The 288,358-nt window shown below is 42.6% G+C and overlaps 7 protein-coding genes and 1 long non-coding RNA gene across 31 annotated transcripts; 5 read left to right on the top strand and 3 right to left on the bottom strand.

The window, feature by feature from the left end:
• The first annotated feature begins 3,190 nt into the window (after positions 1–3,190).
• On the top strand, positions 3,191–57,957 carry DEF6 (DEF6 guanine nucleotide exchange factor). Its single transcript, XM_063141541.1, has 11 exons — positions 3,191–3,312; positions 28,642–28,782; positions 34,530–34,715; positions 39,217–39,444; positions 41,104–41,250; positions 42,887–42,995; positions 44,547–44,845; positions 48,577–48,743; positions 53,067–53,265; positions 55,685–55,775; positions 57,048–57,957. Exons 1-11 carry the CDS (start codon positions 3,217–3,219, stop codon positions 57,251–57,253), a joined length of 1,869 nt encoding a protein of 622 aa, XP_062997611.1. The 5' UTR covers positions 3,191–3,216; the 3' UTR covers positions 57,254–57,957.
• A 9,780-nt stretch (positions 57,958–67,737) lies between these two features.
• Positions 67,738–128,406, top strand: PPARD (peroxisome proliferator activated receptor delta). 13 transcript variants are annotated; one of them, XM_063141593.1, is made up of 10 exons: positions 67,738–67,826; positions 72,346–72,425; positions 79,228–79,318; positions 85,143–85,176; positions 109,812–110,051; positions 114,419–114,570; positions 116,052–116,190; positions 117,946–118,148; positions 119,449–119,899; positions 123,607–128,406. In XM_063141593.1, the coding sequence occupies exons 5-10, from the start codon at positions 109,916–109,918 to the stop codon at positions 123,852–123,854; spliced, it is 1,329 nt and encodes a 442-aa protein (XP_062997663.1). In that variant the 5' UTR covers positions 67,738–67,826; positions 72,346–72,425; positions 79,228–79,318; positions 85,143–85,176; positions 109,812–109,915; the 3' UTR covers positions 123,855–128,406. The 13 variants fall into 13 exon arrangements, with proteins under 13 accessions (XP_062997663.1, XP_062997647.1, XP_062997671.1 ...); XM_063141577.1 differs by lacking the exon at positions 85,143–85,176; XM_063141601.1 differs by lacking the exons at positions 79,228–79,318; positions 85,143–85,176.
• LOC134409082 (uncharacterized) lies at positions 101,840–129,085 on the bottom strand. Its single transcript, XR_010026156.1, has 3 exons — positions 128,948–129,085; positions 115,861–116,081; positions 101,840–102,053 (listed from the first exon to the last, which is right to left on the bottom strand). It is a non-coding gene; the product is annotated as an uncharacterized LOC134409082 (long non-coding RNA).
• Positions 129,086–136,057: 6,972 nt separating this feature from the next.
• On the top strand, positions 136,058–154,990 carry LOC134409089 (probable E3 ubiquitin-protein ligase makorin-1). Its single transcript, XM_063141664.1, has 8 exons — positions 136,058–136,213; positions 142,148–142,267; positions 143,559–143,878; positions 145,752–145,855; positions 147,169–147,386; positions 151,926–152,036; positions 153,344–153,488; positions 154,087–154,990. Exons 1-8 carry the CDS (start codon positions 136,137–136,139, stop codon positions 154,231–154,233), a joined length of 1,242 nt encoding a protein of 413 aa, XP_062997734.1. The 5' UTR covers positions 136,058–136,136; the 3' UTR covers positions 154,234–154,990.
• A 5,279-nt stretch (positions 154,991–160,269) lies between these two features.
• FANCE (FA complementation group E) lies at positions 160,270–171,608 on the top strand. Its single transcript, XM_063118953.1, has 10 exons — positions 160,270–160,514; positions 161,712–162,381; positions 163,289–163,333; positions 163,616–163,675; positions 163,907–164,050; positions 165,978–166,101; positions 167,282–167,357; positions 169,681–169,747; positions 170,564–170,689; positions 171,347–171,608. The coding sequence occupies exons 1-10, from the start codon at positions 160,291–160,293 to the stop codon at positions 171,449–171,451; spliced, it is 1,641 nt and encodes a 546-aa protein (XP_062975023.1). The 5' UTR covers positions 160,270–160,290; the 3' UTR covers positions 171,452–171,608.
• A 3,770-nt stretch (positions 171,609–175,378) lies between these two features.
• LOC134393932 (large ribosomal subunit protein uL1) lies at positions 175,379–180,002 on the top strand. Its single transcript, XM_063118962.1, has 6 exons — positions 175,379–175,420; positions 177,257–177,331; positions 177,513–177,593; positions 177,942–178,090; positions 179,353–179,525; positions 179,801–180,002. Exons 1-6 carry the CDS (start codon positions 175,416–175,418, stop codon positions 179,969–179,971), a joined length of 654 nt encoding a protein of 217 aa, XP_062975032.1. The 5' UTR covers positions 175,379–175,415; the 3' UTR covers positions 179,972–180,002.
• Positions 180,003–182,247: 2,245 nt separating this feature from the next.
• LOC134393943 (uncharacterized) lies at positions 182,248–195,063 on the bottom strand. 10 transcript variants are annotated; one of them, XM_063119012.1, is made up of 8 exons: positions 195,014–195,063; positions 192,152–192,562; positions 191,277–191,384; positions 190,974–191,069; positions 190,324–190,372; positions 189,800–189,903; positions 184,598–184,650; positions 182,248–182,984 (listed from the first exon to the last, which is right to left on the bottom strand). In XM_063119012.1, exons 1-8 carry the CDS (start codon positions 195,054–195,056, stop codon positions 182,751–182,753), a joined length of 1,098 nt encoding a protein of 365 aa, XP_062975082.1. In that variant the 5' UTR covers positions 195,057–195,063; the 3' UTR covers positions 182,248–182,750. The 10 variants fall into 10 exon arrangements, with proteins under 10 accessions (XP_062975082.1, XP_062975109.1, XP_062975048.1 ...); XM_063119039.1 differs by lacking the exon at positions 190,974–191,069; XM_063118978.1 differs by having other exon boundaries at positions 184,598–184,647; positions 190,974–191,384.
• Positions 195,064–199,246: 4,183 nt separating this feature from the next.
• On the bottom strand, positions 199,247–210,574 carry LOC134393986 (triggering receptor expressed on myeloid cells 2-like). 3 transcript variants are annotated; one of them, XM_063119081.1, is made up of 6 exons: positions 210,549–210,574; positions 208,427–208,475; positions 206,447–206,791; positions 205,929–205,983; positions 201,227–201,393; positions 199,247–199,557 (listed from the first exon to the last, which is right to left on the bottom strand). In XM_063119081.1, the coding sequence occupies exons 2-6, from the start codon at positions 208,467–208,469 to the stop codon at positions 199,553–199,555; spliced, it is 615 nt and encodes a 204-aa protein (XP_062975151.1). In that variant the 5' UTR covers positions 208,470–208,475; positions 210,549–210,574; the 3' UTR covers positions 199,247–199,552. The 3 variants fall into 3 exon arrangements, with proteins under 3 accessions (XP_062975151.1, XP_062975143.1, XP_062975134.1); XM_063119073.1 differs by lacking the exon at positions 210,549–210,574 and having other exon boundaries at positions 206,447–206,788; positions 208,427–208,628; XM_063119064.1 differs by lacking the exon at positions 210,549–210,574 and having other exon boundaries at positions 208,427–208,628.
• Between the last annotated feature and the right edge of the window lie 77,784 nt (positions 210,575–288,358).

Genomic DNA, 288,358 nt, shown 5'->3' on the forward strand with positions numbered 1-288,358 from the left:
TCCTGAGTCTGTAAAAGACAGCATGACTTGCCAATGCCCGTCATGTTCATCTAGAAAAACCGCCATGAGTGAGAAAGAGATCATCATCACTTGGCCACTCGTTCTCACTGGCAGGAGGGGGGACTCAAGGCCTTATCAGTGACAGGGGTGCAAGACAGCAACTGAGGCATGGAACAGCTCTGTCAGGGCTGTGCAGTGCTGCAGCTCGTGAGTGGCTAGGAGGAGCCTGGTGGCATGAAGCTAATCAGTTTAAACGTTTTCTGGTTTGAAGATAAAACTGATGGAGAAAACTTCATATGCTTAATTTCTGTGTGTCACGACTTCTGTTAAAAGTGCAAGAGCCAAGCTAGTAAAAAAAAGAAGGTAGTGGTAACCTAGACTGGATTATTTCATGAGAAATTAATGTTTTAGGGGAAATAACATGGTTATGCAATGTAATATTTTAATTTCAAAAAGAATGAACTTTCTAAACAAGGATAGTCAGGGAACTTAAGAAGATTTCTTTTACACCGAGTTAGATTCTCAATTCTGGAACATTTTTCAAACTTCTTAACTTTCTCAAAGATGCCAGAGAGAGAAAGCACTTCTCTGTAATATTTTCAGCCCATGCACAAATCACCATTGACAGCATTTCCTGAGCTGCTGCCCTAATGTATACAAAATTTCATGAGATATGAGATTTTGTGAGATTTCTTGAGGTTGATCGTATGTAGGGCACAAAGTTTTAATTGAGGCAAATAATTGACTACGGTTGTGATTCTGTGCAGAACTAAATGGTGGAGTGGGCCTTAAATCCATTGATTGTAACCCTGCTACGATTGGGCTGTAGGACTGCAATCCTCTGAATGCTTCAACTGCAGAATAAAATTTGCACACACCATTACTGGAGAGGAAAATTTTATTGGGATTCTAGAAAGGCCTGCAGATTGCATAGATGAGCTGGTTCCTTCCCTGCTCTACATTTGTGAAACTGAAACTTTAAAATTACTTTTGCATCCAGTTTGTTTCTAAAAAGGTAGACATTTCAAGCTGAAAGACAAACGGGATGTTGTATTTTATCTTTTAGGAAAAAGAACCAACCACATGCAATTGAAATTGACATAGCTCAGTGGAAATCAGTGGGTGGTGTTACATACTAGCATCATTCAGAATACTGAGGATCCTTAAACATGTTTTTTTTTAAAGCCATTCTGGATTCAATATAATTAAAATGTTAAAGGTTTCTTTTTTCTCTTAACAATTTATGAAAGTGTATTAAATATTGAAATATTTATAAGATCATAATTGTTTAATATACTTAGTAAAACATCAATCAATAGATGGGAAAATAGTCTCACACAGTCTTATTGTTACGTAAACTAAAAATTCCGCAGATTTTAAAAAGGTATTTGCTATTTTAACTTGTTACGATTCAGCACCACCGGCTCAAAAGCTTTCTCTCCCACCCACCCCATACACAATTAGCATTTGGCCATAGCTAGACCTAAGGTTTATCCCTGGATCGTCCAGGGGTCAAACCTGTTCATCTAGGTGACACACAGGGGATCCAGTGCTCAGGCAGGGGCGAACCCTGGATGATCCCAGGATAAACCTTAGGTCTAGCTGTGGCCTTTATTTTGCTTCAATGCTTTTAGATTTCAGACTTTCTGTATGGGTGACTATTCAGATAGAAGTGATGATCTTTAAAGCATATGGATGTTTACTCTGTAGTATGTTTAGCAGGACCTACTCCAAATAATTAAGGGCTCAATCTTGTGCATGTTAGACAGAAAATTTCCAGCATGCCCCAAACAGCCATGATACTTACTTGGACCACTGAACTCAATGAGCCTTTAGAGTAATCATATATAGCCATCCACTTGTAGGCCAAAACATTTGGAGGGCCACAAATTCCATCAGCCCTAGCCATTCCATGATGCCTGTGGAGATCTCCCAGTGTCCATGAAGCTTTCTATTCCCTTCCTCCTTAAAAAAATAATTAAATTATTGTTTTTAAAATGTTAGGACATCAGGTTCTCCTTCCTCTTCTCAAACTTGCCACTGATCAGCCATTCAGCAAGCAGGAAGATAAAGAAAGAGTTGCTTCCTAGCCCTACCCAATTTTCTTCCAACCACACAGACCTTTCCCCTTTGCTCGCTCTCTCTCTCTCTCCTTTCCACTCCCAGCCTTGTTTGCTATTTCTCTCCACCCAACCCCTTCCTCTCCCCTCCCAGCCCCTAGCCTTCTGGGCCTTGCTCTTTCTCTCCCACTCACCCCTTTATTTTCTCTCCACTCACAACCTCTAACCTAGCCTTTTCCCTCCTCACCAGCTCTTTACCTGTTTCTGACGCTCCCTTAGGCCAGATCTACACAAAACAGGTTATAACATTTTGAAAACGGTAGTCTCTAGTCTCCCCCTTTCCCTTGCTATTCCCCCCTCCCTGCTTCATTACTTCTCTCCCCATTTTCACTAGCCAAGCCACTAGCCACATCCTCCATGGGAGCCATTTTGTGGTGATACAACAGTTTTTCAAATGCCCGAATGTGGCCGTGGTTCCAAAAATGTTGGGGACTCCCTCCCCTATATAGCCAATAGCTGTCAGGGTACTATACAACAACAACAAATTAAAAATTCCAAAACTCACATAAAAAAGAGCATAATAAAACAGTTAAAAGCAGCAGAGTCTAAAACAGGCATCACAGGGGGAACTAAAAATATCAAAGATTTAAAAACATAGCAAGAGGAATTAAAAGGCCTGGGATTTTTGTTTAAAAATAAAAGGTGTTTTCCTGATGCAGAAGTTAAAGGAAGCGCCCGGCGGACTTCCCTAGTGTATTCCTTCACGTCTACGTGTGTGTGTGGGGCGGGGTGGGAAATCTACCACTGAAAAGCTCTGCTCCCGAGTAGCCACGCCGCGTGCATCAGCATGCAAAAGCGCTCCAAGCAAGGCCTCTGATGACAATCGCGTAGTCTCTTTGACTTGCCTGAATCAGCCCTCGCTTATACCGAACACCTCAGAAAAAAGGGGGAGGGGAGGGGAGGGAAAAAAAAAAAAGAATCCCGAAGCGGCGGCGGCGGCGCCTGAGCGTGGGACCGACAGGAGGCGCTGCGGCTCCAGGGCTCCCTCTGCCGGCTGCCGCGAACGGCTGGAGCAAAAGCGCGGCGCGTTTCCTGCGCGAGGGAGGATCCTCCCGGCGGGGCGAACAAACTCTGTCATCGGCGCTGTTCTCAGATCATGGAGCTGAGAGCCGAGCTTTTAAAGTCCATCTGGTACGCCTTCACGGCCTTGGACGCGGAGAAAAGCGGCAAAGTGTCCAAGTCTCAGCTGAAAGTAAGTAAAAAGAAAAAAAAAGGGGGGAAAGGTCGGCCGGCCAAAGAGGGGGCAGACGGGCAGGCAGGCAGGCAGGCAGGCAGGCAGACGGCGTGTCTCGCCAAGGAGCCCCGGGCGAGTTTGGCTTGCTCTCCGTTTGCCTCCAGGAGAGCTAGTTGCAGGGCTGCGCACAGTTCGGGGCTCGGATGGGAACTTTGGCAACAAAGTAGATCTCGCATCAGCACCTTGAATAGCTGCGGGGAAGATTTACTGCTTTCCTTCCTTGCAAAGACGGGAAATGGCTTAGAGTTAGATTTTTTAAAAGTACAAACTTTATGCAATTAAATCTTGTGACGTTCCCAATCTCTATATTGAGGTTTAAGCAAGGGGTAGGGATCAGAGGGGGGAATCAGATGGGGGGAAGGAGTAGATATTTGCCTCCTTCCTGTGGTGTTTCCCCCACTGCTCCTTCCAAAAAGACAACATTTTAAAATAAACCAACGGCTTGCTTATATTGTAGCCTTTTCGCCCTACCGATGGTATAGCTCCTTCGCGCACCTTACAAAAGTGAGCCAATCTTGTGCAAAACGTTGGTCGTTCTGCTCCTTGCAAACGCCTCCTTTTCCGCCGCCCCCCCCTCCTCCTCGTTCTTCTCCTGCGGTGATCTGTCGGGTGGGGAGCGTCAAAGGTCCTACGTTGAGTTAACAAGACCTGCTTTCTTGAGCGAGAGAAACAAAAAGAACCCTCTGTCGCATTCTTAATTTTAAATGGTAATAAAGGCGGTGCTTTGAATTAGAACTGAGATGCTGGGACTTGTTTAATCACACTTTGTGTGTAGGGGGGAGGAAGACGAGATGCCAATGCATGCAAGAAAAGTAGGGCAGAGAAGAAGATCTGGTTAATCTTTGATGCAAAGGGTGGTGATAACTGGGGAAACCATCAGCATAAAAAGCAGATGCAGGTTGAGGTTTTCTGCTACTCTTGTAGAAGGTAGTGGCTGGACCAATGAAAAATGGGTTTGGCCCTTCTGGACCACCATCCACAGCATTAGAACAGAACCAAATGAATGGCAAGAGTTGGGCAGCGGCTTGATTTCCCCAACAGTTCAGAGAACTTTCGAAGAGCTGCTGTTCTTGGTTTTTGTAAGATGTTCTTGGTAAACCTTTACACCCTTTTGACATGGTGTGTGAAAGGTGTGTTTCCTCATGCAAATATGCTATTTTTGAACTTCCATAGAACGTTCACAACAGGGCCAATGGCCAAGCTGTCTGAGGACTGTGGGAGTTGTAGTCCCACTCATCTGGAGGGCGCTGGGTTGGGGAAGGCGCATCGAAGGTCTGCATTTGGGATGGAATTGCACTTGAGTCCCAAAGTGGTGATGGCATCTTTCTCCAAAAGAGAATTATAATTATCCAGGGTTATCAGGACGTGATGCTAGAGTGAATCCAAGAACAGGGTTTTTTCAACATGTTTCTGGCAGTCCCAGGCTGCACATGGTGGTGGTGGTATTTGCTCATTTGGCTTTTGAGAAATGTAGTTTTAAACGGCTAGTATGAAAAAGAGTCCAGATGAGGGCCGAACTGTGTTTATTTGTGCACGCTAGCCTTGCCGAGACATGGCAGTGCGTGCGTGAAGGGTGACAAGCAAAACAAACAGCATTGAGCCATCACAGCAATTACATCATTGTTTCTTCATGGAATTTTGCTGACAGCAAAGGCAGAGTTTATATGCTTATGTTAGCAACTTCCACTCCTTGGCCTCTAATACAGTAAAACAGGAACACCATTTTGGATGTCAGTAGGGGTGGGCAAGGTGTTCACCAGGATTGAAGCCCTATTTGTGGATATATTTGAATCTGTATTGCAAAGGCAACTCCCTCTCCCCCAAAGACAATATCTTCAATTTGTTTGTCTTAGCCCATATATGTACTGGCTTCGTACCATCATGGAACTCACGGGGGCATACAGGGAAATTCCCAAGTGGTATTCTCCCATCCAGACCTAAATTTGAATGGTTTTAGCAAGGTGACTGTATTATGTAGGAGGGCTTTCTCCGCTGTGGCACCTCGGCTGTGGAATGAGCTCCCCAGAGAGGTCCATCTGGCGCCTACACTGTGCTCTTTTCGTCGCCAGCTACCTTTTTATTCTCTCAGTATTTTAACACTTAATTTTAACTTAAATTTAAATTTTATTGTTCTAACTTTGTATTTTAATCTTAGATCGATTTTGTTGCGTGGTTTTATCCTGGTTGTGCTTTTTATACTGTATTTTGTATTTGTGTTTTTAACTTGTTGGGTCATAGAATCATAGAATAGCAGAGTTGGAAGGGGCCTACAAGGCCATCGAGTCCAACCCCCTGCTCAATGCAGGAATCCACCCTAAAGCATCCCTGACAGATGGTTGTCCAGCTGCCTCTTGAAGGCCTCTAGTGTGGGAGAGCCCACAACCTCACCAGGCAACTGATTCCATTGTCGTACTGCTCTAACAGTCAGGAAGTTTTTCCTGATGTCCAGCTGGAATCTGGCTTCCTTTAACTTGAGCCCATTATTCCATGTCCTGCACTCTGGGAGGATCGAGAAGAGATCCTGGCCCTTCTCTGTGTGACAACCTTTGAAGTATTTGAAGAGTGCTATCATGTCTCCCCTCAATCTTCTCTTCTCCAGGCTAAACATGCCCAGTTCTCTCAGTCTCTCTTCATAGGGCTTTGTTTCCAGACCCCTGATCATCCTGGTTGCCCTCCTCTGAACACGCTCCAGCTTGTCTGTGTCCTTCTTGAATTGTGGTTGTTTTATTATGGTTTTAATTTTTGTGAACCACCCAGAGAGCTTCAGCTATTGGGCGGTATAAAAATATAATAAATAAATAAATAAAATTATTCTGTGGCACTCAGAAATTTTGGACTACAACTCCCATCATCTGATCATTGATCATGCTGACTAGGACTTATGGGAGTTGTAGTCCAACACCTCTAGAGAGAACCAAGTTGGAAAAGGCTGCCCTAGGCCTTCCTTGTGGCTTCTTTTTTACACATCATAATAATGTTAGTTTAATATTTATTTGTTACATTTACATCCTGCCTTTCCTCTAAGGGGCCCAGGGTGGTGTACATGATCTTCCTCCTCTCCCTTTTATCTTCAAACAACTTTGTGAGATAGGTTAGGTTGAGAGTCAGTAACTGGTCCAAAGTCACCGAGTGAGCTTCATGGCAGGGTGGGGACTAGTTCCTAGGTCTTTCGAGTCCTAGTTCAACACTATAGCTACTACACCACACTAGCTCTCCACTGATAAATGTTGCTGCTAGAGATGTAAAATTTCCAGAAATTTTGAAGCCATGGGGAAATTTTTTTCTTGGTTTTTTTTTTGGAAAAGAATGGAAATTTTCGTAAAATTGAAAAAAAATGCAGCATTAGCACTTTTTACAGATTGAAAGTCACTTTGTTATTTTAGGAACATAAAATGTAATTATGTACAAGTTGGTTTGGCATAAAATTATCACATTTGGTGTATAAAAAGTACAGAGTATTTGAACAATTATTACAAATTGAATTTACTTTTTTAATTTTTTTGTTAACAAATGGAGCTACAAGCACCTGAACACCCAATCTGTAAGGAACCTCTTTGGTTTTGCCAGTTCATGAGGAGCAGGCAAAAAAACAATTAAAAAAACCCCAGAAGGAAACCATCAACATTAGTAACAAAGAAAATTATTTATGTCTCTGCTAGTCCTCCACAGTGTCAAGTAGACATAAAGCACCCATTCCCATAAAAAGAACTGAGAAAAGGTGTGTGGGGGGGACCAAGATTCAATGAATATGCATGAAAATTAATTAGACTCATTTTCTGAGCTATAGCTATCACTATCAGTTTCAGTCTCTGCTTCAATGGCAGTGCCCCCTAGAGGCAGAAATGCATCTTGCTCTTGCATTTGAGAGCAGTAGTCTCAGTTTGTAACCGAGGAGTTGCTTGTCCTCGGTGCACAGAAATTGTAATAATCTGATACTTTGCATAGTTTTTAGAAATCATTTGGAGAAGTAAATATATGAACACCTTGTCTTAAACATTTTATTCATCATGCTAAAATAAAGCATTCCATAATCTATTTTTTCTTCATCCCCCCCAGGCCTTCACATCTCTAGTTGCTGCCATTATAAACACAAGGCAAATATTCCCTTTGTGTTTGTTTTTTAGCAATGAGATTTCTACCTTTTGCTTGCATGCCTAGTATGTATGACCATTTAATTCAGTAGATCTTTTGCCCCTAGTAAGTGTATTTAAGTGCAGCCTAAGTGCATTTTATTGATTGATTGATTGATTGATTTTTGCCTAATACAATATTTCAGGTTTTTCTTTTGACTATTGGAAATAAGTTTGAGATATTTATACAGCACATAAAATTAACATAGCATTCACACACACTGCACTTTTGCCTAGTAAATATAAGTTAAACATGCTAAGTCAGATCTTAGGGCAGCAGAAAGGTTTCCAGAAAGGTTTCTGACTTCAAAATTTTCCAGAAAATACACAATGTGTAACAAAAGCCACTCAGTTTGTAGAAGCAATTTTCTAACCAGAGATACAGGTGCTTTTGAAGAATGTGGTCTGAAAAACTTAGTTCCCTCCTTAAATGGTGCTCCTGTTTGAATGATGTTATGTTGTACATATACCACTGTTGTTAACTGTCAAGCTGTGGTGGTGACCACTAACTTAGATGACTTTAAAAGAGGATAAACAAGTTCATGGAGAATACTGCTATCAATGTCTACTAGTCATAATGGTTAGCTACTATCTTCTGGATCAGAGGCAACATGTTGGCGTCAAGGGTAGGCATGTTTGGACGCATGCCGAGGGATCACAGCCCAGCAGGGTGCCACTGACAAGAGCCTGCTGGAGTTGCTCCTCCTCTTCATCACTGCATCCTGCTGGTTCACTTATTATATATATATATATATATATATATATATATTTAAAATATTTGTATCCCGCCCTATATCATTAAGATCTCAGGGCAGCATACAGATAAAAACATATAGTATAAAACAATAAATATACACAGCTAAAAACAAATTAAACCATGAACCAAGTTAAAACAATATATAATTTAAAAGCAGTAAAAACAGTTAAAACAATGTGCCATCTTAGTAGTTGTTGTTATTATTATTATTATTATTATTTATTAAATTTATATACCGCCCCACAGACGAAGTTCTCGGGCGTTTTACAAAAGTTAAAAACAGTTAAAACCATTAAAGGCTTTGTTAAAAAGACATGTTTTCACTTGGCGCCAGAATAAAATCAGCATTGGCACCAGTCAGGCCTCCAAGGGGAGGGCATTCCACAGTTGGGGTACCACAACAGAGAAAGCCCTCTCCCTTGCCCCATCATAGCGTACGTGTTGTGCTGGTGGGATGCGGAGAAGGGCTCCTCCAACAGATCTCAGGTGTCCGGATCTATTCTCTAACTCTGGCCCAAACACAGGTGGCGGTGAGAAGGAGGAGCAGTAGATGCTGCTGTCTCCTTACTCATTGCCACTCTGCCTGTCAAGCATGCAAGGGTAGCAACGATCATGAGATGAGTAACTGCTTCTCACTCCATCCAACTAGCTTGTTTCCCAAACTTGAACAGGTGTATCTGAGATTCACCAGATCAAGAGAGAATACAATGGCTATGAAGGACAGAACCCACTCAGTGACAGATTTGCAAAACTTTACCAAGTGTTTTGGGCTTTAAGAATTAAAGTATATGGGTAGTGGTCCCTGAAACTTCTCTCAAGCCAGACCACACAAACATGGTATCAAAGGATACATTTTTATTGCTCGAGCAGTCTAAGAGAATAACAAGCCTTAGCGAAAATCCACACAAGTTATAATCATTAAAAGTACAATGCAGATAATAGCAAGCATATTGGAAACATAGTAAAATTTAGATTCCTAACATAGGAATACCTAGATTCTTTTCTATCTAACAGTCAGTATCAAAGGTCCTTATTAACCTAAATGGAGGAGATGGTGGGCGAAGCCAGCCTAAGCACATATGGCAGATTTCTCATTCTCCCAGGATCTCTCTCCCAAACTAATCAAACCCAGGCCTTTTATAACCCTCAGGATGCCAAGGACCTCATCCTCAGTTTTGGACCTGGTCATACCAGCTTTCCCATTTTTCTCAATGTAGCTTGATCTGCCACTGATAACATTAACACCCAGATGGTGGTATCCCTGCTAAGTTAAGCTACATGCTGCTTCCAGCATTTGACCAATGCATTTACGGCTGCCTCCCTCCATTGCCAAGAATATATTGCATTATTCATAGTTATCTTACAACGCATACCAAACGAGTCGCACCTACAAGATACAATACATTCTTATCAATTCTACCCACTATGACGCAAATTCTGCTATGTTCAGAAAGAGGATAAGGAGCATTAATAGCTGGTGATATTGTAGACTCACTGAAGGTAGGGGCCCATTGACAGTGTCTTGCCCAAGGGCCATCAAAAACGTGGAGGGGCAGTTCTTATGTCCTGCTGGCCTTCCCATAGCCATTTGCTTGCCCACTGGGAAATAGGATGCTGAACTATTTCCCAGGTCTTCAGTCTGATTCAGCACAGCTTTTTTTAATGTTCTGAATTACTACGAATGTGCACCACATTTTTTTATTAGCAGCTTGTGCTTTAACTACTTTGTATGTGAGTATTTCCATGGGCAAACTTGCTCATGTTCTACAAGCAGAATCATAAAAATAATGACTCCTTTGAAGCCATGGTATTCAAAACAAGGGATATGTAGTGACCTGGTTTGCGCGTAACAAGAAGCCACCATGGGTGAATTTCCTTCTGGGCCTTTTTGTTGCAGCGATGGCTGCCATTTTGAATATTTGGGCCATGGCACAGGTGTTCCTTCTTGTTATGTGTGTACCCAGTGAGTGTGGGTTGTTGGGGTGGTTGACAAGCAGGCATCTTGGTTGAGTAATAATTTCAGCCTCTTTAAAGACTTTACATCAGAACTGGTTGACCAGGGGTCAAAGCCACCACATATCAAAGTAGGTGCCAGTTCCATCACATCTTCTCCGATATTTAGGAGATTTTGAACTTCTGATATGACTTAATTTCACTTGGGTGAGGTACCACCATTGCAGTAATTTAATATTTTATTTTGGCAGAAATGGGATGTTAGTCCAAATACGGTTCCAGCTAGATTTTTCAATAGGTTTGCCCAAAACTTTTCCCCAAGTTAATCTGATAGTTTCCAAGGATCAATATTTAATATCAATTGTTGTTGTTGTTTATTCGTCCAGTCGCTTCCGACTCTTCGTGACTTCATGGACCAGCCCACGCCAGAGCTTTCTGTCGGCCGTTGCCACCCCTAGCTCCCCCAAGGTCAAGTCTGTCACCTCCAGAATATCATCCATCAGCGTATTATAATGTTTTGAAACCAGTATTTTAGCATCTAATTTTGTTTGTGTATTGATAGATTCGAAGTTTGTTGGTGGAGAAACTGCTTCTGCTTTCATTCAAAACTTTGTTATAAAGGAGGAAATATGATAAATTTGTTACCAATTTATAATGCTGTCCTGGAGCATATCTCTAAGTTATTGACCAGATTGAGGGCAAAGGTCCACAAATAGCTATTTTAATCTATATAGCGCGGCCTGTTCCATGCCCTGAAACCTTTCCAATTTATCATAAAACACAGGGTGATGGAATCATCAGGGAAGGTTCAGGGACAAGGAACTTGTGCCGTCTTTTCCAAGTTTCCATAGCTGCCTGCAAAAATGGGTTGTCTATTACCTGTCTGTCCAGTCTGAATGGTAACCCTCTTAGTTCTCTTAAGGTGCAATCCTATGAAGATAGTCAGCAGCCTCCAAACTGCCAAGTATCCAATGCAGGGCAGCTAGAGCATAGAAACAATCTTCGTGGTCGCTCTCTAGCTGCCCTGCATTTCTGCTAGACAGGCGATTTTGCCTGTCTAGCAGCGGCGTTTTGGAGGGGGAGAGAAGGAGGCAGGGGTATAGGAAATGTTGTATGGCCGATGCCCCAGTTTCCTTCCCTCCCTGCCCCCGGGAACGCCCCCTTTTCCCTTACCCTTGCTCCGTTTCTAATTGTGGAGATGTAGCCAGAACTGTGCTGGCTATGACGGGGAGGGGGAGGGGAGCACAGTTTCTGTTTTCAACTCAGAGTCCAAAAACTGAACAATCCTACGTCCCCTCAGATGCTGTCTGGGAGACATAGGATTGCTCCCTTAATTTGTTATTGCTAGCCCCTGACACACGTTTCAGTGTGTTTAGCCAATGAGTGAAGTAATAGGTAATGATCGACAAACTTTTTGACTCAGCAAGGCCCTTCCTGGTTTATTCTTACATTTTTGCAGGGTTCAGTGAGGGGTGTCATGTTCCTATTGGAATCCTGCTGCACCACAACAGGGGCCTGAGTCCGTGGAGGAGCCTGCTGAGGTCCCAGCAGAGGAAGACCTTGAGCACCCCCCCAAGTCCTAGAGAGCAATGGCACCAGAGGCAGGCCCAACTGGGGGAAAATCCACGAGGTGGCAGGCTGTAGCAGAGGTCTACTTGGGAGGAAATGGGCTCCTCATAAGTAGGGCTCTGAGCCCTGAGTGGGGCGGTGTCTGCCTAGCTAGTGTTGGAAAGAACACTGTCCCAGCAGCTCCGGTGCCTTGTCCCTTGCCTCCCAGATCTTGTGACTGATGCTTTATGATGCTGATCCTTGGACTCCTTCTTGACTCTGCTTCTGGACTCTGGGATGCATCTGACTGCTTCTCTGTGTTTTCACCTCTGCCTGCTTTTTTGACAACTGTTGCCTTTGCCTGACCCCACCGGTCTGACTGAGATCCTGTGCTTGAGCACTTGCCTGCTTCATTGACCACTCCATTATTTACGTCCCTGTATTGGCTAGCAAAGAGCTGGGACTCAATTTAGAGCTGGACAAGGGAATGTCTTCCTCTGTGGAGAAGTCATTGCTGCCCCATAGAAACCAATTCAGAAATTCGGGATTTTCGTGTGCATCTGTGATTGGCAATAGTGTGTCTGCCCCAAAACAAAAAGTGGCACAGGAATTAATCACCTTTCTAACTCAGGTGTCATTTCATAATTCCTTCACCCGAAACAGATTGTTTTGTAACCCTGCCAATGCAGTTAAAACCCATCATCATTATTCTTACCATATTGCAGGGGTTGGGTCTGTAGATGGGAAAGCATGGGTTATGCCACCCTGGTCAAGTAGTCCAGTGCTGGTTAGACCCATTTTGTTGCTGGAAAGGGGAAGTTAGAGCAGTGTATGACAACTGTGCAGTGTATCCAGCATTGTTATCCAATCTGGCATTTTTTTTTTAAGGTAAATGCAGGGAGGACTGTGAAATAGATTGTAATTAATTAATTAAAGACAGGTGGAGGTGGCTCTGATGGAGCCAGAGAAAGAATTGAAGGTTTCAACTATGGACGGAAAAATATTATCCAGACACCAGGTCTACCAATTGATGGACTGTAGGTCTTCCTATTAAAACAGAGGGGTAGACCTGCTTTACAATTTTTCATAGGCCTAGACTTTGCCACCAGTCAGATCACCAGATCTACCAGAAATGATAAACCCATTCTCTGGCACTAGTTATGCATGTGAATACTTTACTGCTGCCATCCGCTGCCATCCCCCCATCCTGGCCAGGGAAAATCACTGTGAACGGCCTTATACACAACCAGTAGGGCTTAATCTCCACTAGTCATATTAATTCCTTTACCGATAGAATAGTCATTCCAACAGTGGAAGGACAAAATGATTATAGTCAGCCAGAAAAAAATCTTACCAGCAGTAGCATTTGGAATGTTCCTGAGAATTCTCATGCTTTTTCTGCATGGCAGGTAGAGTAATTCAGTAGGTGATAGTTCCCCCAGCACTGACACCTGTTCACCTGCTGTTAAGACCCCAGGAGTCCTGCTAGGAAGAGAGAAGCTTTAATTCAAAGATTTTGATCACATATGTGGGGCCGTTGTGAAGCATTTGTTCTGATCTCTGTTAGTAAAACTGTGCTGTGTGCCTCACAGATATGCTTCCTGTGGGTACGCAGAAATTGGTGGGTCTAGTGTCAGCAATGAGATTTTTCTTCCTCTTTAGCTGTACACGACTCTTGCTACTTTGAAAAATGTATGCTGTTAGCGATATACATCTGCAGACGCTCATGGTTTAAAGACAGTGCCCAGGGGGGACATGTTTTGCAACTTGACCAAAGAACTTTGAAAGCAAGGGATGGAAACATCTTATCCACCACCCAGAGTACACTTGGGCTTGGCAGCCATAATGGGACCACATATTTCCCCTTGGTCTTGTAGGAACCATTAGCTGCAACACTGCAAAAGGGTGGATTGTACTACTGTCACAGTTAAAAACAGTGCTCAGGACTTGATCAGTGTCGCTGAGCTATTGGTATATATGGCACTCATTGCCACAAGCCAGGACTATGGCTACTAATTTATGACTACAATCCTATGCACATTTACTAGAAAGAAAGTCCAATTAGACTTGTTAGAACTTACTTTGGGGTAAACATGCTTTTAGGAATGTGATTTTTTTTTTTTTTTTGAAAAAAGGATTCTTTTTCATAGAATCATAGAATATTAGAGTTGGAAGGGGCCTATAAGGCCATTGAGTCCAACCCCCTGCTCAGTGCAGGAATCCACCTTAAAGCATACCTGACAGGTGGTTGTCCAGCTGCCTCTTGAAGGCCTCTAACATGGGAGAGCCCATGACCTCCCTAGGCAACTGGTTCCATTGTCGTACTGCTTTATTTTATTGCCAAGCCAGGTCTTCAAACTGGCTTACAATCAACAACTCTGTGGTCTATAACTTTGTGGCCTTAGTAGCAGGGTTGTAGGCTCTGTGTTCAGTCGTGGATCTCTGAGGACTAATGAGAACAGCCTTCCCCAACTGGGTACCCTCAGATGTGGTGGAGTACAACTCCCAACACCCCCAACCAGTAGCCCCACATAACTCCCTGGTTGGAGGGTTTCTGGTTGGGCAAGGCTAGGCTAGATACTGGGAGCATACAGGAGACAGCGTCTTCCATCATGTTCTGATTGATGGAATAATTATACAAAGACAGAATTATTTTCTCATCCAGTCCAGGATAGTCCGCTGGGACTGGCAGCAGCTTTTCTCAACATCTGTGTCATGGTTCTTTTTTAACTGAGGTTGTGAGGGATTGAACCCGGGGTGTTCTTTATGCTAGCAGTGTGCTGTAGCAGTGAGCTATGGTCCCTTCCCAATAAAAAGTGAGTGGGACATTGCCTTTCAAGCATGTCTAAGCATATCTCCTGACTTGTCAGCCGATTTAAAAAGTGAAACCCTCTTTTTTTTATAGCAGATAACAGCCTGTTCACAATGTAAGCACAAGTATGAGTGTGTGTGTGCCCGCCCCCGCGCGTGCAAACAGAATGCCTTTTTAAATAAATAAATAAATAAATCTGGCAATAGTGGGCAAGGCTTCAAGGGTGGTGCTTGGTTTCTAGGCAGGTTTGAGCTCCATTTTTGCTTTTACAAATTTTCTCTTGTTTGAAGTTGTACCTCTCCCATTCTGCTTATCTTTATTCCTCATGGCAGGTTTACGAAGAATTTCAAAGCCTTTAAAGGCAACGATATAGTAAAATATACACTAAACCAGCGGGTGAAACTACAGTTGTGGCTTCCTGTACTGTTTAGTAACGGGGATTTTTGCAGGTGTGGAAGAGTGTTGCTGCTGCTTGTTCTACTTAAGGTTTGCATGTTGCGACAAGGCAATTCTCACCTGATTGTGCTTTCTCTGCTTTTGAAATCTCTCCATATATTTTTTTAACACTTGTGAATTCAACTTCTCTGATCTAACCCATCGGTGAAGATTAAAACATTTTTACCTTACAAGAAACTTATGGTGATATGTAGGGTTTCAGACTATCTTGGGGCCTGTTTACACATGCTTTAATGTTAACTAGTGCTAACACCTGATTTAAAGAAATCTTAGTTACCTGCACAAGTTGTAGCTGTATTCATTTTAATTTTGCGTAGGAGAACGTAGTGGCTCTAAAGTGGGGAAAAGGCATTCCTTGTCTATAGGCAGTGTGCATATGCATTTCAGGAGTTTCATTTTAGAAGACACATTCCCCCTATTCTTACAGGAGGGAATGACACTTTAAAGACAATGCTTGCTGTCCACAGTTTTTGTAAGTACTTGAGCTGAAAATAATTTGGGTTCCCTGATTAATCTAGTTGGTTGATAAACTAGACATTGCAGCCCTTCTGTTAGCACAAGTTTGTGCTTAACTCTTTTAGGGCACTCTCTCTCTTGAAGTTTCTTGGCATTATGACAACCTGGTGCTGGACAGCAAAGGATGTGAGAAACTCTTTAATCTAGGAGTGTGGCAGCACAGTGGAGGTTGCAGTATTAGTAATACTGTTTCCATGCTGCATTACAATGGGTCACTAGACAATATACTCTATTAACCACTTCCGGGCCAGTCCTTTGAAGGCAAGAGAGACAGTGAGAAAAACCCACAATGCATGTGGGAAAATCAATACACCTATACCATGTTTCCTCCATAAATTCCCTCAAACCCACTTACTATTTAAAGAAGATGTGCACAACTGGATGTGTCACTCTGATCATCCTTGAGATGTGGCATAAGCCAGAGTACAACCCAGTGTGGTGTAGTGGTTAGAGCAGCCTTCCCCAACCTAGTGCCCACTGGCCATGCTAGCTGCAAATGATGGGAGTTCCAATCCAACATGTCTAGAGGGCACCAAGTTAGGGAAAGCTGGGTCAGTGTATCAAAGTAGAACCAGGGAGAGTTGGGTTCTAATCCTCACTGAGAGATGAAGCTCACTAAGAAACCTAACAGCATTTTCTGATGATGTAACCTACCTCACAGGATCGTTGTGAGGATAAAATGGGAGGGGAGAACTATGGATGCCATCCTGAGCTCCTTGGCAGAAGGATGGGGGGAAATGATATGTGGCAAATGAGAGCTTGACCCATTCACCCTGCATTCCCAAATGTGTCCTCCAGATGTGTTGGGCTGGGTGCCAACACAGCAGCAGTATGCTTTCCACAGCTGTGGCACTCTGGTGGGGATTGACAGTCCTGGCATCTTCCAGGTGTGTTGCACTACAATTCTCATAATCTCCAGATGTGTCAGGGTGCTGGTGAAATGGGGATTTGGGGAGAAGGGAGAGAGGCTGAGTCCCTACTTCCTGACTGTTAGAGCAGTACAACAATGGAACCAGTTACCTAGGCAGGTTGTGGTCTCTCCCACACTGGAGGCATTCAAGAGGCAGCTGGACAACCATCTGTCAGGTATGCTTTAGGGTGGATTCCTGCATTGAGCAGGGGGTTGGACTCGATGGCCTTATAGGCTCCTTCCAACTCTACTATTCTATGATTCTATGATTCCTGAGCCACCATCCCCCGTGCATCTTGTTACAGGATCGGGCCACAAAATTACGGACTTGAATGTAGAGAATCTAACTAAGCTGGTGGAGAAGGTTGCTCAACAGAAGTTACCCAATACCACAATTTTCACCCGTGTAATTAAATCTGAAATGTGTTGTGAATTAACTGGTACAGCTTCTGAGCAGAGAGAGGAGTCAAACGACCTGTTCAGAGCACCAGGGTGAGTGGCAAAAGAAGGAAAGCAGCTTTGTGTAACCTTTTGAATTTTATTCTTTAACCCCAGGCGATGCTGCTTCTTGCTGTTGATCACAAGCTGTTATGCTTTGTGTGCGTGCGCGTGTGTATGTGTATGTGCAATTACTAATTACAAAGAAGGGAGGGGAGAGTAGAGAGATAGAAGCAGCATTGTTCTGGATGGGCCCTTCATAATTCTTTGAAAGTCTTGTTAATAGTATCCTTTGTTAGGAGAAGGGGTCCACGGATTTTGACTTGGCTCTGTAGCCGGTCATTATTTGTGCTTGCCACTACTCCTTCCCACCCATAAATCCTCCCTGTGCCCCTCAGAACTTAGAGGACAAGAGAATCCTTCCAATTGTGATGGCTTAGGAGCGCTGCCTGTCCCAAAGATTAGCATGCTGTGAGAACCGCTTCACCCCTCCTCAGCAGGAAGAGGTATTGGAACAGGTCTCATGACAGGCTGGACTCGGGAGCAGGTGCTTCTGCCTCAGGGGTTGGGAACCTCAGGCCCAGCGGCCAAAATAGGCCTTATTGGGGTCCCAGTTCACCCTTATGGGGTTCCCCATAGGGCCACAACATTTCCTCCCAAATTGTTTTGTGGTATCTCGGCTTTTGTGCAGTTCCCCCCCTCCCCTCTTCTAACATGATGAAATGCCTCTCCTAAGGCTTATGAGCTGTAACCTATAATGTATTTGGAATTTTTCTTCTGTATTTTTGGCCCCACCCCCTTTTGCCTTTGGCCTTGCCCCCCCCCTGGAATTTTATTTATTTATTTATTTATTGCATTTTTAGCCTGCCTTTTCTCCTCCAAGGAACCCAAGGCAGTGTACATAATCCTCCTTCTCTCCATTTTACCCTCACAACAACAACCCTGTGAGATGGGTTGGGCTGAGAGTCTGTGCCTGGCCCAAAGTCACCCAGTGGGTTTCCATGGCCGAGTGGGGACTAGAACCCAGATCTCCCAACTCCCAGTCCAACACTTTAGCCACTACGCCACACTGGCTGCATTCCACCCACCACTGGAATGCAGGCTTTAAGAATGTCTCCAAAATCTAATTCACTGAAAGAGGTTCCCCACCCTCCCTGTTCTGCCTGCTCCAAAGCTGAGCATAAAAGACTCCCCCCTCCCTACATTTTCTGCAGTTTTGCAGAGAACTGGCCTTGGCAAGTTGGGAAATAGATTTGTTGTGTCTAGATCAGGAGTAAGATAAGCTTTAGCACTGGGGTGGGGAACCTTATTTCACGTGATATGGCACAGAGTGAGAAGCAGAGAGAGATGGACCCTGCCAGTCCTCCCCACCTTTCGCATTGGCTCTACCAGCCATTGGCTGCTGCCTCCAATTGATTGTTCCCGTGGGTGAACAGCCCTTCAGAGAAAAAAGATTCCCCACCTGCTTTTAGTAGATAAAGACGGAGGTACTGTTTGCGGGTGGTTCGGCTAGGTGATGTTCACCCTGTTCTGGACGGGGTTGCACTCCCCCTAAAGGATTGGGTTTGTACTTTGTGGGTGCTCCTGCATCCAGAACTGTCACTTGAGGCGCAGGTGGACTCAATGGCAAGGAGAACCTTTTATCGACTAAGGCTTATACCAACTGTGCCTAGACAGAGATAGCCTAGCTACTGTTTCCCATGCTCTGATAACCTCTCGTCTGGATTACTGCAATGTCTTATACGTAGGTTTGCCTTAGAAAATGGTCCAGAAACTTCAGCTGGTACAAAACAGGGCAGCCAGACTGTTAACAGGGACTGGACAATGAGACCACATTATGCCAGTCCTTTCCCAGCTTTACTGGCTGCCAGTCCAGGTCTGATCCCGATTCAAAGTGCTGGTATTAACATTCAAAGCCCTAAACGGCTTGGGGCCAGGTTATCTGAAGGAACGCCTCCTCCCATATGTACCTGCCCAGATCCTAATGTCATCCTCAGGGGTCCTTTTCCGTGAGCCCCTGCCAAAGGAAATGAGTGAGGTGGCTACTAGGAGGAGGGCTTTCTCTGCTGTGGCACCCCGGCTGTGGAATGAGCTTCCTAGAGAGGTTTGCCTGGCCACCTGCATTATATTCTTTTCGACGCCAGGTGAAGACTTTCTTATTCTCCCAGTATTTTATCAGTTGATCATCTTAGTCTTTTAACATTGCTGTTTAAAAATTGTATTTTAAATTGGTATTTTAAATCTGTATAAATCTCTCTCTTGCTGCTCGGTTTCCACCCTGGTTGTGCTTTTATATAGTATTTTTTATTGTGCTTTTATACTGCTGCTTGTTTTATACTTTGATTGGGCAGCGTAGAAATGCAATAAATAAAATAATAAATAAATAATAGAAGAGGCACAATGAAAAACCCACCAGCTCCACATTCTAGTAATATAGGAGTGGGCAACTTGTGATGCTCCAGATGTTTTGCTTATAATTCCCATTAAGAACATAAGAAGAGCCATGCTGGATCAGACCAAGGGTCCATCTAGTCCAGCACTCTGTTCACACAGTGGCCAACCAGCTGTCGACCGGGGATGAACGAGCAGGACGTGGTGCAACAGCACATTGGCTGTGCTGGCTAATGAAAGTTGTAGGCTCAAAACATCTGGAGGGCCACAAATTGCCAACTCCTATAGTAATTGACGTGTGATTGGCAAGAGCTGTTAGGGAAAAATTAGGCAGGAGTGATGGGCAGAACAGTTTCTTCAGCAATTGGAACCCAGCACATTTCTTAGGTAAAGTGCCATGAGTGCCTTCATGACTGGAAATGGGGATTGCAATATCTCAAAAACATGAAGGGTACTGAAGCAAGGTGCCCTTGAAACTACAAAAATAAAAATCAAGAATAGAGGTGAAAATATAAATATAAATGGAATCTAGCAAGGCATAAAGAGAAGGGAGGAGAGAATCGTTTACAAAGATAGAGGGAGAAGAATTATTATAACCCCATTTTTTTCACCCTGAAAGATAGGAAGTCTTATTATAAGCCATCAAATGTAACAGGCAGTGCTATCTTATGCATTTCTGCTCAGATATGTAAATCCCATTGTGTTTGATTGCACTTACTCCCAAGTAACCCAGCATAGCACTGCTGCTTGAGAGGTTTTTTGTCATTTTGTAAATGGCCTGGAATGATCTCTCTGTGCATCTTGAGACACAGTCATCCAGCTAGCCATTGGGAGAAGAGATATGACCTTGCAGCCCTTTAGTAATCCCAGGGCACTTGGTGGAGAAGCCAGCTGTGTTGGCTTCTCCTGCATCGAGACCATCATACCAGTTTCGTTTTCAAGCAAACTCTGTTTTCTGCCTCTGACCCATTGTGTTTGCTGGAAGTGGGGTGAGTTGTGACAGACGAAGCCACTGCAGGCTCAAGCTGTGAGTCAGTCTTGAAAGTTGCCAGATAACTGCTCTTCAGGTGAAAGCACAGAGTGGTATGCGATTGCTAGAAGCATGACTCAAAGAAATCTAGTAGAAAAGTTGTTAACTTTGTGGATTCTTCTTCAGTTGTGTTGCAATAGGTGGAAAATGTCAGTGTGAGAAGTAACAAGTAGTCAGACTTCATCTGAAGTACTGTGTCCAGTTCTGGGTACCACATTTTAAGAAGGATGGAGACAACTGTTTAGAAAACAAGTCCTGTGAGGCGTTGTTGAAGAAACTGGGCATGTTTGGCCTGGAGGAGAGAAAACTGATAGCACTCTTCAGATACCTGAAGGGCAGTCACACTGAAGAGGACAAAACCTTTTTCTCCCCTGCAGCAGAAGTCAGGACTAGATGCAGTGGGTTTAAGTTACAGGAGGGTAGATTGCTGTTGAGAAGTAGGAAAAACCTCTTAATGGTCAGAGCATTTTGACATTAAAACCACAGACTAAAGGGTCGGCTGGTTCTCCCTCACTGGAGATCATTTTGGCATTGTCCAGCTCTGGATTTCCTGCTTTGAGCAGGGGGTTGGACTCTGTGATTCATTATGGTGTTCTTAGTGGCAGCTGGTGGCTCCAGTGTCAGTTGGGGAGTGAATCTGCTCTGGGTTTCAGTCAGAACTCTGAAGGAGCTATCCAAGGTGTGGAAGCAACTTCTGACTGAAACCTGGAGTGGATTCACCACCTCACTGACATCGGAGCCACCAGACTCCAATGGCTGTACTGTACTTCTTACTGACTTCATGCCTAACTGATGTGTTGCTGAAAGAATCCAAAGGGAAGATAACTGGTATCTTTTGCGAAGACCCAGTTTATTATGGAAGTAGGAAGCTGCCTTATACCAGGCCAGACTACATATCCATCTTGGCCATAATTGTCCACTTTGATTAGCAACGGTTCTCCAGGGTTTCAGACAGAGATGCTAGCAAATCCTTTCAATTAGGGATACCAGGATTGTACCTGGGGCCTTCTGCACACAAAGCATGTGCTCTTCCACTGGGTTTCACAGTTATTCTGGCTTTCAATGACGTTTATTCGGCTGTTCTTCTGTCCAAAAGATTTTTGCCATGCACATGGGGCATTCCTATTTTATCCTCACGACAACCGTGCAGGGCAAGTTCTTCACAGATTTCCCCTCTTTTCATCTTTACAATAAACCTGTAACGGTGGTTAGTGTTGTTTCCGTTTTATAGATGCAGAATTGAAAATGAGAGAGGGTGAATTGTACAAGACCACCCAAGGAATCCTTGGCAGAGACGGCATGGGTCCAATTGTGCTATGTCCAAAAAAGAGGCAGATAGGTATTCCTTAATTTGACATGGCAGAGATGTGACATCTTAACTACAGACTGGTAACTGATCCATCTCTCTGTTTCCCACACAGGATCCAGGGTTCTGAGTCTGTCCTTCATCCTGTCCCCTGTGATGCTGACATCCTTTTTGAAATGAAGTAACTTGGCCCGGGCACACAGCATAGAAGGAAAAGAGCTTTGAGGCCTGGGCTTCCTCTGACCATTAAGCAGTGCTTCCTCCCTCGGGTTATAGCACTTCGGCTGCCCATCTCTGGTTCTACCCTATAAGCAGCATCATGTCACCTTTTAGCATTCAAGGCAAGCTCCTGATTTGAAACCAGAAGGACCATTCCAGTCCCCAGCAATTGTCTCAAAGCATCCCCAACCAGTGAGAAGAAAAGGAGCTGTCATTCTCCTCTTGCATTAAACATTCCACCCCTGACTCATGCTGGCGCCTGTTGCAGAGCACGATTCTGTGCTGCACAAAAGCTGATTATAATTCCACATTCAGCTTAGAGAAACAAGCCCAGTGTGTTGAAGATAAGGGAAATGGCACCAGACAGAATGTGTATCTACCACCTGCCTGAATCAGTGAAAGTCACTTTTTCAGGGCCAGATTAAAGGAGATGGGAGCCCACAACCAAATATTCTTGGTGTGTGTGCGTGTGAGAGAGAGAGAGGGAGACCGAGACCCATCCTTGGCACTTTTTCAACTGCCACCATTCACATAAAATGGTGGATACAAGTAATTAGTCGTCCAGACTTGCAAACTCCATCACTGGGTTTGTATAAAGATTCTGGTTTCAGTCTTAGGTATCTCCACCTTGAAGGGTCAACTACATATAACGTTATTTATGTGTCAGCTGCAGAGGATCGTACTGTTGGGTGTTTGCCAAGGCTCCAGGACCAGCAATGGATCCCCTGCCCTAACAGTGCTACCATTTCAGCTTTGCGCAGTGTGTCTAAGATCCAATGCAGTTTAAGGGAATTTCAGCATGTTCCACCTCTTTCAGATTATGGGTGTACAGCTGAGGGTATCTTGCACAAACCCCACAAATCCTGGAGGCAGCACTGCCCAGGATGAGTATAGGATTCTTCTATCACAACAGCCAGCGTAGGCAGGTGGAGTCTATCTGGATAGGAACCTTAATGTATATGGAGGTGGTGGGTGGGTTGGGAGTTTTAACCCTTTGTCCCATCCTGTCCCCCTTCTGTGGTTGCAAACTGGATTGGGGGCTTGAGCTTGCTATTTGCATGGAGGGAAAGCTTCATTGAAGCTAATGGAAACTCCCCCCCCCACGCAAATAGCAGGCATGCCCCTCCCCATGGCCATGCTGGGTGGGAATGATAGAGGTTGGAGTCCAATTCATCTGGAAAGCGCAAGGTTGGGGAAGGCTTGTGTAGAACATTCTATATAGCTGTTTGCCTGTCTTTGTTTTCTTTTCAGCTATATTTGCCCAGGGCATTCATTCTTTCCTTGTATCTCTTGCATCTTTGGCCTGCATGAAACGGGGAAGGCTTTTCAAAGAGCATTTTGGTGAAGTATCTGAAGCAGCAATGACTAATGTTAGATCCTGCTACAGAGACGTCTGCACCCGAAGTCTTTGGGACATGCTGGTTCGCATGACATGACAACCCATTGGAGGTAAATTTGCCTTCGAGGAGCTGTGGTGCATATCAGCCAACATTATGAATATGCAACTTCCCACCAGCGGTTGTTGTGGCTTGTGAACCCAGCTGGCAGGGTTTATTTTAGGGATAGACAACCCTTGCATAACCTACAACAGACGGTGGAATATGCGAGGGTTGTTTAGCCCTTAAAAAAACCCACCATCTGGGTTCACATGACACAACAACCACTGGTAGGACTTGCATATTCATAATGGTGGCCAGCACACGTTGTATCTCCTTGAAGGTAAGTTAACCTAACTAGGTCATTGCCAGGCTGCACCAGTCTCTCAAGCTCTCCTTTTGGTCTGGGGCATGAAGCACAGCCCTGTCTATGCCAAAAGCAATGTTAGTGTGAGAGAGATGGGTGTTCCTTTCCGCTCCCTGGCTGGAATGAGATTACTTACTTGATCCACTCCGAGATTGTGATGGCACAGACCTCTGGGACATGCACTTGGTTTATGGGCACTGCTGTTTGCTGTGAATTGTCTCTCAAGCTCTTAGAATCTTAAGTTTAACTCAGGTTGGGCAACTTGTAGCTCTCCAAATGTTGTTGGACTGCAACTTCCATCAGTTCTAGCCAGTGGTAAGGAATAATGGGAATTGCAATCCAACAACATCAGGATGGCCATGAATTGCTCACACCAGGGCTCAGATTCTAAGATGGTTAGGTCCCCTAGACCCCTCCATATGTTTTAGATTACAACTTCTATAATTCCTGACCACTGGCCATGGTGGCTGGGGTTGATGGGAGTTGTAATCCAAAACATCAGGATGATACCAGATTTCTTACCCCTCCTAAAATATACTGGATTGAGGGTGAGGATTTATGCCAGGTAGTTTTTGGTTGAACAAAATGGCTAACAATATGGATCAGGGAGAGGGCACATTAAGATCAGGAATTGTCGTTTATGATGTGCTTCGAGTTGCAGCAGAGCTTTTGAGTGAGCGTTAAATTATTGTAAATCAGCAAGTGCCTGAAGCGTTAAGCTGGCTACCTGCCTAGGCTAACATGCACATAAGTGTGTGACCATCACTGAGTTCAGCCACAACCTGCAGCAGACACAGGAAATGATTGGATTGTATGTCACTTATCCAGTCCCTGTACCCACTTGTAATGAACAGGAATCTCAGGGGCCCATTCAAGAATTTGAAGGGGATCTTCATGTTCTTAGGGTCAGGCCAGGCATGTGACTGGAAAAACAGTGAGAGAGGAATGAACATTTGGATGTGTCTAATTGCTAAGCTGGGCCAGTAATCATCAAGTCTCCTACCCAGGAGGCACTGGACTAGTACAGCTGCTGCTATGAATTAGAGCAAAGAACACTGTTCATTCCAACCCATCAAGTGATCTCATACAGAGGAGACGTTGTCACAGCCCAGATTACAACTCCCTCTCTGAGACTGGGAATGCCAGAAGAGGCAGGAGGAAGTGTTTGTGTGTTTTGCAGCAAACGTATAACTCAGCCTTGGAATCATCCCATAAAAGTGAACTAAAAAAAGTGAAATAAAAGTGGAAACTCATCTGAACTGTCTAGAATACTGTGCTCTTCGAAGCCTTCCACTCGTTCTCGTGATCCGATTCCTTCTCGGGTCTTTATTAATCTTATCCCTGCTATCCTCCCTTCCTTGCTTCATATTATTAATTTTTCTTTGTCCTCTGGTTCATTTCCTTCTGCTTTTAAACATGCTACAGTCTCTCCTATTCTCAAGAAACCTACTCTTGATGTGCTTTCTCTGTCTAACTACCGACCTGTCTCTTTGTTGCCTTTTGTTTCAAAGATCCTGGAGCGTGTGGTCTACTCTTGTTGTCTTGATTTTCTTTCTAGTAACTCTGCTCTGGATCCTTTTCAATCTGGATTCCATTCTTTGCATTCCACTGAAACAGCCCTTACTGAGATTACCAATGATCTTCTTATTGCCAAGTCTAAAGGCCTTTATTCCATTCTTATTCTCCTGGATCTTACTGCAGCCTTTGACACGGTTGATCACGATCTTCTTTTGGATTCCCTTCATGACCTCGGATTTTGTGGCTCCGTCTATAACTGGTTTGCCTCCTATCTAGTGGGTCGCTCTTTCAACGTGTTGGTTAATGGCAGCTCGTCTTCTTCTTTTCCCCTTTCAGTAGGGGTTCCGCAAGACTCGGTGCTTGGCCCATTGTTGTTTTCTTTATACATGTTGCCCTTGGGTAATCTTATTCAATCTCATGGCCTCCAATATCATCTGTATGCTGATGATACACAATTATATCTCTCATCTCCGGATCTTTCTCCTGATGTTCACGATCGTATCTCGGTATGTCTTTCAGATATCTCAGCTTGGTTGCTTCATCGTCGTTTGAAACTTAATATGGCAAAGACTGAATTGCTTGTTTTTCCTCCTAAACCTTCTCCTCATCTCTCATTCTCTCTTACTGTCAATGATGTTACACTTACTCCAGTCAAGGAAGCTCGTAGTCTTGGCTTTATATTTGATTCCTCGCTCTCCTTTATTCCTCATATTGAGGAAGTAGCTAAATCCTGTCAATTTTTCCTGTATAATATTGCCAGGATTCGATCATTTTTGTCTGTCTCTTCTGCCAAGACTCTTGTTCATGCATTGGTTATTTCTCGGTTGGACTACTGCAACCTTCTTCTCACTGGCCTTCCTTCTTCTCACATCAGTCCGTTGGTTTCTGTTCACCACTCTGCTGCTAAGATCATCTTCTTGGCTCGCCGCTCTGACCATGTTACTCCACTTCTGAAATCTCTTCATTGGCTTCCAATTCACCTCAGAATCCAATATAAACGTCTCCTGTTGACCTACAAAGCTTTTCAGTCTAGCTCCTTCCTATCTTTCCTCTCTCATCACACACTATTGCCCCGCTCGTGCTCTTCGCTCCTTTGATGCCATGTTTCTTACCCGCCCAAGGGTCTCTACTTCCCTTGCTCAGCTTCATCCATTTTCTTCTGCTGCCCCTTACGCCTGGAACGCTCTTCCAGAACATTTTGCAAACTACAAGTTCAATCGCAGTTTTTAAAGCTCAGCTAAAAACTTTTCTTTTTTCTAAAGCTTTTAAAACTTGATTTTGATCTGACTTTTATTCTGTTAGTTTTACTCTACCCTGTGCCTGTTTGGTGCATTCTCTTCCCCTTCTTATTGTTTTATTATTTATTTATTTATTTATTTATTTATTACATTTTTATACCGCCCAATAGCCGAAGCTCTCTGATTATGATTTTATTAGAATGTAAGCCTATGCGGCAGGGTTTTGCTAGTTTATTGTTTTACTCTGTACAGCACCATGTACACTGATGGTGCTATATAATTAATAATAATAATAATAATAATAATAATAATAATAATGAGTTATTCAATACTGAACGAAAGGGGCAATGTGCCAGATACTGATCCCAAGCTGATCCCAGCCCCATCGAGCCCAGTATTGTTGACACTGATTGGCAGTGGTTCTTCAGGGTTTCAATTTTCCTCCCACCACCTGGATTGAACCTGGGATCTTCTCCGTGTAAACCATGTGCTCTATACCTCTGAGCCACAGATTCTCTCTACACATTTTCAGTAACTAGGTTGTACTTCACTGACAGTATACTTTTATCCATCTGAGCTGGAAAGGAATCTCAGGTCTCATGACTACTCAGAGGAGTCCTACATGCACACACTGTCCTGTCCGGACCATGCGTAGGAGTCTATAGGAGCATGACCAACACCTGAGGCTGCAGGGCACTGGATAACTCCAGGCAGTGAACTTGCTAGAATAAGTCTGGAATGCAACCGAGGCCTTTGACCCTTTTTACCCCACCCCCTCTCCTCCCATCACTGCTGCCTCCCAGAAAGGGTATTTATTTATTTATTGCATTTTTATACCACCCAATAACTAAAGCTCTCTGGGCGGTTTACAAAAATTAAAACCATAGAAACCATTTAAAATACAAAACAAACAGTATAAAAGCATAATGTAAAATACAATATAAAAACACAGCCAGATTAGAGCTTTAAAGGGGTGGTTCTCCTCTTGCCTGGAGCCTAGCACTCTCTTGCCTCTCAGTTGGTCAGCTAGCTCCCACCTTGTGTCTTGCCTGCACTCTCATAATACTAGAACCCAGTGGGGTCATCCCATGAAGCTGATTGGTGGGAGATTCAGGAAGGAAGTATTTCTTCGCACAGCGCCTAGTTAAACTATGGAATTCGCTACCACAAGACGTAGTGATGGGCACCAATTGGGATGGCTTTAAAAAGGGATTGGACAAATTCCTGGAGTAGAAGGCTATCAGTGGCTACTAGTCCTGTACACCAGTTGCTGGGGAACATGGGTAGGAGGGTACTGTTGCAATCGTGTCCTGTTTGTGGGTTCCCATTTGACAGCTGGTCAGCCACTGTGTGAACAGAATGCTAGATTAGATGGACCCTTGGTCTGATCCAGCATGGCTCTTCTTATATTATGTTCTTTCTCCTGCATAGTGCTAGTTGACGTTACAAGCGTCAATTATTGAATCTCTGCCTGTCACATAGCTGTGAAAGGCACAAGAGCCTTGCCCCCCCCCCAAAAAAGTTGGCAATCCAGTGCTGCAGCACTAGCAGAAGCTGCACCTGGTAGTATTCTCTTTTTTCTGAAAATTAAAAGGCACATGGCCATATTGCATCCTTCTCCAGCCTGGTGCCCTCCACAACCAACAAGAGCATTGCCATGTTGGCTTGGGTGATGGGAGCTGTAGTCCAACACTCATCAAGGGCACCAGATTGGGAAAGGCTGCCCTATTGAATCTAGCAGTCCACTCCTAACAGGTTACAATGCTAAGTAGGGAACAGTAAGTTCACTTGAAACTAGCAGGACTTGCTTGAACTTTCAAGTAAATGTTTTTATGAGTTGGGTGTAAGTCTGAACCTTGGTCTATAATTTCCTTGCTGAAGAGTTTCCTGCTTTCTCTTTAGGTGTTTCAGGGTAATTACATTGTGTGAATTATGAGTGCATTCTGGGAAGCCTTTCAGATATATTGGTTATTCCCTCTTTGCTGAGATGTTGAATAATGAAAGCATTCAAATGCCAGAGATCAAGCAGGAAGGCACTGCAGGGTTTTTAAACTTTGTTTTTTTGTTTTTTTATTTTTTTAAAAAAGTTTTGCAGGGCTATTGTGTTGGCAGCCACTCTTACTATTCACATGCCACGAATAAAACCAAGGTGGAATGAAGAAAATAATTTTAGCGTTGTTAGGAATGTGATGGTGGGGGCGACCCCTGTCCCACCCTGATTCCTGCTTGATATGCAAATGGGGCAAATAAGTAAAAAAATACACACACACACACACACCAGATTGTCTTGTCTTGAATGCCTGTTTTCTTCTACTTTCCTAGGTGCTTTCTCACAATCTCTACACTGTGCTCTGTATCCCCCATGATCCCGTGGCGTTGGAGGAACATTTCAAAGATGATGATGATGGGCCGGTTTCAAGTCAGGGGTATATGCCATATATCAACAAGTACATCCTGGACAAGGTAAACTCCTTTACTCGTTCCTCCTTGAGTGGGGGACTAGTTGCCCTCTAAACATAGTTTAGATTGCAACCTTATCATCCCTGACCATTGGTAATGCTGCTTTGGGATGATGGGAATTGGAGTCCCAAACCCCTGTTAGGGTCACAGGTTTCAAATCAAGACTGGGCAACTTGTGGCCCTCCAGATGCTTTGGTTTACAACTTCTATCAGCCAATGGTGAGGGATGATGGGAACTGTAGGCCAAAACATCTGGAAGGCCACAAGGTGCTGACCCCGGCTTTAGATACACAGACAGTTCCAGTCCCTAGTCAGACATAAAATGCTAGACATGCATGGCTTTTCATGAGGACATTTTGGCTGTGCCCTTATTATCCCCCTGGCCAATGTAGTTGTAATGCCCTAGTTCAGTGGTTCTCAACCTTCCTAATGCCACGACCCTTTAATACAGTTCCTCATGTTGTGGTGACCCCCAACCATAAAATTATTTTTGTTGCTACTTCATAACTGTAATTTTGCTACTCTTATGAATCGTAATGTAAATATCTGATATGCAGGATGTATTTTCATTGTTACAAATTGAACATAATTAAAGCATAGTGATCACAAAAACAATATGTAATTATATATTGTGAAATATTTATTACTAATTACAAATAAATGAAATGTCTCGGTTCCTAAGACCATCGGAAATATGTGTTTTCCGATGGTCTTAGGTAACCCCTGTGAAAGGGTCGTTTGACCCCCAAAGGGGTCCCGACCCACAGGTTGAGAACCACTGCCCTAGTTGGTTGTTCCTACAAATACCTTACCTGCATTTAGGATAGAGATACTAAAGAAAACAGCAACCCTGAGCTTTCTGTTTAAAGACATCAGTGTTGTGCAATCTTACATGTGCTTACCTGAAAAGTCTCATTTAATTCTGTGGGACTCCTTCCCAAGTAAATGTGGTTAGGATATTTGTCTAGCTTTCAGAAATTTTGCTCTCATCCAGATACAAAGAACAAGTGGGTAAGATACCGAAACTTATGTTCTGTTCTGATATAGCTGCTGACAGCTCAGAAACATCAATCAAAATGGATGACATAGAGAGAGTACACAGAAGGCTAGGATGCAAACCAATAGAAGGTGGCTATCCTTGAGACATAATAATCAGGTTTTTGAAAAGTACTGTCTGAAAGAAAAAGTCTTCCAAGAGCTACGAAACATCTGTAATCTTTAATATTGAAGGCAGAAACCTACAAGTCCTTCAAGGTATTAGTGCAGGCACCCTGTAGCGAAGACAGCGGTTTAAACCTTATACTGAGACATTGAGGGAGGAGAGAATCGCATATGCTAACAATAAAACACAAAGGCAGATTCCTTGTGGCCTCTACACATGAACAAGCAAACAAAACATTAGCACACTTCTTGGCTTGGATGCTCTTTCACCTGTATCCTAGGAATACAGTTAATAAAGATCTTATCTTAAACCATATTCGACACAAGAAGCAAAATGGGTTTAAGAGAACATACAGAAAATGTAAAGTAAGGATGGAGCTACCATAAAAGAAACTTCAATAAAATTTAATAAAACAGCTAATCTATACTAAGAATAAAAGATAATTATAAAGTATTTAATTATATATTAGAGGTATGATTCCAAAACCAAAACGTAACAGTGTTATACCAAAACAAAAGTGTAACAGTCCACAAACATGGTGACATTGCTGGTTTCTAATAATAATAATAATAATAATAATAATAATAATAATAATAGGCTATACTAGTACATGTAAACCTGTCCCAGACACATTTCAACCACTAGGATCTTCAAATAAGAATGGGAACAGTTTCTTAAAATAATAATAATAAATAAATAGTTGACCATGATTGTATTTGTTGACCATAAGCTCATTGTACTATGCACAATAATTGAATAAATGAAGTTTAAAAAAGAAAACAAAAACGAATGAGTGGAAGTGCAAAAAGGAAGAGGCAATTAGCATTTGGTTCAGAAGCTGTATGTGTGTCATATAGTGAGTGAAGGTGGGGGAAGCAGAATTACGAGAGGAACACTCTCCCTTCCTGCTGACAGATGTGTGAACGTAGCCACACGTTAAAATTAGACGGGATGTAACTACTTTCTCCTCCTGCTGCAGTCCTGATCACTCTCAACCCCACCCTCCAGTGGATACTATTAGCATTTTATTTAAAAACAAAACAAAAACATGATTGTTAAATGTAAAGATGCACTGAATGCCACATCTAGCTTGGCTTTCCAGATAGGTTGAGTATTAGATGTGAACCTTTCCTAGTGTGGTCAGAGCTGTGTTAGCCCAAGGATTTTATAAGGGTGCAATCCTATAACTCCCAGCATTCTCCAGCCAGCCATGCTGAATAAGCACATGCAGATAAAGTGTTGTTTTAAAATAAATTATTATGCGGAATATCTCTAAATCTGATTAAGTGGCTTACATTGGATTCTTTGGTGCAGAAGGTCATAGCTATGTGTATTCTGTATGTTCCTTTGCACACCATGAATGTCCAATACTGAAACACAATCAGCTTTTGTTTCAAAATGAACAAGTTTCTAGTTCTCAGTTTTGAAGAAAGCAGTAGGAAATGTCTGTAAATCAGTGACAGAGCATCCAGTTTTCATGCAAACATTCCGTATTTCAATTCCCATGTCTCCCAAATAGAGCTGGGAAAGACTCCTGTCTGAAACCCTGGTGAGCTGCTTTCATTTGCATTCGTTTTTAAGTGGTGGTTGGGACACACTACTGGGGTGCAGCCTCACCTTCAGTGGTTTGCAATAGCAGTACTAGTGCCATAGAGATGTTTGCTCTGAATTGCATGGTTTGGATAATGGTGGATCCCAGTTCTGAAAGGTTGAAGATTCCTGGATACCGAGAGATGTTCCGATGAACTGCCTTGGGATATGATAAGTCAGCTTTCTGTGTTCCCATGTCCATCACTCACTCCAGCTTCTGCCAATACATCCAAATATTCTATGAAATTAAAATTCCAGGTCTTATAATCAGATTAAGGTATATGAATTTACTAAAAATGGGCAAATTATCAATATGGAATTTGGATTGATATTTTATTTTTATTTTCTAGCACGTCGAGTTGTTCCCGATATGGGCCAGCTTGTATGTTGCATTCCGAGTTAGAGTTGGATTCTTTTCTCTGGATCTGCTTGACTTTAGGGCACATCAACAGAGTGCTAATTTTAAGAATCAGATGCGTTTATGCAGTACAATCTTCTGTAATCAACATGCTCTGGAGATATCAGTCCTCATTGGTCTCCACCTGTCCACACAGCTAACAGGGTCCACTACAGATCCAACACAGGTGTTTCCATCTACATAGTTAGACTTCTAGGTAGGGGCATATTTCTATCCTGAAGATACATTCCAGGCAGCATTTGTATAGATGTAGCCTAAGGATCCTTCCACATAAAAGACAAACACTTTATATGACTGTGAGATGTGGTCTAATTATGCAATGCTAGGTTTCATTATTCACATTAAACTTTAGGCTTTAGGGGAAACTTACAGGGTTTTATACTTACATGGTATAAATCCCAGCTATGCTTTATGCAGGGAGCTTTAGACTCTTCCATGCCTTGGATAAACCCTGAATCACGGGACATGGGCTGAATTGCCGGCTAGTTGCCAGTCACCACCCACTCCAAACAATCTGAATGCCAACTATATGCAGACAGCTTTATAAGCGGCACCCAGCTACAAATCACAAGGATGGTGGCCATTTTACAATGCTTATTATCCCCACCAGCCAGTTGCAGTACTGGCACATCTGTCTAGTGAGATGGTGGAATGATTATCTTTTGCTGAATGAAATCATGCAATAGTAGCTAGAGACTAGCCATGCAAGAAGCTCCCAAAACAAGCCGGTAAGCAAGCAAACAATATCCTATCCCTGTTTAAAGAGCCAGGCAACGATTCTGTACTACTTTCTTTGCTGCAAAGTACTTTTCACTTTTGATGCTGTTGCACAGAATGAACAAATAAATAGAGAGCTGGTGTAGCATACTGGCTAAGAAACTGAGCTATGAATCAGAAAGTCCCCGGTTTAAATGTTGCTTCTGTCACAAACTCAGTAGGTGGCCTTAGGCAAGCTGTCTTCTCTCAGCCCCAAGCCCTGCAGTATGGAGAATATTAATACTAGCTTAGTTTACGGGATTGGACAACAACTAGATAATGCATGTGAAGCATTTTGAGAGCCAGTGTGGTGTAGTAGCTAGAGTGTTGGACTGGGGGTCAGGAGATCTGGGCTCTAGTCCCCACTTGGCCATGGAAGCTCACTGGGTGACTTTGGGCCAGTCACAGACTCTCAGCCCTGCCTACCTCACAGGGTTGTTGTTGTGAGGATAAAATGGAGAGGAGGAAGATTATGTATGCCACCTTGGGTTTCTTAACAAGGAAAAAAGGTGGGGTATAAATATAATAAATAAATCTGAAAAACAGTATATAAATATTAATAATTGCTCATGTGGCTTACCATGCTTACATGCATCCACATAAAGAGCATTCTCCAGGTTCAAATTAGAAAAGTGTATTTTATTGCTTAGATTGGGAAATTAGTAATCAGAATTGTTGGGGAGGTTTCCCCAAAATTTGGAGGTAACTGGTGGGTAATCTAGCATTGGTCCCTGCTAGTGAAGTCCCTAAAGATTATAATTACTTGGTTTGGAATACAAATCTGTTCTGCTCACAGCAGCTATCCACAACCTGGTGCCCTGCAGATGTGTTGGACTGTAGCTTGGAGAACATCTGGAGAACACCAGGTTCGGAAAGGCTGCTCTGATATACCGTATTTCTTTGATTGTAAGATGCCATCGATTGTAAGATGCACACTAATTTCAGTACCACCAACAGGAAAAAAAAACCTAAGACACACCCGCGATTCTAAGATGCACCCCATTTTTAGAGATCTTTATATGGGGGAAAAAGTGTGTCTTAGAATCGAAGAAATAGGGTATTATGTATTGGGCATCATTTCCCAGTAAAATTCTTCTTTAAAATGTGATTCTGCACATGAACAGTTAGTGCTCAGGCTGACTAGTCTGATTTGTAGGCACATATTCTGAAGTTCTTAACATTAACCTTTTACTCTTGATTAAACTGATTGCTGTGAAGATCACAAGATCACCCAGCTCTTCTGTTTCTCAGAGCTGAACTGAATGTTTATGAGTTTCACTTTTTGTGTCAACATTTGCATTTTCAAGAACCATTTGATAAATAGCTGGACAAATTATAATGAATTGAAAGTGTTGCTTGCTGAAACAAGGATGCTGTGAGATTTAAAAAAAACCTGACGATCATCATAAATATAAATATCTTTTCAGCTGCTAAAGATTGAACCATTATGATGGCCAATTTCAAAGGGAGTTCTCCAATGTCTGATTCAATGTGGCCCAGATACCACTTTGTGATTAAATCATACCCCATCTGACAACTTGTACTTGTTGAAATGTCCTCTCCAATGTTTAAAGGACAAAAACCTTGTCCTCTGTCGCATCTGGTCACTAATTTCCCTTTTCTTTTTTCTTTTCTTTTTTTGCTTTTCATCTATTAAATGAGAATAGATATGATTATTTGTCTCACATGAGGTATTCATAGTGGGTTGTGGTTCTCTGATCAGGATGCTAGATCAAGCTGTTTTTGCAGTGCCACACGTGTAACAATCCCAATATTAAAGCAGGAGAAAAAAATGGAAAGTGATCACTGCTGTTTTGTTTGCAGGTAGAAGAAGGTACTTTCGTCAAGGAGAGGTTTGATGAGCTGTGCTGGACATTGACAGCAAAGAAGAATTACAAGCAAGACCGGAATGGAAACAGTGTTGTATCCCACGAAGATGCTTTCAGGCTCTGGTGTCTCTTTAATTTCCTGTCTGAAGACAAGTACCCTCTTGTTATGGTTCCTGATGAGGTATGATCGCTTCTAAGTAATTTTCTTTCCTCGTAGTGTTGCACTTGCAATAAGAGATGAGTCACACTGGGCATGTTTTGTATTGTTACTCGTTTTGCCATGTGACTGTAATAATCGTGTGAAGCCCAATTTTGTGAACATGAAGTCATGCAGCGAGCTATCCTAGATTTCTTTACATAGATTTGCAGATCCATATGATGCAGCCTCTCACATAACCTGATGACACTGCTTGAGATTGCATCATGTATAGCAAGAGATTCTCTTTTCAACATTCCCCACACACTGCACATTGCCATGCAAGCACTCATAAGAATTCCTTTACAGCCAAGGGACAAACGCAGTCTCAGGATCAAGGCAAAGCTGAGAGTCAGAAACATGGGAATTTCAGCTAGAGTATACAGAGCCTAGGACTTGTGAGTAGACCAGACCCGATTGCCTTGATCCATTCAAGATCTAGCCTTCTTGGCCACAACCTTAGCAACCAGCAGCTATGGCATGGTCCATGAGAAACTGGCTATTGGTCCACTTGCAGCAGGATAAACCCTTTTCCTGGCTGCTACACTGCTGAATTTCATCAACAAACCGTGCTTTTGGCTTTTAAAAGTAGGCTATTTTTCCTTGCTGCTACCGCTGCACTGCAAAATTTCACTGATGTGGCTGTGGAAGCAGGGGTGTGCCCCCGGTAGGGTTCATGGGGCAATGTAGGCTCCCAACCTCTGGAAGTAGCTGATCCCTGGTCTACATCAATGAATGCACAAGTACAGTGTCACCACTACAAAAGTAAAGAAGCTAGCCTGGAGGAAGCGTGGAACCATGGCCAGGAAATGGGACAGCATGAGACTTCTGTGTAGGTTAGTCATGCAAAAACATGCGTTCCTGATTAATGCAGTGCATGCTTTAGTGTGCATGGTGTGAGGCGGGGGGAGGAGAAGGAGACCCAGTCAGTGAGTACAAGGACAGGAAGTGGTATGCTCCTGGTGTAATTTTTCTGTTGTAGACTGAAAAACTGCTGGTATAGACACACCCATTCTGAACACGTTGATGTATGAATCTGAAACCTGCTGACTTGACTCAAGGGGTTAATTACCATTGAGAAATGCTGCCCAGTCAAGTAAAGCCACTAATAACAGTAATAATCTCTAAATTCCACAAGGCATGTTTAAAGGAGGGAGGTATCTTTTATTAGTTCAGAGGCAAAATCTCAATCAGGTGGTTGTAAATCTAAATACCGGAGACTCACATTGGCCCCAAAGCCGAGGAAGTTCTAGCCAGAAAGAAGTGCGTATCACATCACAGTTGCTACTGCATCCTTCAGATTGGCTGATGTCTGGATGCATCAAACATTCTATCTCTTGTACCTTGCTGACTGCTGGCCTTGCGTCATCCCCCCCACCCCCCGCCACCTGCAGTTCAGCAGAAAGTGGCGCTTGCGTGCACATATAGTCATCAGCTATGCTTCCTGTTTCCCACCAAGGCATTTCCTGTTCTTCAGATCTTGAAAAAAAAATGAGCTGTCTAACTAAGCCACTGCTGTTAGGAGTTAAGCATCAACTAACATTTTATATTCACTAGTAGGGCCGGCCGCAGGTTTGAGGGTGCTCTGGGCCACTCCCTCTGCTGCCGCCCTTCCCTATTGCTTGTCTCTCCTTTCTTCCCTCCCTTTCTCTCAACTATTACTGGTGACACATTTGATCTCTGCTCCCTGTCACTGGGCTGGGCTGTGGTAGGCTTACCAGGCAACCTAGCAATCAGCAGAAATGGCACCAGGTACAAAGTGAGGGGTAGGGTGTGATGGGGCACCCAGCAGCAAATGTATTCCTAAAGCTATGGGCTTTTCTACACAAGGCATTTATGGAGCACGTGTCGTTCCCTACTCACAATTGTTTACAGGTCCTTTAGACAATGTTGTGATCTTCCAGCTTCGCTTCTGTGTCTAACCAGTACTTTCAGCTAGGTTTTTAGAGCAGAGGAAATGCAGCATTTAATTGTTTAAGTGAAAGAAAGTGTGATTTCCTCTCATGTATTTGCTCTATTCCACTATATCACAGTGCCACCTAGAGGTTTTGTAGTGGAAAAGCAGGAACGGAAACGCTCCTTGTGTAGTGCTCAGATCTCAATTTTGGATGAAAGCAAAAGTAGAAACAGTGGATTAACAGCCTCATATAGAAGAGCTCATGGAGAAGAGCCCCAGGCTACTGCTGCATACAGCCTCATAATTGGCTTTGGTATGCCATCGCTGAGGAGCAACAATACTATAGCAGGGCGAGGTCGTTGGGTATTGTGGGGGAATTCAAACGTCAGCTCTGCAAGCAACAGCAGCTGCCTGGCACTCCTTTCAGCACTGGGAAAGTTGTAAAGGGCCCCACCCAGCCTAGTGGGGGAAGGCATCTGCCATGGTGGGCCCTTCTGCTTGACTGTTCCATGTGCTGATGCCAGGCCTATTACTATAATGAATGCCTAAGGTATAGTATACAGTAGCCCTATATTGTAGTAATATTCCACAATGGAGGATTATGAAGTAATGGTATTGTTTATAATCTATTGTTGGCAGCTGCCTTCTGAACACTGAGCACAGAACGGCAAGGTATACATATTTAGGATAGAGAAGTAATAAACTTTCAGAGATGAACAGAGCAATCCTATACATGTCTACTCACCTGTATGTGCTGTTGAGTTCAATGAGGCTTACCCTCAGATAAATGGGAATAAGATTGCAGGTTTGAAGTGTCTCTAGAGAGCTTTGCCTATCACAGATGGTGGGGCAGCAGTGTCCTGGAGAAAGGCAGGTACCACCCCACATTCATACTCCCTGCATTTAGAGCCAGCCGTGTGAGCTGTGCAGCCGGTGTTTGAGGCCTGCTAGCTCTTGTCAGCTGTGCAGAGACTAGCCTAGCAGGTCTGGATTGCGGGGACCAGAAACACTGAAAAAGTATTTCCAATCCATTTACTTAGAGCTGTCTTGGTGTTACTGCACAGGCACTCAGCTTACCTTACAAAGAAATATGGAGAACTGGTCTAGCTTGCCAGGTAAGAAGAGACTGCGAGTCCAGGTTGCATTAGGAAGAGGCAGGTTGGCAAGAAGGTAGATCGATACAAGACTGCACTGGTGGGTGGGAGCATTCTCACCACCACAACCCAATCTGGAAGAAAAATTAAAGGAACCGACATGCAACTGCATTTTGTCAGATGCAGTAGCTTGCAACTGCCAGTAGAAAGGGGCCGAAGCGATCGTTACATGGCTTCATTATTGTACGCATGTGTTCTGTGGCCCACAACAGCAGGAACTGGATTTTTCTACTTTTTCATCCACCATATCTGGCTTCTAGCCCATATGGGACATTCTAGGCCAGTTGGCAGGTTTCTTACCAGGTGGCAATTCAAACTTAATTCTTGATTGGAAACATAACATCTGAAAGGGAGGCTCTTTCAAAAATTAGTGGGTTTTTTTTAACCCCAACCGAAATAAATAATTATATCTGAAAAATAACTGATTTTAATTTTTAGAAAAATGGGCAAGTTTTTCTCCCCAAAATTGTGCTCATCACTTTTGTCCCTTTCCCCTTCAGAACTTGAATCAACTTGGCCATATTCACCTCAGCACAACTTGCAAGAGGTGCCTCCTTCAATGGCAGTCTAAAAGCATTAATATCAGTTCATGTTAGGACAGATTTTAGTCATTGGAGTCTTTATCTGACACCTCCAACAGATCCTGACTCTTCAGGACTCTTCATTTCTGTTGATAGTTAAAGTAATTTTTTGTAAATTAAAGTAATTATTCCTATAAATTATAATTATATTATTTATAATTATTGTGAAAAAAGCCATTCAGATATGAAATTAACAAGGTAGATTGTCTCTCCATGGTTGCCCCCGCTCTAGACATTTTCTCTGGAATTAACATCATTTGTTCAATCAGTTATTACAGAGAATCCAGACAGTACTGTCCCAAAGTTGCATTATGGTATTTTTCATGTTGTTCTTCTGGTTTGGAAATGCTGTGGGTGGCTGACAGGATCACTCCTAAGCACCTTCTCCCACAGTGCGAGCCTTCTGGTTTACAAGGTTGCTGGGAGGGTTGAAGCTAGTGAGGAAATGGCTAGAACACAAGTGATGTAAAACTCAGTGTCAATAAATCAAACACAGGTACGAGCACATTATTGTCCCTACTCTGTGGTGGCAAAGAAGCAATACATCTTTTTAACGTGTGTCCTAAAACTTCCTGGAGAACTTCTCAAGCTGGGTGTGGAACTGAAAGCTTCAGGTGGAAGTGTAAGGCCAAAGGAAAGTGTGAGTGCAGGAATACAGTTTTCCCTTGAAATAAGATTCTGTTCTAGAAATAAGGATGTTGAATCAGGAAGGCCCTTCTTTGAAGTGTAATGCCCCATGACCTCTTGAGTAAAAAGGAAATGTCTGTGACCCCAAGAGAACTAAAATTGATTCCTAGAGGTGGGAAGTATGCCTGGTCCCTTCCTTGCTGATGCCCCATCACCACTTGTTTCAGGTGGAATATCTCCTGAAGAAGATCTGCACAGCCATGAGCATTGAGCTCAACAGCGGGGAGCTGGATGACTATCTTTCCCAAGAAACCCAGCAGCAGAGTGGCTTGATAGTTTGGCAGTTCCTAGACTTGGTAAATTCAGGTCGGTTCCTGCGGGGGATTGAGCGTGAGGCCATCAGTATGGCAATTGAGGAGGTCTACCAGGAGATCATCGGGGATGTGCTCAAACAGGTAAAGAGCTGATGCTTGGTTAGGAATAGGGAGAAATACTTTGCTTGGGCTTGGGGAACTACATAAATAATAATCTATGCTGCTGTAGCAATCAGAAACAAAGATGTCCAGCAGTGGCCTACCTGGAAAAGTCATCATTAGTTTGATGAGGACAATGCTCACTAGCTACCCTTTGGACGACAATAACAAGTGTATTTAATGTTTAGAAGCACGATGTAGTTTGTGAAACTGTACATAAGATAGGAGCTGTACAAGAAGCGGGGGGCAGCCAGCTGGCGGGAGACCAGAGAGCCTGTACTGATGTCTGTCTGTTTTTTCCCTTGCAGTGGTAGTTGCATATGCAAAAAAGTTTGCGGTAGCCTTCCCAAGGCTTGCATTCATGTTGCATTTCCTTCTGGGTTCTGCATATGAAGAGGTAGTTGCTGTATTTACCAACTAGCGTGGGGTGTTGCATGCTGATCCTGGTTTTGAAATCTCCCACACTTGCCCTGCTCAATCCTGATCTGCCATTTGAATTATCAGGAATTGCAAGAACCTTGTGGCTTATTAGATATCAAGCGTGCCAATTCAGCATGACTGATAGCTAGAAATTACCGCCCACCCCCTCCATTTCTGGAAGCACTTCGAGCATTATGGAGGAAATGCCAATGAAGAAGTAGGTTCCTCTGCTAAGTGCACTGCACAAAGAGGAAGGAAAACAAGTCAGCATTCTTGATACCCACAAGCCACATGAATATGAGTTGGCCGATTCATACTAGTCCAGTTGGAAGAACAGGGTGCAGCAGAATCAATATGTAGCACATTCCAAAGCAAAGACTGGAGCACAAAACCCCATGCTAGTTGGTGGTATTTTTTCTTCACGTTTTGGTTTAGCGCTTCAGAACTAAATTGGCCATTTGGGAAGATGCCACCTGGATGCCACCTTATATGATGCAGTGATCTAGGTTATCTGTTACAGCAGCATAGGTAGAATATGCACGTATAAAATATGCATGTGTATGCTTAGATTTTTTTTGATAACTATACCTGTGTGAGATGAACTGGAGACTTGTTGACACAACTGTATTTACAGTATGTTGACAATGTTGGTTGTTTGGTTTAGCTTCATGTAGACTTCAGCACCATGTGACAAAGGCTGCACAATAAGGTGGTAGAATGGACTGTTCCACTTTGTTCTACAGGTGAGGGATATCACATCTGAATGGTCCCCCATGTAAAAACAAAACAGAAAGCTAGTATTTCAGGAGGAAATGTTCTAGCCCCACTGCAGCTGTGCTAATTTTTGTTGGTGTAGAAGTTTTAATATAAAGAGTATTCCAAAATAGGATCTTGCACCAGCAGTCCAAAGCAATGCTGGCCATTTTACCACCAAATCATGCTCCTGCCTCATTCTGCTGTGTATGTAAAGCAGGCTGTAGTAAACATGGCCACTTGTTTACACCAACTTGCATAGCCACTTGGTGTTCGCACAACTGCTTTTCAGTGTGCCAAAGTGTGCATTGGTCCAGTCCACCCCATACTCTCCTAATTTAATAATGGGATTTGGCCCTTTTGTGACACAAATCTTTGATGAGTGGAGACTAGCAAAGATCTTTGGTACAGTTCTTTGTTTACAATGTGTCTTCCTCTCTCTCCCATTCCCACCCTGGCTGGGAGCAGGGCTATCTGTGGAAGAAAGGTCATCTGAGGAGGAACTGGTCCGAGCGATGGTTCACCCTAAAGCCCAGTGATCTCTCTTACTATGTGAGTGAGGAACGTAAGGAGAAAAAGGGGAGCATTTCTTTGGACAGAAATGCATGCGTGGAGGTAAGTGGATTAAAAATAGTGCTCGACAATAAAATAAAAAGTTGTAATTAATACATTAAAAACTCATCAAATCAAATCAAAAAGATGTAGTGATGGCCACCAATTTGGCTGGCTTTAAAAGGGGGTTGGATATGTTCCTGGAGGCAAAGGTTATCAATGGCTACTAGCTCTGATGGTTGTGTGCTATCTCCAGTATTCAAGGCAGTAAGTGTACTCACATGGGTGGGAGGGTGCGGTTGCACCATGTCCTGCTTGTTCATCCCTGGCAAATGGCTGGTTGGCCACTGTGTGAACAGTGTGCTGGACTAGATGGACCCTTGGTCTGATCCAGCATGGCACTTCCTATGTTCTTAAGAAATAACTGCACCCAGCTGTGTCCCAAGCTGCAAAGAACTTTGTAGGTTATTCTTATTCCCATAAGGAGGCCAGGCTAGCTTCATCTCTGTTCATGTGTTGGGTGTTTCACTGTGTTAGGTTGCCTCATTTATTGTCTATATACAATAAGAAGCCCCTGCCCATGATAGCCCTTTCCCACGACTTTGTGAGCTTGTAATCATTTCAGTCATCCAGTGATAAATGCAGGGCATGGCTAGACGAGGGTGGAGGGCGACGATCTTGTGAATTTATGATCGTGAGATCGTTGTCCTTGTCTATACACGGCGCGCAACATTGCGGCCACCATTTTGGATTTTTTTTAAAAGGAAAAGGAGCGCACGAGTGCTTCAACGCCTGGTAAGTTGTTTTTTAAAAAAAAACAAAAAACAAAACCGCACCCTCCCCCCACCCCCGATGGGCACAGAGCTCCTGAGGAGCTCCGTGCCTGGTTCCCGGCTCCTCGCGAGGAGCCGGGACATACCAGCAACGGCGGGCCACACGTTCCTCAATCTTCCCTCCCTGCTTCCGGGATGCCTTGTGCGACATGTGGATGCACAGGGATGATTCCGGGGCGATCACCAGGATATCACCCTGTCTAGCCATGTTCGCAGTTATGTGAACAAGCCCTTAGTGGTCCCGCTATACTAAAACAGCAAGAGGTGCGGAGGCCTCCTCTAAGGCTAGTTTGCAGAGTCCTGATAGGAGTGTTGTTAGTTCGGTTCAGTTCAATATTGTTGTTTATAACCTTGGGTCATCACATTTATAACACAGTTTAACTGAAAGAAAATATCCAGAATATTATATATGTAAAAATGGACAAATGGAACATAGGTCAAAGAAAATGATTAATAATTTGGAACTAATAAATTAACATTAATGATAAAAAAAAATCCCTAACACTAATTTCCAATTTTTATAAAAGTGCTCATTAATCAAATCAAAAATAAAATACACAAAACTATAATTAAAATGTTTGAACAATCAGTTTTTTTCCAATAAAACCTATTTCGTCCTCCTTATTAAATCTGGTGCAGACTTTAGCTAATGCCATTAGGAAAGTGCCGAATCTTCTCAAGATCTTTATGTCCTTATTATAAAGCAAGAAGTCCATCCTTTGGCAAACTGACCAGTTTGTTGTTATTTCAAGCTTGGGAGGTGCTGTTGGGAAGGGGATCATTGTCGCTCTAGGCTGGAGGCCTAGTAGCTTTGTGCCTTGTAGCTGAGAGAAAGATTTCAATTTTTCTTCCTTACTAACTCTAAGATCTTGCCTGACAAAGATGGGAAACGGTGTATGTTCTGCGTGAAAACTGCTTCACGGACGTACGAAATGAGCGCCTCAGACACCAGGCAAAGGCAGGAGTGGACTCTTGGTGAGTACTGCTGCTGTGCAGCTGCTTTCTGACAGGCAAGATTCGCACCTGCTGCGTTGGGAGATTTCCTGAAACTGGGAGTTTTAAGAGTGCAATCCTATGTATGTACAGACAGAAAAAGTCCTACAACTCCCAGTATTGACCTGTGTAAATGTGCATAGGATTGCACCCTAAACTGTAAGTCGCAAGAGCGGCAGCAGAAACCTCTCCCACTTTAATCTCTGGACAACCTTCACTCATCAGTTGACCATCTCCCTGTGTGCCTTGAGTGGCCTAACAAGCAACTTCAGTTGCCAACTTTTTAATAAAAAGATAAAAGCATCTGGATTTAATGACAATCTTGTAACTATTTGGAATTTGGATGATATTACTTGGATCTTCTACTAGGGGCTAGATGGTGGCAAATATCAGAAGCAGGAGAATGAATAAGACGAAACCACTCTGACCCTTCCTCTGTGTGTGTGTGTGTGTGTGTGTGTGTGTGTGTGTGTGTCATTCTCTGTTTCCACACTACGAAGGTATAATAATAATAATAATAAAAATAATTATTTCTTACCCGCTTCTCCATTTTGATCAAGGCGGGAAATAGCAGTAAGTATAATTCTTGCAGTCCAGTTAGGAAGCCTGCTATGTACCTAAGTATTCATTTATTCACATTTCCATACTACTTCATGGCCGAATCTCTCTCTCTCTCTCTCCCTCCCTCCCTCCCTCTCTCTGAGGAAGCTTTGGTTTACTTCTCAGTAGTGTCAGCTAAGAAAGCAACAATATGAAATTTCTGGGCAACATGGGTGCTGAAATGCTACAAATCTTAACTGTTTAGTTTTTCTATGTAAAGCATTTTTATGCCATCCTTCATAAAAATCAGTTTCAGGGATTTTTTTCAAAAGTTTTAACAATAACAGTGGAAAAAACATCACTAATTCAATATAGTGAAAGATAAATGAATAATTCTGCTAATGAAAAAGCCTGGGTTTGTGCTTGGCCTCTAAAAGGAAACAGCGTTGATGCCAGGGGAGCCTTCTTGGAGAGGCTGTTCCATAGTCGGGCCTCCACAGCTCCCTTGTTGCCATTCACCTCACTTCTGCAAGGAGTGGTACTTGGGAAATGAAGGTGGGAGATGTCCTAAGGCAGGGGCACAGAACTTCAGGTTTGGGAGCCGGGTCCTGCCTGCCTGGGGTCCAGATCTAGCTCCCCATGGCCCTACTCCTCTCCCCCCAACCATCAATCATTTGGGGGCTTCCCAGTGCCTGTGCAGTTTTTCTCTCCCATTCCAAAAGGTTGAAAAGCCTTTCCTCAGGCTCAGTTACGGGCAGGAAGAGCTGTAACATGTTTGTATTTTTGCCCCGCCCACCATTGGAACGTGGGCCCCTGAGAGCTTCTCCAAAATGGAATTCGGCCCTCAGGCTCAACAGCCCTGACCTAAGGGGAGATGGGCAAGTTGATCTAGGAAAAGGTGCTCCAACTCAAGCAGGAAAATGTGTGGTCCCTACTGATGCCTGTGCCCCTCCCTCCCTCCCTCCCTCCCTCCCTCCCTCTCTCCCGCTGCAGCTATCCAGATGGCCATCCGCCTGCAGGCAGAGGGCAAGAAGTCCCTGCACAAGGATTTGAAGCAGAAGAGGCGGGACCAACGAGAGCAGCGGGAGCTCAAGAAGGCTGCCAAAGAGGAGGAGATGCAGCGCCTGAAGCAGCTGCAGGAAGAGAAGGAGCGCAAGCTGCAGGAGCTGGAGCTGCTGAAGGAGGCTCAGCGGCAGGCCGAGTTTCTGCTGCAGGAAGAAGAGCAGCGGCGCCAGCAGCAGCATGAGGAAATGCAGAGGACGCTGGAGGTACAACTGCGTGAAGCCGAACAGGTGCGTGCCAGGGAAGGAAATGCCGAGAGGGCTTCCAGGTCCATCGCTTGCCAAAGCTATCACAGCCCTCAATGGAACACACAGATGTAGAGTCTCATGGGTCCATCTGTCCATCCCCCCCCACCCCCCTAGCTTCCTGTCCTAGGCAACAAATTCATCCCAGGCCTCCTGGATGAGCTAAAATGCCTCCTTTTGAAACCCACATAATCATGGAAAGCAACACACTATGGCAAGGAGCAATGCCTGAAGTGCTGTGACTAGGGACAGGAAGGCGCTCTGTTGGTTCAGGCAAGGAAAGAGAGAGAGTGAGGAGCCACACTTGGAGTCTTTGTGAGGCACCAATGGCCCACGAGCCTTTCCGTAAAACCCATCGCACTATTGTTTCATTGATAGGATTCAATTGTGTCAAGGCAAAACAGCAAGAAAGCCTGTGGGGCCTGCAGTGGGTGGGAGGGAAGCTCCTGCCATTCTTGCTATAATTAGCCCTGCTTTTTTCCTCGGAGCCCTAGAGCTTGCCAAATCATCGGTTGGGTGTTTTATTGTGGTTTTAATTTTTGTGAACCGCCCAGAGAGCTTCAGCTATTGGGCGGTATAAAAATGTGATAAATAAATAAATAAATAAAATTTTACCTTCTGGCTATGCCCAGCACTTCTTAGTCTATACTACTGTTCAGAGACTGTTAAACTGTAGGGAAGTGTTTGACAAAGTGGGGTGCATAACCCTATACCAGGATAGGTTTACAGATTGTGGAGCATTGCAGTTACCTGGCTTTCTTTTGGTGTCCCCAAATGGGCTGAAAGCATTCTAGATAGGACAAGTGGGGACAACAGGGAGATGGTTAGTTGTGTGCAAACATGGCTGCATGAGCAGATTCCACTGCAGTAGAGGTTTATTTATTTATTTATTTACTAGCTGTACCCTGCCACGCGTTGCTGTGGCTCAGTCTGGTTAAATTGAAAAGAAAGAAAAGACAAAGCGGATGTTTCTAATACGTTTAATTTCACAATGCTTGTGGATATACAATATTTTTAGATGTTCCATTGTCTGTGTAGATATAGAGATTGTCTGGTTTGCCGTCTCTAGAACACGCAACATATAATTGTCCATGTGAGAAGCAATCTGTGTCTAGATCTAAACCGCACAATTCTAAAGATTGGCCCTGAGCTTTGTTGATGGCGATTGCAAACGCCAATCGAATTGGGAATTGCAATCTCTTAAATTGAAATGGCATATCTGTTGGAATCATAGGAATGCGAGGAATGAGGACATCTTCACCTTTGAAAGGTCCTGTCAAGATTGTTGCTTCTATGACCTATAAGAGCAAATAGGAGAGAACATGCAAATAGGAGAGGAAGCAGAGGCAGTGGATTGGCCTACTGTTTGGTTTTTAAAAAAGGATGTTTTTACGGTGAAGAGGTTAGTGGAAACTCCTGGCAGTTACCTTTCTTCAGAACGTGTAACTGTCACAGGTGTGACATCTATATTCACTCAGCCAATTGTGAGAGAACATGCAAATAGGAGAGGAGGCAGAGGCAGTGGATTGGCCTACTGGTTGGCGATGTCACAATGACCTATAAGAGCAAATAGGAGAGAACATGCAAATAGGAGAGGAGGCAGAGGCAGTGGATTGGCCTACTGGTTGGCGATGTCACAATGATCAGCAGGACTGGTTTTGAGGAGGCCTATTTCTTCGATTTTAAGACAAACTTTTGACCCCATATAGAACATAGTTACATAACAACGCTCGCGTATTCGAATGCAACATTGTGTCAAAATTTCAAAGCAATCGGTGAAGAACTTTTGGAGATATAACGTCTGTTTCGAACGAACATTTACATTTTTATTTATGTAGATTTATTATTACATTTATATACCGCCCCACAGCCAAAGCTCTCTGGGTGGTTCACAAATCTCCAGCCCATGGGTCTAATGTGGCCAGTGGGAGGTCCCTTATTTGGCCAGCCTGCTTCCCTGCTATATTGTCAAGTGCTGAACCTTCTTGGTATGCTTGTAGTTAAACAAAGAAGTTGATCTCCTAGTAAATACGCTTTATTATGCAAATCAATCAGTCCCACAGCAGTTCAGGTTACAGGCTTTGTCATACTACCGCAATGTAACGCTAACATCCCTGAATTAAGCTGGCCTAGTATTAAATAGATTACCTAAATATCTCTTTGAGGGATACACTACTGTTCAGAGAGAAGTTGCTGCAAATCTGGTACCAGTTTGCAGAACAGAACCTGAAACACTTTTCCAATCCTGCCCTCAGGGAGGGTCTTCCCCTGCAGACCTCTTGCGATGAACCAACCTTATAGAATGCCTTACTTCCCAAAGCTGCTCCTCCCTCTTCACCTGACTTGGTCTGATCTTTGCGTCTGTCACACCAACCTCCTTCCCGCTGTGAGTTTCTGTGTTCCCACAGGGGGAGAAGTTAGGGTTGGGGTTTGATCCAACTGATTAGCCAGCACCTGGACAGATTCTTCTCTGTCTCTGACTTCCTAAAGCCCCCACCACTCCGCAGTGTTCTGAATCTGACTCCATTCCCATGGCCTCTAGAGAGGTCTCTGCTGAAATGCGGTGTGCCGAATCCTAACACTTATCTCCAATCAGTGATCTGCTTCCCCACCCACAATGCATTAAGACTTAAAAAATGCCAATGGAGGCTTTTTTCAAGCCTTAATTATCATGCAGTGTGTGTGTGTGTGTGCTGGGGATGGAAGGGCTAAACCTCCCCTCTCCAACACTGCAAACCCACCACAAAAAATTGCCCCTCCTCTGCTGCAATTAGGTTTTTAATTGTGTGTGTGTGTGTGTGTGTGTGTGTGTGTTGGGGTGGGTGGGAAATTGCATTGCTGAGGCCACATGCTAGCAGTGCTTGGCCCTGCCCACTTTGGGATGTGGCCCTCGACATGCTTGCCCAGCACACATTCAGCCCTCTGGCTGAAAAAGGTTCCCCACCTCTGCAGTACAGGATGTGGTGGGGGAGGGGACAATATCCTCAAGCAGAGTTTTTGATGTAGGCCAAGGGATGTTGGGCAACTATTTGAGGCTTGCACTATGCAGCTTCACTGTTGTAATTTTCCTTTATATTGCAGCATCTTGAAATATATTGAAAGATGAAATGGGAAACTGCCTACATTCATGGATAGGACAGATAGACAGACACCTGCCATGACCTGTGTCTTTCCTATTATCTTTGGCATGAGCATTGCATTTTTAAGGCAAAAAAGCTGTGAAAGGAATCTGCATCTATCAAGAATTTTGTCTCCATGCGACAAGGGACAGTTGTGGAAAAAAATATTTTTCTTGTTTTAAGTAGAATTCTGTACGATCACCACCCAGTTCAAAAGTGGCAGCTGTAGTCCAGGACACATGCCAGCATGGTAATGTTCCTAGCAGGGTCATTTGCTAGCCACCAAGGCAAGCATGCAGGAGTCTCATATGGCTGGAGATTGGAGGCCCTTGGCCAGTAACATTCCAATATTTTGTCCCCCAAAATTCCAACTCTGAGGATCATATAGTGTTTGTTTTTATGCATCTTTTCTTTGTAGACATGCTGACCAGTTACTCTATATTAAAAATGGCTCATGCATTTGTTAATGGCCCAGGCAAAAAAAAACCCATGCCATAGTCTGCCAGCTGGCTGCATTTAGACAGCTGACTCTGCCCCCTGCTGTTGGCTGCGGTGTATTCTACATACTAATTGCCTTTGCTTTATACATGCCTGCAGGCCCGTGCTTCCATGCAGGCTGAGATGGTTCTGAAGGAGGCAGAGGCAGAACGTCAGCGCAAGCGCATCACAGAATTGGAGGAGATGCAGCAACGGCTCCAAGACGCATTGCACCAGGAGGTCAAAGCTCGTCAGGACGAAGAGGCTGTGAGATACGCACAGGCCAGGTATGGCTGGCGAATGCCTAGCTGCCTTCTGTTGAGACTCTCTAGAGATGATGCCATATAGCAACTTTTATAGCTGAAAAAAGGCTTAGACTGGGATAATTGTGAGCTCCTTCATGGACATTGGGCTTATACCTTCCCCTGCCATCTACTCTGCTGGAAGACCTATGAGCAATCCCAGGCCCAAAGCTTGTGCGAAGCGCTTTGAAACATCACTGTGCTAATTATGTCGAGTAGCTGTGACTTTCCAGAGCACCATTACATATGCTTTGACTACCATTTATGAGTGAGATTTGTCCAGAAATAGCTGAGCTTTTTCCACTTGTTTTCTTTGAACCTCATATACCTCTTATTGAGAAAACGTGGGATTGAAATGGCTGATCTGTGCCAGAGTCAACCCAAATGACCTTTACTGTATCTCCTACTTGGAGCGCTTACTTCTATTTATGATGATGATGATGATGATGATGATTACTACTACTACTACCACCACCTTCACCATCATAGAATCATAGAATAGCAGAGTTGGAAGGGGCCTACAAGGCCATCGAGTCCAACCCCCTGCTCAATGCAGGAATCCACCCTAAAGCATCCCTGACAGATAGTTGTCCAGCTGCCTCTTGAATGCCTCTAGTGTGGGAGAGCCCACAACCTCCCTAGGTAGCTGATTCCATTGTCGCACTGCTCTAACAGTCAGGAAGTTTTTCCTGATGTCCAGCCGGAATCTGGCTTCCTTTAACTTGAGCCCGTTATTCCGTGTCCTGCACTCTGGGAGGATCGAGAAGAGATCCTGGCCCTCCTCTGTGTGACAACCTTTTAAGTATTTGAAGACTGCTATCATGTCTCCCCTCAATCTTCTCTTCTCCAGGCTAAACATGCCCAGTTCTTTCAGTCTCTCTTCATAGGGCTTTGTTTCTAGACCTCTGATCATCCTGGTTGCCCTCTTCTGAACACGCTCCAGCTTGTCTGCGTCCTTCTTGAATTGTGGAGCCCAGAACTGGACGCTATACTCTAGATGAGGCCTAACCAGGGCCGAATAGAGAGGAACCAGTACCTCACGTGATTTGGAAGCTATACTTCTATTAATGCAGCCCAAAATAGCATTTGCCTTTCTTGCAGCCATATCGCACTGTTGGCTCATATTCAGCTTGTGATCTACAACAATTCCAAGATCTTTCTCGTTTGTAGTATTGCTGAGCCAAGTGTCCCCCATCTTGTAACTGTGCATTTGGTTTCTATTCCCTAAATGTAGAACTTGGCATTTATCCCTATTAAATTTCATTCTGTTGTTTTCAGCCCAGCACTCCAGCCTATCAAGATCACTTTGAAGTTTGTTTCTGTCTAGCTATCCCACCCAATTTTGTGTCATCTGCAAATTTGATCAGCGTTCCCTGCACCTCCTCGTCCAAATCATTAATAAAAATGTTGAAGAGCACTGGGCCCAGGACTGAGCCCTGCGGCACCCCACTCGTTGCCTCTCCCCAGTTTGAGAAGGTTCCATTGATAAGTACTCTTTGAGTCCGATTCTGTAGCCAACTGTGGATCCACCTAATAGTTGTTCCATCTAGCTCACTTTTAGCTAGTTTGTTAATCAGAATGTCATGTGGTACTTTGTCAAAAGCTTTGCTGAAGTCAAGATATATGACGTCCACAGCATTCCCACAGTCCACAAGGGAGGTTATCCTATCAAAAAATGAGATCAAATTAGTCTGACAGGATTTGTTCCTGACAAATCCATGTTGGCTTCTAGTAATCACTGCATTGATTTCAAGGTGTTTACAGATTGACTTCTTTATAATCTGCTCCAGAATTTTCCCAGGGATGGATGTCAGACTGACTGGTCTGTAGTTCCCAGGTTCCTCCTTTTTGCCCTTTTTGAAGATAGGGACAACGTTAGCCCTCCTCCAGTCATCCGGCACCTCACCCGTCTTCCATGATTTTGCAAAGATAATAGACAAAGGTTCTGAGAGTTCTTCCACTAGCTCCTTCATTACTCTTGGATGCAGTTCATCGGGCCCTGGAGATTTGAATTCATTCAAGGAAATTAGGTGTTCTTTGACCATTTGTTTATCAATCTCAAACTGCAATCCTGCCCCCTCAACTTCTGCTTCACTTTTTCCAGGGGGGTCATAGACCCGCTTTTGGGAGAAGACCGAGGCAAAGTAGGAATTGAGCACTTCAGCCTTTTCTTTGTCATCTGTTATCAATTTGCCATCCTCATTAAGCAGTTGAACCACCATTTCTTTCCTCTGTCTTTTACTACTCACGTATCTGAAGAAAGCCTTTTTATTGCTTTTAGCATCCCTCGCTAATCTCAGCTCATTCACAGCTTTAGCCTTCCTGACGCCATTTCGGCACTTCTGCGCCACTTGTCTGTACTCTTCTTTTGTAGCCTGGCCTTCCTTCCACTTCCTATATGTATCCCTTTTTGTTTTCAGTTCATCAATAAGCTTTTTGTGGAGCCACATTGGTTTCCTCTGTTGTCTTCTATCTTTTCTCCTTGTTGGAATTGTTTGTAACTGTGCCTTTAAAATTTCATTTTTTAGATACTCCCACCCATCCTGCACTCCTTTTCTCTTTAGGCTCCCTTGCCACGGGACCTTACTTATTATAGTTCTGAGTTTATTAAAATCAGCTTTCCTAAAATCCAGAGTACGTGTATGGCTACGCTCGACTTTTGTCTCCTTCATAATCAAGAATTCAAGTATGACGTGGTCACTTTCCCCCAGAGTTCCCGTAACTGCCACTTTATCCACTAAGTCATCCCTATTGGTCAATAACAAGTCAAGGATTGCCGATTCTCTAGTTCCTTCCACCACTTTCTGTAGGAGAAAGTTATCACTCATGTTTTTTTTTTAGATGGACATGATGGGCTTTGCCAAGTCATGCTATCTTTTACTGATTCAGGAATTTCCTGACTATTGAACATGTTTTGAGTATGACTGCTTTCTGGATGTTGGTGTGGATGTTTTTTTGGTAGGCCCAGTTTCTGAAGATTTTCTGTAGTTTTTTGATGTGACGCCAGTGACTGATGTGACTAACATTATAATTGTGACCTTTTCCTGTTACCATAGTTCTTTAACTTCGATAGCCAGTGGTGTATTATTATTATTATTATTATTATTATTATTATTATTATTATTATTATTATTATTTGCCATCAATGTGCATGCTCTTTACAAACTACAAGAGGACAGGTTTCTGCCTCATGGAGACTACACTCTACAGAGGAAGGGAAAGGAAATGGAGGCAGAGATAAACAGGGACAAACAGTTTAGCTACAGTGGGGTATGGGGACTTGCAGATTGAGCCAAAGGCTTCACAGAAAAGATGAGTTTTGAAGAGGGATTATTATTATTTATTATTTATTTAGAGTATTTTTATCATGCACCTCAGCCAAAAGGCTCTCGGAGCGGCTTACAATGTATCAATAAAGAAGACAGACACTACCCTCAGGCTTACATTCTAAAAAAGACACGACACACAAGGAAAAGTGGATGGGGAGGGAAGAGAGAGAAAAAGAGGGATTGTAAGAAAGGAAGGAAGTTGGCATTACACAATTGTTTAGGGAGGCACTTCTATGCATAAGGAGAGCAAGGAAATAAGGGTGGAACCATTTGAGGGGGGCACAAAACCTTCAGACAGGTAAGGCTGGTAGAATTGGAGGAGAAAAGGTCATGGATGTGACAGGATACAAGAGCAGAGAGAGAAGGTAGGGGCAAGGCCATGAGAGACTTCAAAAGAAGCAAATAGGAATTTGTGCTGGGTTTGGGAGCCAACAGGAAGACAGTGTAGGAATTTGGGGAAATGTGTTGCATGGTTACAGCAACAAGAGAGGTATGTGATTTTGATGACAAAGTTCCGGATAAAGGTCAGGGTGACCAAGGTGAGACCATGGAAAACCAGAGAGGAGGACATTGCAGTAGTCAAGGCAAGAGATGATCAGGGCATGACACAGAGTGGGGGGATGGCAAGGCCAGGCCATATTTTGCAGTGTTGAAAAGGGACAAGTGACGAAGTCTTGGCAATGGACTCAATATTGGGAGCAAGGGAGAAAGAGGAGCCCATCATAAAGCCAAAGCTTCGCAGAGATGTAAGCTGGGACAAAACATATCCCAGCAAAGTCTTTCTCCATCTCTCCACTGTGCCTTAAGTTAGGATTCTCAAACTGGAGGTGATTATCCACCCTTCTTGCAGATCTTAGCTTATTATTTCTCTTTGCAGTGACATTGACTGCTTGTGTTTACTGGAACTGACTGGGGCCTCAGACAATAAAATAGGTCATAGATGGGCAAAGTGTAATTGACTCTTACTCAATTTACTTAGGCTGCTGTCTGAAGAGGAAGAAAAATTGAAGCAATTGATGAAGATGAAGGAAGAACAAGAGGAGTACATCATCAAGGCCCAGCACGAAAAGCTGGTCCTCAAGCAAGAGATGGAAAATAAGAGCAAGTTTCTGGAAGAGGCCCAACAGCAGCTGGAAGAAGTGAGATTTAACCGAGAGAGGATGGACCAGGATGTCATGGTGAGTGGTGGAAGTGTCTCTGCTTCCCTTCCTCTCTTAGAATGAGTTCCTCATCTCATGGCTCATTTATTTACTTTCTATCCCACCTTCTGATAAACTAATCAAGACGACAAATGATTTAAGGGTCACGCTTAAAGCAGTTAAATATTTATAACATTTGCATGCTGTAAAAATGAAATATGCAATCCAAAAATGCAACTGGCCATACCAGTGAAACACTTATACAGATTAAAACTTTTATTTTTTTTTAATTTTTTAAATACCTTCGGTTACTACAGGGTTTTGCAAACAGAAAATGCTTTGCTTGCTTCATGAATTCCAGCTGATGAGAGTTAAAGTGAGTCTCTGCAGGGAAGGGATTCCATAAGGCACAATGAAGCAGCCTTGAGTCATAACTCAGCTCACTCGATCGCACAGAGTAAGCCTGGAAGCAAAGAGCAATGTAACATTGCTTACTGTTGAAGTCAACATTTCTGTTCTAAAGGCAGGTGCTCTCTTTAAGGTCATGCTTTTGCTTAATATTGAACAAACCAAGATTATCAAAACACCTACTTGTAGATTTACTCTAGCAAGGGTAATGCTAGAAGTAGAATTGTACCCACTGATAACTGATGTAGCAGAGGTGTTTCCTAGGTGGATGACACCCCCTGATTGATCTCTGGAACCTCAGGCAGGGGGGTGAGCCAAGTGGCCGCCCAAAAAACTGCAATGCATCCTCTGTGGAGATTACCCACCGCCACCCAGCAGTAGCAAAAGCGGTGGCAACCCAGCGCCAAAAAGGCAGCCTCCTGGTTGCTTGTGCAGTTAAAAAATCTTGATTGCAGGAAGCGGAAATGCTAAAAGAACATTTCAGTTCTCATAGTTTCAAATAAGAAGCTAATGTTTTCTTTCTTGCTTTTTTTTTCATTCTTAGATTTATTAGTCCCTATAACTAAAAGTTCTCAAGGCAATATACAATAAAAACATAGATAAAATCCAAAATCCACATAAAAACAGAAAACATAATGCAATCAAAAGCAGCAGAGGCTAAAATTGATATTAGAACTAAAAATACCAACAGTAAAGCTACTTATAAACACAGCATAGCAACAGAAATATGGAAGAGCTAAAAGGCCCGAGGAACTCAAAAGGTCTTTGCCTGGTGTGGAAAAAAAATAACAAAGTAGATGCCACACTGACCTCTCTAGGGAGGATATTACTGAAAAGGCCTACTCTGAGTAGCTACCTAGTGTATGTCAGCATGAGAGGGCACTCAGAGCAGGACCTCTGATGATGACCTCAGGGCTCGAACAGAAATGCATGGGAAGCGACACTCCTTCAGATTCTATGGCCCCAGGCTGTGAAGAACTTTCTAGTTTAACACCAGTGCTTTGAATTGGGCCCTGAAACAAACTGGGAGCCAGTGAAGATGATACAATAATGGTGTAATATAATCATGATGCTCAGTGACAATCAGCACAGTAGCCACCATATTTTGTACCAACCAAAGTTTCCAGAACATCTTCAAGGACAGCCTATTTTATAGTTGTAGGGATAAGGTGATCAAATCACTCAGCAACTTCTTTAAAAAAAAAGAGAGAGAGAGAGAGAGAGAGAGAGAGAGAGAGAGAGCAAAGCACCTTATTGAGATTATCTTCCATTCTCAACCTTTTGTTTTTGGAGAAAGATTCTGGAGTGAGTGATTGCTCTGAAGCTTCAAGTGCACTTGGATGCGATTGGATTCCTATAGAGCTGTCAGCGCTACCTAAACAACTAAACCTAAAGATCATTTATTTATTTATTTATTGCATTTTTATACCGCCCAATAGCTGAAGCTCCCTGGGCGGTTCACAAAAATCATTCACTAGGGGAATCTTGCCTCATCAAGTAGCGTTTGATCTGGGCTATGACCTAGTAAAAGAAATCTTAGATGATTAATAGGACTTTGGTCAACTGAATGATTCATGTAATTGATTAAATCTGTATCTTGAGTAAAAACAATGCTTCTGAAGAAATAAGCATTGTTTCTTTGTTTTTAGATGATGCACAAATGTGTCACATGGGGCATCATCTTAGAAGTGGCATTCTCTTCTCTGTATGATGTTTGCCAGCTGCAGCTTTTATCAACACATGTATTACAAATAATTTACAAATTATTAAGCAACTGACTAATTATTGGGGTGCATTTTTAATCAATATTTTTAAACTGCTTAGATTAATTAAGCACCGAAACCCTGCTGTTGATTTATTTTAATTTCAACATGTCTCCCTGCTGATCTCTGTTCAGTAGCCATGATGACAATGCCTTACAATTAGCTCAGGGTTTGGAGTTCACTGTTGCCTGTGTGTACGTAAAGCACTTTGAGCTTGATAATGTGAGACAGGTGTTATATAATATTATTATCCCATTTCATAGTACTGTTTTCCTGTTCTATTGCAGCTGGCCCAGCGGAAGCTCCAACAAGCCAGCACCAATGTAAAGCATTGGAATGTCCAGATGAATCGACTGATGCACCCTATTGCTCCAGGAGGTAAGTGACCGGACCAAGTATTCACATTTGGAATAAAACTGCTACAGTTGTAGCCAGGCCCCCGTCTATACGACAGCAGGATTGCTCCTCATTGAATATAAACCCGTATTTTTGGCAAAGAGCATCACACTGCAGCAGCAACAGCTATTTATCATCTGATTTTTTGGGGGTAGTGCAGTTATTAATGCGCACATGCGCATATACGATGCTACGGAGGAGAGAAGAGGGAAGCTATATATTTTATCTGCGGACCTCTGCAGATTCATATAAGAGAAAACACGAGAGGGGGGGAAAGGAACGAGGCAACAAAGGAAGACGCGAGAGGGGGGAAAGCAGCACATTGCAAAGGACAAAAAGAAAACGGAGGCTTTTCTCCAAGGAGCGAGGGGGGGACTGAACACGTTGTCTCCCTCTGACTGCCTGTTCCATCCTCTTTGTTTTAATATTATAAGCTCTATCTGCGGAGCGCAGCAGAATCATATAATTTAAAATGAAAACGGTGGGAAGGAACGAGGGAGCCAGAGGAGGACACGATAGGTGGGAAGGCGGGAAATTGGCCAATCACTTTGTCCTGCCCTCAAAGCTACGCCCACATGTCAAAATGTGATTTAACTCCCCCAAGGACACATAACTATAATGCGATGCAAACTTGGACATTGATCTAAAAGTCGCGGTAAATCGCAACTACGAATATCCGTATTATCGCATTTAAAACCTGGTGCTATGGCGAATGGGCGGCTGCGTCATGTGTCCTGAAACACAAATCTGCGCATTTAGGTCAAGGTAAAGAAGTCGTATAGACATGCCCCACATGACTTTTGGTTTCAAACTTGCAAGCTAAGCATACAGCTGTATCTGGGAGTTATTTGCCTATTAGGGAATAATCTTGTGTTGTAGAAACTGATAGTGGTGATTCTTTTTGATCTGCCTTCCAAGTGTGCACAGAAGTCTGATCCCTCTAAGGTTTATGAGCACTATTGTTTTAACGTTCCTCTGTCCTCTTATACAAACACAAATGTCCTTGTTGAATTCCAGTAATCTGGAACATTCCAACATGTTTGTTTGTATCCTCTGCTGTTATTTATCATCACTGCTAGGTTCTTCAGAGGAGACTGTGTTTAATTTGTACAACACACACATACACCCACATTAAAATTAGAAGGTGCTTTCTTACAGTGACTGTGATGAGAATTGCTTCTGATTTTCTAGTTTAATTTAAAAAAAGAAAGAAAGAAGCTAAACTACCCTCTGCTTTTATTTACCTGTTTCTAGAGAAGCGTACGGTGGTTTGTGGAGGGTTCCACGGCTTCGATCCGGCACTCCTGTCCAGGAGAGATTCCTCCCTCAAACTGAAGCAGAATCTGGAAAAGAAGAAATCTGATGCTGTGAAAAATGAGTGCAAAGAAAACATAAATGGAGAGACTGAGAAGCAACTGCAGCCGTCTGATAAGGATAATCCCAGCTCAGAAACCCTCTGATTAGCCACAGAAGGGAGGCAAACCCACTTGTTGAAATTTAGGGTCCAGGAAGTAAACACCATGACAGATTAACAATGATAGTGTATATACATGTATGAATACTGGACAGATATAAAGAATTGTATAGGGAAGTATGGTGATGATTCTACCCTGTTAAGCCACAGGCTATGTTGGCAGTTTGCTTAGTGCACTAGAGCTGCACTGATGTATATAATATGGACAAAATGGAAGTTTTCTTATGCCAAGAACAGAAGCATGGTTCTTTGGGATTACAGCTCCCCCGTGATACAACCTATTTGGTCTCAGCAGATGGAGAAATATCTTGGTCACACTGTATCATACTGTGCTATTACGGGCTTGAGGAATTCCTAACAGCTGTTGTTGATGGTAGTAACCTCTGTGGCTATGTGCCAAGAAGTCTGTCATTTTAAAAACTTCTTTTTTAAAATGGGAAAATACACATTTCATGCTATTTTGGTTTGGAACATATTATAAAAAAAGTTGGGTCCTGTTCTTTGGGGGAAATGTTGTTAATGTTCTCTTTGGACCCGTTTTCATTCATCTTTTATTATTTAGCAGGTGACGCCGCGAAACAGATATGACCAGAGTAGGTCTACTGAATTCTGAAAAGGCTGTGTGTTCTGAGCACTTTTGAGTCGAACTAGCAGTCCAAAAGAAGAGATTGCAAAGAGCTAGAAACCTGATGGTTGGCTTCACTAGATTGCTGTGTAGTGCACAATGCGCGTTTTAAGTTGGAGCTCTTTCTTTTTCATTAGAAAACAGTGTGGACTATATACTCTCTTTGTTTACAAAGATGCAATTCTTAAGGAGCCAACTAAGAATTATTTAGCCGGGGTGGTGGTGGTTGGAGGAGACAGTGTAACTTTTCAGGGAAGGTCTGTGAGCACTGTCACTTTGATTGGGTTACAGGAGTACTGATGGTATCCTAAAGAGAGTTTCCTATAAAAGCAGCTGTAAATAGAATCTCCTAATGGTCAGCAGCTGGAGGGAAAGGAAGGCATCAAGGAAGAAAGGGTGAGTGAGTGAAGGAGGGGGGGGGGAAAGATTCCACGTTAAAAGGCAAAGTTCAGGCCTCCATCTTAGTCATTTTTTTTAATTAAATAGCAAAGACTTGGAAATTAAACACACACACACACACACACACACACACACACACACACACACACACAGAGCAACCTAAGGTAGGGGCCATCTCTTTGCACTTTTACATGACTTACAGTGTGAACTTAACTACATTTACTCAGAAATAAGTCCCATTAAATCCATTTGGGGCATACTCCCTACTAAATGTGCTTACAACTGCAGCATACGAGTTCTTGCAGATGAGTTTTTTAAAATTATTATTGTCAATCATCCTGCCTCATTCATGGAACTTTACAGGGGTACAGATGACATCTTCCATTTTTAGCCCTCCTGTATTTTCCCCAATGCCTCTATTTTTATTCTACCAAAAGAAAAAAAATGTTAAGGTGGGTAAGGCAGAAGAGCTCCACAATGCCTTTTGATTGGTAGTGCTCAGAGCTGTCCATGTGGAAGTACCCTTGGTGTCTGGCTTTTAACAATAGTTGTTTTGGAGAGCTGAAGGTGATATGAAGGAGCCATTGTTGCCTTTGGCATGTGCACACATTCCTCTTGTTCCACTATTTATTTTAATTATCAAACAGGTTTTGGAGTGCCGCAAAAAGCCTGCAAAACCTGTTTGACCAGGGATGATAGTGTATGCACATCATGATCAACGACGGTTCCGACATACCACTTTCAATTCTCTAAAAAATGGTTGTCAGTCTCCGACCCCAATAAAACCAATCAAAGCACCCTCTAAAATTAAGAAAGGATAATTGCCCAATAATAACGAGAGATATAGGTTTAGTTTGCACAGATAGTGGACGAGATGGTAAAACTGTTTCTGAACTGTATCATTTCAGATTGCAGGTGAAGGCTTGTGCAGCTGAATGGTCCTTCTTATATCATAGAATAGTAGAGTTGGAAGGGGCCTATAAGGCCATCGAGTCCAACCCCCTGCTCAATGCATATCTCACACAACCCCCACCTTCCATAAGCATAGAAAATTCAGTGTTCAGGGGAAAAGTTTTAGTTTAGTCTTATCTATGACATGCTAGTTTTACGTAATCCCCCTTTAAATCTGTTCATATTGCAGTAGCAAATTCCATAGTTTAACTATATGCCATGTGAAGAAATACTTCCTTTCATTGTCCTGAATTTCCCAATGTTCAGCTTCATGGGATGACCCTGGATTCTAGTATTATATGAGAGGGAGAAAAACATCTCCCTATCTACATTCTCCATACCATGCCTAATTTTGTACACCCTTACCATTTTTGTAAACTAAACAGCCCCAGACATTGTAAACTTTCCTCATAAGGGAGTTACTCCAGTCTCTTAATAATTTTGGTTGTTCATTTCTGCACTTTTTCCAACTCTGCGATATCCTTTTTGAGGTATAGTGGCAGAACTGTACACAGTATTTTAAGTGTGGTCGCATTATAGATGTGTATAAATCTACAACGCAACCACACATTGTAGATCACACAATACCATTTGTATGGTAGTGGCATTTTCCTGTTCAATGCTTTTTGTATTTCTGGACTTACAAACATGACATTTGCCAGGGTGGGTGGGGGTTACAGCAGCCACACACTAAGTTGATATTTTCATTGAGCTCTCCACCACAACCACAAGATCTCTTTCTTGGTCAGTCATTGTTAGCTCAAATCTCATCAGTGTTACCGTATTTCTTTGATTCTAAGATGCCATCGATTGTAAGACGCACACTAATTTCAGTACCACCAACAGAAAAAAAGCTTTGATTCTAAGGAATAATAAATGACCTGTGATTCTAAGACGCACCCCGTTTTTAGAGATGTTTATATGGGGGGGGAAAGTGCGTCTTAGAATCGAAGAAATACAGTATATATATGTAGTTGGGATTTTTTGCCCCAATATGCACCACTTACTTACAATGGAATATGCCATTTTGATGCCGATTCTCCCAGTTTGCAGAGATCTTTTTTTGTTTTAACCACTATAAAATAATTTGGTGTCAAATGCAAACTTGGCCACCTCATTGCTCAACTCCTAATTCCAGATTATCTATGAACAAGTTAAAAAGCAACAATCCAGTACCGATCCCTGTAGGACCCCATTGAATACATCCCTCCATTGTGAGAATATACGATTTATTACTCTCTGCTTTCTGTTCTTTAACCAGTTACCTATCTACAAGGGGACCTCTCCTCTTGTTCCATAACTGCTAAGTTTGCTCAGGAGTCTTTGATGAGAAACTTTGTCAAAAGCCTTTTGGAAGTCCAAGTAAACAATGTCTACCAGATCAACTCCTCTCCAATTGTTTATTGACATTCTCAAAGATTGTAGCCCGATATATACTGGCCTTGATCCACAGTTCCCACATATGGTAGACTGAAGTTGAACTGCTGCTCATGATGTGGTATGTACCTACGCAGGTGGTAGAAGCAATCAGCTTTGATTAATTGATTAATTATCGGGGGTGATGTATGGAAGAGGCAGTGGGGGGCTTAAAGCCTGTCCCCTGGACTGAACAATCTTATGTGGAGGGGGCTTAGATGAGTGTCTGTATTTCGTCAGTTGTGAAGCACACAACTAAAGTTTCCCTTCTCTTCCCCAACCCCAATTCCATGCTTTACAACTGCTTCTACAGTCCTGACATATTAGAAAAAATAAAAGCTAGTTTGCTAACATGGATTAAAAAAAGAGAAAAAAGAAATACTTTGAGCAAGTCCAATTTCACATTTTAAAGTCACTTAGATCATGATTACAAGAATAAAATCACGTTTGCTTCTGCTGTCCTGATGCAGAAGCACCATTGGGAATAAGCACCATTTTCTTGTAGAGAGAGATACTACATATTTGCATTTAAAAATAATAAGACAAACCTGTAACCATGTAAATGCCTGTCTGTCTGCCCCCTGACTTTTAAAGGATTTTGCAGTGACCACCGTTGGCCCCAGCATGTCCATGCAGGCCAGGTGTTGATGTTGGGCCTGTCTGCTGCTGCCCCATCCACCTGGTGCTCTCTGGGTAGTAATGGGGGGAGGGCTGGCTCCTAGGCTGCAGAGCCCTGAGCGTTGGCCTTGAGGTATAGCTCTATCTGCACTGATGGTCCATTTGGCCCAATATTGTCTGTTCTGTCTAACCACTGCTCTCCCAGTCTTAGGCAGAAGTCTTTCCAATCACCTGCTACCTGATACTTTTTACAGGCATTGCCGGAGACTGCACCAGAGACCTTTGTACACATGATGGCCTCTCTCCCTTTTACTGTCTCATCACAGAGCTACTGTATTGGTCAGTAAGGACAAGAATTGCTCCATTTCCCATTTCCTTGCAGGTCTTAGTCTTATTATATAGGACTTATACCTTAATTCAATATTGTATTGGGGTTTTGGGGTGTGTGTGTTGTTTTTTTAAACCATTGAACTATATAGAGCCTTATTCAGCAAAGCCCTGAAAGTCCTTTTGAGAATGGAGTCAGGATAGAGAGCAAAGGTGTTGCACCTGTGTCCTGCTTGTGGGTCCCTGGTTGACTACTGTGCGGACAGACTGCTGGACTAGATGAACCCTTGATCTGATGCAGCATTGCTCTTCTTATGTTTATCTCACAAAGTGGCCTAAGCAGCGTCTATTGCCACATGTGCCATATTCATCCGAACAACATTTCTTATTTTTAGCTGAAGCTACTTCTAGTGAAGCAGTTTCCTTTCTCTTTACTTGTTTTGCTAAGCGAGCATCAGAGAAGAAACTCTTTCCATCAGCAGTAGGCACAGCTTTTTGCTTCCTCTGTTGAAACACCACATAGCTACTTGTTCTAAAGATGCTTATCAAGATCATCAGTAAAAGTGCTTTAACCACATCTACCCTTTGCGCAACAGTCCCCAAAGTTTGATAACCCTTCAGCATGATCTCTAGTTTACACAGAATTGAGCAGGGGGTTAGGGGTAGAGGGAGAATAGCTACATTACTGTGCGCACTGTTTTGTTTTTAAGCTATTCGGGAAGGTGTGTGCTTCAGTATTGGAGATTAGAGCAACATACAGTCCTCCCAATAACATTGTTTAAAGTCATAGGTTCACAAAAATGAAGCAATGCTTTGGCAGAAGGAGGTAGCATGTCACCAAATGGTGCAGACCTGCAAGTGACTACAGGTTGAGGCTGGGCAGTTGAATTGCTAGCTTGAGAAAAGACATTTGGTACTTTTTGGCAACTGATATATTGTTACACGAAATTTTCTGGGCAACAGCTATCCCAAGTTTGCATAAAGTAGGCTGAGAAGCAGGGTTGGCTCAGTTGCATGACAGAACAGGCAACCATCTAAATCAGGAGAATTCAAGGTAAATACAAAAAAGACCGGTGCAGCATAAGCGTTCAGAGACTAGCTCTCCCTTAGTTGGCAGATTACACACACACACACACGTGTCTGTGTGTGCATGTGAGTATACATACTAGCATATGAGTATTAGATATTCTAAACAATAGTTTGAGGGTGTGTGTAGATATGTATCGGCTCACTGGAGATAACTCTGTTTTGGGTTCCAGTCCACAAAAATGTAAGCCACAGTTAATCTGTCAGTCTTGAAGGTGCCATGAGGCTACTTTTTTGTATGTTTGCTATAAATTACCTATCCTTCTGGAACAATTCAAGGTGTGGCTGCTGATTAAACTGTTCTGTCTTGGCTTCCTTCCCTACAGAGAAGGTAGCTGGAAACTATCAAAGCGCAAAAGAGGGAGGAGAAAAATCCTTTCCTCCCACATAATTCCGGTCTCCACATTCCTACAAACTGCAGGAGCTCTAGCTTGTTCTGGTGGCTGCTTGCTAGCTTCTCAGAATGACAGTAGGCAAAGAAAGTAGGGTCAATTGAAGAGTGGCAAGACGACAGGAGATTATTGGGGTAGAGGCCAAATTACAGGAGGCTGCTATGTCAGATCCTAAAAACAATAAGAGCTGGACAGTGGCCAAGTTAACTCCTACAGTCTTCCTGACTCTACTCTCTCTTGCACAGCTCAGTGCCTGGCAAGTCATAAATTGGGGTATTTATTAGTGAAAATAATTATCCTGCTCTACTAGTCCAGTTTCCATGGTGACTAGCAGGTGTTTAAAACAAAATAACACAACAAAAACCAACAAAATGCAGCAGGAGTATTGTTAAATCAGTATTTAAACCTGCAAAGATAAATACAAATATACTAGTATTGGGCACAAAGTGAAATCAAATTTAGCTCACATTTTTAAATGGCTAGGTAAATAAGAAAAGTCTGTACCCAGGGTTAAAAAGAGGTGAGTGGACACCTGGTGAGCCTCCCAAGGGGAGAGCATTTCATAGGTGGGGTGCCACAACCAAAAATGCATGCCCACTATTTGTCACCATCTAACTTCAGAGGATGGGGCACATGGCAAAAGATATTATGCCAGGGAGACTTAACATGGCGCCAGCAGTATTCTGTTAAATGTTCATGCTTTCTAAGGCTGTAAGAAGTCCAAGGGGAGCATTGCAGAACTTTGTTTCTTTTGGATGGGTGCATCAGAGACTTTCGCCATTAAGGGTGCAATGTTATGCATATTTAGGGGGAAATAAGTCTTCCTACCCTCAGCTGGCTGGGGGATGCTGGAAGTTGTAGAACTCATTTCTGGGTAACCATGCATGAGATTGCACCTGAAAAAATATTCAGATATTTTATTAATTCCATGATCACCCATCAAGTGACACTTTAGGCAAAAACATAGGCTTTAATCCAATAGTATCCTTCTGCTTCTGGAGCAGATTTAGGATATTCACTGAGGAGGCTGCAGGGGGGTGAAAAGACAGGGAAGTCCTGTTGTATGATACTGGATTTTGGCCCCAGTGTTAGACCCATTCAGAACAATTGAGAACGCCAGACTCCTAACAATACATATCTGTTTCTCACTTCATTTCTTGAATCTGGTGAAATAATTTCTAAGATGACAGGCACTTTAAATACTTTTAGGAGTGTGTCACTTGGACAACCAAGAACTGGATTTCCTTCTCAAGTGGCCCAGCATCAGCTTCCTCAAATGAAACATACAGCTGATTGGATTACAGCTCATGTGTCCATCCTTTCTTTTGATCAGGAGCTAACAGGTTTGATAGTACTGCATTCAATTTGGCAGGCCCAATGTTTAATCAAAAATTCAAATATAGACCATAGTGAGCAGGTATGCCATTTACGATATTTGTTCAAGAAATTTGGGCTAACCTCTGAAACCAATATTTAAAATGTAAAGTGATGCATGCAAAAATGTGGGCTAACCTCTTACACCATTATTTAACATGTAAAGTGGCACATACAAAAGTATATGATACTTTGCAAAAGAAAATTCCTTTTATTGATATGCAACTGCTGCAGTGCTTCTGCTATTTTACCAAACATTCCCTATTGCTCTTATGTCCAAGATTTTGAATGTGAAATCTAGTTTTGGTGTTTTCCTCATGTTATGTTGTTTTCATTCCCAGTGACTATGCTAAAAAAGCAACAGGTTCAAGCCTAATACACGTTTTATGACTGTGTTGAGAAGTAATCACTACAGGAAACCATCACATTGGCAATTTTTAAATATTTAAACACGTCAGTAAATTTATTCCTATTGCATTCACAAGTGAGCATTGTTCACCCATATCAGTTTGAACTGCAAGGTAACCTAATAACAACTATTTCTAGTCTCATATCAGAAAGTACACGGATTGCAAGAAGTCTAGTAGCTATGCCCTGGTATCCACCGGAGTCCAAAGTGTATACAATTTTTTTTTTACTAATTGGGTATTTATATAAACAGCTGTGCAAATTGCTGGTGTTCGTATACTAATTTTTGTGTGCTTGTGATGAACAAGCTATCCATCCTAATCTAAAACTAAGTTTCTTCCTAGAATATAAAACCAAGAGGCATCATAAATTGGAATGAAGTAGGTTAATACCAACCTATTTTACTCAAATGGGTTCATTTGAGCTATGAAGGGGCCCAACAATCTTCAGCCCTAGAACTCAGCTTCGGAACATATTGTTGTAGCTTTCCTATCAGATTTCTTTCAATAGGGCAATCTGTGTGGGTTACTCTGAGGATGACCTGGGCAGAGCTCTGGGTTTGACAAAAGATTGTTAAAAGTCTCATGTCCCCCATCTTTATGGCGGCGCTTTGGCACTGCGAGGTGCCTTGCGCCCGCACTTGCATTCCTTCCTGACATCTGCACAGGAAGGAACGCAAGTGCGAACTTCCCCAGTTTTTAAAAGTAAAATAAAAATAAAAACAGGAGGGAGGAGAAGAACGGGGCTGTTCCTACTTTTTTATTTTATTATCTGTATCTCTTTACTTTTACAGGCACGGGGCTGCCCATGGCAACCAATCGGGGTGCCATGGGCTCCACTGCCAAAAGTAAGTGCCCGACTTTTGGAGTTTCCAGGGTTTGCCCCCGAATGGCTTTGCAATGGCAGCTGTGTCATGTAGATTACGTGCCGCTACTGCGAAGCCACCCCAGGGCAAACCCTTCGTGAAGACATGCCCTTGAAATTTTCTGAAAGGCTGCTAGGAAATACCTGAAAGACGGTAAAAGCCAGTTCCTCCCCTCCCATGCGCAATTCCCCTCTACCCTCACCTAAGAATGTCCACTCAAGGGCTGCAGCTTGAGTCAGACACAGAGGAAAAGACACAGAATCTGGGATTGAATGATGGGGGTAGTGCACACCCATTGTTTACATAATTACTCATGCTGCAGCATGGGTTGTCTGAACCCAGTGCGTGATGCGGACTTCATACTCACCCTACAACGCATGACTCACAGTACGAGTTGTAGGCTGGGTACAAAGTCATCCATGCTTTTCCACATCTGTATGAAGCTATTGAGAGAAGCGATCTGAGATGTCATCATCAACATTATTATATTTATTTATTTATTTATATCCTGCCTTTTCTCCAGTACTGGGACAATATGCTGAGGAACACACAGCTCTTCCTCTGTTTTCCACCATCTAATCCCTGAAACTCTAGAAAGGGGCCTGGAGACACTATTGGAATGGATGAGGGCTAACAAACAATACCGATAAAATGGAAGTACTGCAAGTCAGGAAACTCACTAATCCAGATGGAGGTTTAGATCTTACTCTGGATGGGATCACACTCCCCCAGAAGGGCTAGGTACGCATTCTGTGAGTGCTCCTGCACTCAGTGCTGTCTACCAGTCATCACATTGATGGTGTCAGCTGTCACGAGTGCTTTTTATCAGATTAGGCTGGTTTGGCAGAAAACTGACGTAGCCACAGTGACATGCCTTGGTTATAGGCTGGCGGGTACCAGGCATATGGCTTTCTCAGTGGTTACCCCATACTTTGGGAGTTCCATTCCCAGGGAATGGGGAATGTAAGGCTGGCTTTAAAAATATATATATCTTGAAGTCACATTTATTATATTATTATTATTATTATTATTATTATTAATAATAATAATAATAATAATAATAATAATAATAATGTGTGTGTGTGTGTGTGTTAAAGCATGTGGCTCCCAGGGAAGCTTAAATCCAGAACCTCCTCTTGTTAGTAATTAGAGTGTATTAGACAATGTCTTCAAGCTGATCAAAAAGACACAAAGGCATCTACAGATGGTTTCCCACCCACATAGATTCTAGTACATCATCTGTCAAACCCTAATGAGGCCTCTCTCTCTATGAAATCCTAGATTGGGGCTTTAAATTACCTCAATCTGTCTTCCCCCAACCGGGTGCCCTCCAGATGTGTTGACCTGCAAATCTCCTCATTCCCAGCCAGCGTGGCCAAGTTGGCTAGGGGTGATTTCAGTGTAGAGGGCTTCTGGGTAGAGCAGGGGTGGGCAACTTGTGGCCCTTCACATGCTTTGGCCAACAACTCCCAACCACCCTATCAAGCGTTACAGTCCAATACATCTGGAAGGCACCAGATTGGGCAAGCCTGGGTCTTTCAAGTGCCACAAGACTCTTTTATTGGCTTTGCTGCGACAGACTCAGAGCTTCTTCTCTGGAAACTCTTTTCATCTGTCACTGTGAGCTGTTTTTGAGACTGATTATACTCTATCAGGCAATGACCCCAGTATCTCTCCCCGCAGCTTGAGCAACCTCTCCGCCCCCAAGACCGCCCTATGACACGCGCGCGCGCACATACCTACCCCCCGCACGCCTCCTGCGGAAGAAGCGCCCTCATCCACTGATCGACCACCAGGGGGGATCACACGGCTGGCGTTGTTTGCGGGCCGATGGAAACCTTCTCCCTTCGGGGGCGGGGACGGGCTTGGGCCGTCGTCGTGGCGATATGCTAATACCACCCCCTCGCCGCCGCCTGGCCAACGGGTTGGAAGTGCGCGGTGGCGTCAGGGTCATCGCGCGTGACGTGAGGGAGGGGAGGGACGGAGGGAGGGAAAGAGCCGTGGCTGCTGTCGCTGCTGCTGTCGGGCCAGTGGGGGTTTTAATGGCAAAAGTTCTGCGCTGAGTGTGGTCGGGGAGCGCGCGCCTCGTCGCCAGCAGGTGAGGTGACAGGGGTGCGCTTGGCGTTGCCAGGGGCGTCTCCGCTTGGGTGGGTGGGGGGCTGTGGCGCGGGGGAGTTCACAAGAGGGAGCGTGCTGGGTTTCCCTATTACCGGAGGGGAGGTGTCGTCGTCCTTACGTGTGGGCATGTTAGGGCAGCTGGCGAGGCCCCAGCGCCTCAGAAGTGCCCACTGGAGTAGGCTGCTGAGGGGCAGGAGCCCCAGGGACGTTTGGGGCTCCGCCGACTGGTTCTGTGTCCTGTACGGCAACCCCAGTGTCCCCTCCCACTCAGCCTCGGGGAGAGGGGCAGCTGATGGTCTCCGGCCCATGGAAGTGGGCAAGCGAGTGGTGGTTGCCACTCCTTCCAAGCGCTAGCCTGCCCTCTCACTTTGGGAGGTGCAGTGGTAAGGACTGGGTACCCCTCATTTCCCCGGCTGAGGGTTTGAGGTGAGCAAGTGAAGGTCCCGGCTCGTCCTGCCCCTCTCTCTGGGCCACCCGCCGGCGGAGAGAAGTAGACCGGGCAAGGCTGTCCTGAGAAAGCGCGTGAAGAACCAGAGGAGGCAGTGGCTGCGCTTTGCAGGCGTAGCTTGCCTCCTCTGGCTTGCTTACTGCTTCTCTGGGCTGGGCTGGGCTGCCTAAGAGAAAGAGCGCTAGCTGGCGCTGCCCATTTGACCTCTCAAGGCAGTGCAGCAGAAGGGATTGGGCCCAGGACTTGCCGCTTTGGTGTCCAAGCGGGAAGAATTGGAGAGGCGTAGCTGCCTCATCCTCTCTCTCGCTCACCTGCAGGGCCAGCCTAAGATGTTTTGCTGCCTGAGCATTAAATGGTGCCTGTCAAGTCAAAGTGCAGAGCACCCAAGGTCAGACAAGATGTTCTGGCACCTGAGGCAGAAAACCCCACAAGTGTGCCTTCCTGTCCCTGAAAATAAGAATACAACAATACTAAACTTAAGTTATTTGCTGTCCTTTTCACTGTACCCTAAATCAGCTTCCTGAGGCAGCTTCTTGGCCCAATCCTCTCAATTGCAGTGCCCAGAGATAGAAGAGGTCAAACAAGCACTGTTGCTCTCCAGGCAGAACCATGGTGCTGCCCAGAGAGAAAGCATGAACAATCTACCACCTCAGCCCACTTGCTTGCCCTTCCCTTTGGCAATGGGATTAATTGGGCTGACAGGTTTGTGGGATTAATTGGGCTGACAGGTTTGTGTGAGGATAGGGAGCAGTGAAGATAAGTAATTGATGGATTCCCCCAAACCTGTAACTGGGAGGTAAAGAGAGGAAAGGTTAATATGTAGCCTTGCCTTTCTCAACCCCCACATCCCTCAGCATAGGAAGGAAAGCCTATTTAATTTTAAAATGTATATGCTGTGTTAAATATAAACTTGGTTATATTTAACCAAGTTTAAATATAACCCAGTTTAAAACATCAAGATTTAAAAACATTTGTCCTGCGTCAGACTTGAGATCACGTAGTGACAAAAAGTCATTTGCCTACCAGCAGTGGAGAAAATGCAAAGCACAGTGGCTGTCATAAAAAATGGTATGAAAAACCATGTGGATGACTGAAATGTTTTACTATTTTTTATTTGTGTGCGTGTAATTCTTATATTATCTTTTCATGCTTAAATAGATACCATTTAATTAAACTTTGGGTCTTTGTTATTATCTACCCCAAGTTCTGAGCACAGAATGGGTTACAAAGACAAATAAAATGCATTTCTGACTATAGGCTCTGGTTCTAAAGAACCTTTTTTCTGTGGTTATACATAATATATTTTAAATAAACATTCCTGTCTATGATTTAATAGTTGGGAATTATGATAAAACAATCTTAGAACATAGAATTAAAATAGGTTGATGAAAAGGCATCTTTGATAGTAGCTGCTTCTTGGAGTGCTTTTTTTTTAGTGTTAAGGAGATTACTTTAGTCATGGCTTGATGTGGGTTGTTTGAGGGAGTTTTATCTTGTTTTGGGTTGGGGTTTGCGTGGTCATAGCTGGGATTGCTCTAGTGATGGAGGTGACTTTTTCAGTCTTGTGAAATACTTCTTGGCATCCCACAGTAATTAGAGAACTTTGAATGGGACACAGATATTGTCTCTGAAATAAGGCACCTTTTGCATTGCTCTGCTTCAGTTTTCCCAGTGTAATGGAGATTTTGTGTTCTTGTCCATGAAGAATCATGACGCTTTTAGAAAAGCCATGGCAGATTCACATGCCACTATATTGGAGGGTTTGTTCAATAGTTGCTGTGCTCCACTAATACCTGATTTATTGTGGTTTATTTACCACTTGCTCTATCTTGTAATGTAGAGAGTATGTTTATAACCATCTTCCTGACATATACTCTTCTGTCCCCCATGGGCTCATGATTTAAATAACTAAGGCTGCAATCCTATGCAAATTTACCTGGCAGTATGTTTCAATTCATTGCTGTAAACAGGGAGGGGCTATAGCCCAGTGGTAAGAGCACCTGCTTTGCATGTTGAAGGTCCCGGGTTCAATCCCTGAAACACTGGTGATCCACTTCCAGTCAGTGCTGACAATACTGGGCTAGATTCAGTATAAGGCAGCTTCCTGTGTTCCTAATGGGGCTTATTTTTGAGTAGACATGTATAGCATTTCATTGCAAATGGTATAGAAATGAGACCAGAGATACTAAAATTTCATTTTTATTGAGGGCAAAAAAATAACTAAAAATATTAATTCTGTCCAGTTTACAAGTGCTGGTTGTCCTAATATTTCTCAGCTTCTCCACCATATAGCTTTCCGTACTATGTCTTGTTGCTTCTGCCCAGATTTCAAAAACCTCACTGCAAATTCTTCAAAATTAAAATTATTGTTTGCAGTTAGATTTTTGCGTGTGGTAAAACACTAGAATGAAAGCTTCAGGAAGACCAACCTGCTTTGCAGAGATGGAGAAATAGCCATGTGAAGGACATCATGTAGAGGGATCATCTTTCCATAATGCAACCATCTCTGATATGGGACATGTTTCCAGCTGATAGTGCTACAGAGCTTTAAAATAGTGATTTCCGAAAGAATTTGAAGCTAGAGCATGAAGATAGTTAATTCCCCCAAGAACAAAAAAGTAGGAAATGGTGTGGGGAATGCACAGAGATCCATGTAAAGGGTGTGGAGTGGGGGTGGGACAGGACTGCACTGGAAGCATGGGAATACTGGATTTGATTGTTTACAGTATCAGATTCCTTGTGAGTACAGAACACTTATGATGTGTTTGTGATACTTCTTTGTTTACATATATACAAAATGAACAGCAGGAGAGGGTATTACTGAAGCAGGCAGATAGGCAATGTGCTAGTCTTAACACAGCTTTACCAACAGTAGACCTCTAACACAGTTTCTTGCCGGTCAGCTGCAACAACTCAATCCCTCCACCCACCCACCCCACTTTTTGCTAGTTATATTTAAACTACATTACTGTTTCCTCCAGATCCCACACAACGTAATAGGGGGTGGCACAAACATTCCAGTGGTTTGCAGTAGCCACCAGCCATCAAATCATCATCATCATCATCATCATCATCATCATCATCTTGCCTTTTCCCCAATACTGGGACTCACTCCCCACCAAGGTCATCAAAGGCCATTAAAGCTACTGCCTTTAGTTACACAAATCTGGAGAAAAGGTCATCTTCTCACTTTGCAGAAAATACCCTAGTCTGTAACTATTTTTTATCAGGAACCAATTGAGCAATGAAAGGCCACATCATTGTCTGTGACTTGGTTCACAGGGGAGTGAGTCAGTGGATAGAGCCAAAGGACTATTTAACATCTTCCTTCCCAACATCAACAGAGGATTTACAGAATTCTTCCTTATTGTGCACCTCAACCCTTCACTTTCTCTATGAGCTTAAACACTGATCAACAGGAATGAGTTGGTGTGTGTGAGTGTGCATACAGTTGGTGTGTGTGAGTGTGCATAAGCCTGTGTTTCTATTTGGTAGGAGAAAGCGGCTGAATTGCATAATGTGGTGGACCCTGGGATTGGGGGCTACTTCTTAAAGTGTGGATCATCTTGAATGCAGGAAATATTTAAATAAAATGCTTTGAATGCAGGATATTAAATATTTAAATAAAATGCTTGGGAAGAACATGGCCTACCAGTTGCTTAGAATAATATCTCCCCATTAACACAGGACAAAACTAGCTTCTTGTGATTTCTGATGCTGAGCCTTAGCATATATTAATTATTATTTTTCCAGTCTAGTAGATGAAAAACATCTGAAGATTAGGGCTTCTCCCTTCCAAGTTTGTCAGAATTTCTAGAGAATTGAGTTCAGAAGAATGGAATTTATGCAAGAATAAAGAGAATTGTGAAATTATAGAATGTAGGAAGTGGCAAGTAGGCCCACTTAGTTATAAATGGAGATGTGAAAGAGGAATCTGGTTTCCAGTATTTTAGTCCTGGTTTCTATAGTAATGGCCAAGTGATTTTTGTTATTTGTCAGCTATTTAAAAGTTGGTCTGAAACTACTCACTGAAACCACCTATTTACCTCAGGGACTATTGTCAAATAATGGACACCTGATGTCTAAACGACTGTCTGTGATAAGGAAGGACCCATGAAGATCTATGTTTAGGTACGTTTTATCCTACTTTTCTTCCAAGGAGTTCAAAGTGCTAATCATGGTACTCCACCCTCCATTTTGTCCTCATAACAACCCTGTAAAGTAGGCTAGGCTGAGAGTTCGTGATTGGCCCAAGGACACCCAGTGAGCTTCATGGCTGAGCAGGGAATTGAGCCCAAGGCTCCCAAGTTCTAGTTTGGTACTCTAACCACTATTACACACTGGTTCTTGTGTAATTTTTCCACTTTGGGCATTATCCAGTGTCCTGGGAAATCTGTATTGATCTTCTTGTGCTAACAAAATTCTTCTCTGTGGTATTACATAAGGTGCTTTGTTATTCATATGCATGTGTGTGCTTTGCAGAGTTCCATAAGAATCAAAAAAAAGTATTTAAGGATAGTACTGTTTCCTCATCTCTTTGGGCTTGTTTTCTTAGGTGTCTCCTCTTCCCGTCAGGACTTTCACAGGATTGTGTAGTTTTCAATTTGGAATTCTCATACTTTTCCATAAGTGTTTATATTTGTTTTTCAGGGGAAAAAAATAGGGGGACCATGGGGAAGTATTCCAAGGTTGACATAGGCTTTACTCCTGTTCTGTCAAGTTGACACAGGCATTGCCTTGCCTTGCAGTGATATGTCCTTATATTTAGCTGAAAGCACAGCATTGTGATTCAGTGACTTAATTGTGCATTTCACCCTAAATCTTTTCTGGTTGGCACACTAAGCTCAGGCTTGTTACAATGCATGAGAAGCCAGGCTGTGACTTACATTCTCACTGACTTTATTAACAATTGCTTTTTTCACATACAACAACTTATATTATTGGGATGATTTCTTATTTGTATGCTATAAATGAGGACAGTGATGTTGGTGCAGCATTTTCAATCATGAAGCCATGGCCTAGAACTGGGGGAATGCTTCATATTTGTATTTATTTATTTATGTATTTATTTTATTAGATTTGTATACCACCCAACTGGCAAATTTATAATCCTAAAACCAAAAACAAGAATATCATCAGTAACAAAATAACAGCAGCAACAACAATCAAAATAATATCAGACAATAAAACATTTAAAATATGTAAAACTTTGAGAGGCTGGGAGTAAAATTAAAGATTAATTACATGCTTAAAGAAGAAGGTCTTAACCTGGTGTCTAAACGTATATAATAAAGACACTAGGTGGACTTCCCTGGGAAAGCCATTCTAGAGATGGGGGGACACTACAGACATTGCTCTTTCTCTGGTAGCCACCCGTCGCACTACTGTGGTTATGGCACTCAGAGAAGAGTCTCCAAAGACTATCTCGGTCATCGGGCAGAAACGTCTGAAAGAAGGGGCTCTTTCAGGTGGTCCTTGAGACAAAGAAAACACAATTTGTATTATTGAATGCTTCAGACTTCGAACAAGTAGTCAGCTAGGCTTCTCTCTTGGTTGTTGTGACCAGTGTAACAAATGAGGTGTTACTTGTGAGTCAAAAGTTGGGCTAATGGGTTGTCAACAAAATTCAGTTGATGGATTCCCTTTAAGAATGTTCAGAAATCACTAACCCACTCTAAGGGCCTTTCCAGAATTTGCTCCAGGAGGATAGTATGCTTCTGCTAGCAATGTACAGTTGCCTAGCCATAGAAGATTATGGTGATAATCTCTCTTTCTGATTTTGTATGATCTTTGCTGGCTTCTGGTGAAATGTAAAATGCTGGTCTTGACCTAGAAAGCTCTAAATGGCCTGGGACTAGAGTGTCTGAAAAACTGTCCCCTCCTGTATAACCATGGAGATAACCTATTGAGCATTGGTCCAGGTGCTCCCAGGTTCAGAGGATGTGTCTGTATGTGTGGCTAACAGATAAAGGCCCTTAACTGTGGAATACCCTCCTCAACAGACATTCACTTGGCACCTAAGCCCTATTCAGGCATTCATTCTCAGGCAATTACTATTGCTTGCGAAACAGAGTGAGTCTGTGCTTGTTGGCCCCGCCCTGCTATGCACACATTGAGTAGGGGAACGGCTGGAGTAGGGAGCCTGCTCTACGTATTATTATTATTACATGTGTAGGCTCCCTGCTTCATTTAAAACCCTGGGCTCGTCTACACGGGCACTTTACCCCGGGGTAGTTTTGGAGTGGCGGCAGGTGATCTACATGACACAGCCACCACTCTGAAGCAATCCAGGCACAAAGCCCCAAAGCTCTGTGCTAAAAAAGTCGGGTACTTACCCTGACTTTTTTTAGCTTGAAGCCAGTCTCAGCGCCTCTGCGGAGCCTTTTTAAGTGTGTGTGGGGGAATTAAAGGGGGTGTTGGAAGGGGACTGACGGAGCTCCAGGCTCCACTCTGCAAATAAATAATTTTGTTTTTAATAAAATGGGGTGGGGGTGGGGGTGGGAGGAGAGGAACAGGGCAGCAGGGAGGCTGCTGCCGCTACCGAGAAAAGCACCAGGGAGTGGGGAGGAGCGGGGCAGCTGGCTCTCCTCCCTCTGAGCTCGCTCTGGCTGCCCCGTTCCTCTCCCCACCCCCATTCTCCTGGCAGATGTTTTTTGTCCATACAAGGTCCAGAGGCTGGGGTGTGTTCCTTAAATTATTGGCAGATTGATATAAAATTGAGCTGGTTTTTCCACTATTTTTCGAATGCCTTTCACCATAGAGATGCCAAGGGACAGAGGATCACCTTTTCGCATCCATAGTAAAACATAGCCAGCAATAGCTTTTAGTTTTGTATCAGAAGTTCAGGCTATGTGTCACTCTCCTCTTTTTTTGACTCTAGGGTGCAAAAACTGGCTAGGTTTGCGTAAATGTTTGGAAAGGTGACTAATGTAGTGTAGTCCTCCTCTTTACTGGGCAGAGGGATGTATGATGCTTTGTTTTGAAGCAGGGTGAACTTGAGAGACCCAGGTCACAAAGTGCTGAATATTGAATTCAGTACAATGGAAACCCTGACATTTTGACTAAATACCTGGAATGTATTCAAAGACCTTTCAGAAAACACAGTTTGCTAGTTTACCCTCTAATAACACAGAAAATATAGCCAATGATTGGTTTATTTGTATTTACTTGTCTAGTTTGTGATTCTCCTCAAACTGAAAATTGTTTGTATGTCTGTGTTATGGGGGTGGGAGCTACAGGTGGGATGTGGGAGGAATGATGCTGGATGATACTGGGTGGTGCTGAAAACTTGGTGACTCCCTGACTGCTGCCACTAAAGGAACTTTGTAAATTTGGAAGAATATGCTCTCATATTCTTGACTGTTGATATGACACAAATAGCTCACACTGAGATGCAAAAGCAGGAGCATAGAGCATCTGTCCATTCAGTTTTTTGCACATCCTTTAGACAACGCCGTCTGCTTCCCGCACACCTCCTTCTAATCATTTTTCCATCACAAAAAAAGACCCAGAAAATCCAACTTATTTTTAAAACAAAACTTTCCACCATTTCCTGCTATGCGCAGGAAAAGCAGCACAATAAAACGCCTCCTGAATGGGCCACGTAGTTGTTGCTGCTTCCTTTTTCTCTTCCCATGTAAAGAGATTGTCGCTATTGTGGGACAGCAGCAGAAGGCCATATTAATGATGCCCATAGTAATACTTGATGGGCTAATAATTTTTGTGAATGGACTTGTGAGATAGATTACTCAGGCTGTAACCCTGTACATATTTACTTGAAAGTGAGCCCCACTGAACTAATTGGGACTTCTTTTTGAGAAGACAAATATAGGATTCCATAGCAAAAACAGCAATCCTATAACACCTTCACTGGTATTAAGCAGCATTTAGCTCAGTGGGACTTATTCCTGACTATAAACATATAGGATTGTGCTGTAAACATGCTTCTGCAAAACTGCAATAAAAGTGCATTTCTGCATATTCATCTGGGTAGCCAGATGAAAAAGAGGAGAGGGCTTGTACCCCTTTAATGGCTGTATAGAACTGGGAATTTCTGCAAGTGTAGTTCACATAAGCCACACTTGCAGCAATTCCCCCTTCTACACAAATATTAAAAGGTACAGGAGTTCTGACCTCTTTTGCACCTGGCCATCCTATAAAGGTACAATTTACATCATTAATAATGTCTCTTTTTGATCAAAATTTACTGATTTTTAAAATTTATGGACCACTTTTATGATAAAGCCCCTCTCAAGGCAGCTTCCAATAAAAAATAAAACATTAATAACACACTATTTCAAAACACAAATAATAAATAGGAACCAACAGATAAAACTACAATATCTAGCCAGATATAAATATTAAGATCTAGTAATGGACACTGCTAAAATAAATACAAACCAGCAGCCTGATAATCAATTTAAGAGACCTCCACGGGGAACTAATTTTAAGTCTCTCCTAAAGCCCTCAGGAAGAAGCCTGATGTACTCCAAGAGGTAGTATGTTACACAGCCATAGAGCCGCTTCTTAAAGAGTTCTGTGATGCGGAGCTGCCCTTTTTTTGTCTATTTCTTTAAAGCTACAACCATTCATAGCCCACTTGGAATACCACCTGTCTTTTCCCAGACTACCAAATCTACAATTAGCAATATGCTCTTCAAAATACTTTTTTTTGCATCTCTTATTGTCTGCTTGCAATTCCTTTGTGCAAATTTACATTCCCTTTTTAGTCCTTTTTTGAGAAAGACTTCTATTTTATGAAGGAATCCTTCTGAGTATTTTAACAAACTGACTTTTCAAAATACGTGCACACTGTACAGAGATAGACTAAAACTACAATCTTGTGCACACTTACCTGGGAGTAAGTTCCACTGAACTCAGTGGGATTGACTTCTGAGTAAATATTCCTAGAACTGCAGTATAATTCCCTGAAGGGTGAAAGATCTTCATGTGCTCATCTTCTTCTGTTATTATGGGCACATAAAAAATGATAGCTGCACCATGAGAAAAAATATACAATTGGGTAGTTCCTTTGTTAGGACCAGTCAAATGCTACAAAAGATTATGCAAGTTTTCCAGTTCTTCAGAACTCCTCATCAGGCCAAGTGGTGCAAAATGCAGGGGATGGAGAAAGAAACAGGGAAGTACGAAAATTAGGTTAGATGTTGTGGCCGTGAGGTCTGCAGTTTAGACTCAGGATGCTTCCAGATGAGGTTTTATTATGCCATTGGTTTGCTTCATTCATAGAATTTTACAAGGGGTCCAGACATCTTTCACTCATAATCCCCTGAGTTTACCATTTCTTCTTCAGTCTTCTTTCTTACCATAGAAAATCCATTATGAAGAAAAAGAAGGAATAATTGCATAGTCCCTTTAATTGGTTGTGCTAGGAGCCCTCAGTCTGGAAGCACCCTCAGTCTCAAAATGGAGATAGCAGTCTGAATCTAGTATTCTAAAAGCTCCACCACACCTGAACGTTTGCCCTTGTATTATCCCCCTCCGTTTACTTAGTGTTTGAAAGCCTTACGTTTCATTCATCTTCACACCTCTCCTCAGAATCGCTGTTTCCCCCCACCCCGCAGATCTCATTTGTCCTCCCTTTACAATCTATTGGTTTTTCACAGGGACACCTCGCTCTGGCACACTCCCTCCCTTTCATCAGCAATGCCGCCCGGTCTCAGAACATCGGATTGAGTACGATGGGTTGAGTGCATTGCTGAAAAAACTGTTCCTTCCCGTACTTGGAAACCTCGCAAAGAGGAGGGGGGAAGAAGTGAGATCAGGGCAGGACATGGACAGTGTCATCTGAGTCCTTTGTATGCAACTCACCATGACAGTGGGCTATAACGCTGGTGTGATGGAGCTCTGAGTCAAAGAAGCAATGGCTGACCCACATTTCTGAAAATGTAAAGGATAGCTGTAAATTAAGATCTGTTTCCTAGGTTGGCAGAGACAGAAATAAAGAGAAACAATAATATATTACCAAAGCTTGATATTGGGTTGTATCCAATGTTTTATTTCTACCAGAACAAGGTTCGTATTGAGCTGAGCAAATTTCTCCTCCTATCTACAGGTCCCCCAAATCTGTTCCAGCAGTTTGGGGGACCTGTGGAGGGGAAAGGAAACACCCATTGCGTGAGCAAAAGTCCACATGCATAACACTGGATTAACCCATTCATGTTAAGTGGTGCACTAAGTTAATAAGTCAATTGTAGCCAAATTGTGTAGTCCTACCTATTGACTGGAGGGAATTGAATCCTCAAAATGCAAAGTTCAACTTCAAGGGCTCTCAGGCCACAGCTAGACCTAAGGTTTATCCTGGGATCATCCAGGGTTCGCCCCTGCCTGAGCACTGGATCCCCTGTGTGTCACCTAGATGAACAGGTTTGCCCCCTGGATGACCTGGACGATCCAGGGATAAACCTTAGGTCTAGCTATGGCCTCAGCGTATTAAGGAAACTGTGGAGGTTTACAGATTTTTGCACAACCTATTCAGTGAGGGTTTATTAGAGTTTGGGGTTATTTAACCTATCACTTAAAGCTAAAGATTTAAAGAGAGCCCTTTAATACTATTCCTAAATTAGGATTACTGTCATTTTGATATTTAAACTTCAAGTTCTGTAGGGTGAGAATATGTGGGGAAATCCTTAAGAGTGCCTCAGTGTAATTAGAACTTTGTGAAGCATCCCAGCCCTCTCAGTCCACAGGGAAAACGTAGTTATGTGGTCTAGAAGATGATCTCATTGGTTCAAAATGGAGTAGGAATATATATGACATATAACACTTAACCCTACACATGTTGACTTGGAAGTAAGCCTCACTAATTAGAATTTACTTCCTGATAAGTGTGCCTAGAATTGCTGCCTTGGACTTGTTCCAGTTTTTCTGGTAACTTGTTGTGTATGGAGTAGAAATGTGTTTTGCTCTCTTGCAGTTTTCTTCCACATGGGACTTCCCTCATGCCGACATGGTAACTACAGGGTGGCTCTCACCAACAGGTGAACAGGGACAGCTGCTCCAAAGAGGTAACCATGCCTTTTAAAGAACGGGTTTAAAATCTGTTTGGAACTTGTATGTATCTTTGCATACAAATATAGTGGATGGTTCTCTGGAAAGTCCCAGTGGTAAATGTGGGAATCGGTCATTTAAGTCTGCATGTGAGATAATAACACTGCTTACATATTTGGACAGATGATAGATGGTACATATATTAATCCCAAGATATGAATGAATCCCATTTGTCTATGAAATGTTAATTATGAAGGACAGTGATGGTTCAAAGGGTATATATTAATCTTCTACTCCAGTCTGTGTTTTAGAATAGCACTGAATATCCTGGACTGTGACTTAAGTGTTGTGGGAACGTGCCGATAAACTATCACCACTGATCTTTGGTAGTTCATTATCTCCTCACTTTGTCTTATTTCTGAAAATAAATAAGAATTATTAAAGGTCAAATGAGGTTTGCGAGATTGTGAACCATGAGCTCTAACTGTACTTCATAGAGTACTATGATCTTATCCTGGTTGTACTTTTATATTGTATTTTATTTCATGTTTTATACTGTTGTTTTATACTTTGAATGGTTTTAATTTTTGTGAACCGCCCAGAGAACTTCAGCTATTGGGTGGTATAAAAATGCAATAAATAATACTAAGTTAGTCCATGAAATTGTTCCAAGTTACTGTCTTGTAAATGCTGTGCAGTAGTAGGTACTATACAGTTATACTACAAGCAGAACATTCAAATGTGTTGTTAAGTATTGTTTGGATGACTTTAAAAGGGGGTTGGATAAATCCCTGGAGAAGACTAACTATGGCTACTAGACTTGATGGCTATCTGCTAGTTCCAGTATCTGAGGCAGTAAGCCTATATGCATTAGTTGCTGAGGAACATGGGTAGGAAGATGATGTTGCACTGTGTCCTGTTTGTCGGTCCGTAGCCAACATCTGGTTGGCTACTGTGTGAACAGAGTGCTGGACTAGATGGACCTTCAGTCTGATCCGGCATGACATTTCTTATGTTCTTATTGTTGCAGCCTGTCCTTCAGAGATTTAACTGATTTATACTCAAACCTTGTCCAGTTACCTTAGCTGAGTCAAAGTTGTGGTTTCTTGGTGCAGAATACAAGTTATGTATTTCCCTGTCTTCATCAGTTTTGTTAAGATACACAACAACCACCTCTGCATGGAACCTTTCATAAATAAGGACAAAATATTGTGACGGCTTTGTTATGTTTTTTTGCCAACTGTTCTATTGATATTTAAGACATTCCCACATGGCCTGTTAAACATTTTAGTAATGAAGCAAAGAAGGCATATTTCCTGGAGTTTTGAGTAATCTTTTGATTTTCCTGTACTGACCTGGTGTTTCACCTGGTCTGCTGAGGGAATCATTGTCCTATGGCAGCAGCAGCAGCATTGTCCTATGGCATATGGGCTTAGCTGGGCTGAATCAGTGCATCTGAATTAGTGCGTCTGAAATGTAACAAGAACCCTATTTAGTTTAGTAATAGCTCTGGTTTTAGAGTACTGTTAGGATTTTGGTTATCTACAATATGTAGCTACTCAGTACACTGGTGCAGTTGTACTAAATGTGTCTTTGTTAGGAATTGGATTTGAATTAAGGATTTTCTTTGGGACTAGGAGTAAAAAATAGATGCAAATCCATTCAGGAGGTCTATTTGCAGTTATTTGCTGACCAGCAAGTGTCATACCCCAGAAATTGGTAGCTAGTTAGGAATCAGATTCTTGGTTTTTTTTATTCCCAACACCTTTATTGAAAGTATAAGTGGATAATGCTCTGTATTTGAAAGGGAGATGAAATTAATGTAGTACTTTGGTTTGAACAGTCTCAGGATTGGGTCAAATATTTTTTCTACCTTCGATATGGGAAAAATATATTCTGTAATGTTTACATCAGTGCATTCTGAATCCTCTTTGTATTGCCCATTAAGAAGAGTCTATTTTAGAACAGAATTAGGAATCAAATGTATTTGCTGTTGTAGATTGCCCTAGATTTTTGTAAGATGTTATGGTATAGCATATGAAACTTTGCCACTTTGTGAGAAAACCAAATATTGTAACAGTTGTTCTTAGCCATTAATTATTAGTTAACTGTATATGAAAGCTCATATATGAAACTGTATATGAAAGTCATAATCCAGATGTTAGATTTTGGAATCTTTTTGTAGTGGCATGCAGTTTAATGGAAAGGATGATCAGAAGAAGGAATGCATCAGTGATGTTATTATGTGTAAGCAAAACAGTTTACTAGAAGAGAAGTGAAGTTGGCATGAAGCACATGCTCTCACTTGTATATTTAGTTGTTGTTTCTAGAAGGACTGATACTGATACTGCTTCTATTGGACTGATACTACTTCTAACAGAGCAGTCAGGGACAAATTATAAACACTGCATGTGATTGTAGGTAACAGTTTTTCCCTGACAGGCCCTGACAGTTTTTGTTCTTTTTAAAAAACTATAACCTAACAACAGCACTCTTTTCCCACCAGCTGGTTTTATTCTTGATAAAGTTCCCCCAAAGATGCTCTTATCTCCCTCCATGGGATTCCAGATGTATATTTATATTTTTAAATTACTCAATGGGATGCGGAGGACAAGTTAAGTAATATTAATGGGAATGTACTATTGGTTAAAACACCTTCCAAAACATAGCAATCCGTACTATTTTCTTTTAAAACCCCAATAATAATTGCAGTTCTTTGATTCTATGAGCTGCCAGACTGATAGGGTGAACTATGTGTTATGTGAAAGATTTGTGATTGTTTGATACTCCCAAATATTTCTTTTTTTAAAAGGCTGCCAATTCTACCAGATCAGTGATTGGTGGTGGGAAGGGGCTGTTCCACTGCTATACTTTTGTCATGATCAAAATCCTTTCTAGTGAGCTATTTGCCCTGTGGTGATGGGGAAATGGAGTGGGTCAGTTGGATTGGAAGAAAACTGCATGGGGAGGGAGGAAAGGGTTAAACCCTTAAACCCCCACCCCCAAACAAGTATTCCAGTGAATTCACAGTCCCCACTCCACTGCAGTAGCTGCATTTCGTTTTTTTAAAAGGGTGGCTAGATCTTTGGGCAGCTCTGGCAGCTGCCCAAGGATATCAAGTGCTGATGCCTGTCCTGCTCCTTCGCTCTGTCTTTGTATAATGAGTAAACAGAACATTTTCCCTCACTGGCTGGGCTGGTGGAAGGCCTTTCATGCAGTGATGAACCTTCTCTATCCAACCCTCATGTGTAAAAAGAACGAGCTTGAAATGTTTTGTTACAGTTGTCCACATGTAATGAATTACAATGGAATAACCCCACTCATCTCCACTGAAGCAAGTAGGATTACTGTTTTTATGGCATGGAAATAGAGGCACAGGTCAAATGATTTGCCATCAAGATGTTTCATGCAATATTTTTTTAGTAATGTGGAATTGTGGAAATTGTTATAGAAACATTCCCCTAGTACACACACAAACTGATTGTCTTAAAAAGCAATCCCTACGTCAGTCAATTGGTTTTAAGGTTTCTTTATTGTCTGAAGATCCTGAAAGCTCTAGATGCTCAAAGCCTGTTCTGGTTGAGGAGGGCTAACATTGTCCCTATCTTCAAAAAGGAGGAACCTGGGAACTACAGACCAGTCAGTCTGACATCCATCCTTGGGAAATTTTTGGAGCAGATCATAAAAAAGTCAATCTGTAAGCACCTTGAAAACAATGCAGTGATCACTAGAAGCCAACATGGATTTGTCAGGAACAAATCCTGTCAGACTAATTTGATCTCATTTTTTGATTGGGTAACCTCCCTTGTGGACTGTGGGAATGCTGTGGACCTAATATATCTTGACTTCAGCAAAGTGTTTGACAAAGTGCCCCATAATATTCTGATTAAAAAACTAGCTAAAAGTGGGCTAGACAAACAACTATTAGGCGGATTCACAGTTGGCTACAGAATCAGACTCAAAGAGTGCTTATCAACGGTGCCTTCTCAAACTGGGGGGAGGTAACGAATGGGGTACAGCAGGGCTCAGTCCTGGGCCCAGTGCTCTTCAACATTTTTATTAATGATTTGGACAAGGAGGTGCAGAGAATGCTTATCAAATTTGCAGATGACACAAAATTGGTTGGGATAGCTAATACCCTGGGAGACAGAAATAAACTTCAAAGTGATCTTGATAGGCTGGAGTGCTGGGCTGAAAACAACAGAATGAAATTTAATAGGGATAAATGCCAAGTTCTACATCTAGGAAAAAGAAACCAAACGCACAGTTACAAGATGGGGGATACTTGGCTCAGCAATACTACAAACGAGAAGGATCTTGGAATTGTTGTAGATCACAAGCTGAATATGAGCCAACAGTGTGATATGGCTGCAAGAAAGGCAAATGCTATTTTGGGCTGCATTAATATTTTATTTATTTATTTATTACATTTTTATGCCGCCCAATAGCCGAAGCTCTCTGGGCGGTTCACAAAAATTTAAACCATAATAAAACAACCAACAGGTTAAAAGCACAAATACAAAATACAGTATAAAAAGCACAACCAGGATAAAACAACGCAGCAAAATAGAAGTATAGCTTCCAAATTGTGTGAAGTACTGGTTCCTCTCTATTCAGCCCTGGTTAGGCCTCATCTAGACTATTGCATCCAGTTCTGGGCTCCACAATTCAAGAAGGATGCAAACAAGCTGGAGCGTGTTCAGAGGAGGGCAACCAGGATGATCAGGGGTCTGGAAACAAAGCCCTACGAAGAGAGACTGAAAGAACTGGGCATGTTTAGCCTGGAGAAGAGAAGATTGAGGGGAGACTTGATAGCACTCTTCAAATACTTCAAAGGTTGTCACACAGAGGAGGGCCAGGATCTCTTCTCGATCCTCCCAGAGTGCAGGACAAGGAATAATGGGCTCAAGTTAAAGGAAGCCAGATTCCAGCTGGATATCAGGAAAAACTTCCTGACTGTTAGAGCAGTACGACAATGGAACCAGTTACCTAGGGAGGTTGTGGGCTTTCCCACACTAGAGGCATTCAAGAGGCAGCTGGACAGCCATCTGTCAGGGATGCTTTAAGGTAGATTCCTGCATTGAGCAGGGGGTTGGACTCGATGGCCTTTTAGGGCCCTTCCAACTCTACTATTCTATGATTCTATGATAAAGATCAGGATGTTTTCTAGGGAAATGGATAGGATGGATGATGAATTCTGTCAGTGCAATACGGTCTGGTTTGCATTTGTGGTCATTGGACTGGTTTGAAAGACTACAATCTTTTCTGGTTTCGTGTTTATAGTTGTGGGGAAATTTAAAGATGTAGCAACCTGTGTAAAAGAGGAATCCAAAGGGCTCGTTTTGAAACTTGGCTGGTTCTCTGTATTGCTGAGGTTTGGTATATTAGTGGAAAGTGGTGCTGTGGCTACGTCATTTCCATGGTAAAAGAGCAACTTCAGTCAGTTTTACGTCTATGATTTTTATTTCAAAAGCTCTCTTCAGGAAGTGTGTAAGCCTGAATAAAGAAGTGGGGGTGGGGATGAGAGAGCAAAACATATATCTGAGCTCTGGGAAGTCTGCCTCTTCCATTTGAAAGAGGAAGGCTCCTGCACCCCAATCATGTCTCTGTAAACACCTTCATTGGGGTTTTGGTGATGCTCTATTCCTTCTTCGTTGATGCAATGTTTCATGCTCAACCCTGTTCTAAAACTGTACTGAGAAAGGGCAAAGAATTTGAGTGCAGTCGTGAAGCAGTGGCTGTGCTCTTTCCTTGGCCAGCAATTCCATAAACACTCAGAGCAGGTGGCACTTGGAGAGGCGGAGCAGTAGTGTAGTACACAAAGTCACATGCTCTTTCCAGATGCTACAGGCCTTCTGCCGAATTCGCCTTGTGGGTGAGTTGTTATTTTTCATGTTTTATTAATACTATGAAACGGTTGTTGGCAAGAGGGTATCTAGGGTGTTGTGCTACAGGATGGATCTACTGCTTAGAGGCAATAAAATAAGACCTTCATTCTGTTTGCTCAGCATTTGGAACAGGAGACTGTGTTAGGGCCTGCAAGGATCTAGACTGAAGATTTGTTGGAGTGGCGTCTAGTCTATTCCTATTTATGTTGTTTGTTTGAACCCTGGGACCTTGACTAAATGGCATGAATTTGTTTTTAAAATGTTACGAAAAATCCTCATGGCGTGACATGCCACTGTCCTGGATCTTTTGAAGCAATTATGTTAATCTCTGTGGGCATTGGTTCCCCCACTGCTTTACTTCCCATGGGTCTAGTATTTAATTTTCACATTTTCTAACATTTTTGTTCAGTGAAGGTGTGATATAGTTTTAAAGAATATTCAGTATTATGGGCTGTGTTTTGATGGCTGTCAGGGACTCTCACTCCTGCTGTATTTCATCAAGGAATATTGATGTCTGGGAACCTCCTGCCTTTGAAAGGTAGCACTTTGGGAGTCAGACAGATAGTTTGTAGCTACTTTGAATTAGGACACACAGAGAGTGAGAGAGCTAGAGATGGCTAAAAGTAAGGCATATCTGGAGTAGGGGGTGTTGATTTGTTATGGATCTTATGCAGAATTACTGTTTGGTCTGGTTTTAGGAGCCTTGCTTCTAATAGGCTCTGTTTCTACATTAGTGAAGAACCTCAGAACAGATTACAAAAACACAATTGGTTGCTGTCTGTGTGTTTCCAAATGAGGTTTTTTTTTTATCATGCAATCACCTAGCCTCATTCATTGAATTTTATGGTGGGTGGTGGTAGTGGTCTGGACATCATCTTAATCTTTTAACTGTCTAAAATAATCTACTTCTGAGATGATAAGATTTATAGACAGCTCTACTTGGAGGAGACGCAGGCCTAGCATTTGTAATCTTGCTGTCCTTCAGAGGAGGATTCATATGAACCCCTTCTTACATTGAAAGCATGCATGAAGGGCTTGCAGGGTTTTTACTGGCTAGCTTCACCTCTCATTGATGATTTCTGCACTAACCACATCCCACCAGTCACACAGTCAACTATGTAGTGTGCATGAGCATATGGTGCATTCACATGGCTGCTGAATATATAGCTGGATAAGGCTGAGTGCACACACCATTACCTGGGGCAGACTATCTGGCACAACCTCCTTACACATGCTTTCAATACATGAGGGGGTTCAGGTGAACTCAAAACTTGTATTACTAAAAGGGACGATAGCTGGTTTGAATTGTTGGGTTTACCCCTAACTTACATATGGATTTTTTCTTTATTACAAAAAAGTGCTGCATGCACTGTCAAAATTATTCCCCACACATGAAAGTGTGCTAAGGTTTCTAGTAAAAAATAGTATCTTATTACCATAGAAAGCTTTTCATTTTTCTTGTGTGTTCCTGCTTCAAGACTTATTGACTGACTGACCTGCCCATAAATGTTTCTATGGTACACACAGCTTTCAGTTTTCTACTGAAAAGAAAAAAAAGTACTGTGATTATTTTGTTATTCCTTATGAATTTAAATGCAGGGTTTTTCATTGGGTTGCCAGCAACTGCACCCTAAAGTTAGTTCTATCTAAATTATAATCCCAATCCCCCCTTTCTGGATTAATTCTAAAACATGGTTGTGAGCAAACAGCTACTTTGACTGCAATCCTCTACACACTTAACTAGGAATATATCTCATTAAACTCAGTATGGCTCAATTCTGAGTAGACATGTATAGGATTGGGCTGTAAGTATAGTTTAATGAGTGATTGATGAATTATTGCTATAGGCATCTCCTACTGCCTGACACTATGTTTTCAAGATTTTCCCCTCCTGCCCTGAAACAAGTGGACAAATAGTGATTTATGTGTTTGTTCCTTTCTGCTTCATGCACAAGATCTTCATTTTATATAGCCAAAGGCAAGTACAGTAGAATAACATTATATAACAAAACTTAATATACAAAAATTCAGTAATAAAACAGAAGGTATTGGCTTAGTTCAGACAACGCATTTCTTAGTGGTGGTTTTAGAACTCCATTGTGGAGTTTTTACACCACTGTTGAGAAATGTGTTATCTGGTGGGAAACATCCACACAATGGTGTAGTTTTTTGGGAAAACACTCCACGCAGAATATCCACGCTGTGCAGAGGAGAGTTCCTTCACAACTGTTGTGTTGCATGTTGTGTGGAGGGCTCTAGAGTTTTCTGTTGTGTTGAGTTGACTTTTCCCACTGGCTACAGACTTCCTTGGCAAGAGTGGCCAAAGGAGGGAGTGCTGCTCTAGGAAAGACACTGGGATTGGTTTGTTTTTGCAGCAATGGCTGAAGGGATACCATTGGGAGGACCAGGGGAGGAAAGAGGGCGGAGGAACTTTCAATCAAACGTGATGGATTTTACTCAGCTCCACTGTAGCCCACAGTCACACAATGGCGGAGTTAGAACATGTTGTGTGGGGAGTACCCCCTAAAATCTCAATTGTTGAGTGGAGTTTTCACACTGCATTGGACTAACATGTTGTCTGAACTGAGCTGGTAAGTCATAAAATAAACACAAAGATCACATTTAGACACTGAATCATGCTACTATGGTCTATATACTAAAGAAGAAAAAAGAAATGAGTCTTAGATTATATATAAATCCTAGGTTTATATATCAGAACTATGATTTTTTTTAATGAAACAGGAACGTAACTTCTTAGCTGTCACAGCAAGTAGGGCTACCATGTTCCATCACCAAATCCTGGGTTGTTGATCTGTACAATACTGGATAATGTGTAGCAGATATTTTCCTCAGGGTACAGATACAAATGGCAAAACAATAAAAATGTATCACATCATCAATCTGATTGCAACCAAATATATTTTTTTGTTCTGCTAGTGGGATTTTTAACTATCTTCTCTCTCTGTCATTTTGTCTCTATAATATATCTTAGATCAGATGAGGCCTCCTTAATTATTCCATCAATGTGTCAAGTTTAAACAGCAAGGAGATATTGTATGGTATTCTTGGTTGCTGCACCACTATTTGGGAATTCCTTCCTCTTGAGGCTTGAGCACCTTCCAAAAGCACTGGAAAACTGCTTTACTTGGACTGACTTTCAGTGGCTAGGATTAATTTTCTAAGAGGCAGAGATTTTGTAAATGTTTTAATCTAATTTTATTATACATGCTGTTAAGTTTCTAATCTTTCCCAAAGATGAGAGAACCTGTCATCATCTCCTTATTACTTACGTTGTTCCTCTGAGGCCTTTAGTACTGATCACTACAGGAGACACTACATTTGGCAGGATGGATTTTGTTATCACCTGGCACTGGCTTTTTGGCCTTGGTGCCATTATTTGTGTACAATGCAATGGTTTTTGCTGTGGTAGCGGAATTTAAATGCGCCTTTTTTCAAACACAATGTAGATTTGTACCCTCCAATTCTAATGGATCTCATGGGTGTAGTATCTTGTAGTCATAACACTGCAGAGGTATGCAAACCCTGTTGTTCACAAGTTGTTTTTGTCCTACACTCTGAATATGTGTTTTGGTGCCAGACAGGAAAGTGTTGATATGACTGGTAGATGAGGTGGGAAAATGCAACTATGTGCATTTTAAGTGTCCCTGAACTCAGCGATCCCATGCCATCTGTGGAGGGGGCAAAATACTTGCTAAACATTTATCAGCAGTGGTTAATGCCAACTAAAATACTACAAGTACAAAGCTGAATTGTTGGTGTGGCTAGCAGTTTCTCTCCATGTGCCTAGGACAGCAAAGAGAGCAAGAAAAGAATTGGGCAGTTTCTGGCTGAAAGTATTTGAGAAATTGAGTTTAAATTATATGAAACTTCAGACCAGAATACAGATTGGCCACTTGCACAAAGATGTAAGTCTGGGTTTAATGGCATATAGAAGGGTGATGAGTAAACATGTTGTGCAGTAATAAAATCAGAATTTACTTGTTGTTTGTAATATGGTCTTAGACGTTAAGATATTCTTAAATAAATGTTTATTAAGAAAATAATAGTTCAAGCTATAATGTATAGCATAATATACATCTTTACATTTGTATAAGTTAAATGCAATGATTATATGATCTCATATATTGCTTAGCTGCAGGATTTTTATATAGATGCCTACTTTATCAGCATTTCTACCTCCAAGCTTTTAAAGGTATTCCCAAGCTTGGATTACATTCTGATTGTCCTGTTATCTCAGTAATGTTTTTTCTTTAAAGACCATGATAATTATGGTATTGCAGGATATGCAGAATGGAAGTTTCCAGTGTCACAAAGAATGGAAAGTTTTAAAATGTCATAATTAAAGTAGAAAATTGATTGCTATTCTTCGACTTTGAAGCATTATGCCACAAAATGTCTATGTTGGATTATTGTAGACAATAATGAAAAAGGCCTTTCTCTTTTTATGGATGCCAAACATCTTTTAAACTTGGGGCACAAGAAATAATTGACTTCTGGGTGTCTAATTCTGGAGGAGAGCTAATGCAATAAGCTACTAGTTTCTTTGCCCTGTTAGTTCTTTTTTATACTTTGCTCATTTATAGCAATGTATGTAACCTTCTCATGGCACATCCCCAAGGGACTTGTTAAGAGATCAGTTGCTGTACTTCAATAAATCCAATTCCCCAAAACATGGACTTCATAAGATGGTAGCTAGCATTGGTGTTTTACTTCTTTGTGTAGAGCATATCTTCTTAAGGGCAGTTTTTATACAGCTTTCCAACACAGAGATGAAACATCACCTGTTCACTACAGATTTCTTACCTACAAAACTCCCCATACAAACCCTAATACAGGCTATCTAACATTTTTAAGATGCCCAAGTTTTTGAACAAATTATTTATTAAAAAATGGTATTAAAACTGTTTCAAATAAGTAATTCAGGCAGCTTTTGTGAAGGCCTAAGTGTTGAAGAAGCTATCAGGGCCAAGCAGAGTCAGGTACCCAAGTGGTCAAGGTCCAGGGTCTGCTGAAGAGATGGTTGAAGGGGTCTGTTGCAAATGGTGAGGTCCAAAGCAGGCATGGTTCAGATTTCAGAAGTGTTGGGCAAAGGAACTAGAGGATGTTGATAATGGGAAACATGCAAGAAGTCAAGTATCAGATGCAGGAATCAAAGTTTTAATGGGCCAGAGGCAGGTGACATAGTCCAGTACTGGCAGGCAGCGAGGGATCAGGAGCAGGGCTTCGGGAGCCTGTAGAACAACTATGGTAGTGAATGAATTGTTCAGAATGGGGAACCAAGCCAGAGGTAGCAGATGTATAAGGGAAACAGGATCCCCATAATGCCTTTATTATCTCTCCTGATATGGCTGGGTTGACAAGCTCCAGTATACTTCATATCTATTCTTAAGCTGGCACTGTAGAGCAAGAAGGATCAGGCCAAGAGTTCTCTCCACCTGTAACACACCTGGAACCTGCTTCAAGATTTTCTTGTTCCTTTCATTATTTTTAACATTCCTTTATGAAAACTGTCTTTGTTAAAAATGCAACAGGATGAAATATTCCCTGTTAACAAAACTCGATGCCCTCTTTTTAGGGGGAGCAATATTTTGTATTTCCTGTAACTGCACAAGGATCGCTTGTTGATAGAACTCTGTTTTCCAACATTGCATCAGTCTCTTCTTGGTGCAAGGTTGACTGATAGCCTGACTTTTAGGATGTGTTGGTCTAAGGTAGCCTTTCCCAGCCTGGTGCCCTTAAGATGTGTTGGATTACAGTTCCCAGCATGCCTAGGCAGGTTAAGGTCTTCCAATAGCGATGAGTGGTGTTGTATCTGAATGGGAAAAAGCTTGATGTTATTCCTTTTCATTTAGCATCTTACCTGACGTAATGGCCTGTAGGATTTTAAAGCAAACTTTATAGAAGGTAGATCTGCTAGTCATTTTCCTTTTGTCCCCACACTTTTATTTGTGTCTCTGATTTAATCTTGTCTGTCTATAATTGCTAAGCTGGTAAGGTCTAGTAACCAAGGACAAGGATGCTTGGCTGCTAGGATAAGCTGCTACCTTTATTAACACGGAAAAGGGAGTATCCGAGTTCAAAGTGCCCTGGGCTATGGAATTCATGGACACACATCAGTGTAGTCAGGGCAATACTCTTGATTCCATTGGAGTGGTTGGAGGCTGAGTTCTGGGCTGGTGTTGTGGATCTGTGAATAGTCTCAGGTCACAATGATCCTATAGTTGTCAAATTCCCATATTCTCCAGTAAGGTGGAAGTGATGATGGGAAATTGATCCTTTGGTATAGAGGCTGGTAGGAGCAAACCAGAAGCACTTTCTCATGTAAGCACTAAACACCTGAGCAGTGGGGTTTTTTGGAGACCCTTTTTCTGTTTTCTTTCTCTCAGATGCTTTCCAAGATGTTGTCTTTGCTGTTGTTCCTGTGGAATGGATGGATGCTTGTTTCTGCCACCCAGAATGAATCAGCCATCCCTGTAAAGCTGTGGGCCTGTTCACCAAAAGGAGGAGCAGCTGAATCAAAGTTGCTATGTCGCATGCATGGATTGTATGCCAACAGATCCAACCCTGGAGTGTTCCAGAACCTGTACATGTTCCATGCTGCCTCGGACTCAGTCAGCTGCCACTGGAGAGATTTAGCCAATTGCACTCTTAAGGCCAGCGGAGAAGTTGGACAGTTTTGTTATGACATGCAAAAGGATAGTTTGAGTTTTCGCATACCTGTTTCTTGCCGACCTTTGCCTACACACTTAGACTCTCGGTCAGTCGGAAGCAGCATCACCCAGGATGGTTTGTGTGATGTTGTCCTAATTTCAGCTGCTCTATGGAAACCCGGTGCACCACTGCACCTGAGAGCTATTGTTGGGACTCAGAACATTAGATTTCCTGGAGATCAGTTGCAGCTGTCCTTGATTTCACCCTCCGGAAATAACATCACCCGCCTGATTGTTAATTGGGAATCTCAGGAGTGGGAATTAAAGGAAACTGATTTATTTAGACAGGGTCCACCAGATTGGGTGGTGCCAATCAGGGGAACCCACTGTGAGCAGCGAACATCCTCTATTAGGTTTAAAACCTATGGATATATTTCTATTACAGAAGAAATAAGTGAACAAGGTTTGTATCGAGTGGAATTGGGTTCTCAAAACAAAACAGTTTTTAATTTTAACCCACTGATCATGGACCTTCTCCCCCTCCGCCATATGATGAACCCCATTGTTGGGTCTCATGTTTTGAAACTGGATCAACCTGAGCAAATTGTCATGCACCCCCAGACCTCTCTGAAGGAGGTGCAGATTCATTTTGAGGGCTTGAATGTATCGCAGAGAGTGCCTCAATGTGCTCCCTTTCTTGAGGTCAGCCAAAGAGGTTGGGTAGAATGGGTTAAAATGTGGGAAGGAGTACATCATGGGGAAAGGGCTAAAAGGGAATTGAAAGATTGGCTTGGGCCCTTGGGGGCAGGAATTTCCTTCATAGATGCAGCCAACATAGAAGTGTTAGCTAATAAACTTTCATATTCCACAAAACAGATAGGGAAACTGACTGCCCCATTAACTAAATCTCTCTTTCAACTCACAGACCAACCACGTGCTATCAGTAAAGTGCTTCCAGTCTGGGAAGCAATTTTAGAAAATGACAGCATTATGATAGTCTCTGGAATCCAGTCCCTCCAAAACAACGTTTCATTGGCTCTAGCATGTGAACAGGCACAAGCAATCACACAGAATGTAGTCATGGGAATTATTCGAGAGGCTAAGGCAGGAAAAATTCCCATGGAGGTAAACAGTTTAATTCGCCCAGAGCTCACCACAGGTGAAATAGCTTTAGAGGCTTGGTGGAGATTGTTAAATGCATCATATGATTCCACCCAGAACATGCTGCGGCTATTCTTAATAACAGTAGAAGCTACCCAAATTATTCCAATCTATCCAGTAGTCCCCTTGGGATTTCAGCTTGACAAGGATTTGGTAATGTATTCCAGAGACTTGAATAGGTGGGCACACATGAGGGATGGTGATTGGCAAACAGTTAATGTGCAGGGTTGTGTAAAAAGGGAAAACTTGGGTTTTGTGTGCGACGATAACAGTTTAGAAGAACACCATGAATGCTTCTCTCCTCAGCTTGTAAATAGTTCCCTTTGCTCTTTTGATGTAATTCAAGAAGAAATGTCTACTGTTGTATATACTGGGAAGGGATGTATTTGTGTAAGAACTCCATGTGAGTTTGTAATCATTAATGGTCTAGTAATTCAACCAATGCTTCCTTATATTAATCGTTGTTTTTGCAATATTAGTGTGATTGTAGGATGTGATTTCCAATTTCGGGTACCTGTTTGGACTGTGAAACATATGAAGGCTTACCCCTCTTTGTATAGAGAAATCTCTCCTATTTCTCTTGGCCTTGGCCTCTCTACTCTGAAAAATCTGCTTTCTCATCCCTCCCTCAAGCAGGAATTGTTGAAACTGAGAGACATGGGTGAAAATGCTGCTCTGGAGATTCAGCACAGCAATCAGGAGATTGCTCAGATTGTAGCCACTGTTAAGTCAGCTGGAGAGCACGCCTGGTGGGAGGTGCTTCTTGGATGGTCACCAAGTTCAAATGGTGTACTCAATATTGCCCTCCACCCCATTGTGGTGATTTTAATCTTTCAACTGGGTCTTGTGATTGTTTTGTTGGTATTGGTTGGGTGGATGAAGCGGCAAGCACACAGACTCCATGATCTAGAGCACCAGATACATGCTGCCAGAGCACGATTGTGAAGAGGACACTTTCCAGAGCAAGCACCCCATCAACAGGGGGACTTCTTGCCATATCACCTTCTTCCCCCTCCCCAATTGTTGCATTTTGTGTGTCAGTTTCCATCTTGTCTGTTTATAGTTGCTAAGCTGGCAATGTCTAATAGCTAAGGAAAAGGATGCTTGACTGTCAGGACTGACTGTCACCCTCTTTTGACATGGTAATGTGAATATCCTAGCCCTAAGTGTTCTGACATATTGGACTCTTAGATGCACAAAAGCCTAAAACCTCTGCAATCTAGTGCAGTCAGGACTACACACTGCCACTTATTGCTAATAAGATCTTTGCATTCTTTTGTGACCTTCCACCCAGTACCAAAGGCATCTCTTCCTTTTCCCTCTCTCTCCCCCCCTTTCCCTGCTCTCTGACCTCTACTTTCAGAAAACACACTGGTTATGGTTTTCCAAGACTATGATCTAGTTCATATGTAACAGCAGCAAACCATGGGTTTATTAATTTACAATTTGCCTTGATGCATGCTCAGAGTGTTCTGTGGCCATTTTGAATATTAACCCCCTGATCAGGCTACTTGCAAGTTGCTGCATGATTCTGAACCTGGGCTAACAACCCACAGTTAACCTACAGCTAGTAGGAACATGCCTGACATGCTGTGGCAAATTGTGGGTTAATTAACCCATGATTTGCCACTGATATATGTGAATAGCCCCTATAACTGCCTTGGACCCCTAAACTACTAAGTGTTCTTATCTTTGCTGCCATCTGAACTGACCACATCTCTCTTTCTCAGTTCCTGCCTGTGTTTTTCCCCAGTGGAACCCCAGCTGTAGCCTGGGAACATCTACCGTCCTGGAATCCTTTTGCTCCTGCCATAGTGTGTATCTTAACCGTAGCCTGAAAGCCTGACCTCTACAATTGAATCTAACCCTGCCACCAAGGATCCTTCTCTTCTTCCCTTATTCTGTGCACCACAGCAAACTTAAGGAGATGCAACATCTCTTGCTCTCTGTCCCCTGCTCCCTCCCATTCTCATCCTTGCACTCTCACTCTCTCTGCCTGGACACTGCCACACAGTCTTTGGCTTGCTGTAGCTTCCCCACTTTTGCTGTCTGTTCTCTGGAATAGCCTTCTGTAACTTGGCTGTGATTTTGTCTATTGTTGCCTTTTAATAAAAATACCTTTGTTATTTATTTTGTTAGATGCCTTTCTCAAAAAGAAAAAGGGAAAAAAGGACCCAAGGCATCTTAACAGGGATTAAAACACATAAAAAAAATTCAAAGCAGTTTAAAACTGCCCAAATCAATTAACATAGAATACCAGTACCCAATAAAACAACTAAATTAAGAAGGCCCATCATATGCTGTCAAATGCCTGGGAGTAATTTCAATTTGCTGCCAAAAAGATGACAAGGTTGGTGCCAGGTAGCCCTCACTAGGGGAAAAGCATTCCACAATCAGAGGATGCCACTGAAAAAGCCCTTTCCGATCCTGCCATCCTCCAGTCCTCAGATGCTGATTGATGTTTATGAGTAGGAAAAGTGGTCCATACTAGGAAGAGTATTCCATCAGGAATTATGATCCTTAGGCATGTAAAGCTTTATAGGTCCAAACCAACAAGTTTAACTGGGTGTGGAAACATACACATAGCCAGTGCAAGCAAGTCAGAATCAGTGTTATATGCTCAACTCTAGTCCCTGTTATCAATCTGGCTGCTACATTTTGCAGCTCCACTAGCCAAAACTGATAGAAGGCACTCCGTACCACCGAGGCTACCTGAGCCTCAAGTGGCAGTGATGACTCCAGGAGAAACCCCAAGCCGAGAACTTGCTCCTTCAGGGAGAATGTAGCCCCATCCAAAACAGGCTGAACATGCTCCAGCTGGTCAGAAGAACTACCCATTAACAGCATTTGGGGCTTGTTTGAATTGAGTTTCAGGTTATTATCTCTCACCATTCAATTGTTGCAGCAATGCACCAATTTTCAGGGTAAAGTCCCAAGGTCTCAGTTCTCTGTTTTACCCACTGAGATCATTACAGGAACACTCCATTATCCAGACTAAATACCTCCAAATTACCCAAATTTCACTCCTCTTCATTCAAAATGAGCTAGTTTCTGGGCATTATTATTAGCATTATCATCATTATTTAGATTAATGACAGCTTGTCCCCTGGCAGTAATAGTTCCACATGTGCAGAGCAAAAAGATTCCTCTAGGACCCAACTAAATTCAACCAGTCACCTATGGTTCCAAAGAGCTTACCCCTCGGACACAGAAAAAGGTCTCAGACAGGTGTATTGTAAGCAAGCATAGTTACAGGAATGATCAAACTGTCATGTTTTCATCTTCCTTTTGCTGTTTGAATCCTCCACAATCCACTATGTTGATGTGTTTGAGGATCGTTCAGCAAGGTTAAGGGAGATTTACTGTAGTACTGATACTAGCATTATTGCCTTTTAGATACCTGGTCAGGGCAGCTCTCTTCCAGAGGGCTTTTGGGTTGCTCTGGTTAACTGTCTCTTCTTTCCGTTGATCTGATTAATATTGCAGTTAGTTTTTATAAGTTTTTTTAGAAATTTGTTGTGTTTACATGATTTTAATTTTGTTTAAAATATATTAGTTGCCTTAAGAGGTTTTATTTAAAAACAGGTTACAGATACCTGAATGAAATAAAATAGTCTGGAGGTGGATGTCTAAATCCATTAAGCAGAAACTAGTAGGCATTACCTCCCAGGCTCCCATGTGAGTTGTTCAATTTTTCAGAATTGTTATGCAGACAAAATGTTTGGCCAGTTGTATAGAGCAGGAAGACGGGATCCCTACACTTGCATTTTAATATTTCAATTTGTGAAATTGTAGTCTCGATGTAGATACCCTGTGTGTCCTCTCTGAAGAGAATACACACCACAGGGAGTGGTTCTTGACTATCTAAGCTGCATGGTACCATAAGAAGAAGACCTAGTTCTCCTGAAAGACCTAGTTCTTCCTGTTAAACATTAGATATACCACATTTGGGCCACATACCCTTTTTTCAACTGGTTGTGTATGCATGCATACCTCATCCTGCCAGCAATTGCAACTTAACCAAGAAATAAAAGTCACTTGTTTTATTCCAAGGGCCTTGTACTTTAAAATGAATTAATATTGGAAACTAATTAATTCCTCCTTATTGCTGCACAGAATTACATGTGGTTGAGAGGCGTTATTCATAGGGCATATGTTGAGATTCCATAACATGGTCCCACTGGTCTATGGATTTAATTGATTTCATTGGTTGGTAATTTGCCTGATCCTTTGAGATGTTGTTTTATGGTCTAATGTCCTTGGGAGGCTTTCCAAACATTCTGGCTATCTCTAGCAGTAGTATGCACTTAGCAGTGCCTCCTATTTTACAGCTTGTTCAGCCAATATGATGCCTTGTCTGCCGATGAGATATGCCTTGTCACCTGAGAAGGTCTGGGACAGTACCTAAAGAGTATAGCGGCAGCTGCTGTCATACATTAACCTGAAAATAATATACTTGGAAACGCAAAAATAAGAGTTCTAATTCCTAAATAAATAAATAGACATAAGGCAGTGTATATATTCATTATCTGTTGATACTTCCTTGTAAACTCAGTTCTGGGAAGAGACTACTGATATGTTTGTGTACACAGTGTAGATACAATATACTAGACTGCTAATGTGTGTCCTTGCTTTTAACATCAGAGAGTAAGAATAGAAATATATGTCCTCCCGTAAGGGTGCTTGCTCCTCTGGAGTCTGTGAAAATCTAAACTCATTTTCTAGACTCTTACTGCATGCACAAAAGTAGTACTTTCAAGTTCGTCATCCAACTCCACTTACCGTATGGGGTCTTCTCTCTCTTCCTTTGCGGCTGTACTGGGCAATCTGAGAATGATGGGAGTTGCAGTTCAATATAACTGAAGAGTGCCAGGTTAGGGAAGGCTACTGTAATGTAGTGGCCAAGAGTGTAAATTGTGAGCCACTAAGTCCCTGGTTGAACTCTCACCTGAAGTGTAGAGAACTCTCTCTTCTCTCCAGTCTCTGTCCTTTCATCTGCAATATGAGTGGGGGTGTATGACATGGTGATGAGAAGCTGACATGTGAGACAGAGAAATCATGAAATGCATGCTAAGCATTTCATATGAGAGATGAATCCCTGGAGAAATGGGTACCACACCTTGAAACTGTGAAACAGGACAGACTCTAAAATATTCCCGTGTGAATGAGGATTAAAAACTGCACACTTAAAGAAACACCTTATGTTGGAGTTTAGATGCCTAACTACAGCACAATTTTCTATATGCTACATCTGCCTAGGAGCATGTAGTGAATAAATTATGTGGCTTAGCACAAAAACCACAAATAGGAAATTACAAGGAGGATCTGCAACAAAATGTTGCAATGCATCCTCACCTCCTAACAGGAGTTTTCCTGTCCAGGGTTCCGGCCAGCCATGCCCTCCTCCAGGATGCTGCATTCCTCTCCCCCACCCCTTTCCTTTTTCTTTCCCCAACTGAAAGCCTACATTTATTGTGTGGCTATTGAGCATTCTCAGGGGCTGTCCATACGCGGGGAAAGCCCCATTGTGGATGTGGATATGCACTGTGTCATTTAGACAACACAAGTGTAGCTTCACAGCCATTGCAGGGCTTCCCTACAATGCTGGGATTTGAAAAAGTCAGGGATTTTCCCTGACTGTTTCAAATGGAGAGATGTCAATACAGCACTCCTGCTGTCTGACATTGCTCCAAGGACAATCCTGGGTCAAACCAGGGGCCGTGCCTTTTGGAAGCTGACCAGTGATTGGTCGCCTTCCACTAGGAAGAGGATGGTGGAGGCTCTGATACCTGCATAGCCGCCCAGAAACTCTTCACTCCCTCCTCAGCATTGGGATTACTCGCCACTGCCCCAGGAGAGGGAAAGTGCGGGTTTGAGAGGTGACGCCAACCCAGCACCAGACAGCCCATCAGTCTTAATTGAGCTGTTTAGGGGGCTGGGGTTATCCCTTAGATCAAAACCTTAAGATTTCAAACCTCAGGGTTCTTTCAAGCATTCAGATACAGTCCTCTTGTTTCATTTTGGCTCCAGTCCTCTTGGCACTTAATACATGAGTTTATTATTGGAGGGATTGAATAAATTGCTGACCAGAAAACCCATTGTGAGCATTTGCTTTCTAAACATCATCAGCCCCATTGGGTCATCAGTCTCTCACCATTTTTCTGCACCTGAACATATTGTAGAGATTCCTGGCCTCTTTTACCTTTTCTTCCCTTGTTATATTTTCTCCCTGCAAGGTTTATTCTCAGAGGCAGAAAAAGTACACATTTATTTATTTATTTATTTATTTATTACATTTCTATACCGCCCAATAGCCGGAGCTATTCATGACTTAATTCATGACATATTCATGACATATCATTCATGACTTAAGCTGTGCAAATACTGCGAACTTAGCAAAATAAGACTTCGTAGACAGGTCATATTCAAACTCTCTAGCTGAGATATGCATCTAATTGTCAAGTCTACAAGCAGTTTTTTCCAACGATGTGAAAAAGCTCCACTTGGAGGAAGGAACAGTTGGTTGACTACAGGACGACAAATGGAAGGGACCCAGTAAGGGCTAGGATTCAGGGTGGCCAAACTCTTTACTGGCCCTGCTCCAATTGTGCAACAACTAAGGAAGTGTAACTTTCCTGGCATTTAGGTATATGATAAGAAAAGCATAGTTACCTGTTTAAATTTATGTGACTGCACCTGTTAAAGGTATAGGAGCAAGGTTAAAAGAAGACGGCAACACTTTTGAGAATCCTACTTTCAGCATTTAGCAAACATAGAGCAGTGTTAATGCAAAGAAATAGATCAGGTTTTCTCCTAAGTAGTAGTTCTGGACCAGAAATTGCACATATTTTCATTATCATTTCTGTATCACTTTTATATCTAAAAATTGGGTGAATGACGGCACAATCACAGGAAGAAGGCAGGTCAGGTTTCATCTATGGGTTTTCTATTAGAGGTAATACAGGCTTGAAATCCAAGGTGGACCAAATATCAAACGCTCAGGGTACAAGGAAGTGGAACAATGGAAATTAGTAAGGAGAAGAGCCTGAAGCAAATAAGATTCAAAGAGGAAGAGAACAAGAAGATTCAAGTGCACTGTAATCTGATGACTGGGAAGTACTTATAGGCAGTCCACGATTAGCAATAATAAGTAGTGTGGAGGCCCATAGCTCTATACAACAAGGGTGGGCAACTTGTGGCTCTCCAGATGTTGTTGAATTCAGCAACAGTGCTTTCAGACTAAGGATGCAATGTAATGACAAGAAAGATGGCTGCTATCCTCCAGGGATGGTTGGCTACATCAACAAAATGTAGCATTTGTTGTGCATGCTCAGCTGTCTTATATAATGCACTTAATGTATTCTTTTTAATAACTAGAGTCTAGTTACTAGCTAAAGAGACCTAGGAAGTGACAGTGGACAAATGCCACAGATACCTATACTTTCTACTCTCTCTTGATGTCAATGATCACCGAAGAAAGAGAGAGTAAAGTGGAGGCATTTGTGGCACATGCTTGTTGTCACTTCCTAAGTCATTGTGTAGTTATTAAAGAGAATTCTCTGTGTACATTAAATAAGACAGCTGAGCCTGTACAACAAATTCTAGACTTCGTTCATGTAGCCAGGAAATAATAACTCAAAATGCAGCATTTGAGCATGTGCAAAAGTTGCTTAGCTTGGCTGCTACAGCTGTTGAAGTTAGACCAAACATGCCAGGGGATCAATCATTTATCATGAGTGCACCTGCAGTTTATTTTTGTTTTACTTTTCACTATTGGCACATGCAGATGAGCCTCTCCTGTTCTTTTTACATTCTAGATTGGCTGGGTTTCTTTTTGCTTAAGTTCCCTATCTGCCAAAGATATGGGGTGTGGGAGAGGCAGGCAGGCAGGGAGCTAAGATCTCAGAAAAAAAGGAAGGAAGAGAATGTTCTCAACACTAATGTTCTTAAATTAGATCTTGTTCTTTAATCACAATGTTGGTGTGGGCACAGTCTGATGGGAACTTGAATGAGCTTCCCTGGAGCATTTTAGCTATTGTCATCTCAATGCTGCTAGCTGACAGTAGCAGAAAGCTTTCTTTCCCCACTCATTTTATAGTCAATTAAAAAACTTCTTTCATGTTGTGTCCTTGGAGTCAGCCACCAAAGCGCCTTACCGCACAATGTTTCTTTGTGTTTGTGCTGCTCTCTGCTTCCTTCACTCTATTTTGATTACTTACTACTGTTAACAGCTGCTTTCCTACTTGCTGTGTTAGTTCTCTTTAGGCTGATGGCTGGTCTCACTTTCATCTGCTGAAATGAGTGAGGCTTTTAAGTTAGTACTAATTCCACAGGAAACAAATCCCCCTGCCATCTTTGGAATGCAGAGGTGTTGCAAGAAAAACAGAATTTTGAATATGGAATTTTCAGTAATCTGGATAAAGTTTGTTTTGTTGGGATGTAGTGATAGCTATGTGGAGCACTTGCAGCCCAATCTGAACGGAGCACTTGTATCTTGATTTGAAACTTTTTACTTAAGAGATACTTACTTTCTTACTTCTTACTTACTTATCGCTAGATCTAGATATAACTTTCACTAACTTCAGTGAGACATCAAATGGACATTGCTGTATGTGGTTCTGCTAATCGCAATAGGATATTCTGCTAAGTGTATACTGCTAATTCTAAGGCTGGTATATTCTACAGCTGTGTCATTATAAGGGTGGTGGTGGTGTCAAGATACTTCCAAACAAATGGCTCCTAGCACTACCAATCAAAAGACATTGGAAAGTTGTTCCATTTTAACATCTTTAATGATAAGAAAAAGGACCGAATAAGTAGTGAGAATACACAGCAGATCTACAAATGAAATATGTCCATGATTGAGGCAGAGTGATTGCACGATGAAAACTTTGTCTGGAAGCACAACCAGGTTCAGTTCACAGATTAGGCGCGTCATCAGATGAGTGTTTTATTGCACACTCATTACTGGGCACTCATGGATCTTCGCAGGTCCTATTCATGATGTTCTTCCGCCCCTTCTAGCCTTCTTCCTGTGATGGAAAAAAAAGCCCCCCCGGTAAGTCTGATTCATTTTTAGAAATGGAACTTGTCGCTATCTCCTGCTATGTTCAGGAGAAGCGGTGCGATAAAAACAGCCCACTGAATGAGCCACGTGGAGGTTGTTTACTTCCTATTTCTTCTCTGTGAGAAAGAGGAAGCATTGTGCAACAGAAGCGGTAGCAGAGAAGTGATAGTAGGGAACCGTGATCCCCCCCCCCCCCGTCTGATGGACTCTAGTATTGAGTGAGAATTTTCACTAAGGTGAAAGTGCCTGACTTGTACAGTGTTGCAAATTGTGTTTTGCAGTACATGTTAGGGAACAGTTCTTATTTAATGTTCAGAAATGTTTTTAATCTTGAAACCATGATAACGTAACCTTTAAGGTGGCAGTTCATATCTCGCCCATGATAGTAATTTCTGGCTCTCATAATAATTACAGTAGGTCAAATGAAATAAAATATAATTTATTTTAAGAACATAAGTGCCAGGCTAGATCAGACCAAGTATCCATCTGATCCAGCTCTCTGTTCACACAGTGACCAACCAGCCATCGGCCAGGGATGAACAAGCAGGACATGGTGCAACAGCACCCTCCCACCCATGTTTCTCAGCAACTGATGCACACAGGCTTACTGCCTCGAATACTGGAGATACCACCCAACCATCAGGGCTAGTAGCCATTGATAGCCTTCGCCTCCAAGAATTTATCCAACCCCCTTTTAAAGCCATCCAAATTGGTGGCCATCACTACATCTTGTGGTAGTGAGTTCCATAATTTAACTATGGGTTGTGTGAAGAAGTACTTCCTTTTATTTGTCCTGGCTCTCCCACTGACCAGCTTCATGGGATGATCCCGGGTTCTAGTATTTTGAGAGAGGGAGAAAAATGTCTCCCTATCCACATTCTCCATACCATGTATAATTTTGTACACCTCTATCATGTCTCCCCTTAGCCTCCTTTTTTCCAAGTTAAACAATCCCAGTTGATGTAAGCTTCCCTCATAGGGGAGTTGCTCCTGCCCCTTAATCATTTTAGTTGCCCTTTTCTGCACTTTTTCCAGCTCTATAATATCCTTTTTTAGGTGTGGTGACCAGAACTGTACACAGTATTCTAAGAGTGGCCGCACCATAGATTTGTATAACGGCAGTATGATACTGGCAGTTTTATTTTCAATTCCTTTTCTTATAATGCCTAACATGGGGTTTGCAGCTCCATTTTCTGTAGCTGAAGCCCATTACAAAACAAAACTCATTGGCTATAGGTGATACATTTTATGCTCTATGTCATGCATTCAATATTTTTTCTGTGTAGCAAAGTTGAATATGCAGCGTAGAATGGTGGATGAATTCTCTGAGCTTAAAGTGGGGCCTTGTTGTGTTGAAGGCAAAGTCCTGTGGCAAAATGTTGGCATTTATGTAAAGTCTTACTTTGTAAAGTAAGTCTTCTTTGTAAAATCTTACTTTGTCATCTGTCACACTCCTAAAACATGTACCAGACATTTGTAGTGTTTGATTTATGCTGTGTTTTGTAGGTAAGATTAATGCCTCAAAGTGAGGTAGACCATGTCTGTTCTGCTTAAGCAGCTAGCAGTCAGCAAGCTTTAATTTTGTTTGGGGCTTGCCTAAAGAAATAGCGTACCATGCTCCAGAGAAACATTTCAAGGAATGTACCAGCATCATATTCAAGTGCCAATGTGCTGTGAAGAAAGCAAACATGTGCACAGTCCTTCTAAACTAAATATGTAATCCTCACTGCTCTGGCGGAATTGACTGTGTATGTGTCGTAGTATGTGTCTTCCATGCCTAGCTTCATCTCAACCCTCCCAAACTTCCACCAGATGCTCTTCCTGATGATCTTGCATTCATATTTATGTAGGGTTTTTTTTTAAAAAAGAAAAAGATTCAGTTCATTACGTTCAAACTACAGTGACTAGTTTTTCCTCTCTCTGTGCCATTTCCTATGGTGCAAGTGTGTAGGAGAGGGCCAAGGATAACACTGTATGTGAATGGGGTCTCAGTGTCCTTTATGAGGCACTAAAGGGGAGCTCTCTCCACTTATTTAAAAACTTGCTGTATTATTTTTCTTGCTTTTTTTAAAACATAATTCCACTGTAATTGAAAACTAAGATGGTTGTTTGAGCCAGATGTTGGGCAAGTTCCTTCTCTAGTCCCTAAAATAGATAAATGGATGGAGCTACAACTTTGTACGGGGTATGGGGAGGATAAACCTAGATTTGCATGTGCATGTATGCAGACACAGGTACACATACACACACCTGGAATCCTTTGGTTTAAGAAGATTCTTCTGTAGGGTTCCCAGACTTGGTCTGCATTCAGGCACACTTGGAATTATGGAGTTTTGTTTGATTTGCACATATATATGTTTAGCTTTTTCTCTACCTGTATGATTGTGGGTTTTGTTTTTTGTTTTGTTTTCTCTCTCTCTCTCTTGTTTTCTCATAAATCTAGAAAGTTTCCATTAACTCTGTGCTACTTATTGCTATGAATTCTTTGAAGAATAAAAGTAACAGGATGCTGCCTAACTGGAATAACTGAATTCCCCCCGCCAAAGGCATTAATGTTTCTTTCCCCACAGTTCTTCTAAGGAATGAAAGTATAGAGAGTTCTGGGCATTTCCCCTCCCTCCACCTGGAGTGTAGTTCTCAAACCCTCTCTTTGGTTCAGGTGCACATCTCAAGAAACACTGAAGTGGCTGCATGGAATTGACAGGCAAAGCCCAGCCTTGAGGCATAAGGATTAGCACCATTGAATAGCACATTTTTGTTTCTCTCATGCCTCCTGAATTCTTATACAGGAAACTTCTATTTCAGCTTCACACAAATAACTGCCTTCAGTCCTGGAAAGGAAGGGAGAAATGGAGAAGTGGAATCTTCTATTCCTAGTAAATCAGTTTCAGATTATACAATCCCCCTTCCTCCAACTCGGTGCTCTTCAGATATGTTGGGACTATAACTCCTATCACATCTGAAGGGTCTCAGATTGAAGACGGTTGCTGTAAAAGTAGGAAATTCCTTTTAAAAAAACCCTCATCCCACATGTTTCTATAAGAAGTACAGTTTCTTTTATGAAGAGAATTTGGTAACATGTTTATTTTTAGCCAGTCCCAGCTGCCAACAAATCCTATTTTAAATTGAAATGGTTCTAAAAGAAAGGAGCATTAGCATTACATATTCTTGCTTAGCCCAGGCATCACAGTTGGACTGATGCATATAAGTAGCAGAGCTGCAAATGACTTCTGTGCATTTATGTGCTTCTTGCCGCAAGATGAGAAATCTCTGTACAATATAGTGGAAGGCAATTGTTATAAGTATTTTTCATCTTGATGGGGATGCATTTATAACAAAACATAAAAACAAAAGAATGACAGAGATTTGTCATGGTGAGACTGCTCTTCAGCCTACGTCACCATTTTCTACAGGGGTTACAGTATGAAAATGACAGTATGTTTTTAAGCCTTCATTTGCTTCCTACTTTAGCTGTTTCAGATATGGCTAGTTATAGGAGTAGGAGATAGAGATGAAAAAGTGCCCCATCAAATAATTAAATTGAAAACCATCACGGAGCATCATTTTGCAATTATAGTTTGGCTAAATTGGCTGCTACAAGTAATGTTATTGACTAAGATCTTACAAAATGGTAACTTGTCAGCTTAGTTCTCCTATAGTGAGAGAAGTTTTTGAAGAAAACATTGAATTTTGTGTGTAAATATTTTTCCTTTCCTCCTGTGATAGTATTGTGGTATGTATGGTGTCTCAGTTGTCCACTTTGAGAGAGAGGAATTCCATTTCTGTTATTTATTTGATTCTTACTCAGCTGCCAGCTCTCTAGAAAGCAAGCCAGACATACTACCAGTTGCAGAAGGCATCATTTTGTGGAACAGATATACCTTTCTACTAAAGTCTGGTCTTAGTGCCACCAAGTCATTTTGTGTGGGCCAGCATAACAGCAACCAGCTGGTAGTTGTTTTCCGTTTCTACTCTTTGGAAGCCACAAGATTGGTATCAGTGTTCTTATGAGAGAAAGAGAAAATCACAGGCTCTTTAAGATAGCAGACAAAAGGAGAATATAATCTGGTTATTGGAAACTGATGCTTTGCAAGGTCAGGCTAGAAAGAAAGTATCTTTTATAATAGGACAACTAATAAGTTAAATAGCAAAAGTGGGATTTTTTCACATTACCCAGATTCAAGGGATTGATTGCTCAATTGCTGTGTTCCCTTGGTTGCAGTTGACATCTCTGTTGTATTTTATATTGGCTTCTTCCACAGTCTTGTCACTGAGTTACATATGCAATGATAAATCACTGCCTTGTCTTAAAATATGAATACCTTGAGCCACCCTAGCATCTGTGCTGTTATGTCTGATCAATATATGGTATCTTGTACTGAGATGACAGTATTTATAAGCCTACTGGCTTATAAATGACAATGGAGACATACAGTCTTCTCTTATATGAAATAGGGAATTAATTACTAAGGCATGCCTGGAAATGCATGATGCTCCATGTGTGCCACCTCCCATTCCCTGTGCAAAGCACTGGATGGCAAGTGATATAATGAAAATACAAGAATATCTCTTAGACATAAAATAGCATAGTAAGTAGGGGGTTTTTTATTTGCAATATTTACATATTGCTCCATATCTAAAATAGATTCCGGAACAGTAAACATAAAAAAATAAAAGATTAAAACAGTATATTAAAATTGTTCATTTAAAAACATTTCATTTTTGAACAAATTGTTCTTTTTTATGTAAGGTATAAATAAAATTGTATGCTGCCCTTCAATTTTACAAAAACATATGCTATTCTTATTCTGCTTGGTTTTTCTTTTAACAGTTTTCTTTTAACAATAATAACAATTTTGCATAGGGAACAGGGGATGCACAAGTCGGCAAGGTGAGGGTAAGACTTGCTAATCTTTCTGAAGCAAGAACGAGGACAATAATAGTAATGCACACTAGATCTTGTTGTTCATCCCTGTCACTAGATAAAATTCAACATCTGCTTAGGGTGGTAAGAAAGCACTCAGAACAAATTATTTTGGCAGCAAAAAGAAGAATTGGTTACAACATGTTGAATAAAAGTAAACACCCAAATGTAAAAATGATGGGCGTCTCAAAGCAAGATGGAAAGTGGCGTGATCTCAGCTGAGCCTGGAGAGGTTGTTCTCTCTAGCACGTAATCAGTCATTCTGCCTACTTCTTGCCAATCCATTGTATGATTTGAGTTTAATAACTAGCTGTTGTCTTGTGTCCGATACAGAACATCTTTTAGTCATGAAGTATCTAGTATTTATGCATATTGTGCTGGTTTCATTAACACTTACAAATGAAATGAAGTGGGTGTGGGTGTGGCAGTTGGCCCAGTAACCAAGGGTGCCTGTTTTGGAGTCCTGTTGATGCCTGTCCTCTCACAGACTCCTTTCTGTCTTACTTCCTCATCTGCACAAATAAACAGACTTTCGTTTTAAGTGGATTGTATGCACTTTGATTTCATGTTGCTTTGGAAGCAAAGTGATGTACAAAATGGTGTTTGTGTTTGCAAGTTTCTGCTTCTCTGAACTCCTATAACCTCCTGCCTATAAATACAAGTGATGATTCCACATTCTTTAGTGCATCTGTGGACTAAGCTGGCAGTGATGATACTCTTAATCCAGATAAAGTTTTCAGTAAAGCTCCCATTGTTTAGATTTTAAGACCTTTCTAAACTATCTTTTTTTCCCATGCAGTAAACATACATTTTTACTCATTCGTTTCTTCAGATCCAGGCATTTTCCCCCAAGGAAATGCTTCTGTTATAGGGATATTGTGTTTTCTTAGCATGTGATCCCAGTATTTTGTTACCGAGTGAATGAAATGCCAGCCCCCATCCTGCTCTGAGCTAGCCATATCTATTGTGATATTAGCACTTTCGATTAGCTACTACACAACCCCATTCTTATGACTAGTGTGTTTTGTGAACTCTTTACATTTTATCTGTTGTGTGTGTTAAGAACTTTTTTGGAGTTTGGGTGCTCCCTGTTACTTCAGTGCAAGAGTGCTCATCTAGCTTTTTAACAAAAATGAAGTGATTAAAACCAACAAAGTATTCCTGTCCTCCTGTAACAAGGCTGTGCACTTCCCTCTGCAGAGCTGGAGTGCACTTATCCCTTGATAATAAAAGCAGCTGTGTGCCTATAGTAAAACTACCTCTCCCCATATATCTCCCAGCAAAATTAGTCGTTACATTCAATTAAGTGATGGGGACAAGATATTGCACTTGTGGTACTAGATCCCCAATTGCATGAGCATTGTGTTAGGGAAGAAAGTATATGTACAGCAGAGATTTTCTATGGTTTTGACTGATGGCATGACATTTGGAGGGATTTACAGAAATATAATGCTCTAGATCGCAGGAGTAGTTTAGCTTGATGGATTCCTTTCCCCCCAGTCTCTTACTTCCCTGTCATCATTGTCTATTTAAGAAAGGATTGAAATCTTCAGGCAGCTCTGAGCCAACAGTTGTAACCTTACTTACACAACATTATTTGGCATGGAGGGAAATTCAATAGCTGTTTGATTCCAGCAGCTTAGATGGCAGTGAAATGGGCTATTGCTTCTAAAACTCAAATTCAAAAATAAATCCTAACATTTAAAACATAATATTGCCCAAGTATAAAAAGCATAAATTAGATAGGAAAAGGTGGGGTAGAAGAAATCTGGGATTTATTTTTTGTTAACTTTTTAAAAATAAATGAATGCTAGATTACATAATGCAACTACTGGGGCTGCAATTAGTGGAAGATGGTTCAGGTGGAGAGGAACTAATTAAACCTCCCCCCTCAGGCTGTTTTTCTGAGAAGGATGTCTTGCAAAAAAAATGAACTGAGGGGAAAGGGCAATATGCTCTCCCCACCAGTCTTATGCTTCAACTACAGCCTCAGCAGCTGCATTGTATAGAACACCCTTAGCACCCTTGTACAGAACATTGTATAGAAATATCTATTGAGGGGCAGCCAGTTCACACGGTATGTTTTTATACCGTGTGAACATCATACATTCACTGTGAGGTCAAGGATATGGCTAGCAGCAATTTCAATAGCTGTAGTGTGACCATTGTGCATCTGTGACCATTGGAATAATGGCCATGTTTGTGAGTTTCTGTTCCATATGTTTGTCCATGCAATCCATTCCCAAAAAAGGTTGGGAATAGTTCATATGTACACAACAAATACTCTGTAAACAGGCCCTAAGAGGGAAAGTGACCAGAGTGCAGAAATATTCTGGAAAATGATCAGCCTCTCTAGAGATAGGTAGCAAAACTGGCTGAAGATTAGCAGCAGGTGATAACCTTTCTTCTCACCTATTTATATGTAGGAAAGTTTACAAATAATGAGTTCAGTGTTTGCTGACAGAGGTCAAAAGGATCTTCCGTTGAGAAAGGAAAAGGACCTCATCTTTCATAGCTTCTTTATACCATCCCGAGTAGCCCGTGCACTTTCTCCTTCCTTGAGTTTGATGGCACTTGTCCTTGCCTTGCCATCCAAAATATATGGAAATGCACATCATGTAATTAGAATACATTTGCCTAGTTTGCATAGAGTGCAGAATATGGGGCTGGCCTTGCAGAATGTATAGAAATCTCGGTATGCAGAATGGCCTAATTGGCCATGAGGTCCTGGCAAAGCTCCATAGCACAATCTGTGTTTGTTGTTGATGCCTCTCAACGTTTTCCTTCTCTTTCCTGAAGGCTAGAAGGAACAGCCTGATAGGGGCCCATTTCCAGACAGACGTGGATGATGCCAGAGCTATGACAGGGGCTGCAGTCTTGGCACTGAAGGGTGGTGAACAGTTATGGAACAGCCAAAGGAGGAAGTACCTGAGGTCAGGGAAGAGGAGGAGGAAGAGGAAGAGGCAGTGACGACAGTAGGTGGAACCTCAGACCCAAATGAAGGACCAGATAATTCAACACCTTCTATCAGCTACACAGGTAGGTTGGAGAGGTAGTCATTTTAAGAAGCAGTTGGCTTTTATATGTAGAGTAGGTTTTTCAAGTAATTTGGCTTCAGTAGGACAACATTAATCTTGCCAGAAGAAGGTGCACTTCTGTTACAGGATGATCTATACTTTATATTGATTCCCCACCCTTAAGCTTGTTGTCTAGACACCTCTTCTTCCTTTATTTTTGTCCTTAATGCCACCTTTGATGTTACTTCTGTCCTACTCAGATTTGGCTGTGTTTTCTCTGTTTTCTCCTGCCCGTTATTCTAGCTCTGACTTCTGCTTCCCTTTTGGTTTCTCCTCCTTCTTGTAGATGTTCTGCAGGCTCAGAACTTAGCCTCTTCTCTCTTGCTATGCTCTTTCTATGTAGTCCCATTTGTACTCTCAGTTTCAATGACCACCTTTACATATATGATTTCTAAATGTATTCTTTTCTTTATTTATTACTATGTTACATAATATAGTAATATATAATTACATAATAGAAGTTCCCTGGGTGGCTCACAAAACAGATACATCGTTAAAGATACAGCATAAAACAATAAAAACTATAACAGTGCAATTACATACAAAATCAAAGACTGATTCTAGCAAAATGTGGAATATCTCTATTACAACTAGACTTTTTCTTTTCCCATAAGGCAAATGTTGTACTGGCCTTGATTAAAATTTGGTACGACTGTGAGGGGTCAAATTAAAACCAAATGAACTTCCCTGGTTTAGACCACTGCACAGCCTTCTATGTGTTGGCTTCCTTTGCTTTCTCTCCTCTGAGAAAATGCAGAAAACCTCTTAGATCTTTTTCCTCTTTCAGTATGATTATCACTCTTTATCTTATGCCTGAACGTTGCCTTCTTCTCCCTTTTCGTGTCAGAAGCCCTTACACTTTAGATAACTGTTTTGGTTGTGTCCTCTTTCATCTTTGCCCTTTTGGTATCTTTGGTCAAGCTCATCTATAAAGTGTGTTTCCCTTCATCCTAATTCCAGTTTCATGTTTATGGTTTGCCTTCTGCCTCAAACAGCTAATTCCATCCACAACCAGCCAATGAAAGACAACACCCAGCTACTCCATACTCCAGTAGAGTGAGAAGCCAGTACAAATGATCCTGCAGAAGGACCCAAATAGTTTAGTCAATCTAGAAAAAATATTCATAACTAGACCTTCTGTTGCCTCTCCTGTCTGTTTCTGTTCGGGAGGGGGGAGTTTATATAGCAGACCCGATTTGGTGCAAGTGAGCAAAGCATGATGAAACCAGGACTACTGTATTTCTTCGATTGTAAGACGCCATCGATTGTAAGATGCACACTAATTTCAGTACCACCAACAGAAAAAAAAACCCTAAGACACACCTGCGATTCTAAGACGCACCCCATTTTTAGAGATGTTTATATGGGGGGAAAAGTGTGTCTTAGAATCGAAGAAATAGGTAATACATTTTATAGTTCAATGATTTAAACACACTCTGTTGGTTTAAAACCAGAGTTAAGGCTATCTAATGTTGGTTCAAGCTTCACAAAGTCAGGAAATTGGAAACTTAGGCTGATGCCTTAACAGATGTGATCAGTGATGATGTTGTGCTAATGTCACAAATTGTGCTGCCTTACAACTTACCCTCCATGCACCCAAACTTTTCCTTGGTCTTTCAGGCCCAAATCGAGATGGGGAGGATGGAGTGCTGGGGACCCAGTAAAGATGTCCCACACTGTCCTGTTCCTGTATTGCTTTATGAAGCATCTGAATCTTATTATGTTGCTAGAGGAATGCTCTTGTGAGTTGGCCCATGCCTGTTTGTTGCTTGAAAACAAGCACAATTTGACTGGGTTCAGACAACAGAATAATCAATGGTGGTTTAAATGGACGACGGTTGGTTATTTAACCCATTATGGGTTATCGTGTTGTGTGGAGGGATTCCCCCCCCCAAATGGTTGGTTATTAGGCCAACAATGGAGCACATCTATTTAGGCAACAGCCCAATTTTCCCATTTCCTGGCTTTGTGAAGCTTGAACCAACATGAGGTAACCTTAAGATATTGTATTTTATATTATGGTTTTATACTGTTGTTTTATACTTTGAATGTTTTTAATTTTTGTGAACTGCCCAGAGAGCTCCGGTTATTGGGCGGTATAGAAATGTAATAAATAAATAAATAAATAAATACTCTATGTTCAGAAGAGCTTACTTCTGAGTAAGCCTGCACAGGATTCCAGCATAGCTGTTTCCTTTTCTTCCTGTTCTTCGTCAGCGATCTGTCAGTGAGAGTGATTCCCTCAGCTTTCAAAATTGCCTCACTCAATTGATAGTTCCCTCCTACTCCACTGTCAAAATGCTGACAGGAATAGTAGAATTCAAAATACTGGAGTACTGGCAGCATTCTAATTTCAGAGTTAAACTGAGCAAGCCTGACATAACTTTGCCAGCAATGGTTGCCACAGGCTTTTATGGGGCAGAAAAACCTTGTTAACTTTTAAACTGCTGCTCAGAATTTCACCAAATGAAAGGCACACCTCCTCAACAAGATTGAATAAAATAGATCAGTAGTTTTCTCCCAAATTTGAAGGCAATATACAATATGCTGAGCCGCAGATTGCGTAAAAACTACAAAAGTGTAAATTTTCAGCACTTTTTAATTTGCTGTATCTTGACAATTTATATTGGATCAATTCAAAATTTTGCACGATTGTAGACCACATCAGGTAGTTTATGGATGCTAGGTTTCATGTTAATAGTTCTACAGGTGTCATTTTTATAAGCAGTAGAATAATGAGGCTTATAATGGCAGAACCTTTTTTGGGTGATTCACCTTCACTAAAAGGCCCCTCCTTTGCTACTTTAAAATATGAAGCATGAGAATAGCCATAGCATTCAACTGTTGATGATTAATGTAATTTTAAATGTATACAATGTAGTTGTTGTACATATAATAAACTGGCAAACTAGCACAGGGCCTGCCTGCAGGTTTATAGTCTGCCTATAGGCAGTATGCAGTTATAACATTATTTGGGTATTCTGGAAGTGAACAGAATATGGTGAGTCTAAACAAATACTGTTCTCTCTTGCGTGTGGAGCACAGGGAAGACTGGTTCATTGATTAGGTATACTACAACATAAGCTAGTTGTCCACAGCATGGATTGGCGGCACCTGTTACATCACAAACCTACATCCCTCCCATCCCTGGAATAAATTTGTAACTCTTTTTAAACTGATTGCCCCTCCTTTAAAAAAAAGAAGTGTTGTATGGGCATTTCATATGAATAAATGTACATGTGTCACATTAACTACATTTTTTTAAAAAAAAGGTGAACAGACTTTGTTCTCCCTCGTATTTCAGGCTAACTAAATCAGTACTCACCCTACTGGTATATTGTCTGTTATTCATATTGCAAAGGCTCAAGGCAGCTGAGTTGATCCCATGGGGGAAACATCCATGTCAGTTCGTGTTTTAAATTTGTCTGCACATATTTTAAGAGAATTAGTGCTGACATGGCTATAGTGCTACATTAGCACTTGCCGGTCCCACATCAGGATGAACATGTCTGGATCTAAGAAATTATTTTTAGCATCAGGCTAAAAGGTGAGTAGGAAAAAGTAAAATTAACGTTTTAGGCTAAGATTCTAAGTCTCTTTCTACCACAATTTTGTTGCAAATCCATGTTCAGATTTGTGAACTAGACATTGGGAAAGTCTTCCTCTGAAGCATCAGGTGTTAACCATTTTTAGGCCTTATGCCATAGTTTTTGCCAGTAAACTGAGCTGTAGAGACATGAAAGTTGAGTTGACTTACCTTAAAACATTTTTATCAATTAATTTATTGACCGTCAAAGCCACAAAAGCTTTAATGATTCTACTAAAGAAGAAAATGTAATTTAGCCTGAAAAAGAAAGGTAAAGGTAACAAGAGAAGTTCTAATGCCCAGAATGAGAGGAGACATTAGCTTGGTTGCAATGGCAAGAAAGTCCATTCTGAAAGCACTCCTGTATTCTCATAACTGCATGTTGAGGAATGCTGGGTTTAATCACTTAAACTTTCTCTGCAGTTTTGGGACCCTAATGCAATAGCACTGCTAGGTTCTCCAAACTGGAAGGATGGAATTAGTCTTTGTTCCTTATCTGTTCTAAGCATGAACAAAACTAGGAAATAACAAACATACCATAAACAATGGATTAAATAACTTGGCTTGTATCAATGTTATACTACTGATGCAAGATGCAGGCTGAAGCTGGCACTTCCTCTAAAACTCATCAGTTTACAAATGCAAATGACTTGATTGTGTCTTGGGGATGCAAAAGGCAAGTGAGAATGTTCTCCTTTTGCAGAATAGCAATGTAATGACTTTCAATTTTGTTTCCCTGTTAGATCTTTCCCAGAGTTCTTCACCTTCTTTATCAGATCAACTCCAGATGGGCTGTGATGAGGCAACCTCAGGAAGTCTGAATGTAGAATGCAGGGTCTGTGGTGACAAGGCATCAGGGTTCCACTACGGAGTGCATGCATGTGAGGGTTGCAAGGTATGTATAATATGTAATGCACAGTGCTTGTACAGCCTGAAGGTTACAGGAGGCAGGCCATTGGGCTTCAGTGAAAAACTGTAGAAGGAAAGCAGAATCCTTCCTTCTTAGGCTAAAGATCTAAGTGTATCTCTGCCACAATCAAAGTAGAGGTCTTAGAAAAATCTTTATTCTGGCAGTGCAGTACAGAGGCCCCACTCTGCAAAGCCAATATAGTATTAATAAGATGCTGTGTTCAAAGAACACAAAGTAACGATATCCTCTTGACACAGGCAAGTAGTAAGACTCCTAAGCATGCTCAAACTAGCATGGGTACCCCTCTGGAATTTGTCACTAAGCTGCACAGGTGTTTGCATAATTTGTATTGATTGATTGATTGATTGAATTTCTATACCACCCAGTAGTTAAAGCTGTCTGGGCAGTTCTCATAGCAGATGCATTCTCCAACTGAGCATCTTCTGTACCTTTCTCCACAGTCTCACTGTTCCCCAGTGAATCCCTGGTCTCTCTGAGATAACAGATACTGCTTTTAGAACTTATCCTTGGCTGACGTATGCCAAGGGGCACCTGTGAACATATTCCTGCTCCTAATTGTTTGGCTTGCTGTAGCAATCATAAAATTCCATCCCCCACCACAGATGCTGACAGAGCTGAGTTACTCCGTGTCTAAACAATGCCAAAATTCTTCAAGGCCAAATAATGCTGTGGAGAGATAGCAAGGATCTTCAGGAGATGGAATTTGCCTATTCATATCCCCCTGGTGGCAATTTTTTGTATTTCATGATTGTTTCATGTCTTTTTTAGTATATAGGACAAACATGTTTGGGCTTCCTGCCTCCCTGTAGCATTCTTTTATATGTTTATTGTTATTGTTAAGGCAACCTAAAGTAGGTTTTAGCCAAAAATCACAGTTAACATCATAGAGAACCAGCATTACAATATAAAGCAAGGTAGAAGGGATATACAAGTACAAAATAGTTTATATAAATACACAGCTATGGACCCCCGTTTCTTTAAATGGCGTAATTGTCCTCTAAAACTTCTCTAATCTGTTCTGTTTTCACAGTGAACCTAGCCAGGTTTAGCATGATGGGTTTGGCAGTATTTGAGAGTAAATATTTTATTTTATCCATATTGGTGAGGTTAGCACACGGAGCTAAAAATCTCGTTAGATATTTATCTCTAGGGATTTTATAAAGTTTACAGTAAAGGACATGATGTATAGTATCCTCCACTGCCTGGCTACCACAAACACATAGATGTTGTTCTCTTATATGTCTGTATGCTTACCTCTTGTGATAGAAGCTTTCTTTGAGGTCTGTTGTTTCGAGGCCTCTTTCCTTGCTGCCAAAAATGTTTCTCTGCCCTGAAATTCAAGTTGGCAGTTATTCCTGACACTTTGAAAGGAGCTGTTACTGGAATGACCCATCTTCCAGTTTCTTTCCAACATCTTCCTCATTGCTCTGCTCGCTTATCCACAGGGCTTCTTTCGTCGAACAATCCGTATGAAGCTGGAGTATGAGAAATGTGAGCGGAACTGTAAGATCCAGAAAAAGAACCGAAACAAGTGCCAGTACTGCCGCTTTCAGAAATGCCTCTCCCTGGGCATGTCACACAATGGTGAGGCCTCCCTCCTTTAGCTCTGATGGAAGGGTGAAGGGCACAGTGAGAAATGGAACTGTGTATTTACTGTAGGCAACACATTTAGTAATGACTAGAGATTTTTTGGGGGGATGCCTGACTTGGTATGTCATAAAGATGTCTGACTTCCTTGTTTCTGAAAACAAGTTTTATTTGATTTAAAACCCTCAATTAAATATTTCCAGGGTGGTTTAGGGTAGCTAATAAAACAGCCATAATCAATATAAATATTTTCAGCAGTAAAAGGCAGCAAAAATACAACAGCAGAAAATAAAAATATGTCCTTGACTTCTCAAAGTATTTATCTGTTCTGAAGAGCCTGTGGTTTATTTGCCTTTTCCAGAGCAAAAGTCAAAATATTACTGATAGCATTTCCCAAAGCCATTTGTCCCCAGAGATGCTATTTGCAACAAGAAGCACCTTTCAGGGGCAAATAGCAGGATTGTTCGAAAATCATGGTGACATTTGGTGGCAAATTGTAAGTTAATTAACCCAATCTTTGTGGAGATGGATGCTGCCTGTGTGCAGCTTCCGTTTTCTGTAAACAACCTCTGATCAGTGAGAGCAGAGGTTGCCAGTGTGATGTACAAACATGGACCAATGGGTTGTTTAGGTGCTAAATAACTCAGAAATTAACCCAACAACAAAGCATGGGCTAACGTCTGGGTTCGCACATCATGCTCAGAATGTCCAATCAGGTCGAAGTGGCTAGCAGATGATGTGCATCCCCCTGAATCTTGTCTTAGTAACCAATGATTTGCTGCCATGACATATGAACCAGGTCATTGTCACATTCCTAACATCTTACCACGACATGCAAGACATTGGAAGTGAGAGCATGTGAATCAGGGCTTGATCACTTCACCTGTCAAGTAGGGTGATAAAGGGGAAAATGCTGCATGTGCCTCGGAGCGGAATACAGCAGCTTCCTTCACTCACAGTTGATTTGTGTGTGGCACAATATCACTTAGCTGCAACTGTGCCATAGACTTCATTATACCTGCCTACCTATTTCTTTCATTGGGGCATTGGAGCACCCAATCAGCCATGTGGAAGGTGCCCTGGGAAAAGGCAGGTATCTTTTTCCCAACAGGGCATGACTCTGCTTGCTGTGGGAAGCCAGCCATGAACAGCCTGTGTGCTGTTTTGGCAATTATCCTCATCAGCTTTGTAGGTTGGGGGAAATCCCTTGAGCTGAAATACCCTGCATGTATTTCCTTTTGGGATTGTATCTCTTAAATAAGACCTATAGGGATATGCCCTTAGAAAGGCATGGTCATATCTATTGTCTCCAGTCTATTTTTCTTGTTGCATCTTTAGATTAATTTGAGCTTATTTTTAATTTAATAATTAGTTTGGGAGCCAGTGTGGCGTGCTGCTTAAAGTATTGGACTATGCCTGGAAGACACAGGTTTAAATCCCCACTTGGCCACTGAAGTTCACTGGGTGATCTTGAATCAATTTACATTTCTCAACCTAACCTTATCTCACAGGTTGGTTTTGGGGACAAATATGGGATGGCGAGAACCACCTGTACTTCCTTGGATGAATGTTGAATATAATGAATAATAAAATGTCTTGATTCCCGGCCCCCTGTCTGTAATTTGCCTATTATGAAAAATCTTCAGTAAATATATAGTTAGAAAGATATGATGACATGATTGTAAACATAGCCATTCCCAGCCTTTCTAATGCAAGATCTCTAATTGTCCCTGCTTTGCTATGTTGCTTCAGCCATTCGTTTCGGCCGCATGCCAGAAGCTGAGAAAAGGAAGCTAGTGGCAGGACTGACAGCGACTGAGATCAACTGCCAGAACCAGCAGGTGGCTGACCTGAAAGTCTTTTCCAAGCACATCTACAATGCCTACCTGAAAAATTTTAACATGACCAAAAAGAAAGCACGAGGTATTTTGACTGGGAAAGCCAGCAGCACCCCGGTAAGTACCTCAGTCCCGTTGGCCTCCAAATGAAACTGAAGCTGTCTAATTTCAGTGGCTTAAAATAGCCAAAAATGTGAGAGTGATGTTCAGAGTAATGATGTTCAATCTGTTTTGAATGGGGTGACACTGCCTCTGAAAGATCAGGCTCACAGTTTGAGGGTGCTCCTTGATCCAGTTTTGTTACTACGGGCCCAATATCACCTTACTGCCAATTTGGTTTGGTGTACTAGCTGCTACTTCTCCTGGGCAAAGATAGTCAGAGATAGTTACCCATTCCATTTACTGCAGTGCATTATATGTGGGGTGGAAAAGAGAAAAGTCAAAAACGGTGGTAAACAAAAGGTAAGTTTTATCACTTTGCCTTAGAAACAGTAGATCTCAGCATTATCATGCTGAAATAGAAGAAACCGTTTCAAAAGAAAATGTTACATGCTTTTTCCAAATTTCCCATTTTTCCATTTTGGTCTGGGAATGCATTGGACAGAATTCAACAAGTTGTTTCTGCCCCCACCCATTCTCTTCCATCCTGCGAGGAGTGTTCTTCTAGCGGCCTCCACCACTTGCGCAACAGCGATTTAGCAGTGTCAAGTTTAGTTGTGCTTTTGTTGTTGTTAGTGATGCACTTTTAACTTACGCTGCACAATATTTCAGACAGTAGCACTTGGGCCAGTGATTTTTGCTGCTTCATTAGTAAGTTTCATTGGGGTGAATCCAAGTGGCTGCTTCCTCCAACGAATGTAGCATTCAACCATTCATTCTCTACCACTCAATAGCAAAGCTCTCTAAGATGGAACTGGGGAAAGTCACAAAGAAATATTAAGTAGCATGTGGGTTTGGTGCTAATACTTGGATTGTACTACCGTTGATGATCCATTTAGAAAACCAGAAATCAGTGTGGGTGTTTGTAGAGTCCTCATGCTGTTTGCATGATCAGGATATCTGACACCCTGAAAACACTCCTGTTCCAAAAATGGTAACAAAAACATATGTTTGGGCTTAACTGCACTTAGTTTTGTGGATGTTCTGATAGCACTGAAAGAGAACTTCAAGACTGGATGTTGAGTAATACAGCTGGGCTGCTTCCTAAAATGGCAGAGGTGTCTCTTGTATGTATAAAACTCATGTAACTGTAATTTTCATTGTTGTGCACATTGCATTCTATTGATTGGTGCAAAGGTGGAAGGCTCTGAATGATCAGCAGCGCCAGGCACAGTTGATATGCATATAGTCACTCTGTACAGCCTATGGCTGGATTCCTCACTACAGAATCCTAACTTTATATGTTCATTCTTTGTAGCCTTTTGTGATTCATGACATGGATACCCTGTGGCAAGCAGAAAAGGGTCTGGTATGGAAACAGCTGGTGAATGGGATACCACCATACAAGGAGATTGGTGTCCATGTTTTTTATCGCTGTCAGTGCACAACAGTGGAGACTGTGCGGGAGCTCACAGAATTTGCCAAGAGCATCCCTAGCTTCATCAGCCTTTATCTTAATGACCAAGTGACTCTGCTGAAATACGGGGTGCATGAGGCCATCTTTGCCATGCTTGCCTCCATCATGAATAAGGATGGACTCCTGGTGGCCAATGGGAATGGCTTTGTGACACGTGAGTTCCTGCGCAGCTTGCGCAAGCCCTTCAGTGAAATCATGGAGCCCAAATTTGAATTTGCTGTGAAGTTCAATGCTCTGGAGCTGGATGACAGTGACTTGTCTCTGTTTGTAGCTGCCATCATCCTGTGTGGAGGTGAGACTGGGTGGCCATTGAGCTGCTGGGAGGGGGAGTTAGTTGCTAGCAATAGTATGGGCATTCTAGAAACTGGCTGATGGGGACAGGACTATGGTAACACAGGAGGTACTGCCAGACTATGGGTAGTTAATGATGGTCTGAGGATGGGATTGTTACACTAGCAATGCAGACCTGATAAAAAGTTAGAGTGACTAATTCATCTAATCACTAAATGTATCTGCAATTCCATGCACACTTACCTGGGATTAAGTCTTATTGAACACAATGGGACTAACTACAGAGTAAACATGCATACGATTGCACTGCACATTTTAAGTGTTCGGCCTTTCCCCCCTGGATATGCCAGCCCAATCCCAAAGCATATGCCTGTTTTCAAGTTTTCTCAAGAGTGATCTGGGTTACTGTCTCCTACTACAGATGTCCAGACAACAACATCCAACTGCCCACTTTTTTCTTATCCTTCAGCATACCTCTTTTTTAATAATCTTTTTAAAGTAAATTTATTTTAACATTTTTGTCTCCTGCTCTTCCCTCTTCTCCCTGACCTCCCTCCATTCCTTAGCTCTTTGCTAGTCCTCTGTACTTCCCATCCTCTATTCAGAACTCTGGACTTTTTGACCTTATCGTTACCTCTTCTGTACCCCCAGGTCTTTTTCTTTCTCAGAACTGAATTGAATGGTATCTTGCCAAACATACTGTCCCAACATGAGTTAACAGGAATACAGTGGTGGGCAGGCTCTTGCCAGGAGGAGAATCGGTAGACCTGCAGACGGGCACAACACCTCTCTTTCCCACCAGTTATCCCTTGAAAATGACTTCTGGACTGTTTTTCTTCTAGTTATGCTCACTTCTGTTTTGATTCCTGGCTGGAGGGGAAAACCTTCAAAGGCTACTTGGGCATTTCCAGGGCAGGATGAAGTGTATAAAATAAGAGCCTTCTTGGACAGACTAAAGGCTTATCTTGTCCAACATGCCGTTCCTACGGTGGCCAACCAGATGCCTATGGCAAGCCCACTAGCAGGACATAAGGAGAAAAGCACATTCCTGCTTGTGTTCCCCAGCAGCTGGTATTGAGAGGCAAAATACCTCCATTACTGGAGGTAAAATATAGCCACCAAGACTAGCAATCATTGGGCATTATCCTAAACTGTCTTCACGCCAGCAGAACCTACTGCTAGCGCAACAGAAACTGATGATTTTCCACAACAGGACATGTCAATGGAACTCATAGGAGAAAGTTCTGCTGACTTGTCCCCATGTGAAAACAAAGCTTACTAATAATTTCTGGAGTGGTTTCAGGAACCGCTACATCCTATTGCGCTAGCAGTAGGTCCTGCTGGTGCAACAGAACTAGCAGAGGCACAGTAGCCGCATAGGATACTGCCCTTGTTAGCTTTATCTTCTGTGAACTTGTTGAATCACCTTTTAAAGCCATACAAGCTGGCGTCCATCAAATTCAGCAATGTTTGCTACATTGTGTGCGCTAAGGCTGCCTGAGATGCTGAGGTTGGATCCTCATGTTTCTTTTCTGCCATCTAGTTTGGCTGTCACAGTGCATGCAAGTGTAACATTTTCTAAGCAATTTCCCCATTGTCAATAGCCACAGTTCAGCTTCCTTAGCTGGTTAACCAGACAAATGTAGTGAAGAAGGGTGCTAACCTTGCTGTAGATTCTCCTTGAAAAGCCTGTTTAGTCTCTCACATATAGATGTTGGCTCTAGTGTTGCACTAAGGGAAAAAACTGCTCAGTAAAGACTGCTTTTAAAATGATCTTTAAGTAGCAGACAAGGAGAGTAGATAGGCTTGCACTAGTCTATTTTCCTTTTTAGAAGAGGCAGATGTGCACCTAAATTCTCATCCTTCTCTCCCTCCCTTCCCCTTCCTTACTTTATGTACAATACGTGATTTATTTATTTTTTAAAAAAAACACAATTGGAAAACTACTCTGGGAATTATGGGGAGGATGGAGAGTAATGTGTTATCTGGTACTAGTGAGGTCATGCAGCACTAGCCACAAAACTTTTACTGTATTTATTGCTCTTTTGAAAGGAGGATCAGGTATTTCCCATTTAGTTACTGTGCCAAAAACCTGCAGAACTGGTTTGACCAGAGTCTACAGTAGGACCAAAATAACCCACATTTTCTTTATGGGTAGTGATAACAAACTGCTGGCCTCACATTTAAAATGCTCCATTGGTCTGCCTCTTCATGCAAACTGAGCTCGGAGGAAAAGATGCTTGAAATGAATGCATTCAGCTTTTGTATACAGAGATTCCCAAGTGTCTGGTGGCTGTGACCTGGCGGCACATTAAAGGCCAAGAATTTTAGCTGAAGCTACACAAATGTTTTCAAATGCTTTGCTACTCATTTAGGAATCTTCCCTCACTTTAGGTAATGCACCTTACCACAATTCCCAATATGTTTAGTGACAGTCTCATAATATATACATTTATTTATTTAAGAAATGTATTGGTCACTTTTCAAAAAGTGGTATTTCCTCAAGGTGGCATACAATATATAATAAAATCAGTTCCATGGGAGGTAGTTCCATAGATGTGGTGCCACTGCTGAAAAGGCCCTATTTTCATGTCTGCCAGCCTGCCTTCCCTTCCTGGTAGGCATATGAGCAAGGCCTTTGTAGTTGATCTTAATGCCTTGGCAGGTTCATCTCAGTGTAAGTGGTCCTTCAACATCCCTGTCAACATCCAGGCCGCTGCATTCTGCTCTGTCTTCCAGACTGTCTTCAAATGCAGCCCCATTTAGAATATGTTACAGTAGTCTAGTCTGAATATAACCAGGGCATGTGTAAATGAGGCAAGATAAATGGCTGTTGCCTGCCTCATCGCCATTTCCTTCATGTTTCCTATATCTGATGGAATTTATCAGGTTGAGGGAGGGTTTTTTCAATTTCACTTATGCGCTTTTCACTGATGAATTTAAAATGATTGGAGAAAGTCTTAACAATTTTAGGAATGTTGGTTATAGCTGCCCTTCTGAAGGAGTAGCAGTGGGGGACCCTCAGAGATTAACAAGCGTTTTCCCCAATCTCATCAGTTCCAACAGAGACTAAAGAAAAGGGGGCTTTGAAAGATGCCACAGTCATGGAAGATGGCAAGGAATTGCATTATAAGGGAGCTTTGGTAATGACCAAGAGACAGTTTTGTATAAGAAGGAGATGTTAAAATATGGGGGTGAGATTTAGGTGATACTCCTCTTTGAGAAAGATAATGGTTGGAAGACTAAAAATGTACTGTAGGAGACACCAATTCATAGGTAGCACAAAAAGGCAGGTAGGTTGAAGTACAACTGTAAAAGTGCTCAAAAGCACTTTAAGTGGTGTGTGTCTTATTTTTCAAATCCTGCTAGCTTTTCCAACTTCTGCACCAGTTTATACAATCAGCATCATCAAATAGTTAAGATTTTTTTTTTGGACTGTGTTACTTCAGGCTTCACGTGTACTTGTGTATGCGTTCAGGAGACAAGGTGTTCCATGGACTAATGCTCCTCTATGAAGAAAGCTCGCTGCAAACATAAATATACACATTTGAGGAGCCATTTAGGCTGACCTCTTCTTGGTAAAATGTGAAATATTCATAAGAATCTTGTTAAGAAGGGCAAATGTTTAACAAATAATTCTCTCTCTCTCTCTCTCTCTCTCTCTCTCTCTCTCTCTCTCTCTCTCTCTCTCTCTCTCTCTCTTTGTAGACCGTCCTGGCCTGATGAACGTTAAACAGGTAGAGGAGATTCAAGATAATATCCTCCAGGCCCTTGAGTTCCACCTGCAGGCCAACCACCCAGATACTCAATACCTCTTCCCTAAGCTGTTGCAGAAAATGGCTGACTTGCGACAGTTAGTGACTGAGCATGCACAGCTGGTGCAGAAGATAAAAAAGACAGAGACGGAGACTTCTCTGCACCCACTCCTGCAGGAAATTTACAAGGACATGTACTGAGGAGTCTGTATTTATGAGATAGGTTAAAGCCATGGAATCCAGCAAAATGCTTTGTACATTGCAAAGAAATCCCCGTGTCTTCCATTCCTTCTACTGGAATTGCTTTTCTATATGATTGAGTACTGTACATACAGCAAAAGACTTGGTATCTACCATGTGGTGGTAGGTCAGGGCTTCCGTTAACATACACTAAGCAAAACTTAAAGGCACATCATAAGCTAAATCTCTGTTGCTTCAGATCAGCTGTTATACCGTTCCAGAGCAGCTGATGTGTTTACACACACCTTGCAAATAATGCTTGAAGCATGGGTTGGATTGTTCTATTGGACAACATAGATTGTGTCCAAACCATTAAAGCAAGCAATAGCATGTCTAGCAGGTACAGGAACAGCACTTGCATCATATATCCGTTGTATATTATTTTTATATTGCACTCTGAACTTTAGCTTGGCCCTAAGTCATATATTCTCGGTTGTTACAAAGAAAGGGCGTGTATGTGTATAAATTTCCCAAAGAAACCTCCAAGTGTTTGATGAAGGGTACGAACACTCCTTGTGAAGGCTCTTTGAGGGGAAAGGCCTTTGCTCTTCTCCTCGGTGCACAAAAATGGATACGCCTTCTGCATGAAAGGCCATACCTCCTGTCCTCCATATTGGTCTCTTTTTTCTTTGGGGTGCTCTTTGATGCCATTTGTTGAAGCTCTCTGTGGATGCTTGCTAAGTTACTGCAAGGAGATGTGCTTTTTTACCCCATTCCTTGCACCACTACAGTGATTGCCAAATAATGGAGTTGGGCCTGAAAGAGGATGGGGGTGGGAATTTGCTCTCAGATGGCAGCTGCCAAAAGTCAATTTGCTTCCTTCCTCTGAGCTATGGTAAGTTTGACACTTTCTGGAGTTTAGAAAAAAGCACCCTTCTCTGAGGGGATATGTGGATTCTGCTCTCAAAAGTGCAGCACAGACAATTGCGAGATGAGGGTGTTTCAAGGATGTTAGTGAAGACAGTGACGACTGCTTTTGTTGTTTGATGCTTTTCCCCCTCCCCTTTCTTGGTCTTCACCAAGCTGCCCAAGAGATCTGAAGGAGGCCTCCTGATACGTGAACTGCAATTGTGCCTTTGCCACAAGCCCATTCACACACTGTGCTGGTTTTGCCCATTGTTTTGCCTACCTTCATAATAAAAGTGTTAGCAAGAACCACTGAATAAGTAAATGGCATTTCAACATCTCACCCATCAACATTTCCTCCCCAGAGAGTCACAACAATTTATTGTATATTTCCCAGAAGCTAAGATCAGACTAAAACATTCTTAGCTCCTTTACCTTCCTGGGTTGGCCCTGGGTTCAGTCCTTAGGGATCTCACCTAACACCATTTGCTATTGTAAATTCACATTGAGCATAGGTCTTTTTTGCCAGTTAGTGCAGAAGGATTTCCAGTTGCAGGGAGGTCATTGTTATATGCATGTGTGGACCACCTGGGGCCGTTCTGCCTAGTCATGGTTGATGCATTGTGTGAGTTGTCTGGCTTCCATCTGTGACTTACAATACATCCCCAGCATCATGCTAATCTAATTACATCATATTACATTAGCATGATGCTAGAGAGTGACCTAAGGGCTTTGTGGTTTTAATTCTGGTACTTCTTTATTTTATTTTATTTTTACTTTTTTGCAATGTGGCCTTAGGCAAATTTGGGTGTGTCTGTACCTTTTAAAATAGTTTGCATACTTTCGAGGAGTTGGGATGGGGAAACTACTGTCAAAAGAACATGAAGTAGCTAACAATGTAATACCTATAGAAGTATAAAGTGACAGACTTCCAGGTGGTGCAAAAATCGTTTGAGCTCACCATTTCAGCTCAGATGATGTAGTTTTTCTGCCTGTTTTTCTAGAGCTTCCAGACAGCAGCATTCTGTCTTCATGGCTACATTTTGGTGCAGAGAACTCTAAAGAGCTTTCAGTATCTTACTTCATGACATTAGCAGGTCGGAATATTTAAACATTTTCTCCCTTAAAGTACAACTAATATCTCTGAGAAAGGAGCATAGCTCATACATCTTTAATTTGGATTTTCATTGGCCTTATGAGGAGAAGGTAAATAATAGTTGTAGTACCAGTTTTTCCCTCGGAGGCCGTAGCTCTTGACTCATGCTCCTATCCATGAAATACACCATCTGCAAGAACATCCTGTGTAGCTTTCTGTGCCTAGATGACCTGAGAAAGTGGGCCACATGCCTCTGAGATCAGCTGTTTTTCAGAAAGTACCAGAGTCTTTCACCTCCACAGGCCCATTGCTCTTACAGCACAATCCTACACATCGGGCTTATATTTAACAACTCACCTGGTAGCCATTGGCTGCCAGAAATTCCATGCAGAATACGTGAGTGGGCTGGCAAAGGGGGAACAGATTGCTCCCATTTTTCCACCAGCCCACTTCATGTCTCTGCTGACTCTAAGGCCTTTGCTAGACCTACCTTAAAATCCGCGCTGGACGAGGGGAGAGCCCGCGATGCAACTATCGCAGGATCTCTCCCTCGTATACACGCAAGGCGTGACGAGCTCACAAAGAGAGCCATCACGCCCACCATTTTTTTCTTTTCTTAAAGGGGCCGGATGCAAGTAAGTTGTGGGTTTTTTATTTAAAAAATCATTCTTCCCGCTCCCCCCACCCTACCCCCAATGGGTGCAGCGCTCCTGGGGAGCGCTGCGCCCATCCTTAGCTTCTCCCAGCTACGCGCAAGTAATTGTGCAGAGCCAGGAAAAGCGGTGGAATGGGCTACACACTTGTGGTCTCGGGCTCAGCCTGAGACCATGGGAAAAATCGGGCTAGAAGGGGTAGGCTATATCCCGGGGCCAGGGAGGGTTGATCCCTCCCTGAGCTTGGGATCCCCTGTGCGTCATCTGGACGCACAGGGGCGATCCCGGGTATCAGCCTGGGATATAGCCTGGTCTAGCAATGGCCTAAGACTCTTCTGTGCCAGAGGGCCATTTTTAAAATTAGCTTGCTGAAAGGCTAGCAGCCTGCTTTTCAATACTAGCCGTGGAGGAGGGAACCTCCCTTTTGCAGCCAACACAGAAATGCAGACAGACAAGTAACCCACCCACCCCAGCCCAATACTTTTGCAGGCTAAAAACCAAGTTCAGTGAGGATATGATTGCAGCCACAGTGTTCATGTATCATCTCTAAGCTCCTCTTTTGAATCTATCAGATAATACTTGGTCGTTTTGATGCAAGATTGCCTTTCTAGTAGTGTGGATACATAACAGCAAATGCAAGACCTGTTTGTGTAGCTGCTTGTTGGGTCACAACTAGGAACTGGTAAGGGAAGAACCCCATCATCTGCTGATTACCTTACAACAGTGATCTTCAACTGGTCAAGAACTAGGTTCCACCTGTAACCCGAGCCTACAACATGCAACTTCCTTCCAAGAGCCCATGCACCTAGGGCATGGAGTCCAGTGGGAAAGGGGTGGAGCCCATCCCTTCCACGCAACAAAAGGGCTGTGGCAGCACTGCTGTGAGCTGCCCCTGGGTCCCGACTCACCTGTTAAAGACTGTGCTACAGTATTGCAATGCTGGACTTGTCTTCCTTTAGGCAAATTGGTAAGAATAAATTCTTGAAAATACAGTGCTAAGATCTTACAAGTGCTCTCATCTGAGCCATATTTCATCTTATGTGTCTCAATACAATACAAAGGCCTATTGTGTTTTATTTTATTTTATTTATTACATTTTTGTACTGCCCAATAGCCGAAGCTCTCTTGGAATCAAGCTGTTTCTCCCTGCCACAGGATCTGTGTTGTTCTGGAGTCACTGTTGGCAGGGAATTTGGCAAATGGTTTTCCTACCATTTCCAATCTCGAGGACCAGCAGTGCTTTAGCAGCAAATCCCATTACATGCCGCTTTTTGTCTTCACTCCCAAATCCATGTTTATGGAATCCTTTGTAGTCTTTGGCCACAGGATAGTTCCACTCACTACCTATACATGATAGCTACTATGTGTAATTGGTTGGAATGTTGTTGTTGTTTCTTGTTAGTGCAGGGGAAGCAAGGTGCTTCATCCATGCAATCTTCTTCCAGCCCTGCACTGATGTAATGGCTGGTACTTGACTTTGCTGTGCCTCTATTTCCAGATTGGAATAACTGAGATATTCCCCCTCTACCTCTCAGGACTGGTGTGAGGCTGGTGGGATCTGTCTTAGTAAAACGATTTGGAGTATTCATGTAGCAGGAGCCAGAGATGAGCAAATCACTTAAAATAATGGTTTGAAGGTTTTAGCTTTGAGTACCTGCCTTGGACCTTCATCTTCACACACTACCCTTGAAGAATTCTTCGCCTGACACCCTGCTATCCCTCAGGACATTCTGGACATTTCTAGCACTTGAGGAGTATGCACTCTCTTTTTGTGCGTGTGGGATGCAATACTGTAGCAATCCTCAAAATGAAATGTATATTTTTGCTAGAAGTTCAAGCTCCAAGTGTTTTTAATAATATAAATAGCGACTGACAACTTTAAATAAATTGGAAATAAATATTTAAGAAACTATTAAAATGTAGCACTTCTTTCTATTCCTATCAGTTTCTCTTCAGGCCTATCTTTTCCTATCTGTGATAACATTCACAGAAAGAGTAGAATAATTCATTAAGACCGACCACAATTCAAATACATTATGCAAACTTTTGAGTTACACTGAATTCTTTAATCTGGATAGTAAAATGTTTTTTTAAAAGGGAAAACATGTTTCTGGGTGAAAGCATTGTATTGGGCCCTGTCTCCAGTTTGTTGCTGTCTTCATGTAATAATAGAGGAAGCTTTTGTGCACTAATTAGAATTGAAGATTTGAGTAAAAAATCTTTTTAGCCAAGATTTGAGTAAAAAATCTTTTTAGCCAAGATTTGAGTAAAAAATCTTGGGTTATCCAGAAGCATGCCAGGTCAAAAAAGCAAATACAATATGTTCCCTCAGGAAAACAAAGACAAGCAGTTAACAAAATTTGACTCTACCACTCTCAGGTGTAAAATGGATACATGCATTTATATTTCACTATGTGGAAATGCAGATTGGTTAAATCTCAAACACTGAAAATACTCACAATTAGGTGGTGACTGCTTCAAATAGAAACCATCCTTGACCCATCTCTTCCTGCCATAAAGTACTGGGCCTAAAGCCCAGTGCAATGGCCACAATAGGACCTGTAACAGTGCCACTCACCTACCCCAAAAAGTTGTTCATAAACAGTTATCGTTTTCTAGAATGAACAGGTGCCAGGAAATCTCTGACCCCTAGGCCCAGATGTGGGATGTGGTTATTCATTGATGAGGGTCATTGTCTTATGTACCTGCTGATGGCATTCAAGGCCTTGGCTCTGGTTGAGTCCTGTTCGCAGGAATGTAGTGCAAAACAAGTAGTGAATGGTAGGATGCCTACTGTTATGTGATGTGCTGTCATTAGACCCGTGTACAAACTTGCACACGTTCTAAAGAGACCTACACCCACTTATAAGGAATCTTTTGACATTGTCAATAGAGCGTCTGTGGCTAAGTAAGGCGATTCTTACTCAAGAAATCTACACCATTGAAGAGGATAATGCCACAATGGCACATTTACTGAGGTTGAAACAGATACAAATGCACAAGCTAGTTTTGGGGAAATTAGCTGAGCAAGTGGAGGCTTAGAAGTATTTTCAAAAACAGACTTTCTGAGAGTTAAGAGCATACACACACATCAGGGGAAAGAGTAGAGGGAATCTTTAAAGGCAATATACCTTTCCTTGGGCCCTTTCCTTTAGACATGAACTAGTGAGCATTGAAACTCCTGGTCTCAGGTGAAGAGGAAAAGAATACAGGGAGCCTTGGATAGGGGAGGCAAAGCACTCACCAATGGTAGCTTGCTCTCCCAAGCAGGATTTGGTAGTATGGCCCTGTGCTTCTGGTAAAAGAGAGAGCGAGCCAGCCCCCCTTCTCTAAAACCTGAGGGTTTTTATATGATCTAAAGAAAATCAATGACATCACTGCTCATAAGCACTGGAAGTGATGCTACTTGCTATGGCAGAGAGACATAACAAAAGAGGGTGGTTGGGGATGATGGCTGTACTTGCTGAAAACATTCTCTTTACAAAATATGACTTTACACAGTAATGATTGCTTTAAAGATATGTGTTCAGGTTGGAGTTCAGCAACAGGGCTTTGTGCATAACCAGATATCACTCTTGCCATCCAGCATTCATATTCTGCTTAATTTTACCTCCACCTTTGTCTCTGGGGAATGCATTTGAAGAAGTCTATCAGAAAATGATTACTTGATCTATCTTTGTGTCAATGCTCTCAATCTCATTCCTGCTGCAGGTGGGGCTTTGGCTGCTTCAAAATGGAGTCAGTACCGCTCACAGAAGCTACTTTGTAACACTACACTACACTCAAGAGAATACTCTCAGCAATTGCAGTATCTTCAATGCATCTCCACACAGTGTGCACTGTAACGCTGACAAAAGGTTATGCTCATCCATTTGCATTAGCCACAAGTCCTGGAATGTGCATTGCTTTCAGGGAAACTTTTCACAAGCTGGAAAGAATAAGTTATGAAGTATTCTCCATCTTACAATACAGGTATGAAGAAAAAACGGGGGATGCTGTTTTCAGTCAGCTCCATGTAGAGCAACCCACAGGACACACACACACCCTTCCAACAGCGGGCATAAATGTATTAGTCTGTCTGGACATGAGTAGAAAAAAATTAAGTTTTCAGCTCCTTCTCCCAACCCTCCACCCCACAAATACTGTAGCTCTTTCTAAATCACTGAAGGTAGTACTTACGGTGCCTGTACAAGACAATGGCCCCATTCAGAAGACACCTTAAACCATGGTTTAACCACAGTGAATAAGGCTTTTTGCCTTATTCATGGTGGTTAAAGCCATGGGTTAAGGTGTCTTCTGAATGGGGCCAATGGGAAATAAGAGAGAGCGATGACATAAGCAAACTTTTCCATCAATATCTTATTTAATACAACATTAATGTTCACATGATCACCGCATCCCACCATGGCTTAAATAAATAAGCCACGGTGGGTTGCAGCACATGCCAGGCAACTTTTGAATATTCAAGCTGTGACCACAGCTTATCTTATCATCTGAACCCAGTGAGGGTGGGTTGTTGGCTTGGTTTACAAACCAGCCGGAACCCATGGACTGTTTTAGGGTTGTGGAAGGTTGGCTAACCATGCCAACAACACACCCTTGGTGGGTTGGAATGACACAAGCCATGGCTTGAATATTCAAAATAGCCACATGCATGAACCACAACCCACTGTGGCCTTAGTAAGCTGTGGTGGGCTGCTTGGTCATACAAATCAGCCCACTCTCAGCAACTACACTAGCATATAAAGATGCATGAAGATGTAGTGTCAGAATAATAACACTTGTATCTACGTTGAAATTTAGATAGAACTGCTTCTTTAATATTGCCAAAGTTGGATTTTTAAATACATTTAAGGTGTGCCTGCTGTAGAGGTTAGAGTGTTGAACTGGATTGAGACAAGTTCAAGACCCCAGTTAGACATGCAGCTCACTGGTTAACTTTGCGCCAGTCACTGTGACTCGGACTAACCTACCTCACAATGGAGAGGATGATTACAATGTAAGCCGCCTTGGGCTCCTTGGAAGAAAAGGCAGGATATACATGAAACAAGCAAATGAACAAAACTGTATTTCAAAAGTTTAAAGGGAAAGCAAACCTGAGTACTATTCCAAAAACAGTTTTGTTAGTCTGTTACAAGAAAAACAAAAAGGCACATTGTGGCACCTTAAAGAATAACAGATTTATTGTGGTATAACCTTTTGTGGACTGCAGTGCACTCTGCCAGAGGCATTAAGGTGTTATCTTCAGTTGGATGGACACGTATTCCCAGAGAGAGAACGGAATGTAAATAGTGGGGCTACGAGGCCATGAAATGCAAGAGGTTTCATCTGTGACATTCCTATACAAAGCTGAAATATATACAAGATAAGCACAGCAACTTCACAAACTAAAAAAATAGCGGGGTTAGGGAAACTGTTGCCATCAGTTACTGATATTGGGAATTATCACTGTGCTTTTCTTGTATGTATTTCAGCTTTGCATAGAAAATAGGCTTTAGTATCCAAAAGCTTATGCCACAATCAAGTTGTTAGTCTTGTAGGTGCCGCTCTTCTTGTTTTAAATCTTGAATATTGGTTTTGAACTTAGTCTGCCCTCCCTTATATCTCCAGAATAGTCTATTAGGAATTCCTCAGTCACTTGCTAATCTTCACCTTTTCGCTTTGCACACCCACCCACCCACCCACCCCCGCAACCAGGGCCAAACTCTACTATCCTTTTCACCAACCTTGGGGGGGAGGGAGAGAGAGAATGCTACTGGAAGGATGTAGCACTTTTTGCTTCTCACTTTCAACCAGGATGATCACAGGGCAACCAGGGTGATCAGGGGTCTGGAAACAAAGCCCTATGAAGAGAGTCTGAAAGAACTGGGCATGTTTAGCCTGGAGAAGAGAAGATTGAGAAGAGAAGCTTTTTATACAGTATAAAAAGCACAACCAGGATAAAACAACGCAGCAAAATAGAAGTATAGCTTCCAAATTGTGTGAAGTACTGGTTCCTCTCTATTCAGCCCTGGTTAGGCCTCATCTAGACTATTGCATCCAGTTCTGGGCTCCACAATTCAAGAAGGATGCAAACAAGCTGGAGCGTGTTCAGAGGAGGGCAACCAGGATGATCAGGGGTCTGGAAACAAAGCCCTACGAAGAGAGACTGAAAGAACTGGGCATGTTTAGCCTGGAGAAGAGAAGATTGAGGGGAGACATGATAGCACTCTTCAAATACTTAAAAGGTTGTCACACAGAGGAGGGCCAGGATCTCTTCTCGATCCTCCCAGAGTGCAGGACACGGAATAACGGACTCAAGTTAAAGGAAGCCAGATGGACATCAGGAAAAACTTCCTGACTGTTAGAGCAGTGCAACGGTGGAATCAGTTACCTAGGGAGGTTGTGGGCTCTCCCACACTAGAGGCCTTCAAGAGGCAGCTGGACAGCCATCCGTCAGGGATGCTTTAGGGTGGATTCCTGCATTGAGCAGGGGGTTGGACTCGATGGCCTTGTAAGCCCCTTCCAACTCTGCTATTCTATGATTCTCTGCAGCACCCTGATGTGGATTGGGGCTTTGACTCCTACGAAATGCTATCTGCCACCCTTTGATCAAAGATTTTGTTTATTTATTCAGATTTTTATCCCACTCTTCCTGGCAAAGAGCCCAGCTCATGTGCCTCCCTCTTGATTTCTGAGAGAGTCAATAAGATTAAATCTCTTCAAAATGCTTGGGAGGTTACCCAAAACCTTAATAATAGAAGCTGAGCTAGAAGGTATACTCTAAGGTAGCACCAAGTCCAAGAGGTTATCAACATGGTTAATGAGCACTGTCAAGGAAGCTATTGCAAAAAAGAAGGCGTCCTTCAGAGAATTGAAGTCTTGCCCAAACAAGGAAAACATAAAGGAATACACACCTACTGAAAAGAAATGAAAGTCAATAAGAGATGCAAAAAAGAATTTTGAAGAATATATCGCTAATAATAGCAAAGGCCAACAGTAAAGAATTCTTTAAATCTATCTGGCACTTGTGGTGGATAGTTCGATGAAAATGTCGACCCATTGTGTGACTGCTGTGAGAAAGGCAAATTTCATGTTGGGAGTAATTAGGAAAGATGTTAAAAATAAAACTGCCAATATCCTTCTGTCCTTATTGTGTGACGATACTTGGAATAATGTGTAAAGTTCTGGTTGCAGCACCTAAAAAGGGTTATTGTAACGTTGGAAAACATACAAATAAGTGCAACTAAGATGTTCACAGGACTTGAACAACCCCACCATAAGAAAAGTTTACAACATCTGGGACTGTTTAGCTTAGAAAAAGGTAAGTAAGGGGAGACACGATAGAGGTGTACAAAATTATGCAGTGTGGAGAAAGTGAATAGGGAAATGTTTATCTCTCTCATTATATTAGAACTTGGGAAAATCCCATGATTGGTGGGCAATTCAGGGCAGACCAAAAGAAATACCGATTCACCCAGCACATAGTTAAACTATGAAATGTGCTGCTACACGATGTAGTGATGGCCACCAATTTGGATGGCTTTAAAAGGGGATCATACAAATTCCTGGAGGAGAAGGCTATCAATGGCTACTAGTCCTGATGGGTATGTGCTACCTTTGGAATCAGAGGCAGTATATCTATGCACATCAGTTGCTGGGGAAGATGAGCGGGAGAGTGCTATTTGCATTCATGTCCTACTTGTGGGTTTCCTGTTGACAGCTGGTTGGCTACAGCGTGAAGAGCATTTCGGTCAAGATGAACCCTTAATCTGATTCAGCATGCTTTTCTTATGTTCCCATGAGCTGTGCCCCAAATCTTTTGAGCTGCCCCAAAGACATCATCTGCTTTTATACAACCCTTCCTCTTACCACTGATTTCAGTAGACTTGAAATTATTTGAAAACCTTAGGACTCATTCCCTTAGCAGACCAATAGGGGGTGTAGCATGAACACAGCAGACTTTTAAACTATGGGAGATGCTGCCTCTTTCCATTCCGCAGTCTGCTCATTGTTTTCTCTCCCTCTTTCAAATAAGGTTTGAATGCGAAGAAGTCTTTAGTTGTTTGTTTCTAAACTCTTATTTTATCACGTTTTCTTCCACTCACTTCCTCTCTCTCTTTTTCTTCCCCGTTCTCCTACTGGAGCCCTCTAGGGACAAACCTTTCCACATCTCAAAATAAGGAAGTGCCTATAACTATAAAGATGCAACAATGGCCATTGCTGGAAGCTTGCTTGCAATGAAAATTTCAAGTTGGAAAGGGAAGGGCACAAAGAGCTTCCTGTAGAATGCTGCTGTTTCACACAGCCTAGGATTAATTTCTTTATTTCTTTTGCACCCCCTCCCCACCACCAGCTTTTTCCATATAGCTTGAGGTAGCTGGTTATTCCAAAAGGAAGGTTAAGACTACGTGGTATTGTGTGCCAGGAAGAGCTAGGGAGGCTGTGTTGGCACTGCCAGCAAGCCTGGAGCTTTTCACTACTTTTTACAAGAAAAAGTATTTTTAAAAAGCCCTCAACCGCTTCACTTTCTACAATTAGAGGCTGCAATCCTATGCATGTTTAGGCAGAGAAACATCACAGAATTCCCAGGATGCTCCTGACAGCCATGCTAAACCTGTCTAAACATGCATAGGATTACACCCTATGTTGTGTACAACCAATCCACCACCCGTTCCCAACATACTCAAATCCCTCTAAAAGAAGCCTCTTGGCTTGAGGCATTCTCTCTTCCCCCCTCCCACTCCTCCTCCATTTCCAATAATCATTCTTTTTCCCCCCTCCTCTCCTGGTCTTCCTTTTTCTTCTTCCTTCCAGAGAAAGTCTTGAGGAATTCTTAAGCGGGGTGGGGTGGTAGGTAAGAAAAGTTTTGAACTGTCTTTGACTTTAGGCAAGGACGAGAGGATTTGTTTTTCTTCTCCTTCTCCCCCAACTCTTTCATATTCATCATCATCATCATCATCATCATCATCAAGGGTTTTTTTTTTAGAGAACGGGTAGAGATAAATACTGATCACTTATTAAATCTTGTGTACTCAGTAATTAGTTCAATTATGTTCAATGAGGCTTACTCCCAGGAAAGTATGCACAGCATTGCAGCCCAAGTTACTTTTGCAGAGAGGTTTGCAGCTTGATCCTCTGCATGTTAACTCAGAATATGTCCTGTGTTGTGAGTGTTGAACTGCAGGGTTAATAAACCCTTCATCCTATTCCACACTGACTTGACTACCCTTTCATTCAAGTTAGAATTGCACAATGGCGAGAGAAAGGCATTCTGCATATGCTCAGAAACACTTTTTCACTATTATTTTTGCTAACTTTCATTAAATGTAAATAAATAAACTTCTAGTAATTCTTGCTCTCACACACACACACACAATACGCACATGCAAATTTGTGTCATGGGCCTGGTGCCTCAGATTAAGGGGACACCTTAAGCAAGGTTGGCTTAAACCAAGGGGAAGTTTCGAGCCCCAGCTCCTTGCACAGGGGAGATATTTTGAACTGGAAGCCCCTCCTTTCACTAGCCTAATAGGAAGCCGCCGGGTGTGCCCGTCTTCCCTTCCCCAATGGGCTCTTCCGTCCTAAACCACACCCCTACCCTAAGTATTTCTGGAGGGACGGAACGCTAAATATATTTGAGAGTTTCCGCGTCTGGCTGCGAGGCAAATGGAGTCCTGGTGGTCTGCAGCAGGAGGCGCCCGCCAGGCCAGCAAGGGGCCTGGATCCAGCAGGATTCCGTGCAGGTAATTGAGGTTCGATGCGCGAGGAGAAGAGATCGCCTGACTCCCCGACCCTCGTAATTTCTTCCACCCCACTTCCTAACTCCCGAGTCCAGACCGTCTAGAAGGGTTGCAACAGACCCACGTGTGCTCTGATGGGGGGTGGGGTAGGTCTGTCGGCTGGGTTTGGCGACTTAGGTGGAGGAACTGGCTGGGGCAGAGAGTCGGAAGTCTGAGAGTAATCCTGTTTCGGTGTTGTTTTGCTCGGCAGCTGAGCGATTCCGTCCCAGTCGCGGGCAAACTTTTGTGGCCTCGCCTTTTGCTTGCATCAGCCTTCTCCAAGCTGGCGCCCTCCAGTTGTGTTGAACTTCATGGCAGCATCTCTCAGCCAGCGGCCCTCCAACACAACTGGAGGGCGCCTGCTTGGAGAAGCCTGGGCTTACATGATCGCCTCCCTTCGAGAAGTATTGTTGCGATGAGCGCGCGCAGTCCGGAGTGCTACTTTCCTAAAAGTTCTGGACACCCAGAAGCCAGGCTCGAGATAACTCCATCTGGATGGGTTTTGCCCCTGAAATCTGTGGCAGTCGCGTTCAGGCGGAGGTTGTGAGAAAGTGGCCTCGTTTTCAGGTTTGAAATCGACTTCAGGGCGTGGCGTTGTCTGTAGCCTGGCCAAAACAAAGCCGTGTACACTTCGTCTTCTTCCCCACTCGACTTCCGTGCGATAAGATGGGGGGAAACCCACAGTTAATGTCGTATTCATCCTGGTGTCATTTAAACTAGATTTTGTTATTTTAAGCGGTCGGGATAAATTTAGCCGTAATAGCCATAAGAAAAACTCCTCAAGTAGTATAGTGCAATGCTTTATTAGGGAGACTCAAGGATCCCCCCAAAAGTGCTTGCACAGCTAAATGTCGTGGGGGAGGTGCTGACCACTATTGTTCAAGTAACTTTCTAGTGTTAGTGTATTCTTTCAGCCCCAGGAATGTGAGAATTACTGAGAATTTCTCATAGATTCGTTTAGGGTGCAATCCTATGCATAGTTAAACAGAAACAAAGTTCCACAAAAAGTTGTAGGACTTCCCCTCCCAGTCTGAACATGCATGGAAGCCCTACAACTTTTTGTAGGACTTTATTTTTGTCTAAATATGCATAGGATTGTACCCTTATTTATTTAAAATATTTATATACCACCCTTTAGTACCAAATCGCAAAATTAAAGGTGCAAGACCTATGGCTGGCTGGGGCATGCTGGCAGATATAGGCCTTTTTTCTGTGTAGACATGCATAGGATGTTGCACTTTAAAACAACAACTGAAATAAATTACAAAGATAAAAGCAACACACAAACGAAACATCTACTAAACTAGGTATTAAAGTCAGCAACCACCTGGGTAAACAGACTTAGGGTGCAATCCTATGCATATTTAGATTTTTTAAAAGTCCGAAGACTCCCAGCATTCCTCAGCCAGACTGGCTGGCCAGGAGAATGCTGGGAGTTGTAGGACTCCTTTCTGTCTAAACTTGCATAGGATTGCACCCTTGACCAACTCTTATAAATGGCTTTTATTATACAAATACCCTACCTTCCTTATGGAATTTTACAGCAACCCTTTTGTATTTTCCCACTGCTTCTTCTACCTGTTTCTTTCTGAGAAAAATGACTCAAGGAGAAAAAGACTGAAGAGTTGCACAATCTCTTTTGATTGGCCGTGCTAGGAGACCTCCATCTGGAAGAGTCCAGACTAGCACTCAGACAACTGCACTTCATAGAGCAGGTTTTGAAACTTACTGGCTGATTAGCAAACCTAGTTTCTAAGAATAAATAACTTTAAGAAGTGGAGAGAAATGTATGCATCTCCCATGATGCTGCACCTGCTTAATAACGGTATGCATGGCAGTGGCTAATGAAGTGACGACTTACTACGAGCAAATCATAATTTCACTTTTTTTTACTGACACAAGAGCAATACAGTACTCATTTCAAATCACCAATTTTCACTTGAAATTTTTCTTTCAGAGTCACCAGAGATCAAAGCCGTTGAACGTATAGTACACAACATATTTAAAGAATTACTGTATATCTGTAGCTTGAGATAGGATTGCGATTAGCAGGATCAAATCAAAGGCCTATCTAGTCCAGCATTCTGTTCCCATAGTGGCCAAGCAGATATCTATGGGAAACCCACAAGCAGGACATAAGGCCAAAAACACCCGCCCATGTCTGTTCCTCAGCAACTGGCCTACAGGGCCATACAGCATCTGATACTGGAGGTAATATATAGCCATCATGACTGGTAGCCATTGATAGACTTATCCCCTATGAATCTGCCTCTGTGAATTCACAAATTACTTGTCAGCGTTTTTTAAAAGTACTGATAAAGCTTGAAATTGATGATGTTTTTCCCAGCCTTGTCAGGTTCACCAGAGAAGGGGCAGGAGCCAATGAAGGGAATGGCCATGCTGTAGATTGTCATGGAGAAGGAATTTGGCAACTTTTGTAAACCACCCAGAGAGCTTCAGTTATGGGGTGGTACATAAATGCAATAAATAAATAAATATAAATAAATAAGAGTTCTGATATACCTGTTAGTCACTGCTTCACCTGAATTTGATTATCTTGAACTGGTGCTTGGACGTGGTAATGAGCTGGATGAGGATCTAATAAACAGACTCAATCTAGACAAGATGGAGGTTCTATTACTAGGTGGTTCATCTGTCCAGTTAAGTGGCATTCAACCTGCCCTAAATGAGCTTGCAGTCCCCCAGAAGAAGCAAGTTGATAGTTTGGACTTGCTCATAGATCCAGCTCTGTCATTTGATGCCTAGGTTGAGTCAGGGGCACAAAGTGCCTTTTATCAACTTTTGCTGATAAAACAGCTATGGCCCAACCTGGACACACAGCCTGGCTATAGTTGTCCATGCTCTGGTAACCTCTTGCCTGGATTATTGCAATGCATTATACTCGGGGCTACCTCTGAAGTTGTTCTGGAAACTTCAATTAGTGCAAAATAGAGCAGTGAAGCTGTTTACTGGGACTAGACATTTTGAACATAATACTGCAGTGCTGCGTCAACTGCACTTCTTGCCAGTCAGTTTCCGGGCCTGATTCAAAGTGTTGGTGCTCACCATTAAATCCTTAAATGGCTTAGGCCCAGTCTACCTGAAGAAGCACCTTCAGGTGGCTACCAGGGAAAGAGCTTTCTCTGTAGCGGCCCCCATCTGTGGAATGTCTTTCCCAGGGAGATCAGCTTGGTGTCTTCATTGTATACATTCAGATGCCAGATTAAGACCTTCTTTAAGCAGGGATCTTTAATATATTACTTGATCATTAATTTTACTGAGGGCTCATTGTTTTAAAATATTTAAATATGTTTTTAATGTTTAATATTGTATTTTTATACTTTTATTGTTCTTTTGTTTTTTTCTCAAATGTGTACAGAAAAATGAGTGGTAGATTAAAAATGAATTTCATGTGGATTGCATCTGGTCAAAGGTGACACAAAACATGCAGGAGGGTTGAAATGCAGTTGTAAATCCATCTTCCTGCAAGGCCACCAATCTGTTAAAATGCAATAGAGCCATATTTCTCTCATGCATACACACCTATAGTGGGATTGATGCTCAAAAGTACTTAAGTGGTACATATGAAATCTGTGCTTCGACTGTTGGGACTTTAGCATTTTGCTACTTGTCTGCTTTTGCAGGTTTTTCTCCCAGTGGAGCAGTGGCATGAAGTGGTGCTTTTCCCTTCTGAACTTCCTCCAGGATGTCCTGCTTCTTAGCTCCCTAGTTCTCGTGAGCTCCTGCTCCACCCTTTGGGGCATTATAAGATGTCTTTGGATGAGGAATGTTGCTGATCTTCTTCATGCTTGAACTTGCTTTAGATATGTTGTGTATGTCCCTGTGTATCTTTTGTGCGTCCTCTCCTCCCCTTCAGCTTATGCTGTGACTTGGACAGAGACCTAGGTGGAACATTGCCTTGTGCAAACTATGGGGAATAGATCCCCATCTAGCAGCTCTCTCACTTGCCCACATAAAACACTGAAGTTGGTGATCAGAATGACCCTGAACTAATTGTGGAATGTTGCCGGTATATGTAGTTAGATCCAGCCAGCACACCAGTGCTGACGTAGGAAGCTGCCTTATACCGTCAGGCCAAAGGTCCATCTGGCTCAGTATCGTCAACGTTTCTCTGGCAGTGGCTCTCCAGGGTTTCAAGCAGGATTCTTTCCTAGCCTTCCCTGGGGATGCTGGAGATTGAACTGAGGATCTTCTGCATGCAAAGCATGTGCTGAACCACTGAACTAGAACATCCTCATGGTGATGTGTGGCTGTTGTCCAGGCTTGCTGTTCCAGGTTATGTCACTTTAAAAATACAGCCACCCTAACCAGCATAGAGAGAGACACTTTGCTCTGGCTATGTTCTCTAGCCTGGGTCTCATCTCCTATCTCTCCAAAGTAAGAAAAGTGCCTTGCAGCCTACATGCAAAGGGGAACTGATATTGGTGGCTATTCCAGTGAAGGGAATACAAGGCCCTCCTCTGATACCTCTGATACCACAAGGTTAAACAGCAAATTCCTCCAATAATAATAATAATAATAATAATAATTAATAGTAATTTTGTTTCAGGGTGACCAAGGAGATGTTTTCTACTGAAGTTAGCTTAGTTGGTTCAGGTTTAGCTAGGAAACTGTTTTGTTTTATTGTGCATACTTGTCCATCCTTTTTTCTATTTTGCCTTTTATACGCATTAATAAGCAGGATTAATGTGAGGAAGTGAGGCAGGTGGCTACTAGGAGGAGAGCTTTCTCCGCTGTGGCACCCCGGTTGTGGAACGAGCTCCCCAGAGAGGTCCGCCTGGCGCCTACACTGTACTGCTTTCGTCGCCAGCTGAAGACCTTTTTATTCACTCAGTATTTTAACACTTAATTTTAACTTAAATTTAAATTTTACTGTTTTAACTCTGTATTTTAATTTTATATCAACTTTGCTGTGTGGTTTTATCCTGGTTGCGCTTTTTATACTGTATTTCGTAATTGTGTTTTAACCTGTTGGGTGTTTTATTGTGGTTTTAATTTTTGTGAACCGCCCAGAGAGCTTCGGCTATTGGGCGGTATAAAAATGTAATAAATAAATAAATAAAGTGGAAACCTGGCTGGATTGGGTTCTTATACAACCCAAAGAGAATAGTGGTCCCCCCTGTCCCACAATGCTACCTAGACTGCTTGACTTACACTCCAGGCTTTAAGTTAATGGGAAGTAGAGGGGAAGATGGGCTGAGTACAGGGTGGGCCTTACCATTTGGTAGAGTGAAGCAGCTGCCTCAGGTAGAAGTTTCTGGGATGGGTAGCAAAATGCTGGAAGAGGGAAGTGCATGTGTATAGCACAGCTTTCCCTGTGTCCACTAAACTATCCTGCTGCCCTCAGGGTCAGTAGAGGCAGCCAGCATTGAAGTAAGATTCAATTGCTAGTCTGGTCAGGGTTTGTTTTACATGGAATGGGATGGGGTCGCCATCTTGTCCTCAAGCAACAAAATATCTTAAACCAAACCTGGCTGAATGTTGACAGTCAGGAGACTAGAAACTTGACTGGCAGTTTCCTCTGCTCCAGAGTAAATACACTTTACTTTGGTGGAAATGCATTTCCTCCTGACTTAGGCAGAGTAAGAGTACATGGTGGTAGTTGTAATAAGGTGGAGGACATGTTGGCGATCTGTCCTACCTGTTTGGCACTGAAAAAGTGCTTGCTCTCCATTGCATTGACATTACTAATGACTAGTTCTCATGTAATATTTTCATTCTTGTGCAAAATGGACATTCAAACCCAGCCCTGGCTGGACATGTGTTTGAGCTTCCTATTTGTCATACTGATCTGATTGGGACTTTGCCATCCAGATATCACTATTTAGGATGGCGTTCTGATTCCTCCTACAAGTCCTGCTTTTGCTTTACTTTCAGGAACTTTGCTCGTGGAGCTTGCAGATGGGGTCAGAACTGCCGATTCTCCCATGATAGGAAATCAACCCAGATCTGCAGGTATTTCCAGAATGGGTTCTGTGGATATGGAGACCGCTGCAGGTAAAGACTCATTTAACACTCCTAAATATCTGCTAGACAAAACATGGCTTTTTCAAGATGCATTAGTTAATACTAGCTGTCCCATTGTCAAAGTTACTCCTTCAAGGAAAACTGGGATTCTTGGGAGTCTAATAAGCTGCGGGCCACACCAAAGTGCCATATTTCCCATATTTGAATATTCTGTTTGTTAGGGCCCAGTAGAAGTATTCCCTAGGAAGGAAAACCTTTATTTACAAAATGTATTACAGTAATGGCACAGCTTCCTGTCTCACTATCTCTAGTTTTGCTGGATGTGGCATAAAGCTTTTGGCAAAGACAGAGCTAACTCCTTGAGCGTAGATAGTTCTGTTGGTGGCATTAGGCAAAGTAATCAGATGAAATCCCAATGTTGAGAAGCAGTACAAGCCAACCAGATGTTGCTTAAAGTGGGACATGCCCGTCACCTTTCTACCCTGATTATAAGTGGATCATTTGGTCTCATCCAATGAAGCAAATTTAAAAAAATGTTCTGGGACAGGCAAGTGATACCTTGTGCCTGTACTAAACAGACATGGTTCGCTGGCTGTTGTGCCTGATATATGATGGGTAGAAGGAGTAAACATGGAAGTAGGTATTGGGAATAGGGTCCTGGTGCTTCTCTGGAGAGCCCACCACTTTCAGGAGTAGCTTTTCATGGGGTTGCAGGGCAAAGGAGGAATTGCAGAGATATCCTCCTTAATGGCTTACTCCAGTAATCACTACTCTGTATCCAACCCACTGACTTGGGGCAGGTTTTTGAGGGCCCTTGGGCTGGACATCCTCAATGGCCCTGCCTTCTGTGATTCTTCTGTGAGTTCCGCTCACAGGCTGCTTTTGTTCCTTATCCTCTTTTCCATCATGGCTGCCACCTGCTTGCTTGACAGGCTAAGAGCCTGTAAGCATGTGGCATCTCCTGCTTCTCCGCCTCACGGCTACCATTGCCTAGACCAGAGACAGGTAAACAAGCAGTCTGTAATGGGGAAGAGGAGGAGCAACTGCACTGGAACCCTGCTGGGGTGTGTGGGCCCTTGGCAGGTGCCTGACCATGCCTATCCTTGGCACCAGCCCTGCAGAGTGCTAGAGATCCTGTCTTGCTGCTTATGGATGTCCTGTTGCTACCTCTAAGAGTGAGCAGGGCTGTCTCTTGTGCCCCTTCCTTTCCTTGTCTGACACTTTGAGCAAGGGGTGGGGTGGGGGTAGTGGCTTTGGACATTTTTCAGGGTGAGAGGATACTATACTCTGAATGAGACATTATCCATTTTTTATCTCTCAGCTATCAGCATATCTCAGAAGCTCCAGCCTTGAGCAGGTGTGGTTCAGAGTCTGCCTACTATGGATTGCAGGGAGGTGCCTTGTCGTTCAACCGCCGGGGCTCAGAGCCTGCCATCTTGCCAGAACCTTCAGTGAGAAGTTGGGGTGGGGCCCGGCGTGACTCTGAGCCAGCTGTCACGAGCATGTCCCAGCTACAGGCAAGCATGGGGCACCTGAGCATGTCATTGGAGGAGGAGGAAGATGAAGAGAAAGCCATGATGTCCTGGCATCCGCCGGATTGGGCCCTTAGTAAAGAATTTGTCCCCAGGAAGGCCACTTCAGGTAAGTTTCTGGCAGGGCTTATGGAGAGAGGTCAGGTGGGCTCCTGTATCAGCCTTTGTTGTACCTCCCAGGCACAAACAATGTGGGGAAATGTGTAGTTGGCATTCAGATTCCCACATACCAGCTGGACAAAGAGCATGATGCTCCATGGGAGGCAGTATATCTTGGATTCATCAACTCTAGTTCTCCTGTGTCCTGAGTTATGACTGTGATTGGCTCTGATTCCCTGCCCCCATCCATGCCTGCTTCTCCTGATCATTTGACAACTAATATATTCTTACTAGGGATGTGCTCCGCTTCTAATCGGACCGGCGAATTAGAAGCGGGGCGGGGGGCTTCGCCTGCCCTTAAGGCGGAGGCGAAGAGGATTGGGGGGCCGGCGGAGTGTGGCCAAGAGGATTGAGGTGAAGGCGGATCCTTCACCTCGATCCGGAGCTCCACCGGAAAGGTAAGTGGGGTTTACCGGGCCCTGTCGCTGTCACCCATGCGGCGATGGCGGCAGGGCCCGGTAACCCCCCCCCCCCGCCCTCCTCTCCCTTACCTGCCTCCGTCCACGGTCCGTCGGCGTCTTCAATTGAGCCTGCGGTTCAACCAGGAAGTCTTGCGGCCCAGACTTCCTGGTTGAACCGCGGGCTCAATTGAAGACGCCGACGGACCGCGGACGGAGGCAGGTAAGGCCCCCCTCCCCCTTGGTCCCTTACCGGGCTCTGCCGCCGTCGCCGCACGGGCGGCGATGGCGGCCCGGCCCGGTAAACCTCCCGCCCTCCTCTCCCGGCCTTACCTGGCGCCACTCCCCTTCACTGCGGAGCTCCGATTCGGAGCCGGAGCTCCGCGGCGAAGAGGAGCGGAGTACGGGCGGAGCAGAGCGGAGTATGAGCGGAGCGGAGCGGGCCGATCCAAAATTTTCGGATCGACCCGCGGGGCGGAGCGGGGGGTCCGTGCACACCCCTAATTCTTATGTCAAAATAATTTTTGTTAGTAAGTCCTTTCAGGGTTTTCATTTGTCATTATTGTATGGAGCCAGGAAGGTAGTTCAAGCCCCTGCTCCATCCCAACTGCATTTGGGGACCTGTACCCAACATCCCAGAGATGGCCCAAGCCATTTTGGTGCCTGAGGCAAAGGACAAGATGGCGCCCTCTCCTGTTCCATGTACAAAAATCAGACTGGACTGGCAGATGAATCTGTCTTCCAACACTGATGATGGGACAATGTCCTCTACTGCACCTGGCAGTAGGCTAAATTAGGGGATGCACAACAGGCCACAGGGCAGACCACTTTCTCCTTGAACACTTTGCTGCGGCCTCCCAGCATCTGCCATCTGAGGTGGCTGCCTCACCCTTCCTAATGATAGGGCTGGTCCTGCAACACCCTGCCTGTATAGGGGATGCTTTTTTATGCATGACCTGTCCTGTGGCAAGCATATCATTTAAATGACCTGGTGAAGTCCTAAGCATGAAATTAGACTAACCAGTTGGGTCATTAAAAAAAAAAGTTGCTGGAGTGGCCTTGGAATGGAAATTGCCTTGTTTGCATGGGAGGGAATAGCTTGCCCAGTGCAGCTATTTGTTCATGCTTCCACTCCACTGACAACAAACAACATTCTGTGTGGGTTGAGACTTTCAGAGACTGAAAGATCTTGGTGTTGGTGTATTTTCACACCATTCACTGGCCTTTCTTAGTTGATTCTCTCAATCCTTCCTAATACATCATATTTTTACCTTTTAGGGGGTGGGAATTGGAAGCTTAAGGGCAGGGCTTGTGGTTTGGATTTTTGTAGAGCACTTAATATTTTTAGGCACTTTATAAAAGTAGTTTTATTGGGTGGATGGGGAGCAAAATGATCTCCAGGTGAGCTGCCTCTCTGCTGGTCAGATTCCAGATCCCGTGAACAGAGACTTGACACTCCATCCATGATGCCAGAAAATGCACCCGCCAAGGAGGCTGCTCTTGCTTCCCCGGTCTCTGAGGAGCCAAAGGTAGGCAGATTGTCAGAAGGATAGAGGTGATAAGAACGGATCCTGCCATTCAAACTTCAGTGGGATTCTCCTCTTAGGATGGTTGCTTTTCTTCCAGATGGTGGGACAACAAACCTCCTGGCACTCTTGGTGTGTCTATCAGTTGCCCTCTGGAGGTCAATAGCCCCAGCGCTAATCTGTGTTCTAGAGCACGTATAGCTGTAATGTACCCACATGGTGAAATGTAGACTAGGAGGTCTGGTTCAGGTGAACAGTGTAACTGGCCCAGGGTTCCAATCCTGTCCTACAAGTTTCCCTAGGTGGCCCCTCCCCCTGTTCACCAATCCTTTGTTGGTTTCCCAGTTTTTGTGCAGCCCCCCCTCCCCATTCTAAAAGGTAGAGATGCCTTTTAGGCTGAGTTACTGGCAGTACTAGCTTTAATATGCTGGTAGAGCTTCTCCAAAATGGAACATGACCCTTGGGCTGAAAGAGACAAACACCTTTGTCGCTAAACAACTAGCTGATCTCTTAAGGTGTGATGTGGAAATCCACGCTGGTCCCTTTAGCACTTGTGTCTGGCAACCAGCTGAGGATAGGGGAGAGATTAATGTGAAGTGGGGGTGAGGGGGGAAGGGTAGAGAAGAGGGAATGGTGAAGGGGACAAAGGAATGAAAAGAGGATTACCAGGAAGAAAAAAAGGAAGATAGAGATGGAGAAGGTGAACTGGTATGGTGGAAGACACAAAACAAAATTCTCCAGGTTCTTGCTCGTGCATTTTACTGCTTCAAACCTTTGTGTTTGCTGGTGCTTTGTAATCCACTATCTAAGGATGGATTTTAACATTACTTTATTAACTTTAGCCTACAACCCCTACTGAAGACTAGTGACTTTTTATGAGCCCCTACCTCATAAAAATTTGCTAATAAGGCGTCACCTCTCTTTAATGTGTAGGTAACTTGAAGCAATTTGCCTGACCCTATTTGCAATAACTTCCTTTCCCTTAGATTTCAGATTATTTTTGGCAAGGTCTGGAGAGGATTGAGGTTTTGGAAGGAAGCTGGAGCGGGGAAAGGGTACTGGGAACTGAGTGAGATGAAAGGGTTCAGGGTGCAAGATTCCCATTCCCTGATACTGCTGTTGCCTCCCATAGTCCTGCTTTGGTTTGAGCTGCACAGCCACAGATTCAAATCAGGCCCTGGGATACACTCTGTAGTATGGAAGGAGTGCAGACCGTAGGTAGCTGAACTGAATTCTTCAGAGAAATGGATGTAGTAGAGAAGGTAGCTAGGATCAGCTTTTAGAAAGTATTATTCAGCCGTGATATTCTTTTTCAGGCAGCTGGTGGTTTGGGGGCAGCAGGGGCAGCTGCGGCTGCTACCGCCGTGGCACAGAGTGACGATGTGGTGTGCGGAATCTGCATGGACAAAATCTCTCAGAAGACCTTACCTGAGGAACGTCTCTTTGGCATTCTTCCCAATTGCACCCATGCCTATTGCGTTGGCTGCATCCGGAAGTGGCGGAAAAGCCGGGATTTTCACAGTACGGTGATAAAGTAAGCATCCCTGGGCAATCGCCTGCCTCGTGTTTGTGCGAACTCTGTTTTACGGCAAGTTGCTGCCAGAAGTATGCAAAATCTCTGCTCTGCATCCTGCCAGGCAGTCACTTACTATATATGGGTGATGGTCTTCTGTAAGCCAGTGTATTTGCAGAGGAAGCATCTAACTATCATACAGTTTCCTTTCCTGCTGCTTGCAGAGAAGATGGGATACAAATATGATACTGTAAATGAAGCCTGCTTCTGGTTTCTGTGTCTTTTCATTCTCTAGAGTGCCCCCCAAAAAACAAAAAACAAAAAAGAGAACCTGGGCTGGACTGTGAACAGAAGAGCAGGTTTGATCATCCAAGGCTCCCACTAAGTTGTATGGGATCAAGAAAGTGGGATGCAATGGCCCACATGCTGGAGAAGAAGCAAATGCCCCACAAGAAAGCTGAGGTTATGAAGGTGTCCAGGGGTGTACACCTTTACTTTCTCCCATTCATTTCTATAGAAGTAAAGTGGCACACATCAGTATATGAGTAATGGAATAATAAGACACCTCCCAACACTGGATGGCCTGGCTGCCACTGAGGGATCAGAAGAGGAGGCAGTGGTTCCTGCAGTACATTTCTCTGTCCCTGTCATTTTGCTAATAAACTGCTGCTTAGTTTTGGCCACATGAGTCATCATCAACTTGTTACAAACTCTTGTGATGAGCAAGTCCTGCAGAGCATTCAAAGAGGCAGCTGGACAACCATCTGTTGGGTATGCTTTAAGGTGGATTCCTGAATTGAGCAGGGTGTTGGACTTGATGGCCTTATAGGCCCCTTCCATCTCTACTATTCTATGAACTCTGTGCATGCCTACTCAGAAGTAAGCCCCATTGTGCCTGTAACCCCTTTAAGAGGGGTCTTGATGGTGCTGCGCCTCTCCCCAGCATGCCTATGAGGTTGTCTTTAAGCTCCCATGTGGCAATATATTATGTTAGGTGCACCATATTGGTCTGCGTGAGAAGCACATCACTTAGGCCACTTCCCATGAACATTAAGGTACTAATGAGGTATAAAGCAGAGAATATATAGATTTGTAGAAAAACAATGGCTTTGCCAGTCTTTCCCCAAATACAGAGAAATATGATGGGCGGGGGATGGCAGGAGGATTAGAGGCAAATGCAAGCTGCAGTTTTTCAAATCTCCGTTGCTATTGACTTTAACAGCTGTAGCTTCAATTGTTTTGAAATGTTTGTTTTATTATAATTATTTTCTGCCTTTCAGGATACAAATCCTATCAAAGCAACTTATAAGTAGCATAAAAAACTACAAAACCCCAACAAACAATATTAACAAATAAAAACTCATCAGGATGCTTCCCAGAGGGCAGCTGGTGGTAGATTGCCCGGGTGTTGGGGGGGGGGGGGGGCGGGAGAGGAGAGAGTCCAGCAGGAACAAGAGCAGGTGTTATTCTCCTCTTTACTTCCTCTGATGGTAGATAGCTCTGACGGGGAGGGGAGTCTAGCTGCGGCAGACCCTAAGGTCATCTTTGCCTCCCTCTCTTTGATTAGCTGTTGCCTTAGTTGTCGTGTTATGGAATGTTTATGAATATTCCAACTTCTCAAAGTATTAACCAAAAAGAATAGGCATGCTAGGCTTAGGGGAAGTTGGAGCTTTTAGTGTGAGAAAAGCAGCGCAATCATAATGGTAAAGACTCCCCCCTGCCCCCCCCCCTCCTTTACATGCTGCTTGTAAGGTAAAGACCTTATCCTCTCCCAACAACTGCTATAGCTGCATACTGTTTTCCTGGACTTTCTATCTGTGTGAATACAATCTGTCTCACCAACATGGTTGGGATGGGGCTGATGTGGTTCTGTTCTGGACACATTTATTTATTTAAAACATTTATATCCCACCCTATATCATTAACCATGATCCAAGTTAAAACAATATATAATTTAAAAGCAATAGATGCAGTTAAAACAGTTGTGCCAGTTAAAACAATGTGCCAGTGAGTTTAACCATCAAAGGCTTTGGTAAAAAGCCATATTTTTACTTGGCGTTGAAATGCAATCAATGTTGGTGCCAATCGGGCCTCCAAGAGGAGGGCATTCCACAGTCGGGGTGCCACCACAGAGAAAGCCCTCTCCCTTGTCCCAACATAGCGTATATGTTGCATTGGTGGGATGCCATAGCTGCATGAGATTGTGCCACAAGTAAACTCTTAATAAAATAAAGTAGATAGAAGGCTGTGGTTGAAAATAACAAGGCACAATAAGGGTGATAACACTCAACCACAAAAGTACTTAGAAATGTAAAATAGACACAATATATTAGAGATATGAGTGATATATACAACATATATACAGTTTGTAATCAATCTACAGAACGAATTTTCATAGCTGGTACATATTCTTAAATCCCTTTAAAACAAATCCACCAGTGCAAAACCTCCACAATAACAATTAGTAAGGAAAACAGAAACAGAAAAAATGTCCAATGTTACCCGCACTGAAGTTCACAGTAGCATTTTATGTTTTTACAAAACTGCCTAAGAGCAACATTTTTTAAATAAATAGTTCAGAAGTATATCACTCATGCACAAAGACAGGCGTATAGATGACATTCATAAGGTGTCTATCAAACATTTGTAATGAAGCATCTAATAAATAGAGCATCTATTAAACATTCATGAGAAGACATCCAATAATTTCATAATGAGTCTAATAAATAATTTCATAATAAGGCGTCTAATACGGTACATGTCCTGTTTCGAAAAATCTTCGTCAGTTGGACGCTGTAAACGATACAAAAATACCTCTCTCAGCATTGGTAACCAGTCACATGAGATGTCATATACTACATCCAATACAAAAAATCAGAATATATTGGCCTCACTAACTTGTTCACAAAGGGAGCCGTGGCTGTACATTTAGGGTGGAACCCTCCAACATTGTCTATGGAAGAACATAGTAAAAGATATAGCTATAAAATATCCCAAACCTAAATTGGTTATACAAAACTGTACAAAAGACTATCAAGGCTTACCACCATATCATTTACACGTTTCAAACCGCCAGATAATGCTCTCAACTACTTGAAGAGGTTTCAAAAGCTCCCGGTTCTTATAAAGTGTAGTTAAAGTAGCTTAATTGGCTAATAAATCACCTCTAAGGGAGGAAAGCTGTGAGATCTAGGCTGGCGTTAAGTCCAAAAGGTTGAACACAATTAAGTCGATGAATCCACTCAGCTTCCTTTTGAAGAAACACTTTGTTCAAATTACGATGGTTATACTGAAGGGGAAAGATCCTGTCAATAACTAAAAACTGAAAATCGTAATATTGATGCTGCTGCTCAATGAAATGCTGGACTAATGGTGCCTCTGTTATCCTATTTCTGAGTTTGGAACGATGTTCAGTGATTTGTGCTCGTACACTCCGCATAGTTTTGCCCACATAAATCAAACATGGACAGATAATGATGTAAACCATCTTCTCTGTGGAACAATTAGAAAAGTATCTTAAATCAAAGGTTCGATTATCCGTGGGATGTTGAAAGATCTTGATTTGTATCGTTTACCGCGTACAACTGACGAAGATTTTTCGAAACAGGACATGTACTGTATTAGACGCCTTATTATGAAATTATTTATTAGACGCATTATTATGAAATTATTGGATGTCTTATCATGAATGTTTAATAGATGCTCTATTTATTAGATGCTTCATTACAAATGTTTGATAGACACCTTATGAATGTCATCTATACGCCTGTCTTTCTGCATGAGTGATATACTTCTGAACTATTTATTTAAATTTTTTTGCTCTTAGGCAGTTTTGTAAAAACGTAAAATGCTATTGTGAACTTCAGAGTGGGTAACATTGGACATTTTTTCTGTTTCTGTTTTCCTTACTAATTGTTATTGTGGAGGTTTTGCACTGGTGGATTTGTTTTAAAGGAATTTAAGACTATGTACCAGCTATGAGAATTCGTTCTGTAGATTGATTACAAACTGTATATATGTTGTATAAATCACTCATATCTCTAATATATTGAGACTATTTTACATTTCTAAGTACTTTTGTGGTTGAGTGTTATTACCCTTATTGTGACAAGTAAACTCTTGACATGGATGTGCATGGAAGAGACCCGTTTTGGAGACCACGTGAATGGGGAATGGACGTAGAAAAGTTATTGAAAAGAGTAAATGTACCTGCAAATTGAGTTATTCACCTCTTTATAACCCACCCTGTCCTGTGGCATTGTAGTAATTTGACCAAAAGTGATAGTGGAAACTGCTGTCCCTGAAAGGATAATGATCTAAAATAAATCTGGCAAAACGAATGAGGGTAAAATCCACGATAAAAAGACTTGTACCACAACCATGTGGTGCAGGTTGGATGTATGGAAAATCATGTATAACATGAGCCAAGCATGTCCATTCCTTGTTATGTGAGCTTAACTGCCAATGCCCCTTGGAGCTTTCAGTCAAGGGACACGTTGAGTTAAAGAGTGTCAAATGAACTGTGAACTTTGGTCACATCCTCTCATGTTCCTTCCCCAGGGGCTGCCCAGAGTGCAGAGTCACTTCAACCTATTTTATCCCCAACAAGTATTGGGTTTTTGATACAGAGGAGAAGGAAAAACTGATTGAGAATTTCAAGGCCCGGACTAGGTAAGTAGCAGCCACTCCGTCAGAAGTCATTGGATGCCCCCAATGCTGTAGAAATATAGGTATTTCTCCACCCTGGTGCTCTCCAGATGTTTTGGAGACCTGACCAATGCTAAGCTTCTGGAGTTGGAAACTAGTACTCTGATTGTGGTCAAATGCATCACTTAAGGTGCAGTCCTATGGGCTGCGCCCTTGTTGGACATAAGCCTCCAATCTCAGAGGCTTCAGAGTATCCAGTGCTCTGCTGGGCTGTTGTAAGCAGAGTAGGATGAGCAACGGAGGCAAATTTCTCTTCTTGGTCTTCCATTGTTTTTCCTTACCCCGCTCCAGACAGGCCTCTGAGCCCGTTTAATAGAAGTGCTGGGGAGGCCATAGGTTTCCTTATAATCTGGCTTCTCTTATCCTCTGCACCCACCACAGTGTCCCCTTTCAGATCTCTCCAGGGTCCTCTGAGTCTCCTTTTGCGATATCATAGTGCACAGTTCTTTCTGCAGTGGCTTTGAGGGGGGAGGGATTGGATTAAATTTTAGAGTCCCCCTCCCTGGGGCCCACAGCCTTGAAGGGATGATTTCTGAAGAACCCTGTGGTCCCTGGGATGCTCTCCAGGGACCCTAGGATTGCTCTCTTAATTGCTGAAGGAAGTCGTCCAGACGAGTTTGGAGTATTCCCCCATCAGTATCTACTAGTGGGGAGGCCTCAGTTGTGAGTGCAATGTGACGTCGACCCCAGCCCTGCTGCTTAATATGTCTTGTTGCAGTCCCCGTTCTGTTTGCATGCTCCATTACTTCCTGAATAACTCCTAATTTATTCTCCATTCTAGGTAACAATGTTGACCTACAAGCTTTATTCAGATTTCTGTTCCCTATTGGGTCCTTGTTCTCCTTAAGATTGTTTGAATTATTCGGAACAAGTTGCTGATGAAAGAATTCTCCTGTATTTGCAATTGGGGTGTGGTGCAATATGGCCTAGCTGCCCCAGTGCCATCACTCTCTGGGCCTGTTCAAAAGACACCTTAAGCCATGGCTTTGACCATGGTGGTTAAGCCGGAAAGCCAAGTTGTGTTCAGAAGACACCTTAAACCATGGCTTTAACTATGATGAATAAGGCTTTTTGCTTTATTCACCATGGTTAAAGCCATGGTTTAAGGTGTCTTCTGAATGGGGCCATTATATCTACGTCCAACTGTAAAAGGCTACTGTTAAAAGAATTACGGTTTAGGGTTAACTCGGTTAATCTTGGATGATATTCTTGCAGAAACATCTCCTGCATCTGTTCCCATGATGGTTTAATAATTATCTTAATTCCCCTAGCAAAATAAGATGCAAATTCTTTGTCAGGGGCAATGGTCACTGCCCCTTTAAATCGGAGTGCATCTACCTGCATGAGCTTCCTGGAGGCCAGCTGCCTGCTGCAAGGCCACGACACAGACCTGACCGGCGGAGGCGGCCACCCTTTGTAAGTAAACTACCTTGATATGCTCGAGATAATCAGAGCCATTTTAAACTGGTTGGTGACTAGGATGTATTTATTTGAAGTATCTTGTTCTTTAGTCAAAAAGGCTCCTGGAGCAGCTCACATGTAATCAGTAGGATGGCCTTCCCAGGGCTGCCCCAAGAGATCTTGCTAAAGTTTCTGCAAACCAGGATTCCTACAGTGGAGGCTGGTGGCTCTGACATCAGTGGGGTGGTGAGTCCACTCCGGTTTTCAGTCAGGACTCTAAAGGAGTATCCAAGGTGCCCCACTGATATCGGAGCCCCAAGGTTTGAAATGCTGCGTAGAGGCTGTAAATGCGCACAGCTTAAGAGTCCCTAAATATTGCTGCCTCCCCAAGCAACTGCTTTGATTGTAGTTGAGTTTTATTCATGAAGCTTTTTTGTTTTCCCAAGAGTTGAAAATGACAGTGGACTGAGTTAGTTCTCCTCATTTAGTATATGTGATTCTCTTCACTTGTCTGATTAAACCTGGCTGTGCTTTTGCAACACAAACCTGTTTGCTGGCAGATTGGCGGTGCGATTTTTCAGCTTGGTGTTTGTCCTTGTGTCCCGTGCTGCAGGTCTACAACTTGTCTCCATCTGAGAGCTCAGACGAAGATGACGACATGTACCTCATCCAGTGGGCTCTCACCTTTGCGCTGTTACAAAGAGACAGAGACTTCGACTTTTCAGACTTTCTCTGGGATTCAAGTGATTCTTCTGACTAGACGGCGGCAACCGCCTCATAGGAGGCTGTTGTGTTGCCGGCTCTGGGAACAGTCCTGATGGTGTGTGGAGTTGTGGCTTGGAGGATGGGTGTGGGATGAAAGAGGTGTTGATCGGTTTAATAGCTCTCAGCAGCCTGCCAGGTCTTAACAATATTTTGACTGGGAGAATCCTAACGCAAGGACTCATTCTGTATTGGGGAAGGCTGCCTGATCCACAGGGCAAAGTAATGCTATCACCACTATTGGCACATCTTATTTTGCATCTCACCAATCGCACTACCATTCTCCTATCGCTTGCTTGCCTGGATCTTTACATTTCTTCCCCACTGCCTTTACAGTTTCCCAACATGGGATCTGTGAATAGCCTCCCAGCTGCCTCTCCTAGAAGGCTGCTGGGTTTTTCTGATACTTCGAATAGTTTCTGTGTGTTCTGGGAAGGCTGAGAGTTTAAGTGTGTTCAAGGCTGCTGCTTATTCGTTTCCTCAGGAAGGCAGGTTTGCTGAGCAGTGCTATTATCTACGGCAGGCAGCACCTGCATCTTGCTATTGTATAGAGGCCTAGGGTATATACACCGGAGGGCAGGAGGGAGTGTGGTGGGTGTAAAATCAATCATGAATTTTTATTGATGCAGTGATCCATTAGTATTGGAGGCTTAGAATGCAATAATTAAACCCTTGGGATCAGTGAGCCACCTATATGTAATTTTAATTCTAGAAGGATCTGGAGAACATGAAATAAAATGAGCTTTAAAAATGTAGCCATGCAAAGTCTTTTCTTTCCAATGACTTGTTTTTAAAAATGTGTATGATGTGATACCACAGCAATATGCACATGAATATATTTAGAATCTTCTGCAGTATCTGGTTTTCCTTCTTACCACTAAAATGTGAATTACGGCCATGCAGCTGGGAGAAGGATAATGTTTAACAGTTTTAGGCATCTGTCGCCATCTTGGCCTACAAAGAAAGAATCCAGGAGTGCCCAGGGAGGGCAGTGCTACCCAAACATTCCTAAGTGTGCAGACTTGGCAGTAAAGTGCCATTGACATTAACAGAATTTTTCTGAGTAAACACAGTTTCGATCAGGGTCATGCTTACCATCTGCAGTTCTGCTAGTATAATATGGCAACAGAGAACTCTTTAGCCTTCATCAGAAGACTGAATATAACATGTTCATATCCTACTTTTCCACCCTAGGGTCTTCATGGCAGCTTTTATGGATGTTCTATAGAGATCTTAATGGAAGTTCAGTGCATTTCTTCCATCTGAAGTAATCAATAGATGCTGCTTCCCACCGTCATCTGGGTCCAGATTATGTTCTAAGGCGGGGTGGGGAACTTGTAGCTCAACCAAGTTTCATGCAGCCTGCAATATGAGACAGAATGCTGCATAATCTTGCCATGTTACCAGCTTCAATGGTTGGGGATTGTGGGAGTTGCAGTCCCAAACACGTGGAGAGTGTCAGGTTGCCTATCACTGGTGTAAATGCTGAAGAAACATTTCCACTCTCCATTACTCTTCCTCAACCCAGTGCCCTCCAGGTGAGCAGGATCCAAGTTTTAGTTCAACCCAACTACTCTGGCGATTATCTACTGCAAATCACCCACAGATCTACCAGTAGAGAACCAATCTACCTTCTGCCCACCTCTGGTGGTGTAGAAGAAGGAAGCCCAGCAGGTATAGCTAGTCCTGCAAGCTACAGCTGCTGAAATTACTTTGCTTACACAGCTGTTAGCAGTGCAAGCGCTCTCTTTCAATTGGCTAGTCCTTCCCTTTACATCTGAGCATTTCCCTTTTTCCTGGTGAGTGGCTGCCTACTATCTCCTCCAGAGCTACAGAGATGGAAGGTGCTCCTAGGAGTAACAACTGAAAAGCACTGTGCAGCTCTTCCATCTTTTTCTCCTTAACAGATTTTTCTTTGGAGGAAAACGGTTGGAAGAAGTGGTGGTAAAACAGAGGCAGTGTTGAATAGGTGCTGTTATCTGTACCCTCTTGTAAAATTGTGTGAATGAGGAAGGGAAATCGCACAATAAAAGCCCTATTTTGGAAACACTTGGGCTTGTGTGAGAGGACACACAGGTTGTCTGACACAATCTGCTTGACTGATGCAGTTGCACGTAGGAGACTTTGGTGCCAAAGAGTTTCTGTAGCTCAGAATCAATATGGTGCAAGGAATCGCTGTAAGGAAGAGCTGCTGCTCTGAAGCCTTCTCTTCTGGATATTTATGTTTCCTTAGAAACTGTTCTGAAGTGAGGGGAAGGAAAGTCATCTGTTTGTTACATTTATGTCCTGTTTTTCCTCCAAGGAGTCATACACAATCCACTTCCTCTTCATTTTATCCTCACAACCCAGTGAGGCAGGTAACACTTAAGAGTCCATGACTGCCTCCAAGTCTCCCAGTGAACTTCATGGCTGACTGGGGATTAGAACCCAAGTCTCTTGAGTCCCAGTCCAAGGCTACACCGGCTTTATAACACTCCCCAGTGGTGCAGCTAGGTAATTTTAGATCTTAGACCATGGTCTTGAAAGCTGCACTTTAAGCAGCCATGTTGTATTACTTCAGTTATGAAGCACACTAATAACATTTCTCCCTGCCCCCATCTCCCACTGTCATTCCATGCTTTAAAACGGCTTCGCCATTCCTGATACGTTAAGAGTGAAACAAAACTGCGAAAAACAAAAAATATTCTGGGTACGTGTCCCCCTTTCACATTGTAAACTTGCTTAAGTCCTAGCACCATCATGACACGAATAAAAAATTGTTTGCTTCTGTGCCCCTGACACTAAACATATTTACTTGAGAATAAACACTATTTTGTTGTAGAAAAGAATACATTTTAAAAGTAAATATATATGCATTGTAAGTTTTAACAAAACAAAGGAAAAACAAACAATTATAGCTACATGCTTTAAGGATCTGTTTCAATTATCACAACATTTATATGAATTGCAATAAAAGTAGGCCAAATATCCATATATTGGTCTATTGGCAAGTGGGGCTGGTATACCACTTTTTCAGGTGTTGCTAGTGTTGTTAGGTCTTCAATCGAAAAATAATAAAATGAGCATATGCAACCATGTACTCACCTGGCCACCTTCACCTGGCTATAAAATGCTTAGGGGATGCTCTGGCCTGTTTACTACTGTCCTGATCTCCTACCACTCTCAGGGTGTTCATTTGAGGGGCCCTGGACTTTGACCTCAAAAATCCAGCCCTAGCTGCACCACTGGACACCCCGCAATATAGTTCAATGTATTATTGGTTAGAAGTCCCTGGCCAACATAAAACAACAAAGGCCAGCTTACTTAAATGGCTGTCCTCCAAACCCACACCTTGTGCTCAATTGCACACAGGCTGAACCCTTGTGCTTCTCTAAGGTGTATGCACCTTAGTGCATGCACTGGTAACTTTGAGGCTCGACTTCTGCAATGCTCTGTACATAGGGCTACTTTTGTACCTAGTTTGGAAACTTCAACTAGTTCAAAATATGGCAGCCAGGTTGGTAACCAGTACATCTAGGGGTGACCATATTACACCAACATTAAAATCACTCCACTGGCTGCCACGAGGTGTTGGTTATTACCTTTAAAGCCCTACGTGGTTTGGGTCCAGGCACATACCCAGAATATTTTTTTTGTTTTTCGCCTTCCCCCATACAAGCTGTCCTGCACACTCAGGTCCTCTGGGGAGAATTTACTCCAGTCAGCCAAAACTAGGCTGACAACTGTTACCCAGAGGACCTTTTCTTCTATTGCCCCCAGACTGTGGAATGGCCTGCCACAGGAGATTTGTCTACTTAACACTCTCTCGGAGTTTATGTCAGCTATAAAGACTGATCTTTTCCAGCAGGCCGACCCAGATGAATTTTAAACCTAAGAATTTCAAGATGTTCTGATTATTATTTTAATATTGTATTGGTTTTATATGCTCTTTTAATCAGCACTTGATTTATATTGTATTATATACCCTCGATCCAGAGGGAGAGGCGGGTAAGAAATAAATGCATTATTGTTACCCTATTTCTTCGATTCTAAGACACTTTCCCCCCATATAAACATCTCTAAAAATGGGGTGCGTCTTAGAATCGCAGGTGTGTCTTAGGTTTTTTTTTCTGTTGGTGGTACTGAAATTAGTGTGCGTCTTCCAATCGATGGCGTCTTACAATCGAAGAAATATGGTATTATTATTTAACCGCATTTTAACTCGCTCTGTCAATTCACCTAAAATAACACTGAGTCCCGAGGCCGCATCAAAAAGAGCATGAACGACAATTTTTGTTGCGGTCAGTGGATGTGCAGCAGTGCAATTGAGGCTGCCTCCTCTAAAATACACTTTTCTCCGTCAATTTCTATGCACAACGCCATGCTATGGAAAAGTTATATTTAAACTGAAATCCACTTACAAGTCAAAGGTTGTGCACAGTGCGGAAAGAGGCTCCATATAATCCATTCTGAGTTATAGTCAGAATCTGCCTGAACTCTAAAGGAGTTATCCAAGATGCTGAATCTAGTTTGGGGATAGGGCTCAGAACCTTGGATGGCTCCTTAGAGTTCTGGCAGGTTCTGATTGAAATCCAAAATGGGTTCACTGCCCCACCCACATCGGAGCCACCAACCTCCACTAGTAGATCGTGTGGACCGCATTGGCATTTGTGGGGAATTTAAAGGAAAAAAGTGAGGCTTCAATCCAACGCGCACTTACACGGGAGTAAGTCTCATTGAGCTCTATGCACTTACTTCTGAGTAGACACAATGTGTCGTGTACTGTAAAAACGCGAATAACTGAATGAATCGCATTTTACTCGCGAAACAACGTCAGAATTAGAAAGAGCGGGAACTGTTTGTACTAATACTTCTGCTGGGCGTGTATGGCTTTCTATGGGCAACTTTTACTTCTGCCTAGAGTTAGAAAAAAAAGAAACGGAGACTGACGGAACTGAGAAGTTTCCATCTTTGTATAGTAGGGTGGGCGACTCTACAATTTCTTATCTCTATAGACATGGGCGCTTGCTAGCTGCGCCACGCGTCAGCCGGCTGCTACAGTCGTCGCTTCGTAGGAAAAAAGAGCGCGGGAAGAAAAGAAGGTTGGCGAGAGAGGGTCGCCGAGTGGGAGGCTGCGGGGCTGGCGGCTGAGGAGGTACGTCTACATAGGACTTCGCTTGCTCCCCCCAGCAGTAACTGCGGTGTGGTTTGATTCGGTATCGATTTTGGGGGTGTGGAGAAGGGGGCGGCGGCATGGGCATGGTTTGCGGTGCGTTTATCCTCTATGGTAGGGTGGCCATATGAAAAGGAGGATAGGGCTCCTGGATCTTTAACAGTTGCATAGAAAAGGGAATTTCAGCAGGTGTCATTTCTTATGCATGCAGCACCTGGTGAAATTTCCTCTTCATCACAACAGTTAAAGCTGCAGGAGCTATACTGCAGCTATACTGTGACCAGATTTAAAAGAGGGCAGGGCACCTGCAGCTTTAACTGTTGTGATGAAGACAACATTTCACCAGGTTCTCCATATATACAAATGACACCTGCTGAAATTCCCTTTTCAATATAACTGTTAAAGATACCTGTCCTCCTGCCCTGTCCTCCTTTTCATATGGTCACCTTACTCTATGGCCTGGTTCAGACAACACGTTAAACCATGCTACTTAGTGGCTACGCAACATGGTTTAGCGTGTTGTCTGAACCAGGCCAATGTGTGTGTTTTTAAAAATTCTACACCAGGTGCCTATATAACACTTACAAATTGCCCTAAGCAGAGGTGGATTCGGGACATAGCGAAATTGGGGGTTCAGCAGCTGGAGGCCCCACTATTGTGGCGTTTCTTTTCTTCCATTCACACCTTGTGTCTTACTCTGATGTAGACATCACCATCATCATTACTATTATTGATGAAGTGCTTGAACTTTTCTAAGAGCTGTAACCAGATTAAAAGAGGGACCATTGATGGTAATAGACCAGATGAACATTTTGGTACTTTTCCATTCTACAATCAACGTGTTTTGTATGCTTCATTTCATATTCACATGTGTATTTGAACTTGATTGACAGTGCTAGCACCATGGATAGACTTTCCGTTCCTTGGATGCATCGATTTGATCAATCTTTTCGTCTTCTCCTGTGCTCATTGGTGTCTGGTCATTGGGGGGCCTTGGCTGCCTTCCGAACCCTTCAGCGCTCCCAATCTGGGGAAGAAGCAAGGCAGGGATTCAACTGGCAGAGTTTCACAGTGAACCTGTGTTCTCAAGAACCTGTGCTCAAAGGGCCTGAGAAGACCCTCACCTTGTGAGTTGTTCAAACCTCTCATTTAAAAAGCTTGGAATTGTGTCCTTTTCATATGCCAGAATTATTTTTTTAACTTAAGAACAGGATTGTGCAGTATCTGACACATGCTCCAGTGTCATTATAGTGGGCTTTGGGGACTGATCAGCACCTGGAAGGAGTAACTTGAAGTTTGTATTCCTTCCCTACTGATTTTAGTATGCAGTTGTGAAAAGTAGTAGTGTGCAGTGATTTTTTTTCTATTAATAACTCTATGTACATACTGAATTCTGATCTATGTTAAAGAATAAGTATTCTTTCTTTGCTGAGAATAGTATCTGTAATACTACTTCATTTTCTTTCTCATATTAATGGTCTCTTGGTAGTCTGGCCTCAAAAACAAATTCTGTGCGAAAATTGAGCACAGTTTTATAAATTCTATGCCTTTGCTGTGTTGGACAAGATCTTAAGATCTAGACTTGAGCCCATATCCCTGTCTTTCCTTTATATAGGTAGGAGAGGTTCATTTGGGCTTTGAAGATAGAACTACATATTATGGAAGATGCAGGGCTGCTGCTGTTGAAAGTGGTGCTGCCATGTCAATTTCTCACTTGGCTCCTCCCTCTGTAATCTGAGTTAATGCTAGAGGGAGAAGCCCCAGCTCAGTGCTAGCACACAGGCTTTTGCATATAGAAAATCTGTTTTATTCTTTTTAAAACTTACGGTTTTATATTATGTTATTGTACTTTATGGTTTTAAGCTTTGTCTTGTAAAACTGGGAAAGACTTCAGTCTGAGACCTTGGAAAGTTGCTGCCAGGCAAAGTGGACTGCACTGGGGTAGATGGATCCGTGGTCTGGTTCTGTATAAGTCAGCTTCATATGTTCTTATAAAGTTATATGTCATGACCTCATATTATTGTGTGTTGTTCCCCTGTCAGCAGCCAGCAATGATATGTGGCAGAAAAGCACACAATATCAGAACATGGTGGAAAGCTGCTACATGTTGGGGAGACAGACTACTCAAAACAGGGGAGGCAGACTACTCAAGACAGGGATGTTTGTTTTTCACAGTAGTCCTGTATCTCCTATAGTACATAACTCCTGAGGTCTGCTGCACAGTGAATTGCACCGCCTATGTTTGTTATAGAATCAGCATTTTACCCTGGTGATGATCCAAGTAAACATATTCCTGCTTCCCTTCTTCCATATGGTCATTTCAGAAAACCATTACTGCTACTGCTTCCAGTGTTGTGTCAAAGAAATCTCTTTTCCCTGCTGCTTACAGTACAGTCTGCAGTACCAAAAGACTGCCTCATCCGTCTACTCCAGGCCTCTAGACAAGATCCCAGCCCAGACCAATGGGTGCAAAGACTGAGGGATTTATTACAAGTGGGGATGCAAGAGAAGAGCTCTTTGATGCCAGTCCTGCTATCAGATACATGTCAGCAGCGGCTGAAAGGTCTGTGCCAGAAGGTTATGACTCCTCGTTGCAGCAAACCTAGTTTAGAAAGAAAACTAAGCTGGTTTGTTAAACAGGCAGATCCCTGCTTAATGCTAGCTGGAGATGCTCTTGGCTCTGTGTCTCAAACTAGGAAAAAAAAGAAGCTAGCTGAGGAACCTTTGGGTCCTGAAGAAGAGAGACAGAGAAAGAGGTCCCGATTGGAAGATGAACTGGATACAGAACTTCCTAGACGGCATGCTGTACTGCAGGGAGTTGGTGCAGCTAGCACAGGGACTGAGGTCATGATGGAGGTTTTTGGAAATGAAGATGTTCACAGTCTAAGCTACAATGTCTGTCAAAGTTCTGTGAAGGAGGATGCAGTGGAAAGGAGAGATGCCAATCAGAGCCCTCAACAGGACACAGCAGCCGAGGTTCCTGATCATATTAAGGTATGAACAAACTCTTGCATTATTTTCCTTGCTTTCTTGGGGGACTAGCACTGCAAACATATGGAACATAGTTCTCTTTACCAACGAGGTTTTGCAGCTATCCTTCTCTTTATGCCCACTAGATGAGTCGGGGCATGATCTGCATCTGTAGGATGTGCATTGTAAGCTTTAAGAAAGTGGTAGGAGGAGCAGATTGTGGAGTCAAGGCTTCTTTTGTGTTAGCTTAGCTTATGGAAGTAGGTAGAAGACTGGGAAAATATTCCATATTTTTAGGTGAGCAAGCAACTGAGATCTCTCTACATATGATAAACAATGTGGACATAAGTTGTCCAAAAATGTTGAAAGCTGGGGAGAGGGTATCAAATATTGTCATGTGGTATGGGCAGTCCTTTCATCAACGGTGTGTCATGGCCTGGCCTAGGCCTTTTAGATTATTGATGAGTTGTATGTAATGGACAGGAGTATTCCAAGGTGTGTGTGTGTGTACACACACACACACATGGGAAAGTTAGAGAAGAGAAGTTAGAGTAGTGAAAGATAAAAAGTGAGGACTCAAGAAAGACTTATTTATTGTCTCAAAATTTATTGATTATAATAAGTTGTAGAGATGATTGATTAACATAACATTTGTTTAATCGTCAACCTTTTTTGGGGGGTGTCTCCTGAATTGGTAGCAGGGACTGCACTGGGGGCGTGGTGGTGCCACATGCAGCCCACCCCTTCCTTACATTCCCTCTCTGGCTGCTTCTTATCCTAGTAGATCATATCAGCATTACTCTATAAGGTTTAAATACTTGATATTTTTTTTACTTATTTTTACAGACTGCATCAGGTTTATTTCAGAGTAGTTTGAGGAATACAGCCTAGGTCTCAGAGTGATTTAACTGGTTTTTCTCCTGCATTTTAGGTGCATGTACCCAAACTTAAGGAACTGCTAGAGATGCAGTTTGATGTAAGTATTCGTTATTATGTTTTCACTTGGGACAGATGCCCTGGCAATATTACTCATACGCCTCCTAAAGAAGCTTCAGTAAATCTGGGACAATTTTATTTTAAGGAAAGGCATTTATTTTATACCCTACCATTTTACCTTAAAAGCAGTCAATGTGGCTAACAAAACATTTTAATATTACATACCACCCCCACAAAAACATCAGCTATTCTTTGTTCAATTTTGAGATCACATCCTCTATTGTCGATAACCTCTAAAGTTTTTCTCTCCTTTTACTTCTAGCATTCTGATGGGAATGCCCCTCTTCAGCTGCAGGTTCTGAATGAGTGTACTCCAAGCCAGGTTAGTAGGGTCAAAAGAAGGTGACTAGATGTAGGTGACTTACAGCTCAGTCCTAAGCATGTTTACTTGAAAGCAAGTCCTATTTAATTCAATGGAGATTTCTGCCAAGTAAGATCATATTCCCAGACTTCAAGACCTTACTAAAACTGTACAACTAAGCCTGAATCCCATTTGTGTCTTATCCAATGGATTGTTCTTGGTAATGGTTGTGTTCTCTTCCTTTTCCTTTAGTTGGAAGGACTGTGCTCTTTACTGCAGCTCTCAGAGTGCCCGGAGAATGAACTTCTGCAGTTTTGTACTTGGTTAGTGGCACTCTCTCCTGATCTTGGCTATAGTAATGCAGCAGTACTTGCTGGAAAACTTTTCCTACCTCGGGTATGTATTGAGCATCTGCACTGGATGCAGGAAAAAAATCCCTTCTCTTTGGCAGTGGTGGTTGATGGGTGCAATATTACCTTATTGATTATAGAGCTTTATCCATTAAAGTTGTCTGTTTTAGTCTCTGCTCTGCCATGTTTGTGAAGCAACACTAAAATAGCAATACAATAGTATTTGTATAATTTATCCAGTGGCAACATTACTATAGAGTACTTTAAGGGCACAAACTTATGCGTATGTTTAGACAGAAAATGTCGTGCAACTCTCAGCTGGCTGGGGAATGCTGGGAGTTGTAGGATTTTTCTGTCTAAACATTCATTGGATTGTACCCTAAGTGCAATTAATTTGATTATTCTGGACCCAGTTGATTGGATACTTTAGTCCTGATTTCCTATGACGCTATGAGCATAAGAATTCAAAATGCAATGTGTTGATTTGGATACTGCAGTATCAGAGATGATTTGCATATTGTCCTCTGATATTGTTAGTTATACTACACTATAATTATTGTTTGAGCTACTGGGTGTGAGCTGTGGGTGATGGGACAATGATCTCTGTTTAGTAAACATATTTCCATATTGACTTCCAGTATTAAAGCAAAACAATGTGGAAGTGGTGTCTATTCTTCCTTCTAGCCTTTTCTCTCTCTTAGTTTAGGATGGATTACAATTGCCTCTGCAGAGCCAGTGTGGTATAGTGGCTAAAGTGTTGGACTGGGAGTTGGGAGATCCGGGTTCTAGTCCCCACTCAGCCATGGAAACCCACTGGGTGACTTTGGGCCAGTCACACACTCTCAGCCCAACCCACCTCACAGGGTTGTTGTGAGGATAAAATGGAGAGGAGGAGGAGGATTATGTATGCCGCCTTGGGTTCCTTGGAGGAAAAAAGGCGGGATATAAATAAATAAATAAATAAATAAATCTCCGAAGATAATTTTTGATGCTCATGTCTTCCATGGTCTATTTCTTTGAAATGACAAGCATCCTTGATCAGGATGATGAAATCCATAGTTCACTTAAAATACCATACATCTTTCCTGGAACTTCCAGATCCACATGACAGGAAGCTTTTTGATGTATCAAGTCTGCCAGAGGTAGCCAAAGTGTCTCCTTTTAATCAACACCTTCATAGCCTATCTACTGGATCCAAAACATGTTAGGAATGCCTTTCCTGACTATGTGGCAGTCATTGGATTGGCTAAACTTGTTTACTTGGGATTTTAGCTCTGGTCTACAGACCATAAAAATGAACTATGATTCCTGTATTCTTTTGGTCATTCTGGTCACATTTCTCTTACCATGTGGAGATGCTGGGCATACTGAAACTCTCCAGGTGATCCCCATGTTGTATTTTACCTCTAAATCTTTATGTAGGTTGGCAAGTTCCCCCTCCCCCCCTCTTTTTAACCATTTTTACATTTCTCAAGTACCCATCTGCTTTCCGTTTTTGTCTCTTATCATATTCCTTTAATAAACATCTTTCATTTGTACTGGAGGTTTGGTTGTGGGTTTTTGACATTCCCAAGAGAGGCTTCTCTTCCTACTTGCTTAGCCACTCTGATTCACCAACCTGTGCCTGTATCCTTGTTCTTAAGGATAAGAGGAAAGCAACTGCCTTGCCCATGGCAATGGGATGGGTGGATGTCTAGCTATTTGCTACCTCTCTTCAAGCATATAATTAATCTTAGAGCTCTGGATTATTCTTCCCAGCCAGAATTAGGGTGGAAAAAAGGGAGGTGGTGGCATAAACCTACCAATTAAATAGATATGCACACAACTGGCCTGCCTTGCAAAAGCAATTGTGGCTCTGTGATTTTTACAGGCTTTATCAAAGATGTGTGTAAACCACGTTGGTGACTCTTGATATGCAAGACTGTGAACAGTGTGTATCAGGCAGTATTCCCCCCGTTGTTTCTGGTCTGTAGGTTCTCTTGCTGACTGAGCCACCCTCCTGGTCCCTCACAACTGCCCTAATGATGTTCTGCTCCAAATATGCTCGCCCGGTCTGTTGCACCTTGATTTCTTCAATTGTACAGGCCCCAGGAAAAGGTGAGCGTATTAGCTCTGCTAGTAAGTATTAATTTGTTTTCTCCAAGGACATACAGCATTCTCTCTAATTGCAGGTTTGTGCTGCGGATGTATATAATTTTCTCTAATGGCAAACTTTCTAATAGCAAACTGGTTGAGTACTGACAGGCAAAATGGGACCATTGAGAAACAAAAGGGGGTAGTATCAGCATGCCTGGATGAACCATGATATTCACAAGTACAAATATTTTTAAAAAAACATGAGGGAGGGGTAGGCAGCCCAGTGAAGACTGAGCATGCTCAGTGGGCCACACAATGTTGAATGTCAGTTGGATGAGAAAAATGTAAAATCTGGGAGTGCGGAGGAGAGTGAATTGGCCTGCTTGAACCTGTTACAGCTTATAATATCTTGAGGGTATGGCTGCTTGCCTGCCTGCAACTCTGAAAAGCAACATTCCTGGTAGGAGGTTTTTTGCAACTGAAAGGAATCAAATGATTTCCTGGTAGAAAATACTCAATATAGAAACATCAAAGAGAAAGAATAGTACAAGTAGAAACAAAGGCAAATCCATAATAACCAAAGCAATGTAGTACAATTAATAAAAGGACCTGGAACAGTGCAAAGGTCAAATTAGTGCAAAAGTAACAGCAATTCAAAATTGGAATGATTGATTAAATAAAAAGGAATAAAATGGAAGGATACACGAAGTAAATACCAATGAAGCAATAAATAAAAAGGAATAAAATGGAAGGATACACAAAGTAAATACTAATGAAGCAATTACTAATAAAGCAGTTTAAACATTTCTAGGCCCTCTCAATTCCTCCTTCTGCCCAGTCTAGTTAAAAAGTTACTTAGGGCACAATCCTATGCATGTTTAGGTGAAAAAAGTCCTAGAATTCCCAGCATCCCTCCAAGCAGCTATATATGAGTTCTTGGTAATCTGATACTGCAGCATATTTTATTTAAAAAACAACAACAATTAAAGCAGCCTCCCCTTGGCCACACTGTCTGGAGATTTTGGGGGTTGTGGTTTAACAATCTGGAGGGTGTCAAGCTAGGGGAGGATGAGTTAAAGAAATGACCAACTAAACATTTTCTTGGCCAATATAAATCATTACCTTTCACTAACAATGTCCTTGTACATCCCTTGAACGACATCACATGCCAATTTGAAATATTCTATCTTTGCTATTGCAGGCCATGAGCAGATGAAGTTAGTGTGCAAACTAATTGAGGAGTGTTTGGAGCCTGAATATGTGCGGCTGGTATTCAGGTAAATGTTCCTAATGCAAAATGAAATGTAATATTGGAATTGCATCTGTGAGTATTTGGTTTCCAGTCCTGGACAGAGTGATGCCTAAGTGGTGTCAAGGTACTCTGGAATCCACCGTTGGTACCTTCTGACATATGAAACTGTAATGCTGCCTTCTCCAACCTGGTGTCCCCCAGGAGTTTGGATCTACAGCTCCCGGCATTCCTGACCAGTGACCATGCTAGCTGGTGTTGATGGGAGCTGAAGTCCAAAACGTCTGGAGAGCCCCATGTTGAGGAAGGCCGCTGTCATGGAAGGCTTCTGTGCTTCCTTATGAAATTTCAGACTAACAGCACAACCCTATACATGTCTTCTCAGAAGTAAGCCCATTGATTTCAGTGAGATTTACTCCTAGGTGAGTGGGTATATACCAGGGGTAGGCAACCTTTTTGAAAGGTGGGTACATTTGGCAATTTGAGAAACTGCCCTGGGTATCATCACAAAATGGCTTCCATGGGAGGCGTAGAAAAGGACAAATAACTTCCCCAAAAGATTAAGCCCAAAGCAGAGGAGGAATCTGAGCCCCAATGCAATAACTCCTTTGAACCCACAGTTTTCAGCATCTACAGATACCTGTTTCACAGCAATCCCAGCTGCCGATAAGAAGATGTATTATTATTTTATTCTTAATATTCTTTATTATTAAAGTGAGATGGGTAGGGTACCTTGGTGGGCACCAAGAAAGGTGTCTGGTATTCATTAAGACCCATGGGCACGACATGTCCTACCCCTGGTATAGAGTCCGCATCTGGAAGGAAGCTCCATTGAATTCAGTGGGATTTACTTCAGATTAAACATGCATAGGCTGCTCTGCATTGCTGCTCGGTTTTACCCTGGTTGTGCTTTTATATAGTATTTTTATATTGTGTTTTTATACTGTTGTTTGTTTTATACTTTGATTCTGGGCTGATGGTTTTAACTTTTGTGAACTGCCCATACTGCGTTTCCCATACTGCTATTGGGCAGTATGGAAACGCAATAAAAAAAATAAAAAATAAAATAGGCTTGTCCTGGTAAATGTAGTATTTTCATTTGCTGCATGTCACATAGTTCCTCTTTTCCACTCCTTTTCCCCAAAACATTTCTGGTAAAAGTTGCTAACTTCTTTGAAAATTATTTTGTTCTGTACCTTCTTTTACTTTGTTATCTAGGCTGTTGCTCTATTAAAGAAATCTTAGTTGATTAATGAGTTTTCCTTAATGAGTTAATATTATAATTTTGCATACAACTAAAACAGTAGTTTAGGAGAAAATTATATACTTCCTTTTTAGAAGGAGTATGTATATGTCACAGTGGGGTGCGATTTTAGAAGAAGCAGTCTGTCCTGTGTGAAAGTTAAGGGGAACACCTAAGATGGTGCCTGCCATCTGTATATTTATAATAAAAATAACTTTTTTAAAAAAGTGTCACTTGATTAATCAGAGATGTTTTTGATCAATTTATTAATAAAAAGGTTGCAGCCCTAATGTTATGTCCTCACATCACTCCTCTGTAGAAAGGACTTGAAGCTTTTTCCATATTGAGACATTGGCTGTGATTGCACTAGGCCAGTGGTGGGGAACTAGAATGGGGTGTGGGTCAGATGAAAGACCCTCACCCCCGGCCCTCCACAGGCCAAGTGACGTCGGGGAAGTGGAGCTTCTCCAGCTGGTGCTTCGGCTGGGTACCCAGCTGGGGAAATCCTATACGCACTGCAACTGCCCTGATCAAAGTGTGGGATGGAGGAGCACTCTTCCACCCCATCTTGGTCAGGATGTGGGATATGCTAACATTAATTCCCTGCTAGATCCCAGAGGGAGGGAGTTTGGGGAGGGGGTAAGACTTGGGGAGGGGACCAAGTGTCTATGAGCTGGATGAGGGACCCTCATGGGACAGAGGTTCCCCATCCTTGTATTAAGCCAAGAATCCTGACTTAAAGAAGCTAGCATATACATGAGAAGTGTGTTGGTCCACTCAGCCCCCTTGCTCACCCCTTCACATGAGCAGGGAAACTATCCAAGAAGCTGCAATTAACCATCGCGTCCCATTAAGGTGCGAGCCATTTTTGGTTAGCGTGTAACAGGAAGCTATGGCTAATTGCACCTTCCTGATTAGTTTCCCTACTTGTGCAAAGGGGGGAACGAAGGACTTGTGTTTATCCATGTGCTGCTTGTGCGTATCCTGGCTTATTAAGCCAGGATTTTTGGCTTAGCATTACATGTGGCTGTTACGTATTTATGGGTAAGAGTCCTTCTCTAATATAATTTCGCTCTTCTATTTCTCTCTCCCCTGTCTGACTTTCCAGCCATATTATAGAGGTGCCATGGTCAGAAGATCTCTTTACGGTTGTGCATTCTTTGCTGGAAAGACAGGTGACTGTATACATTGGCCTTCCTGGGCTTCTGTAATTGGATTATTTTATTTATTTAAAACATTTTTTTGCTGCTTTCCAGGGCAGAAACCCTCACAAGGTGGCTTACAACAATAAAATACATAAAAACAGTTTAAAACATTAAAAGCAATAAAAACATACACAGTAAAATAGTTAAAACCATAAAAGCTAACAATAAAATAATCAAGAACAACGGCAATAGCAGCACTACAGTACATCATGAGAAGGCCATGGTAAAATAAAACCTTTTTACGGCCTTCTTAACAGTTTTCAAGGATGGTGCATGGCGGACCTCTGATGGGAGTTTGTTCCACAGGTGTGGGGCCACTGCTGAGAAGGCCCTCTCCCGTATGGACACCCACCTAATTTCTCTCACAGGTGGGCAAATGAGAAGGGCCTCTCTTTCTGATACTGAAGTGCAGGCAGGCTGATATGGGTGGATTTCAAGTGAATGAAATTTACTGGTTGGATAGCCATGGAGACTCAAGTCTCTTCTGTCCAAACTGGTATGTTGCCAGTTCTGTGGTGATTACGCATTTGTTGACAGCATGGGCAGGTGCTGGCCTTGCTAAAAGTGGCAAGGCCAGCATCTCAACATGTAGCACAGAGCAAATTGTGATCTGAGTTCCTTTTGTGTCCACTCTCTAGGCGTGTTTTACCTGCCTGGTGCTGTTTTTATTTGATTCTTCATCAGTATGACTTGCACTGAGACTCTCTGAGCAACTGAAATGGCCACTGGTACAGTTAATATTTAGGGTCAGTGTTTCCCTCCTGACATTTCTACTTCTGTTTTCAGGTGGAATTGTCTACTGAGCTTTTCAACACATTAGTTCTAAATCTTTGCCAGATGGCTCAAGAATTTGCCACATCAATGCATTACGCAAAGCTGCTTCTGAGTCTGCTGACCAAATACGAAAGCAGTGTGAGTAATCGCACCAGGGACCCGAAGGGGGAAGAAAATGAACTGTGACTGAACACAAGTACTCCTCCGATCTGATAATGAAACTTAGGTCTTACGATGGGTTTATAAGAATTGTTTCCATCATACTGCGCAATTGTTCTCTCTAAAAATTCTAGTCATTTTGTGGTTGGTGGTCCTTTTGACTTTGTTCAGTATTAAAGCTGAGTCAGCAGAATGATGGACCTTGCACCCCACCACACACACACACACCCTGCCTCGAGGTTTCCAGGAAATATGATATCATCAGGTGTGATTTCAGGTTTATTTTCACAGGATAAATCTTGTGGGAATGACCATGTTTTGTGCTTGGTTAATTAATTAAAGAAAAGATGTATCTTTTAATATGCTTTTCAAATGAAGTAACTTAAGCTGCATGTTAAAACAAACAACACAACCTGAAGGGATTGTGAGAATGATAAAATAGCACCATCTATCAGAAGGCAAGGTATCAATCCAAATAAACATAGAAATAGACTTTTCTCTACAACTTTGGTATATATTGTAGACTAACTGGGCATTTGGGATGGCGATCGGGAAGACTCAACCTGGGTAAATATAATGGATTATGGGCTTGCATCAGCGTTACCTAAATATCTTATGTTTTGTTTTTCTTTTTAGATTACATTGGCCCACCAGCATCGCTTATCTGGTGCTCTGGACAACAACAAAACTATCTTAAAGAAGTCTCTCCAGGTTGCATTAAAACGAATGACTTCCAGATGAAAAACGGACTTGAATGCCTTTCCCTGTGTGGGGAATGCAAGAAGGCAACCCTGTTCTTTATTGCTTGTAACTCCAAGATGGAAATGACTAAAGGCTCCTTCAGATGCTGAAGAATCATATATGTCCTATATCTCTTGAACTATTCACTTTTTTGCTTCTCTCTTTTTTGCTTCTCTCGTTAAGTCACTCCCATGTGACTTAACGAAAATGCCAGATGGATGACTTGAAGTAGGAGCATTTTCATGGCTTAGATTGGATCTGTGCATTGTCTTGCAATGCTGTAATTTAGGATTACTTATATTTTTTAATGTTTTGTTTTTATAAAGTATTTTTTTAATTTGTCACATGTAACCAATGAGAGGATGTGAGCAGTGGGAATGTTAACTTCCCTGCCATGCTATTGTTGGAGCCAGCAGATACATCTGCATTACCTCAAGGGCCATCCTAAGATATCAAAGATGCAGGAAGGGGTGGGGCCAGGCTCAGGATGTGCACTGCTTGGAGCATAAGAGAAGAGATGACATATGGGTCAGGGGGAGGAGTAGCAGAGTAGGCAAAAGCAGAAGGCTTAAATGGGAGCAAGCCAGCTACCCTCTCTTTTGCAATTGGAACTGGCGAAAGTCAGCCTGGCGATAATCTAGGGTGCTACAGCTTGCTTCTGTGAGATGAGACAGCTAGTAAGGCATATGTCTAGTCAGGGAAAAATAGATTTAATGGGCTCAAGCTCAGTTTAGACATTGGTAGATAGTCCAGTGCCCTAAGTTAATGGACATTATTGTCAATACTAATAAACAAGATGTTACATCCAACCAGCTTTACCAGTGTTGTTTTTCAGGGATGGTATGGAGAGATCTAGATGTCTATGCCCCAGGAAAATACATAGAGCCAATGAAATATAACTATAAAATGAGAAATAAAGTTGCATACCACTTGTAAGATGGTTGATTACACAGAAAGTATGTGTGTCATTTGATTAAAGAAAAGTTTCAGGGCATTACATGGGAGATTGATAATTGATCTGCCAATGTCATTTGTTCTCCTAAAGGTAGTTGTAGGGGACCCCAGTTTGGATCAGAGCTGTGGTTCAATGATATCTAGCAGTCTCGAGGCTGTTATTAGCCTTGGAGACAAAAACATACAGGCCTCTCTGCACCCAAGGGACTTCGGGTTGAATTGGGACCCCTTGCTGTTTGGAGGAAAGGGTTAAATTCCTTGTGCCATAGCCCCTGTCCAAATTGGGGTGGGAAACACATATTAGTACAAGACCCATGCTTTATTTAAAAACATCCACTCTACATGCCAGTACTACAAGTCCCAGCATGCCTTTGGCAGCCCACAGGTGCATGTGTCCTCTGAGAGGTGCTTCCCTCCTCTCTTTGCAATTACTGCTCCTCAATAGAGTGTTGAAGAGTAGCATTGCGAGGAGGGGAGGTAAGCGGTTGTCAGTGGCTGCACCCAGCTCTGGCCAAGTCTGAGCTGGTACCACCTCAGCCTACGCTTCTCGCCTACCAAGTTCTCCATCAGGAACCTGTACTGAAGTACCAGGGTGGACCTGGGCATTTGGCCCCCTTGTTGAGCCTGTTTCTAGGCATATTTATTTATTTATTTATTACATTTTTATACCGCCCAATAGCCGAAGCTCTCGGCATGCGCAGTGTGCCTCCCTTTCCTCTCTCCCTCTTAAGAGCAACTTCCCTTAGATTCTGAAAAAACAGCAATATCAGGACAGGGTACTTTTGAGCATGTTCAGAGTTTGGCCTCTCAAAATCACAGTGTTGTATCTAGTTATGATTTTAAAAGCATGCACAATGGGTGGGAGGAGGCAGCACAAATGGATGCAGCCCATTTATGTGGGTTGTTTCCTTTTATGTGGAATTGGGTTTACTACTCAAGACTGACTTTAGGAGTCTGGCTTGTGAAAGGCATGCAGCAGCCACACGCTTACACACTCACAATGGCTGCCAAAGGTTGGTAAGTCTGGCCTCCTGCCCAAGGTATGCAGGAAGTGGTAGGTGTAAGTCTAGTTTTTTTAATTAAATTCTTTAAAAATACTTAAACCCACAAATTTCATGTTTTTTAGATTTTTTGAGTACATTGTACAGCTAGACCTATCAGCATGCCAAATTTCAAGTTTCCAACTCATCTCGAAGTGGGTAAACATTTCCAGACATACATCCCACACACATACTTTCAGCTTTATAGGTAGAGATTTAAATCAACCTCTCTTTGGATGAATCAAAACTATATAATTGAGCAAAAGGTTAACTGATTAGCTGTTGCAGCCCTAACAGTATAAATATGAGAAAAATAAGGAAACAGCAAAGACAATGGCCAGAGCAATCCAAACTCCTGCCAAAGACCGGCTGAGGGTTTGTTGGATGCAGCAGAAGCGCCAGTCCGCTGGCCAATAAATGGCATTTATCTGGCAGGATCAAGCTGTATTCCTCACTGAAGTTCTATAACCCTGTGCGCAATGGAGACAGGAACAGACTATTACACATTTTATTTATATATATATTTTCCTGTCCTTTGACCTGGCGTTTCATGGCAGATTACAGTATATCTTTTCACTTTCTTCTCAATCCTATAGTGAGGTAGGTTATAATGAGATAGGCGGTTGTATCTAATATCTGAGCAGATATTTAAACCACACTGACTTAGCCATTTAGTTTTTTTAAAACCCCCACACAACTCTTGTGTTACAATTGGGGGGCGGTGAAGAACAGTTTGGATAAAAGGACGATGGGAGGGAGCTTAACTAAAGAATGGAGGCTACTTATGGTTTTTTAGAAGAACTTTCAGCCATCTTTTCAAGTTAATGTCCACAGCAATATTGGATTAAATTTAACTATTGTAAATAGTAGAAGCAATTCATAGTTAAGGTTTTGGCAAAATTGCAAGCAGTGCTGGTAATTACTATGATTTATATAGTGCCAAACAATGTCCAGGGCACTTACAGAGTAATATAAGCAAAAAAAAAGACAGATCCCTGTCAGGTAAATATTTAAAAACTTATCCCCTTTCCCCTTATAAATTATATGATTAGTTGAAACGTGAGATTGCATGGCTTTATTTGACAGTTCTAAGATCTGTTTTCATTACCAAAATTGAACTATGAAACAAAGGCAGTAATAAAGAACAGTTTTGAACATATGGAGTCTGCGTTTCTGTCACAAGAGAATAAAGTGTTGGTCTGGATTTGGGGAGCAGCAGGTCTTGAAGATCAGATAGTGTAATTTTTGGAAAGCTTTAAGCATGCTTATGCTCTTATTGTAAATATTAAGCACTGAGTTTAAGAATGTGTCTTGAGCTGCTTTTTTTGTATGCGTATTTGAGTCTTGATAGGCATTTACTTTCAAGAGCCTACGCTGGCCGCCTTTTAGGAGAGTCTAAATAAAGAGTCAAAACAGAATTGTTGAACATAGGCTCACTTTACAATTCGTTTAATCCTTTACAAATTCCAGAGGGGCAGCATTGTTAGCCTGTTACAGTAAACGCAAAGCAAAGTCCGACTCCTGTGAGCTCAAGACTGTGTGTGTGTTAGTTCTTGACAGTTTGCTTAGGCTCAAAAGTCACCTTGAGTGCCTTTTTTGGGGGGGGAGGCATAAATAAATAAATGCCCCTCTCGGCACACACGGGCCCCTAATGCAGAACCACCTTTCTTTTATCATACCATACGCAGCCTTCCCCAACCTGGTGCCCTCCAGGTGTTGCGGACTTCAACTCCCATCACCCCCAGCCATCATACCAATAGCTAGGAATGCTGGGAATTGTAGTTGGGAGGGCACCAGGTTGGGCCAGCCAACCCCACTGAAACGTCTCGTTCCCTCGCCCCTCACCCTGCCTTTCCTCTCCTAGCATGGCGTCCTGCGCAATACCTCACACTTCTCGCGAGATGCGACGATGTATTTCTCGCGCGAGCGCAGCTCCTTCCTCCTTTTCCGGTGGCTGACGGAAAGCCAAGATGAGGTACTGGCTTCTTTTGCCCGGCAACGTGGTCTCGAGCCGGTGGCGTCGGCTTTCCGTAGCGAGTTAATGACTGAGTTCGGACGACATGCTAATCAAGGGAAGGGGGTGGGTGGGTTAATAGGCACAAAATGGAAAACAACCGTTGATTAGCGTGTCTTCCGAACTCAGCCACTGTTCCTTCCCTAGCTCTACGGCAGGAGCGGCGTATGTAGTTCTCGCAAGAAAGAAACCGGCAGGCGGGCCTCCCGTCCAGCCCTTTCTTGGGTCTGCCCGGCCTCCGCACCGGCCTGTGTTCATGGGACACAGCGCGTAGCTTGCTCCGTGCCGGCATAGAGTCGAGGGGTTGCTGCTCCTGTGAGGAGGGCGGCCGGCCCCCTTAAGCGCGCCCTTCTCCTTATCCGCAGCCACCTACGGAAAAGTTGCTCCTAGCGTGTGTTCGCTCTTGCCAAGGGCTTCCTGCTTCCTGAACATCGTTGCTTATCCCATCGAGGCCCATCTTGGTTCAAGAGACACGAAGTGAATTACATATAGTCCTTCTTCCTTTTCTCCCCCACCCCTGGTACTTTTTCTTAAAGCAGCCGCTGGTCTTGTTGTCTCCAATCAGCACGATCTTATACACGTTTAGTAAGAAATAAGTCCATTGTATTGAATAGGCTTATTCTCAGGTAAATGGGTATAGGATTGCAGCCTCAATCTTTTATTTTCTGTTGGTTTTCCATCTCCAAATTGTACTCCCCGAGCTTCTTTTAGCCCCATAATTTCCTATGGGGGATATTGGTTTATTTCCCCCCACCACCATTGGGCCAAGGTAGCTAGAGGAGAGTTGGTAGATGGAAATCTACCTCCACTTTCTTCCTCCTTCCCCCCCCCCCCCATTGGAAATTGTAGCCTGAGTGGCTGTTCTTGATAAAAATATATATATTTCTGGGGGACAGTACTTGTGGTTAACTTGATGGGTAGCTTGAGCCTAGTTTTATGAGACAAGTGAGGCTGACAACCAAGCTGCATTTAAGGTGTGTGAAACAAGGTCTTGGGTCGCATCACCTCTTCTGCTTTGTTAGTGTGTTGTGCATTGGGATCATGTCCAGGTTTCAGGACTGGTCTCTCCAAAGTTGCCAGATTGTATTTGGTTTAGAGAATAACTCTTATGTACATGGGTGATTTTTTACTGGGCCCAATAGAGCTGGTATAGCAGTGCTATATAATGCCACGGGAGTCTCTGGAAAGATAAGAGTAGAAATCTGGGTTATGAGGTTGGCAAGAAAAGTCACCTGCCTAATGTAGGGGTGGGAAACTTGTGGCCCTCCAGATGTTTTGGCCTACGATACCCATCAACCCTAGTAAGCGCAGCCAATGGTGAGGGATAATGGGACTTATAGGCCAAAACATTTGGCGGGCCACAAGTTGCCTACCTCTGACCTAGTGAATGTGCTGTGTTATATTCCATGAGGCAAATACATGAATATTACTTTAAAAAGGGAGTCCATATGAACCTTCCTGAGAGCTAAAATCTGCATCAGAGGCATTTTTCCATGAGAGGTGACAGGGATGGCACTCTTTTTTTGTAACACCCTCCCCAGGAACACTTGCCTGGCTCGCTCACATTTTAAGTTCTAAGCCCCAGAACAAGATTTTATTTCTATTTTTTCCTAACATGCTAAGAAAAAAGCTCATAGAAAACAATTCTGCGGGCAGTGAAGACAATGGGTTCAAATGTTTTTGTGATAATAGTATGGGAAAAGCCATCTTTAGGGTCTGTTTATCTTACAGTTCCTGTGTTTTCATCGTTTTGCATGCGTGACTCGTGTGATGTATGTATGCTCTTCAAATTTACAGCAGCAAAGTTTCTCGTGACACACTGTACGAAGCAGTACGGGAAGTCCTTCAGGGAAGTCAGACGAAACAACGCAAGTACGAACCCTTTAGCATCTTTTTGTTTTGTGTGTGTAAAGATCCTCACAAAAGAGAGACTTGATTCAGCAAACTAGATGCTATGTTTAATTCTTTCCAGTTGTTTATGTCTTGTGGCTTGCTTTCTCAATTTCTGGTTTTGCTAGGGAAATAAAGTAAAACATTGTCTCTGTTTCCTTAGGTTCTTGGAGAGTGTCGAGTTGCAGATCAGTCTGAAAAATTATGACCCACAGAAGGACAAGCGTTTTTCTGGCACTGTCAGGTCTGGCATCACTATGATCTGACCCAATATTTATCATGTATCCCTCTCCCAGTTACATATTCTGGATATAATATGCCTAATAATAAAGCATCTCACTGATTGGTAAATAAGTTAGCCGCTGGGTGCAATGCTGAATATTCTGGGTAGTTTAGATCTTCCTTCTTTAAAGTGGGTGTAACTGAACAGATTCCCTACCCTTGGTTTTAAAACAGGAGGGGGCAGTGTGATGAAGCACTCTTGTGGAACCAGCTGAGTGCTTTAAGAAGCAGTCTTGCAATGTGATTGGTGAGGATTTGTATTGCTGCAGGTGCTTAGTGTATGTATGGTGTTGTTCTCTCTCACTCTCAGACTCAAGTCCGCTCCACGGCCTAAATTCTCAATTTGTGTACTGGGAGATCAGCAGCACTGTGATGAGGCCAAAGCAGTTGACATGCCTCACATGGACATAGAGGCTCTGAAGAAACTCAATAAGAACAAGAAACTAGTGAAAAAACTGGGTGAGTTTTGAGCAAGTTGGGAATGGGGTATGGCACCAAAAAGGGTTCAGTTGCTTAGAGAGTATTTCAATAAGTGAGGGTAACTAAAGCTGCAATACTAAACACCCTTGCTAGATAGTAAGGCCCATTGAACATAGTGGGGCTTACTTGTGAGTAAACATGCATAGGGCTGCAACATATCTATCAGTGGCGGCTATGAGGCGGTATATGATGACGATAATAATATAATAATAATAGTAATTGGTAGCATGTTTACTCAGAAGTACCTCTAAATTCATTGAGATTTAAGATGAAGTCTGCAATTTATTACATTTGTTGGTGTTGCTCTTAATGCCAAAGTTGAGCGGGTGTGGAGTAATGTTTAATCTGTTTCTATATGTTCGTATTTTATCTTCATGATTTAGTATATATGTTAAGAATTTTTCTCTGCTAAGCCCTAAAGATGGGGCAAGTTGTAAACTGAGAGATAGTTTCCTGTGGCTGCACATGAACTAAATATCTAAATTACCATGAGATGTGCTTCCTTTATAGGTTACGATTTTACTACACTTTTGCGTTAACTTTCATTCAAAGGCACTGTTATTACTGGATAGGTTGTACTTTGGTTAGGAAAAACTCTCCCCAGAGAGAATGCACCCACTAGCCAGTGCAAAATGACACTTTTCTGTGAGGCATAAACTGTTCAAAAACTTTCCATGCTCTCTGATGTTTATATCATCTTGTAAACCATTGTTCTGTCTTTTATATAAACCTTCTGTGCTGTGTAATTTTTTCTTTAAAGTTACAAGTTTAGCTGCATGTTGAGGAAAGTAAGTTGCATTGGATTACTTATGTAAGATGTGTGCTGTAGTGTTGCTCTGAAATCTTAGTGATAATCCATTATAGTAATTGTCTTCAGTTGTAATATCGCCATTTCAGCTCCCACCAAGGGTACTGATTGTAAAAACCTTCACATTAGCCAAGATTGTGTTTTTTGAATGCATATACTTGTAGTGGAAAACTCCATTACAAGATTTTTGCATATTCTTTACCTGAAGCTTGTAAGTTTAATTCCTACATGAAGTAATTTTTCAAGTGGCTCTAAGGTACTTAAACATTCAGTCCGGAATAAGTATTTCTGCTGTTTGTTTTGGGCTTACTATGTGTTTGGTGGGGCGGGGGAGGGAAAGTGCTTTGTTAACAAGGTCTCAACTAAGCTTTATACTATAGTTGGAGACATAGTGATCTATGTAAGGACACTTATTTGTCATGCTTTCCTTCAGCAAAGAAGTATGATGCTTTCCTGGCCTCGGAGTCCCTGATCAAACAGATTCCTCGAATCCTGGGTCCTGGCCTGAACAAAGCTGGCAAGTTCCCTTCTCTTCTCACTCACAATGAGAACATGGTGGCCAAAGCTGATGAGGTCAAGTCCACTATCAAGTTTCAGATGAAAAAGGTAAAAAGAGTCATCTATAAAGAGCCAGATGGTGATATCATAGCTTTACTTGCTCTGTCTTAAGCAGATCTTTCTTGAAGGGGCTGTTAGTAATCGGTGGCTAACCACCTATTATTCATGTAATTAACAAATCACTAGGAGCTTTGAATTGGCTGCCTGAAATCAAACTGCTTAACATTCACTTACTGATATCACAGACCACCTGGGTTATTGCTATATCTGCCCATTTATAATTATTAGAAAGCTACATTCAATATATGCATTTCTCTCTGCAGGTGCTCTGTCTGGCTGTGGCTGTTGGTCATGTGAAAATGGCTGAAGATGAATTAGTTTATAATATTCACTTGGGTATCAATTTCCTAGTGTCATTGCTCAAGAAAAACTGGCAAAATGTACGTGCCTTGTACATCAAGAGTACCATGGGAAAACCACAGAGGCTTTACTAATAATAAAAAGTAATGTAATTGTTTTAAAGAATCTGTGACTTCTGAGTTTTTCTTATCTGAGCCTCTTTGATCTACACCTTCAGAGATGCTCTTACTATTCTGTGTCACCTTTCCTCCCTTCTACCACTTTATGGTATCCATAATTGGAGGAAAAACAGAAGTTGGGATCCCAAAGTTACAAAGCTTGGAATTGTTAGGAGCCAAGTGGGAGTCCCAGAATTATGGTACAGTAGCTGTCGAGGTCACACCAGATGCCAGTTATTTTAGTAAACTGATTGATGTCAGAGTCTGGTTTTGAGTTAAAGTGAATAGTTCAAAACCCTTTTCTACATTGGTATTTAGTAATTGCTTAACTGAGTGTGAGATAAAAAGATGCTCTTTTACCGTATTCTCAAACTAATATTAACTTGTAGTGAGTGTTTTTATTCAGAGGTGGGTTGCTGGTGCAGTGAAGATAGTGGTACATAAGTGGTCTCCAATCTTGCTCCTATGAGGGAATTATCTGAGAATTTGAAGCTACTTCCTTAAGTAGCTTCAAATCAGTAAACACCAGTTGTCTTTCTCATTTGTGCAGTTGGCACTAAAGATACTAAAGCTCGGAGACGAATGTTACATCCATTTTTTCACAAGTACTTGATTCATAATCAACATCCTCACATTTGGTTTTATTTATGGTGGGTCAGATCCAGACTTTGCATTCTTAGAGTAGACCCACTGAAATGAATGGGAGAAGTCAATCATGGTAGAATTAAATCCCATTGATTCCAGTGGGTCTATTCTAAGCAAGTAAATCTGGATCCAACTGATTAGCAAAATAACCCCTCTATATATTTAGTGTTGAATGTATTGGTCTCTCCTAATGAGGGCTGCAACACTGTAACACCCATAAGCATCCACAGGTTTGCTAGGTAGGGAGTAATTCCCACACAATACTGTAATTGCATAACATCTGTAATATATGTGTGTGTGTGTATGAATGAATTTGTTTTATGTGGGAAGAGGAATAGTCTTCGTAGCTATTGCTCACTAGAAGCTCATGCCAATATGGAGCATTTTAAATCTTTGTCACTTTCTGGTGTCAAGGAAGTGCCATCTGGCAGAAAGCCTTATTGTAATTCCCTGGGCTCGAGATAAAAATGCCTCTAGTTAAGAGTATAGTGTGAAATTACTACCTTCCCCAACCATAATTTGGCCATCGCTTGTGTGAATTCAGCACTTACAAATAAAATTCAGCTAGCTACATTAATAACTAATTAGTTACTTTTCAGAGTGATTTATTTTTCAAGAATGTAAGAAGCTGGATCATACAAGTCAGACCATCTGTCCATCTTCTCCAATCTGGTGCCCTCTAGATGTTTTGGACTTCGACTCCCACCAGCCCCAGCTAGAATGGCCAATGGTCAATAATGCTGAGAGTTTGTCCAAAAATCTGGAGGGCACTAGGTTGGCTGGTCTTCACTAACAGGCAACTACTCTACAGGGTTTCAGTCAGGAATCTTTCCTAGCCCTAACTGGAGATGCCAGGGATTGAAACTGGGACCTTGTAAAGCATCTGCTCTCCCCATTGAGATACAGTCTGTCTATAAGGGGCAGTTCATGGTGTAATTCCTTGTAGTTAGTGTAGCTGCAGTGATGGAAGTAACAACTAGAATTTCTTTGTAAGAATTTGAACATGTTTGAAAGCTGCTCTGTATGAAGTGCATTACTTCAACAAGCTCTGTTTTGATCATGAGCTGTTTCACAACACTTACATGAACAGGGATGACCCCAGGACGATCCCATCCCTGTTCATGTAAATGACACACAGGATATCCCAGGAGCAGGCAGGGATGACCCTGGGATAAACCTTAGGTCTAGCTAAGGCCTAATACTAAACAAGATGTAACCGCAGCAGTTCTGTGTATTTAAACACAAAGCTACCCCAGTCATATAGATTGGGTGCAATGGTTGTGGGATCTGATCTTAACAGCAAAATGTCTGGGTGAGGTAGGTTCCTATCATGAGTAAGGTAGGGGGAAGATTCTGCACACCTCCTCGGTGCATCCCATTTGCTGTTAAAATTGGACCCTCCTCTACCTCTATAGCACATTTCGGCTTTGAAGTTTAAATGTACAGAATGTCTGCCATCATATTAAATTTGGCCTTAAATATATACAAATTAAATGCTATAGTAATATATCAGCTTAGCTATAATATTTCTTGTCCTTTCCAAGGCTTGAACTCTGTTCTTATCCAAGGAAGAAAGTTCTCTGTTGAATAATTTACATCTTGCCGTTGTTCAGAAAAAAACCGCCAAATTCTTTTTTTTTATACTAAGAGCACTTCATTTATACATGCCGCATATAATTCAGTTACATTTATGTTGCGATGAGTTTAAAGCATCCATAGCATGAATAAGACTTAAACTTGAGGAGTGTTAGAAAGAAAAGAAAAGGAAAAGCACATCAGTTTGCTTTACATACCTGTGGTGTTCAGACTAGTCAGAGTGCCTGGCTTTCTATGCAGAGCCTGGTTCAAACAAATGTTTCCCCATTTAATTGTAGGGTCATGACTGCTCTCACATAGGGGCACATGATACTGAACTGGCCTGCACACCAATTTCAGGCTTTTAGATTAGCTTGTCAGCTTTCAAAATAACAATCAGTCCTAAGCTAAAGCAGTATTGGGGACATGCATTTGTCTTAGAATTGATCTTTTGGTAAATGTTATTTCACAATTACACTTCAGAAGCGGGACCCTAGAATCCCTAACAGTAGGGCTAAATAAGGCCAGTTTGTTTTTATTCCCCGATATATGAAACTTGTGATTCAAAGCTTATATTTGCATACTTCACAGATCCTGAAGGGGAGAATGCATCAGTGGGCTCATTGCGGTGTTTGATGAGATTTGACCTTAATGGAAACTTCATGTTGATGTATGTAACATCCTCTATCGATTTGGGCTTCTTCAATATGGCATAAACTGGCTCCATTTCTTTTCCAACAGGATTGTTGGCAGCATTGCTTTCACGTATCTGAACATTTATAAGAAAACAGAAAGACATAATATTTTTTTGGAAATTGTCTTTTTTAAATGTCAGCCTTACTTGACTTCCAAATCTCCATTTTTAGGACTGTACAAAGAGTTTTGTATCTGCATTTGTATTTGCATTAGCGTTTGTATCTTTAAAAATGTATAAATACACACAATGCTAGTTTGACAACTACTTTTTTTATAATAGGCTACTAGGTCTGCTGCTACAATAAATATACATTTAAGGTAATAACTAGGAACAGGCATTTAAGCTGAAAGAGGTGGGTACAGCAATCCTGTGCAGGCAGGGGAGGAGCAGCCAAATCCAAACTCCTACAGGGCTTGTACCAGAAGAGCGGAAGGGAGGTGCAGCTTTTAACGTCTTTTTTTTTGGCCATTCCATGCTGCTGTGTTCTGTAAAAAAATAAATCCTCACATGGATCTTGATGGGAGAGAAAATCTGTACACCAGGGCTGACTTTCCCAGGGAAGGAGGGTTTTCTTGGATGCAGTGGATCCAAAACCTCTCTGGAATCCACCCACCTACCCAGTTTTTGCCCTGAGCTGTAAAGTAGGGTGACCATATGAAAAGGAGGACAGGGCTCCTGTAACAGTTGTATTGAAAAGGGAACTTCTACAGGTGTCATTTGTATATATGGGGAACCTGGTAAAATTCCCTCTTCATCACAACAGGTAAAGCTGCAGGTGCCCTGCCCTCTTTTAAAATGGTCACTCTAGTATAGCTCCTGCACCTTTAACTGTTGTGATGAAGAGGGAATTTCACCAGGTTCCCCATATATACAAATGACACCTGCTGAAATTCCCTTTACTATGCAACTGTTAAAGATACAGGAGCCCTGCCCTCCTTTTCATATAGTCACCCTATGTAAAGGCACTAACAGTGGAACTTCCCAATGCTGGGGAGGCACCCAATTGCAGACTTTCCCCCCTCTGCCCATGGAGAGGGAGAACCGCTACATGGCCCCTGGGATGCCCTTCCAGGGACATAGGATGGCAGCTTTAATAGTAATTCTAACCGTTATTTTAATCTCCCGAGGGCCTATGAAAAATGGTTGAGCCGTGGGCCTAACAGAAATCTATAAAACACAAGGAGAAAGAACACTACAAACACAAAACATTTCCCAGGAATGCTCAGAAAAGACAACTTTACGGGCTTTGTAAATGCCTGTAAATTAAATGCTTTCCCCATAGTACACATTAAATCCCTAGTAATGAGAGTGATTTATCTTTTGGAGAATGGATTGCAGTTGTACATTATTGAAGTTTCTCAGGAGTTTGGAAATGCTTAGTTTGGAACTTAATGCTATGCAATGGACAATTTTATATTTTTTCCAAGAAATTCAATGACAGTGTGGAAATATATATTTTTTTCATTCTCTGCAAGAGGTGGCAGTTCTATTCCAAATTCAGGCCCCAGAATCCCTGCAGGTTTGATTGCGGAATTTGAATTTATTGGGATAATCTAACAAAGCAAGGCATATCTGAATATACGTATGTGCCTGTAGAAATTGATAATGCATGTACAACTAATTTTCCACTATGAAGACATTGCCTGTGATTAGAATTTCTCCTAACTTGTGAAAGGGTATCTTACCTGTAATGCTATTACTCTACAGTTTGGATTATCACCAAAATTCAGGTCATCTGCTATCAAGAAGAGAGTCTCATTTTAGTATATAAATGTACCTGTGTATGGGCTACTTAACATATTATAGTTTTAGCACATGTACACCTAAAAATGTGAGTGTAGTAAACACATTAGTTTCATGATTAGCTGTAGCTCCTTACTGACAGTACTGTTGTTTGCAAACCTGGGTTTGCCGTTGTGTAATATATGGAGTGGTAATGTTAGTGTAAAAGACTCAAGCGTTTGGTGTGTTCTCAGTATGTGGCTAGCTGTGAGGAAGGTCAAACAATCTACTTGGAAGCCACCCTGGTGTTTTGGTTAAAAGATGACTATGAAAAATATAGAAGCTCCTGAGCCTGAGATAGTCATATTCAATAACGTGTGTAACGTTAATGGCCTAAGGGTGCAATCCTGTGGCTTGTGCCCTCGTTGGATAGAAGCCTCCAAGAGATTTAACCGGGAAACATAATTTCAGTTGATAATCACCCCATCTTCCAATCCAGATTCTATGTTACGATAACGCAATAGCCTTTCTTCAACTATTTGTTCTCATTTGGGACTAGAGGAAATTTTTGCTTCTCTGTCCTTTTCCCCCCGACCACCACCGATGGGCCTCTGAGCCTGTCTGGCGGGGCTGGAGGGGCCATAGAATTTCTCATATCCTGGCCTTACTCCTCCCCACCTGCCAGAATGCCTCTCTTTCAGACATTTCAGGTCCTCTGAGGACACTTTTGTGTAATGCCGGCACCACAGTTCTTTCCACAGTGGCAGGGTGGGATCAGATTATGGAGTCTCCCTTCCAAGGTTGTAGCAGTGTCTATGGCCTGGGATGGGGATGACTCCAAAGAATCCTATGGTTCCCGGGATGCTCTCCAGGGACCATAGGGTTGCTCTCCCCACCAGGACAGTAATGTGTGGCTGCATATGATTTGCAAGAGCACTGGGAACAAGCATCACTATCTGAACCATGTCATATAGACTGAGATGGTGCCAGATGTTTTCAGCATGTATATCTTCATTTAGTCTGAACATGTGGTTCCTAATCCAGCAATAGGATCAGCACATAGAAGCCTATTTCAGTGTGTGGGTCTCCCTTCCCAGATGAGGACAAATAGTTGCAAAAAGTCTATAATAGAGAAGTTGGATTGGAAGATTTATTTATTTATTTATTTATTACATTTTTATACCACCCAATAGCAGAAGCTCTCTGGGCGGTTCACAAATGGGAAAATGGGAAGATTATTAACTGAAATGATCATGTTTGCCTGTTATGCCTCTGTGGGTGTGGGGCCTATGAAAGAGGGAGAAGAAAGGCACTGTAAAGAGGAGGCCTTCCCTACTTTTATCTCCTCTTTCTACTGTCTCTACACGACACACCTGGCCCAAGCAGAAGGGCTGCTGCCGGTCTTCCTACTTCTCTGCAGCTTGAACAAAGGGGCTATGGCAGGATTCCTATGGGGAGAACTGGACCTAGGTAATGTGTGCCATGAGGTATGTATCTTCCAGGGCCAAATTCCCTCTCCCCTGGATCTTTACACTGATGAAGGGGAATACTTTTGTGGTGAATAGATCCTAGACTACATGCACTTTGAAGCGCAAGTCACCAGAGGGCAATTCCCCCTTCCTGTGGACCTATAAGTTGCAAGGGGCAGTCTCTATTGCAACGAGAAGGATCCTTGTGGGGAGGCACAGGTCCTTGGCGGCTAATTTTGCATCTCCCTTCAATCTGTTAAGCTGTGGGATGGGTGCAGGACGGTGTGGGGAAGAGTGCCCCCTCTAAATGTAAGGGATGAAGTTGGGCTTGAAAAATATGTGCAGCTTCCATGTCTGAACTTCCTGCTGTAGAGCCCTAGCTGAAAGGAAGTAAGTGACAAGCAAGCATTAGCCTAAATCCATCCCTGACTGGCAGCGGCCTTGCTCCTGCATATTGTTTCTGGCTGGAAGGAACATGAGCAGCCCTGCCAATTCTGGAGGAGAGTGACCGGCTTCCTTCCCAAGCCAAAATTTTATTTTTATTAATTTTATTTATTCATTATTGCATTTATATCCTGCCTTTTTTCCTCCAAGGAACCCAAGGTGGTGTACATAATCCTCCATTTTATCCTCACAACAACAACCCTGTAAGGTAGGTTGGGCTGAGAGGTTGTGACTGGCCCAAAGTCACCCAGTGGGCTTCCATGCCCAAGTGGGGACTAGAACCCAGATCTCTTGACTCCCAGTCCAACACTTTAGCCACTACACCACAATTTTGCTGCATACTTCGGAACAGAGGAAGCTGCTTTGTACTGTTGGTATACCTAGCCCTGTGTGTTGACACTGATTGCCAGAGGCTGTCCAGGGTTTTAGGCATGGGTTTTTCCTACCCTACCTGGTGATGTCAGGGATTGAACCTGTGACCTGCTGCTTGCAAAGAATCGAGGTTTATTCTATGCATTTTTTCAACTGCACAATAGGTGAGCATCTTCCAAACATTTTCTAATGGGAAAAACTAAAAATATGAAAGAGGGAAGAGTAAATGAGACTGAAACAAGGAAAGAAAAGAGAAGAAAAGAAGAATAGGAAAATAAGAGACGGGGAAATTAAGATGCCTTCCAAAAATGGGTGAGATTAACTTCTCTCCCTAAACTATAGTTGAGGACTGAGACTCCTTCCCCACAGAAAGTATAACTGGGGGCTGAAAATCTTCTCTGCTCTGATTATAATTACGGTGACTAGAATTTATCCTTTTACAAGCTGGTTGTCCTGCAAAATATGTTGAGGTTCTGTATGGTATACTAGGGATAATAGGTTCTAAAGTATAATTGAATTGATGATCCTCATAAAATAACAGCTTAAAAATGTTATAGCCGCATAACTATCCTTAACCTGCAAATCTGTTGTACGGGCTTGGGAATAATTGGTGCAACAGGAAGGTCAGAAAAAGCTTTAACACGAAGAGATATCATTTTCCAGGTGTTAGTGAACCCTGCAACTGTGGCACAAAAGGAGTACTGGATGCAGTTGAAGGTGCCTTCAGCAAGAAAAGTTGGACCTGCAGCAGCTAGGCACATCTTCATGCATGTATCCTCATTTTTCACAGGTGGAGCACCTGTTAACATTGGCGAGAAGTCTGCTTTGTGGACTCCTCCAATCCAAAATGAGGGATAATGATCAAGAATCTTCTGTCTCTCTGCTGAAGTTCAGGTGTTGAGTCCACCACTCAACTCTTGCATGGGGGAGTCCATAATTTAGTGAACTTGGACACATGTTGTAGCAGCCTGCAGGGCTGAGCACATATTTCCATACATTGGGGCTCAGATCCAGAGCACTTTGGGACACTGCAGAAGCCAACAAGTTCTGTCTCCTTGCACTTCCCAAGCTGTTCGAGGCCAGGTGGACAGAGTTTTCCTTCTCATTACTACATTCAGTCCTAGTGTCTTGTCATTTCCTAGTCTTTTTCATGAAGAAAACTGAGGAGAAGGCAGCACATGGGTTTCTTGCATTCCTCCTTGATGAAGATAAGCTCTTCTGTCCTTTCTGGCTGATGTACATACAGTCTTCAGGAAGTACCAGAAGCAGCTACAAGGAGATGGGGGTCACCATCCTTGATATGGAGCAGCTGACAATGTTGATAAAAGCAAAGCTAATTGGCATTGAAAGAACAGTATTTACTTGGGGGGTGGGTCAAGGCTTTCAAGGATGAAGCTGTATCCTAGCAAGATGGAACAGCAATACTGAAAGGAAATCACAAGTAGAAATGCAAAGAACACTGCCTGTATGTATCTGACAGGAGAGATGGTGGTGCTGTCTGTAATGAAGTAGTTGACTCTCTTGTTGAACGCTTTGAAGTTGATGAGGATCTGTTGTGATTATGAAGCCCTTTGCCACTTTACAACCTTCAGTAAACCAGGAAGCAGTTCTAAAGGTGCTAGATTCAGACCTGGATCTGGCAAAACTCTTACTAGAATATAAGGAGGTACTTCAACTTGATGATATCAGAGATTTTTGCAAGATTACATTGTCCATTTCCTTTATTAGCCATTATCCAAAAATACATAAAAGTGACAACACTCATACTATGTCTTCTTTCAGCTAAGCCTCATAGTTCTGATGTTGACCATCTCATCAGCACAAGTTCACATTGAAATCCATAACCAAGAACGGACTCTCAGTTGGGTCAGAAAATAAAAACCTCTAGATCTATCTCAATATACCATGTCTCACCAAATAGGATCCTAGGGCATCAGTGCTTCTATGGATGATTAAATGAGAACACAGAACCAAAAACACAAATAAAGCAAGAGAGCAGATGTGGTTTAAAGGAATTTTCTCAGAGGACTCCAGGCAACAATGCTCATCCCATCCAGTCCCAGATGGCAATGATCTGACCATCTTTTTAAAAATGAAATTTTGATGTGATAGGCATAGTGTGAGGAGGTATGGCCCATGGCCCAATTATGTAGTTTTCTTCTTTGCATTTGTACTGCTGTATACCTACGTGTATTTATTGTTCATGAGTTAATAAACACTTTTGACTAATCGAACAGTTGATCCCAATATATGATTAGAATAAGGTTTTGAACATTAAAAGGAAACAATAATCATCTCAATGTTCTATTTCTTTATCTTTGATAAGAAAATATTTCTTTTAAGAAGCATCCCATATTTCCAACTGCACAAAAACTTAGCTTCAACTCCATAATTTCACCCCCAGCTGCATAAAACATGTCCAGCTGCAGATTAGAATAAACCTACAAAGTCATATGCTCTACCCCTGAGCTTTGTGGCCTCTCCATCTGTAAGGACTTATGGCAGGTCTGTCTTTTCCGTTGACTTGCCACTTAGCGCATCCACACATTGCACACCGATTTTACTAATAGAGGGAGTGAAGAGGCTGTGGTCAGTTAATGCACAAGAACATCTCTTGATGAGAGCCCCACATCTCCTTATGAGCCACAGACACTTTTTCAACTTTCATTTAGAAATTAAAATACTGATAAAGAAATGCAACATGGACTTGAAACCACAGACATAGTTCCATCTTGAAGTTCAATCCTGACAATCTCTGATGCTGTGATATTAAATAACATATCAATATTCATTAATATTTTTGGCAGGTGCTATTAAGGTGATGTACTAGAATTTAAACAATAGCTGAGCGACATGAAGTCAAAAGAAACTCAAACATACCTCTTGATTTCCTCTTGATGATCTTCGTGACAACTAATACGAGGGCTGCAATAATTGTTATGCCAACCATAATGGAACTCAGAACCAAGACAATTTGGTAAATTCTGAAACAATCCACAGTGCATTAATTAAACCTGCCCTTGACACTAACATGTACCTGGTAAATTTGGCAGGATACCTTTTGTATCTGCAGTAGAAGATAAAGTTTTATCTTGGTGTCAGAGGGAGTTAGATGCATGCAAATGGCTAGAGGTCTATAGCACAATAGTGTATGAGAGAAAAGGTAAATAGAGAGTACCATGTTAGATGGAGAAATTCATAACACTTCCGGGGTATAAAAATGAAGTATAGAAGTGCCATAAAATATTTCATGTCCTGTAAGTGGAAAATTCAAATCCTACAACTGCACCTTTCCTTACATAATTTCAACTGCAGTACAATATAGGTAGGTGGAGTGAGTACATCCTGCTGCAAACAGAAACCCCTAATCCTGATGTTTCACATTACAAATTTAATGTTAGTACCTTTGTTCATTTTCACTGATCGCTGTCACAATGCCGTTCTTTTGCTGTTCTGAAAATAAAATTATACCAGAGAAGAGAATAAGACTTTGGGCTTTGTTGCAGTTCACAGATGTTTTTGGATATAGCTACCTTGACTATTTTGTCACCTTATTTTCAGGATCATGAATTACTATGTTAAGCAACACTGGCCTTAGTACAGATTTTTGAAGCACTCTATAAATTCCTTTTATGAAAACTGCCCATGTTTTCTCTTTTAAGTAGAGAAATAGTGGTGCAATTCTAGCAATGCAAGTTTCCCTGGTGGCGTATCTTAAAGTATTCTTGTAAATTTCTCATTGAGGGTGAGTTTGCACATACCCACATAGGTCTGTATCACTTCAGACTGTAGGTGGGGTAATAGCATGTTTAAATGCTTCCACAGGTAAATAAAACCACATGGACATTTAAAAACTGAAAAAATTAAGGAGAAGGCTAAGCTAGAACATTTCTTCCTGATATGCAAATTTCTTCATTACTCCACAACTAAAGTGGTATAGTCTCAGGAAAGCTCTACCATGGGATTTTTCTGCATTTGTAGATTGGCCTTGAGTTACCTCAGGAATTCCCTATGCATGTGAAAAATATCCAACCGTTTACCTATAAGTGCTCACCTTTTTGAACAATCACTTTGATTTTTCTTAAAGGGATAATATGCAGGCCATCAAGAATCCCAAACCAGTATATTCCTGAATCTTCTACTTGAAGAGCTGACATGAAGAAATTAATACAGCCATTTCTTGAATCCTTTGGTATGACTCTTTGGTTTGATTCAGTACTTAGATACTTCCATCCTGGTCCTGAGAGGCTTAGAGGATCGTCTAGGTTACATTCTTTCAGCAGATCTCCTTTGCACCAGACTTTGTCTGATTGCATATATTGTTGGGAACAGAAGCCTTCTATGCTGAGGGACTCACCTTGCACCTTCATCACCTCTTCTACTCTCCTTCCTGGCTCGCTAGACCTTTTGAAGGAAGGAATTGTAGATGCTGGGGATGAGAAAATCTTGCTAGGTACAAAATGCCCTAAGAGAATAACAGCAAAAATACATACAATTAAATAATTCTGATCTTTTATATTTATTTATTCCATAATATTTATGAATCACTTACATTTCTAAGTGATGTAAAAAAGCAAGTTTTACAAAGGAAAATATCACCTTTCTGGGAATGCCTGCTGGAAACTATATTTTTCGTAGGCACCAAAACCCAAGAACATGCCTAAGCTGTTGTAGTAGGGAGTTCCAGAGAGTGGGTGCTATGATACTAAATGCTGTATTTCAAGGTGTGATGAACAAGACCTCTAAAATTTTGGGTACCACCAGGGGATCTCTGGATGAGTGCAGCAACTGAGCAGGTGGTAGGGGATCGGGATCTCTTAAGGATCTTGGTCCTGAGTTTTATTAGGGCTTTGCAAACAAGTACCCAAACCTTTAAATATAAAGACAAATATGACAGGACATTGGTCCATCTAGCCCAGTACTGTATTACTGTATTGTCTGTTCTTACTGGAAGTGATTATCTTATGGTTTCCCAACATTGGTTGTTGTTGTTATTATTATTATTTATTTATTTACTTTTATATACCACCCCATAGTCGAAGCTCTGTGGGTGGTTTACAAAGATTATCTCTGGGCAGTTTACAAAGGTTCATCTGACCACACCAGAGATAACAACAAATATGCCACCAGGATAAATGCCACATCTCAAATTTAAGGAGCCTTCATTTTGTTACCTTACGGCCGCTGTTCTGTACATGGAACACTCTAACCCAGTTGTTCACAAGTACTGACCTTCATGAACCACCACTTTGATTTTGTTTGAAGAGACAATCTCCAGACCTTCAAGAAGCCCGAACCAATATATCCCAGAATCTTCAACTTGGAGATTTGTCATGAGTAAAGAAATGCAGCCGTTCGTTGGACGCTCTAGCATGATTTTTTGGTTTGGTTGATTAGTTAGATACTTCCATCCAGATCCTGAGTGGCTTAGAGGTCCTTTAAGGTCACATTCTTTCTGCTGTTTTTCTTTGCACCAGATTTTATCTCCTTGCAAGTATTTATAGGCACAGAAAGCCATTATTCTGAGAGACATTCCTTGCACTAGCATCACCTGTTTCAGACTCTTCCTTTCCTTACTCAACATTGGAAGTGAAGGATATCCAGATGTAGGAGGTGAATAAGGATCACTGGCCACAAAAGCTCCTGGAAAAAGAACAGTAAAAATAAATGCAATTATATACAGTTATTATTATTTATTACATTTGTATACCACCCCATACCTGAAGCTTTCTGGGTACTTTACAAAAGTTTAAAGAATTAAAACATTAAAAATCAATATACAAAATTTAAAACCATAAAAACATAAAACCGACAGCATACAAAGACAACATACATACAATTGACAAACAAGATCATTATAACCTTTCAGATGAATAGATTCACCAAGTCTGCGGTCACTAAGAGTTGAAACTGAGGCACAAAACTTTCTTCAAACCTAAATAGTGATGAATGTGCATTTAGTGTGACACGGGCATCTAGAATGTGGCCTTCAAGGGAGGCAGGGACTGAGCATCCATTGTACATCTGTTCCATGCAGTCCCTGGACATACTGGTCTGTAGGAACATAGGAAGCTGCCTTACACTGAGTCGGACCATCCAGATCAGTATTGTCAACACTGGCTGGCAGCAGCTCTTTAGGGTTTCAGGCAAGAGCCTTTCCTAGCCCTCCCTTGTGATTGAACCTGAGACCTTCTGCATGCAAAGCATGTCCTCTTCCACTGAGCTATGGCCCCTCAGCTGGCAGCAAACACAGGACTGATGTGGGATGCACAGTCGCTATGGCAGCAGCTTCATATGACAGGAATCCTACTTGGCTGGCCTCTAGTGCTTCTGGTATAGCCCTCTAGTGCAGGAAGTTGCAGTTCAGACACAATCTAAGGGTCACGTCCATTTTCAGTGTGTTCACAAGATAAGTCGTTCTTGGAACGATCAGAGATCTACCTTGTTTTCCCTTAGAAAATAAGAATGCGACTGATCCTGGAAGTAAAGAAATGGATGGATGAATTGGCAGCTGGAAATGTAGGTGCAACTCAGCTAGCTTCCAAAGAAAAGAAAAAGGCTGATGTGTCTGCATGGAAAGGGAACAGATAGAAAGAGGACCTCCGAACTACCTAGACAGTCCTGCGAGCTGTGCTTACATTCCTTCTCATGGTAGACTGATTGTCTTCGGGTTTCTGACCTCACTTCCTTCTTCTTCATGCTCTTGCCCCTCAGAGAGGCGATATGTCGTTGGGTCTCCCTCTCTCCTGGGCTGGGGATTCTTTTATACAACCTGTATTTCCTGCAGTTAATGCAACCTTTCTCATTCCTTTGATCCTGAATCTCCAGTGTGATTTATCCAGGGTAAAGTGTGTTCCTTCACCTATGATTCCACACAGCTCAGCCTTTGTCAGATTCTCACTGTTCTGCCAATATAGCTGCTTGCCACCAGGTCAGACACACATAAAGATAAAGATAAATAAGCAGGACTGGGCACTTCCTCCTCCCATTCCTGCTCTTTCTGGCAAATACCTTAGAAACACATTTGGCAGCATGTAAATATCATCGCATGCCAATAAAATGCATTCGAAGCGCATTTATTTAACTTGATCCACTACTTCCAATTCAATTCAAATGATTGCTATTCTAGGTTTTCTTTTGGAAACTTCATAAACTGATTTTTCTACAGTGCTGCAACAGCCTCCCTTCCAGTCACTTTATCGACACTGCTTACCTCCATATAGGCTGCAGTGCTCAGCCTTCACTGACATTACAATGTGAACAACTGAAATAAGTAAATGGTGGTGGTGGTATGTGTGTGCGCGTATGTGTGTTATTGTCCATAAAACAAGGTAGTGGTGATGATCAGTATTATTCACAAAGGAAGCATGACCTACCTATCATTCATCATCTACCTCTCAATTTGTCACACAGTGGGATTGTAGTGTTATGTCTCCCCGCCCCCCCGGAATTTCTTGGAGTGGTGAGAAGTTTCAGGTGTGCAGTGCTGACCTGGGTTTGGTCTTCTTTGGAGTGAGGTTATTGGAGGCTTATGGCATTTTGTAGAACTTTTATTTATTTATAGATATATAAGCTCTGCATAGATGAGGGGCATAGCTTCTAACAGACACATAAAAAAATCTGGTTTTCTAGCAGCATGAGTTGCTTTCAGAGCCAACTCAACTCTCTGACCCTCTCAGCTAACAAAAGGGATATCCTAAGCTAAACCAAGCCAATTAATTTCTGACTTCTTAAGCAGTCCTCCTTTTAGTAACACAAGTTTGGAAGAGATCCCAAGGGATCACCCTGTTCAACTCCCAAACTTATAACAGTATAAGGCTGCAATCCTGTACGCAATACAATTACCCATTAAAGTCAATCTAGTTTTCTTTTGAATAGGCATGTACAGGATTGATCTGAAAATGACAGGGAACCTTGTTCTCTCCTTTCTAAATAAATAAATAAAATGGGAACAAAATTTACTGTCTGTTTGCAGTTACTGAAAGTGATATCTACATAAATAAAGAAGTAAAGTCCAAGTACACCATTTCATTAAACACCGTACTAGTGTGTTCAGTATTGATGACCATAAAAGGGCATCTCTATGTGCCATACCTGTTAGCATCAGCATTAGCAGGAGACCTGAGCATCCCTCCATCCTGTAGCTGAACATAGTTTAGACTGTAGAGCAGTGCATGGGTCAATTTGCCCTTGCAGGAAGGAAGCAAATTCCCTTCGTCATTGACTGTCACTTTTTGTTCCAGATCAGCAGTGTTGGTTTGGAGTTGTGGGAAGATCCTCTAAATATGTTCTTAATTTTAGTGTTGATGAGTTGCCTAACTAGGATTGTGGGCAATTGCTGCCCAGATGTGCCCCAAGAGACAAGGCACTAGGCTGAATAATGACTGTCTGATAAGGCCAGTTTCCGCTTGTTGCAACATTACATCCCAGTATGTCCAGAATGTACAGTGGCCACGTGTGTGTGTGCGCGTGCGTATGCGTGCATGGTGTTTGGTGTTTGGTGTTTGGATGTAGGAGTTGTAGGGATATTGCTCATCATTTAGAGACATTGACTTGCATGGGACCCTATGTATTTTTATTTATTCATTTTTATTTGTATCCCACCTTTCTACCAAAAAAATAGCATTCAAGGCAGCTTACAGAACCAATTAGAATTGATTAAAACAATCCAGTTTTAGGGCACATTCCTATGCATGTTTAGACAGAAAAAAATCCTATAATTCCCAGCTCGCCCCCAGCCAGTGTGGGTCATGCTGGGAGATGTAGGATTTCCCCTGTCTATAAATGAATACGATTGTGCCCTTAGTATACTGTACATAATGACAAACTGTCCAAGTGGCTTTCTTTATGTTTCTTTGCTGTATAAAGAGAAAATGCCCAGTAATCAAAATGTTCAGGGTGTAGCAAGCTCTCTAACCAGAGGAAACAAACATAGTTTTGCTCCAGAGCTTGTGATGACTAGGAGTCATAGGTTAGTGATGCTATTTCTAAAAGTGAGGGAAGTATAAACCGCAACAAAGGCTTTCAGCTGGGTTGTCCTATTTTTGTAGCATGCTGATGGTGCAACAAGGAAATGAGTGTCTCTAATTTGAAATAAGCTCAGGCACCCCCATAGGGCCTTATGCTCGGGCAGCAGTTCCAGTTAACTACACCTTACCAAGTGATCCTTAGTACTTCTTTCAATAGAAGGATTTGTTTCTACAAAACTAAGACAAAGAGCTCCAACACTCCCTGTGAGAAAGAAGGAGTGGGCAGGAGTGACAGGAACAGGCAAAGGGAACATCAGGACCTGTTCCAGTTTGATAGCCCCTGCCCCATGCCATCCCTTGGAGATAAGCAGGACCATTCACCAGCTCTGTTGACAGTCTACTTACTTTCTTCCTCTTCCCTCCCCATCTATTTTCCTTGTGTGTTATGTCTTTTTTGTTGGTAAAACTGAGTAAGCTGCTCCAGGAGCCCCTTTTGGCCACATAGCAGGCTAAAAATACTTTAAATGAATAAACAAATAAACTTTCCTAAGTTACCAGGGACATTTCTGGTTTTTTCATATCAGTCATTAATAAATCACCTTTTGGGAACTCCTTATTCAAGTTTTTAAAGAAAGAGTTGTTAGAGTGAGCATTTTTCAGAGTTTTTCTCCTTCCCCTGGTTCTCCTTCCCCCAAGTAGCTTCTCCCAACCATGCGTCCCTAGATATTGTTAGACTACAACATCTATTACTCTCAGCCAGCATGGCCAATTGTGATGATGGGTGATGTGGTCCAACAACATTTCGACTAAAAGTAGGAAAGGCTGTTCTAGAAATTAAATCTCTGAGGTGCCAATCCTGTGCAGATCTATGTAGGAGTAAACCCCATTGACCATAGTGGCACTCATTCATTCATTTATTACATTTATATCCCACCTTGTTTCCTCCAAGGAACAGAAGGCGGCATATATAATCCTTTCCCACTCCATTTCTATCCTCACAACAGCAGCCTTGTGAGGTAGGTTGGGCTGACTGTCTGACTGGCCCAAAGTCACCCAGTGGGTTTTCATGGCCAAGTGGGGACTAGACGTTGTTATACTGTTTATGTTTTTGATGGTTTTAAATTTTGTATACTTTTTAATGTTCACTGTTTTTAACTTTTGTAAACCGCCCAGAGAGCTTCAGCTATGGGGCGGTATATAAATGTAATAAATAAATAAATAAATAAATAAATAAATAAATAAATAAATGGAACCCAGATCTCCCGATTCCCAGTCCAGGACTCTAAACCCTACGCCACACTTGCTCTCACTTCTGAGTGAACACAAAGAGGATTGCAGTGTGATTGGGGATGGATCCATTTTGCCTCTAGGGCATGTGCACGTAAATGGCACATGAATATGTCAAACACACAGCCTGACATCTCTCCCATTGCAGTTGCTGAGGTAAATCTGGGCTGCCATTTTTTACCTCAGCCATCAGAGTTGCTCCTTCAATCTCCAAGTGAAACTGGGGTCGGGGGGGGGAAGGGGTCGGGGGGGGGGGGAAGGCGGCAGCAGCTCTTCCAGCTCTGCAGTCCTGCCATCCAGCTTCCTGCTGTGTGGCACACCTGGAGACCTGCTACCACATCAGGTGAGGGAGGAGAGTGGATGATGGGAGTGCAGAGACAAAGGACATGAAGAGACAGGCAAGAGAGGAGCAGAGACTTATTATTTCCTCCAGCTTCAGCAGGAGATTTAAGTTAATTCTGGTGTAAGAGTTCGCAACCATAGTAATCAGACGTTATTTATATATGTGCGAACTATAGGCAAACCATGTACCCTGTGTAAATATTCCACATATCTCCTATTTAATTTAAGTCTTGGAACCTTGGATGGGCAAATATGTCAGTTTTAGTTTCTCATTTTTCCAGTTTTCAGTTCAGTGTTCAGTTTGTCCTGAATGATGAGAATTTTTCCAATTTTATCTTTGACTTGTTCCAAACTTGGAGAGAGTCTTTTTTTAAAAAAAGGTTTGTATGAACAATTTATGCACATTTTATGCACATTTCTCCTAATCCATGCATTTTTGTATGCAAGTTTGCCTAATATACTTTTTTTTGCAAGCTGTTTCCTAATATAATGCATTTTGAGTGTTAGTTTCACAAACATATGCATTTTGAGTACACTTTCTCCTAATATGCACATTTTAGTGGATTTGTTGATTGGAGAATTCCATTGCAAAATTTGGAGAAGTACACATTTTGAAGGATAACTGAGTTTTGATTCACATTTTGGTTTGAAACTCCAGTGTCCCAGATCCAGATGGTGTAGTGATTTGGTCTAAGGGGATACATGCCCTGGGTGTTTTGCACTGTGCCCTGAGTGGCCGAGGGCCTTAAGCCACCATTGATCAGCTTTACTTCCAATAGCTGTGAGGGTGGGGAGCAGAATGCAAAGATAATCAGCAGTGCAGAGTGTCCCACCCTTCACACTGCTGCTGAAAGTGTGGGGTTCAAGAAATGGGGAGTGGGGAAGACAGCAACTATCATTTTAAATGCACAGGGCAATAAATGCTTTGCTCAGAGCATTTGCTATCCAACCTCTGGCAGGACAGAATACACCGCTAGAACACTTCTGAAAATTAATAAAGACAGGCTTTGAAAGCATTAACTAGGCTAGATTGGATTAGATTTTTTAAAAAACCCAAAACTCTTCTGCTTTTGGATTTTCAAACAATGGAAGGATATCAGTTACTTTTCCTGCCAGAGTGATCATTACAAACCCAAAGACAATGATATCCATGCACTCCCCACAATGGTGTGTGTAAGGAAGGACATGTTGGAAGTGGACATGTATGTCCACCAACTGATAGCATGTCCTCTTCCATTATGTAGGTCATTATCTGAAACATCTAAAATGGAATTTACCTTTGGGACAATTTGCAAGTATAAACATAATTGTTGTACTGAGGTTTAAAATCCACTCCGGTGCATATTCATGTTGTGGTAAGAGGAATTCACAAAGGGTCATTGGCATGGTTCTAAATAAAACTGAGGGTGCTTTCAAGGCAGAAGGCTTCTAGTGCCACTGGCAACAGATATTGTGCAGCATTTCTATTTTTCCCTTAATAGAATATTTTTATGACAGGAGAAAAGACAGGAGATGTCCCCTCCCACCGTAAAATTCTATGAACGAGGCAGGGAGATAGCGCAATAAAAGCACCTACAGTCAGTCTACCCAGAAAGGAACTATTAACTGATCATAATGAAGTTCGTCTTTATTATCTTTATTTTGAAATCTTGTAATTATGTACATTTTGTTACAACCTTTGTAGCATTTGTCTACACAATTGCACTTTGCAACAAAAAGAGCTGAGAGAAAGAGAGAGAGAGAGAGCTACATTTTTAATGGTTTGTTCCCATGATACTGTATAGTTAAAAGTGCCTCAGCATGGAGCAACCATTTGACAGTCTCTATAGCAAAGCGGTTTTGGTTTGTCTAGCTGGCAAAGTCTGGCTTTACAAGCGAAACTGCAGCAGTCTTTGCATTGGGCATAGGGCACAGGATAAAGCAAGCAGTTCCTTCTCATCCTGTCTGTTGGAGACACTTCCATGCACCTATCTGTGAATTCTTACTTGTTCTTCGCCTTCCTTCCATCACGTCCCGTTATGACAACCATTTCCGGTTATGCTGGAAGCAGGAATAGGCATATGAGTTATAAAATGAAATGAAGCAGGAAGACAAATAAAACCTATGACCACCACTATCACATAAGGTTCTCTTTAGGAATATACACTAGCTTACTAGGCTTTTGTTTTTAAAAAAGAAGTTTATGCATATGGAGAAAAGCTTGAAACATTAAACCGCAATGTATCCTAAAAGCTCAGAAACAAAAGATGACACTTCCCCAAATGTACCATTTGAAGAATTTGTGATTTGCAAGCCCATTGCTTAATTTTAACATCCTGATCCCTGACTCATTATTTAAATGTCTGAGTTCATAATGCCAGGGAAATTATCCAGAAAGCACAACTAGGCATCATTGCTAGAATTTTAGGGGTCTCTAACATCCCAGCATGAAACTCCAGTTACCAGGATTCATTGGGAAAAGCCATGATTTTTTAATTGGGTGTACATTCTCAGTCAAAGCTGGCTCAAAAACGCAAGCAGAATAGACAGCTTCTTGGAGAGGCACAATTCAAAGGGTACCAATCTTTTTGGAAGCAATAGACAAGTCTAAGTTCTTGTACTGTTTCCAGTGTGGTCAGCTCCCCACGGTAACTGAAAATGCCCCCCAGCATCCTCTGATGTCACAAGAGATTCTGGGCTGCATGAAGGTCAGTTTTAGAACCAGAACCAGCCATACAAGAAGACTAAGAGCCAACGTACACATTATGCTAATCGCATGTAGCTGAAGGTTAGCTTTCTAGATATTCTAGTGTAAGCATGCATAGCCCTGATGGGGGAAGGCTGCACTAAACGAGTAGTGTACTATGTCATTTGGCTCTATGTGGCTGCCCAGGGAAATGTAATTCAAGGAACAGTCACTATGCTGCAAGCAACATTCATATTTGGGCTTTCATACTACACCAGTGGAAGAGCTATCCATGGCACCTTGGACAGAACCTTTAGAGTTCTGGCTGGTTCTGACTGAAACCCAGAATGGATTCAAAGTCCCACCGAGATTGGAGCCACCAGCTTCCAGTATACTACACTTGCCATTTTTGGCTCCTTGCGCTTACATGCTCCTGCTCTTTGATGCTACATGGGGATCTGAGATGCAGTCTCCATTTGCATATGGATACCCTGTTCTATTAGGTTGGTGCAAGCTATGAAGCCAGCCCTTCCCCATTCTTCCAAAAACAAAAATAAAATAAAACCCGTAAAAGAAGGACATAAAAGACTTCTGCAACAGCCTTGCTGTCAGTGCTTCTTCACATGGCACGTCGTTAAAGTATAGAATAGTGAGGGCCACCAGTTTGGATGGTTTTAGAAGGCGAGTAGACAAATTCAGGATGGATAAAGCAATCAATGGCTCCCAGCCATCTTATCGCGAGTATCAGAGGCAACATGCTGCCGAATGCCAGTTGCTGGGGAACATGAGCTGGAGGGTGCTTATTGCCCTGGGCCGGATATACATTACTGCTTTAAAGCACTGTATAACAGTTTTGACAACTGTATATGGAGTGTGTCCTGGGCCCCAACAGTTGTCAAAACTGTTATAAAGCGCTTTAAAGCAGTTGTGTAGATCCTGCCTTCACGTCCTGCTTGTAGGCATCCCATGGGCATCTGGTTGGCCGCTGGAAGAACAGAAACAGGCCTTTGGTCTGATCCAGCAGGGGTTTTCTTACGATATCACCTGTAATTGGGAGGAGCTGATGCCCATTTTCTCCTCTGCTCTCATCCCCTGTCGTTCTGCTCTTCTTGCTCTTGGCAATAATTAAGATGACTACAGCAACCAGGAGTTTGAAACCCAGGAATCCAGCCACAAGGAAGTAGAGAGTGCCTTCTTCATACGATGGGGTGCTTTGGAAAGACACAAATACCATGTGATATGAAGCAGGTAATTTCCTAGGAAAACATTTGTAATAAAGGTGATGGTGGTAGTGGGGAGAAACCATTTTCAATAAGGGCCCTTGTGGCAATCTTAAGTTTGCTTGACACAGCCACTGCCTTTTACAGTGCCTAAACTCCATTTGGGGCAGCCTGCAAAATGGCCAGTCCTAGTTTGTATATCGATGCGGCATTTCCTTGAATTAATTTTGTCTACCACAATCTGTGAGTATCTGCCATGCCCACAACAAGGGAACTTTGTGAATTCTGGCCAGACTGCTGTTCCTTTCCTGGAATTCCCAGTTGAAGATGTCAGTTTCCTACTAGTCAGAAATGCCGTTTCCAAGCTTGGATGCATGGACTCGTGAGGAGGAGGAGGTGGTGGTGATGTTAGAGGTGGTGGTTTGCTGCTCTTGTTACAAAAATGGGCTTGCCTCATTGGCTTTTCACAAGCTCTGCATCTTGTCATCTCTAAGGCTGTGTAAGATATGAATTAACCTATATTACAAGGACAGTGGAAGCTGGTGGCTCTGTTGTTATTATTATTATTATTATTATTATTTATTTATATAGCACCATCAATGTACATGGTGCTGTACAGATTACACAGTAAATAGCAAGACCCTGCCGCATAGGCTTACAATCTAATAAAGTTGCAGTAAACAATAAGGAGGGAAAGAGAATGCAAACAGGCACAGGGAAGTGTAAACAGGCACCGGGTAGGGTGAAGCTAACAGTATAGAGTCAGAACAAACTCAATATTTAAAAGCTATAGGGAAAAGAAAAGTTTTTAGCTGAGTTTTAAAAGCTGTGATTGAGTTTGTAGTTCTCAAGTGTTCTGGAAGAGCGTTCCAGGTGTAAGGGGCAGCAGAAGAAAAAGGATGAAGCCGAGTAAGGGAAGTGGAGGTCCTTGGGCAGGCGAGAAACATGGCATCAGAGGAGCGGAGAGCACGAGCGGGGGAATAGTGTGAGATGAGAGAGGAGAGATAGGCAGGAGCTAGACCGTGAAAAGCTTTGAAGGTCAACAGGAGAAGTTTATATTGGATTCTGGAGTGAATTGGGAGCCAATGAAGATTTCGGTGGCTCTGATTTCGGTGGTGCTGTGAATCCATGCTGGATTTCAGTTCGAGAAAAGGGTTCCGGGGAATCTCTAATATACAGGAACAGGTGTTTAAGCAGCCTGTCTTCAGCATCAGGTCAGTTCCTATGAACCAAATAATGTGTTTGATACGTAGTTTGCTGTACTATTTCCAGCATAGGCCAGTAGAAATTGCTGTGTATATATACTTAAACAAAATAATCCTCTGGGAGGCGTCACAATTCACACCTTGTTAGAATTTCCATATGATAATTTCTGTAGACAAAGTTTAATACCCAAACAAAAACCATTTGCTGCAAATTTTAAAAAATTCAAATCTTGATTATATAAGCAACAAATCTCAGTTTAAATGTTTGGATTGATAAAGGTGTTGTGTTCTATGTCTGTTTGTTTTTGCAAATATATTTTAAACTGTATTAATTTCATTAATTGTAGCTCCTGAGGAAGGATTACAACTAATCCGAAATGTCAAGTATTTTGCATACAGATAAGAATTATTAAAGATTTTAACCATTTTCAACAGCACCAGAGCTAGTCTCTCATTCATTATCGGATTTCAGTTAGAACCAGCCAGAACCCTAAAGGAACTATCCAAAGTGCTGAATATAATTTGGGGATAGAGTTCAGCACCTTCAATAGCTCCTTTAGAGTTCTGGTTGATTCTAACTAAAACCCAGAATGGATTTACATCTCCACCGAAACCGGAGCCACCAGCCTCCTCTGGGTGGGGGAATATTCACACTCTTCCCCAATCCTAACAGGGGTAGGCAATTGCAGAGGGCTGGGAGGCCACATTGGACTCCCGCAAAACCCTCCAGTGGAGTTGTGGGCTCATGGATGTTGGAAGCATCTATCTGGCTGGGTGGTAACAGAAGCCGGCACTGGGGGACATGCTCCATCATATGGGAAATGAACTATGAGGTGCCCCAAGGATTCAGTCTGTCTGTATTTTACATGCAACTGTTGGGTAAGAATGTCTGAAGTTATGGAATGCAGTGCCATCTATATGCTGAAACCACTCAACTCGAGGTTTAACTCTGGAAACTCCCTGCTTGTTTTATATTTAAGGAGCCCTTTGATCGATGCCTGAATGCAGATATGGTGTAGGGTGAGGGATAATTAATGGCAGGCCTGGCTGTAAATGTTTTGCTCCCTGAGGCAAAGGCCAGGAAGGTGTGTCCCCATCCCCCCTTGATTCTATGTACAAAAAAAGCTGACCAGAGTGACAGTTGACTCTTATTTCAACACTGGTGACATAACCGTATCCTCCATTGGACCTAAGGGCACCAGGGTAGCTTGGCGTGGTCACCTCAGTCTGCTGAATGGTAGGGCTGGCCCTGAAAAATGGACACAGAATCCGACCAAATGGAGGTGTTGAAGTATTGCAGATCATGCATGAACGGTCCTTCATGGGGTTACGCTCCCCTTCAAGGAGCAGGTATGCAGCTTGGGGTACGCCTTCTCCTTGATCCTCCTCTGATGTGTGGGTTTCAGATGATGGCAGTGGCAATGCGTGTTTCCCCCAACCTTTAGCCAGTTACAGGCTTTTCTCCTTAGCCTAGGGCATGGTGTGAAGGTAGAGGGACATGAGGTAGCGACTTTGCTGAAGCTAAGATGACGTGAGCCTGCCCAGTGTCTGGATGGGACACTACCTGGATGACAACTCTTGAGCTCCCTGAGGCAGAGGGAAATGGGATATGGAGCAGAGGCTCTCAGAATTGTTTGGAGGAGGGAAATTAAGTTTTTTGAGCTTGGTTAGATTAATGAGGCGCTTTCCCCTGCCTTCACAGTTCATTGTGTTCTGAAAATGTTTCTCCTGTCAAGTTGTATTTGTTTAACACAGCTTTTGGCAGGAATAAAATCCTCTCCTTTTCGCTGCCAAGAGTTTGCATTCCACATGGAAGCCTAATAGAGGGAGGAAAGCCTTCCTAGAGAGACTGGAGGCAGTCTGCTATCTAAAGGCCAAACCTAGACATGATGGCATCAGACCCAAGAGCCGGGATCAGGTTGCAAAATTGGCAGGGAGCTCCCCCTTACCCCACCCCCACCCACCTCTTACCCCACCCACACAGCTGAAACTGCTATTTTAAAGGCTCCTTTCCCCCTCTTTATGGGGCTCTACATCTGGAAGCAACTCCTTCTGGGAGAAAAATGTCTCCCCAAAAACCAGTTTGAGCAGGACAACGGTGGTGGGGAATGGGATCCACTTCCCCCTCCTACCTGCCCATTCTGTGATCACAGGAGGATTAGAATAATTTCTTAGGACATGAGGGGAAGATCCAGGGCCTTTTCTGTAGTGGCACCCCAGTTATGGAATTCCCTCCCCAGGGAGGTTAGATTGGCATACTCCTTCAGAGGGGCAGTAAAAAACGGTTTTGTTCCATTGAACTTTTAAATGGTGTTTCATCTCTCTCTCATTTTAAGTTTGCTCTCTATTCCTTGCAATCTAGCTGCTTTGGGTGCTTCACCCTATAATGGTTCTTCACCATTCTACATCTTAAACAGGCCTAGTAGGGTGAGGGTTGCAGTCTGCTTTTCTAGCTTCCTAAAGCTTTGACTCTGGCCAGATCTACACCAAGCAGGACATGACACTCTGAAAACGGTTTGAAAAATGTATATGGAGTATGTCCTGGGCCCCAAGAGTTGTCACTACTGTTATAAACCATTTTAAAGCAGTAGTGTAGATCCTGCCTTTGTGTGTGCATCCATCTGTATGTGCACCTGCCTTTTCTTGGTGCCTTTTCACACTCTTGAGTGTGCAGGAAGCCGTTGTGTGTCTCAACATGGCTCAGCAAAAGCCTCAGCTTTAGTTATGCAAAGCTGCCCAATGGTAGGGATGTGCTTGTTGCTCTTGGACTTGGTCTGCAGTGAATGACCGAGAACTGAAGGCCCCATCACATGACAGCCTTCCATTGTGATAGTGCTACTTTTCATCACCACAACTCTGCACACAGGGCCTATATCTAGTCCAGCATTCAGCTTCCAACAGTGGTCAGTCAGATGCTTCCACGAAGCATACAAGCAGGACTTGCAGGCAATAGCCTTCTCACCCATTGTTTGCCCTTAGCACAGGGCCAGCACTGTCATTAGGCAAAGTGGGGCAGACGCCTCAGGCAGCAGATGGTGAAGGGTGGGTAGCAGCAGTGAGATGTTGGGAGGACAGAGCTGTGTGTGCTGGGTGCTCACCCTAATCTGCTGCCCTCAGGTGCAGAGGAAGAAGCTAGCCCATCACCTATGTTGAATAAAGATTCAGCTGCCAGTGGTCAGTGTTTTGCCCTTTGCATCAGGCAACAAAACATCTTCAGCCAGCCCTGCTTTAGCAACTAGTATTCATAATGCCTTTAAACATTAAGATAATATAGAGCTACCATGACTAAGTTGTACATACTATACCTATGTATAGATTTACCTGGAGATGCTGTGTACTGCTCTAGGCTCCTCTGGTGTCTTGGTCTCCCATAGGTCTGGGGGCAGAAACACAGCAATTTAGCTGGCCAAACCAATCAGATTACAGCAATGATGAAGAAAAGGCTGTTGCAGCACTAATAGAAAAATGAAGGATATTACTTGTAGGATTGGGACTAAAAGCGCAATCCTAGATATGTCGATTCAGAAATAAGTCTCAATATTTTTACTGGAGCTCCCTACCATGTGTGTCTAGGATTGCAGCCTTAAACATATTGATCTTTGGCCTAAATTTTCTATTTCTGTTGAAATGGAGTGGAGGTGGGGAGTCTATTCAAGAAGGAAAAGGAGCTCTTTCTTGTCTCCTTTGACTTGTGCAAGATGTTGAGGACAGTGGTTGCTTTTCATCATAGTTTTTGTACAGTGAAGCTAAGGTCTTTACCAGGACTATAGCGTTGAATCACAAAAGCTGCTTTAGCCCTAGGAATTAGGCCTATCAGAACTTTAGGTCTAGGGACCTACCTGACAGAACTTTCAGCTTCACCGTCTGCAGGGTGTTCACAACCCCCAAGAATTCTGTCTTGCACTGATACACACCAGCATCCTGCTTGTGGAGTGGGTTAATGGTCACCGTGAGGATCCCATCCTGGATGTTGTCGGCGATGGCTGTGGTGCCGTTCTTCCTCTTGAGGAAGGGCATCCAAAAACGGCGGGCACTGACAACATGTTGACACTCCGTTGTACTGATGTGCTTGCACCAACTCTTCTCTCTCCACTGGTTCTCCTTGGGGCGGTAGGTGCAGTTGATGGTGATGGATTCCCCTTCAATGCCGTACAGCAGTGCAACATTCTCAGTCGCGTATGCTTCTAAGAAAGAGAGAAGGGTTGTGTTCCAATCTTCCACTTTTGTATTGAGAGGTGACCAGATTGCAATATTGGAACCGGTGTGACTCACATGTGTAGGGACTCCATGTATCCTGTTTCACCAAGGACAGTTCCCTATTTGAGGGGCTGCCTGGTCCAAGTCTGGTCTAATGATAAAGAACTATAGTTAGGGAGAACAGGAGCCTTGAAATTGCCTGTCAACAGCACCTGGAAAGCAGGCTGAGTAAGCAGACATGTCACCTGGGCACACACCTTCCCAGTATAGTGAGACGTATTGTATTTCTATTTAAATTATAGTAATTATTTCTAAATTGGACACATACATCATCATATGCAAATTTATGCAAATCTTTTGACCTCTTTTGGGGTGGTGCATTTCCTCTTTTTTGGCCATGTATAAGTGGCCACCATATACATGTCTCAAGCTTACTGTTGTGTGTCCTGAATAAATAGAGAGGAGATACCTAGATGCAGGATGACAAATCCTCCGCCCCTGGTGATTGGCATGCGAATTTAGTCAATATAAAAATTCTCTCCATGGTATTTAATCTGTGATAGAGCATTCTCACATTGCAAATCATGATCTGAGACTATAGTCAAGAAGAGGTGAATGTGCATCTCTGTCCATCTCCTGGGCAGAACTCCAGAAAAACCATCACACCCACACCCACACCCACACCTGAGCTCTGCTCCTCACCCAGCCCAGCTTCTTCTGCAGCACCAATTTAACAGGTAAGCATTTAACATGCAAAAAGCATTTTCCTTTGGGTGGCTTTTGGGGCTGAGTATTTATGTCGTAGTATGATTTGCTTGTTTATTAATTAAAGCAGATTTTATGTTTAAACTGTCCATTTTATTTTATTGGCGTTCTTTTATCCTCCAAAACATTCCCTAGTTTTTGAGCCCCTTGGGAACAGCACCATTAACACTGAGAAAAACTGTTGTAAGCTGCTCTGAGCCTATGGAAATTAGAGTAGGTTATACACTGAATTATAATAAAAGCAGTAATAATAAATCATGTATATGTGAACTGGCCCAGAGAAACACCAAGGACTGCAGTGCTTTTGGATTGTCATAGTTCGAGTTTCCATAGCCTTGCCTCTTACACAGACTTATGGGATTTTCGCTCTGTACAACTAGAGAAGACCCAGGCAGGATCTACACTACTGCTTTATAATGGTTTATAACAGTTTTGACAACTGTTCAGGCCCAGGGCACACTACATATACCATTTTCAAAGTGTTATATCCTGCTTGGTGTAGATCTGGCCCCAATGGTCATTTAACTCAATCCTTTGTACTGAGACATAAGTTTAAATACACAATATCCTAAGGCGATAATCCTGTTTCATGCAATTTACAGAGTGCCATGAGCAAACAACAGAAGTAAGCAAGATGAACTAGAGCTGCTTAGCCAAATAAAAATTAGTTTAGTAAAATAAAAATATGCAGATGGATTGCTTTTTAGTAGGCTCAGCTGTGCCTTGTCTTCAGCTTTGTGTATCCATATAATACAGTCCTTATTAGACCCATTTGTGCTATATATAGGACAATAATATACTCCTATAACCAGTTAATCATGATTCCAGCTAACATGGAAAGACTTTTAATTTCATACCTGAGAAGGAGACCAGGAAGATGAGATGTACAACTTTCTCCATCTCTGTCTGGCAGATCAAGAAAGAAAAGTTCCCAACTAAAAATGAGAAGACGGTATTGCACAAGGGCAGATCTTTTGCTTTACTAGGCACAAAGGACATAGAAGAGGAACTTCTGTTGCTCCTTATTATGGGTTAAGTAATATATGAGCAAAAGCTCTCACTGAAAATGTGGGCATCAGCAGATTCAGGAGAGGAAATCTTGAAGTTAGGCTCTGAATGCCAACCATAAGCCGTGCATGTCCAACATTGCTGGTGCTCACTGAAGACCCATTGATTTCCCAGGTAGCTTGCAAATTTCTGCATGCAAATAAAGATCCAGATTGTGTACATGGAGTTGATGGTGATCGGTAGGCCTTTTTGTAAACCAGCAATCATATTTTGCTATGTTTACACAGGAGACAGAGAGCATCACAGTCCAGGTAGAAGATCCTGATATGTAGAAATGCCATGAATTACACAAGGCTGCTGCAATAGCACCCTATGACTTACAACTAATCCAATTGCATTTTCTTTTCTTTTTACATACTTTCAAGTGCTAATTGAATTTTCACTGTGCTTTTTGCATTTCATTTCCCTCTTCCCTCACTGCTTACACTCCCCTACCCTTCCACCCATGTGTATATATACATTTGCAACTGAGAATAAACACTTTCTGTCTCTGCTGAACTGGACTGGCCATAACAAATTTATTATTTATATTATTTACATTTATGTCCCAATAAATGTGTTAGTCTTTAAGGTGTATTGATTGTAAGGCCCTTGGTTGCTTTTGCTGCAACACAAAAAACATCTATCCTCTAGAAATTGAAACCAGAGTGACATTAGAATGCCCAAAAGCATTCTTCTGTGACATTTTGTTTAGTCCTAATAAAGCTATTGCCCAACTGTGTGTTTTGGAGGCTTTTCCTTATAGAACAACAGTGCATCCAGACAGAAGGCTCCTAGCACTATTAATTAAAAGGTATTGTGCAGGTATTCCATCTTTTTGCTGACAGATTTTCTGTGCTAAGAGAAAAGATAGAAGAAGCAGTGGAAAAACATGGGGAGGGTTACGGCTGGAAGACGTCAACATCTGGAGCCCCTGAAAATTCTGCAAATGTGGTCTTAAAAAGTGGAAGTGGCCCAAGACAGCTAACTTTAGTTTTGCTATCCATTAACTCAGCTCCTCAAGAAAACAATTCCCAGCAGGGTAGCAGTGTTAGTCTATCCCAGAAAAAACAACCAAAATCTGTGGCATTTTAAAAGATAACAAATTGATTCTGGCATAAGCTTTCATGGATTGTTTGAGCTTTTGTACACAAGGCCGTTAATAGCTGTAACTACTTTTGGTTTCATCACAGAATTGAGATGTGAGCTCTACACAAAGAGCTTTTCCTTTCCTAGTTTACCACTACATAACCTGTAGGTGGCACTGTGCTATAGCAGAATATTTCAATTACACAAGAAGGAAAATACCTTTTCTTTCTCTTTCAGAAATAATACTACATTTCCCCTGCTCTAAAAAAACTAGGGAAAGCTCTCTTAAAAAACAAAAGCAAAAGCAGAGGATAATGTTATCATCCAAAGAACTTGTAAACAACTGTGAGTAAGGAATGATCAACACACAATAAATGCTTCATGTAAAAAGCATGAAGTTAGACTTTAAAGGGCTACAGAATCCTTGTTGTTTCTCAAGAAAATAAGTGTTTCAAAGAGGGCTCTGTAAAGTCTTGAGTGTAACATTTGATTATGCTTTCTGCGAAGTGGATGGTAGCTAAACTTCAGAACTAGATTAAATTAGCCCAGCGAACTCAGCCCATTCACCCACAGAATGGCATCCTACATATAGGCTAGATACATTTCACTGGCTGATTTTTTTTTTTTTTAAAAAAACAGCTTTCCCCAATCTGATGCCCTCCAGATGTGTTGGACTGCAATTCCCAGCATTCATAGCCATCCTGGCCAGTGCTGGGAGTTATAATCTAACACATCTAGAGAGCACCGGCTTAAATAAACAAATAAATAAATAAATAAATAAATAAATAAATAAATAAATCCCATTACAGTTAGATAATACTTGAAATCACCCAGCACACATACCTGGATCCTTGGCAATAGCCACTTCCTCTGCATATTTTGGTCTTGGCATTCACGCTTGGTGAGCAGACTGTACTTTTAGTTCCTTGTCTCTCCCCACCCACCCTGATCCTTGCCTTCCGTTTGCTTACTTTAGCAGTTCCTCCAGTCTGCAAATATTTTCTGCATTCCTACCACTTTGTCTTGGCTTTTTCTTCTCACAGCTGTTCTGTGTGGGTGTGTTTGAGTGCAAAGTTTTGATACCTTTTACTTCATGGCAATGATGTACAGTTGGTGCTGGTTTCTCACCTGCAAAACCCTCATGCCTCAACTGTGCCCAGTTCCCTGGATTTAGGGCATTGCTGCTTGGAGGAACTCGTCACTTGATGGACCAACAGTACACTTGGATTTTCACAAAGCAAGACTACATAGATTGGACAGGTGAAAGTGTGCTTTTGCACACTTGTGAAAGAACAGGAAAATAATTTAAAAATATGACCCCATTTATATTCTCCTGAAGCACCAACCGCCCCCCCCCCCCCCGGAAAAAAAGTAGGAAACTAAAAGGGGTAATGATCAGAGTGGGGAGGGGGCTGTGACGAGGCGACAAGATGGGTTCTGCTGCAAAGGTGCCTGGGATATTTTCCAGAGCCGGCTGGAGAAGTAAGGGGGAAGGTGGGGGAGACCAAGCCACAGCAAGCCCAATCACCTGTCAGGCATACTTAGGTTGTTCTGTGAATAACCAACCCAACGTGGCTTACTCACAGGGTGGCTTAGTGTGATGTGTGAACCTGCCCATTGGCAGGTTCAAATGGTATGATAACCCACCCTATGAAATAAGCCACACAGAATGGGTTGTCTGTGATAAAGAAAGTCATTTTCACAGTGATCTACGCACCCCCCTTTCCATCCTGTTTGCACTAACCGAGTTTTAGTGAGTGAATGACAACCTCTTCAAAGTGCTGCTTGGGCACCATTGGAGCGGCTGTCACTTGCTCATGGGTGAGATTGCTTGACAAGAGTGGCAGGGGGTTCTGCTTCTCTTGCCAAGAGACTCGCTCACCGATGCCTGCAACCCACGATGGGTTGGGAATGTCGGGTTCAGATGACATGCCAGCTCATCATTGGTTGAACAGCTTCTAGAACAAGCCTTGGGTTGTTAGGGTGGTTTGTTTCCCATGCACAAGCCACCCTGTGGAAATCGGTCCAGGTTTGTATGACACGACAACCCACTGTGGCTTATCACCAATGTTGTGTCATGCGTTCCCAGTCTGTATGTTACTACAGCTATTTACAAGGCTATGTATTCAAAGGTCATGTGAATGGAACCAAAAGTGGACAAAAGGGAAGTCAGTGCTTCTCCCTGCTCTGGTTCCTACAGGATAAATAGTCTGGTATTTTGGGACACATCCTGCCAACAGTGGAATGCAGCCCCCGAGAGCCTATCCAAAATGAAATTTGGCCCTTGGGCTTAAAGAGGTTCAATATCCCTGCTATATGTACTTACCTGGGAGTAAAACTCATTAAACTCAATGTAACTTACTTCTGAGAAGGCACATTTAGAATCATCTTCCTTCCAATGGAGGTTGGTGGCTCATATTTCAGTGGGGTAGTGAATCCACTCTGGGTTTCAGTCAGAACCAGTCAGAACTCTGAAGGAACCATCCAAAGTGCTGAACCCAATGCCCAACAGTTTTCTGTGCACTTCAATGCTGATAAAAAGCACTAGTGTAGATTTAGCCTAGGTGGCACTTTTTGGAGCTGCTGTGATGGCAGACGTCAAGGTGGGAATATAGCTGTGAGTAGGGAAAGCAAAAACAATAGCATTAAGGGTGCACTCCTTTGCATATTTAGATTGGTGTCTGGGGATTGAGCCCTAAGTGCGTATTGTTGTGAATGTTGCGTTCCTACACTCAGTGATGCTTTCCAGCCTCTAGAGGGCAGACGAGGATCATGAATAAATATAATGGGCAGTCATGAGTTAACAAGGTTTCAAATAGGGCAGCAATTCAAGGCAGATTAATCCTATCTCCCTGGCCTGCTTTTATATTCAAGAGCTGTTGTTTGTTTTCATTTTTAAGCACAATCTTCTATATTCATTAGCAATATTTACCCAGAATCACATGTTCGATAAGAGATGAATTGCGCCTTGTAGGTGAGAGATGTAGGTGTTGTTAACAGTATCTTGTTCCGAGTTGTGAGAGGCGTACAATATAGCTAGGAACCACTAGATGGCATTCTGTGACCACATTGCTAGCAATATTATCCAAGGGTTACCATTTTATTGAGGCATCAGGATCGTACCAGCCAACTCAACCATTTTTTCTCACCTCACTAATGTATGGGAAGGAGAAACAGCCACCGTCCGGTACTATTCGATATATTCAGAAAAGTGGTGGTTCCAAACAGACTCCTTCCACTCCATAGGCCACTCAATGGCACTGTAGGTAAGTGGTAAGAGTTGATATATGCTAGGGTAAGTACAGAAACCCTCCCATTGAGGAGCATGCAGGAAGAATGTATACAAGGAAGAAACTAAAACATTGTTTGCAACGAATGCAATGAAACTACAAGCTCCATCCAACGAGCATTTTACTGCACGCTCATTACTGGGCACTCACGGATTGCTCACATGACGTCGTCTGCCTCTCTCCCATCTTCTGCTCCTTCTGGCCTTTGTTGCACTGCAACCCCCCCCCCCCCGAAAAAGTCTGGTTGCTGCTCTCCCCTACCGGAATGAATGGGCCTAATTACTTTCTGTTTTCAGGAAGCAACGTCGGAATGACGACAGAGAAATGACGGGAGCTGCGTGTTTCGACCTAGACGTGATGGGGCATTATGTGCTGGCGAGGTAATGAATGTAGAACAACAACAACATGCTGAATCACACCAATGGCTTATCTAGTCCAGTATTTTGTTCCCACAGTAGCCCACCAGATGCTTATGGGAAGCCTGCAAGCAGGGCATGAGTGCAACAGCATCCTTCCACTCATATTCAGCAGTAGCTGGCATTGAGAGGCATATTGAGAGGTAATATATAGCCGTCATGACTAATAATCGTTCAGCAGATTTTGAGATAACTTGGAGAGTTCAAATGTTGTTCCGTGGGACAACAGAGCTAGCGATATGTGCAAGTTGTTGTGAGTGGGCGTGGTAACTGAGCAAATCCACTACGAATCATCACAGGGCAGACGCCCCACACTTCAGATTGTCGCTTGGGGGTGGGGTGGGGCTTGTCATCTTACTTCCAAAAGGCATTGTAATGGGAGGAGACTGTAGCTCAGCACATACTTTTCATACTTTTCATATACAGGGTCCAAGGACCAGATAAATAGGTGATGTGAAAGGCATGAGACTGGAGCGCTACTGCCAGAGTAGGAATATCATGCTAGGTGGACAAATGTTCTGACCTGTTTTAAGGCAGCTTCCTGTGATCCTAATGTTTTCATAAGAGAAATAGGCGAAACTGACAATTTTAGCTTCTCATTTTTAAAACCTAAATTCAGTTCCTCCAGTTCCCACGGCAATTTGAACTTTTTAAACACACACACACACACACACTTGTACAAAAACCACCAATATACCCTTTTTGCATGCTCTTTCCACTAACATAATACATTTTTAACATTATTGTCACATTTCCGTGTGCACTTGCCTCTAATAATATGCATTTTTGAACATTATTGTCACATTTCCTTGTGCAGTTGGCTCTAATAATATGCATTTTTGGACACACGTTTCAGAGGAGAACTCCACTGCAAAATTTGGAGAAGTGCAAATATCCACAGATGACTGAATGACATTTTTCATCTTACCCTATTTCTTCGATTCTAAGACGCACTTTCCCCCCCATATAAACATCTCTAAAAATGGGGTGCGTCTTAGAATCGTGGGTGTGTCTTAGGGTTTTGTTTTCTGTTGATGGTACTGAAATTAGTGTGCATCTTACAATCGATGGCGTCTTACAATCGAAGAAATACGGTAAATTAAAAAGGGCAAAATCTGGAGAACGCTATTCAGAGCTTATTTATTTATTTATTTATTATTAACTTTTATATGCTGCCTTCTCTGCTTAAAAAGGGAGTATGCAAGAATTTAAAACAAAATTACCTAAAACAATAGAAACAACAACGTTAAAACATTAAAGCTACAGATTTTGAAAGGCTAAATTGAAAAGAAATGTCTTCATACCCTTTCTAAAGGCCAAGAGACTGGGGGCTAATAGTAATTCTTGAGGGGGCACATAGAAGAAAACCCTTGCATGGGTGCCCAACAAATGGGCCTCTGTGGGTAATGGTGCCATCAAAAAGGCTTCTCCTGCAAAGCTTAAGACATGGGCAGATTCATAGCAAGACAGATGGTCCCTTAGATAGGCAGGTCCGAAGGCTAAGACGATTGCATCAATTTATTGCTGAACTGAAGGAGGGCTTTGGTTAGACTGACCTTTAGGGTCTTCCACTGGAATCATATTCAGAATCCTACTGCTAGTGGCCCTTTTCCTTTCCTTCGTGTATCTGGGACCTTGAGGTTTATTCTTGTGGGTTCCTCTTTACCCAGACAGGAAGAACATAGAAATGGAGCAAATTGAGCAATTATTGAAAATCAGTGTAGTAGTCAGATGGCAGACAACAGACCCTCAAATTTATGGAGGAATGGAAACCTTTTACTGAATACTGGAAAAATAAGTGTGGTATATAAATTAATGTATATTCTTGTTTTGCTACTTTTTAAATCATTGGTGGTGTTATGAGATATTTAATCTATTTCATACTAAACTCATTCCTAGATGTTTATATGTGGTGTTATGCTGGGTGTTTTTGCTGAGTAACTAATATAATTGAGTGTGTATATTGATTGTGTTGTATAATGACATGTTGTATAATGTTTTATATATTAATACAAGCTAATTTTTTTAAAAAAAGTTTATGGAGCAAATTAAGGAGGGAAAAATTGTTCATTTTGCATTGTAATGTGAATTTACTTAATTTCGCACATTCGAATCAATATTTGAACTGAAACTTAGTTCTCTCTGAAAATCACAATTTTCTGAATTTTGCAATGGAATTTTCCAATCTAAGAAATGCAAAAATGTGTATATTAGGGGAAATTGCACACAAAAATGCATGTATTCATAAAAATAAAATCCACAAATTAGAAAGATTGCTTGCAAAACAACAACAACAACAACAACAACAACTGTATATTAGGAAAAATTGTATACAAAAAGGCACACAAAATTATGCACAAAAACACATATTAATTTTCATGTGAAAATTCATGAAACATGGAGGACATTCTGAATTTAAGATTGGATTTTTTTTTCAAAGCTTGGGATGAACCGAATTTAAGATTGGAAAAATGAGAAATGGAAAGATAGAGCTGTTGTCAGATTCACCCATCCTTAGTTGCAAGGCATCTAAAACTAGAATCTTGATTCAAGAATTGATTGGGGAGGCAAAGGAGTTTAGCAGAGAGTTGGTAGCTCTCTCAGTGAAGGAAAGAATTCGAGATGGGACGATGGAGAGGAAAAAAGCAGAATGCTTTTAGAGTTGTCATGACTTCAGTAACGTATTGAGATGGAACGGAGCACAGATACAGAGAGACTCTATAGCTGGAAAAAAAACAAGAAGATTTAGAATGGCCCAATCTGAACTGGGGAGGCAGAACAAGTGGTGTGTGCTCAGGGGTTGTGGATAGAGGAGGCTGGGTGGATGGTGGAGCGATGGGTATATAGGGCTGTGTGAGCACGCAGAGATATGTGAACAGTGGTTTTGGCTGTATTGTAAAGCAAGAGAGGCCCCACAGCAGCCAGCCACAGCTTAGTGAGAGGCCTGGTGTTTGGTCTGTTCCACATCAATGGGGCGTCCAGCTGTGGCTGAGGATGAAAGAGAAAGAGGGGATTAAAGGCTCCCAGGGTCGTCTCTAACCCGCCTAAGACTCACCGACAGGGCAGCGTGTAGCTTCAGGAAGGCTTCTTCATATGGAAAATATTAGGAGACAGGAGAAAGAGAATCTTCTTCTACCCAATCAGGGGGAGATGTTTATTTTGAACAGCCCTAGAATCTCAGAACCAATTGGATCAGAGTCTAAAAGGCAAATGTTGAGACCAATTCACACTGCCCCAGGAGGGAGGGCTTAAAATCACTCCGAGTTTACATTCCAGTTGTCACGTTTACCGGGGAGTCAGGATAAATTCACAGCCTGAGGCTTAAATCAGCATTTCCTTAAGATGATCTGTAATGTGAATGTAAAATCAATATCGAAACACTCTGGATTTGATTTCTCTTGCAGGTTCTCTAGCCCACATGGTCAACATTCACCTGTGGCACACAAATCACACAAGATGTCAAAGCCATCTTTTAGTGTCTCGTGCGAAAAAGAGCGGTGCTTCACAGATGACTATGGGACTTACTTTCCAAGCCTTAGAAATGTTGTGTAACATAATTTACGTGAAAAGAAGATGTCAGGGAAACATAAAGTCGGGTGCAGGGAAGTAGAAAGAGAAAACCTTTTTGAGAAAAAGAGGAACACACAGAGAAAAAAAAGCCAACCGACAACTCTCTCTCCCCTTTTGTGTGTGTGTGTGTGAAAGAGAGAGAGATGACCAGAGAAGGAGTGAGAGGGCCAGTGAAGGAAGTAAAGAGGGTGGTGAAAGAGAGAATGGGAGAAGCAGAGGTGGTGAAAAGAAGGCCGCCTGCTCCACTGTGTCATTAAGCAGGTCGCCAGGCGGGAGCGCCGTGCCTGCAGGAATGGAGGAGGCTCCTGCTGCTGCTGGTCCGCTCTGGTTGCAGGATGTTTGTTATTGGCAACAAATTGCTAACAGAAGTGAGAATTGTTGTGCTCTAATCAAGTGAGGGCGAGGTTGGCTCTAGCAGGCCAAAGCTGGAGGGTGTGGAGCAGTCTTCCCCAGTTAAGGAGCCAGCGTGTGGCCCATGGGTTAGGGTTTAGGATAAATAATCTAAAAGGCGAGCGTTTCCTGTCTCCTGTTTTGGCTGTCGCGATCTGGCTGGTTTCATTTACAGCTATTTTCTTTCTTTCTTTTTTTGCTTTTACGTGGCTATTTCCATCTCATTAGAAGCCCCCCTTTCCCCCACATCCCACCCCTCTTTCCCTACCCATTGGTGAGATCTCCGGAGGATTCTTCTCTGCACAGTTCTCCCCCTCAGCTTGATTTATATCATTGAACGGAGTGACCTTTCTTGACCTCGTTTTCATGCCAGCAAGAGCACACACATACCGCTACGAGGAGGGTATGTACACATACCCATGCCAGGATGTGTGTGTGTATGTGTGTCTGCATTGACACAAATACCTCCAGACATCATCTGTTCACGCTGAGTAATCGTGATCAACTCTTCCCCTCCACCCCCATGCAGCACCTCAGACGTGATGTTGTACCTGGTTTTTGCAATACTGAGGAGCTCTCCATGTGGGAAACATATCACATAGAAACCAGCCAACACCTAGCCAGGAAGGCTGAACGCCAGACCCATGGGTCAAATCTGGCTCACTTGGGGTCCCATTAGGCCACCCTGCCTTTCTCCCAACTGTCAATCATTGGGTGCAGTGGAGGCTGGTGGCACCAATATCAGTGGGGTGGTAAATCTGCTCTAGGTTTCAGTCAAACCAGTCAGGACTCTAAAGTTGCTGTCCAAAGTGCACCTTGGATAGCTCCTTTGCAGATCTGACTGGCTCTGACTGAAACCCGGCGCAGATTCACTTCCTCAGTGACATCGGAGCGACCAGACTCCAATGGTTGGGTGGTTTCCCAGCTCCTTGCCTTAGTGCACATGTATGCAGAAGGCACATAAGGATATTTACTCAGAGTCAGCACCAATGACACAAGAGAGACAACTGAGCTGACACAGAGAAACATGTAGGAGAAACCCAGAAAACGTGAATGCTTTGGGAGATGTCACTTCTGTGAAATCAAGAACAACCTAAAGTATAATAAAGGTTTATAGTAGCAAAGGAAGAGGCATGCCAGGTATGTCACAAAATGTTTAGCCCAGAGGCTAAAAGACTGAACTTTCAACCAGGAAATCCTGGTTCAAATCTTACCTCACTAGGTGGCTTTAGGCAAACTCTCATTTCTTGGCCCCAGTCATCTAAATGTAATATGAGTATAAAATACGGATCTATTTTTATAGGGTTGTTGTAAGGGTTACTGAAATAATGTGCAATCCTAAACATGTTTACACAGAATTAAATCCCATTGCATTCAGTGTGACTGAGGCTACAATCCTATACCCACCTTTTTGGGGGAAAGTCCTATTGAACTCAGTGGGACTTACTTCTGAGTAGGCATGTGTGGGATTACACTGTTAACTGTCTGTCATGTGGGCTTAGGAGTGCAGCACAAGATCAGTAGATATACTAAGCGTTATTGTGATATGTGAAGTGGGTAAATGTGGTATATTCATGTGTGCAGACATGTACAGAGGACAATGGGGAAGGGAATTTAATCGGACTGTACAAGTTCCATGAAAGGAACAGGCTCAGAGGGACTATATTTGTATATTTTCTCACAATTCATAATAATTTCTCAAAAGTGAAGAATAAAGATACACTGAGGAAACTAAAGGCTGCAGTCTGCGTACCAGCAGTGGCATTATGTTGTGCATGCGCCTCAGCTAACCTTGGAATTCTTTGCCGATAAGGCTAAGAGTTAAAAACAAAACAAAATACAGATGACATAAATGTATGAGCTGTGTTGTTTCACATCTGGGGTGCTAGGCTTCCTTTTTTATTCAACCCCTCTGGGAAGGGGTTTTTATGGAGCACTGCCCCCTCCTCAGGTACAGCCATACAGCAACCCCTTTGTGCCTCCATCTTGGAAAGCTGCCTCTCTTCTGATCCCCTCCCTGGGAAGTCCATGTGGGTGTGGGTCTGCCAAGCTGCCTGTCTGAGCCGCTTCGTTAAGAACAATAAACACATTCCTAAATGGAAGGATATTCTTTTAAACCTGACTTCTGCTGCCTGCCAGGGAAATGCAAACAGCCCAGCAGAGCTCACCTCCTGTCCCGCTACCCCTGCAGCCCCCGGCTTCGTGTCTTTCTTGAAACCTGATCTCCTTCACTTTGGAGCAGCCGAACTGCGTGGCCTCTGAGTGCACCTTAGCCCCTGACCCTGTCTGGGCCCTCCTGTCCTTTTCCTGACACATGCCACTGCAGTGTGCTCACCCAAGTGCACTTACTGCTCGTACATCCTCCAGTAAACTTGCTTAGTCATACTATGTCCACCCACGCTGCATCATCGAGATTGGGCATCCCCCTACGGACGCGAATATGTCCCTTGGCCTCCTTAGTCCTCATCTAGTGTCCTCTTACCCCTTATGGAGAAACTAAACTTGTTGCTTGTGACCTAATCCGATACATATCTCTAGTGATTGTACCACTCCCTTGTACTACATACGTCTCCCCCCCTGAATTCTGTGTTAGTTACCCCCTTTTGTACTCTCAACAAATAATTGTGGGTTGGAATCTCCACTCCACCTACATTTAAAAGAATAGGGGAAGGGGAGGAATCCAGTTCGATATGCTGCAGAGTTGTCCCCTTCTAAATAGGGAGTTGAACAGTCAATGAAATAATCTTTCCCATGTGCTTGTCAGGCTCTTGCACTCCAATATCCCAACAGGCTGTAAAGAAACAAAGGACAAATGTGTGTGGCAGGTGAGACATGATATTGTGCATCCAGGCTTCATTGCTACACATGACCGGTGATTTCATGTGTGGTGTACAATACATAGAAGGTCATTTGGGGTTCTCAAGTGGTCACAACAGTCCTGCTAAGCTACATGGGCTAGCAGCAATCAGAATGGGAATGGTTTCTTCAACTGTGTGGATTTTGGGTAAAGAGTCACCCAGAAATCGACTGATTTAGAGTGCTAATCACTGGCAAATCTATTCCAATGGGCTTACTCATTTTAGGTTTGGATGGACAAGGGTCCAGTTCTTGAAGTCCAGAAGTCTAGCTTTTATTGAAAAAGGTCAGCGAAACTTCCAGCCTAGAATTAATCATAAATTAGACTTCAGAAAGGCTGTCAGCCTAAGATTGGGGCTGATGCTCATGGATCCCAATGTTTCCACCACAGGTTGACAGCATTTTCTTTGTTAACGTTTGAGGGGTATTTGTGTGCCTCAAAACACACAGTACACACACCATCAAGAACTACGATCTTCTGGTGCTCCTGGGTGCATGATCATCATATATTTTGATAAATGTAAATGCAAATGTTACAGATTATACTGGGTGGATCTGCAGTAAAAACAAGGAATTTGTTATTGCTTGTTTCTGCTGCTGTTCTTACTGCTGCTATAATGTGTAGTCCTTAGGAGGAGTTTCGATTCTCAGGCCTGGTTCACATATTACAGCAAAAAGCAGTACTCTATGTTTTCTGTAACCACTGTAGAGCATTTGCATGTCTAAAAACATGCAGTAAACAGTACACATTTTTGGTATATTTACATATGGGAGTTTCAGCCAATCATGGCTCTCAGGGGCAAACCTATTGCATTTCTATTCTATTTTATTCTGTTCTATTCCACAATTTAAACCATTTCTATTACGCCCTTCATCAAATCAGATTCTAGGGCAGCGTACAACAATATAGATAACAAATTATTTGAAACCAGGATACCAGGAAAACTAATACCATCTAGATGGGCCTTCTAGATGTTGTTGGACTACAAATCCCATCAGCCCTAACCAGCACAACCTTTGGCGATAAATGATAGGAATTTCCATACAGCAACGTTTGAAGGGTCATGCGTTCTCCCGCTCATGTCTGTGATTTGTGGCGCTAAATACCCATACAGAATACTATATCCTATTTTCAGTGAAACCAAGCACACTTGATCAAGACCAATATTGGCCTATTAGGCCCAATCCAATAGCCAACTGTGGTCAAAGGAAAGATTCTTGCAGAATACTTTTGGCTTTGAAATAATCTTACAAGTGTAGCTTAATATATATGGACAAGGAAGTCTGGGGATATGTTTATGTTTTCAGGATTTGGAAGCAGCGTGAGAAACCTCTCCCAATACTTTCCCCCAAACACTGCAAATCCAACTACCCTGTATCTTGGCTCTGTTGAAGAGAATTGTCCTCGATAAAGCAGTCCCACGTGCCATGTTTTACACAAAACTGTTCGTCATCTGTCACCGCCAAATATAAAGCAATGGTTTCACTTAAGCCACTAATGAGCTAAATTGCTTGATTGGCATAATAAAAGAAAGTAAAACTATTCACTGACCAATCAGTGTATACCCAATAAGTGTATTTTGGCTACAAGGCTGTGCAAGACTAACTTGCTGAAACTCTCTCCACGGCCTGAGTTGAGGTCGGTAAAATGAGTACCTAGTTAGCTGGGGGAAAGGTAATAACGGCCGGGGAAGGCAACGGAAAACCACCCCACTATAAGGCCTGCCAAGAAAACGTCAGCGAAAGCTGGTGTCCCTCCAAGAGTCAATAATGACTCAGTGCTTGCACGAGAGGTCCTTTTCCTTTCCTTCCCTGCAATCTTAAACACACTTTCCTGCAACTAAGTCCTATTGAACTCAATGAGGCTTTCTTCTGAGTAGACATGTATAGAGGTGCACTGTAAGTCACTTTGGGTGTAATCCTATGTATGTTTAGAAAGAGAAAAGTCCTGCAACTCTCAGCATGGCTGGCTGGGGAAGGCTGGGAGTTGTAGGGCTTTTTTCTGTCTAAACGTGCATAGGATTGCACCCTTTATTATTTTCTGTCAGTACAGACCTAGTCATATTTAGAGTTGACCCATAAATCAATGCAGCTTAAAGCTCATTGATTTCAGTGGGTTTAGTCTAAGTATGACTAAGTCTGGATTCAACCCTTCGTGTCAGGACCATTGACAAATTCTTGCTGCAGACCTTGAAGAACTGGACTAGACGTATTCCTCGAATCCCTGCATTCCTGTGAAAAAAACAGAGGTTTCCTGGAGCCTAGGTATGCAGTAGCTAGGGATCCTACTTTATAGTGGGAAGTCCTCTATTTGAGCAGCTGTCAGGGGGCAGTCCTCTATTTGAAGGGCTGTCTAGTTTGTCCAGTTGAAAGATAACCATAAGAAAGAAGGGAGGGCAGGGGCCTTGAAGTTGCCTGTCAAACTTCATTGTATTGAGCATGGGGTTGGACTCTATGGCCTTATAGGCCCTTTCCAACTCTACTATTCTATGATTCAATGAAAAGCAGTCTGAGCAGGTACATAGTCACCTTCCCACTAGGGTGAGATGTATTTTATTTCCATTTAAATTACAGTGCTTAATTTTCAATCTGCGTATAAAAATTAAATAAATTAGCATATGCAAATTCCTGTCCTCTTTTTGGTGATGTTGTTTCCTCTTTTTGGCCCATGTGTAAGTAGGCACTCGACCTAAGTAGATTTGCCAGCCCCCTGCTTGACTCCACTTCTTCCCAGTATGATTGCTCATGGCCCTATTTGTATAAACCCACTTGCCCTTCTTGTTATTGGACAGTAGTGTTCACTTGTGTCGAATGAAGGCACATGAGGGAAAATGGCAAACGAGTGGTCGGCTCCCCCTCCCCAAGCTATGCACATTCATGGTTATTGGTCATGTTTGATGGGAGTTGGAGACCAACATGTCTGGAATGCACTGGATTAGGAAAGTCTGCAGTGGAATATGTGCGGACACCTCATTACAGGGAACATGGCAGTGTTCCCTGTGTTAAGGATACTCAGTAAAATAAGCATTCCACCATGTTAAAAGGAGTTATTGGGGGGTGGGTCATTCTAGCATCCTAAACTGAAAAATATTTCACCAATCTTTCTGAAGCGGTGGTGGTGGCGGGCCCAGAAGGGACGGGGGGGCTACCTTCTCCGGTGGCGGTGGGCCCAGGCACTCAGTTGAAGCCCGGGCCTGCCGCCACCGGAGAAGGTAAGTGAAGGGGTGGGGGGCTTGCCTGGAGCCACCACCGCTGCAATTCATGCGGTGGCGGGCCTAGGCGTAGCAGTGGGGACGGGGGGACCACTTACCTGCTCCGTCGGCTGCAGGCCCGGGTTTAAATTGAGCCCCCCCCCCTGGCTCCACCTGGAAGCAAGTACGCAATTGCAGCCTTGCTTCCGGGTTGGGCCAGGGCACTCAGTTGAGGCCCGGGCCTCCTGTTGACGGACCAGGTAAGTCAACTGGGGGTGGGTGGGCTTGCCTGGAGCCGCCGCCGCAGTTTGTGCGGCGGCAGGCCCAGGAGGTAGGGGGGGCTGCCTTCTCTGGTGGTGGCGGGCCCGGGCACTTAGTTGGGGAAGGGCTGCTCTAAACAAAAAAAGAAGTAGGTGCCTCTAACTTGTTCGTCATCAGTTTTCCACAACCCCACAGTCACCTCTGCATATCCTATTCTCCATTCTATCCTCATGGTTTATCTGCTTTGGGAGAACGAGAATTTCACTGGTACTTTCTGCCTCCTTAGGGAGGATGTGGCGTTAAGGCTGGCGAGCCTTAACTCCCAATTTCCCCGCTTTTTGGTGCTTGGTTAAAAAGTGTACATCCTTAATGTTGTTTTGTAAACCGTAGGTTTTTTGTTTATTGAATATAGCTATAGGTCAGAGGAGGAAACTTAGGAACTTAAGTGGCTAAGGCAGTCTTCCTCAGACTCATGCCTTCCAGATGTTTTGATGGCAGCAGCCAGCATTCCTGACCATTGGACACTCTGGACACTATGTCCTAACAGCATAGGAAAGGCCATAAGGACCATAAGAAGTTACATCCTAAGGGCATAGGAAAGGTCATAAGAAGCAAAGGACCATAAGAAACTATGTCCTAAGGCATAGGAAGGACCATAAGAAGCTGCCACATACCAGGACGGGCTGTTTGTTCATCTAGCCTAGTCTTCTCTGACTGGCAGAGGCTGTCCAGGCACATGGTCTTTCTCATCACCTGCTACTGATCCCAATTTTTAAACTAGAGATGCCAAGGACTGCAGCTGGGAGCATCTGCATGCAACATATGTGCTCTACAACTAAGTTACAGTCCATCCACAGGCATAATTCTTCCTGTGGAAAGTTCTCCAGCCTTAAATGTCATCACTATTCTTATTTCCCCTTCCCCCTCTATGGAAGATCTGGTAAAGGTCCGGCAAACAGCAGTGTAGAAAAATAAGCATTAGTTTTAAATGAAGGGCTCATACCTAACCATTGTGGTGGGGGACCAAAAACAATAAAATGTAGTGATTCTCTCTCCGAAGTGGAGGCTGGTGGCTCCAATGTCAGTAGGGTGATGAATCCGCTCTGGGTTTCAGTCAGAACCAGTACTCCTTTAGAGTTCTGACTGGTTCTGACTGAAACCCAGAGCAGATTCACCGCCCCACTGACATCGGAGCCATCAGCCTCTATTGCTCTCTCTCTAAATGTAAGTGGAATACGCTAAACAAGTCAAAGAAATGCCTGCCTGCCTGCTTACTCTCCATTTATTCCAGCAGCAGACTTCTTGCTTTCTCTTGGTATGGTTGAGTACAGCCAGATTCACTGCACAAATAAGATGGAACTACTAAGTACTAATCCCCACTAGGCTGAATGTGTGTGTGGTGTGGGGAATCAGTCATGTCGCATGAACCGGCCGCAAGAAGAACTGATTGCCACGTAGCGCTCCATGAGGTGAGGCAGGAAAATCGACATCAATTGGGGCTCATGGTGGCCACCTAGCGCACAGGCACATAGTTGCTCACGGAAGGAGAAAAGCTTGTGTCAACTGACAAGAATAAGCTCAGCTGATCCTAAAGAGAACTTGATTGACCGACTGATTGATTGAACCCTTTCTGAATTATATGTTTGTTCTTTTGAATTATGTGTGCGTGGAGGGGGAATTGGGCACCTAATGATAAAAACAAAAACGAAGACATTCACGAAATGGTAAATATATTCCCTACCCTGAATGTATGGAGAAATGCAGAGCCTCGTATTTCAAAATTGCAACACCTAAGAGATTTTTCTAGGCTGAGGATTGGGATCATACAGAATTCTCTGACACATTAGGATATTAGATTTATTGTTGTCCTTAGCATCATCTGTTGCTGTTCTTTGCTTTGATTCCCCCTGATCAGCTTTCATAGGCCTCTCTGTCCATGCTTCCTCCCTAGCCGTATTATTTATCCTTAGCTGTGTCACAGATTCCTGAGGTTTTGTGTGTTTTTTAAATAAAGGAAAAATCACCAAGGTTAAATGTATCATAATTGAAAATGTCACAGAAGGCAATAGCCCTCTTTTTGTGTGTCACCTTGGCAGGGAATGCATCATTCTCTCCTTCCTTTTGGTATTTGATATAATATCTATATCTATCTATATCTATCTATACCAAAGGGGTTGGGGGAAATAGTGCCTTTAGAACTGCCTTGCACGCCGTTATACACTTGTCAGACCCCATTCTTTGCTACCACGGTGGCACAATGTGTTTGCAAGAAATTCTTCTCTTCCCGAGGCTCGGCTCCAACTTGCTATAAATTCTGACGGCAAAAACATTATTCAGTGTCCTTAAAGTTCTTCTTCTATTGGAAAAAGGATTAAACATATTTTAAAAAGCAGCATTAATGTGATTCTAATGTGTTTCTTTTTGATCTTTCGGGGATTGTACATTGATGATCTCTAATTCTGAAATGATTCTCTTTTTAATTGTTTTAAAATGCTTTCATGAGAGGGAAAGAAATTGTCCTACTTCTTTGGCACATCTTTAACCTTTAAGTACCTCCAGGAAAAAAAATTATTTAAAATATATTATACATTTTTAAACAGGGTGCTTTTGACAGGTCAGTTTCAATCCTCTCTCTCTCTTCCTCTTTTTCTTATGCTGTGTTGGAATAAGACAATTTTGCAGCTTGGATTTTTTTGACAGTTAAATTGCAATGTAGGCAGAGAGTGGAATAGGGATCCTGTCTCTTTAACTCTGTAACTAGACAAAGACTTTTTCCCCTTTGAGAGCTGAGCCTGGGATCAGAACTGTCAGATGATCTTCCAGCACTTGGGAGAGTTTGCAAAGTCATAATTATATCTTTTAACCTGTCTTGCTCTTTGCAAAAGAAAGGTCCTATTATATTGAAATGAGATTATTAGCCATCAAATACTTTCTTTCTTGGGATTCTTCCCTATTTTTTTTTAAAAAATTCAAATACCTTAACTACTTTGCAATTGAATTTTCATAAGATTTACTTTATACTAAATAAATGTTCTCTTGCAGCTATTTTTTAAAGTTTTTTTTAAATGGGTATTTTCAATATGCAAAAAAATTAAAATAAATCTAAATACCTGAAATGTCATCCATACAATTAAAGAAAGGTAAAGTTTTCAGAGCAAAAGCGTTTTTGCAGCTTATCGGGTGAGTTTTTGTCCGTAAAAGCTTGTTATTTTTGTGATTTTTGCTGCCAAAAGTCTCTTTAAAAAATCTTCTCCTTTCCCATATTGTGCTAGGTTCCCCTGCTTTCTGTTTCAGTTTTAGCCAACATAAGACATTATTAAAGCCAAGCCAAGATAACCTGGGGTGACGGAAAAAAGGAAAATCCACACAATTAAAATAAATACACATTGCAGATTAAATGTGTGCTTTGTGAGGGTGACACCTGAAAGGGGAATGTACAAGAAGAAATAATAAAAAAAGGCTTCAGATTACTGAAAATAACAGCTGATTTAGGCCAATTCATCTGAGCCCTGAGCACTTAACCACTTGTTCGTCCTGAACATGAACAGGCATATTGAATAGTCAGATGAACTTATTCATAGCCTCAGGCTTTTAAAGGAACTGGGATGCTGCATAGCAGTGTAGAAAGTGTCCAGCTGGATCAAGGGCTGATCCTACCGCTACAAGTGTGAGCTGGGCCTGCCTCAGGGCATTCTGAGTGACCATTAAAGAGTAATGCATATATATATATATATATATATATATATATATATATATATATATATATAAAATAGCCAATGGGGTTTTCTATACTGGGCTGACTCTGGCTGGATCACACTCCAATCACAGCCCCAGCGCTGTTCTTTCTTGAGCCCAGGGAATGTGTTGGCTATCATCCTGGGAGGCGGAGTGCGCAATGAGATAACATAGCATTATGCCTCCTTCCTTCCGATCCCCTCCCCAGTGGTTCATCGCACATACTCATGCACCACTGAGCGCCATATGCCGTACGAAACACACCAAAATCTCCTCCGTTTGCCAGAACTCACAGCTGTACAAGAACTCAGAGAATCGAGTCTGTAGCAATTTGCTGATCTATAATTCTGGCAGAGGCTGTATAACCAAAAGATTGGTTAGCAGATGTTTTTCATTGTTAGCTGCCCTGGTGGAAATTCTCTCAGGCTTGAAGAGTGGGAATAAATATATGTAAGCATGTAGGGAAGTAAAGAAATATTCTAGATCTAGCTGGGGGGATCATGGGCATAAAATCCTGCTGAAAGCCAAATGAAATTCTATTCATCTTCAATTGGTGGGTCGAGCCCTGATCTTACGTGGATTGCAAAGGGGACATCATAACCATTTTCTTTGCATGTGTTGCTTTAGGTTATTTAATCATCTGCATATTTAGACAGAAAAAAAGTCATTATGCTGGATGGGGATTTTTGGGAGTCGTAGGCCTTTTTCTGTCTAAACATACATAGGATTGTGTCCTAAGAGAAGAAGAAAGACAGTTTGGGAGGTGGGGGAGCTGAGAGTGATGAGGTCCAAAGGGTTAGGGGTCCTATTAGGTTTAATAGATACAAGAATGAACTTCAGCAGGTTGCAACTTCTTTCCCCCCTCCTGAGAAGTTGCATATTCTCCCTTACATCTGGGCCAGATCTACACCAAGCAGGATATGACACTTTGAAAACAGTTTGAAAACTGTATATGGAATGTGTCCTGGGCCCCAACAGTTGTCACTACTGTTATAAACCATTTTAAAGCAGTAGTGTAGATCCTGCCCTGGTCACCCAGACAAGGAGCATATGAAAAATGGATCTCATGTTGCAGTTTAGGATTAAAAACTGGATCCTACATCCAAAAAAGATTATGACTAATTAGGATCGGTTTTTCTCATTAAGTTCTTCTACTAAGCTCTTTCTTTTTCTTTTCTTTTCTATCAAATCTCTGGGTTTGGGATTCTTTCTTTCCTTTTATCCCTTCTTTTCTGCTTCTTCTTTCATGACTTGTACCTGCCTACTTTAATGAAATAATGTTTATGCTTTGCAATGTGTGCTTATCCAGTTAAATGTCTATACAGCACTTAAAAACAAAACAAACCCCAGTAATCATCATCATCATCATCCCTCCAGCAGTGGGTGGGCCTGAGTGGGTGGAGTGGCTTTGGGATTGCCACAAGTGCCAACCAATCAGTACTTTAACACTTGGTTTCTCCTAGAAATGTACAGTACAGCATTTCTACACGAGGCTTTTATTGCATGCTCATGATTGGTCACTCATGGAAGTTTGTGGGTACTTTATATGACATCATCCATCTCTGGACCATTTCCTGTGCTTTTTCAGCTTGATTCCACTTTTTAAAAGATCAGAAATAAAGTGACAAGAAAGGTTAATATGAGATATCGGCAGTGTGAAATGACAGCTTTGCACTATAATTCAGCCACCAGATGGCACTGTCTAATGAAACAGATTGAACATTGCCAAGAAAGGAAGTTTTCAATTCAATTCAAATCATGTGTCTGCCGCATAAAGAAGCCCATTGTAATCACTGAAAGAAACTGGTAAAAGAAAGCCCCAGGAAGGATGCAGGATTTCACCTCAAGAAGTGCTGGTTGCTCCTTAGCTTCATTTCTCTTTGTAAGGTGGCACGTCTGTCCAAAAAGGCATAAATATATAGGACCATAGCAGGTCACCAATTAGGCTATGTATGTCTGCATACAGCCTACTTCGGTTTGTAAATACTGCCATTATAAACACTCATTCCTTTGAGGGGCTAAAGAGTTTATACGTTTGCTATCAATTCTACTGTAATGACATTTGTCAAAAGGACCATCTCTGCCCCCTTCCTCCTTGTAGACACAGGAGCTGCAGAATCTTAGCTTCCATCAATGAATTTTCCAAGATGTGAACTACAGTACAGTACAAGTTACAGTCTGGTTTATCTGAATAGCTTTGAGGAATTTTAGAAAAGTAGAAGTACAATTTTCATAGCTGTGCTGACTTGAGGCTACAGGAAAGCATATATACAATAAAACTGAATAACCAGCATTATTGGGCAAATGACTGAGGTTTGGGTAATGGATATTTCGACTGTATTATAATCAACAGTTCAATGAACACTATACAAAGGGCAAAGACTGGCACACATGTGCATGAATAACTTTATCAGCTGAGTTGAATAATGCAACTGTATATAATATAATGGATAGGGATGGCAATGTAAGTAAAGCTGCCTGTACCAGATCGGGTCTATGGTCCAAAATTTGTTACATGAAATACTGCACTTTTAAAGATATCTGCATTTAATTGTAGTCCTGTATTTTCAGCTGGAGATGTCTACCTTGTATTCCGGGGTTAAGACTCAAAGGCCATTGTTTAACACACATAAACCTCACTGCCTTCCGGAGCCTTCCAAAGATGCTTAGCAGTCACAACAACCCCAGGAAATGGATTAGGACAAGTGATTTTTGCTAAAGAAGGTCCGAAGTTTGATCCATTGCTGGGAGTGGTGGAGTGGAGGAAAGTACATATTTTCCCTACATAGATCTTTGCTCACACTCGCATGATCTGAGCTTGACAAACATCCCATTCTTTAAAATTAGCAATCCTTAATAGCAGAACATTTTAGCAACACTGCCACCATTATTGTTGAGGTTTGATCTGTCAGTCCTACTCTGCCTGGGGCTGAACTACCTGTTATATGCAGCCTTGTGATTACTTTTCTCAATATTTAGGGCACGATCCTGTGCATATTTAGACAGAAACAAATCCTAGAACTCCCAGTGTGTCCCAACCAGCATGGCTGGCTGGGGCATGCTGGGAGTTCTAGGACTTTATTTTTCTGTCTGAACGCTCCATCACACCAGCATTATAGCCCGCTGTCGACATGGGTTGTGTGCAAAGGACTCAGATGATATCGTCCATGTCCTTCCCTGACCCCACTTCCCCTCTCTAAGTGCAGTTTTTTGGCATGGGGAAAGTCTGGTTCTTCCGGTACATCGAAAGGACAACGCACTACCCTCAACATGTATATTTTCATCCATCGTTTTCAATCCAATGTTCTGTGGCTGTGTTTTCAAGGGATGGCATTGATGATGAAACAGAGGGTCGTGCCTTTTCTCCAGCGGGTGTTTTTAAATTCCAATTCAAATCCTTTCCTCCTCCTGTTTCCTAGCTGCTGGGTTGAATGAAAGAATGGTCCACCTTTGCTTTTGGCGAGCAAGAAAGCAAGAGGGGATGCATTGGTGACATCGTAGAGGCAGGAGGGAGGGTGTTCCTCACCTTCATTCCCTAGGAGGTTGAGAGAGGCTACCTGGCCTGCTCTCTGGGCTGGTTTCCCCATCAAGGCATTAAGCTGGTCTGGGCTGGCTACATAGCTTCTCTCCCCTCCCCTTTCCCTCTCTCCCCATCTCTCTCTCCCTCCCTCCACCTGCGTCTCTTTCTCTACCTCTCACAGCACTATGCAACCTCCAGTGGCAGCTGATAGGAGTTTTAGTTGATTAATCAATTAATCTATGGATTAAATTTGCATGTCTGTTATAAGCAGTTCCTCTGGAGCAAGAAGAGGTCCTATTGAACTCTATGTTCTTACTCCTGAGTAGGCATTTTCACCTTAAAAGAAATGTGGAAAATGCACTCCCCTTGCCAGCAGCACCCTCATTTTTAAAGATAAAGAGATCAAAATTGGCACAGTGATAGCTCTTAAGGAGGGCTTTCAGCATACCAAATTTGAATCAGATTGGGTCATCCCTTTATGATTTTTTAACTTTCCCCCATAAACCCTTTTCCTGGTAGTCCACAAGTGTGAAGGATAGATCTTCCATGGCTTTGATTATGTGAAGCTGGGCATCTTCAAGTTCATAAACTACAGATCTGCTGGTTCTCTACTTAAAAGTAAATCACATTGATTTCAACTGCATTTACATCCCACTCATACTAAAATCCCATGCATATTTACCTTTGAGTAAACCCCATTGAACAGAGAGAGGCTTACTTCTGAGTAAACACATATAGAACTGACTTTTAATAGTGTGATCACTCAGAAGCTTTCTTTTTTAAGTCTTAAAACAGCAAACTGGAAAGAAGTGCTCTGCAACCCCATGCTTCTGAGGTCTTACTGCTGTTTACTCAGAAGTAAGTCTCTCTCTGTTCAGTGGTGTTTACTCAAAGGTTAGCCTGTATCTGATTTTAGTATGTTCATGCTCCGAAGCCTTAAGGCAGGTTGAGAGGAACGGGCATAGCCTAGGCAACAGGGAATAACCATGTAGGGAGGGAGGGTGTGGTGTCCAAGAACCACCAACCAATGAACTGTAGAGGAAGGTGCAAAGGAGATCTGTGTGTGTATGCACCTCAACGGAAGAACAGTGACATACTGGTGTGTACGAGAAAAGAAGTGTAAAGATGAATGAAATGTAAAAGTGCAAAGGTGTAAGTTGATCAAGTTTCCACATGCTATGGAAAAGAAGGTGGATAATTTGAGGGTAAAACAGGGCAAACGTGCAGGTGTGATGGAGCTCTGAATATGCATAGGATTGCACCCTTAAAATACAAAGGAACCATGTGTGGTTTTAGATTGAGCAGGAACCAGGGTGAGGTGGACAAGCAGCAGGCCTGATATCAGCCTGTGGCTGCCTTGGGAAGCTGCTAGAGACACACTGACCAGGCAAGTCCCACTTCTGCCCTGATGCCTACTTGGAGCCAGCTCTCCAGGAACTGCCATGTTAATTTCTCATTATGTCTCCGACATCATATCATCATTCTGGGGCATTGTTGGAAATTTAAATGGTGGCTCAAGCCACCCAGCTGATGAGAGCACTGTGGCCTTCTGCCTAGTTAGCCCACTGATACCCACCAGTGTAGCAGGGGGCACACCAGAGGGCACTTACTCATGCCCCCCCTCAAACCTGGAGGCAGCCCTGGTGGGTGGGAGAGAGGCAAAGGAAAGCCCGGGGTTTGAGAGAGACCTTTCCCCTCCTACCATTTGTCCACTCAAAGATCGCCCTTTTCTTTCTTTTCCCCTGTGGGTAGGAGAGCAGCTGGGGGAGGGGGAATTAAGGGTAGTCCAATGGTGGAAGGAGAAAGGGTTACACAGTGCTTCTCCTCCGCTCATGCTGCATCATGTTAAAAACAGCATCTTCCGGAAAAATAATCTCGGAACTACATACAACACCATGTACTTTGCGCATTAGTTGTGACAGAATGACAGGGAGAAGGGTGGGCCTGCCTGGATAGTCTCACCAAGTGATTAGCACCTTCCTAGAGCCCTGCACTGAGACTCACACTGTGCAGTCAAGAACGCTGCATAGCCAACATTAAGTAGAATGGCTGTACTGGGAACATATGATTAAGCTCAGGCAAACCATTGTTAAAGAGGAAAAGACAGAATAGTTCCACAATGTCTTCTGTTTGGCAGTACTAGGAGCTGTCTGTCTGGAATAGGGTGACCATATGAAAAGGAGGACAGGGCTCCTGTATCTTTAACAGTTGTATTGAAAAGGGAATTTCAGCAGGTGTTATTTGTATATATGGGGAACCTGGTGAAATTTCCTCTTCATCACAACAGTTAAAGCTATCTGGTCATTCTAGCATGAAGAGGGAATTTTACCAGGTTCTCCATATATACAAATAACACCTTCAAAATTCCCTTTTCTATGCAACTGTTAAAGATACAGGAGCCCTGTCCTCCTTTTCATATGGTTACCCTAGTCTGGAAGCACCCTTTGCATCTCTTCATATCTAACTTTTGTGAAGCAGAACGGTGACCTCAGGGCAGGGAAGTCCAGGATTCCCCAATACAGCAGAGTTGTCTTGCTACATTTTGGAGAAAGTCAAGTAAGTGAAGTACGGGATCATCTAAAGAACAACCTTCACCCTCACCCACCATAGGACCAATCTAAAATTACCTAACTGTGCCACTGGAGACAGGATTTGTTCAAAGGTTTTCTGGTTTGAATCTGCATCAGTATCCCTAGGTTGACAGCAGCAAGTGAAAATAGAAGCAGGATTTGATTCATGCAGCCAAATCTCATGACTTATGGGTATATTCAGAGTAGGGGATATTAGTTAACCAAGTATTCAACTTCATTTCAGATTAGGCAATTCTACCTCAGTTCCAGCCTCACCATGAAATTCCAATTCTACACAGTAAACCTCACTTCTATTTATGTATAGACAATACTACTGAATAACTGCCGGAGCTGGCTATATTCCAGCCACGGGTGTAATGATTCAGTGCATTATTTGAAAGGTCCTTCCCTTACATGGCTCTTGCCATGTAAGGCAACAAGTCTACTTGATTATTTTGCCTGAACAGGGATCATAAAGCTGGAATTATTTTTTTTACAGAAATCCAGAGTTTCAGAATTCAGATATGACTTTTTCATTTTGGATGCTTCCTTCCAGCCCCCATGGAAACTTATACAGTACTGGCCTCTCCAATGTCGGAGCTCCAATGTTGGAAGGGGCAATAAGGAGGCGATTCCAGGGGCATGTACTGGACAGATGGTGGACACTTGGAGCTCTCCCAGTTCCCAGACATGCAAGTAGCACAGCCCTGGAGCGGGTATACATAATTTCCCTCCTACTGGTTGCAATGGTGAAAAAATGCACACACCACTGAAACCACCACCACCACCACCAAATGCACTGGAACAAGGGGGAGGGGAAGAAAATACTCTCCCTCCCTCTCTCCTTGCTGATATGAGTCCAATAGGGCTTTGGATGTCCCCTCTGATGCTGCTGGTAGGATTGTTCTGCAAATGGTTAATTTACTGCTTGGACACCTTGCCTTCTTCCACCACCCCCATCTAAAGTCCCTAAATCCAACAGCATTCATAGTTGGCAATGCTGAAAATCAAATCAGAAGAATGTAATCCTGCATTTTTGTAAGAAATGTGAGTTAGGGGAATCTTTCTTCTCCATTCATTTCTGCTTATGACTACTAATATTATTGAAATAACTGAGGGATCTTATGGATGAAAGGAGGTCAAACCTCCTTTAATTGGGTGCATGACCCTGCTGACGTCAATGTACACTTGCCAAGTTGCCAACTTTTGAACCAACCCCTGTAGCCATACCTTTAACAGCATCTTGATCTGCAGACATTAGTTATCCAATGCTGTAAAAAGCAAAGGCTGCCGATTTCTGCATACTGCTGTTAAAGGCACAGGAACAGGCTTTTTTTGTTTGGTTTTGGTCAGTTGGCAAACCTACATAAGCTACAGATGTGGCCTATTATTGTTAAAATATTCTCTGGGCATATGTCAATTGTAATTGTGACCCGAGATGGCTTTCACTAAATGAAGAATCAATTTTGACTTTCTCTTGGAATGGTTACTCATCTGATGACAGTTAAGAGATGCATTGATGTTGACAGCTTGCTTGGTTACTTTGGCAGCAGCATGGAGCTGAGGGACACCTGGAGCTATTCCTTGAAGTCAGAGAAACTTGCAGGTGTTTACACCATCTATTGAAGAAAGGAAAGAGAGAGAGAGAGAGAGTCCTAAGGAAACAGCCCTTCTCCCGTGATTAAAAGGAGCAAAGTTAGTCTTGACGGATTCCAGCTATAACCTTGCATGCTTCCTCTTTTATAGCTGTAGCCAACGTGAGTCAGATCCTTTGAATATTAAGCATGATAAAGTTTGCTCCAGCTCTAACTTTCAGATTGCAAATGGCTAGATACTTGAACGCAATCCTTGCTCAGGGGGGAAAAAAATTCAAAACTGTCTGCTCTGATATTTATGTGGAGCTAAAAATAATACACGGACCCCACCTATTCTGAAGACATGCTTTCATATCCGCAGTCAAAGCTGCAGTCAAACCCATATTGTGCTAGACTGTTTGGCTTTGGTTGTACTGCGGGAACCTACTTTAGTTGAAGATCTGGCCCAGAAGGTAGCTCTGAGAATCCTCCCTTCTCATGTGGCTTTCTTTTGTTTCCGTTGGCTTAGGCCTCCTACAACATTAACTGGGTGGGGTGAGGTGGAGGGGAACTATTTTCAATATCTTCATTGTTTCAGTCTGAGAGTGTACAGCTCCAGAAATGAAGTGGGTTACGGCAGCCTTCACACAAAATTAAATTGTCGTTCAAATTCTGTCACGATTGTTTTCTTGAATTCAATTACCCTGTACGTTCTCGTTCTCTCTCTCTCTCTCTCTCTCTCTCTCTCTCTCTCTCACACACACACACACACACACTTCCTCTCTTCTCCCCCACCCCCATTTCTTTCAATAGCAGATGGGATATTTCATGTGGAATAAATATTTGGAATGTGCGTGTGTGTTTATAACATTTGCTGATAGTGTAACTAGAGCACGGCTGGTCTCGACAGCAGCACCTGATGCTGATGAAAAAGTTTTCCATCACCTCATACGGGCCAAGCGACCACAGCACAACAATTAGACCTGGCATGTGGGATAAGCAGTGATGTCTGCCTTGCATCTGCAGTCTGCTTAAAAAAAAATATTATTAATAATAATAATGAAGAAAAAAATATTGAAGCAACTAACTTTGTACTTCATTGTCCCTCAGGAACCTGTTATTCTAGCAGAAGATGGAAAAAACCCCTATGGCACTGACTGAATCGAGCCGAGCCAGGCTGGATGGCTTTTCAATTTGCAAGTTTTGGGGAGTCACTCTGTGTACATGAAGGGTGGAAAGGGATGATTGAGAAACTAATTGAGTACCTGACCTTCCCAGGAAGCTAGGCCCCTCTGGGCATTTGTGTGGCATTTCTCCACCACAGAGGTGTGGTTTGTGATGTATGATACCTCTTAACACTGGCCAGTGAATGTATCAAAATTATGGGTGCATGGATAGTGGATGTGGTTCAATGAAAGAATAGGGGGTTGTCTAAGTACTACTCGGGTGATTGCTCATCACTTGATTACTCAACATGTGAGCCCTTTTCAGATGTTTTAAGCATATCAAATGAATGTACATGGAGGGAGAGGAGTCAGGAGATGTACATGGATTCATTAGAATACCTAGTTCATGAGTAGGCAAAATGGTGCCTCTGGGGACCAGTGCACTCTTAGACCAAGGTGCCCTACCTCTCCCACTTCTTTCTAAAATCGTGAGCTTTTTCTACATGACACTTTTATTGTGCTCTTGTCATTCCTTACTCACAGATGTTTATGGTTTTAGATGATGTTGTGACCCTCCAGTTTCATTTCTGTTTTTTAATAATACCTTTCTGGGTATTTTTAGAGCAGAGAAAATGGAGTATTATTTCTGAAAGCAAAAAAAAAAAAAAAAGTATTTTCCTACTTGTGAAATTTGTGTTATTCCATTACAGCACAGCACCACCTACAGTTCTGCAGCAGAAAAATAGGAAAGGAAACACTCCCCATGTAGTGCTTTGATCTCAATTCTGCAGCAAAACCGAATGTAGATACAGCAGATTAACAGCCTCAAGAAGTAAAGTTCTAAGACATTTTCTTAGCAACAGCTGGAATTGCTGTGAAATAGGTGTCTGTTGGTCCTGAAAATTGTGGGTTTAAAGGAGTTGTTTAGTGTGACCCTCTACTTTGCACTCAGTCTTATGTGGTGGTACCCAGGGCTGTTTCTCAAATTGTAAAATATGCAGATGACATACTTGGCAACTATAGAACCACATTTTTTGTTCTTGGATTTTATTCTCCAGGAACTAAAGCAAAAAATTAAAATAAAAGGAAGAGGTTTGATAGAGACAGCCATATCTCTTCTTATTAAAGGATAGTGGGTGGAGAGGAAACACAAACTTAATTTTATGTGGATTATGATGCAACTATAAAGAGAGAATCATATGAACTGAGACAGTTGGCTCTGTTACCTTGATAGTACAATATGTGAAATCTATTACTATTTTGTCTTTCCCCCTCTTTCTACACACATATGCATGCACACACACACACACACACACACACACACACACACACACACAGAGAATTATAGGGCCTTTGTTTTTACTGGATTCTGCAAAGCAAAATGTTGTTTACTGTGGGCATGGAAAGATATCGCTTAATTACAAACAGCATGCTATAAATAAAAGGTACACATGGAGCAAAGTGAATCAACATGCCTCAGCATGGGTTATTGTAGATTTCACACCAGCCTGCTTGGTGAGGCCTTTGGGCAAACTGGAAAATGAAACAACGGGTGGAGTTTAATTCCTCAGTTGCTCACAATCTTTTCTATCAGATATCAAGCAAATGCCAAAGAAACAGGAGATGGCAGAAAACAGAAGACAGAGGCCATAGCTAGATGGTGCTTTATCTTGGGACGTACCCCGGGATCGTCCCTGTGTGTCCACATGACACACAGGGGATCCTGGGATCAGGGAGGGATGATCCCTCCCTTGCCCCAGGATCTTGCCCTCCACTTTGGCCCCGGTTTTTCCACGGTCCCGGGCTGAGCCCGAGGCTGCGGAATGTGTGGCCGGGTGCCACAGGCTGACCCAGCTCTGCGTGATTCCTTGCGTGGAGCTGGGAGCGCTGTGCCTATTGGGAGTAGGGTGGGGGGAGCGGGGAAAATAATTTAAATTAAAAAAATTACCTACCTTATGCGCACGAGCGTTCGTGCCCTGCTGCCCCTTTAAAAATTAAAAAATGGCGGACAAGACACCTCTCCTTCTAAGGTCGTTGTGCGTCGCATGTAAACGGAGGAGGGATCTCGTGTTAAACACAACGTGAGATCTTCCCTCCTCCGTGGTGGGATAGCGGGTGGATCTAGCTAAGGCCAGTGAGTCCAGTTAGCCAATGGAACCACAATTGCACTGTAAAAATCCCCGCCATAGAACATGCTCCCAATGCTTGCATCCGTTGGCTTAAGGATTTACTTCAGAGCTCTCCTGGGCAGTGGTATTGTGCTTCTTATTCATTCACCATAGGCAGTTATTGAAGAACATTGGAACGGCCATGCTGTGTCACACCCATGGCCCCTTCTTTCTAAATATCATCTGAACTGATTTTATCCTGCTTTGGTTTCTCTTGTTTTAATGTGTTGATGTTGTTTTGATATGTTGTTTGTATGATTTTAACTATTTACTATTAATTGTTAGCTGCCCTTGGAGTAGAAATACTGAAGGTTAGGATAGTGTTTTTTGTTTTTTTACAAAACCAAATTTGGTTTGGGATTTTTGCACACTCATCATCATCATTAAACAATATTTCTTAATCACCAAAGCTCTCAAAATAGTGTACAGTTACATAAAATACAATGAAATCAAAAGAGAATAAAAACAAAACATTATTGAAAAGAGAACAAAATCATTTTAAAAGCCAAAACAATACAGTTTTCACTGCTTATCTAAAACCCAGTAGAGATTAGGGTGGCCACTTATAAATCACATAAAAAGAGGAAACACATCATCTAAAAAAGAAGATAAGAGGACTCAGATTTGCAAGGACTTGCAAAAAAACAAAAAAAATGGGAAGAGGCAGCAGAGTGGCCTTAGCTAGATTGGGCTTTATCACAGGGCAAACCCTGGGATCATCCCTGGGATCAGGGAGGGTCATCCCTCCCTTGCTCGGGGATAGAGACCTCCCCTTTGGGCCCGCTTTTTCTGCGGTCCCGGGCTAAGCCCGAGACCGCAGAAAGTGTGGCCCGTTGCTGTGATTTGATCCGGCTCCGCGCAATTACTCGTGCAAAGCCGGGAGCTGCGCATGGGATGCAGCACTCCTCAGGAGTGCTGCGCCCATCAGGGTTAGGGTGGGGGGAGTGGGGAAAGTAGTTAATTTTTTTTAAAAAAGCTTGCCTTTAGTGCATGACCATTCGTGTGCTCCTTCCTCTTTAAAAATAAAAAAATGGTGGGCGTGAAAGCCTCTCTTCCTGAGGTTGTCGCACCTCATGTGTAAACGGAGGAGGGATCTCGTGTTAATCACAATGCAAGATCTTCCCTCCTCTGTCGCGGACTATAAGGTAGGTCTAGCTAAGGCCATAGAGTCTCTGCATGTCTATCCATGTGGTGGGGACTTATAACTTTCCCCTGATCAGTCCTGCTGAAGAAAGTTAATCGCAGACAGGCAAATGTGTGCACTTGTGTACTTGAGAATGACAGATTTTTTTTAAAAATGCCACAATGTAGGGCAGGGAGTCACACAAAGATCAAGAGGAGCGATACTACACACAGGATCTATCATTGATGTGGGGTACCAGGAGAAGAACCTCCTGCCCAGATTCTTTAAACTTTTAGGAGGGCGATAAACACATGTTTCTGTCTTCCACACTCATCTGTATGCCGCCCTGAGATCTTAATGATATAGGGTGGGATATAAATGTTTTAAATAAATAAAAAATCTCTCTGTTCCTTCCCCCCTTGTTTCTCCTCACCTCCTTGAAGAAAAATGCTTGGTTGGTTGCAGCATAGAAAAAAAGCTTCCATTGGTGCCAATAGGATTTTTTTTTAATTGCCATGCTGGGATTTTTTTGGAGGAATGCAGCACACAGGGAGGGGGTTAACCCTTCCCTCCCTGGCTGCAATCTCCCTTGAAAATTGTCCCTATATGGCAATTAAGCTGAAAAAAATAAACTTTTCATTGGTACCAATGGATATTCAGAAGCTGCCACCACACCAGACTTTTTATATAGCAGCTTACCAGGGCTTTTGCTTCCAGATTCTTTGCAGTATTAAGACCAGCTCCTTTACATGGGTGCACACGTGTTTTGATTCATTTGTTTGCAAGTTCTATATGTTTTATTTTACAGCCACTAGATGGCACTGCCATATAGCACAGCTCCACCATTATTCACAGCCAATATATTGGATTAACGCTCCTTGCAGCATTATCTCCAATCCTTTTAAAAGCGGGATAAAGGTCAAAATGGGCAGGAGATGCCCTGGAGGAGGATGACAATGTGTAAAGGACCCACAAACTTCCATGAATCATGAATGTACAATAAAAGCCTCTTGTAGAATTGCTCTGGGAAATAGATCCAGGTTGCTGGGAAATAGATTTGGGGCCAGGACTGCATGGGTTCCAGGACTAGCATTGCCCCTGCTTTTAGGGAAGTGTGACCCCATCTAGAGCAGGCTGAACACCATCTACACAGGTAGAAAAACCACCTATCAGCACTACCTCTGCATGGGTTGAGTTTCCGCTTCTTTACATCCGTCCATTCCACTACAGTGCCCAAGTGCTGGTTCAGGAAAACTGCAGTCACACCTGCATCTGATAATACTACAATCAGCAACAGTATTGTTAGAAATCACTATGTGGTGTTCTCACAAGCCAGGCCATGTGCTTTTAAGGGAATGGACAATCAGGCAGATGCTGAGATGCTGCCATCATGTTAGGCTGTGTTAAATTAATAAACAGCCAGTGAAGTAACTGCAATTTTATTGTCAATTTACTAATGTGTTAAAGTTACGTTTCTTAACCGCATTGTTTGGGCTCAGAATTGGGCCCATCCCCCCATCTTTGAGAGTAAAACTTGCAAGTTTGTTGTTGCGTTTTTTGATTTTAACATGATTGCAATACGTTGTATTGTCGGCCTATTGCCTGAATCCTAAGCTTCCTATTTTCTGATCATACGTATCGGAGACACAGATCTTTCCTTTTAGCTTATCATGTGAGCAGAAATCTTTACTGAAGGTGCAAGCATGCAGGATGCATAGTTTTCTACCCTAAGCAAAGATGTCCGAGCCAACACAGCAGGCTGCTGAAGTTCGAAGAAAGGTGACCACTGAGACCTGCTGAAAAATGTCATTGTTAGGAACCATTGTTTCATCTCCACAAGTGAGAAATGCACCCAAGGCTTACCCAGTCCTGCCATCTGTTGATTCATTTCAATAGAGGAAGGCTGGCTTTTAATAGTGGTCATGGTTTGCTTTTGGTCAGCTGAGCAGGGAAGTTGGCTTGGTCTGTGTGTAGGCATGCAAACATGGTAATTCGCAGTGGATGTAAGTGCATATATGGGGGTGGCTGACTGTTTCAGTTTAGCCTATGCTGTTAGTGTGGATGTTCTTTAGGTATCAATTTGGAGAACAGATTATCAATGAGATTTTGGTTCAGCTGGAGATAGTGCCAAAACAGACTTGATATAGGAGGTGAGAACATAAGAAGAGCCCTGCTGGATCAGACCAAAGGTCCATCTAGACCAGCATCCTGTTTCCCAACCAGATGCCTGTGGGAAGTCCGTAAGTAGGATGCAAATGTATTAGCACAATCCTGCTCATGTTCTCCAGCAAATGGTGTGCACAGGCATACTGCTTGGATGCTGAAGGTAATATATAGCCATCGTGACTAGTAGCCATTGGTAGCCTTTTATCCTCCGTGATTTAAAGGTCATCCTGGTTGGTAGCCATCACTACATCTTGTGGTAGCGAATTCCATAGTTTAAACTATGCACTTTGTGAAGAAGTACTTCCTTTCATTTTGTCTACCTTGAATCTCCTTCCATTCAGGTTCTTTGGATGGTCCTGTATTCTGGTACTGTGAGAGAGGGAGAAAAATATGCCTCTAACCACTTTCTCCACAGCCTGCATACTTGTACACACCTCTATCATGTCCCTCCTCACTCACCATTCTTTCCTAAATAGCTCCAAATGCTAGAACCTTTCCTCACAAGTGAGGTGCTCCAGCCCCTTGATCATTTGAACAACAAGCCATTTTGTGGCACCTTAAAGTTGAACAAATTTATTCTGGCATAACCTTTGTGGCCAATAGATCAGTTCATCATATGTTCGAAGTGTGATTAAGAGTTTCAGCCATATGTACAGTACATACAACTGTAATCTGTGAAGTCAGAAGGAAATTAAATGCAAAAAATACCAACTGTGACAATCACATTACTAAAAGTGACCATTCACAAAAGAAATCATTTTGGTTGCCCTTTTCTGCAGCCTCACTGTATTCCCAGTTACAATGCCCCCTCCCTGAAGCCCAGCTGGGGTGGAAAAAGGACACAAGACCTGTAGCGTGACTTTCTGGTTGTTGTTGTTATTGTTTTTTTTATAACAGCCTAGTAACAGCTTTGGAGGAGTGATTTCTATTGAAGCAACAGTGGAGGGGGATGAAGCAACAGTGGAGGGGGATGATAAGCAATTCCTCCCCCAGCACTACTGTTCTGGTCAAAAAATCACACATATGTACTTTGGTTGCTCTAAAGTTGCTGTTGTTATTTTGCTTTAAAAAGTAGATCTGATCATGGCTCTCCTACATCCTATCTATTTGGGCCCTTAGAACATGTGTGGATTGTGGCTGTTTTCTGTGACTCATATAAAAGTTGCATGGGATACCTATTAGGGGCACTTGCATGTGTAAAGGATTCCTGTGTGGGAAAACGAAGCTGGCAATGGCATGAGCTGGCTGTAGCTGTTCAAAAGGCATGCAAAGAGGTTGTGGTGGATGAAGGCATTTTTCTTTGGTTGTGACTAAGACAGGACTGGTGTGTGTGTGTTGTTTCATTAGTGGGGTGGTCTTGGAAGGTGCTGTTGGCATGTGTGATCCTGCATAGACTTTTCTCTATTAGTCTCCAAAAGGGCTAAAATCTGGGGGAATAAGATGCTGAGGTAGCAGCCAAAGGCTGTAAAAATTGAGGTCGAAATGTAAAGGAAAAAGTGACAAGGGGGAAAAGGGAGGTCTACTCCACCTTGCAAGGGCTGTTCTGGAATGTGTTTGCATGCCAGGGTATGCAGTGCCGAAGAGTGTGTGTTAGCAGCAGTGTTGAGTTAGTAATATGAACCCTATACAAATACCTCCAGGGCAGACAGGTCCATTTCAGGCTGTGTTTATTTAATAAAGAGCCAGTGAAGTAACTGCAATTTCATTGTCAATTTACTAATGCGTTACAGTTATGTTTCTTAACCTCATTGTTTGGGCTCAGAAGCCAGCAGTACCCAGCCAATTGCCTCCCCACCACTCCCCCTTTGAGTGTAAAACACATTTTATTATGACTAGAATGTCTTCTATTTATTAAAAGTTGGGATTAAAGAACCTCACCAACTCCCCTCCATGCACATACCCAACAAGGCGATCAGTTGGTTTATTAACCTATCTGAAAGCCTCTTGTTTTAAAATATATCTGGGGAGCCTTCTCTCCTCCACCACAAGATCACATTTGAAAAGTTCATCTGGGAAGAATGCAACTGAAAAGCAAATACAGTAGAAAAGACAATGGTCGGTATGTCTTTGTGGTCTGAGGACAATAGAAACTCTGGTTTGAATGTCCAGGAATATCAGTATATTAATCCATGCACAGGACTTTCTCACAAAGCCATCATTTTTTATGCAATCAATGCACTGTCGTTACTTATTTGTTGCCTGACAGAGCCACCCTTTGCTATGGTCTTGGCAGCATGCTAACGTTGGCAAAATGTCAGAAAAGGAAAGTTGGGATCATCCTCTGTGCTCCCAGCAGCAAAGTTGAGAAGAGAAATGATTCCGCATTAAACAAATGATAATGAAGGAACACAGTCAGACACACCTCTGGCCTTTGCGGTAACATCTTCAACACCTGCCAATCGCAATGCAGCACGGTGATGACACCTTATTATTATTATTATTATTTATTTATATAGCACCATCAATGTACATTTGCATGAGACATGCAGAAAAAGTGACACCCGCCCTTTCATGAATCTCCTGCTTTTGTTTTCTATTTTAAATGCTATTTTAATTAGTTCCATAAAAGTTTATGTGTGGTGGAGCACATATCCATCCCACATGTTTTGTTTTGTTTTTAAAGTAAAAATTACAGGTGTACTAGATATTACACTATTGTCTTTGGATTGGACAGCTCCACAAATGACAAGACGGTTGGGCCCTGATCATCAGTGCAGGCTTATACATATTGCATTACTCTGACACACACACACACACACACACACACACACACACTCACACCCCCCCCTTATGATCTTTATGGCAGCCTTGTAAATTGCTTTAGTATTCCTATCCACCATACTGCAAATGGGGAGACCGATAGCTTCATCACACCAGGTTTATACTGTGCAATCACTGCGAATTGCGTGCAAAGGACTCCGAAGTTTTCCAGTTTATAATCTGCTTTGACTGTGAAGTACTCCTATGCATCCTGCTTTAAATGTGCTTCATATATAAAAGAACCGACCTATTTTAATACCTCTTTAGGAGTGAATCTTTTGTTGTTCTCTGAGCGGCCACTGGGGGCGCAGGAACAGGATTTGATATGTTTAAAGTACAAATTAAACAAATGCTTACATCTGTGTAAGTTTTAAAGATAAAGACATCAAAATTGGCACAGTAATAGATATTAAGGAGGGCTTTAAGCATACCAAATTTGAATCAGATTGGGTCATCTGTTAATTTTATATGATTTTTTTTACATTTCTCCCCCTTAAACCCTTTCCTGGTATGCAAAGGATCTTAGGAGCGCTCCCGCTTGGGGTGTGATTTAGCTAACTGCAACAACAATGACAGCTTTACGCTATGGGGATAATTCAAGGGAAACGGCTACGTGGGATGAAGCCCTGAGGCTGAGAGGGATCGGCTTGCCTAAGGCTATCTCTAGTGCAGCTTTCCTTAATCCCTCCAGATGTTTTGGACTACAGCTCCCTGCATTCCTGACCATTGGCCATGCTGTCTGGGGCTGATAGGAGTTTAAGTCCAAAACATCTGGAGGGCACCAGGTTAGGAAAAGCTGTAGTAAGTTCATGGCAGAGGCGTTTTTAGAAATGTGGTCTTCCTAATTTGTTGCTCAAGCTGCAATCCTATACATTTACCTATGAGTAAGTCTCATTGATTTCAATGTCACACCCTTCCAAGTAGACATGTGTAGGGTTGCGCTGTCAGTCTCTTAGCCTTGGCAGGGATGCTTCTCCCTAGTTCTTAAAAAAGAGAGAGTGATTTAAATTTGTCAGCATTTGTTATGATTGATTATCTAAAACAGAGCTCAGAAATTTGGGATGATGACTGGATCCTACAAAAAGGATCATAAAAGGAAGAAAACCTTGTTGTTTTCAAGGCCCACATTTTATCACAAAAGTTGTCTATTGGGTGAGAGACAATTCCTTAAAAGCAGGGGAAATGGCTTTGGTGTATCAGGTCTGATTTAAAAGGAAGGAGGAGAAAGTTAAACCTATTCTGTTTTAATCCTTTTCCTACATTTCAGATGTGGATCATATCACCATAGAAAAGTGTGTGGATATTGAATGGATGTAAATTTTTGCTTCCTTTGCTGACGACTATGGAAGAATGTCCATTTGCCCCTGATGACCCAAAATTGGGATGAAAGACTTCAGTAATCAAGTCTTCAGGCACAAAAAAAGTTCTCATTTGAATTGGTTGGAATGACTACCAGGAAAATGGAATCAAACCTGCAATCCTGTACCCACTTACCTGGGAGTAAGGCCTTAGCTAGACCTTCCTTTTATCCCACAACAGAGGACGGAAGATCCTGTGATGTGTTTATTGTGAGATTGCTCCTCTGTCTACACGCGACGACCTCAGTCGGAGAGGCGTTGTGTCTGCTATTTTTTTGTGCTAAAGGTAAGCGTTTTTTTAAAAAATAATTTATATTCCTGCTTCCCGCTCAGCCCGAGACTGCGGAAAAACCGGCCCAAAGTGGAGGGCGAGATCCCGGGGCAAGGGAGAGATGATCCCGGGATCCCCTGTGCGTCATGTGGACACACAGGGATGATCCTGGGGTTCACCCCGGGATAAAGCCCTGTCTATCTAAGGCCTAAGTCTCATTGAACTCAATCTTGTACATGTCTCTTACTTCTTGAGAGACATGTATAAGATTGTCTTATTAGTTACAGAGCTCCTTGAGATGGGGAGGAAATCATGTTTCCCTACTGTCTAATACTGTTGCTCTGCTCCCCACTTCACTTCCACATTGGGGACGAGCTCCAATTACACGGGGAAGTGTGCACAGACAAGGAGCTCCATCCGACAAGCGTTTTATTGCACGCTCGTTACTGGGCACTCACAGATTTTTTGCAGGTCCCTCCCATGACATCGTGTGCCTCCCGCCCCTTCTTGCCTTCTTTGCGCAACCAAAAAAACCTCTCCACAAAGTCCGATATATTTTAAACCCGGAAGTTGCTGCTCTCTCCTGCTGTGTGCAGGAGAAGCAGCGTGATTAGAACAGCCAACTGAATGGGACTTGTGCTCGTTGTTTACTTCCTCTTTTGCAAGAGGAAGTAACTGAGCAATGAAAACACGGGCGGAGAAGCGATGGTAGGGAGCGTGTTTCTCCCCGTGTGATGTAGCTCCGCATGGCTCCAATAGAACAGCACCCTTTATAGTAGAACTTCCCTGCACACGACAGCAAATCCTGACCTATTTTTAAAAAGTCAGGTTTTCTGAGGCTTATTTTAAAATGGGAAAACTGGCAAATGGAGTGGGAGACATGTGGCAAGATCACTGCATCGTCAAAATATCCCGCAAAGAACCGTGAGTGACCAGCCGCGAGTACATGATAAAATGCTTGTCTGATGATCCCCACATTGCCCTTTCCTTGAGTTAAATTAGGGTGCAATCCTATGCATGTTTAGACAGAAGAAATGCAGCCTGGGGAATGCTGGGAGCTGTAGGACAGGTTTCTGTCTAAACATGCATAGGATTGCACCCTTAGGCTCTTAACAAAACCCAATCTATGCTCCATGAAATACTGATTAAAAGGAACAGAGCCACTGGTGTGATGAACAAGAAGAGATGAGTAGAATAACGTGCCTGATTTACAAAGACGGAAGGAGCCCCAATTTTTAACAGTAACTTAATTACAGGGAGTAGTAGGAGCAGGGAGGGAATGAGGCTGCTATCTTTGGAACAAATGCCATTGTTTTCTCTCCATCTTAAACCAAGAAAAATGGGCAAGAAAAGAGAGATATAATTGTGGTTTGCATATACTATTACTGATGCTTTTGTATCTGGGCAAACTGGACTGTTAGGTTCACCAGCAAATGCAAATTTAAGGAAAAAGGGGGATTTAGAATTTTTAAAATGCTTGGATTTGAATTTTTAGCTAAAATGAATCAAAATGTTCCTACAAAGCTTGAAACTCTTTTTGAAACATTTTTCTGCCACTCACCCATAGGGGAAAAAAGTCTTACTATTCTTACTAAAAACTCCTCAAACCAGCTATGCTACCCTTTTTAATAAAGGCATGTTTGTGTTCCCGTAAGTGTTCATTTAATCATCCAGGTGCTTGTCCATTTGTTTACTTTCACTTGATATGTAGTACATATGTGTGAATTTTGTTATGGTGTGTAAAAGGCAAACATTAAAAAAGTATTTCTCCTGATATATTTGTGTATGTATTCATTTGTGTATCCCCCTTTGCTTAGGAGTTACTAGTACCTCTAAAACTGCAGCTGAATTACCTTTTGTGGGCTTTACGAAAAAAGTTAGTTTCAGAGTGTAACTGTGTGCATGTCTACTCAGAAGTAAATGCCCCACTTAATTCACTGAGACTTAGACCTTAGCTAGACCTAAGGTTTATCCCGGGATCGTCCCAGGGTCATCCCTGTTCATGTAAATGACACACAGGATATCCCGGGAGCAGGCAGGGATGACCCTGGGACAATCCCGGGATAAACCTTAGGTCTAGCTAAGGCCTTATTCCCAGGTAATGGTATATACAATTGCATGTTTAAGTGAGAGGGAGTAGAGGATTAAAATCAGATTCTGAAATATTGACTTTTCATTGGCTTATCCATTTGTTTGCAGATCCTAGCTACCTGTTTTGAATAATGGCTTACATATTTGACATCACGCTCTGACATTGCTTGTTTAAAGAATATATTCCTGTATTTTTCTCATACATTTTTATGTAAATAATTTCTTAATTTGTGGTTTTAAATAGCAATCCTCTTTAGGATATGTGGTAGAATAATTCCATTAGAATAGTGCTTTTATCTCTGCACTCCTCTCTGTGAATGTACCACCAGAGGCCATAAATGGTACAGACAGCTGCCCTGCCCTAACCTCCTCTATGACCCACCCCACTGTCTCTTCCCTGAAAAGCTTAAATTCAAGCTTTGAATTAAAGTCAGCAGCCGGGCAACCCTGAAACACAAACTGCCAGCTGAGAAATTGACATGGGGCGTCTGCAGAGGAAGCTGAAGACAGATTCTGCTTAGCTCAGCTCCGGGCCTTCAAACTGGACTTGAACCAGACCTCTCGGGCAGGATGGAGGCTTCTGTCCCTTTGTGCAGCCACCCAAAGGGAGCAAAGCGGCATCTCAGTGATTGCATGAACTGGGCTTGTTCTGCAATTAGAGGGGAGATCCCAGCTAATCCCTTTCTAAATAAGAGCTAATTCCTAGTGTAAAAACCTGTCAGCTGCTTGTTAACAGTTCCTCGGACCCTTGGTCAATTGCAGAAGGAATTGCAGCTGGACCTCTTTTTAGAATGGGAGCATAAACGTAAAACTTTACTAAGACCACGTCTGCTGTGCTAATAATATAAAGTTTAAATACGATGGCAGGAGGGGATACAGCAGTAGTACTGGTGGCAGGGGGATATTTAATATTGAATTTGCTGCTTTTTTTGTGCAAACGTGGAAAGTTTTAGACACAATCCCGGCTCTGTGTTTAAGTCATTAAAACATCTTTAAACATTTTCTGGTTTTAGTTTTCTTAGCAGCAGTCCTTTTCCTGGAATGTATTTTATTTTTCTTTTAAGTCTGCAATTTTTTTTTGAAAAGCCCTTTGCATTTCCAACAGTTTTTTTTCTTTTAAAAAAAGTGGGGGTTGGGGGGGGGAAGTAACAGGGTGGGGAAAGCGAGAGAACAGGGCCCTTTCTGTGTTTTATTTCTAATCCACAGGAATCCATTTTAGCCTTTTATGGCCGCTGCACTTGCTGAGAGGATTTACATTCTCCGTATGTTATCTGCAACATCGCAAGCCATGGCTGAGGAATTGTTTCATACCTGGACTCAAAAACACACCAGTGTTTCTGGGAGGATTTGAGGGGAGGGGGGAGGGGGGATTGGGAGCCCGGTCAGTGGCAGAAGAAGAGGAAAAAACCCCAAGTACATAAAAAAGGGGGAAAGTAAAGAAAAAGTGAAGCATTTTGTAGTATGGAGAATTCATGCCCGAGACAAACTGATGTTTAAATGTACCAGAGAGGATATTAGAGGCACCTTTGATTCCAGCAGTGTAGCACATTCCTGGGGCCGATCTACACCAAGCAGGATATAACACTTTTAAAACGGTATGAAAACTGTATATGTAATGTGACTTGGGCCTGAACAGTTGTCATAACCATTAAACCGTTATAAGCAGTAGTGTAGTTCCTGCCCTAGTCTAGAACAATCTCTGTTAAAAAAAAAAAAGGGGGGGGGAGAGGATTTTTTTTTTTTTAAAAAAAGAATGCCTCATTCTTTCCATGGTGAATGCTTGCTTTGAGCTGCATCTTTTGGCTTTGCTCACTCACAGAAGAAGTTTGGGTTACTTGCAGGAATGACTGTCAGGTACGCTTCTTTTTAACGAGTGCCGCCTCATATCTTAGAACCTCGCAGATTGATTAGAACTGAATTGATATTCCTTACTTGGCACTTCCCTACAACATAATGGATGTTCCTCAGGGCCAGCAGAAGACATTTTGCTGCCTGAGGCAAAGGGCAAGATGGTGCCCCTTCCCATTTCATGGACAGAAACTCACTGGACTGGCAGCTGAGTCTTACTTCCACTGTGCCTGAGGACAGCAGACTAACTTAGGGAAAACAGGGCGTACACAGCTCTGTTCTCCCAACATCTTTCCACTGCTCGCCACTTTAAGCTCTATCCAACGAGCGTTTTATTGCACCCTTGTTACTGGGCACTCACGGATTTTTTGCAGGTCCTTCCCATGACATCGTCTGCCTCCCGCGCGCCTTCTGCCCCTTCTTGCCTTCCTTGCGCGACAAAAAAGCTCTCCACAAAGTCAGATATATTTTAAACCCGGAAGTTGCTGCTCTCTCCTGCTGTGTGTGGGAGAAGCAGCGTGTTCGCAACGAGGGACTGAATGGCCCTTGAGCACCTTGTTTACTTCCTGTTTGAAAACAGGAAGTAACTAAGTATCCATGGAGAAGCGACGGTAGCCAGAAGCACTTCTTCCAAGGTGTGATGGAGCTTTTTGCCAGGGCCATATGTTTGAGGGGGGAAGACGACCAAAAAAGTAGGGAGAGCAGTTCATTGGGTTTTCAGGCCTTTTAAATATAAAATTGTATTTTGATCATTTGTAAAAAAAAAAAAAAAAAAAAAATGGGGTGCAGAGAAAATTTGGAGGGGCGCACTTTGCCTAATGACAAGAGCAAGATGAACCAAAGATCTGACTTGGGATAAGGCCTCATGTTCCTAGGCCATGGTTACCTGAAGAACTGCTTTTTACCACATGAACCTGCATGAACTGTACGGTCTTCATCAGAGGCCCTTCTCTGTGTCCCACTGCCATCTGAGGTTAGAAACACTGTAACCATACAGTTGGCTTTCTCAGTTGTGGTGCTTCACATTCAGCAGGCCCCTCCCTGTGTCCACTCTGATTTCTTTTCAGACTTTCTTTTAAAACTACCCAGGTATTTCAATATGTTGAACAGTTACAGTAACTGCTGTTTTTAGGTTCAGCCTGGATGTATTGATAAATGCTACTCTTCCCTATGTTTTGTGTTGTTTTATCGTTAAGTTCTTGCGTTTTTCATAGTTTCATTTTTTTTAACTGTGCATCTGTAACTTATGCTGAAGGATGGCATATAAGTAAACGAACAAATCTTAACAGAGGAGCAACTTCAGTACCACTTGGCATTTCTTTAGTGCCAACAATGCACCAAGTGCTGTGTATTTATTTATTACATTGATAGCCTGCCTTTTGCACCACAAGAGGCCTTCTAAGTGGTTGACAATTAAAATAATAAAATAATATTACAATAAGACAACTTTAGGAACTGCAAATGAGTACCTAAAACAGCAATAAAAGCCAAATGAAAATACAAACACAGCAACAGGACAACTTTAGGTCCTGGTTTGCACATAACACTAAGCCATGGTGTGGTTTGTTGAAATCTGCTTTGTTGTTGTGCCTGAACCCATCTCCACAAACAAACCATGGTTCGTTAATCAGCTATAAACCACAAATAGAACACATGATTTGTTGTTGGCTTATGAATCCTGGCATATTTATACCATGGCTTCTCATGATGCCTGAACCCAGAACCAAAGCTTATTGCTGGGTTAGTTGTGTTATTGTCTGCCCTGAAACCACGGCACTCAGAAAGAGCAGACTGAGAATGATACCACTGTGAAGTTTAACAAAACGGTTGGGAGAGAAACAAACCAGACATAGGGAAAACTACTCTGGAGTCTTTGTGATGAAGGGAGGGCTATAAATATTCAATCAATCAATCAATCAACAATTTGTTTGCTCATCTGCAAGATGATTCATGGCCAAAGCAACTAACCATGGTTAATATAAACCATGGCTTAGGGTTATGTATGAACACAGCCTATCTATCAATTCCAGTCCAAAAGATTTGGCCAAACAGATATATTTTCACCAGTTAAAATTGGCCGAAGTCTTGGGATTAAATAATAATAAAATAATAATTGTCCAGATTTAAAGTTAGGATTTCTTGAAGACAGTAGTTCTCAGACCTATATTTTCATCTGCAGATCAACCTGCTAACCAATGTATTTGGATACATTGAAATGTAAGAAATATCAATCTTTTCTAGAACATGGGGTTGCTTCTGCCAACCCTGGATATAAAAAATTCTGTTACTGAGGTGGGCTCCAGGGCTGAAGCCTGGAAGCTGAGCCCAGTGGTTTCTGCTGACACTGGTGAGGTGGATCAATTTATTTATTTATTTTTTAAAAAATGAGATTGTAATTAGCTGTAAAATACTTCACCAACCATATTTTTTCTTTTTCTTTTAATGAGAGATGGGCATAACACTATAACACCATAATGCTATGCTGTTAATTTATTTATTATGGTGTTATACTGCTATAATATGGCAATATTAATTTTTAAAAATGGTTTTAAAAACCCCTTTTTGATCACCCCCACTTTAGTGATATTTTTAATGGTGGTGACTGCAACGGAGTTTAAAAAATAAAATAAGATATAATTAAAATGAATGCTAATATTAAACGGATCATAAAATGATGCCCACCATAAGAATTATAATGAATTTGTGCTGAGCTGTGAATTTCATTTTCCTGATACATCACTGCCCATGTCAGAAACCCTTCCCTTAAAACACACACACACACACACACGGGAAAATACACAATGACAATGGTTAGATGACACGCCCATGTGGATGCCTCAAAAACGTGAGGGCTAAAGCATGACAGTTCCATAGTAAATGCCTACGGTGGAAGCACTATGAGCATAATGTGCCAAAGGCTGATATGTGGATATGTTAAATGGCAATGAATCTGCAGGAAGAGATTTCAATACGAGCCATTGATGTTAATGCATACCTTTAACTTATATGCAGTGTTCTTTTTCACGCTCAGTGTGTGTTTTCTCTGTGTAATTTTTGTATAAGTGGATTTAGAGTGTACACATGCCCTCTGTGTATGGTCTTTATATGCAGATGTGTATGTGCACAGCTAGTAACCTTTTGGAGGCACTTTCAAAGTGTGAAAATGTGACCTAAGGAAGTAGAACGCATATGTGCATCATACATGTCCATGCCATGCATGCCTTTATATGGTGCATTCATTTGTCCCTTTTTAACATCTTCATTTCCCCTCTTCTTCTGAGATGGCCCTGTCCTAAGCGGAACCTCCTCCCCGCACTTAACCTATGCCTTGCATTCTCTTAAGCATGGAGGCAGAGAAGGTTGCTCGGTGGATGCCACGTTCCCCGCCAGAGCCTTTGTTTGAAGGCCTCCTAATAAATCAGCTGGGATGCAGGCAGACCCACCACACCCTATTTGCACAGTGTAAATTCTGGCTGGGTTTCTGCCTCCTGTCATCTCCTCTCGCTGGTGTCAGATTACTCCCACCCTCCCTGTGAGTGAAACAACCCACCTGTGCCTGAGGGGCCTGTTTTGGATTCCTGGGAAACTTTAACCTCTATTAATACCACTAAATTATTTGTTCATATGGTAAAGCACTTATGTAAACTGATCTTCCGTGCCCTCCCCCTTCCCCCTCCTGCTTGGAGGAGGTAGAAGCCCTTCCACAGATGGTTCTACCTGCTCTCTGAAGGCTTTCAACCCCTCCACATTCTTCTGTGCTGCTGTTCTGTTTATTATTTTTGCTTATTTTTTTTTTTGAGCAAGACCAGAGGGTATGGAATTTATATGACTGGAGGGAGTAAGTGGAGCACTAACCTATCTTTTGAAGCACCTGGGATGGCAGCGAATTGCTTACCTTTCAACTGTTGCGAATTACCTGGGACAATCACAAATATCGGTTGATAATCCCAGTTTAATGATCATCCTGGGATAATTAAAATCATTTCAATTTTTTTTTGCCTTCCTGCAGATTCACATGTATGCAGCAGAAGGAGGGCAATGTATTCACACTGTTTTTTTTTTTTAAGGCCACATAAACAGACTTCAGTCTCAACACCCATAGCCTTCTCTCCTTAAAACAGGTGACTTTCAGAAGAGCTGGAGCCATTTTCATGCTCAACAGGTGTGGCAGTAGTTGTAGTTCCTAGAAGAGTCAGTTCACAAGAGTGGCCTAGGAAGGTGGAGGATTCAGGCTGCAACCTATAACACGCTTACTTCGAAGTGAGTACCATTCAACTCATTGGGTTTACTTCTGAGTAGACGTGTACAGGATTGCAGTGTCAGTCTCTGGGCATGTGAGTCTCTCAACTGAAGTGGGGAGGGAATGAAAGATTTGGGTTTTTTTGCATAGGTGAAGGAGCGTGTAGGGTTGTGCCTTACATGTGTTTGAAAATATACTCATTTTTGGTTGTGATTTAGCTTGCCCCTCTGGTTTCCATGGGAACTGAGTTGAAGTAACTTCATTTGGATCCAACCCGGTGAAAACTGACCACAAACCTTCCAGAACTTGCTTCTTCCTGTCTCTTAGATACGTTTAACTTTTAAGAGATGAGATGCCATCGGTATAGGATTTTTTGGAATTCATTTTATTTGTCTATGGCACAAAGGCCACTACAGCCAAAACAATAAAACAAAGTGTTATGATTTGTTCAGCAATTGGGAGAAAACTGAAAAATGTGTATGTGTGTAGATCCACTGCTGGTCTCTGGAGATACTGTGCCAGCCAGGGGCTCTGCTGACAGGCTGTGCACACTGGCAAGTACAAATTCCTTATTGGGAAGAAAACAAACCTTATTCAAACTGCAGTCCTATCACACTGACCTAGGGCTTGTTTACCCCGACCTATATGAGCATATTCGCATTTTAGGTTACATGACGCAGCCGTCCATTCACCGCAGTGCTGGGTTTTCCACCTGATAATGCGCATCTTCGCATTCGCGATTTTCCACGACTTTTAGATCACGTCCGAGTTTGCACCACATTATGGCTATGTGTCTTTGGGGGGAATTAAATCTGATTTTGACATGTGGGCGGAGCTTTGAGGGTAGGACAATGTGATTGGCTGATTTCCCAGTTTTGCATCAATCGGCTGCCTCGTTCGTTTGTGCCAATTTTAGTTTGAAGTCTATCTGCGGAGCTCTGCAGAGAAAGCTTCTTAAAACAAATTTGTTTATGTATTTACATATTTAGTGCATTTCTGTACCTCCCAATATGCAAAGCTCTCTGGGTGGTTCACAAAAACAAAGAGGGGGAAGCGGGCAGCCAGACAAAGGAGACATGTTCTGCTGCCTCATTCCTTTCCCTCTGTAGCCTCGTTCATTTCCCTGTGCTGCGTCTTTCCTTACCCACCCCTCTGGTTTGTCTCTTCTATGAATCTGTGGAGCTCCTCATATAAAATTAATAGCTTCGCCCCTCTCTCCTCCGTAGCTTCATATATGTGATAATGCGATAATGTGCATTTATAACTCATTATAAAAAAAATAAATTCGGGAAATAAATAGCTGTTGCTGCTGCTGCTGGGTGATGCCCTTTACCTACATTCTAATCAACGAAAATTCGGTTTATATTTAACGAGGAGCAATCCCGTTGTCGTATAGATGGGGGCCTAAAAGTAAGCTCCACTCAGGGTTGGCCCTACCATGAGGCATACTGAGCCACTTGTCTCAGGTGGAGGATTTTGCTGGGTGGGTGGGATGAGCATACACATACACATGCTGCTGCCTGTCTCACCTCCTGTAGATGCATTGGAGCATGCTTCCCCCTCCCCCAGCTGCCATTGCTCAAGCCCTACCATCAGCAGCCACTTGGCCATTTCCTCCAAGGAAAGGCAGCCCCCCCAGCTGTACCTCTAGAGACCCACTGCTGGCCAAGTGCTCCAAAGCACGGCTGGCTCCCTATCACACCACTGGAGCCCCCACCGCTGGCCTTTCCATGATGCGACAAACTCCCTGCTGGGCCATGGAATACTGCTAGTGGGTGCAGCAGGAGCCACGCTTTAAACAGAAGGGAAAGCAAGTGTCAGGTCAGGATGTATGGATTTGGTAAAATCTGTTCCGTCCGCATTTCACAGTTTCCCAGGTGCAACCATTCCATTGTCTGCTCATTGATGGAATCATTTTTTTTTCTATTTCATGAATTTGCACAAATTCACATTTTTGCAAATTCACAAATCCCCCCCCCCCCAAATGTGTGACTTGTTCTTCAGCCTATGGGTAAAATGCACATTTTCAACTGGTGTTATTTTTTTATTATTTTTCAGAACTTTCTACAACTAAACTTGTGTAAACTTCCAGAAAGTAAAGAAAGCAGTCTGCAAATCCCCTGAAACGGTGTGACTTTGGAAATGCCAGTCTGCTGTGGAAGTAGATTCATAGTAATCTGAACTCATTTGATTCCGTTGTGGATTTCTCCAACATCCCAAGCAGCAGGGGCTATTCAGCCAGGCCCTTCATGGTTGTTGGTGTGTAGATGGGTTGGCCAACAGCTTGAGGATTAGGTTGGGCAGCTGCCCCCCACAGACTGAGGCCTGGACATGTGGGGAGAAGCTTTATATGGGTATAAACTAGGGCTAAACTACATATTGGGTTAAATATGTAGCTTCCAGCTGATACTCACCATTTTGTTTATCTTAGTGTAAGAAGTGGGCCCCTGCTCTAGATTTGGACTGCAACACATGGGTTGGGGAGGGTCAATAGGTTCCTGGTTGTTCCCTGGTTCTTGTGGATGATTCATCCTGAAGGATTCATCCTGGAGGATTTACCTCCCCTATCTGTTCCTGGTTGTCCTGATCTGGATAAGGGGCTTGCACGTACATGAAGATAAACAAAATGGTGAGGGTCAGCTGTACGCGACATATTTAACATAGCATGTACTTTAGCCCACAGGCCCTCTAGTGCAGGGGTAGTTGAGCTTTTGGGGTCAGGGGCACACTTGGTGATTTGAGAAACTGTCCTGGGCACCACCACAAAATGGCTCCAATGGGAGGCTTGGCAAAGTAAGCTGCCCTAAAGACAGAGTATAAGACAGAGGTGTGGTCCGAGGTTCAACACACTAAATAACTCCTTTGAAATCCACAGATATCACCAAAAGGAAACCTTTTTCATAGCTGTTGATATAAAACACCCACATTATTATTATTTAAAATGGTGGGAGTAGTAGGACACCTTGGTGGGTGCCAATAAAGATGTCCAGGGTGCCTATCTCTGACCTAGTATGTTTGATGGCTGAAAAGCTATTTATTTAGGAATTTTTATGCTGCCTTTGCCTTTCAAAGTAAAAGTTCTTTCAAGGCAGATTACAGTTAAGATAGTCAAACATTTTTTAAAAAACTGAAACCTTAACCAATAGTATCAAGCATAAAACAAGTTCAGTGAAACCAATAAAAACGAAATTAGAGGTAAATGACGGAGTTCCATAAACGTGGGGCCACCACTAAAAGGACTGAAATGGTGGGCCTATAAACAGGACCCCATGATAATAAGCAAAGTGTTTTTCTACTGTAGGGGGAATTGGTTTCTCCAAAGCTAAATGACTGGCCTTTATTGATTGAGGGGAGGAGTTATCATTTTGTAGAGATTGGTCTGTGCTGAGCTTACGATATGAGTGTGTGGCTTGTATGAGTGTATGGGGATGTTATTTCTCACTGTTTTGAACACAGGTAAATGGGGCCTGAAATTTTGAAACTGTCCTGCAATCTTTGATTAATATATGCCTCAACTGTATTGAGTCCTAGACAAATAAGGAGAGATTAGTCATTCTTGGGAATATACAGAACCCAAGCAATGGCTTGATATCAGCGTTAGTTAAAAGTGAAATATGGAGGATATAGAGACGATTGGAGTACTCCCATAGATATTAATGGAATTAAGTTTTTTTCTCTTTTACTCTGTCATTTTCACTTGGCTGGAAATTAACTACATCCCTCCCTGCCGGCAAGAAACATCAGAAATAGAAAATACACCAAGGTACAAGATGCATTTAATGATGTACAAAGAATAGGGTCCTGAATGTAAATTGACCATATTTAAATAAGCTGGTGAAGAATGCTTGAGTCCTCTAAATGGCTTCTCTCCCTTTCTCCCTCTCGTTCTCTCTCTCTCTCTCTCTCTCTCTCGCTGTCTTGAACCTCCAATCAAGGGCTGCCTGGGAGCAATTTGGTGTTGGAAATTGTTGCCACACGAACAGCTGAAGGCTGGCAGGGTCACCTGCCCCCTGTGTCACACCCTGTCATTTTAGATTAAGATATGCAAAGGCGACATGGCTGCGAACTTTCCCTTTGCTGCTGCGGCTGTGGCCATCCCCTTGGCTTTAACGAGAGGAAGGCGTAATTGGAGTCAACTGCTTGATTATGATAATTGCTACTGTCTGGGGGAAGATGCATTCGAGGCCTGCAGTTCGATCAATAGTGCACCTTTTAGGGTGGCTGCTGTCGGTACGCGGGCAGATGGGTCTGGAGGGAAGCCGCTCTCCCTGGCCCCATACTGGCCTTTGACCTTAGGTTGACCACTTGTTCACTTCAGGATTTCTGCTGGTTGGGGAAAGGGTCAATAGGTTCCTGGTTGTTCCCTGGTTCTTGTGGATGATTCATCCTGAAGGATTTATCCCCTTAGAGGGAAAGGGTCTTCTTAAAATTTATCCCCTTGCTACAAGCGCAGAGGAAGATGCCATATATTTTCCATTGGGAAACCAACTGTTTTCATTGTGTTTCCAGGAAAGCCTCGGCAAGACCCGGTGGGAAAAAAAGCTTCCTCTTTATGTGTCCAGTTGGGTAGAGGAGCTGTTGGTTGGACTGGGAATGAAGAAATATGGGCTCCAAACATTTTCACTGGCACCCAGTGTTTCTTTGTGATGTACCATTTAAGCCTTCCTGCTTGAAGATATTATATACACCTACTGCTGCAGCCAGTATATTTAGGATATGGTCATGGCTGGCCCAAGAAGTTTTGCTGCCTGAGATGGAGCAGCAAATGGCACCCCCACCTCCAAATCAATATGCATTGTACCCAAAACCGGCCAAGTTATTTTGACACATGAGGTAGAAAGTCCCATCTCTCCCCATCCCTGTAAAATACAATAACTAACAATTCACAAGACTGCAGAAGTGCTGCCTGAGGCAGCCGCCTCACTCCCTGCCTACTGGTAGCGCTGGCCCTGGTTATAGTCAAGCTGAGTGTATTTTCAAAGTTGCATATGCCAGATACAGTACCCAATCTCTTCATTTGGGAGCCAATGCCAAAATAGTCGTGTTGGCATATTGTTATGCCTTCCTTCAACTTTTTTTTTTTTTTTTTTTAACCGAAAGCAACCTTGTGTGGAAGGAAATTCAAGTGGAGAAATCACAGAAGAAGAGGGTGCTTAATCCCTTTTCTGGCCCTTTTCCCCACTCAGAAATGCCCTCTGTACCTGCTTTTCTCTCCCTGGATGAAAAAATATGAACAGTATATATTCCCTGCAAGGAGAAATATATCTGGGAACTAGTGTTGTTATGGGGTTGTTTGTTGTTGTTGTTGTTGTTGTTTTGTATTTTACTTTGTGTTTTTTTACTGCAGTTAGTCGCCTAAAGCACCATTTAGTGGAAAGGTGGAATACAAATTTCCCAAATAAATAAATGAGCAGAAAAACACCTGAAAGGGAGAGGGTCTCACCTTCTTCTCATACCTGATCCCACCTTCCCCTCTCCAGGCTACGCTTAGATTTTGTTTAATGCTTTGGGAAAGATATATGCAACTAAGGCCAGATCTACACCAAGCAGGATATAACACTATGAAAGCAGTTTGAAACCGGTATATGGAATGGGTCATGGGCCCCAACAGTTGTCAGTGCACTTCAATACCATTATAAAGCAGTAGTATAGATCCTGCCTGAATGTCACTTCTAATTTGGATTTCCTTATCTCTATGGGTTTATCTGTTTTCAGGACTACTTTGGTAAAATATATGAGCAACATTGACATCCATCAAGTTGAGAAACAGTCAAAATTAAAATAGTAATTAATGGGTGCTTCCAGACGAAGCTTTTATCATGCTATTATTTTGCCTCATTCACAAAATTTGTGAGGGATCTAGGTGGTATCTATATGATGATGCATTGGCACCACAATCCCCCCAAAACCACAATTGTGCTCCTGCGGAATTGTCCCCATGGTAAGGACTGAGCGCCGGGTTTACATCAATCGGAGGAGGAGGAGGAGCTGCTGCTCTGCTGTGCGAGTGCCATTGTGCATCTGTGCGTCCTCCTCCCATTCCCCCTCACACACCCGGTTTCTTTCTCCCGAGGACACCAACATTTCTTTCTCCTCGAAACGTTCTCACTGGAGGCATTCCAGTGGCCATTCAGCTTGCTGGCTTACCCCTTCCCCCCTGTCCAGGCAGATGGCGACCATCTGCCAGGCCACGCCTCTGGCATGACTCCAGAACAGTGACGGATGCACCATCATCATCCTGCTCCATAGAAAAGAAATCAGGGTAAGTCCTCAACATTTTTATTTCGGAGCTTCCGGGGGAAAGCCCTGGGATGGCTTCGCAGTGACTTCTGCATCATATAAACCACACAGCGCCACTACGGGGTCACCCCAGGGCTTTCACCACATAGAGACAGCCCCCTAAACATTACCGTCTTCCACTCATAACCCTCCCAAGGTTTCCCACCACTTTTTCTGTATTTTCTCTTAGTGTGGAGAATCTGCCAATGTAGCTGCACAGTGTCTTCTAACAACACCACTAGGAGTCTTCCATCTGGAAGCACCCAACACAATTACTAGAATGGTTATCCGACTTGCTTTAAGTACAAATCCAACAAATCTACAGGTGGTAAGAACACCAGCAATAGCAATTCTGAATTCTGAGTCCTCTAAATCATGCAGGTATTCCAAAATAGGGGATAAAAAAACCCAGGCAAGGTGGCTAAAGACAGAGGGAAATGTATAAGGAATCAAGACATTGGTGCTAAAATAAAGGTAACCTTTATAACATTGGAATACACTAAGAGCACAGTCCTATGTGTCAAGCCCATTGTAGCTGGCTGGAGCATGCTGGGAGTTGTAGGACTTTTTTCTGTCTAAATATGCATAGGATTGCACCCTAAATGTACCAATAACATCCATTCTGATGGCTATTTGGTATCACATGTTTTGAACATGTCTCTGATTTAATGCATTCCAATAACCACTTTTAAATGAAAGTTTATATCAGAATAAATGTGTTGGTTTTTAAGGTGTCATAAGGCTCTTTGTTGTTTTTTGTAAATTCACTGTACTCCTTTATCAGTTTTGAATGAAATGATACATTCTAGTGGTCATTTAGTGTCATTCTTTTTTAGTCCCTAACCTACTTTACAGGATTATTGTAAAGATAAATGAGATTTTGTTTAATATGACTTTGTGTGTTGAAAACTGCTATTTAAACAGTTTATAACGTATCTGAAACTCCTGAACAATTTCATAAAATGCACCTGGGAGAAAAGCTAGAGAAATAGGCTGTGGAACTTGTTGCAGTTGCTGGTACATACAGAGATGCCCAGTTCTACCCAGGTTTCTGGGTGGAGAAGAAGAGAGGTGGCCAAAGAATTACCCATAAAGAAAGGTAAGAGGCAAAAAGACCCACAAGTTCTCACCACCTTTCCCTTGACAGCCCATTCATATTCCTCCAGTCTTACTAGCAGAAAAGAAGAAGAGACAGCAAAGTCAATTAACTGCCCTAATCTTTTCTGTTCAAGAGGCCTGGCTTGTCAACTTCCTGTGCTGGCCATTTCCCATTGCTGGAACTTCGGGCATGCTCATTTGTGTACAGAAATAAAAAGTGATGCCCTAGTACTGGTGGCAACTCCACATTTTGGGCCCCACTCATTCAAACATGACTGGAAGTGATTTATCTGCGCAATTACGAGCAAAAGCGGCACATGGATTAGCAACGAGCCTTGCCCCAACTCCCAACGTAGAGCATACAACCTAGATCTAATTTTGCTCCCTCTGCAGAGATGTTCCCCAAGTGCACTTTCCCCCCACTTCTTCTGTTCCCCTCCATATTCCCAAATGTCTTTCTCTCCTGAAGGGAAAAGTAAAGTGTTACACTTGGGGGACATTGACAGGGTAAGGGAAAGACTTGCTCACCAAAAGAGATATTGCAGGGGGCTCAATTGGGATCTATGGGGAGGAGCTGTAGCTCAGTGGCAGAACTCACGTTTTGAATGCAGAAGGTCACAGCTTCAATCTTCGGCATCTCCAGGTAGGCTAGTAAAGAATCCTGCCTGAAACCCTGGAGAGCCACTGCCTGTCAGTGTCAACAATATTGGCCTAGATGGACCAATGGACTGACTTGGTACAAGGCATCTTCCTAATTTGGGATAGGGGGATACACACTGAAACACGCACACACACACACACGTGTGTGTGTGTGTGTGTTCTACAGTATGTATATGCTTATGGTGATGAGGCATTTAGCTTGTTACAAACCATTTACTGAACTCCACAGGCTCAAATCTACTTTCTCCAGCCACCCTGAAAGTCCTATTATTGAAGGGTGTCTTTTAAACAAACTAAATAAACACACAAATAAGTTAAATGCAATTATTTTGATATGAACCCATAGCCTTGATATTTATTTATTTATTTATTGCATTTCTATACCACCCAATAGCTGAAGCTCTCTGAGCGGTTCACAAAAACAACAACAACATAACAGCAAATACTAGCAAGGGTTGTACGTAACATTGATTTGTTCCCAGACTGCCACTGTTGTAATCTAGAAGCATGGACCGGTATTACCTCTGTAACATAATAATTTGCTAAGCAGGGTGTAATTGTAAACAGGCATTTTACAAGCTAGCCTACTTTGCCTGGATGTTGATAATGGCCAGCCTGATGGGCAAAACACATACAACCAAAGTGTGCTCTGCAATTCTCACATTAAGCTTAATAATGGTGGTTGAATAAAAGCAGAAGCATAATCTAAGACAGGAAAATCACTGTTGATTGAAAATTTCTCATTTATAGTGTTTCATTTGCAGTATTTTTGTGCACAGCTCTGTCACCACACTCGTGAACGTGGGTTGCCAACCATTGTCTATCTTCCTCAATAACTGGCCGATCCAATGTTCGTTGGAGGGAGGGGCCCTAATAGAGCGCATGCTTTGTGTGCAGAAGTTCCCAGGTTCCAAAGGATCAGGTTGCTGGTGATGGGAAAGATGTTCTCTGCCCGAGACTCTGGAGAGCATCCGCCAGTCAGACCACACAGTGCTGGACTAGATTGGCAAACAGTCTGATCTAAGAACTGAAGAACAACCATGCCAAATCAGACCAAGGATCCATCTAGTCCAGCATTCTGTTCACACAGTGGCTTCACACCTTAGATAGCGCCTTTAAAGTTCTGAACGGTTCTTACTGAAACTTGGAGTGGATTCACCATCCCACTGACATTGGAGTCACCGACCTCCACTGACTAGCTTCCAATAATAATAATAATAATAATAATAATAATAATAATAATAATATATTTATTTATTTATTACCCGCCTATCCCTCCGGATCGAGGTGGGGTACAACACAAATAAAAACACTATAAAGTAAATAAAGTACATGTGCTAGCAATGGATCCTGCTAGCATGTAGACAGCTTTGGATACTGCTCCATGTTTGTTTGTTTTAAATTAAAAATGGGTAAACACAAATTACAGTAAAAAGTCAGCTTCTCAACTTTTGCCCAAAAGTGATGTTTTCCCCACCGAAGTCAAATAAGAAATAGTATTACCCCAACAATACTTAGAGAAACACTTCCTCATAAGTGTTATTTCTTTGCTTATGATAATTTTTTAACTACATGCAGCCATAAATTAGCCACTAACAGGGAGTTGAGGTTTGTACGTAAAAGCCCCAAATTAAGCACATTATACCAGCAAGATACCAACCATAATTGTTTGGAAAGCTGAATTGTTGTTGCATTGTTAGAATGCACAATTCTAAACTTTAAAAACATCTGTTCAATTCTGCTGTTGTAGGAGACTGGAAAGAACTCAATTGAATTTCGGTTTCTACTGATGTCCAGATTAGATTACTATGATGCGTTATATGGGGAGCTGCTGTCAAAGCCTTTCTGGAAACGTTAATTATTTCAGAACTAAACTTCTAAATGGAACTGGTTTCATAGGACACACCTTGCCGGTTTTGAAACATCTCTACTGACTGCTGGCCTGTTTCTGAGCACAATTCAATGGGCTGGTGCTTAAAGTCCTAGACGGCTTGAGTCCTGGGTCCCTCAAAAACTGTGTCCTCCTGTGTGTACCTGCCCTCTGTTAAGACTGTCTTTGAAGTCCCTTGTCGGGCTCCCACCATCAGCTCGCACCATCAGACATAGAAACCTGAGAGTGGGCCTTTTCAACTGTGGCATCTCATTGATGGAATGGCATCCTCTGTCTGGTACCAACTCTTATGTCTTTTCAGCACTTAGTCAAGACCTTCTTATCTGGTCAGGCCTTTTTAAACATTAGGTGAAATCGATTCATTTGCTGCTCTGCTTTTACATCCACATTGTTTTATTGCAGGTTTTTTTTTATATTATTGTTAATTGACCTAATTATATTCATACCTTGGATATGAATATGACCTGATTGTATTTATACCTTAAGGAAAATATATCAGGTGAGGTAAATATATTTTAATAACTGAATAAGTGACATTTCCTTCTAAAGAGCCATCATGCTAGTTCAGTCTACCTGCAGCCAAATTCTTCCAGTTTTGTGAAGACTGGCTGGGGATGTATGATATGATTCTACATGCAAGTGCGTGTGCACACGCACACACACACACACACACACACACACAATCATATTGAGCATCGATTTTGTTTTCTGTATAAAAACCTGCTAATGGGATGACATTTTTAAAAATCTGCTTTTTAAAATTTACGATGAGTGATGGGAACCTTTTGAGTTGTTCCCACAATATACACATAGGGCCCATTCAGAAGACACCTTAAACCACAGCTTTAACCACACTGGTTAAGCAAGAAAGCCGGGGTGTGTTTCGAAGACACCTTAAACCACAGCTTTAACCAGGGTGAATAAACCAAAAAGCTGTATTCACCGTAGTTAAAGCCATGGTTTAAGGTGTCTTCTGAACGGGCCCATAGTGTCATTTAACAACAAGAGAATTTCAAGTGAGTAGAAGAAGTTAAGTGATGGCACTTATTCCCCAAAATGACACATTGCACTCATGCCTGTAAGGAAGCTCAACAGTAGTTTGTGTATATTTGTTACAACAACAACAACAACGTCAGGGCACAGTTTTGAGCAAAGGACTAGTAGAATGGAAAGATATACTTAATGCTTTCCCTGCTAGTAGTTGTTTTTCCACTCTTCCCCCAAGCTGATCATCCTGCCCCACTTACCATTTTTTCTCTGTTTGTGAGGTGGTATTCCATGCGCAGGGCCTATCTTTTTTTGTTCTTTTCATTTTTGTACAGAATGTACTTTTGTGAGGTAATCATATTAAGTGGAGACCCATGAAAAACATTCACAAAGAGGGGAGTGGGAAGAAGAGCAGGTCAGAGAGACCGATTTTCTTCCCTTTTGCTCTCCCCCTCCACACCCACCCCAGGCTTCCTGGCTTCACAGAGCTGGCTCTGAAGAACAGCTACTACAGCCCTTGTGGTCCAGCTAAAAAGCACCTAGCTCAAACTGAGGCACCACCTTGGCCCTCCCCAGCCTTGGCTCTTTGGAGCTGAGCCCAGAGAAAGTTGTCACCATTGTAGCCCCCTGGCCCCAGTGGAGGCTGGTGGCTCTGATGTCAATGGGGCGGTGAATCCATTCCGCATTTCAGTTATAACCAGTCTTAAGGAGCTAGCCAAGGAGCAAATCACTAACCAGTTCAAATTGAAATCTGGAGTGGATTCACAGCCCCACTGACATCAGTGTAAACCACCCAGAGAGCTTCGGCTATGGCGCGGTATATAAATGCAATAAAATAAATAAATAAATTAGAGCCACCAGCCTCCACTGAGCCCCTCTACTTGAGTAGAGGGAATTCAGCAGCACTGTCAGTCTCTGGGGTTCATCCGATGGAGCTGAACTTGGGGAACCCACCTCAGCTTCTCTGCTGGAGCCAAGTGCCTCCCAGCTTGAGCAGAGAGGCTGTAGCAGAGGGATGAATGGATTTTGTTAATCCCTTTCCATCTGTGTTTTGGGCATCGTCAGGTATCTTTCATGCTGCCATCTGCTCATTGATCAAATTGAATGTTTTTTTCTTTTCTTTTTAGGGATGTGCGAGAATTTCATTTCACTTATGCAAATGAACATTTGCACTAATGCACCAAAGCACAAGTATGCATTAGCACAAGCAACAATTTGCGCAAAGCCCTCTCAGAAGGCAGAAGATGCTGCAGGCAGCTGATGCTGGGAGAGTGGAGAGCAGCAGTCCCCCCACCATTTCCCTGTGCACCCTAGGTGAGCCTGTTGCCCTCAGGTAGTACATGGAGGGAGAGGAGGCCCTATCCTGTCCTTCACTTCAGGCAGCAAAATGCCTTGGGCCAGCCCTGACTTGCCACATTCACCCCAGAGCCCTAGACAAGCCCTCGTGGTGTCATCAGGGCTGAAGGGCAGGGAAGGACTTGCTCCCTGTCCCCTTTGGCCTTGAGGCCATTGTGGAGGTTTGTGCCACACTGAAGGGATTGAGGCCTAAAGTGGGAATGGCCAGGAACCCAGAGGATGCATGTTCTCTAATGCCAAGTCCTCCCCGTCCCCATTTCAAGGATCCTAGGGGAAGGATGTTGCTTTCAGAGAATCAATGCCACATAGGCGCACTTAGCACATTTCATTGGGGTGTGCACCCAGAAAATTGTATTTTTTAAAAAAGACAATTGTTTACACAATCATAAAAGACATTTTAATTCATTTATTAGACACTAATGCCCTACTCCACATTTGGCTTGCCTAACTGTTGGAAGGCTCCAGCACTGGCCTCTTTGAAGGATGGCTCCCAGCAAAGAGGCTTCCATCAGAGTGTTTCCTTTTCACTCCTGCTGCCAGGAGCAATAGCAGTGGAGCAGTCAGAGGACCATTATTACTGTGTCTGGATCCCCCTCTGGATCCCTACTCAATGGCCCCCTTAATTTGGGGCTTATTGCTTGAGATATTAGGGTATGCCTGGGCACACCCAGCACACCTCTTGCGCACACCTATGCAATGCCATTTCCTGTGGCCATTTACTCCCCTCTCCATGGTCCTTGAAACCAAGAGCAGCAATTCCCCCTCAAAACTTAAAGGACACCGTGGCACTGGATTTGGCTCAGAGGATGTGCATAGGAGGGCGTGCGTCCTCTGAGCCCAATTCCTATTTAAGTCCCAGGCTGAAGAGAAGCAAGCGCCAGACCCCAGTGAGCTCAGGGCTCGCTCTCGTGTGTTCTGTCTGTGCTGCAGCATCTAGAGGCTGATGGGGGTATTCTGCGTACACAGTTCTTGACCCCTGCTGGTGTTAGGGTGTATTTGTGTGGAGTCAGACGTCTTTCCCCCCAAACCGAGATCTTACTGCGTACCTAGGACCCCCCTCTCCCCATGCCCTCTTCTTCTAACTATTATAGCAGCCTTCAAATGTGTTGGTCCAGAACTCATACAATTGCGGAGTTGCAGGCCAACACACCGGTGCATCTGTATGCACCACCTACCTGACTTCTCCTGCTACCTCTACTATGATTTTAAATATTTTTTATTAAAATTTGCCTGGTTTGGTGTCCAGGATTGCTGGAGAATCCATAACTTTATAGCTTTGGAGATAAGTTTAAAGATTTCTGCTACAGGCAATGAGATTACCGGCTTCCCAGTTTCCAAATAACAGACAACTCACTGGTTGGATTCAGACAACCATGTCCACAGCAGGTAGTTATATTATACAATAGCCTGATTGCCAGTCTGTTTCACCACATGCCGACTCATCTTTCGATAGTCAGAACATGTATCTGACGGCCAAACAAAAAGTTACATGCCATGCATGTTTATCAGGCCCTGTTCCAATGAAGTGCAGCCATGAGAGTTTTCCAGGTTGAATGAAGGAGCAACTGGGATGGAGGGGCCCTTGGTCTTTTCCCCTGTCATGTTCCAGTTGAAAACAGCCCCCCACAATCGGTTTTTCCATCCTTGGGGTGGGTGCAGGGAGAAAAGATCTAGGTTTGAGAGGGAAATTTATTGAAACAATCCCTTTCCCCATCATTCTTCCAATCAAACTAGCAACCTCCTGTAGCTCATTTGCATTTCTAAAAATGTTGGAAGAGTGTTACAAGTGTCTGCTGTGTGAGGTAGACTTGGAACTGCTGAAATCCTCACAAGAATTCATCATCATGTCTAGTTCTCCAAAGCCCATATTTCCAAAACCAATAAGCAGTGATATAACAGACAAGGGGGACACATGCATCCCCCCTTTTGTACACAAGCTTTTGTACACAAGGCTGTTAATTGGTTATTAATTGCTATATCTACTTTGGTTTCGTCGCAGAGTTGAGATCTGAGCACTACATAAGGAGTCTTTCCTTTCCTGTTTTTCTACCACATAACCTCTAGGTGGCACTGTGGTATAGCAGATAGAACAAATACATAAGAGGAAATCCCACTTTCTTTTGCTTTCACAAATAAATGCTGCATTTTCCTTGCTCTAAAAAAACCTCCCTTAAAGTCCTTGCTAGACACAAAACCGAAACTGAAAGGTCATGATGTTGTCTAAAGAACCCGTAAACAATGGTGAGTAGCGAATGACGAGCACACAATAAATGCCTCATGTAAAAAAGCCCACTGTGAGGAACAAGTTGCTGTGGTGTTTCTCATATTCTCTCTCTCTCCCCCTCCCAGTTGCAGGCCAGTTGCCAAAGGACTAACTGATGTGTCCCTACCCCTCCCATCTTCCCTTAGCACACAGACCACTCTATCATGCACACATTGTGAAGAAGAGGTGTTCAAAGGTGGAGAGGTCAAATACTTCTCAACAACCAGATTAAAAAGGAAAACAATTTGAAGAGAGAGGGAGAAAGAGCCATGTTTAAAAAAATGAAAGAAAAGAGGAAAAGAAACAGCATCAAATAATAATATAAAACCCACCCTTTTCCTTTTCTACACTGAATGTATGCTGGTGTGGTGCTTAGGGGATTAATCTCTTAAAAAATAAGTGCCATGTGAGTAGACAGGCAGTGATTAAGGTTTTAACTGATCAGTCTGCGTCTGACAGTGAACCAGCTATTATCTTAACGGAATCAAACGAACATTCAGAGCCTCTGCTCAGCCCCAAACATGAAAGGAGATGTCATCCGCTGGCAGTTGGCAAGCCGCAAGGGGAGAAAGAAAGGGAGAGAGGGAGGAGGAGAGGGAAAGCGAAAGTAGGATGAGAAAGAACGAGTGGGGAAAGGTAGATGGGCAGAGAGAAACTCGGGGTGGGGAGACAACAGAGATGGGTAGAATTGGCAGGATGGGATGTGAGAGCCAGAAGATCCAAAGTGGATTTCCCATCTCCAGTTAGGCAATTTTAGACTCTATTGTGGGGTGGAGAGTTCAAATGCTGATGTGTATTACTTCACTGACTTCAAAGTGCAATAAGCCAGCCCTGCTTCATTTGGGGGCCCTCCTGTTCATTCTGCTGAGTCAGACCCTGGACATTTGCCCCAAATTCCTACTCTGATGGCACCACTGTTTCTATTTCACTTGTCAACAGTTTCAAAGAGGCAAAATTCAACGTTTTCTTAAAAAACGAGGGGAGAATTTGTAGAAGACACCTGATACCGCCTTACTATTTCTGCCTTTCCTTTATCACCAATAGTTTAATGTTCCCAAAACTATTCATATTCGGAGGGAGAAGGAAAGAAAGAGAGTTAAAAAAGAAAAGAAAAGAAAAAGAAAACCAAATATTAGAGAAAAGCTCTTTTTTAAAAAAAATAAAATAAAATGGAAACTCTAGATTTATTGGAACATTGAGACTATTCAGAAGGATTTTTTTTAAAAAAAATTATAGCAATATTATCAGAATGATTATAAACGTAAAGCAAATAATAACAATAACAATAACATTCACAGTGCTACGATTGAATTATCTGCTTTTTAAGTAAGCACTTCCATATTCCTTGTGATTTACCATTCTCCGGTGAAGTGCAGTGTGGAAATGCTTGCCTCCTTGGCCTTTCCCACACTCACGGGAGCGCCTGCTGCCACCGCCTCTTTTAAACCAGGGAGGTCTGGCACTCTTGAACCTGAGGTCGAAGATGTGAAGGAAAGAAAGAATGGCCTTCAGGCCAGGGGAAGAAACCAGGGCAACAGTGCTCTTAAAAGTGATAAAAGGGCTTTATCTAGAAGCACTTAAACAAAACCCCACAAGGGCCAAGAGAGGAGGCGCTGTCAAGTAACAGCTATGGCCATAGGGGAAACCGCAAATCCTTGACACAATAAGAAGGCACTTTCTTTATACCGAGCAATTGGTGGAAGCCGAACAGTCGGCCGTAGGGTCAGACAGGCCGTAGCAAGCTATCACTGGCTGCCTTACCTTGGCTGTGAGCTTCTAATTCACACGAGCCACTTAGCGATAGTGGCGTCTGGAGGGCAGGAGTCAATGGGCATTGTCAGTGAGCTGCAGATGTGCAACGGAACGGCAAGAGCGCAATGCAAGGCCATTATTACCTCTTTGTTTCCTTGGCTCCTTGTTCACTATCTGTATCCGTTTCTTGTTGTATCTTGTCTTTTATCTGAACAGCAAGCTCTTATGTGCAGCAACAATTTTGGTTCTTTGCTTGGAGCAACAAAGAGCTAAAAACCTCGGCTCTAGATGGCTGGAAAGTACAATATTACTGATTGGTAATGATTATGAGCAATTGGATGGTTAGATATGCGAAACAGTATAAAACAATAGATATACACAGCTAAAAACGAATTAAACCATTAATCAAGCTAAAACCAGTATAGAATTTAAAAGCAGTAGAAACCATTAAAACAATTGAAACTATGTGCAACCTTGGTGAATTTAGCCATCAAAGGCTTTGTTAAAAAGTTATGTTTTAACTTGGTGCCAAAATGACGCCAGCGCCAGCACCAGTCTGGCCTCCAAGGGGAGGGCATTCCACAGCCAGGTTGCCACAATGGTGAAAGCCCTCTCCCAAGTCCCACCATAAGGTATGCCTCACATTGGTGGGACACGGAGGAGAGCTCCTCCAACAGATCTCAAGTTTCAGGCAGGCATATATATAGAGAGGGGCACTCCCTCATGTATCAAGCTGTTTAGGGCTTGAAATGTCTCACTCACCAACACCTTGAATTCCAGCTGGAAGCATATAGGCAGCCAATGCAATTCCTTTAAGACTGGTGTTATATGGTCTTTGTGGGATGAACCCGTCTGTAGTCTAGCTGCTGTATTTTGCACTAGCTGCAACTTCCGAGTCATGTTCAAGGGCAGCTTGAACATGCAGCCATGTAGATTGCATTGCAGCCATGTAGATTGCATTGCAGTAGTCAAAGTGGGAAGTTACCAGTGCATGCATTACTGTGGCTAGCACGTTTTGAGAAAATAGGTTTCGGGGGTGATTTCTTGTAGGCAAATGAATGGGGGAGGCAAATGCACAGTCCAGAAAGATGGTCTGCTTACACGTAAGTTCCAGAAACAGGCAAGGAGAAGGGCTGTGCCAAGTAGCTCTGCCCCTGACATTGTGCACATTGAGTAACCCCTCCTCCTGGCATCCATGCCTACAGTGCAAATGTCTGCAGAGCCTTTGCACATACAGCTGTATGCACCAAGGCTTCCACACAGGAAGCCCAGCATAGAAATGTAGCTCTCTGTCTCTCTTCTGCCAGCCCCCAACTGGCTAGTAACTTTTTTTTTTTTTTTTTTTTTGCAGGCTAGTAACTTTCATGGGGTTATTTACAAGGCTGCAACTTACCTGCTTTGGCATTGCATCTCAGTCATCATTCTTATCAAAAGGTCAACAGGCAATAGCCTGTGATAGAGTTGAAGATCATTTGAAAGAGGTATTATTGCCTCATTTCTTTAATCTCACTATCAAAACAGACCAAACAGGTTTTCCAAGTACTACTGAAATGTGCAACACCTGTTTGCCTAGGGATGATTGACACACACACACACACACACACACAGAGAGAGAGAGAATGAGCCATGATGGCTGTATTATGCCACTTTCAACTGCTATGTTTCTATGTAGGAGAAGGACTACTCTCCCCTCACTCAGGCAGATAGCATAATTTTCATTGCAGCCACCATGAACTGAAGACCTCCCCATGAGCAAGCGTTATAAATTGCACCCTGCTGTGGATATTTAAGAGCTGGGAGGATATGAATTTTGCTTTTGTGTAGAGAAGGGGTGCCAGGCTGTTATTCCTACACGCTCTCCCTGCCCACTATCACCGTGCCAGGAGGGTCCTCAAGACCGCCAGGGTCATGACTGCCCCATTACAGGGCAAGATTTATCATTGGCAGGTGTGCTGCAGGATGGTATATTATCCAGGATTATGAACTGTAACAGGATAATCTCTCTAATGTAATTCAAGCTCTCGACATGGCTTATGGCTCCTTAATGTACCTCAGACTGAAGAATTACATGAACATTCTTCCCCCTCCCTACCTTGTCAGCTCCTAAATGATTTAGGCAATCGCCTGAAGCCAGATCTTGGCCTCCAGTCATAACTCAGCACCATTCAGTAAATATGATGGGGAAAGAGTTTTCTCTGCCTTGTTCTCTCCACCCCCCCCACCCCGCCCAGGCCACTGTATTTTTTCCTTGCTTGCCTTAAGGGGGAGCCAGGATCTTGCCTGAGATCATGAACCTGCCTCACTGCAGGGTTTGCTCTCCTTCTGCTTGAGATGTCCTTGCCTTTCCGGTACTCAGCCATACCACAAACCTTTGAAAGAACAAACTGTGCCTAGAGCCCTAGAGGCCTTAGCACCGATATATCACTAAACAACTGTTGGCAGGCAATGGTTTGCCGGAGACCAAGTTCCTGGGTTCTTCGCTGTGCCCCCAGGCCTTATGCCATTTAGTTGTCAGGTATATTAGATGCCTAGGCAAGCACACCTGGTGAGGCTTAAATGAGGACTGGCTCATGCATTTAGAGACTAATAAGGAACATTGGTGCCAGTAGCTGAGGATTCAGCGATCAGAAATGTTGGGGTCCAAATATGGCTCTCTTGAGGTTCCAACCCACCCCTCCAGGATTCCTCCCAAAGGCCATGCCCCCTTCCTCAGATCCCACCCGCATTTTCCCTAACTACTCATCATTTGGTAGCTTTCTGGCTTTTGTGCCATTTCCCCTTCCATCTCTCAAAGGTTGAAATGCTTCTCTTAAAGCTTAGGGACTGGTAGTAAGAGCTTTAAGCTCAAATGTACAACAGGTTCACCTTCTCTGGAGGTTTTTAAGAAGAGGCTGGACAGCCACCTCTGATGGATGGTATAACTGGTTTTCCTGCACATTGCAGAGGGTTGGACTAGATGATCATAGAATCATAGAATAGCAGAGTTGGAAGGGGCCTACAAAGCCATCGAGTCCAACCCTCTGCTCAATGCAGGAATCCACCCAAAAGCATCCCCGACAGATGCTTGTCCAGCTGCCTCTTGAAGGCCTCTAGTGTGGGAGAGCCCACAACCTCCCTAGGATCCTTGTGATCTCTTTCAACCCCACAATTCTATGATTCCATGAAATATCCCTGTCTCTTTTGCCTTCAGCATCAACCACCACTGGAATGTGCCTCCTTTCCTGAATGCGTATCTGAAAAGAAATTGGGCCCTCAGGCTGAGAGAGGCTCAATACCCCCATTCTAGGTCAACAAAAGAGGAAAGGAAACTCCAGATTTTGGCATTTGGAATTAACCCCATGTTACCTTTATTTAGCAATAAGTTTCAAAATAATTGAAGCTTTTCTTCTTTTGTAATCTGTGTTTTGAGTGTTATGATGAATTCTTTCTTTATTTCATTTTTATCCTGCCCTGCCATCAAAGAGCTCAGCACAGCATAAATGGGGCTACCCTATTTTATCCACCAACAGCCTCAGAAGATAGGTTCATCTGAGAGCTAAACAAGAGAGGATGATAATCATGCAACTGGCAGTGGCCTGATTGGTTCCCCCCTCCTTTTTCTTAATGACATTATGGAGCTGGGCGCGGGGGGGGGGGGGGAAGGAGGATACAGCTGCCACTTTCATGGCTGCTCTGTGCACCAGGAGGAAAGTTTCCACTGGCATCAATAGATGCCCCCTCTCCCAATGCAAATAGCAGCCTCCTAAATTGCCTCTTGCTATTCATTAAGGCAAAAACAATCACACACACACACACACACACACACACACACACACACACACACACACACACATATCATCATGTCTAATTTGCCTTGAGAAGCACTGAATGGCCTGTTGCCCACTGAGTTTGATGATCGTGCAGGGATTTGAATGCAGGACTCACAGTCCAAGTCTAATATTCTATCCATTACCCCACACTGAGTGTTACTATAGGAACTCATGTTGGCTCTGATTATGACCTTCATTCTGTATCCCTCTTTCAATGTATTAGTTAAGGAATTTGTGTGTGTGTGGTGTGTGTGGGATGTTGCAATAAATGTATATCCTAGGATGAAAAAAAAAACCTGGGATAATCCTCCCTTTAAAAGATTCTAGAATTTTTTAAAAATGAATTGCACATAAAGAGAAGGAATGGAAATGGGATGCTAAGGTGCCTGCCTTACGATTTAGAGTTTCATCATCAGACGGAGGGAAAATCCCATTACACGGCTTGGGACCACAATACCTGATGGAATGCCTCTCCCGACATGAACTCACTTGCTCACTGCACTCTACATCTAAGGTCCTCCTCTGAGTGCCTACTCCGAGGGAAGCTCGGAGGATGGCAACAAGGGAGAGGGCCTTCTCAGTGGTGCCCCCCCCCAATTATGGAATGATCTTCCCGACGAGGTTCGCCTGGCGCCAACATTGTTATCTTTTTGGCACCAGGTTAAGGCCTTTCTCTTCTCCCAGGCATTTAACAGCATGAGCTGAGTTTAGCTGTTTTTATAAGATACTGTTGATTTTATGCTTTTATGTTTTAAAACTTTGTATATTTGTTTTTAATGTTTACTGTTTTTAACTTTTGTAAACCGCCCAGAGAGCTTCGACTATGGGGCGGTATATAAATGCAATAAATAATACTGTCGCTTTCCCCCTGCTTCTGTCCAATGATACTTCCTCTTTCTTCACACAGGGAAAGAAAGAGAAAGGAAACAATGATCATATGGCCCATTCAGTGGCTGTTTTTATCACACCGCTTTTCCTGCACACAGCAGGAAATGGTGGCACATTACATTTTACAAAAAAATCTGTAAGTGGGGAGTAATGAGCATGCAATAAAACACTTGTCTGATGATGCTCTTAGAGTCATGGTTTGGGGTCTATTACTGGATCATAGCCTGACCTAAGGTGTTGCACCAGCACCACCACACAAATACAGTAAATAATTCAGAATGGCTCCCTAATTTCATGCTTGGGCTAAAGGTTAGTTTAAAAAAAAAACACTGAAGACTACTTTAAATCTACACCATAGAAACAGTAAACATGTTCTACAACAGCCTTTCTCAACCTGGGGCGCTCCAGATGTGTTGGACTACAACTCCCAGAATGCTGGGGCATTCTGGGAGATGCAGTCCAACACATCTGGAGCGCCCCAGGTTGAGAAAGGCTGTTCTACAAGCTCATGTATTGTGCTTGCTTAAAACATAGCCTCAACATACCCACATTTTCCATTGGTCTTTCAGCCCAATCTTTTCCTTTACAGGTTGGGAACAACACTGAATTTCAGTACATATAAAAGCAGAAGCCATTTAGCTGCACACTAACCTACCTCTTTCCAAACGTGCTTTAATTTGGGAGAGAATGGCATACCTGGTGCATTTACATTGTTTATTATGAACATATTCTAAGAAAAAGTACATTGTTTCTGTGCAAATGTGCAGTTGCAGGCTCCCGTAACTTCACATTTGCATGGGAATAAAAAAAGAGAGAAAAAAATGGGTTCCTGACCACCAGTGGCGTGTTCATTTTGTAGGCAGCTTGTGTAACACAGGATGCTGTGTGAGTTAGTCAGGCCCCCGTCCTGACAGTGGCACTTTGGTTCCACGAGGCCTCTGGCCCCTGCACTTGCGTTCCTTCCTGGCATCTGCATGGACTTTCCTCTGCTGCTGCTGCTGCTGCTGCGCTGAGCACCAGGAGGGATGGGAGAGGAATGAGGCAGCCAGAGGAGGATGAGGAAAGAGATGCAGGGTGCCAGAGCCACCTCTCCTCTCTCTGACCTCCCTCTGGCTGCCCATTCCTTCCCCCATATTTTATTATTATCTGCATCTGTGCAGCTTTGCAGAAGCAGATAAAAAATTGTTAAAAATATGGGGGAAGGAATGGTCCCTGTTCCTCTCCTCCCCTCATTTTTTTTTTATTTACAGAGGCACGGGGTCTGTTCCTCTCCCCACCCCATTTTTATCTTTTTAAATTTACCATGGGGCTCTCCTGAGCTCCTGGAGGTCTGCCCGCTTCCCTGTCCAGCTGATGGCAACCAATCAGGGGGTGCCATCAGCTGTTACATGCCTCCACAGACAAAAAAGTTGGGGTAAGTGCCCAACTTTTTTTCAGCCAAGTTTTCTGGGGTTTGGCCCTGGATGGCTTCGTAGTGGCAGCTGCGTCATGTAGATGTCCACCCCGGGGCAAACCCTTCATCAAGACAAGCCCCAGCACAGATAAACCACAGTGGCCATTGTCGTATAAGCCTGTCGCTCTTGACTCTTAGCCAGGAAAATCTGGGTTTTCAAGGGATCCCGGAGCCAACATGGGGTCGTATAGACACCCCCAAGGTATATGGGAGATGTGTTTGGAAGTCAAGTATCTTGACTCTATTTTTTTCTGATTTGAATCCCACCCCTTAAATACACACAGCTACTATCTGCAATGGGAGAAAACCTCCCACTGATGCCAGGAGTTTCTTTGCTCCCATTGTGAATAGCAAGCAGGGGAGGAGCCGTTCCAGTTGGGATTGTGGGCAAAGAATTAAAGCCCCCTTCCACCATGCCATGGTCCAGATCTGGCTCACCCCCTTCCCAGGCCAACTATTGGTTAAAGAAAAGAAGTTTGGCTCTCATACACAAACAGATCAAAGTTAAATTGAGTTCTGCTGGATCCTGATTCCTATGAGGGAGCTCACGCTGTATGGCTGGACGAGGGGGGAAATGGAGCGGGGGTGGGGGGAGAAATAAGGATGGGAAAGGAAGAAAATGGGAAGGGGAGAAAGGGAAAATAAGTAAAGTGGTGGCTGGTGAAGGGAGATCATCTATGAGAACTAGTTCAAAGAGAGGCAAAACAGTAGCCTAGAAAAAAAGGGACAAAGCTTTCACTATTGTTTAAAGGAGAAAACAGATTCAGGAATAGGAGGTGTGTATGAATGTCTGAGCAGGAAAAGGGGAGGTGAAGAAAAAAGCAGAGCGTCCTCTTGAAATCTAGACGCTGTGCAAGTCTTGTTGAAGCATGACGCCCTCTCTGATCCCCAGACTGCAGGCCAGCACACCAGCCAGTGAAATTTAGGCAGCTGTATTTACTGTTGCTATTTGTTGTTGCCCTGGCAGCTCCTTCAGATGTGAATTTTCTGTGTCACTGGCTGAGAGGATTCTGAGCAGGTTTTCTGATTATGTGTTTTTTGTAAAACAAAGAGTTAGGAGGGGGGTGGTGAGAAAAGAAAAGAGCTTCTGGCAGATGCCCTTAACTCCTTCACTACTGAACTGCTGGGGCTGAAATGGGGATGTAAGCAAAATTAGCCAAGAAACATTGTTTCGAATGCTGTTTATAAGGCCAGGCCTCTATTCCTGCTTCAGATAGGAACAATAACAATGGCATTATGAACAAGATTATACACCCTGACCTTCCATCTAAGTTATATTTTAAAGTTGTGCTTAAGATTCTTATTTTAATGTTATTTTTTATTTATGTAGATTCCAGTCCCAACAAATCAAGGTTGATAACTTCAAAACTGAATAGCCACAATAGGAGGGTAGCAAGAAGAAGGGTGACTGGGTATGACCTGAAGGCAATAGGGTCAGGTCTACTGTTAGACAGGGAGCTTCTCCACACACATGCCTTACCATTGCTTTCCTCCTTGTAGTAATCCCACCAGCGCGATGTGCTCCTTCACATGCGACCATGTGATTGGTTCCCTTCTCAGAAAGGCCCCATTGCGTTTTAATGAGACAGTGCCATCTAGTGGTGGAGAGATTTGCTTTTTCTGGATAGTACCACATTATCTGTGTTTTTTCAAATGCCTGACTTCCAGGGGATAGCGTGGGAGATGTTCTGGCTGTCAACAACATTGTGAAATGGACCCGCAAACTTCTGCGAGTGGCCAATCATGATCGTGCTATAAATCACTTCTTTAGAGAAGCTCAGGTTGAAGTGACCTATATCTGACAGTGGATTTTAGGGTACCGTTGAAGAACAGCAAATTGCCATCTAGATGATAATGATAATGATGCTGCCATGGAGCAACCATTTGCATTTTCTTCCACAGGCACCAAAATGTCTTGCAACATTTCTTGAAGGAAATAACAGCATGGAATACTTAGAACAGTCATCTTGCTGGATGTATGTTGTGTCAGGGAGAAACCCAACAGGCGTTCATTGATTCCCATTCTTTCCCTTCTCTCCTTCTTTCAATGAAGCTCCATTTCCTCCCTAGATAAATTATTAGAAGACGTAATTCAAAATCCCTTGTCCCAATCCCCTTATGCTCCAGTCACGGTTATGTCCATAAGTGTGTAAATCCATACGTTGGTTACCGAGGCCACGCTCCTGTGGAGCATTTATTTATTACATTTTTATACTGCCCAATAGCCGAAGCTCTCTGGGCGGTTCACAAAAATTAAAACCATAATAAAACAACCAACAGGTTAAAACCACAAATACAAAATACAGTATAAAAAGCACAACCAGGATAAAACCATGCATTGACACACAACTGAGTCATAGGATTCTCTGCAGCCCATGGAAATCACCAGAGCTACTCCTGTGCATGGGAGCTGAGGTAGTGATGGTATCAAACAGTACTTTGCTGTATGGTTCCAGAGGAGTAAAGCATCTTGAGAGTCTTTTTAATTTCATCCCATATTAGAGCTGTCACCACAGAAATTGCAGACACTAGGGAGCCAAGGAAAATAGAGTTTCCTTGGACTCCACAATATCGTCAGTCAGGGATATTGTTCAGATCCATGTTAGTTTTCTTCATTCATGGTTTATGGTTATTTCTATAGTACAGCGATGGGGGATGAATGGCTTTGCAGATGTTGGTGGACTGCAACTCCCATCATTGCCTATGCTGGCTAGGTCTGATGGGACATACAGTCCACCAACATCTGGAGGGCCACCCATTACCCACCCTTTCTATAGCGCAGTATTGAGTTCTTTTTACAATCTCCTAAACTAACGTCTCACTGAGATTTGGGCCACACACACACACCCCCCACACACAAAGGTGACAAAATTGCCGCTTACCAGATCATTTATTGCAAGCAAATTCTGCTTGATGAATACTGGAAACACCATTATGTACTTTCCTCTTTCATGGCCTTCTTGATGAAGTTGCCATGGGTGCTCTAGGGCAGCCTCCCCCAACCTGGTGCTCTCCAGCTGTATTGGATTGCCATTTGCTATCCTGGCTGGGGATGCTGGGAGTTGTAGCCCATCACATCTGGAGGACAGGTTGGGGAAGCCTGCTCTAGGCCAAGGTCTATGCAACATATCTCTCCATTGAAACAGAGGCTGGCCAATGATTTAACCCAAAGTATGAAGAAATTAAGACCCTATCAACCTTCCCTGACAGGTAATAATAACCCTATTACCTGTCCCTAACTATGAGTTCACTCCATTAACTTCTTGCAGCTCATCACTACCCCAGCAATTCCCCTTCATGCACTCATTCCACCTTTGTCAAAAGGATAGCTCTGTTAAAGCTCGATGCATCAAATCAAGTGGTTGCCAGGACATATTAAGGAGCGGGGCTGTGTCTCAGTGACAGAGCACCTGCTTTGCATGCAGAAGGTCCCCTGGTTCAATTCCCAGGTAGGGCTGAAAAACAAACAAACAAACCCTGCTTTAAAGCCTAGAGAGCCGCTGCCAGTCAGTGTCGACAATACTGGGCTAGTTGGACATTGGTCTGACTCAGTACAAGACAGCTTCCTAGGTTCCTATATTAATACAACCAAAGAAGCAATGAAAGTTCAAGGATCCCCCACCCACCCACCCACCCACCCACCCACAGTATTGTGTATGGAATGTCCCAACTAACCCACTAACAATGTCAACAAATTCCTGCGCTTTAGGTCATGCTCACAATTATGCCCCTGATATATCCCCATAGTGTACTATTTATTCTCTACTGCACCAGGGTAGCCACATTGTACCCCAAGGTTCAATGTGTTGCAGTAGTGTATCTTGTAGAAAGATGAGACATAAATCAATTAATAATAGTAGTAATTAATTTGAATCGGAACCTGTAAATTGCGGTAGTGAAGAAACAACTTCTGTTCCTAGGCGTGGGCTTGACCAAACAAAGTTCAGCCTCGCTGATTTCAGTGGGAAAGAATTCAAGCATGCAGTAGTTAACTCTCCCATTGAAATAAGTGGGGCTTAAAAGAGTTTATCTTTGGCTAGATAATTAGACCGTAGGTTTTGCCCATTGGGATGGAGAGAAGACAGGCAGAGCATTGTGGTGTCAATATGTTGTGGCTGGACATTGGATTATTGAATGGTGGCAGACCTGTAGGCCACTCTGAATCATAGGCAAGGTTTGGGATTGTACTTTGCAACACTCATTGCTGAATGAATAGAAGGCAGCCTTCTCTAACCGGGCACGCTCCTGATATGTTGGACTACAACTCCCAGAATCCCATTCTGGCTGGGGGAGTGCTGGGAGTTGTAGTCCAACATATCTGGAGGATGCCCAGTTGGGGAATACTGATGTCAGGCGAGTAACTGGTACATTGAGGAGGAGCGATTGGGGGGTTAGTAAAACGTCCAATTCACCATGCTCACTGGCCCCTATGTCTAAGTGAGCATCTGCATGGGCTTTTTGTTTGAGAGCCTTGTAAGATAAGGGATGAATGTGGATCATGGCAAGTGAAGAAAAGGGCTCGTTGACAAAGGTAAGTGGTTATGGTTTGAACAACTGATAAAACCCTGTGCATTTCAATTTCTTGCTCTTTGCAGAACCAATTGCTCAATCCCTTGTAAACATAAGATATTTTATTCTACAATATGGTGTGCTGACAAAGTCACTAGAGACCTTAGACCACTATGGCAAAATATGAGTTTCATTTGATTTAAGTTTCGTGGTCATTACTGAAATCATAGTTTCTAAATCTGAGTACTGTAATGCTGATTTGCTGCAATTCCACTTGAACTGTAATGGAAGACCACAAAGGCTGTAGAACAGCTTTTAAGCTCATTTCCTAGGAAAGCCAACAGATGCTGAGGACCATCTGATCCAGGAGCCCTTATTCCTTAGGAATGATGTTCTGTGTTCTCAAAGTGAAGAAAACGACAGAAATGGGCAAAAAACATAGAGAGACTGAGGCCTTAGCTAGACCTAAGGTTTATCCTGGGATCGTCCCAGGGACGTCCCTTCCTGCTCCTGGGATATCCTGTGTGTCATTTACATGAACAGGGATGACCCTGGGACGATCCCGGGATAAACCTTAGGTCTAACTAAGGCCTAAGTCAGGTTAAAAAACTTTTTAAAAGGTCTTATATAGGTGACTATATACGGATGCTAAAGGTCTCATAGCCTAGATGTTCTGGATGGGATTGCACTCCCTCTGAAGGAACAGGTTTGCCACTTATCTGGAGCCATCTTTGTCACTAGAAGCTCAAGTGTCCTCAGTGGCATGGAGTGCTTTCTACAAACTTCAGTTGGTGGCCAAGCTACATCCTTATCTGGATGGGGATAACCTGGCTTCAGTTGTCTATGCTCTGGTAACCTCCAAGTTAGATTACTACAATGCACTCTATATGGGGGTGCCCTTGAAGATGCTGCAGCTCGTGCAAAATGAAGCAGCCAGATAGATAACAGAGACAAAAAAGTCAAAACATCTGGGGCCTAATCTACATCAAGCAGGATATTGCACTATGACAGTGGTATATAAAAGGCAGGAGCCACACCAAGCAGGATGTAGCGGTATGAAAGCAGTATATGGTATGTGTCAATGGGCCCCAACAGTTGTCAGTGCACTTCAATACCGCTATAAAGCAGTAGTGTGGCTCCTGCCTTTCATATACCACTTTCATACTGCTTTCATAGTGCTATATCCTGCTTGGTGGACTGACTCTGGCCCACTTGCACTGGCTGCCTGTATGTTTCCAAACCCGATTCAAAGTGCTATTTTTAAACTATAAAGCCTTACATGGCTCAGGACGGCAATACCTGAAGGAGTGCCTCTGTCAACATGAACCTATCTCTACACTACATTCAGCATCTAAGACCCTTCACTGGGTATCTCTTCCAAGAGAGGCTTGGAAGGCAGCAACAAGGGAGAAGGCCTTATCAGTGGTAGCCTCCCCAATTATGGGATGTTTTTTGATAAGGCCTGCCTGGCAGCAATATTAAGACTTTTCACTCAAGCATTTGCAGCATACGAGTTCCTGGATTTATCTTAAGAATGATTCTTTAAAATTGTTTTTAGATATATGTTGTCTCTGCATGTGCTGTCTGTTTATATGCTTTTATGTAAATAACTTTACATTTTGTGTAATTTTTTTAAAATAGTTTTTAATCTTTGTAAACAACCCAGAGAACATTGGCTATGGAGCAATATAGAAATTATTATTATTATTATTATTATTATTATTATTATTATTATTATTATTATTATTATTTCAGCCAACTGTGCCTCTTGAAAAGTTGTTCTGGAAGGATGGGGAGTTGTCCAGAGCATGAGAGGTGAAACAGGGGAGTGCAGGGGGAAAGGAGGAATCAGCAGAAATCTCCTCCTTATCCCATTTCTCCAGTGGGGAACCACCACTGAGGGGTTCATCAGACAAGTATTTTATTGCACGCTCGCTGCTGCCCACTCACAGTTTTTTGTGCATCCTTTAGATGCCGTCATCCACGTCCTACACACCTCCCACCTTCTTGCTTTCTTTCCATCACCTCCCAAAATCTGGCTTTTTTTGTTGGGGCGGGGGAACCGGAATGTGCTGCCATTTCCTGCTGTGTGCAGGAAAAGCGGCATGATAAAAACACCCTCCACATGGTCTTTGTTTACTTCTCCAGGAAGAAAGAGGAAGTATTGTGAGACAGGAGTGGGTGCAGAGAAGTGAAGGTAGGGAACCATGATTTCCCCCCATCTGATGACGCTCTGAATCCTGATGTCGTCTATCAAAGAAAAGAGCTCTTCTGTTCACAGAAAGGCTAGCCTGGATCCAGCCCTGTAGATTTAAAATATGTATAAAAAATAGAGTAGCTTGCACTAGAAGTGATGTTGCTTGCTATATCAAGTAAGCATAGATTTTAATTAGAAATCTTAAACAAACTTGTCAACGGGACCAGTATGGGTAGAAATTGCAAACAAACAAAATCAATGCAGAAGTAGGGATATATTAACTCCAATATCATGAACCAAATAATGATGGTAACTTTTAGTTGCAAAGAAGAAAGGAGGCAGTACATTAAACACTTAAAGTAAATGACCTCAAATTGACTGGACCAATGTAAGCCTGAATCATGACAAGGAAACAAAATCTCTGATACAGTAAAATATCGTACATTGGAACAGTAGTATAAACACAAAAAGCAAACTCCTGTCTTCATTGAATTCTAAGCAATGTCTAGGATCTGTTGAAAAATGTAAGTATCAAGTTGCTTGGAAACAGTGACTTCAACACTATCAGATCTAACGTATAGATGAGTGAAAACTTGTGCAGCAAGTCCATCACAGCAATATTTAACATTATGGGTGGAATTTGTTGAAAGGAACCTGAAAGATAGAGCTAGGAGTGTAAACTCCCTTGGGAAAAGTTGGAAGTTCTTAAAATATAATAGAGGCTCAACTGCAATGTATGCAACATATTTGGAAAAATACAAGCAAGTATAGAAGGATGCCAACATGGTTAAATAGCAGGGAACGAGACAATGACCCTGTTCAGATAACACACTAAGCCATGGTGGTTAAGCATTTTGAGCTAAACATTATGGCTTAGGGTGTTGTGTGAACCATTCTTAACCATGGTGGCTATAACCATGGTGGCTATAACCATGGTTTAAACATGCTCACTAACTATTTGCTGCAAAAGGCTTAGTGGCTTAATCATGGATTAACATGTTGTCTGAACAGGCCCTATGAAAACCAAGAAGTCTTTAAAAAACATATCTATTCTAAATGAAGAAAAAAAGAGAGAGACCATAAATTCTGGCAAATGTAAATCTACAATGACCTGGTTTGCATAATCAAAATATGCCATCATGGCTTATTTAAGCCACAGTGATTTATTTAAATCACGGCACGTACTGGTGACTGTGGGGTACAATTTCTATAATCACTGTGTAAGCACAGCTTGTTGTGTTATCCAGACCTGGGCGGCATGGCTTGTTGGAGCAGGAAAGAACTCTCCAATAATCCTACAACAGCCCATTGGTTATGGTAGGGTTGTTTCTGCCTCCAACAAACCATGCCACTCAGGTTTGGATGACATGACAAGCTGCATCCAGGCAGTGCATGTGCCTAGCATGCACCATGATATTTTGATTGTGTGAACCAGCCCAGTAAAACTAATCAAGAAAGGACTTGAGGTGCAAATTGCTAAAGATTCAAAAACTAGGGATGTTGTCGAAGTGTGTATTTATTATTTACTTATTTATTTATTACATTTATATACCGCCCCATAACCGAAGCTCTCTGAGTGGTTTACAAAAACTTAAACAGTGAACATTAAAAATAAATATAGAAAATTTAAAAGTATAAAAACAGATAATATCCATTTAAAACAACTATTCTGGGGTCAGTTAAAAAATTCAGCATATGCTGTTAAATGCCTGGGAGAAGAGAAATTTTTTGACCTGGCACCAAAAAGATGGCAAAATTGGCACCAGGTGAGCCTCATTGGGGAGATCATTCCATAATTGTGGGGCCACGACAAAGCAGGCCCTCTCCCTTGTTGACATCCTCCGAGCTTTCTTCAGAGTAGGAACCTGGAGGACCTTAGATGTTGAGTGTAGTGTAGGTTCATGTTGGAAGCTTAGTGTAGGTTCATGTCGGGAGAGGTGTTCCATCAGGTATTGTGGTCCCAAGTCATGTAAGGCCTTATGGGTTAAAACCAGCATCTTGAATTGGGCTCGGAACTGTACAGGCAGCCAATGCAAGCAGGCCAGAAGTTCAAATATTTGAGAATCTTGAGTGACATCAACTGAAGGGCTCAGATTGATCATTTCTATTTATGTAATTGGCTTAGAATATGATTCCTCCCCCTGCCTCAGGTTCTAATGCTCAGCTACATTACAGATTAAGCACTATTTCCCTGAGAAGGTCTTCTCCAGCTCAGAATGTAATATAAATCAAGTTTCTGAACATGCAGAAGTCGTCATGATAGTACTCCCTGCTACCTCTGCTCCCTTGCCTGCTACCACATTTGCTGCTCCTCCAAGAAGGGAGAAGCATGTGTTTTTTTTCCACATGAGTACTCAAATGGGGGATCATACAGAAATATATATAATCTGCCTGGAATGCAGAATGGCTCAACTAGAACCTAAGCTTGTAACCCCCTCCATCTCCCATAGTGTGCAACATTCACCTATGCCTGTTCCTTTGTTCCTCTGCAGGCACCAATATTGCTACTGTTGCTGGTAGTATTTCAGTTTTTGAAAGGAAACTGACCTGGGAATGGTGAAACTGACAATGCTTCAGCCCTGTCTCTGCAGAGAATATATAGAGGAGAAATTGACTTCACCACAGAGGAGAAATTGGCACTTTTCCCCCTGGGAATTGCACAACAGAGCAGACATGGTGGGGTTACACACCATCACCAACTATGTCACCATCCACTCCTCTACAGCATTAGACAATAGGTTGGGTTCAGACATCATGCTAAACTATGGTTTAGCATTGCGTGCATGAGACTCTGAACTGTGCTTATCCTTACGAACTGGTCTAATGTTAAATTTCGAAGTGCAGGTGCTCTTCATGACTGTCTCCATCACCAGATCTCCAAGGAGAATCAAAAAATTCTGGCAGTTCCAGAAGTTTTCATCTCTACCAGGTGCAGATCTTTTGTAAAGATAATGGGTGTTAATTGCCCATTCAAGAACAAACCGCCCCCCCAAATACTTTGTATTACAATAGGGAACAATATATTGTTTCTGGGAAAATGCATCCCCCTCCCCAGCTACTGCGAGGGTTGCAGTTAAGCTCAGAGGGAACACAGAATTCTGCGGTGGGTGGCAGATGACAACAGTGTCGCTGCTAATAAAAAAAGTGCCACCACTGCATCTTTCTGAGCCCTTGCTCTGCTACACTACTGGCCTTAACTACAGTTTAGGGCAGTGGTTAGCAACCTGTTTTCCTCCACTACAACTCCCATAAGCCTCACTAGCATGATCAGGGACTATGGGAGTTATCGTTCAATACATCTGGAGGGCACCAGGTTGCCTACCCAATGTTTAGGGATACAAGCTAGGGTCAGAAACCACGGTTTGAATTGGCTTGTTTTGCTAAACTATAGTTAAAACATATCACAGTTCGTCTGAGTTCAGACATGATGACAAACCATGATTAGCTGAAAACAAAAAAACAAAAGATTCCTATTTCCTTGTAATCATGCCCGAAGAAGTGGGGAGCTCAGGTCCAAGGCTTGTGCAAAGAACACTTGTAGTTTACTGTTATGTCTGAACACACACAATGGCTTTGCAGTATTTGGGATGGAACTCTAAAAATCACTTCACAAAACAACCACCTTTTTAAAAAAATGGTAATGTGGTGTTTTGGGAGAAATGTTCACTGAGGGAGACATAGTCATAGAAAGTTTTATCTTCTCATAAATAAGCGTGCAGTCCAAACAAATCTTCCATTTCTTTGTTTTCAGGAGAGAGAGAGAAAGGGGGGATGTTGCTTGTGTTCTCCGTTTGTTATTTGCCAGCTCGAAAGGAAACTCACACACTCTCTCTCTCTCTCTCTCTCTCTCTCTCTCTCTCTCTCATATCAGTGCATCATGGAGAGATGGGGGGTAGAGGAACTATTTACTAAGTGAGATCACATCTTCCCAGAGAGGTTAACCCTTCTGAAATAGCCCTTTGCAAAGCAAGCTAGGCAGGAAGAGAGCCTCTGCGAAGGCATGGAGAGAAACCAGCCTAAAAGACAAGTGAGGTTAACCTTTTACTAACCAGAGCATAGCAATAAGTCCCCAGCCCCAACTTTCCCAGCTGCATGGGGTCATAATATTAGAATGAGGTATCTTGTTCTATGATTTGCAGAAAAGAACAAGCTGGATGCAGACAAGCTGGAGTGTGTTCAGAGGAGGGCAACCAGGATGATCAGGGGTCTGGAAACAAAGCCCTATGAGGAGAGACTGAAAGAACTGGGCATGTTTAGCCTGGAGAAGAGAAGATTGAGGGGATATCAATAGCAGTCTTCAAATACTTCAAAGGTTGTCACACAGAGGAGGGCCAGGATATCTTCTCGATCATCCCAGGGTGCAGGGTACGGAATAATGGGCTCAAGTTACAGGAAGCCAGATTCCGGCTGGACATCAGGAAAAACTTCCTCACTGTTAGAGCAGTGCGACAATGGAACCAGTTACCTCGGGAGGTTGTGGGCTCTCCAACACTGGAGGCATTCAAGAGGCAGCTGGACAACCATCTGTCAGGGATGCTTTTGGGTGGATTCCTACACTAAGCGGGGGGTTGGACTGGATGGCCTTATAAGCCGCTTCCAACTCTACTGTTCTATAATTCTATAAATGAATCATTCATTGTGATGGCTGTGCTTCATGCTCATTCCTGAGTGTGCCATCTTCAAACATAAGGAGGTAATTGCAGTTACCTATTATACTTGAAAAGGTGTGGAAACATGCAGAAAGGGATAACAATGGGTCCTTGTATAAAGCAAGTTCAAAACACGGTGCATCAAAATGGAGGGCCCTGCTCCCTCATTACCATTGCTAGTAACAGTGTGTGGACAAGGTATGATTTGGACTGGCAAGACCAGGATTCAATGAAACAATGAAAAGTGCTGTAGGAATAAGCTAAAAATCGCTAGTCATTTAGCTTTTGGCCTTCAGAG

This window comes from Elgaria multicarinata, chromosome 1 (genome assembly GCF_023053635.1).
Source record: "Elgaria multicarinata webbii isolate HBS135686 ecotype San Diego chromosome 1, rElgMul1.1.pri, whole genome shotgun sequence".
Classification (NCBI taxonomy): Eukaryota; Metazoa; Chordata; class Lepidosauria; order Squamata; family Anguidae; genus Elgaria; species Elgaria multicarinata.

Excerpts from the sequence above, each read along its gene's own strand:
- LOC134393986 (XM_063119064.1), bottom strand. The coding sequence starts at position 208,568 with ATGTCCTTTGTGCCTAGTAAAGCAAAAGATCTGCCCTTGTGCAATACC. Across the intron at positions 205,984-206,446 it reads GAAGCTGAAAGTTCTGTCAG|ACCTATGGGAGACCAAGACA; the intron begins GTAGGTCCCTAG and ends TTCTGCCCCCAG. Across the intron at positions 201,394-205,928 it reads GCAGTACACAGCATCTCCAG|CACCCCATCGTATGAAGAAG; the intron begins GTAAATCTATAC and ends GTCTTTCCAAAG.
- FANCE (XM_063118953.1), top strand. The coding sequence starts at position 160,291 with ATGGATAGACTTTCCGTTCCTTGGATGCATCGATTTGATCAATCTTTT. Across the intron at positions 162,382-163,288 it reads AGGTTCCTGATCATATTAAG|GTGCATGTACCCAAACTTAA; the intron begins GTATGAACAAAC and ends CCTGCATTTTAG. Across the intron at positions 167,358-169,680 it reads TATGTGCGGCTGGTATTCAG|CCATATTATAGAGGTGCCAT; the intron begins GTAAATGTTCCT and ends CTGACTTTCCAG.
- LOC134393943 (XM_063118972.1), bottom strand. The coding sequence starts at position 195,056 with ATGGAGGGATGCTCAGGTCTCCTGCTAATGCTGATGCTAACAG. Across the intron at positions 192,563-195,013 it reads GCTAATGCTGATGCTAACAG|GAGCTTTTGTGGCCAGTGAT; the intron begins GTATGGCACATA and ends TTCTTTTTCCAG. Across the intron at positions 184,651-189,799 it reads CATCAAGAGGAAATCAAGAG|CAGATGACCTGAATTTTGGT; the intron begins GTATGTTTGAGT and ends TCTTCTTGATAG.
- PPARD (XM_063141551.1), top strand. The coding sequence starts at position 89,071 with ATGAAACTTCAGACCAGAATACAGATTGGCCACTTGCACAAAGAT. Across the intron at positions 89,116-91,596 it reads TTGGCCACTTGCACAAAGAT|ATGCTTTCCAAGATGTTGTC; the intron begins GTAAGTCTGGGT and ends TCTTTCTCTCAG.
- LOC134393932 (XM_063118962.1), top strand. Across the intron at positions 178,091-179,352 it reads GAAACTAGTGAAAAAACTGG|CAAAGAAGTATGATGCTTTC; the intron begins GTGAGTTTTGAG and ends GCTTTCCTTCAG. Across the intron at positions 179,526-179,800 it reads TCAAGTTTCAGATGAAAAAG|GTGCTCTGTCTGGCTGTGGC; the intron begins GTAAAAAGAGTC and ends TTCTCTCTGCAG.
- LOC134409089 (XM_063141664.1), top strand. The coding sequence starts at position 136,137 with ATGGAGTCCTGGTGGTCTGCAGCAGGAGGCGCCCGCCAGGCCAGCAAG. Across the intron at positions 136,214-142,147 it reads TCCAGCAGGATTCCGTGCAG|GAACTTTGCTCGTGGAGCTT; the intron begins GTAATTGAGGTT and ends CTTTACTTTCAG. Across the intron at positions 145,856-147,168 it reads CGGTCTCTGAGGAGCCAAAG|GCAGCTGGTGGTTTGGGGGC; the intron begins GTAGGCAGATTG and ends ATTCTTTTTCAG.
- DEF6 (XM_063141541.1), top strand. The coding sequence starts at position 3,217 with ATGGAGCTGAGAGCCGAGCTTTTAAAGTCCATCTGGTACGCCTTCACG. Across the intron at positions 3,313-28,641 it reads TGTCCAAGTCTCAGCTGAAA|GTGCTTTCTCACAATCTCTA; the intron begins GTAAGTAAAAAG and ends CTACTTTCCTAG. Across the intron at positions 41,251-42,886 it reads ACAGAAATGCATGCGTGGAG|ATCTTGCCTGACAAAGATGG; the intron begins GTAAGTGGATTA and ends ACTAACTCTAAG.